Source organism: Neovison vison, chromosome 6 (assembly GCF_020171115.1).
Source record: "Neovison vison isolate M4711 chromosome 6, ASM_NN_V1, whole genome shotgun sequence".
NCBI lineage: Eukaryota > Metazoa > Chordata > Mammalia > Carnivora > Mustelidae > Neogale > Neogale vison.
In genome coordinates this window covers 205,000,223-205,208,573 of record NC_058096.1, presented here as the reverse complement: position 1 = coordinate 205,208,573, position 208,351 = coordinate 205,000,223, and the positions used below count along the sequence as shown (strand labels likewise).

Sequence of the window (208,351 nt, the reverse complement as noted above, 5' to 3'; positions counted from 1 at the left end):
GCTTCCCCCTCTCTCTCTGCCTGCCTCTCTGCCTACTTGTGATCTCTCTTTCTGTAAGATAAGTATCTTTTTAAAAAATCTATCTGTTTGAGGGGGGAGAGGCGCAAAGGGAGAGGGAGTCTTAGTTGGAGCCTGACATGGGGCTTGATCTCAGGACCCTAAGATCAGAACCTGAGCTGAAACCAAGAGTCAGAGGCCCAACCAACTGTGCCACCCAGGTGCCCCCCTTGCATGTAATTTAAGGGAAGCTTTCTCCTCCCTTTTAGGTAAGAACCTGTGAGAAAAAGTGTAATTCCTTCACTATCTATTTCCCTGGAGAGGAGAGGGGGTAGGAAAGCCAGGACTTCACAGGTCATTCAGTATTTTCTCTCCTTACTAGCTCAGGAATCCAGGTTCCATTGCTTGGAGGAAATATCATGTATAACGTTTAGCTTTCATAGATCCCATCACATTACACTATAAGAGTTTAAACCAGCAGGTGCCTGGCTCACTCAGTAGGTAGAGCATGGGTCTCTTATTTTTTTTTTTTGTAAGATTTTATTCATTTATTTGACAGAGAGAGAGGGAGGGAGAGAGAGCAAGCACAAGCAGGGGGAGTGGCAGAAGGAGAGGGAGAAGGCTTCCCACTGAGTAAGGAGCCCAATGCAGGCTGGATCCCAGGATCCTGGGATCATGACCTGAACTGCAGGCAGACACTTAACCATTTGAGCCACCCAACTGCCCTGAGCATAGGGCCCTTGATCCTGGGGTTGTGAGTTTGAGCCCCACATTGGGTGAAGAGATTACTTAAAAATAAACTCCTTTAAAAAAATTTTAAGGGGTGCCTGGATGGCTCAGGGGGTTAAAGCCTCTGCCTTCAGCTCTGGTCATGATCCTAGGGTCCTGGGATCGAGCCCCACATGGGGCTCTCTGCTCAGCGGGGAGCCTGCTTCCTCCTCTTTCTCTCTTCCTGCCTTCTGCCTACTTGTGATCTGTCAAATAAATAAATAAATAAAATCTTTAAAAAAAGAAAAAAAAATTTAAGCCAAGAAGATCTCATATTCTCTGATTGGTACAGAAATATCCTGGCTATATTCCATTAACCAGAAGTTGCACCCCATAGAATTGATCTCAATAGAAGACAAATTTAAAGTTTCCTAACATACTAACCAGTCTCCTCAACAGTCTTTATGGTGACCTCAGGGTTTCTTCTAGAGTCTCACTCTTGCTTTTCAGCATATCAGTTCCACCAGACAGCATCCTGTCATTTGGAAGTAGAGCTGGCCCTTGAATGAGAGGTGTTTTGTTATATGCAAATCCACTCATATGCAGACTTTTTTCAATAAGTATATTGGAAAATCTTGGGGGGATTTGTAACAATTTGTAATATATATATTTTTTAAGATTTTGTGTATTTAGGGGCACCTGGATGACTCAGTCCATTAGGCATCTGCCTTTGGCTCAGGTCATGATCACAGGGTTCCTGGATGGAGCCCTGAGTCAGCTCCCTGTTTAGCGGGGAGTCTGCTTCTCCCTCTCCCTCTGGCTCTCCCCCTGGCTCGTGCTCTCTTTCTCTTTCTTTCTGTCAAATAAATAAATGAAGTCTTTTAAAAAATATTTATTTATTTATTTATTAGAGAGAGAAAATGAGCGCACGTGGACGGAGGGGCAGAGGGAGAGGGAGAAGCAGACTTCTCCTGAGGGCAGAGCCAGAGGCTGGGCCCAATCCCAGGACCCTCAGATCATGACTTGAGCCAAAGGCGGACACTTAACTGTCTAAGCCACTCAGGCACCCTGGATTTGCAACAATTTGAAAAACTTGCTGATGAACCACATAACCGAGAAATATTAGAAAAAAAGGTAAGAAAAAGTTAGGTAAATAAATGCATTAAAAATATATATATAATCCATCCTATTTACTACCATAATATATACACGAATCTATTATAAAAAGTCCAAATTTATTAGACTCCCCACCCAAATATGTGTAGACTGTACATGGTGCCATTTGCAGTGGAAATATAAACAGATGTAAAGATGATACATTAAATCATAACTGCATAAAATTAACTATAGAACATACTGTACTGTAATAATAAAGTAGCCACCTCCTGTTGCTTTTGTGGTGAGTTCAAGTGTTGCTAGGATCCACTAATCATCTCCTTGTGAGCAGTTAGTGTCTCTAGTAAATTGTTTATCACAAGTAGAAGTGACCTCATGGTTCTCACTGTTAAGTAGTTAAGTTTTGGAGAAGTCAGAAATTTTACAGATTTTCAACTCTACACGGGGGAAGGCAGTTGGTGCCCCTAACCCCTAGATTGTTCAGGGACAGCTGTACTGCATCTACTTAGTCAAATAAGTGGCTACATGCCCATGGGCTTCTGGTTAAGACCTGAGCCTGACACTCTCATAGGGCAAACCACTGTGGCTACTTAGTAAAACATTTGAAGGCTGTTATGCCAATCCTGTTTTAATCCATTCATTAACTTATATTTGACTAGTGGGACAACCTGTCCTATATGTCACTTTTTGCCCATAGAAATTACCGAGAAATAGAGGCACCTGGATGGCTCAGTTGGTTGGGCGATCAGTGATTGTTGATTTCAGCTCAGGTCTTGATTTCAGGTTTTCGATTTAGAGCCCCATGTTGGGCTCCAGGCTGGGTGTGGAGCCTACTTAGCAAATAAAGAAATAAGAAATTACCAAAAAATAAATCTTAGACTCTTGGAATAATAATAAATGCCAGTCCCAGGATGACACTGCTGTCTTGTACTATGCTGCTTCAAATCTTGGTCATTGCCACAAACAATACAATCAATACCCTACACCTTCTGTCACCCTCCAGGTCAGGGGCTCCTCTAAATCTCTGCTTTCTGGGCACCTGGGTGGCTCAGTCCTGATCCTGGAGTCCTGGCATCGAGTCCCGCATCAGACTCCCTGCTTGGCAGGGAGTCTGCTTCTCCCTCTGACCCTCCGCCTTCTCATGCTCTCTCACACTCTCTCTCACTCTCAAATAAATAAAATATTAAAAATATTCTCTGCTTTCTGTTTTGTCTGGGCTGGTGCTTTTCATGGACCCAGCATATCATCTTCACAACAGTGGTACTGAAGACTAGCGGGAACTGGAACTATCATAAAAAAAGATCTCTTGGGGCGCCTGGATGGCTCAGTGGGTTAAGCCGCTGCCTTCGGCTCAGGTCATGATCCCAGCGTCCTGGGATCGAGTCCCGCATCGGGCTCTCTGCTGAGTGGAGAGCCTGCTTTCCTCTCTCTCTCTCTCTGCCTGCCTCTCTGCCTACTTGTGATCTCTCTCTGTCAAATAAATAAATAAAAATCTTTAAAAAAAAAATCTCTTGTTCTTTCCCAGATTTATTTTCTTTCATAGCTTTAGTGGGCATTTCAGAACCTGAGGTGCTGTGAGGAGGAGGTCATGGCTAAGGTGAAAATGCCTAATCACACCCTGAGGCTGTGATCTGCTCCCCATTCTGTTTCTACCTTCTGTGTGTGACTAGGGGGAAAGCCTCTCATGTCCCTTTCAGCCCCTTCAGCCATTTCCCCCTCCTACAAATACAAGATACCTGGTAGGAAATATTTTTTAAAGATGTTATTTATTTGACACACAGAGAGAAAGATCACAGGTAGGCAGAGAGGCAGGCTGACAGAGAGGGAGAAGCAGACTCCCCGCTGAGCAGAGGCCTGATGCGGGGCTCAATTCCAGGACCCTGAGATCACCCCAGGAAATATTTTGAGCTAATAATAAGAACATCAATCCTTCCCTGGAAAATCCGAAGTTTTCCTTCCTCCCTTTCTTACTTGGCAGCTCCTGGTAAGGCAGCTGGGTTTTCTGCTCTGCTGGGAAATCTCATTTATGGTGTTGTATCACCTGTGTCTCTCCTGGTTCCTGTCTCTCATTTTAACATCTCATCAAATCCTACTTTCCATGCTGGAGAGCCATAGCCCCAAAGGAGACCAAGGCAACAAGGAGCAACAGACAGGACATGGTCTTTCTCTTTGCTGAGTCCTCCCCTGTAAGGATTTAGGGGCTGAAAATGGATACATCTCCCCAACTAGACCTTGTAAATCCCATTCCAGGTGAAGGTGTTGCTCAGATCATCTCTTCTAAATAGCTCATTTTTCCTGCTCTTAGGCAGTACAAACAAACTTACAAGGACTATGGGTACTTGTAAGTTTAGAAAAAAAAGAAAGGAAATTCCTTATGCTTCTTCTGAAAACCTTCAATAATAACGTTAAGGAAAAGGGGAAAGTAGTCAGGGACATAAACCTTGGACTAGGACTGACCTGGGTTGGAATCCCCCACCTTATACTTTCCAGCTGTGGCAATAACTTAATTTTTCTGGTCTTTGGTTTCCTTAACTATAAAAGGGGTTTCATCATATGATTATTATAAAAATTAAATGAGATAAGGAAGTGCCAGCACAATGCCAGCCATATAGTTTGATAAAGAGCAGCAATTATTATTACCCAAGGAGACTGGGTATAAGGCAACAATAATTAGTTCCTTAATACCATTAATCTCTTCAGAAGAGGACAAAGTACTATCTGATAAGGGAGAGATCCACGAACAATGGTTCAGTTTGGGAAGCAAAGTCAAAGTACCCACAGTTCCGTGTAGCTAGCTGTTCCTTCTCTTCCTCGAAACTTCTTAGTGCTGGTGTGTCCCCTGGCTCAGGGTTGGAACTCTGCTCTCCTGTCTACACTCACTCCCTTATTTCCTTGGTCACCCTTTGGTTACCTCATCTAAGTCCATGGCTTCAGATACTGGCACCAGCAATATGCTTGTACCTCCCAGATTTGCATCTCTAACACTAACCTTTTACCCTGAATTCCAGACTGATGTATCCAACTACCAATTCCATGTGTCACTTGAATACTAGGCACCAAAAATTCAACCTACCGCAAACTGAGCTCCTGTTTTTCCTACCAAAACTGCTTTGCCCACATTCTTCCCTCTCTGCCCTCATCCCAACCTCCCATTTCTACTGTTACCACACAGGTACAAGTACCATCCTTCTGTGGTTGCATTATTGCAACAGACTCCTAATTGGCTGCATGGCTTCTGCCCTTCCTACCTTTAGCCTATTTCCACACAGCAGCCAGAGGGATGGTATAACATGGACCTGAAGTTATGGTATTATTCTATTTAGAGCCCTCCAATGACTTTCCATCTTCCTTTTTACAGAAACCAAACTCATTTCAGCAGAGATTGTACATCTTGTTTAGTTTTTTGTCCTCCTCCAAAAACTACCCCACACCCATATCCAGCAGGGCAGCAAATTCTATCAGCTTTGTTTGTTCCTGTATCCCCAGCACCTGATACAGTGCCTGGCACACACAGGCCCTTCATATAGTTCTCAAATGAAGGAATGACTTCCAGACAAGATGCCTGAAAAGTGGGAAGATAATTTTAAAGACTACTTAACCCAAATACCTCCTTTCTCTGCAGATAAGAATTGCTTTACTTTAGAATGCTTTATAGACTTTTCTTGCAGCAGATTCCTTTGATCCCATGATGTTGAATTTAGGCTACAAAATCAGGTTACCTTTCTGGTAGAAACACCAGGTGGCCGGAACCAGCAAGCATATTAACAGTGTAGATAACCCATCTGGAAGCTTGGACCTTGCCATTTGAAGATTAACGTAAGGAGATTCTGGAAGTGAGCTGCAAACTGAAAGTGTTTCTGCTGGACTGGGAGATTTGCAGATAGCCTTCCAGTTCCGAGACCTCATAGGTCACCCTTGGCCAGATTTATTGCTTGAGACCTAGCAAGGCCCTGTGGAAGGTGGGTGGATTTTCCCTCATAGGTAGGACCACTGAACCTTTAACATAGTTGGTATTTGCTTGATATTCTTGAGCAGGGGATGCCTAACTTGGAAACCCCCTCAGAGTAAAAAGGGGACGAGCCTCTCTGATTACTTCTTCCCTAATTCAAGAGCTTCTCTTGCACCTATCCTCGGGTCTTGGGCAAAAATGGCTAAGCTCCTGGACTGAAGGGGTCAAGAGTCAGGCGCTGGTGTGGTCCGACAACCATTTCTCCGGAAGGCTTAGGCCTGAGAAGTCTCCCTTCCTTTGCCTTCACAATGACGGGAAAGAAGGCTTTCTCGAACTAGGCCGACCAAGGCTTGGTATCCGCTCCTGGAGGAGAGTAAAACTCGGAGAGTCCAAGCCAACTGCAGACAGACGGCAAATCTTGTTCAATTCCAAACAGCACAGGAAGACCAACCAGGGTCTAAACCACACCCCCAGCAGGCCCAGCGAACCTGGGGAAGCACGCCCTCCCATTGGACGCCGCCGAGCAGCGTGCCCTCTCGCCTCGCCCCGTAGGTAGCCCCGCCCCAACACGCGCGAGGGACGGCGGGAGTGGAGTCGGCGCGACCTGCCGCTGTACTCTATCTCCCGGCGGGCCGAGCGCTGAAGGCGGCGGCGCGGCGCCTTTGTGGAGGCAGCGGCCCGGCGCGGAGGAAGTTCCGGTCTCCGCGACGCTGGGTCGGTGGCGGCGGCTGAGGATTAGGAGGAGCGGGCCGCGGAGGCCGCGCTGCCTCGGTAAGGGCCTGGGGCAGTAGAGAGGGCGTGCCGGAGCCTGCGGGGAAAGAGCCAGCTTGCCAGGCCGCTATAGAAGTCGCGGGTCCGCGAGGCCTGGAAGCTGCGGCTTCGGTGTCGCGGGACGGCCGCGGCCTCGCTCGGGAAGAAGAGAGCCAAGTGGCGGTGTGGTGAGGCAGGCGCCGCCCTCGGGAGGAACGCCCCGGAACGGTCGCGGACCCGGGGCGGGGCCCGGTGCGGTGGTAGAATTACCGGTCTAGCCTCGGGGCTGCCGGCTGCGGGGTAAGGGGTTGGCGCGTGGTTACGGTTTGGTGTTTCTGGTTTGCGGGGCCGCAGGTCGGCCCTTTCTTCCTTTTTTTCCTGCTTTTGCAGGAATGTGATCCAGTTCTGAGGCATCGCTCGAGAGGGAGGCCTTCTTGTGCCTAGCACGTAGCCTCGTCCTTAGACCTGGCTAGACACCAGTGAGCTCGGCGGGACCACAGGGTGCGAGAGCTCGGAGCCCGGCACGCGGGGCTGTAGAACCTGGAGGCGGGGGAGTGGTCTGGTGGGTTCTGCGCCCGTTGGGAGAATGTGAGAGGAGGGATGTTTTTTCGTATATACTCTTCAGATTCCTTTTGTCGTTGTAAATCTGTGTTTTTCTCCTAACTTTAGTTTTGATGTACTGCTGGATTCAACCCTAGGAGCGCATTTTTTAAAATAAAAAGGTGCATGTAAGGTACCAAAACTTTTTAAGAGTAACGGTTTTGTTTTGTTTTGTTTTTTGCATATTCCAGGTTTTGCATGTGAGGGTCAGAGTTGCTGGATATAAGTGAAGGAGTTCAGTAGACTCTGATGCGCTTGGTCACTTGGTTCATTTTCTGAACTCTGGATTGTACCCTAGGTTTGTTAGTCTTCAACTTTCTGTTGAGTAATGCCACCAGTGTGAATAGTTGATAATGTCAACATCAGCCAACTTGTGAGGACTGTAGGGAGAGGTATGAAGAACTGATGGATGACCGAAGGACTGGCAATGTATAAAGTAACTAATGGCGTGTTACTGTTTCGGTGAAACACAGACAAGTTGGACATGAACCTTGGCATCTAACTAGGTATTTAACCTATAGGGAAGGTACTAGGTCTTTTTTCTGGACATCTGTAGCACCCTTCTTTTTTTTTTTTTTTTTTTTTAAGATTTTATTTATTTATTTGACAGAGAGAGATCACAAGTAGGCAGAGAGGCTGGCAGAGAGAGAGGGGGGAAGCAGGCTCCCTGCTGAGCAGAGAGCCCAATGTAGGGCTCGATCCCAGGACCCTGAGATCACGACCTGAGCCGAAGGCAGAGGCTTCAACCCACTGAGCCACCCAGGCGCCCCTGTAGCACCCTTCTTGATAGAATTCTGTTACCAGAGTTGGGTTTATTTTTGTTGCCTTTAGGATCCTGGGTTGTTTCTAGCCTTTCTGAAGAGACTTGTGAAGGCCTGGGTGGGGGAGATGAGTGCATGTTACTAAATGAACTCTCTTATTGCAGATACTTGAGCAAGGTAATAGAATTGTGCCAGTGTTTAAATGTATAAACTGCTGTTAATGATCAGATTCAGGATTGTATTAAAATTAAAACTATGGGAAGGTTCTGAAATCTTAAAGATTATAAATCATTCCTTGATGGACTTTTTTTAGCCATATACCAAGTACTTAGAATTAATTTTTCTGCCACACTCCCACAATACCGTCTTCATTTCATTTACTTAGTTAATGGGGCATCTGTTGAATGCATTTTATAACCGTCCTTTCATGGTGTGGGACTCAGAATAGCAGAGTGGGTAACTGGGGGAGCTCTGGAATCTGATAGGTTTTGAATCCTTCACTCCTCCACTAATTCAGTGACATTGGATAAATTACCTTACTTAAGTTTTCTCATATGTGAAATAAGGTTGTTGTGAGGTATATGTAATGCCCTTAGAACAGTGCCAGGTGTGCAGAAGGTGTTCATAAATGTTAGCCACCACGGTTGTCTTTTTTTAAAGCAGCTTTGTTGAGATATAATTCATAATTCATATGCCATACAGTTAACCATTTAAAGTGTATAATTCAATGCTTTTTATATATTACATTGCTAATTTCTTTACAAGGTTGTGGTAAATGTATTTTGTTACATATGTTGTAACAAAATTCGCTATTTAAACCGTTTCTTTTTATTTTTTTTTTAAGTTTGTTTAATTAAGGAATCTTTACACCCAACATGGGCTGTAACTCATTACCAGGAGACCAAAAGCCACACTTCCAATTAAGCCAGCCAGACACCCCAAGCCACTTTTAAGTGTAAAATTCAGTGCATTAGTTACATACACAGTGTGGTGCAACCGTGACCACTGTTTCCAAAACTTTTTCATCACCCTGAACAGAAACTCTATCCATTAAGCAAATGACTCTCATTGTTCCTTCCATCTAGCCCCTGGTGACTTTAAATCCCTCTGAATTTGCCTATTTTAGGTATCCCATATAAGTGAAATCATACAATATTTGTCCCTTTATGTTTCACTTACCATAATGTTTTCACGGCTCAATAATGTCATAGCAGGCATCCAAACTTCATTCCTTTTTTTCTTTTTTTAAGTTTGTTTATTTATTTATCTTTACACCCATCATGAGGCTCAAACTTACAAACCCAAGATCAAGAGTTGATCACTCTTTAACTGAGCCAGCCAGACGCCCCAAACTTCATTCCTTTTTTAAAAATTACAAAAAGTATATTTTAAAAATTGAGATGTAATTGACATACTCATTCTCTTTTACGGCTGAATAAATATTCCATTGGTGTGAATAGGTCACATTTTGTTTTGTTTCTTCATTTGTTGGTAGACAACTGTGTTGTTTCCACCTTTTGGCTATTGTCAGTCATGCTGCTGTGAACATGGGCATGTGCCTATTCTGTATATTAACCTTTTATCAGATATGTGATTTGTAAATATTTTCTTCCAGTCTGTGGGGTGCTTTTTTACTCTATAGTGGTCTTTGATGCAGGAGAGTTTTCCATTTTGATGAAATCTAATTTGCCTGCTTTTCTTTTGTTGACTGTGCCTTTGGTGTCATCGCCAAGAGATCATTGTCAAATCTAATGCGTGAAGCTTTCCCCCTATTATTGTAAGTGTTTCATAGTTTAGCACTTACTTTTAGGTCTTTGATGCATTTTGAGATAAATTTGGTGTGTGGTGTTAGGTAAAGGTCCCACTTCACTCTTCTGCACTTGGATATCCAGTTTTCCTATGAGCATTTGTTGAAAAGTATGTCTTTTCCCCTTGATAATCTTGATACCCTTGTTGAAAATATCCTGACCATATATGTAAGAATTTAGTTCTGGTTTCTCTTTTCCACTGATCTGTATGTTTGTCCTTATACCAATACCACATGGTTTTGATAACTGTAGCTTTGTAGTAAGTTGAAATCGGGAAGTGTGTCTCCTCCAACTATGTTCTTTTTCAAGATTGTTTTGGCTATTCAGAGTCTTTTGAAATTCCATATGAATTTCAGGATGGGTTTTTTCTAAGCATTGGCTTTAGACTCAGACCGTCTTGAGTTTGCATGTTGGATTTTTCTCATATTAGTTATATTGTTTTGGGTCAAATTACAACCTGTTTGAGCCTCGGTTGCGTGGTCTATAAAGTGGGAATAGTAACTGAGTTTACCCTACAAAGGACTTGCAATGAATAAATGAGGGTGCCTAACTGCGGTAGAGTCAGCATTCGGCTATGCTTGTCTTTATTACTCTCATTTTGGAGAGTAGGATTAGACTTACTAAGGAAGATCCTTTCCAGCTTAATACTATTATGATTTTAAAAATCTGAGCATGGGGCACTTGCGTGGCTCAGTGGGTTAAAGCCTCTGTCTTCAGCTCAGGTCATGATCCCAGAGTCCTGGGATCGAGCCCCGCATTGGGCTCTCTGCTCAGCGCAGAGCCGGCTCCCCGCCCCCCCCCCCCCCCCCCCGCCTCTGCCTAGTTGTGATCTCTGTCAAATAAATAAATAAAATCTTAAAAAAAAATCTGAGCATAGTAGTAGTAGTAATAGTATTTGTTACATTGTTTTAAAATTCTTTAAAACTTCTGGGGTTCCTGGGTGGCTCAATGGGTTAAAACCTCTGCCTTCAGTTCGGGTCATATCCCAGGGTCCTGGGATCGAGCCCCACATTGGGCTCTCTGCTCAGCAGGGAGCCTGCTTCCTCCTCTCCCTCTCTGCCTGCCTCTCAGCCTACTTGTGATCTCTCTCTTTTTCTCTCTCTGTCAAATTAATAAATAAAATCTTAAAAAAATAAAATTCTTTAAAACTTTTTTTGGAGATGTAGTTTACATATCATAAAATTCCTTCATTGTAAGTGTTCATTTTGATGTAATCATTATCACTGTTCAGATTTAGATTTCCAGCACCTCAAAACATTCCTTACTTCCTGTTTGTTGTTTATCCCCACTTCTCCAACTGCAAGTCCTAGTATCTACTGATTTGCTTCTTATCTCTGTAGTTTTATGTTTTCTAGAAATTTCATATAATTGGAATTATACAATTCTTTCGTTTGTGTCTGGCTTCTTTCACTTGCAATGCTTTTTTGAGGTTCATCCATGTTGTGGCTTTTTTTTTATGGTGTATTTCTTTTGGTTCAGCCATTCACTTATGGATGGACATTTGGATTATTTCCATTTTGGGGCTATTATGAACAATGGGGCTATGAATATGATTGCTTCTTATGCATGATCTCATTTACTCCTGATAGTAATCGTATGAGGTAGGTACCATTATTCCTATAACATAGGAGAGCTTTGAGACCTATAGAAGTTAAATAATTTCTCAGAGGTGCAAACTGGAGTTCTGAGGCACCTGGGTGGCCCAGTCATTACGTGTCTGCCTTCGGCTCAGGTAATGATCCCAGTCCTGGGATCAAGCCCTCCTCATTGGGCGCCCTGCGCTGTGGGTCTGCTTCTCCCTCATCCTCTCCCTCTGCCTGCTGCTCCCTCTGCTGTGCTCGCTCTTGCTTTCCCTCTCGAGTTCTCTCTCTCTCTGTCAAATAAATAAATAAAATCTTTCTTAAAAATAGAAAACTGGAGTTCTGGTTCAAACCAGGCATTCTGACTCTAAAACACATGCACTATGGGGTGCCCGGGTGGCTCAGTTGGTTAAGATCTGCTTTTGGCTCAGGTCATGATCCCCAGGGTCCTGGGATCCAGCCCTGCATCAGGTTCCCTGCTCAGTGGGGAGTCTGCTTCTCCCTCTCTCTGCCACTCCCCCTGCTTGTATGCTCTCTCTCTGTCAAATAAATAAAATCTTAAAAAATAAAACAAAGCAAAAAAAACATGTGCACTAGACCAGTGGTCTTGAAATCCTTTTATTCTTGGACCACATAAAATTAAAAAAAAATTCCCACTAAAATTTTGAAAAACTTACTACCATCTTACATATTTTTTTTAAGGTTTTATTTATTTTTGACAGAGATCACAAGTAGGCAGAGAAGCAGGCAGAGAGAGGGAGAAGCAGGTTCCCTGCTGAGCAGAGAGCCCGATGCAGGGCTTGATCCCCGGACCTTGAGATCATGACCTGACCCGAAGGCAGAGACTTAACCCTCTGATCCACCCAGGCGCCCCACCTTACACATTTTTAAGTCAGTGTTAGTGCTTTAACATTTCTATCGTAAATGGCCACAAAGGATGTATTTTTTGGCACAATATATATTGTATGTTTGCTTTATATATATATATACGCTTTAGAGCAGCAGACTTAATTTATAAAATGTCATATAATCTAATTGGAAGATCAGATTTTTAATGTCAGTCATTTAGCCAAATCAGACTACCTCAATGGGAATGCATTCCAAATCTCAGTGATTTTTGAAATAAACTCTTAAAGTAGTAATAGGTAACATTTATTGAGCATTTTACTTATTGGCCACTGTTTTAATAGATTTGCATTTTCATTCCGTTTCTGATAACTGTATGAAGTAGACATTAGCTTTATACTGATTTTACATATAAGTAAACTGAAGCATTTAGTTAAATACTTGCTTAAGGTCCTGTGGTGTGGCAGAAACAAGATTTACCTTCAGGCAATCCAGCTCTGAACCTAAGCAGAATATGTCCAGAGACGGCACTTTTAGGCCTTTTCTCCTACACTGTACTGGCTTACAAAACTCACTCTTGAATTAGGAGCCTGACTAATTTGCTGCTATTAGGAATCAGGATATAAAAATATTTAAACCTGGGGAATTTCTATTTCTTTATTACAAATATTTATTTATTTATTAGAGAGGGTGTGTGTGCACAAGCAGAGGGAGCGGGAGAGGGAGAAGCAGGCTACCCATTGAGCAGGGAGCCTGATGTGGGGCTCAGTCCCAGGACCCCGAGATCATGACCTGAGCCAAAGGCAGACACTTAACCGACTGAGCCACGCAGGTGCCCTGGGAAATTTCTGTTATAAGAAAAAGCAGCTCTAATGAAGTATTTAAATGTCTTCCTGCAGTATTAAGTCTAATTTGTACATGACTTTGAGATTCCTGTGAGATAGCCAAGTGGTGATTTCTGGCAGGCAATTTGGACTTTACAGGGGAAATCTAAGAGGAAGATGTGGAAATTATCATTGTAGAGATGGCAGTTACTGTGATTAAATTGGGAATAGATGCAATTCCTCATGTCTAGTCAGCTTTGGCTGCCATAACAAAGTAACATGGACTGGGTGACTTGAACAGTAAAAATTTATTCCTCATAGTTCTGGAGGCAGGGAAGTTCAAGGTCAGGGTTCCTTCTGATTTGGTCCAGGTGAAAATCCTTTTGATTTGCAGACAGCTGCCTTCTTACTGTGTCTTTATTTGGCTGAGAGACAAATCTTTTTTTTTTTTTTTTGTCTTTTCTTACAAGAGCACTAATCCCATTCATAAGTGCTCCACTCTCATGACCCAGTTACCTCTCAAGGCCCCCACCTCCCAGTATCATCACATTGAGTATTAGAATGTGGGGGGTGAGGGGGGCGCCTGGGTGGCTCAGTGGGTTAAAGCATCTGCCTTTGGCTCAGGTCATGATCCCAGGGTCCTGGGATCGAGCCCCACATCAGGCTCTCTGCTCAGCAGGGAGCCTGCTTCCCTTCCTCTCTCTGCCTGCCTGCTGCCTGTTTGTGATCTGTCAAATAAATAAACAAAATCTTTAAAAAAAAAAAAATGTGGGGGGGTAGGTACAAACAGTCACTTCATAGCACCTAGGAATCAAGAATTCCTAGGTGGAAAAAAAAAAAAAGAATTCCTAGGTGGATCAAGGATAGTGCTAAGGTGAAATAAGTCAATCCAGGAAAGACAATTATCATATGATGTGTCTGAATGAGGAATTTGAGAGGCAGGTTATGGGGGGTAGGGAGGGAAAAAATGGAACAAGATGGGACTGGGGAGGGAGACAAACCATAAGAGACTTGTCATCTCAGGAAACAAACTGAGGATTGCTGGGGCCTGGGAGGAGGAGGGATAGAGTAGTGGCTGGGTTATGAATATTGGGGAGGGTATGTGCTATGGTGAGTGCTGTGAACTGTGTTTAAGACTGATGATTCACAGACCTGTACCCCTGAAGCAAATAATACATTATATGTTAATTACAAAAAAAAAAAAAAAAGAAAAGTGTTAAGAAACAGTGTAGAGCCTTGGGGGTTAGCAATATTTGGTGGACATTTATTTAAATAATATTTAAAGGTAGGGTGCCTGGGTGGCTCAGTAGTTAGAGGTCTGCCTTCAACTCGTGTTGTGATGCCGGGGTCCTGGGATTGAGCCCTACATCCAGCTCCCTGCTTGGCTGGAGGTCTGCTTCTCGCTCCCCCCATCCCCCTACTTGTGTTACCTCTCTCACTGTGTCTCTCTCTTAAAAAAAAAATACATATATATATTTAAAGGTTTTGTATTTGTGTGTGTGTGTGTATTTTTGCATGAGAAAGACTTGAGTGTTTGTAAGCAAAAAAGCAGCAGTCTACAGAATGGGAATATAGGCAAAAAAAGAAGTTGAGTGATAGAGAAGTATAAGTGCAGGTTCTTCAAACTACAGTCTTCAACCTGTGGGTACACAAAATCATTCCAGGGAGAATGCAGGCGTATGTATATGTATATTTTTAAAGTTTTTTTTTTTAAGATTTTATTTATTTATTTGACAGATAGAGATTACAAGTAGGCGGGGAGGCAGGCTCCCTGCTGGACAGAGAGCCCGATGTGGGGCTCGATCCCAGGACTCTGGGATCATGACCCGAACTGAAGGCAGAGGTTTTAACCCACTGAGCCACCCAGGTGCCCCCTTTTTAAAGATTTATTCGTTTTATAGAGAGAAAGAGAAGGCATGAGCAGGGGGAGGGGTAGAGGGAGATGGAGGGAGAGAGGCAGACTGCACTGAGTGTGGAGCCTGACATGGGGCTCAGTCTCACAACCCGGAGATCATGACCTGAGCCAAAATCAAGAGTGCAGTGCTCAACTGACTGAGCCACCCAGGCATCCTTGCATATGGATTTAAAGGAATAGGGTGCCTGGGTGGCTCAGTGGGTTAAGCCGCTGCCTTCGGCTCAGGTCATGATCTCAGGGTCCTGGGATCAAGTCGCGCATCGGGCTCTCTGCTCAGCAGGGAGCCTGCTTCCTCCTCTCTCTCTCTGCCTGCCTCTCTGCCTACTTGTAATCTCTCTCTGTCAAATAAATAAAATCTTTAAAAAAAAAGATATTAAAGGAATAAGTGTGCAAAACTTCACCTTCCATAAATATTCTTCTAAGAATGAATTTTGCTTCTACATATAAGAACTAGGGGCACCTGGGTGGCCACTTAGATGGTTAAAGTGCCTGCCTTCGGCTTGGGTCGTGATCTCCTGGTCCTGGGATCAAGCCCCATGTTGGGCTTCTGGTTCAGCCGGGCATCTACTTCTCTCTCTTCCTCTTCCCCCTGCTTGTGTGCTCTCTCTCAAATTAATAAATAAAATCTAAAAAAAAAAAACCAACCTAAAACCATAAATACATTGGATTTGGAAATGATCTCCTGGGTGTGACACCAAAGACGTAGTCAACAAAAGGAAAAATAGACAAATAAGACTTCATCAAAATGAAAAACTTTCCTTCACCAAAGAACACTGTGAACAGAGTAAAAACATACCCCACAGAATTGGAGAAGATATTTGTAAATCACATGTCTGATAATTAATATCCAGAATATATAGTAAGGTTCTAAACTCAACAACAAAAATACAACCTGATTCAAAAATGGGCAAAGGACTTCTATAGTTACTTCTCTAAAGAAGGTTATATATATGACCAATAAGTCCTGCAAAGAGGTTCATCATCATGAATGATTAGGGAAATGCAAATCAAAATGACAGAGAAATGCCACTTCACACCCATTAGGGTGATGATTATCAGAACAACAACAAAACACCTCCAAAACAAAATAACAAGATGGTGTGGATGAAATTGAAACTTGTATTATTTTCCTAGGACTGCTATAATAGCATACCACGGATGAAGTGACTTAAATAACAGAAATTTATTTTCTCTTGCTCTGGAGGCTAAATTCTTTTTTTTTTTTTTAAAGATTTTATTTATTTATTTGACAGAGAGAGATCACAAGTAGGCAGAGAGGCAGGCAGAGAGAGAGAGAGGAGGAAGCAGGCTCCCTGCAGAGCAAAGAGCCCGATGTGGGACTCGATCCCAGGACCCTGAGATCATGACCTGAGCCGAAGGCAGCGGCTTAACCCACTGAGCCACCCAGGCACCCTGGAGGCTAAATTCTAAGATCAAGTCATCAGCAGGGTTGGGTGTTGGTAAGGCCTTTCTCCTTGGCTTGCAGAAGAAGACTGCCTTCTTGCTGTGTCCGCACACAAACTTTCCTCTGTGCATGCATTCCCAGTGTCTCTTCCTCTGACACCAGACTTACTGGATTAGTGTCCCACTCTTAAGACCTCTTTTAGGGGCGCCTGGTGGCTCAGTGGGTTAAAGCCTCTGCCTTCGGCTCAGGTCATGATCCCAGGGTCCTGGAATCGAGCCCCGAGTCGGGCTCTCTTCTTGGCGGGAAGCCTGCTTCCCTTCCTCTCTTTTTGCCTGCCTCTTTGCCTACCTGTGATCTCTGTCTGTCAAATGAATAAATAAAATCTTAAAAAAAAAAAAAATCTGCATTGGCGGTATAGTGGTGAGCATAGCTGCCTTCCCCCCCCCCAAAAAAAAAAAAAAAGACCTCTTTTAACTTTATGTCCTTAAAAGCCCTCTCTTCATGGACAAACCCATTGGGGTTAGGAGTTTAGCATATGAATGGGATGAGGGGGCACAATTCAGTCCATGACAGAACCTTTGTGCCCTATTGCTAGGAATGTAGAATGGAGAAACTGGTAGAAAACAGTATGGTGATTCCTCATAAATTAAAAATAGAATTACCATGTGAGCCAGCAATTCCACTTTTTTTTTTTAAGATTTTTAAATTTATTTATTTAATCGAACACGAGCAAGGGGAGTGGCAGGCAGAGAGAGGGGGAGAAACTGGTTCCTTACTGAGCAGGGAGCCTGATTCGGGGCTCGATCCTAGGACCCTGGGATCATGACCGGAGCTGAAGGGCAGATGCTTAACTGACTAAGTCCCTCAGGCACCCCTAAAGCTGCAATTCCACATTTGGGTATATGTCCAAAAGAATTGAAAGCTGGGTTTGAAAGAGATACTTGTACATCCAGGTTCGTTATTCGAAGTGGCCAAAAGATGGAAGTAACCCAGGTGTCCATTGTCCATCAGTGAATGAAGGGATAAACAAAATGTGGTGTATACATACAATGCGATATTATTCAGCCTTAAAAAGTAATGAAATTCTGGGACTTCTGGGTAGCTCAGTCATTAAGCAATCAACTCTTGATTTCAGCTCAGCTCATGTATAATCTTAGGGTTGTGAGGTTGAGCCTTGCATTGGGTTCCACACTGGGCATGGAGCCTGCTTGAGATTCTCTCCCTCTGCCCTTCCCATCCCCCTCTCTCCCTCTTTAGGGGAAAAAGAAGTGTGTGTGTGTGTGTTTAAAAAAAGTAATGAAACTCTAATAGATGCTGCAATGTGGCTGAACCTCGAAGATATTACGCTAAGTGAAATAAGCCAATCACAAAAGGTCAAATATTAAATGGTTCCACTAGTATTTTGAAGTACATAGAGTAGTCAGAATTGTAGAGACAGAAAACAGAATGGTGGTTGCTGAGGACCGTTGAGAGGGAAACAAGGAACTACTGTTTAATGAGTACAAATTTTCAGTTTTGCAAGAAGAAAGAAGTTCTGTGGATGGATGGGGATGATGGTTATGTAACATGAACATATTTAATGCCACTGAACTATACACTTAAATATGGTTAAAATGATAAATTTTATATATAATTTCTAAAAGTAATTTTTAAAAAAGTATGTATTTATTTGAGAGAGAGAAAGAGAGTGATGGGAGGAGCAGAGGAAGAGGAACAAGCAGACTCCACATTGAGTGCAGAGCCCAGCATGGGGCTTGATCCCAGAACCCTGAGATCATGACCTGAGCCGAAATCAAGAGCTGAATGCTCAACTGACTGAGCTCACCCAGATTTCCCAAAAATAATTTTTAAAAAAGAATGGATCTTGGGGTGCCTGGATGGCTCAGTCCTCAAAGTTGTCTGCCTTTGGCTCAGGTCATGATCCCAGGGTCCCTCTCTGCTCAGCAGGGAGCCTGCTTCCCCCATCTTTCTGCCTGCCTCTCGGCCTACTTGTGATCTCTGTCTGCCAAATAAATAAATAAAATTAAAAAAAGAAAAAGGAATCAGGATATGGTTCTGGAGAGGGAGCCTGGGAAACAGATGCCACATCTAGGGATGTCCAAATCTAAGGACTCTTTAGAGGCCTGTAATTAGAACCAATACACCTAAAATCTTTTAACGGAAATTTTGCAAGGGACAAGGATGCTGCCAGCAGTTGCTGATACCCACAGTGCATATTAAAGTTGCTACTGTCTAAAACCTCAGAGGTAGGGGCGCCTGGGTGGCTCAGTGGGTTAGGCCGCTGCCTTTGGCTCAGGTCATGATCTCAGGGTCCTGGGATCGAGTCCCGCATCGGGCTCTCTGCTCAGCGGGGAGCCTGCTTCCCTTCCTCTCTCTCTCTGCCTACCTCTCCATCTACTTGTGATTTCTCTCTGTCAAATAAATAAATAAAATCTTTAAAAAAAAAAAAAAAACCTCAGAGGTGGATCTTACTTGGTAAGTGCTCAATTCAACCTTTGCCTGTTGATGCTCCCTCGATGTTCTTAACCGAGTGTCCTGTGGGGGCTCAAAGCATATACTTTGAAAAATGAGAGTGTTTGGAGCAGGATCAAGCTGCTGTATACTGCAGATAGAATAGGACCCCTGGTTCTGCTCTGCTGGCTTTTGGAACTAAAATCATGATTAAAAAGGATGGCCCTGGTTATTCAAATTATGCGGTTAGAGGTAAAATTCTTGGACCTTTGCAAGATGGACCAGAGTGGAAATGTTTGCCAAGAATATTTATTTATTTAAATTTTTAATAAACATATAATATATTTTTATCCCCAGGGGTACAGGTCTGTGAATCGCCAGGTTTACACACTTCACAGCACTCACCATAGCACATACCCTCCCCAATGTCCATAACCCCATCCCCTTCTCCCAATCCCCCTCCCCCCAGCAACCCTCAGTTTGTTTTGTGAAATGAAGAGTCACTTATGGTTTGTCTCCCTCCCACTCCCATCTTGTTTCATTTATTCTTCTCCTACCCCCTTAACCCCCCCATGTTGTCTCTCCACTTCCTCATATCAGGGAGATCATATGATAGTTGTCTTTCTCCAATTGACTTATTTCACTAAGCATGATACCCTCTTGTTCCATCCACTTCGTTGCAGATGATCATTATCCATTTATCTGTTGATGGACATCTAGGTTCTTTCCATAGTTTGGCTATTGTAGACATTGCTGCTATAAACATTCGGGTGCACGTGCCCCTTCAGATCACTTATTTATTCTTTTTTAAAAAAGGTTTATTTGAGATAGAGACTGAGCCCACAGGTAAGCAGGAGTGGGGGCAGAGGGAGAGGGAGAGAGAGACATTCTCAAGCAGACCCTCTGCTGAGCACAGAGCCCAACGTAGGGCTCCATCTCATGACTCTGAGGTTAACGACCTGAGCTGAAATTGAGTCAAATGCTCAACCAACTGAGCCTCTCAGGCACCTCCAAAAAATGCTTTATTAATGAAGAATGAAAGATGGAAGAGGCACGAAAACAATCAGCTACCGTCATTGTTCCAACCATAAAGCGTACTGACTGACCTGCAGTGGGGGTTCTTTTTTGCCAAACTCACTGGTCAGCTTCCAGGAAACCATTGTTTAGATTCTAGAGTAGTGTGGCTGCAGAGTTCAACAGAAGTGTGTCACTAGGAGTGTAGCCTATAGTTTAGTATAATGCTTACCGTCTTCTAAAGCAGCTGACCCCTGTTCAACAGCTATGTATATGGAACCATTTTTTACTTCAATGTTCAAAATTTTCATTTGACTATTTGCTACTCATCCAGATCTGTACCTGCAGTAGTTTCTTCTGCTAGTCTTTCGAACTCACCAAAGGGTCCTTTTCTTTTACTGATTGGTGTAGCATGTGTTGGAGGTGGAATCTGGGCAGTTTAGGTGGAAGGCCCCTCTACCATTGATCTGCCACACTCTCCTAATTACTGTAACTTTGTAGTAAGTTTTAAAATAAAGAAGTGTGAGTCCCCTAGCTTAGTTATATTTACAGGGTTGGGGTTTTTTGTGTGTTTTTGTTTGTTTGTTTGTTTGTTTTTTGCAGATACTGCATTTTTTTACAGATTGAAGAGGGTTTGTGGCTACCCTGGGTTGAGCAAGTCTGTCAGTGCCATTTTCCAAGAGCATTTGCTTGCTTTGTATCTCTGTATCACATTCTCAGAATATTTCAGACTTTTTATTGTTAGCGTATTTTTTATGTGATCTGTGTTCAGTGATTACAGTTTGCTAAAAGCACAGATGATAGTTAGTGATTTTTAACAATAAAGTTTTTTTTTTTTTTTTTTAAATTTATTTGACAGACAGAGATCACAAGTAGGCAGAGAGGCAGGCAGAGAGAGAGAGCGAGAAGCAGGCTCTCCGTTGAGCAGAGAAGCCCGACACGGGGCTCGATCCCAGGACCCTGGGATCATGACCTGAGCCGAAGGCAGAGGCTTTAACCCACTGAGCCACCCAGGTGCCCCAACAATAAAGTATTTTTTAATTAAGGTACGTGCATTGTATGTTTAGATAAATGTTACTGCAACTTAATAAACTACCATATAGTGTAAACATGTATATGCACTGGGAAACCAAAAAATTCATTTCACTCACTTTTTTGTGGTAGTCTGGAACCAAACTTGCAGTGTCTCCAAGGCATGCCTGTATTCTTCTCTGTTTTGCGCCGATGGGATGATACTATAAATAGTATTTCATACAGATAGTTTATTCTTTTTTTTTTTTTTTCAGATAGTTTATTCTTGATCAGTTCACATAGCTCCCTCGTTTTTTTGCAAATTGCATGGCCTTTCGGTAGTGTAGTATACTATGTTGATGTATATTTAGATTTTATAATCTTGCTATTACAAACAGTGCTGCACTGTGCGTGTTTGTAAACGTGTCACCTAACACTGTAAGTTTCTAGAGAATGAATTCCTAGAAGAGGAACTGGAAAGTCGGGTAATGCACTTCAAATTTTGTGAATATTAGTTTTCCTTATGTTATGACTTTTAACCTTATCCCTGTTGGTTGGAGAAGATACTTACATAGTATCTCTCTTTTTATATCTATTGAGACATGTTTGTGGTTTAATCAGTGGTCCATTCTGGAGACTAGCCCAGGTGCACTTGAGATGTGATTCTGCTACTGTTGTGTAGAGTGTTCCTATGTGTCTGTTAGGTCTAGTTGGTTTATTGTGTTCTCTATTTCCATTTATTCTGTTTGGTTGACTTATCTGTTATGGAAAGTGGAGTTTCAAGTCTCCAACTATTAGAGAACGGTTTATTTTTCTCTTCACATGTTTTCAGTTTTTGTTCCATGTATTTTGAGAGTGTTCTATGCTTAATATTTATGATTATTTTATCTTCTTGCTATATTATTTTGAACCTTTTATTTATTCATTTTTAAAAGATTTGTTTATTTATTTATTTGAGAGAGAAAGAGAGAGAACATGAGAGAGATCAGCAGGAGAAGCAGACTCCCTGCGAAGCAGGGAGCCCAGTGTGGGGCTTGATTCTGGGATTCTAGGATCATGACCTGAGCCGAAGGCAGTCGCTTAACCAACTGAAGGCATCCTTGAACCTTTTAATATATTATGTCTTCCTTTGTCTTTCATAAACTTTAGATTCAGAGTCTGGTTTTTTTTTTTTTTTTAAGATTTTATTTATTTGACAGAGAGAGGTCACAAGTAGGCAGAGAGGCAGGCAGAGAGAGAGGAGGAAGCAGGCTCCCCGCCGAGCAGAGAGCCCGATGCGGGACTCGATCCCAGGACCCTGAGATCATGACCTGAGCCGAAGGCAGCGGCTCAATCCACTGAGCCACCCAGGCGCCCTCAGAGTCTGTTTTGTCTGATATTAATCTAGCTCCCCAGCTTTCATTTGGTTACTATTTGCATGGAATATGTTTTCCATCTTTTCACTTTCAACCTATTTGTGTCTTTGGATCTCAAGTGAGTCTCTTGAAGCATAGACAGCTTATACAGTTATACATATACAGCATATGCAGTTGATTCTTGAGCAACGTGGTGGGTTGGGGTGCTGGCTCCATGTACTATTGAAAATCTGTGTATAAGTTTTGACTCCCCCAAACTTAACTACTAATAGTTTACTGTTGACCAGAAGCCTTATAGGTAAGATAAACAGTCAACACATATTTTTATGTTGTGTGTAGTACATACTGTATTCTTAAAATAAACTGGAGAAAAGAAAATGTTACTAAAATCACAAAGAAAATTGATTTACAGTACTATAATTTTTATATTTTTATTTTTTAAGATTTTATTTATTTGACAGAGAGAGATCACAAGTAGGCAGAGAGAGAGTGGGAAGCAGGCTCTCCACTGAGCAGAGCCCAACTTGGGGCTTGATCTCAGGACCCTGAGATCATGACCTGAGCCGAAGGTAGAGGCTTCACCCACTGACCCACCCAGGTGCCCCTGTAATGTTTTTTAATCAATACCATACAATTACATTGTCAGTTAACAAAATGAATTGTTAGTACCTATATCAGTACTGTCTTTTTTTTATTTTTAAGATTTTATTTGTCAGAGAGAGAGAGAACACAAGCAGGGGGAGCAGCAGAGGGAGAGGGAGAAGCAGGCACCCCACTGAGCAAGGAGCCTGATACAGGACTCAATCCCAGGACCCTGGGATCACGGCCTGAGCTGAAGGCAGACACTTAACCATCTGAGCCACCCAGGGGCCCCTTGATACTATTTTACATGATAAAAACAGTATAGATGTTTATACATGTTACTGACATTAGACATCAAAAATGAGATTGGAGCACCTGTGTGGCTCAGTCGGTTGGGTGTCTGACTTGATTTCAACTCAGGTCCTGATCTTAGAGTCGTGAGATTGAGCACCCCCCAATCCTCTGTGCTCAGCAGGCAGTGTACTTCTTTCTTCTTCTCCCTCTGCCCTTCCCCTTGCTCGTGCACATACGCATATGTACTCTCTAAAATAAATAAGTAGGTACACATGGGTGGCTCAGTTGGTTTAGCATCTGCCTTTGGCTCAAGTCATGATCCCAGGGTTCTGGGATCGAGTCCCACATCAGACTCCCTGCTTAGTGAGGAACCTGCTTCTTCCTCTGCCTGCTGTTCCCCCTGCTTGTTCTCTTGCTCTCTGACAAATAAATAAAATCTTAAAATAAGCAGATAGATAGATAAATAAATAATTAAATGTTTTTTTTTTAATGAGAAGATTCAATGAAAAAGAAATTTGTGGGTGCCTGGGTGGCTCCGTTGGTTAAGCGACTGCCTTCAGCCAGGTCATGATCCTGGAGTCCTGGGATCCAGTCCCGCATTGGGCTCCCTGCTCAGCAGGGAGTCTCCTTTTCCCTCCGAGCCTCTTCTCCCTCATGCTTCCTCTCTCACTCTCTCTCAGTGGGTTGAGCCGCTGCCTTCAGCTCGGGTCGTGATCTCAGGGTCCTGGGATCGAGTCCCGCGTCGGGCTCTCTGCTCAGCGGGGAGCCTGCTTCCCTCTCTCTCTCTGCCTGCCTCTCCATCTACTTGTGATTTCTCTCTGTCAAATAAATAAATAAAATCTTTAAAAAAAAAAAAAAAGAAAAAGAAAAAAGTTCGTATTTGTTTACAGGTATAATGATTCATGCATTGATACCAAAAAAGCAGCAGTATAATTGTTTCATGGTAGCCTAGCCTATACATTAATGAATGAATCATAAAAAAATTTTTATATTATATAGTATTACAATCATATTCATAATACAGTATTGGAAACATTGTTAGATTTTATTTATTTATTTTTATTAACATACATTATTTGCTTCAGGGGTACAGGTCTGTGAGTCATCAGTCTTACACAATTCACAGCACTCACCATAGCTCATATCCTCCCCAATGTCCATAGGAAACATCCTTAGATGTTTTTTTTTTAAAGATTTTATTTATTTGACCGAGAGAGAAACAGGGAGGAGAGAGGGAACACAAGCAGGGGGCGTTGGAGAAGCAGGCTTCCTGCTGAGCAGGAAGCCCAATGCGGGGCTCTATCCCAGGACCCTGGGATCATGACCTGAGCTGAAGACAGATGCTTAACCACTGAGCCACCCAGGCACCCCACATTGTTAGATTTAAAAAACACTTAACTGTGATGATAGGCTGATATGCAGTTTCTCCAATTACACGAGAAAGAGGCGTAGTGTATGGTAATGTAATTCTTTGAAAGCAGTGTTATAGGGACGCCTGGGTGGCGCAGTTGGTTGGACGACTGCCTTCTGCTCGGGGCGTGATCCTAGAGTCCCGGGATCGAGTCCCACATCAGGCTCCCAGCTCCATGGGGAGTCTGCTTCGCTCTCTGACCTTCTCCTCGCTCATGCTCTCTCTCACTGTCTCTCTCTCTCAAATAAATAAATAAAATCTTAAAAAAAAAAAAAAAAGAAAGCAGTGTTATAAAACAGTAAGAAAACTAACACAATATGAATTTTCTATTAAAATCACTAATCTAGGGCGCCTGGGTGGCTCAGTGGGTTAAGCCGCTGCCTTCGGCTCAGGTCACGATCTCAGGGTCCTGGGATTGAGTCCCGCATCGGGCTCTCTGCTCAGCGGGGAGCCTGCTTCCTCCTCTCTCTCTCTGCCTGCCTCTCTGCCTACTTGTGATCTCTCTCTGTCAAATAAATAAATAAAATCTTTTAAAAAAAATCACTAATCTAAAATAAATAAATAAAAAATTTAAAAAAGAATCACAGAATAATCTGTCCACTTCCATTCAAGTCTCGCACATGATGTTCTACATGATGAGTACTTGGGTGATGACGACACAAAACATCTCATGTGTTTCAAGAAGTTTATTTATTAAAGATTTTATTTATTTATTTGACAGAGATCACAGGTAGACAGAGAGGCAGGCAGAGAGAGAGGAAGGGAAGCAGGCTTCTCGCTGAGCAGAAAGCCCGATGTGGGGCTCAATCCTAGGACCCTGGGATTATGACCCAAGCCAAAGGCAGAGGCTTTAACCCACTGAGCCACCTAGGCACCCCAACAACAGAGAAGTTTATTAACTATTCACTGTGGGAGTTGGTCTTGCCCTCTCAAGTGGCAAAGGTAGAAGAGGTAGAGGAGGTAGAAATAGAAGCAGGAAAGGCCTGCATGCTCTATAACTTTATGGAAATGCATCCTAATTTCTGACTTTTTTGGTTTCCAGTATCTCTAAAATTGTTTCTGTGGTGATTCCACAATCCTTCCACTGTTTGCTTTAGTTTCAGTGCTTGTACCTTAGAAAGTCTGGATCATCAAAGAAGTCAAAAGCAGTCTTCAGGGACGCCTGGGTGGCTCGGTTGGTTGGACGATTGCCTTCAGCTCAGGTCATGATCCCGGAGTCCCGGGATCGAGTCCCGCATCAGGCTCCCAGCTCCATGGGGAGTCTGCTTCTCCCTCTGACCTTCACCTTGCTCGTGCTCTTTCTCACTGTCTCTCTCTCAAATAAATAAATAAAATCTTTAAAAAAAAAAAAAAGCAGTCTTCAATAATCAGAATCCAGTCAGATGTCTGATATCAATTTGTTTTCTGGGATTGCTTCTTCTACATCTTTTTTTTTTTTAAGATTTTATTTATTTATTTGAAAGGGGGAGAGAGAGAGAGCACGCATGGACAGGGAGAGAGTCCGAGGAAGAAGGACAGGCAGACTTACTGGTGAGCAGGGAGCCCAAGGGAGGGCTCAGTCTCAGGACCCTGAGATCATGACCTGAGCTGAAAGCAGACTCTTAACTAAATGAGCCACCCTGGTGCCCCTTGTTTCTTCTACATCTTCTTCATCTTTCTTGGGCATGGTTTGAAAGTACTCCTCTCCGTCAAGTCAGCCTCTTCTAATTTTTCTTGGGGGTGTGTGTTAGCTCTTGAATTTCTCCAAGATCCCTATTTTGAAATCCTTCACCACCACCTTTTTGTATCCATTCTTTCATGATTTCCTTGGTTTCCTCTGTTGTAAATCTGTGAAGTCATCACACTTTCTGGACACCGTTTTCTCCAGCAGGAACTTACTGTTTCAGGCATAATGGCTTTCATAGCTTTTCCTACAACAGTGGCATCTTCAGTGGTGTAATCCTTCCAGACTTTTGGGGTGCATTGGTGGGTAAGTTGGTTGAGTGTCTGATTCTTGGTTTTAGCTCAGCTCATGATTTTGTGGTTGTGAGATCGAGCCCATGTTGGGCTCTGCACTCAGCGCAGTGACTGCTTCAGATGCTCTCTCTCCCTCTCCTTTCCCCTCTGCTCCTCTCCTCACTCACACATACTCTGTCTCTAAACTAACTAAATAAAATCTTTAAAAAGAAATCCTTCCAGGGGTGCCTGGGTACCTCAGTTGTTAGGTGTCTGCCTTTGGCTCAGGTCATGATCCCAGGGTCCTGGGATTGGGCCCCACACTGGGATCCCTGCTCAGCAGGAAGCTTGCTTCTCCCTCTCCTGCTTCCTCTGCTTGTATTCCCTCTCTTCCTCTCTTTCTCTGTCAAATAAATAAAATCTTTAAAAAAAATTTTTTTTTCCATACTTTCATGATGTTCTATCAGAGTTCTCTTTCATAGCATTGACAGTCTTTTCCATAGAGTACCATGTATTAGAAACTTTCAAAGTCCTTATGATCTCCTGATCTAGAAGCTGAATCAGAGATATGTTTGGGGGCAAGTAGACCACTATGACACCTTCAGTGTTGAACTCCTGGGGTTCTGTGGGGTCAAGGCCTTTGTCCAGTATGGAAAGAACTTTAAAAAGACAGTTCTTACCAGAAGAGTACTTCTTAAATCAGGAAGAGTCACAGCATCAGTGGAACCAGTCCAGAAAGAGGGTCTTGTTCAGGCCTTCTTGTACAGCCAAAAGACTTGCAGCTGTTTATCTTTTCCCTTCAAGGCTCGGGGGTTAGCAGCTTAGGATCGTGAACCTAAGAACGATAGAGTTAGCCTATATCTTCTTGCCTTATATCGTGGTGGTCTGTTCTCTTTCTTATTATTTTTTAAAGATTTTATTTATTTATTTATTTGACAGACGGAAATCACAAGTAGGCAGAGAGGCAGGCAGAGAGGGAGGAGGAAGCAGGCTCCCTGCTGAGCAGAGAGAATGATGCGGGGCTTGATCCCAGGACCCTGGGATCACGACCTGAGCTGAAGGCAGAGGCTTTAACCCACTGAGCCATCCAGGTGCCCCTCTCTTCCTTATTAATAGATGTCCTTTGTGGCCTTTTTTTTTGCCCCCAGAGTAGGGCATATTTGACTGTATTAGAAACCAGATAGCCTTTTTCCTCAGTGATTTTTATCAGTGGCCCTGAGAACTCAGCTGCTGCTTCTTGGTGGGCAGAAGCTGCCTCTCCTGTTATCTTGACATTTTTTTAAAGTCAGACCTCTTTCTAAAATTATCAAACCATCCTTTGCTGACATTAAAATCTCTAGATTTAGCTCCTTCACCTTTATCTGCATTAAGTTGTCATAATATGACTTTGCTTTTTCTCAAATCATTTTAGAGCCTGAAGTATGCCTTTCTTTGTTGTTTTTTTTTTTAAGATTTTATTTATTTGATAAAGAGATCACAAGTAGGCAGAGAGAAGGGGAAGCAGGCTCCCTGCTGAGCAGAGAGCCTGATGCGGGGCTTGATCCCAGGACCCCGAGACCATGACCTGAGCCAAAGGTGAAGGCTTAACCCACTGAACCACCCAGGTGCCCCTAAGTGTGCCTTTTTTTTTTTTTTTTTAAGATTTTATTTTTTTATTTGACAGAGATCACAAGTAGGCAGAGAGGCAGGCAGAGAGAGAGAGAGAGAGAGGAGGAAGCCAGCACCCTGCTGAGCAGAGAGCCGATGCGGGGCTCGATCCCAGGACCCTGAGATCGTGCCCTGAGCCGCAGGCAGAAGTTTAAGCCACTGAGCCACCCAGGCGCCCCTAATTATGCCTTTCTTACAGCAGTCTTGCACCCACATAAAAGCTGCAATAAGCTACATTTTCAATATGAGATAAAAAGATATCTTATAAAAATTACAAGGTTTTCGTGCCTGCTGGTATAGCTGCAGTGATGGCTTCATGAATTTTCTTTTTCTTTTTTTCTTCCCATGGTCTTTACACTGGATTCATTGATCTTGAAACAGCAGACAACTGCAATCGCAAACCTCTGTGGTACATAACAACCAATTCGACTGTTTCTTGTAGTTTCATGACTACTCTGCTTCTTGGGAAGACTTTCAGCATCAATGATGGCACTTTGTATGGGTCCCATGGTGTTATTCAAGGTTTATGGTGTTGCATTAAACATGAAAAATAACAGGAGAACCAGGAGAAATCACTTTTTACTGTGATAATGCAATTTGCCAGAAAGACTAACTGCTTCTGCAGGGATGATTAGTGTCATATTTTTTTTCTAAGAGGATACTTGCAGTACTTGAGCACACCGCAGTAGCAGCAGGAGGTGACTGCGGAATTATTACAGTAGTACAGTATGTACTACAGTTAATATCATGCAATTATGATTTCACACTATATCTTTACATTTGTTTACATTTTTCTCAACTGCAAATGGTACCACTTATGGTCTGTGAGTTTGTAAGTGTTTTGTTTTTGTTTTTTTCAAAGATTTTATTTATTTATTTGAGAGAGAGACTGTGAGAGAGAGCATGAGCAAGGAGAAGGTGAGGGAGAAGCAGACTCCCTGTGGAGCTGGGAGCCCGATGCGGGACTCGATCCCGGGATTCTGGGATCATGACCTGAGCTGAAGGCAGTCGATTAACCAACTGAGCCACCCAGGTACCCTGTAAGTTTTGATAAATTTTAACTTTTTTAATAAAAGACCTATTTACTTTAGAGAGAGGGAGAGTCCTCATCCAAGTGGAAGGAGGGGCAGAGGGAGACAAGCAGACTCCATGCTGAGCAGGGAGCCCAGCATAGGGTTCCATCCCAGGACCTGAGATCATGACCTGAGCCAAAATCAAGAGCCAGACGCTTGACCAACTGAGCCACCCAGGCACCCCAAATTTTAACTTTTTATAATAGTTCTGTGTGTATTTTATGGTAGTAAATGATAAAATACACCTTTTTCTTAGTTTTATTCAGTATTTTTATATTACGTGGTTCATCTGCTTTGTCATAAATCTCCAGTAATTTTCCACTATATTTTTAAAAAAAATCTGTGAATTGAAAAGAAAAATCTGTGAAAAAACTCATCATGATTTAAACTTGTGTTGTTCAAAGATCCTCTGCAGTTAGATCATGTTTTTTCATTTATTCTGCCCATTTCTTCTTGTGATTAGAAAAGTTTAAACTTTACATTAAAAGTAATTACTGATAAGGAGGGACTTCTGCCATTTTGCTTTTTGTTTTCAATATGCCCTATAGCTTTTTTTGTCCTTTGTTTCTCCCATTGTTGGCTTCTTTATGTTCAGTTGTTTTTTTGTTTGTTTGTTTTTGCAGTGAAGTGTTTTGATTCTCTTCGCATTTTCTTGCATGTGTGTTCTTTGTGGTTACCATGGGAATTACATTTAACATTCAACAGTTGTAACAACTTAATTTGAATTTATATCAACTGAAGTTCAGTAGCATACAAAAACTCCACTTCTGTAAAGCGTCTTCTCTTTCTGTTATCAGTGTCATAGATAACATCTTTATAAATTGTGTCCTCAGTAACCTAGATTGTTCTTTATACATCTGTTTTTTATTATTTATTGTTTGTGCACACAGGGTTTTTCTTTTTCTTTTTTTTTTTTTTCTTTAGGATTTTATTTATTGGGGTGCCTGGGTGGCTCAGTTGTTGGGCATCTGCCTTGGGCTCAGATCCTGATCCCAGTGTCCTGGAATCAAACCCCATATCGGCTCCCTGCTCAGCGGGGAGCCTACTTCTCCCTCTCCAGCTCCCCTGGAGCTTGTGTTCCCTCTCGCTATCCCTCTCTGTCATAAATAAATTAAAAAAAGAAAAACAGATTTTCTTTCTTTATTTGAGAGAAAGAATGAGATAGAGAGAGAGATAGCATGGTGGGGGAGGGTCAGAGGGAAAAGTAGATTCCCTGCTGAGCAGGGAGCCCCATGTGGGGTCCCGGTACTCCAGGATCATGACCCGGGCCCAAGAAGTCACTTAACCAACTGAGCCACTGAGGCACCCACACAACTGTGTTTTTATTAAAGCATGGAGACAGGACCTGTAGGCAGAAAGAGCTGCCTTTGCATCTATCTGTCTTTTAAATCATGTGCAAAATAAAAAGTGGAGTTATAAACCAAAGTTACAATTAATACTAGCTTTTATAAGTGCCCCTGTGTTTATCTTTACCAGAGACCTTTATTTCTTCATATGGCTTTGGCTACTGTTTAGCCTCTTTGTCATTTCACTGGGAGAACTTAAGCATTTCTTGCAGGGTTCAATAACAAACTCCCTCAGATTTTGTTTACCTGGAAATGTCTTAATTTCTTCCTCATTTTTTGGGGAGGACACTTTTGTTGGATACAGAATTCTTGATTGGCAGTTTAGTTACCCCCCCCCTTAGTATTTTCAGAAATTATCCACTACCTTCTGGCCTCCAGGGTTTCTAATGATGACTGATAATCTTACTGAGGATCTCTTTTGAAAATTCTTTGTCTTTAATCATAATGTGTTGGATGTGAGTTTATCTTACTTGTACTTTATTTATTTTTTAAAAAGATTTATTTATTTTAGAGAAAGCTTGAGCATGTGCATTGTGTACAAGTTGGGGGAGGGGCAGAGGAAGGGAATCCTCAAGTGGACTCCCTACTGAGCATGGAGTGGGCTGAGGGGCTCCCTCCCACCACCTATGAAATCATGACTCTTGCTGAAAGCAAGAGTGGAGTGGTCAACCAGTTGAGCTACCCAGGCGGGTATTTCATTGTATTTCATTTAGCTTCCTAGATTTGTAACTTCATATCTTTTATAAAATTGGGGGAAATTTTCTTTTCTTTGGCCAGTATTTCTTCAAATAATCTTTCTGCCCATTCTTTTCCTTCTGGGACTCCCTTCTCATTTTGCTTGGGGAATCATTTATTACATAATCATTGTCAGTTTGACAGTATCTCCAAACCCCATAGGTTTTGTTCATCTTTGTTCATTCTTTTTTCTTCTCTTCAGACTTCATAATTTCAGTCCTCTTCCTCTGAGTTTGCTGATTCTTCTGCCTACTCTAATCTGTTGAACTACTCTGGTGAACTTTTCATTTCAGTTATTGTACTTTTCAGCTCCAGGTTTTTTATTCCACTGTATAAATTTCTGTCTCTGTAAATAGTCTCATTTTGCTTATGCATTGTTTTCCTGATTTCCATTAGTTCTTTTTTTTTTTTTTTAAGATTTTATTTATTTATTTGACAGAGAGAAATCACAAGTAGATGGAGAGGCAGGCAGAGAGAGAGAGAGGGAAGCAGGCTCCCTGCTGAGCAGAGAGCCCGATGCGGGACTCAATCCCAGGACCCTGAGATCATGACCTGAGCCGAAGGCAGCGGCTTAACCCACTGAGCCACCCAGGCGCCCCTCCATTAGTTCTTTAAGCATAATTTCTACCATTGTTAGAAAGTCCTTGCCTAGTAAATCTGATATCTGGTTTATTAGAGATAGTTTCTGTAAGTTTATTTTGTTTCTTTGTGGTTTTTTTCTTAATGAAAATTGGGCATTTGACTATCATGGTAACTCTGGAAATCAGATGTACCTTTGGTTGGGGTTTGCTGATATGGTGGTGGGGGATTGTTGAAGGCTGTAGTAGTCTGTTTTGAGGCTTTTTCTAAACTGTTTTGCAAAGACTATTCTTTGTTATCACTGCATGATCACTGATGTCTGTTCCATTAACTCATGTTCATCTGATGTTTTCCATGAATACCAGAAGCTCAAACAAATGAAAATGAACAAAAAACACTAACAAAAACAAAGAGAAAAGGAGCAAAATGAATAACCACCTCTGTTTGTTTTTGCATATTGGTTCTGTGCTGGGGCATTCCTTCAACATTTGGCTAGGCTTGCTCTGGGTCTTGGGATCAACCTGAGGTGAAAGCTTAAGGTCTTCTCAGGTCTTGTCTCATCATGTGTCTTGCCTGAGTATGCATGTAGTTTTCTAAAATTTCCCCTGTGTTTGTTACTTTGGAATGTCCTAATTTCCCAAAGTGTTTTCACCCCAACTTCCCCATATCTGAGTCTGCTTTGTAGCTTTTACTAGCAATGCTTCTTACCCTATCCCCACCCACCACTCAGGTTCTGAGTTAGATGAAACAGAGACAAGCACCAATCCTCACATCAGTCCTTCAGATATCTCCCAGACAGATTAGAAGAGATGTGCACAGTAATCTGCAAATGAGGTTTCCCTCTGATTTGAAGGAGGGAGCTGGGAACTAGGCTGTCATTTCTTCAAGATAAAACCTCTGCCTGTGCAAGGGTGGGTGGGACAGGGGTGAATGAAACCACCACAAAACTTGACTGTTATTTTAAAGATAGCTTATTCTTTTCTTTTTTTTTTTTAAACATTTTGGATAATTTTTTCTTTTTTTTAAAGATTTTATTTATTTATTTGGCAGACAGAGATCACAAGTAGGCAGAGAGGCAGGCAGAGAGAGAGGAGGAAGCAGGCTCCCTGCTGAGCAGAGAGTCCCACGCGGGGCTCGATCCCAGGACCCCGAGATCATGACCTGAGCCGAAGGCAGAGGCCCCAACCCACTGAGCCACCCAGGCGCCCCAAAGATAGCTTATTCTTTTTTTTTTTTTTTTAAGATTTTATTTATTTATTTGACAGACAGAGATTGCAAGTAGGCAGAGAGGAGGGGAGGGGGAGGAGAGCAGGCTCCCTGCTGAGCAGAGAGCCTGATGTGGGACTCGATCCCAGGACCCTGAGATCATGACCTGAGCTGAAAGCAGAGGCTTAACCACTGAGCCACCCAGGCGCCCAAGATAGCTTATTCTTGATTGCACATTCTCTTCGTTGTTATGCACCTTTGGCTGTTTTCTAAGCCCCAGCAGAGCTGGCTCAAACATTTACTGCTGTTTTTTGATGTTTCTGTGGAAGAATGAGACTTTGGAACTTCCTCATCTGCCATTTTGCTGAAATGTGGTTTGTCTTTTCACTCTCTTGGTAGTGTACTTTGTTTGCACAAAAGTTTTTGATTTTGGTGAAGTCTACTTAATTTTTTCCTTGTGCTTTCGGTGTCATATTTAAGAAGCTGGGCGCCTGGGTGGCTCAGTGGGTTAAGCCGCTGCCTTCGGCTCGGGTCATGATCTCAGGGTCCTGGGATCGAGTCCCACATCGGGCTCTCTGCTCAGCAGGGAACCTGCTTCCTCCTCTCTCTCTCTGTCTGCCTCTCTGCCTGCTTGTAATCTCTCTCTGTAAAATAAATAAATAAATAAATAAATCTTTAAAAAAAAAAAAAAAGCTGTTGCCAAATCCACAGTGGTGAAAGTTTGCATCTTTTTTAGTAACTGCAGCAAAGGTTGTGGAGATGACTTCTCAGGTTGACTTTGGTTACATGCCCATTTTTAGTTTTAATTTTATTTATCTTTTAGCAGGAGAAAATTAAATATAGTGTCATACATATGGGGAATCTATGCATGAGGCATCCATGCAACTATGACATTTCCAAGGCAGTCCGGCAGCATGAGGTTTATATGACATACCAAATAAGGAGAGGGTTAGGGACCTGAGAGTACAAAGGAGAGGAAGACCCTTAGCATAAAGGTGAGAAGAGATGTTTGAGAAACAGACTTTGCAGATAAGAGTTTTGATAAAGGGGAATCTCTGTTCTCTGTTAATAGTTCTCTTCCTGATACAATCAGACAGTTAAGAAGCAGATAAAGAGCTTTTTTGCTAGGTTTTGATTTGTTTTAATTCTAAATAATGTTTATCTCATAGTATGGTACATCTTGGTACATGCCCATTTTTAGAGCAATTACTGTGATGAGAGCGGTAGACTATTCTGATTGACTAAGCAAGATTGTATAGGATCAGCCATCGACTGAATGGTGTTAATATTAAAGATGCTGTTTCCAAAAAGGAAGGGGAATGGAGGATAGAAAAATTAGTAAATATTTAGAAAACATAAACCATTCTTATGACATTGAGAAACTTAGGATGCCCCAGAGTGCACATTTTTTTTAAGACTTCATTTATTTGAGAGAGAGAGTGATCATGAGTGGGAGAGAGGAGCAGAAGCAGAGGGAGAAGCAGACTCCCTGCGGAGTGGGGAGCTGGACCAGTCCCAGGACTCTGGGATCATGACCTGAGCTGAAGGCAGACACTTAACTGACTGAGCCACCCAGACACCCCAAGAGAAATACATTTTTAATTTAAAATGTTTTAAATTTAATTTTAATGTTTAAATTTAATTTTTAATTAAAAATGTATTTCTCTGGGTGCCTGGGTGGCTCAGTGGGTCAAGCCTCTGCCTTCAGCTCAGGTCATGGTCTCAGGGTCCTGGGATAGAGCCCTGCATCGGGCTGTCAGCTCGGTGGAGAGCCTGCTTCCCCATCTCTCTCTTCCTGCCTCTCTGCCTACTTGTGATCTCTCTCTCAAATAAATAACTAAAATCTTTAAAAAAATTTTTTTATTTCTCTTGGGGTACCTGGGTGACCCAGTTGGTTGAGTGTCCAGCTCTTGATTTTGTCTCAGGTTGTGATCACAGTGTTGTCAGAACAAGTCCCACATAGGGCTCTACCATTGGGCATTGAGCCTGCTTGGGATTCTCCTCTTCTCCCACTGCCCCTCCCCACCTCTCTCGCTTGCTCATTCCCTCAAAAAAAAAAAAAGTATTTTTCTTGTTATTCTTGTTATAAATTAGTAAGTAAATGTTTGAAAGTGACTTCCGGGGTGCCTGGGTGGCATAACCGATTAAGTGACCTGACTCTTGGTTTTGGCTCAGATTGTGATCTCAGGGCCATGAGATCGAGCCCTGCGTCAGGCTCTGTGCTCAGTGTGGAGTCTGCTTGAGACTCCCTCTCCCTCTCCCCTTTACCCCACTAGGACATGCATGCTCCCTCCCTCTCTCTAAAATTTAAAAAAAAAAAAAAAATTAAAAGTGACTTCCAAGGGCGCCTGGGTGGCTCAGTGGGTTAAGCCGCTGCCTTCGGCTCAGGTCATGATCTCAGGGTCCTGGGATCGAGTCCCGCATCGGGCTCTCTGCTCAGCAGGGAGCCTGCTTCCCTCTCTCTCTCTCTGCCTGCCTCTCCATCTACTTGTGATTTCTCTCTGTCAAATAAATAAATAAATAAAATCTTTAAAAAAAAAAAAAAGTGACTTCCAAAAATATCCCTGTTGTTGTTCCTGATAAAGCAAGGTGGAAGAAATTAGTTTAGTTTTTTTCTTCATGTTCTAATATGTTTATATTTTGTGGTTTATTTTATACAGGTACTACTATAACCAGAGTTTGGTAGCAAAAGGATCTACTTACTGGGCTCTCTTAACATAGAAAGAGATGTGGGGGGATTCTCGATCTGCTAACAGAACAGGACCTTTTCGGTAAGTCTTGAAATTTGAATACTGAAATTGTAATATTTTAATGATAAAGATATATAATATTTTTTGGTCTATCATAAAGAGGGATATTATAGAAATAGCTCGGCTTTTTAAAAATAGAAACTATTTTAAAAATTTCTAGTCGTTTCCAAAGCGTTTGTGAGGTTGAATACTGAGCATGCCAAGTGTTTTGTGTGTCAGCACTTTTTTTTTTTTCTTTCAAGATTTCATTCATTTGTCGGAGAGAGACTGAGCACAAACGGGGGAGCAGCAGGCAGAGGGAGGAGCAGGCTCCCCACTAAGCAAGGAGCTCAATGTGGAAGTCAGTCCTAGGGCCCTGGGAACTTGAGCTTAGCCAAAAACAGACACCTAACTGACCGAGCCACCCAAGTGTCCCAATGTTTCAGCACTTTTTTTTTTTTTTTTTTAATTTTATTTATTTGACAGACGGAGATCACAAGTAGGCAGAGAGGCAGGCAGAGAGAAAGGGGGAAGCAGGCTCCGCACTGAGCAGAGAGCCCAATGTGGGGTTCCGTCCGAGGACCCTGAGATTATGACCTGAGTCAAAAAGGCAGAGGCTTAACCCACTGAGCCACCTAGATGCCCCAGCACTTCTTTTTTTTTTTTTAAGATTTTATTTATTGTTTGACAGACAGATCACAAGTAGGCAGAGAAGTAGGTGGAGAGAGAGAGGGGGAAGCAGGCTCCCTGCTGAGCAGAGATCCCAATGTGCGGTTCGATCTCAGGACCCTGGGATCATGACCTGAGCTGAAGGGAGAGGTTTTAACCCACTGAGCCACCCAGGCACTCCTGTTTCAGCACTTTTTAAACATTAAAAAATAATCCTCCAATTATTTTTTTAAAATCTCTTTTAACAAAGTAATACATACTTGGCGAATAAGGAAAGCTAGCAAAAACATACATGAACATTTATATATGTAAATAAAAGTTTTGTTAATTTCACTAATTTATGTCTAGAATCCAGAGCTGAGTTGGGCCCATGGCAAATTGTGTTTCAGTTATCAAAAATAGTTCTGAGAAAAAAAATTACAGGATGCAATTTTCTAAGGTATTTTCAATATTAAGTGTTACTGGGTACAAAGATGAGTTGACAAAGTAGTACCTTTCACTTATTAGTAGATTATATTTTAGATCTGTAGGGAGTTAATTTTTTTTTATAGCCAATATAATAAATGATGATGGCTGTATTTTTAAAACTTTTGTATTATGCTTACAATTAATAAAATGCCAAAGGAATGTGATTTTTATGATTTATGGTTTTATTATTTTACTTGGTGTATGGCAAAGAAATCTGATCTTTAAAATTATATATTACATATTTATATGTATGTTATAAATATATATGTATATATTTTTTAAATGCTCCAATTGAAACTTCTGTTACTAGTAAATTTTCTTTTGGATTGGCAAGTTTTTATCACACGAATTCAAGAGGTGTTCTCATTCTGAAGCTGGGGGTTCTAGTGAAAAATTAGATAGGGAACTGAGTTTTAAAAATCCATAAAATATTTAGTAAAGCTAGTGTTTCATAAATACTAGATAGTGGTCTTTACTTTTGGCTCAGCAGTCTTTAAGTTAAAGCAATGGTGATGATGCTAGGTACATTTTTCTTTTCAAAATTTAAGGTCTGCATCAGTGGTCAGCAAATTATAGTCTTTAGCTCACTTTTGTTTTATTGTAATACACCCATGATCATTTGTTTAGATATTGTGTGTGTTTGCTTCTATGCCACAATGGCAGAGTTGAATAGTTGTGACAGACTGCAAATCCTAATACCGATACTATCTGGCTTTTTTGTGGAAAGTTAACCGATGCCTAGTCTAGATCAGTGGGCTTATACATCAACATTTTTAAATATTTAGGTTGTAATCTATTCTTTTTTACTTATATTTATGGATAACTATTTTGTAAGTAAGCCTATTTTGTACAGAATTTGCCTAATTTAGATTATTTTTAAAATTTTTTTATTTATTTAGATTGTGTAGTTAAGCCTTCAGAAATGTTGGGTAACCTTTGCTCTATTTTGTAACTTGAAAAAACATTTTCAGAACATTTTTTGTTTGACCAGTTTGTTATTTAAAATTATATTCCTCCACCTTAATTTTAGGGTTTTTTTTTTCTTTTAAGATTTTATTTATTTACTTGAGAGAGAGAGAGAGAGAGAGAGAGCATGAGAGGGGAGAGGGTCAGAGGGAGAAGCAGACTTCCCGATGACCAGGGAGCCCGATGTGGGACTCAGTCTCGGGACTGCAGGATCATGACCTGAGCCAAAGGCTGTTGCTCAACCAACTGAGCCACCCAGGTGCCCATAATTTTAGTTTAAATATAAGTTATTACGTGCTGTTTTTAAGGTCTTTGACTAGAAGGGAGATGTAATTTATATAGCATAACTTTTTGGAAGACTAATTTGGATTTTCTTTTTAAAAGGGGCATCTTTTCTTACAGGGACACCTGGGTGGCTCAGTGGGTTGGGCCTCTGCCTTTAGCTCAGGTCATGTTCTCGGGATCGAGCCCCGCATCAGGCTCTCTGCTCAGCGCGAAGCCTGCTTCCCCTTCTCTCTCTGCCTGCCTCTCTGCCTACTTGTGATCTCTCTCTCTGTGTCAAAAAAAACAAAAACAAAAACTTTAAAAAAAAGGTATCTTACAGGAAAATGATTTTACATTTTATTTTATCAGCTTCTTAAATTTTATTTGATTGAAAATGATTTTCATAATCACTGCTATTTTATGTTAATAGAACTGTTTCTTGAATAGTCTGCATAAAATACATTTCTAAGAACGCTAGTACAGTAGGTTACTCTAGATCTATTTGATCCTCCCAACTTAAGAGGGTAGTATAATCTTCAGAGCAGTATTCAAAGACAGTGTTAGAAACACTCTGGTCAGAAAACATGTAGGTTTAGATGCCTCAGCACCCATGAGTGTTTGCTGAAGCTTAAGTCTTCTTATAAGCTAACTGTTGGGATTTGATGATTTTAAATATGAGAGACACTAGAGTTAGTGATAATGTCTTAATTTTAGTGCAAAATACGAAGACTGTTTCAACTTGCTCCTCTTGGGATGAACCACACAGACATTACTAATGTTAATGGGAGCTAATGGAAGTCATCATGTTCCGAAAAGCCATTAAATATGCATCATTCTAATGTTCAGGTTACTGTTGTTGAAGTCCTATTACTTTAAGAAAGGGTTTGGCCTTGTAACTCTTTCTCCTGAACTGAGTGACCCAGAATCAGTTGTCCTTTGAGTTTTTCTCTCGTGGTATAGTCTGTGCTCAGAGGGTCATATCCTGTATATTCTGGTAGGAGAGAACGGAGTTGGACGTGATTTTTTTTGTTTTACTGCTAAATAGCAGATAGCCTTTCAGATCATTTCCTGTTTTCTTTTTTTGTACCCTCCCCTCATCCTTAAGCTCAGGCTCATAGGTATCTAATTGCCTATTTAAATTCCTTTTTACCAAAGCCTAAGTGTGTAAATGGTCTGAAGGCTAGGCAAAGGGAAGAATTGGGTAGAATGAAAGAGTAGGCCAGTTCTCATTTATCTCTTGAGTTTTGTAAACTGAGCATGTGAATTTAATACTTTGCTTATTTTTAAATATATTTTACTACTATGAAAAACTAGTATGAGGCATTAGAATCTGAAATATAAGCTTTTTCCTTTGGGACCTGGAAATAATACTTGGAGGCCTAATGCTCTCTCTAGGTCCCTTTCAGCATTAAACTAGATGCTGTTGCTTGGCTAAGTTGACGTACATATGCTTTGTAGCAGATTCATGCTGCCTTTTGTGATACTCTTGGGTAGTTAAAATAATAGGACCCAGGTGAGAGCGCTTCTAGGTGGAGCCAGTGTAGAACTGGATTTTTAGATGCAGCCAGGGTTTATGCTCAGCTGGTGTACCCTTGTGTGCTCCTACTGGTGATTTACAGCCAGTGTTCCTTCATTTTGGGCGTACATCCATTCCGATCTGGGTGGTGTCTGTGCTGTAGCTGTAATCAAATATTTTGCAATATTATCGTTGTATGCAGAAATGAGAAAGACACCTCCTGAAATTTACTGTAATACATTTATAGTGCATTGATTTATTTGACGTATAGGAATCATCATGTTGATCTTGGAATTCTAAGTTCCCTGGCTGTAGGAAATGGAAATTTTTGTAGTGTGTCACCATTGCTAGCTTATCTGGTGTTGCGGATTTTCCCTGTTGCAGGACTGGGTGAAAGCTTTTTCTGCAGCAGTCATGTTGAAAACCTTGTGTTGACTTTCCTCGTGTTCTGAAATGGGAACATAAAAGTTTACTCCGCCACTTCGTCTTAAAATAGCAAAACATTGCTGTTTTCTGCAGATCTAGGACCTTGTTACAGAACTCTGCCAAAAAAAAAAAATGTTTACAGAAGAATGTGCTGTGATTAGAGAAGAATATGCTGGTGTGTAGATTTCAAACTCTCTGGACAATATGAATAACACTGTCTTTGTTTCTACAGTGGGAGCCAAGAAGAAAGGTTTGCTCCCGGGTGGAACAGGGATTATCCTCCTCCTCCCCTTAAGAGTCATGCTCAAGAGAGACACTCTGGCAACTTTCCTGGCAGAGATTCACTTCCCTTTGATTTCCAGGGGCATTCGGGGCCTCCCTTTGCAAATGTAGAGGAGCATTCTTTCAGCTATGGAGCTAGAGACGGACCGCATGGTGACTATCGAGGAGGGGAGGGACCTGGACATGATTTTAGGGGGGGAGATTTTTCATCTTCTGATTTCCAGAGCAGAGATTCATCACAGTTGGACTTCAGGGGTAGGGACATACATTCTGGGGATTTTCGGGATAGAGAAGGACCACCAATGGACTATAGGGGTGGAGATGGGACTTCTATGGATTATAGAGGTAGGGAGACATCTCACATGAACTACAGAGACAGGGATGCTCACACTGTTGATTTCAGAGGTAGGGATGCTCCTTCATCTGACTTCAGGGGCCGGGGCACTTACGACTTAGATTTTAGAGGCCGGGATGGATCCCACACCGATTTTAGGGGACGAGATTTATCAGATCTGGATTTCAGGGCCAGAGATCAGTCCCGTTCTGACTTTAGGAATAGAGATGTATCTGATTTGGACTTCAGGGACAAAGATGGTACACAGGTGGACTTCAGAGGCCGAGGTTCAGGTACTAGTGATCTAGACTTTAGGGACAGGGATACGCCACATTCAGATTTCAGAGGTAGACACCGGTCCAGGACTGATCAGGATTTTAGGAGCAGAGAGGTGGGACCTTGTATGGAGTTTAAAGATAGGGAGATGCCCTCTGTGGATCCAAATATTTTGGATTACATACAACCCTCTACACAAGATAGAGAACATTCTGGTATGAACGTGAACAAGAGAGAAGAATCCACACATGACCATACAACAGAAAGGCCTGCTTTTGGCATTCAGAAGGGAGAATTTGAACATTCAGAAACCAGAGAAGGAGAAAAACAAGATGCGGCCTTTGAACATGAGTCCACATCGGACTTTCAAGACAGCCGGAGTCCACTTCAAGACCAAGACAAGTCACAACTTTCTGGAGGGGAACAACAGAGTTCAGATACTGGTGTGTTTAAAGAAGAAGGTGGTCTGGACTTTCTTGGCCGGGAAGACACTGATTACAGAAGCATGGAGTACCGTGATGTGGATCACAGGCTGCCGGGAAGCCAGATATTTGGCTATGGTCAGAGCAAGTCTTTTCCAGAGGGCAAAACCTCCCGAGATGCCCAGCGGGACCTTCAGGTATATTAATGGAATAGATTGCTTTTCTGCTTCTTGTTGTATCATAAGGCATTTCTGAAGGATGAAGCGTAGGGTCCAGGATCCTTGGTCATGGGTCTCCCCTTCTATAATCATTAAAAAACAAAATGGGGGTACCTGACTGGTTCAGTTAGTAGAGATTATGACTCTAGAGCTCAGGATTGTAAGTGTGAGCTCCATGTTGGGTATAGAGATACTCCCCCCCCCAAAATATTTTATCTATTTGACAGAGAGAGAGAGAGATCACAAGTAGGCAGAGGGACTGACAGAGGAAGAGAGGGAAGCAGGCTTCCCGCTGAGCAGAGAGCCCAATGTGGGGCTCCATCCCAGGACCCTGAGATCATGACCTGAGCCGAAGGCAGAGGCTTAACCCACTGAGCCACCTAAGAGCCCCAAGATCAGGACACTTTTTAAAGAGTAAGAGAGGATGGTGCAGTTGAGGCTTCTGTGAATACAGAAAATACAGGTTTCTCTGAATTGTACTCTTGTATGGTCAGATGACACCTTTTGATTTTGTTCTGAAATTTATTTATAGTTGAGATCTTTGACAAATGGCACCTGATTAAAATTTTTTTTCCGGGGCGCCTGGGTGGCTCAGTCAGTTAAAGCCGCTGCCTTCGGCTCAGGTCATGATCTCAGGGTCCTGGAATCGAGTCTCTAATCAGGCTCTCTGCTCAGCGGGGAGCCTGCTTTCTCCTCTCTCTCTCTGCCTGCCTCTCTGCCTACTTGTGATCTCTCTCTGTCAAATAAAATCTTTAAAAATAATAATAATAATAAAAAATTTTTTTCCTATTTTCTCATTCAGGAAAGGAAAATTTTACATATATATATTTATATATGTATACATATTTTTTTATTATGTGAAAAATATTTTTTACAATGTTAGTGTTTTTTTTTTTCATGGTTATAAGTCCTATTCAGCACTGTTTCTCTTAATGTTCTGCTTTACTATTTCAAGACTCCTCAGTGAGCCTTGATTTTAGCACACTTATATACTATTGATTTGAAATCAAATTTTGGAACTCAGAAAAGTAGAGAATTAAAATTTTACATATCTTAATGTGATGCAAGTGATTTTGATATTTGATACTTAGAACTTGCATTTCAACTTTGCTTTCATTTGCAAAATAACATGCTTTTATTTCTGAAATAATTTTTTATTCTGGATTCAAGGATCAAGATTATAGGACTGGCCCAAATGAGGAAAAACCAAGCAAGCTTATTCGATTAAGTGGGGTGCCTGAAAATGCCACAAAAGAAGAGGTAAGGCTCTTTTTCCTTTTTCTTTTTCCCTTTTTTGTCAATTAAAAAATTATTTTTACTTTTTTGTTTTGAAAAATTAATAGATTCATAGGAAGGTGCAAAGAAACTTACAGGGAAATTTTGGGTGTCCTTCCTGCAGTGTTCGCATCTTACATTACTATAGTACAGTAGCTAAACCAGCAAGTTGGCTTGGGTACAATCCATAGAATTTACGTAGATTTCAGCAGTTACGCATTCACTCACTGAGGTGAGGTTCATGATTGCTATCCTCAGACCTGGTAATCATCCCTTAAGACATAATCCCAGAGGGAGCATTGGATTGCATACATAAAGATGCAGTTTATTTACAGTAGTAAAAACTAGGAGATGCATAACTCTTCAGTGTTGAAGGACTGACTGTAATGGCTGAACTTAGAGGAAAATATGGTCAGGCTTTTATAATAGGAAGAGCAGACTGTGTTTACTCTGTGCCAGGTGTCATGTGATGCTTACTAGCATTAGTTCTTTAATTTTGACTGCATCCTAGGAATAGGTACTCTTTATTCATTCCTTCCAAATACAAAGCACCAAGCACATGCTAGGCACTGAGTGATGCTGCAGTGAGTATTATAAAGTCACTGTGTCCATGGATAATAAAAAAGTAAACAAAAAACACAATTTCAGGCAGTGATAAATGATCTAAAGGAAACTAAAATAAAGGTGTTGAGCATAACTGGGCTAGGGGCTATTTTCATTTGGGTAGTTGGGGGAAGGTATCGCTAAGGAAATGACATTTGAGCCCAGGCCTGAATGCTTCGAGAGAACAGTCCTTCTGAAGATGGGAAAAATAACCTGACCGGGCTGAGGGAGTTAAGTGCCATGGCTCTGGACTGGCATGAGCCCAGGGCATAATCTTATGTTTAACAGATGAGAAACTGGGCACTGAAAAGTTACACAGCAAGAGAGCAAGAGAGGCTTGGAACGTAGGCAGTCTGATTTCAGAGCTCGGGTACTTGATGGTTATGTTCTTCTGCCTTTTTTGTGTACTTGGGAATTTTTGAGTAATTATGTTCTGCTCATAACAGTTTTGAATGCCTAGAATGTACATGGGTTAATTTTGCCTTAATAAAGTGATCATAGCCTTACATTACTTAGAATAAAATCAAGGAGGAAAAATTAAATATTCAGTGTTTGATTAATGATTTACATCATTCGTGTATACACCATATTCTTGCAGATTCTTAATGCCTTTCGGACTCCTGATGGTGTGCCTGTAAAGGACTTGGAGTTGAAGGAGTATAACACAGGTGAGTTTCTGCACATGCCAGTGGCCTTGGGTTAGGAAGAGTCTTTGTCACATTTCTGCATCATGTGCTACTCAAAGTTATTTTAAGAAACCACGGTTAAGATTTCCAGAAGCCTCCTATTGATGCCTTCAAAGAACAGCCAACTTTAGGCTTAGCTGTGGTTCTTTGTGGCTGTTTGTCCACACATGGGCGATGAGGATGCATGTGCCAGTTCTTCTGAGTGCCTATGAGATATAAAGTGAGTGTTGTAGCGTTTAAGATAGAAAGTTAGTGTTGTAGCATTTATCCCTGAATATATTTTATATAATCATTAAATTTACTATGTATGTTCTTCATTGTGGTGGAGTGTTTATGTTTGAGCCTGGCAAGATGTAATAAATTTACTATGTTTAAGAATTTACATTTCATTGCTTCAGCCTGAAATTTACAACTTTCCAGAGAACTTGTACAAATTAGCGGTTTCTTGGATTTTCAATCTTGCTCTGAGAATGAAGCCCTGCAACAGCTGTTTTGTTGAAACCCATGAATAGATCGAGAAGAACTTTCTCTTTGACCTCTGCTCTGTGGTCTGAACTACAGATTAAACTTTTCATAATATTGTCCTAGTGTTTTAGAGTATCATGTTTGGTCAGTTCCTTCAAATCTTAGTACAAAAAAACTGAAAGTGAAATGCTAGGCACTCAAGGCATTGAGTGATATTTTAGTCTGTATAATATGAAATGATTTAAAAGTGAAGGTAGTCTTCAAGTGATCTCTTGTGGGATTTTAAGTTGAAGAAAGTAGATCATTAATCTGTTCACAGAACTTAGAATTTTAGTAATCCAAATTAAAGAACACTTCAAGTAAGAGTATGCTGTATTTTGAGGATATAGTTTACCTCTCAACAGTTTACCATGGAATAAATTTCTTTGTATTAATTAGAGAGCTGCTTCTTCAGTTTGGTTCTGCAGAGGAAAACTATCCATAAAAATAAATTTTTGTGCTTGAAATAATTTGGTATTTTTGTGAAGTCCAGAAGTATTTTTTTCTGTAAATATTTTTCTAGAAAGCTAAGTATTTTTTTGTTTTAAAAGCCTCAATTCTCAAAAAAAAAAATTCCTCAATTTGTGGAAATGTAAGAGTAGTAATGTTGTTCTTACACATTCATGTCTTTTTTTTTTTTTTTTTTTGCACGTGTCTTATACACATTTTCTAGATGTACTATTATCTTTAGGAACTAAAAGAATTTATAGACCACAGTTACTTTTTAACTGACAGCAGTAACCTCAGCTTTGGTCTTATTTCATGAACTGTGTTTTTATTAAGTATTGGTATTTTAAGGAAAGTAGAGATGTCTTGAAGTTTAAATAGCAGCTTAAACTCTTCATTTCTTTAGTACTCATTGACTTTATATTGTCAGATGTATTAGCAGAGTAATACTTAATGTATAAGGTCCATAGAAGTAGTTCTTAAATTTGCATGGTATAGTAGCTATTAGAAATATAATTGGCAGACCAAAGACATTGATACTCATGTGAAATCATTCAAGACAGTGGTTTAAAAAAAAAATCACCTTTCAGGAAATACAGTCTTTTCTCCGCATTATATTATATGAAGTTGACAGTGTATTAAATATGTATACATGGTTCTTTTTTTAATGAGAGACTTGGATTACCAGTCCCATGTTATCCATCTCTTCGTGGCAAGTAGAATGAATGTTTGAAGATATCCGTCAGATCATGTTAACTGCCATGCCTAAAATCCTCTAATGGTCTTCCATCTCATTTGGAAGAAATTCACAATTCTTTGTTCTGACTTACAGAATCCTGCATGAGCTGGCCGTTGGCTATTTGAGCTCATCCCATACTGCTCTCCACTTTTCTTCTTATGCTATAGCCACACTGAACCTTTCTGTAGACTTGATGAGTACAGACTTCTTTCTCTGAAAGGGCCTTTGCACTGTCCTTCCCTCTGATCCTCACTCGTTTTTTGGGATTTAGTTCTTGGCTTCAGTTTCACCTCTCAAGGCTTTACCTCACCATGCAATCCAGAATCACTCCTTGGTGGTTTTTCATCATATCCTGGTTTATTGTCATAGGATCGATCATTCTGGTATTTTCTCAGTGGTTTTGTGTATCTTATTCCTCCCAGAGAGTTAGTTCATGACAGTGGGAGCCTTGTCTATCTTGTTCCTTCCTGTTACCCTCATGCTTGCCACTCTTCTGGCACTGATGGGTTCTCAGTATGTGTGGAATGAGTAAGTGTCTGTGATGTGTATTCATAGCAGCTGCGTTCTCTTCAAAGGTGAGGAACGTTAAAGGGGTCATTTAGGTTTCAGAGCAGTGCAGCCTTATATCTGCTGAAGAATATGCCTTGAAGCAATCAGATGTTTTAAGAATGTTTTTAACATTTGCTTGTTAAAAGACTTTTTGTGTATTTTAGTAGAAGAGGTAACTTTCATAAATGGCAGTCAGTTTCCTTAGGCTTGTAATAACCTGCAAAGACCATGCAGGATGGATGTTGCTCTTAAGAAGGGGACTGTAGGGCAGAGGTTTAGTTGGTGTAATGGGGAACCAGTCTATAATGGAGAGAAAAGATTAATGCCTGTTCACTGACTCTGGTAATCATTGATTTAATTTTTGTTTCATTTAGGGCTGTGTGAATACAGGGCCACAACTTTTATCCAAAATCTGTGGGGTCAAATAAGTTTGTGACTTTTTCTGAATACAGAAGGGCAATGTGGTACATAGATCAAATATGAATTATATCCCCCAGTGGGATGTATATCAGTCATAAGAATACTTCTGCACCAAAATATGTGAATATTCTCACTGAGAGGACTATAAAGACTGTAAAGAGATGCAGTATACCATAGGTCAGGATTTGTCTCCAAATGACTTCAGATGACTTGAAAATTTTCCAAAACACTTAATATTTAAGGGATTTTGGAGTTCCAGATAAGGAGTTGTAAAGCTACATCTGTGATATATATTTGAGTTTTTCTTTTGCCACTTGCAAATATATTATAACCCCATTAGTTGTAAATTACCTTGAGTGAAATGATTACATTCCTGGGAAAAGTATCGAGAGTGAAATTTGGTGGCTGGATTAAAAAACTTTGGTGTGCCTACAGTGGAATACTACTCAGCAATAAAAATGACAAAGCTACACATGTACGTAACAATGTGGAGGAATCTCAGGTATTGTGCTGAGTAAAAGAAACCAGACTGAAAAGGCTACACACTGCCATAAAAAGGAATGAAATACTGATACATGCTATAACTTGGATGAATCTTGAAAACATTGTGCTGAGTGAAAGAAGCCAGGCACAAAAGAGCACATGTAGTATGATCCCATTTATATAAAATATCCAGAATAGGCATATCCATGGAATAAGAAAGCAAATTGTGTAGCTTGGCTGTTGTCTGAGGCTGGAGAAGGGGGAGATGGGGAGTGACTGCTTAATGGGTATAGGGTTTCCTTTTTGGGGTGATAAAAATGTTCTGGAAGCAGGTAGTGGGGATGGTTGGATAACGTTGTGAATGTATTTAAATGCCACTGAATTGAACACTGCAAAACGGCTAAGTGGTGTATTTTATGTTATGTGTATTTGATCATAATTTTTAAAAGGACTACATACAACATGATTCCATTTCTGTGATGTTCTGGAAAAAGCAAAATTAAAAGGAGTAGAAAGTAGTGGTTGCCAGGGTGTTGGGGGAGGAGTCAGTTGTAAAGTGGAAGCATGAGGGAATTTTGGGCAGAATGGAACTCCTCCGTATGGATTGTGGTAGTGGTGTATGGATGTTAAATTCACTGAAACTGATACCTACTGTATTTATATAAGAGAACATCCTTGTTAGGAAGTACACACTGAAGTTTTTTAGGGGTGGGGGACCAAGTTGTATGCTTTTTTCTCTCATGTGGTTTAGGGAAAAATACTTGCTGTGTATGGACAGGGTAGGAAGAGAGTAATGAATGATACAGTAGATACAACAAAGTATGTCAGTAGCTATATACACAAACAGTGAATCATGGAACACTACATCCTAAACTAATGATGTACTGTATGGTAACATAACACAATAAAAAAATAAAAAAGAAAAGAAAAAAAATATATCAATAGCTGAATCTGGGTAACATCCATGTGTGTTCTTTGTGCTGTTATTCTTGCAACTTTTTTGTAACTTGGAAATGATTTTCAATAAAAAGTTGAAAAACTGACAGTACAATTGATGTATTTTATTGTTAAGTGATCAGCATAAATCTTTCAAGATAAAGACTACAATGAACAGCCTCTGTGAACTATAGTGCAGTGGTTCTCAACAGTGGGTTCTGGACCAGCAGTGTCAGCACTACCTCAGACCTTGGTAGAAATATAAATTCTCGGGATGCTTGGCTAGGTCAGTCGGTTAAGCCTCTCTGCCTTGGGCTCGGTGTGATTCCAGGGTCCTGGGATTGAGTCCCACATTGGGCTCCTTGCTCAGCGGGGAGCCTGCTCCTCCCTCTGCCTACTGCTCCCCCTACTTGTGTACTCTCTCTCTGACAAAAAAAGGAAATAGAAAGAAAGAAATACAAATTCTCCAGCCTTGATTTAGACCTACCAAATCATAAACTCTGCGGAAAAGGCCCAGCCATCATTGCTTTAACAAGTCATCTGTGTGATTTTGATGTGCCCTGAATTGGGAGAACCACTCACTGCATTGGATTGATTATATTCTTTTTTTTTTTAAAGATTTTATTTATTTATTTGGCAGAGAGATCACAAGTAGGCAGAGAGGCAGGCAGAGATAGAAAGAGGAGGAAGCAGGCTCCCTGCTGAGCAGAGAGCCCGATGCGGGGCTCGATCCCAGGACCCTGAGATCATGACCTGAGCCGAAGGCAGCGGCTTAACCCACTGAGCCACCTAGGCGCCCCGATTATATTCTTTATTCTAGAACTTTTTGGTACAGTTTAGAAGAGACTTAGCAAGCAGGTGGACCTTCTTTAAGTCAAAAAGGCTAATGCTTAGGTGCTTTAGGAGCCCATGGCAAACACTTGCCTTGCCTACCTGATACCAGTTCTGCTGTAGTAAGCTGTGGCAGGAGGTAGAGTAGGGTTGATACTATTTTATGCCCTTAGTTGTATTTTCTGTTTATGTAGCGTATTTCCTCCAGAGATCTTGGAATGGTGGTAGATTAGTACCACTTTTTTAAAAGATTTTATTTTTTGAGAGAGCAGGAACAGAGGGAGGGAGAGGCAGAGGGAGAAGCAGACTCTGCACTGAGCAGGGTGCCCAATGCGGGGCTTGATCCCAGGACTCTGGGATCACGACCTGAGCCGAAGGCAGATGCCAAACCAGCTGAGCCACCCAGGCGCCCCAAAGTGTTTCTGTAACTTATGAACATAGAATTGTTCTTGGTTTTTAGATGGATTTACATGCCATCCAGTATGCTATGATGCTTTTTCCAAAGGAATTTGTATTATTTAAGCAAATTGATACAGCTTCTGGATTAAGTTTCCTAATATGTCTCATACACAGAAAGTAATTTTCCATAGTTACTGAAGTGGTACAGAATTATTACAGTACTGTTTTATTACTTAGCAAACAAAAAAATTTTAATAGGAAAGTTAGAAGGCTAAATGAAGGTAGTGGTAGGAAGAAGGCATATCTTGCATTGAGTCTGTTAGCGTTCATTTAACAAAAGGGCACAGTTTCTGTGGCCCTGAGTAACAGGCTTATATCATAACCTTTCATTTTTCACAATTGAAATGGTTTGAGTTTTTACCATCATGTTGATAAAATAGAAGTTTTAAGAAAAGAAGAAAAACCCAGAGAGAATCTGTCACTTTAGGAGCAGAAATCCATTGTGAAATGGATTGACCCTGATGCTACAAGACATGCATAGTTGATGATACTCCAAATGGAGTAGCTAAAGACACAATAGTTAACGTCATTTAGAAAAAATAGAGCTGGAAAATGCAAATACACATTTTTTTTTTGCAGTACTTTGGCACTTACAGACTAGACAAGTAAAAATTTTTAGTTTTTAGGGGAAAACTGACAATAGGCTAATTGGAAAGCATCCCATTTTCTTGTCACATTTCTAAAACTGCAGAAGGTATTGTTTTCAGCCAGGAGTCTTACTAGATTTGGTACCACATTTGGGGAGGGTGTTTACAGAGGAGCCTTAAGCAAAGATGACAAAGCTTTTAAAATAAAAATGTCTTGGGGCATCTGGGTGGTCCTCATTTTCTATTCCGACTCATTCTTCAATTTAAACTCCTTTGTTGAAACCACTTAAGTTACAAAGGATGGCTATGGTAATCTGCAGCCCTGGTAGGGAAGTTTTAATATTATTGTTGACTTTTACTGGACTCCCTGCATTCTTCCTTTCCTTGGGGCTTTTGGGTATAGAGTTTTAGTCTATAAATTTTATTTTTTAGATTTTACTTATTTATTTGAGAGAGAGCACAGAGGGAGAAGGAAAAGCAGACTCCCTGCTGAGCAGAGAGCCTTAGGCAGGGCTCAATCCCAGGACCTAAAGATCCCTACTTGAGCTGAAGACGGATGCTTAACCAACTGAGCCACCCAGGCACCCCTGGAGTTTCATTCTAGAACTGATAATGAAACATCTTCACAACCCAAGGCATCATTTTATTTAGAAACAAGAACCACCACCTTTGTGGGTTTTGGTTGGTAGACTTTATAATCTTGGAGATCTCTACCTAAACTGTATGTGACATCTGATGATAGAAGAGATCGCATGGGAATATAGCATGACAGCGATGAGCAGATGCTTTAATTGGCAATTCATTTCCTCTTCCCCAGAGCTATTTAGCCAAGATGGAATGTGCGTCTCCGAGATGGGGAAGGTGTTTGAACTCTAGCCCTTTGTTAGCTTCTTGCTTTTCCCAGTTCCTCACTCTTCTCTAGGTAGAATTGCTTCTGGCTTCTGTACTTGTCTCTTTGGCCAAATGCTCAGGTGGCTTTGCCTGAGTCTTCTAGGTTGTATAAGTCTATATGGGGCTTCTAGTGCCTTTGGGTGTTTAGAAGGATTCATGAAAGTTTCTTCTGCTGGAGTAGCAAGAATTAAAGGGTCCCTAATCAGGGGGAGGGAATAATGCAGCAGCCAAATGTCTTCTAGCTTCAGTCCGCGGAGGGAAAGTCATTATGTTACTACCTTCAGTGGGCAGAAGATAGAGGCTCTACATACAAACTATTTATAGGATATGAAACTACATTGGCCTCTTCTTTTAACTTTATCCTTACACCAGAACATCTGATCTGTGCTCACCCTTTCTAGCTTAAATTCTGCACCCTCAAAATGTTAATTAAGACAATTTTTACCTGCTTCCATGTTTGTTACATTAGCATTTAGGACCTCTATCTAATTTATATGTAAGCTTTGGTGACACTACTTTATAAATATACCACTGAATTGTACAGTTTATTTTGTTTTATTTTATTTTTAAGGATTTTGTTTTGTTTTTTGTTTTTTTGGAGGGTGCTGGGGAGAGGCAGAGGGAAAGGGAGAAAGAGAATCTTAAGCAGGCTACACACCCAGCATAGAGCTTGACACAGGCTGTCTCGCAACCCTGAGATCATGACCTGAGCCAAAATCAAGAGTCAGACACTTAACTGACCAGGCACCCCTCAAGACTTTTTTTAAGATTTTATTTTTATTTATGAGAGAGTGGGGGAGGGGAGGGAGAGAGACACGTCAACTCTGACCCAAGCTTAAACCAAGAGTCGGACACCCAACTGGCTGAGGCACCCAGGCATCCCCTAAGATTTTAAGTAATTTCTACACCCAGCGTAGGGCTTGAACCCGTAGTCCTGAGACCAAGAGTTGCACACCACCTACTGAGCCAGCCAGGTGCCTTTGAATTGTTCACTTTAAAAGAGTTTATTTTGTGGTATAAATTACATCTCAGTTTTAGAAAATAAACCTTGAAAATTGGTTGACAAGTCATATAAAGATTGATTTCTTAAAAGCATTTTCATGAGTATTTAGAATATTTAACAGAGCTTTAACCAGGTATTAATGGCTTACTGACTGGTACTTAAACCTTATAGGTAGAGTTCATAATTGATTGTCCCTAGTCTCAGTTCAATTCATTATGTTGTGCCTAGAAAATGTTGTTATATTTTCATCTTTTAAAAAATAAAACAGCACCCTGTACCCCTTGAAAAGCTTATGATTCATTTGCCTACCAAGTACATGCCATTCTGATTAGTATAGGACTCTACCTTTGAAACTACTACAGAATGTTATTGTTTGTTTATTGATTTATTTATTCAGCCAATAGTTATAGTGCCTTGAGGTGCAGAGGATATGCTGGTGATCATGAGCATTGTAATCTTTGACCTTAGGGGCTTCGGTTTCTGTGGAAAATGGATATATGTTCCTGTGTTCATCTGAATAGGTCACAGTATCTTATAAATCAGTTTTTTTTTTAAGGGATCTGGGAGTTCTTACATGAGTTCTTTTTGGCTGAAAGTTTGACGTTTACCACTATGGATAACTTGATGAAAAATGGTTAGTTCTTTTTTTTTTTTTTTTTTAAGATTTTATTTATTTTATTTGCCAGTGAGAGAGAGTGAGAGTACAAGCAGGGGGAGTAGCAGGCTCCCCTTAGACTAAGGAGCCTGACGCGGGACCCAATCCCAGAACCCAGGATCATGACCCAAGCTGAAGGCAGACACCTAACTGATTGAGCCACCCAAGCATCCCAAAATATGTTCAGTTATTTCTAATGCTAAAGTCACTAGAGGATGACAAACATAGAAATTTTAGAGTCAACAGGCTTAGAAAAAGAATAACACCTGGGTGGGGGGCGCCTGGGTGGCTCAGGGGGTTGGGGGCTCTGCCTTCGGCTTGGGTCATGATCCCAGGGTTGTGGGATCGAGCCCTGCATCGGGTTCTCTGCTCAGCAGGGAGCCTGCTTCCTCCTCTCTCTCTGCCTGCTTGTGATCTCTGTCTGTCAAATAAATAAATAAAATCTTTAAAAAAAGAGTAACACCTGGGGCAGTTGAGTTATTCAGTCAGTTGAGCACGGCCTTCAGCTTAGGTCATAATCCCAAGGTCCTGAGATCAGTCCCATCTCGGCCTCCTTGCTCAGCAGGAAATCCACTTCTCCCTTTGCCTGCCACTCCCCTTGCTTGTGCGTGCTTTCTCTCTTTCTACCAGATAAATAAAGCTTTTCAAAAAAAATAACACCTAAGTGAATGGTTGGAAATAATTATTGGTCAGAGAGGTCAGCAAGTTATTGTTAATGATGTCCCCCAATTTTCAAAAAGTTAAAATGAAACCGGACTTTTCATGGTTGTTACAGGAAATGATAGACAAGAAGTAGAGAAAATTGCACACAGATGTATGGGGGTGCTTTTTACCAACCTGGAAGCTTTCCAAATTCCGTCATTGGGGAGGTTTTATGGGAGGTTCCATTATGCAGTCCTTCTTGATTAAATCGTTGTGGCTACTGGTGCTTAGCTTAAATTCCAACTCCTTTCCTGTCCCTGCACATTGGAGGGGTAAGGCTAAAAGTTCCAAGCTTCTGATCAAGATTTGGACATTCTGATCACCAGGCCCCATCCTGATGCTATCTAGGATCCCACCCAAGAGTCACCTCATTAGAACAATGGACACTCATGTCACTCTTATCATTCAGGAAATTCCAGGAGTTTTAAGAACGCCTGGGTGGCTCAGTTGGTTGGGCGGCTGCCTTCGGCTCGGGTCATGATCCCGGCGTCCTGGGATCGAGTCCCGCATCGGGCTCCTTGCTTGGCGGGGAGCCAGCTTCTCCCTCTGCCTTTGCCTGCCATTCTGTCTGTCTGTGCTTGCTCTCTCTCCCCCTCTCTCTAATAAATAAATAAAATCTAAAAAAAAAAAAAAAAGAACTCCATGTCAGGAAACTAGAACAGAGACCAAATGTCTTTCTATATTATCATAGTTGGGCATCCCAATTGTGGATCTGGCTGGTATCTGGTATGTTTAGGTGGGCATCAGTTTTCTGTTACAAGGTATAGGTGACGTAGGCTTATGGTCTGGTCATAGTGTGAGTCTCACAGAATGCCCGTAGTCTGACCCTTGTCTGGATAATATTTTACTTCTGGAATAGGTAAGTGGCTGGAGCAGTATGATCTGTTCTCATCTTGAGCAACTTCCATCTCAGAAGCCAATATCTTTGTGGAACCTTCCCAGAGTCCCTTAGAACAGTGGTGACTTGTCCATTTATTTGTACTAGGGTCCAGGCAATGGGAAAAATGTTTATGGGCCATATTTTTTTCCACTTGAAATGAAAATAGCTTTGTGATCTATGAGGGAAACATATATTCTTAGCATAAACTAGAAATCAGTGAGGCAGTTCATCAGTGCCAAAATTTTAATACTGGGGCATATTTGAGGAGCACCAACACAGGTACTGTCTGATCTTTAGTCCCTGATAATGCTTTGTAATAGAAACATGGGGGTCCTGAAATGCATTATCTCATGCACTCTGAAACCACCCTGCAAAGGAGTTACCATCGTTGCAACTTGGCAAATGGATAACCCAGGCCCAGAGAGAAATGGCTCAACTGAAAGCTCATGATGAGTTAGCTTCTGCATATGTACAGACTGGAGAAGTTACTTTTCTTGTGTGTTGCTCCAGTGAAGAAACTCATTACAATTGCTGTGGTGTTAACTAAGCACCATTGTGTTGGAGATAGAGAAATGAAAAGAGCGAGGGGCTCATTCGATTGGTCTTCTGCCTTCCGCTAAGATCATGATCTCTGGGTCCTGGGATTGAGCCCTGTGTCAGGCTTCCTGCTCAACAGTGAGTCTGCTTTTTTCTCTCTCCCTCTGCCCCTACCCACCACTAGTTCTCTTTTTCAAATAAATAAACAAAATCTTCAAAAAAGCCATCTCTCTGAGGTCAAGGACACACCCCTCCACTGTGCCCACATAGCGTTGTTAATGTCACTGGAATGAAAATAAGTAAGGGTAAGAATTTCCTAACAAATGATATCCTGGGCCCAGAGAACCATCATTAAGAAGTCACCCGAAGGTTAGTTTTGGACTTTGAAAACTACTTGAAAATATAACCGCCCCCCACTTTTTTTTTTTTTTTTTAAGATTTTATTTATTTATTTGACAGAGAGAGATCACAAGCAGACAGAGAGGCAGGCAGAGAGGGAGATAGAGGGAAGCAGGCTCCTCACTGAGCAGAGAGCCCGATGTGGGACTCGATCCCAAGACCCCGAGATCATGACCTGAGCCGAAGGCAGCAGCTTAACCCACTGAGCCACCCAGGCGCCCCCGCCCCCCCACTTTTTAATAACCAGTTGGCACAGATGGAGGGAGCATAATTAAATAGAGCCATATGCAATTTTGAGAAATTTAGCAAGTAATCATGACTGTGTATCTTCCTCATTTCATCTTTTATTATAAACCAGCAAGCCTTATGTGAGTAGTTGAGGGGGAGAGGATTGAAAGTGCTTATAAGATGTAAAAATGAGGGACGCCTGGGTGGCGCAGTTGGTTAAACGACTGACTCCGGCTCAGGGCGTGATCCTGGAGTCCCGGGATCAAGTCCCACATCAGGCTCCCAGCTCCATGGGGAGTCTGCTTCGCTCTCTGACCTTCTCCTCGCTCATTCTCTCTCTCACTGTCTCTCTAAATAAATAAAATAAAATCTTAAAAAAAAAAAAAAAGATGTAAAAATGATATATTTCATGGAGTCTAATAGTGTTCTTCCCAGATAGTAGGTTGACAAATCAGATATTTTCCAAATTTTCATAATGCATATTGAGGTTTTGTTTTTGTTTTTTGTTTTTTGTTTTTTTTTAAGATTTTATGAGAGAGAGCATGAGCAGGAATGGGGGGAGAGGGAGAAGCAGACTCCCTGCTGAGCTGGGAGCCCAATGTGGGGCTTAATCCCAGGACCCTGAGATCATGACCTGAGCGGAAGGTAGCTGCTTAACCAACTGAGCCACCTAGGCACCCCCACTTGTGGTTTTAACAGAGCAAAGTACTTGTTAGAAATCTTGTACATCGGAGGGGCGCCTGGGTGGCTTAGTGGGTTAAGCCTCTGCCTTCGGCTCAGGTTATGATCTCACGGTCCTGGGATCGAGCCCCTCATAGAGCCCCGTATCAGGCCCTCTGCTCAGCAGGGAGCTTGCTTCCCCCTCTCTCTCTGCCTGCCTCTCTGCCTTTTGTGGTCTCTGTCTGTCAAATGGATAAATAAAATCTTTTAAAAAAAAAAAATCTTTTACATCGAAGATTTTTTTTTTAAAAAATTGGACTTTGAAAAAAAAATAGCAATCTTGCACATCTGTTTTCTTTGTTTTATTATTTCCATTGGTGGGAATTCACATAACTGTATCGATTCTGTTTTGGTTTTTGCTTAAAATTTCTAACTTGATAATTTACTTGTAAAAGTCTGTAGCCCCAATGAAATATGAAAATAGGACCTATAAAAATATAGCCCTCTTGAATCTCTATTAAAGATTTTTTGTGGCACTCTATATATTCATAATGCTTTATTCCTACAGAAATAATAATCCTTGTTTAGAGAAAAAAAATCTGTTTTCTTTTCCCTCAAAGATACCCAATAAAATAAAGAAGCCTATTTCCCTCTCGTCCTTTTTTTTTTTTTAAATTCCAGTGTAGTTCCATTTCAGTTATACAATATAGTCATTCACAGTTCTGCAGATTAGTCAGTGCTCATTATGAGTCCCCTCTGCCTGTGTCCTTTAAAATCCTGATTCCTTTTTTTACATTTCATAGTTGGTATGTTTATTCTTGGCTTTATCAATGTAAATCAGTCCTCCTAGTGGAAAGTTCAGCTGGACTTGTTTATGATAGTTGGGTTTTTCTAGACTAGTTTGAACAGAGGACTGCTCATCTCATTTGCCTAAGTAAATATTGCTATGTAATTATTAAAAAAGCAGGGTTTGATATAGAGGTTACAGTTGACTTTAACAATTAAGAGCTATGTTTGTCATCTCTGAGTCAGCTTTTTTAGGAGCTGAGACTAAAAGATATTCAATATTCATTAAGGCTTTGTTTTCATACCTTGTTCCCCCTTAAGCACCTGTTAGCTTTTAACACAGTATTTTTTTGAGTGATAGGCATTCATGTGATTCATGAATATGAAGAAGAATTGAAATTTTAATGTTACCTTTATAGATTTCCTTCTTTCTCTGTTCTCATCCTTCTTAGCTGCCAACAAACAAACCTGTAAGGAGCATTCACATTTTTATGAAAAATCTATACATTTAGTTAGGTTAGAACGTAGAGTAAAATATCCTTTTTAATAGTCACATAAGTAAGCACAAAGATCCATCAGCCCACCAGGCTTCTTCCCAGAATGTGGGGGTAGAAGAAAAAGGTAATAAAAAAATTTCTTATTCCTTAGGTCAGAGTCTGTCTATGGGACTGTTAACACCGAGTTTACTATCTTAATTCCCAAATAGCTCCTAGCAATTCTGAATGCAAGTTTGGTTGGTTGTTTTCAGAATGTTTAGGTCTGTGGGTGGAATAGGTCTACTAGAACTTACTCTGTGAATTACAAAATTACATTGGAGGAATTAAAAAGAACCCCCCCAGTTATCCCACTATAATAGTAGAACCACTGTAATTATGTTCATGTACAGTTGTGTTGCATTACATCATTTTCAGATTTCTTTATATTCACCTGTGGTTGCTCAGCCCCTCTCTCCGACCCCATCTTCCCTCTCATGGAGTGAGCATGAGAAGAGAAGTGGGATGTGACTCAGTTGTGGCTTCAGTTAGTCTCTGTCTCCCAAGTTTCCCTAAGTGTGAGCATTCACCGTGCTAGCTATGATTCTGTTATTTAAAGTGATATGTTTTTCATACATTATGGTCCTTAAATGCAAGCCAACCACTTCATCTGGTGTCAACCAAAAGAAAAGTGATCTGTTGCGACGCTGGAGGAAAAACTGGCAGTGTTGGACTTAACCTATATTGAGAGATGGTATGTTGTTCTTCACGTTGGGGTGTTCGAGTATGATTTTGACAATGCATGGTTTTCATCTCATATGCAGACTTTTATCTCTAACCTCTGAGTTAGAAGTGACTTCATAGTATTTAGTTCTGGTTCTTTTTCCTATACACATTATATATAATTATCCTCATTTTTAAAGTTTTTAAAATATGCTTTATTAAACATCTCAAGTATCTTGCTGTATTGTAATTTTTATAGCTATAATTGCAACAAGACTTTTGGGTTTTTGTCTTTGCAGAAGACTTTCGGTAGCCAGTATAGCAGTCCATGAGTGTGAATGATTTCTAACTTGCATACTTGGGTCCATGCACAAGGTTCTGCCGTAGGTATTTTAGAATGGGGTAACTGGAGTGCTGCAGATTTCTGTATTTCTCAACCATAGACATGGTCTTACTTGTCTGTGCTTGGGCATGTGGGACCCTTTCTATGACTGGGCTTAGTAAAATTCAGAATTCAGATTACTCGTATCAGTCTAGGATTTTATTAAAAGGTGAGTGTCTAGGGATGCCGGGGTGGCTGAGTTGTTAAGCATCTGCCTTCGGCTCTGGTCATGATACCAGGGTTCTGGGATCGAGCCCTACGTTGGACTCCCTCCTCAGCAGGGAGCCTGCTTCTCCCTCTCCTACTACCCTGCTTGTGTTCCCTCTCTCGCTCTGTCTCTGTCAAAAATAAATAAGTAAAATCTTTAAAAAAAAAAAGAAGAAAGATGCGAGGCTATCAGTGTAGCAGTTAACAGCATCAGTTTGAATGTGGTCCCTGGCTCTGAGCCCATATTGCTACTTAACCACTGAGGTGATTTTGAGCAAATTACTTATTCTTTCTTTGTCTGCTTCCCCATGGGTAAAGTGAGGCTAATGGTATTTACCTCATAGGGTAGTCTTGTGGGGATTTAATTAGTGTATATAAAGAGTTCAGAATGCAGCCTTGCACCAACAAGTGCTATGTACGTATTACTTCGTACTGTTGTCTATTTGGGCAATTCCTGGAAATCCTTGTACAGCTGTGAGTCTTAGACACACAAAATGCCCAAGATCAAGGTAGGGCTTTTTTTTTTTTTTTTTTTTAAGTTTTGGGTACTATAATTAAGCCTTAAATTTTTGTTATTATTTAATAGCTAAAATTTCGGGCAGAAGATATTAAAAGTTGGGCTTATGGATTTAATGTTCAGTCTGAAGTACATTGTTAGGGTAATGTATTGCAGAGTTGATGTATAGAAATACTCATAATGTCTCTTGCAAACTATCTTTTCCTTCTCAGTGACTGTAATATCAGAGTCTTATTTATTCTTCAGTAAAGTGTGAATGTTGTCATAAATCTCACTCTTTCTCTTCGTCCACAGATTCTGTGAGCTCTTCTGGGCCACAATAGTTACTTGTCTAAGCACAGAAAGGAAACTCGGGGCTTTTCCAATGTGTTGTAGTTCTCTGTGTTTTTCATTTGGGCAGCCATAGAGAGGGTTGCATTCCACACACCTGGGCCTTGATATGCTCTGTAGAGGTCATCAACACACTTGAGAGTTTATCTGCTTGTTCCATAGCTACCCCTTTCTGATTGTGGACATGCAGTCAAGTGTTTGCAGTAGATATTTGCTGATACAAGGAACCTTATTTGCTTCTGCTATTCTAGTGTTTTCCAAGAACATTCAGAACGCTTTACAAAATGCAAAATGTTTTCTTTTCTTTTTTTAATTAATTTTTTTAAGCGGCTCCACACCCAGTATGGAGCCCAGCATGAGGCTGGAACTCATGACCCTGATGAAATCAAGACAAGACTAGAACTGAGATCAAGAGTCGGAGGCTTAACTGACTGAGCCACTCAGGGGTCCCCCAAATGCAGAATGTTTTCTGAAGGAGAAGTTCACTGAGTTTGATCAAGAAAATCCACTTGAAAGGAATTAACTAGCAAGACAATTTCTATTGTTAATAGGATATATAAAAATAACGTTTCTTTAAGGTAGTTTCATTTCTTCAAATAGTTACTAATCAGAAAAGGCTGATTTTGTCGTAAATTTAAGTAAAGTTTGCAGCAGTTAGTTTTGATCTGTGTTAGTCAAAGCTGTAAAATCAAATAGAAAATCTCTCTCTCAGCCTAAGGTGATGCTGGGATATCTATCGAGTAGATTTGTTTTCTTCTTCTTGGTCATTTTGCAAAATTCAAAGCAAGAATCAGACTATGCCATTGTAACATTGGAATATTTAATTTGAAGTATTTAATAAGTCTGAAGTCACGGTTTTATTATTATCATAAGAAAACATTTCAGACCATTCATTTCATGTGACAAGGAATCCAACCCATCTCACCAAATTTGGTCTGTTTTTTAAGTTATATTTTCTGTTGCTCCAGTTTTTATTTTGTTTTGGTCTCTGATACTTTGATTTAATAATACTTAGTTTCCTGTTGTTATATATACTCTGTGCTCAAAATTGGCCTGGGTCCTGTGTTGTTTCTCTTCCCCTGAGTTTTATTTCTCATCTGAACAAATTGCATCTTTTTCTTGCTGTTCGTTTACACAGCATCACTCCTAAAGATGAGCTTCTTTATCCTGCGAGGCAGTGGAGGAAGCATGGAAGTCATTTGTGGAGCATTGCATTGCCAAGTGTGTTTTTGTTGTCATGTGGTGCCAGTATCCGGGAAAATAAAGGATGGGTTCACATTAGAACTCAGCAGTCTGTAAATCCCATGAGCTCCCAATCTCATGGGTCATGAGAGTTGCAAATGATACTTGCTTAGGGGAAAGGTGAAGGGTGTTCCATAACTCTAATGGTTTTTACAATTCTTGAACATGTACTGATTGCTAACAACTGCTGTCTCTCCCCCAGCCTACTCTACTGCCAATCTTTGTGCACAAGCACAATTTGGACCCAGCTATTTGTACTTACTTATGCTTTTACACCTTCTTCCTTTCATAAAGATTTAAGCTGGTTTATGACTTGAGTTGAAACAAGGAAAAAAAGAGGAGACCTGAAATGGTCTGTCCCCTGCCAACCAGAAGCCTCCTGTGGTATCCAAACAGAATAGTTGCCTCAGTCTGTCAGCACTTCTGTCTTTGAAGGTGGTTTCTGCTTGAAAAGTGGTGACTATTAGCATAGCTTTGGGATAATTGCTTCTCCTTCTTCTCTCGGGTTACATTTTTTTTTTCCAGATACTTTCCTGTTCTTGTTGACTTTGTTTTTCCAGAAGATTCAGCCTGTGGTGAAATGTTCTGGGTCCCCACTTGAACTTTCTGTGGGATTACCTAACTCTTGGGTACCCTCACCAAGACCATCAGTGCTAAAGAGGGCAAATCTTCTTGGTTAATAGAAAATGCCATTTTGGAGTGACTCTCAAAGCCCAGAAACATCCAGATTTTCCTTCAGTACTTTTTTCTGTTTGGAGTAGTGGCTTTGCCTAGTATAGGGGAGGGAGGGCCTAGTTGGGAGGGCTTGTGTTAAGGGGTTCAGAAACAGGGGATTTAAGTGTGTCTTTTGTGTTTGCAAGGCACTAACACCACTCCCGTCTGTATTTAAATGCTGTCCCCAGGTTACGACTATGGCTATGTCTGCGTGGAGTTTTCACTCTTGGAAGATGCCATCGGATGCATGGAGGCCAACCAGGTTGCTTTATACTTCGGTCAAATGATGCTGGAAGGATATATTTTTTATGTATGGGGAGGGAGGGTTTCAAATGATTGAACTTTGGAAAGGTACCAGAAATCTGTATTTGGAGCATACTGCATTCCAAGCAGAAAGAAGTTGTGTTGCGAGACTATAGAAGAAGCTGGGAAGGTTTCTCTACAAGTAGAGTTATTGGACACAAGTGTATTTTAAAAACTAGAGCCCAGTTGCAGTTGGACTAGATGACAAAGACAGTATATGGGGGAAATGACAGGTTTGGAGTGTGACTGATACTGAGATCCTAATGTAAAGAATGATCCTTGACTGTCTGTCATCTCAAGGATCTGCCTGGCACAGGAATTCTAGGTCAGTACTTATATACAGATCTAGGGTGAAGACCACTGATGGCAACTCCTGTGGCACTCAGGTCCTGTCCGCATGTGCTGCTTTCTCAAGAGGGCCATCAGGGAGGAGAGAGGAGTGGCTTGTTCATGTGTATTGCATTCATCATGGCTCTTTATAAATTGGAGTTTTGTACTCAGTTTCTTGGCTGTATATAGTCAGAGCTGGTGAATCTGAATCTATACTTACCTTATGTTTGAAACATCTAGATGTATTCCGCTTGCCACTTAGAACTGTCATTTGGACTTTTTAAACTGAACCTTACCTGATAGTTTTGGAAGGAATTATGAAGTAGAAAGAATCCTTCTTGTCATGGTATTTCTTTGGGGAAAGTTATTTTCTTTGTGGTGTCTTAGTTCCTTCATCTGTCAAGTGGGAGATAGAAACTTAATGATACAGTTTGATTTTTATGTACCCACTGCTTGTATTTAACTGTGAATGCAGTGTGCCCTTAAGGGTAAGAGCCCTAAGGCTCTACCAGAAGAGAGTAATATTACATGTGAACTCTACCTCTCTAAGAGCCTGATGCCCTTTCATCAGCTTTGTTCCATTCAGCATGGTTCATTACTTAACCTTCTCCCTTCTTTGGCCATGTTCTCCCCTTATGGGTATGGAAATGACATGCTGTAAATCCTTTGGGAACAAGCACTAATTAGAGGATATTTGATATATCCATATCTATTGTTAGTAGTATAAATGCTGTTATATCCTCAGAGAATGACTAGATTAAGGCCATACCCCCTTGACAGAGTTCTTGTTGACTGATTTGTTCGCTGTCCATCATTAAGCCAGTCACTTAATAGATATTAATTATGTGTCAGAAACTGTGCCAGCTACCAATATTTTGAGAGAAGAGTGAAGGTCCCAAACTTTATGCTTATGGTTGATTCCATTCTGACTGTCCTAATAGAACACTCATGTAATTCATGAACATCTTGTAATCAGTAAATAATCATTAAGTCCTGTTCCACTGTGCTAAATCATACTATGAGTGGTGGAAACATAAATAGGAGAGCCATGGCACATGCCATGCCATTCTCTTTTGTACCGTTCTCCCAACTGTGTCTTTCTCTTAGAGGGGTGTTACTTTTTATCAGAGCTGTTTGATCTTTGATTGATCGTAGAAAATAACAATATTGTGTTTTAACTGCCTCGCCCTCTGTCCCAACAAAAAAATCCTGTCTGAAATTTCTAGCCCCTTAAGAGAAGTGTTAAATAGAACGAGGACAGCCTTCTTTAAAAAGGTTTATCCTAGGTAGGGTTTCTTTTGGAGCCATATCTGGAAAAATGTTCATTTCACAGGCAGTATTGAGGGGGTATGGCCTTTCAACATCTCTGCTCCCACCCTCCCCACACATTCTGTGAACATTCGTAGGGCTCCCAGATCCCTGTTGACTGACTCCTGCTTGGTGAATGAGACACCAGAACAAAGCACGAGCTGGGCCAAAATTCTTTCAGGGTGAAATAGGATGTTTTGACAGGTAGCTATCCTTATGCATAGGTACCATAAGGTACTCTGTGTCAAGTACAAATAAGAGACAGCCTCTGTCTTCCAGAAGCTTAGGCCAAGAAAGGTGACAGACATTTTGTGGTATTCATAGATCCTATGGAGTGTTCTCTCAAATTCCAAATTTTTGTGTGATCTCATTTTTAATATTCACTGGAATAATTCCTTAAGAAGGTAGCACCATATCCTTAATCAGTCAACTTCCTTTTGTAGCTTTTTATTCTTCCCCTAGTCATGGGACACAGGGCATACTGCTAGCACTGCCACACAACAGAACTCTCTCCCTGAACTGTATAGATTTTCTTGATCCACTCAGCATCCTTCTCATAATCTTTGCCACAACTCAGGATGTGTGCAAGATTTTTGAGAATGAGATCTCTAGGGGAATTTTTGTACCTAGGTAGTACAGCATAGCAAAGAGGAGTGTAGCTTCTGCAGCCAGATTTACTTCCTAGCTGGGTTGTCTCTGGCAGGTTTCTTTACCTCCCTCAGCCTCAGTTCCCTCTGTACCAGTACCTCATCAGGCTTTGGTGCGGACAGCATGAGATCATACATTCGTGAGTGCCTGCTCCGTGTCAGGCACCTTTCTGGAATGCTGGAGATGGTTCAGTAAACAAGACATTATAGAACTTCTGTCTTAGTGATAAGAGACAGGGCATAGACAAATTTGTACAAAGTGGACAAATTTAAAACAATATGATATATGACAGTGCTGAGTTCTGTAAAGATAATGCATGATGGGGACAATTTTATATGGGGTGGTCAGGGAAGCTTCTTGAGGAGTGACATGAAATTTGGTGAATAATGTGTACAGAACACTTAGCATAGGATCTGGTACCTAGTAAGCACTGCCTCCTGCATGTCAGTAATTTCCAACATAATTCTAGGAAAATAAATTTATTTTTATATCTGGATGTTCCTTAAGGGAATGGATGTGGTTCAGTCTCCCAGTAACAGTATAAAAATCTTATGAGAGATGTAAGAATGTGAGAGAAGTCCTTCTCAGAGTGGATAAAGCAGGTGTTTATGGAAGATGCATGTCTTTGTCTATTCATTCATTTTCCTACCCTCCAGGTTTTTACTTATAGACCAAATTGGTACAGATTCTGAGTCACCATCTGCTGGACGCCTCTCAGTAGAATCTGTTCTGAGGAGTTTCTATTGAATGCTTTAATTTGAAATTTTTTTATTTTTTATTTTTTAACAATTCTTCGCTTATCCTGACTCTTGATGTGAAACGTCTTTTTACTTATCATTGACAGTTCTAAGTTTAGGGGAAGGGAATAAAGGAGGCTTCTGCCAGTTTACTTTGTCAAATATTGCGGGATATATGTGCCGTAGAGGGGTTGTCCTGGTTGATGACCAAGGCCTCTCTAACCCTTTTCCAGTGCCTTCATGGAGGCGTCAGACAGTAGGACACTTGACAGCAGTACTGAGCATTGTGGCTGAGAGGACTTCTTAGGGCAAAACCTAGCCAGCAGCTGTCTGGGCAATTCATTTCCAGCAGAGGTCTGTCAGTATACTTTCACTGTCTCTGCCTAGAAGTAGAAAGCCAGCAAACACCGTGAGGAAGGGTTTTTATTCTACCTCTATGGGAAAGGTATTTCTAGCAGCATCATATACCCTGGGCTTTCTTCGTTGTCCAAGTCCTGCAGTTTGAGGGTGAATATTATCTCTTTTTGCTGTATGTGCCATTGCACTGGGACTTAGGGGAGTAAGAAGCATTATATTAGAGGATTGATCCCTTTCAGTGGTTGCCCAGTTGTGAGTACTAGCTCTTTCAAGCTCTTGTCAGTTCTACAGAAATTAGCATTTCATTTTCTTCTGTTTGCAGGTGTGATGTTTGTGGTCTCCTCCCATTCAACCAAATGTTTACTAAAATGCCCTTATAGGGCGCCTGGGTGGCTCAGTGGATTAAGCCGCTGCCTTCGGCTCAGGTCATGATCTCAGGGTCCTGGAATCGAGTCCCGCATCGGGCTCTCTGCTCAGCAGGGAGCCTGCTTCCTCCTCTCTCTCTTGCCTGCCTCTCTGCCTACTTGTAATCTCTCTCTGTCAAATAAATAAATAAATAAATAAATAATCTTTTAAAAAAATAAAAAATAATAAAATAAAATAAAATAAAATGCCCTTATAATGGATAGCTCTGGAAGAAGAATTCATTTCTCTGGAAGTTTTACTCAAGGGTCTTAGCATTGGTGACCTTCTTTAGCCAAATGACGGGGCTGTGTGACAGAATCAGCCTGACTTCATAAAGTGGAAAGAAAAGATGCCATTATCACCTAACATGAAAATTCTTTCAGACACTGGCCTTTGCTGGTGCAGAGGGGAATGAAATTTTATGAAATGGTGTTTTTTGTGTCAACAAAATTAAGGGAATTTGGGTTTTTGAAGCTGTCAGGGTGTCCATGGTGGTTCTGAAGATAATGTGAAAGAACCCAAATCTGAAATGAAACCCAAATCTGTCTTTTGACTAAAATGAGAGCAACAGGAAAAGCTTGTGTTTTGGGGGATGGGTAGACTATTTGTGAGGCCATGGTAGAAAAAAATAGGTGAAGACCTAGTTTGTTGGAATGTTAGGATGATAGCATTACTGTATGAAACACTTCAGTATTTCAGTTGTATGCAGTCCAAGTAACAACAAAAACAGTAATCTTTATAAATTCCTGAGAGATTGTGTTGCCTAGATGCACACCCCAAAACTACTTTACTGAAGAGAATGTGGCACCCCAGCCAGGGCCCAGCTGTATGACTTGTATCTTGAATTATGCCATTCTTCCTGGAAACTTCAGTTTCAGTACCTTTTCTGATTGCCCTCCGTAGAAGTTATTGGTGGGAAATAGAAAGGCAAATGCATTCTTGAGTGTAAATCAGTAATTACTGAAGATTCTTGTGAGTGGGATTTAAAAGAATTACCTGTCTAGTAATTGAGTCTTGACTGATGTAAGGCAGTAGACCTTAGTAATTAAATACTTGAAGGCAGACTGCCTGGGGTTGCATTCCTGTCCTGTCACCTTTCTCTGTGTGATTTCGACAAGTGGCTTAACGTTTCTGTGTTCCAGTGTCCTCTCGTGCATCTAGGGATTAAATGAGTTAATGCATGGAGGGTGATTAGGACTGGGCCTGGCACACAGTGAGCACTGAGTCTGTATTTGTTACTATCACAACTTTGCATCTGACTGGAACAAGAAAGTCTTAAGTTACAGCAGCTTCAGTTTTGGCTTCATGGGGTAACTAGCTAAAAAGGGATTTGGTGGCAGTATGCAGGAGGATTATTTTTGTATCAACAGTATTTCCCATTTAGTCTGTCGACTGGGACTGATTCTCAGGGGGCTGCTTCCAGGTCTCTTTGGGAGCTTCTGCTGCATTAGCTGTTGAATCTTAAATTCTCCCAAGGAAAAGAGCCAGACACAACACTTGGGGGACGTGGAGTATGGTTGACCACACTAAAAATCTAGGCTGTGGCTTTTTTTTTTAATATTTTTTTTATTTACTCAAGAGATAGAAAGTGAATGAGAAAGCACAAATGGGGAAAGGGGCAGGGGAGAATCAGGCTCCCCGCTGAGCAGGGACCCTCATTCGGGGCTCCAATCCCAGGAACCTAGAATCATGACCTGAGCCAAAGGCAGAAGCTTAACTGACTGAGCCACCCAGGCACCCTAGCCTGTGGACTTAAAACCCTAAGCTCTGAGGACCAGCCTCTGGCTTTACTGTATCTCAGACTTTTATAATAAGTGTAAGAAGTGCTCTAAACTGGTTTCAGTTTAATTTTCTTGAATCATTTGGCAGGTTTTTTTGTTTGTTTTAAGAGTGAGTGTAGGCATATGTGAATGGGGATGGTGGGTAGGGGGGGAGAGAATTTTAAGCAAGATCCATACCCAGCATAGAGCCCAATGCAGGGTCCCGTATCATAACCCCGAGATCATGGCCTGAGCCAAAATCAAGAGTTGGGCACTTAACTGAACCACCCAGGCACCCCTCATTTGTCAGTTTTAAGGGACAACTACTTGTGTGTCTCCTATGGTGAGGTTTATGATTTTTGTCATGCATATATATCTTGGTTATTTCTGCAGATTGAAGTAATTTAGGTTTTTTGATTTTTTTTTTTTTAAGATTTTATTTATTTGTCAGAGAGATAGAGAGACAGCACAAGTAGGCAGAGTGACAGGCAGAGGGAGAGGAAGAAGCAGGCTCTCCGCTGAGAGGGAGCCCAATATGGGGGGTCAGTCCCAGGACCGTGGGATCATGACCTGAGCTAAAGGCAGCCACTTAACTGACTGAGCCACCCAGGTGCCCCTGGTTCTTAATTTGTTCTAAATTGGAAATATGCCTATGTATTTCAGTCTTTGATGTTGTATCCCCTCTTTCACCTGGTATTTTTAGTTACTTATAAAAATGGGGTTATGTGAAATGCTAATTTTCAGTCTTTGGGCCTTTTGGAACTTGATTACAGACAGTTACTGGAAAAAAAAAAGAAGAATATGTATAATTCTAATTAACTGTCAAAGGGTTATACAAAGACATGTTTCAGTTTGTGATCTTTATTACAACTTTGGTTTATGATTTTGCACACCTCCAGACAGTGTGTAGGTTGTTAGGAGCACTGAGAGGTTTAGAATTCCAGCTTTGTCACTTTCTAGTTCATTTTTAACTTTTCAATTTCAGAATCTCATCTGTAAAATGGAAGGATAATCATAGTTCCCACTTCAGAGCATTGTGACATTAGAGCAATGTATGTGGAGCACTTGGTATAGTGGCCAGCCTGTGGCAGGTGCTTACTACCAGAAGAGGTACCAAAGAGAGTGATTCTATAACATTGGACTCTGCTTGGTTGTCTTTTTTTACCTTGACTGCTTTTCAGCTCTTTGGACTCCGGGATGCCTGAGAAGTGGTCATGCTGCTTTGGGTGGCAGCTAGATCTTTGCAGCCTGTTCTGATAGTGCTGTTGCCCATTGTCTCTGTCATGAGATGGGGCTGCCTGGACTCAAAGGGGGAAAGGCTGGGCTGCATCTGTCCCAACAGTGTCTGTGGGATGAGTGCACAGGCATGCAGGCATGTGAGGGAAGAGGATCATGGCCATCCTGGGGGTGGGGATCCTTGTTTCTGAGCCTAGCATTGCTGGTAGTTCTCCTGTGACAAAATTCTCTTAGGCTAACTGGGGCATTCAATGTTACTAGACATCTTATCCATCTGAGCTGAACTTGGAGGTTTTTTGTTTTTTGTTTTTTGTTTTAAGATTTTATTTATTTATTTATTAGAGAGCGGAGTGAGAGGGAGAGAGAGAGAGTGTGTGTGATGTGCACAAGCACGAGTTGGCGGAGAAGGGCAGAGGCAGAGGGAGAAGCAGACTCCCCCCCCTGAGCAGGGTGCCCAACTTGGGGCTCAGTCCCAGGACCCTGGGATTGCAACCCAAGCCAGAGGCAAATGCTTAACTGACTGAGCCACACACGCACCCCCTGAGCTTGGAGGTTATAACGTGTCTTTGTGTTTCATTCTCCCCATACCAAATGTTCAGCTGCTGCTGTTTCACCTTTTAACTCATTTATGAATAAGATAGATAGATATTATATATAATACGTACATATTTCTTGTTAAGAGTGCTGATGGTATGATTTTGAAAATCATGGATAAGTTTATCTAAATTAATAATTGCTCTTAATCTTACAACATGAGATTAGCAATGCTAATGTTATGTACTAATAACGTATATTTTACCAAAATCCTTGACTAAGTGTAATTTGTGTTTAATCTGTATAAATACTTTATCCAAAGGGAAATAAACAGGAGAGAAAGAAATTTATCACAGAAAGCAGATTATTGGGGGCACCTGGATGGCTCAGTCAGTTGAGTGTCTGATTTTGGCTTAGGTCATAGTCTCAGGGTAATGAGATTGAGCCCTGCATCAGCCTCCATGCCCAGTGTGGAGTCTGCTTGTCCCTCTTCTGTTGCTCCCCCCGCTCGCACTCTCTCTCCCTTTCTCTCTAAAATAAATAAATAAAATCTTAAAGAAAGAAGGAAAGTAGATACTGGTTACCAGCCACTTAGGGAGAAGTGCTTTCAAGAGGGAATAGTGAGTGACTGCTAATGGGTAATAGGGTCTTTTTTTTTTTTTTTTTTTTGAGATTTTATTTGTTTATTTGACAAAGAGAGATCACAAGTAGGCAGAGAGGCGGGGGCCTGGGGGAGCATATTCCCCACTGAGCAGAGAACCTGATGCGGGGCTCATTCCCAGGACCCTGAGATCATGACCTGAGCCAAAGGCAGAGGCTTAACCCACGAAGATGCCCAAGAGGGTCTCTTTTGAAGGTGATAAAATGTTTTAGAATTAGATGGTAGTGTTCTTGACCAACCTTGTGAATATACTAAAACCCACTGCATTGTAAAAAAGCACAGTAAGACAGTGAATTTTATGGTATGTGAACTGTATCTCAGTTAAAAAAAAAAAGTTTTTAAACTTTTAGCATGGAAATTAGTTCAGGGTCCCAGTCCAGTGGGAATGAGTCCAGGTCTAAAATAAAACACAGGGTCATTTACCCAAAACAAAAACAAAAAAACTTGTCAGTTTGTCTGGAAGCTAGAAATTTAAAACTTCAGTCTTAAAATGTAAGAAGAATTTTTTTGCTAATGGTATCTGCTTACCATCTAAGAACACTTAAGCTAAAAATCTGGAAGATGGTTGGAATTGAATAACAGACCACATTTGAAGTGGCCACGTGGCTTGTGCACAGTAGTTGCTCAGTAAAGTTGAGTGGGCTTTCTGCTTTAGTATCCATACAGTTAGAAAATTAATAAGAACTATTTGAAGTAGATTTTAAATAAAAACACCACTTAGGAAATCCTTGGGCTACTTTTTAGAGGTGATATTCCTGTAATTGGATGGTTAGTAGGTACCAGTGTAGATCTTTCCTGTTTTCCTGGAACTGTTAACCAAAGCTCAAAGCAGGGGTGGGCTGGTGGGGTGGGGGAGACAGGGAAAGGGAGATGACCATTTCACTGCTGGGATAGGTTCCTCCTCTGTATATCTTTCTTAGAGGCGTCTTTCCAGCAGCATTGACATTGTGACTGTCATCTTTAACCTGTAGTACAAGGTCTTTTTTTTTTTTTTTTAAGATTTTATTTGTTTATTTGACACAGAGAGAGAGATCACAAGTAGGCAGAGAGGCCGTCAGAGAGAGGGGGAAGCAGGCTCCCTGCCGAGCAGAGAGCCCGATGTGGGGCCCGATCTCAGAACCCTGGGATCACTACCTGAGCCGAAGGCAGAGGCCTCAACCCACTGAGCCACCCAGGCGCCCCCCACTTTTTTTTAAAGAAAAAAAATTACTGTGATAATTTACAGATCATGGAATGCACCCATTTTAAGTATACAGTTCAGCAGTTCTTAGTTAATTTACCGAGTTGTGCAGCCATCATCATCATCTAGTTTTAGAACATCTTCATTACTCCAATAAGATCGTTGATTGAGCCTTTTTTTTTACCCCCCCGAAAGAGAGAGCATGGGTGTGTACACCGCACATAAGCAAACAGGGAGGGGACAGAGGGGAAGAGAGAATCCCAAGCAGGTTCCATGCCTAGCGTGGAGCTGGACATGGGGCTCGATCCCACAGCCCTAAGATCACAACCCAAGCTGAAGTCAGGAGTCAGACACTTAATTAACTGAACCACTCAGGGCTCCCCTGAGGTTCATTAAAAAAATAATAATTTCAGACTTACTGAAAAGTTACAAAAACAATGCAAAGAATACCTATACACTTTGTACCCAGACTCATCAAATGTTAACACTTTACCAAATTTGAATGCAGAGATTTTTTTTTTTTTTTTTTTTTAGATTTTATTTATTTATTTGACAGAGAGAAATCACAAGTAGATGGAGAGGCAGGCAGAGAGAGAGAGGGAAACAGGCTCCCTGCTGAGCAGAGAGCCCGATGCGGGACTCGATCCCAGGACCCTGAGATCATGACCTGAGCCGAAGGCAGCGGCTTAACCCACTGAGCCACCCAGGCACCCAGAATGCAGAGATTTTTGAATAGCAGTGTCCCCTTCTCCTGGAAAGAGGCATCATTTGACTTGTCCTTCAACCAGACTCTCCTTTGGTGGTTAGAGGGCCTTGTTGGTAGGGGAAGGTATGTGAATGTCTCAGGGGTTGAGTGGATGCTTTGGAAGATGTTTGAGGCTTAAGCTATCTTGTCAGTGCTCCCAAGAGGGTCCCCTCCTGGGTAAGGGCTGAGTTTGGGATTGAGGTTGAGGGATGGGAAGTAGGGATAGATTCAAACTTCGCTCTCCTGGGCACTGTGGAGATTTGTGGGTTTTCAATAAACTAGCAAAAGTGTTCCCCCATGAGAGAACTGGCATTTGGATGCCTGATACTCAAAGAGACTACGTGCTAGTCAGCATTAAACCAAGAAGCAACAGCAGTGGGGGAAAAGGGGACACTGGCCTGATAATGTTTCTGTAAGACAGTAGTTCTTAAAAGTGGGGTGACAGAAGGGGAAGCAGTTAGACACCCTCTTCTCCCTTTCCTAACCACTGGACATTTGCAATGTCTGGAAACATTTTTGTTGTTGCTACTGGCATCTAATGGGTAGAGAGGCCTGGGATGCTGCTAAACATCCTACAATGCACGGGACAGCCCCCAAATGAAGAATTACCTGCTGCCAAATGTCAGTAGTGCTGATGTTGAGAAACCCTGGTATAAAGGGATAGGTATTGTGGTTAGCCAGAGAGAATGATCCATCTTGCCATGGGTTGTCTCTTAATGAATCATCTTTCTCCTTGCCTTCCTTCTGGTCCTAACAGTGGAGAGTGGTGGGTGGGATTAGAAGTGTAGCAATAGTGTCTATAACAACAGACACTGTTCCTGGCCCGCACTCCAGAGTAGCAGTCCCAGGCCTAGCTTGTGCCCTTGGGAGAGGAGTTTTATAATGAGACCTGCTTGGGGCACCTGGGTGGCTCATTTAAACATCTTCCTTCGGCTCAGGTCATGATCCCAGGATGCTGGGATGGAGCACTTCCTTGGGCTCCTTGCTAAGTGGGTAGCCTATTTCTCCCTCTCCGTCTCCCTCTGCCTGCCTCTTTGCCTGTTTGTGCTCCTCTCTCTCAATCTCTCTCTCTTTCTCCCCCTTCCTCCCTGTCACATAAATATACAAAATCTTAAAAAGTGGCGGTGGGATGCCTGGGTGGCTCAGTCCGTTAAATATCTGCTTTGGGCTCAGGTAAAGATCCTACGGTCGTGGGGTCGAGTCCTGGATCATGCTCCTTGCTCAGTGGGGAGCCAGCTTCTCCCTCTGCCTGCCATTCCCCCTGTTTGTGCTCTCTCTCTCTCTGACAAATAAATAGTTTTGTATATATACAAAGTAGGATAATCTTGTATGTATGATTTTAGAACCTTTTTATTTCAAGTATTGTGGACCTATTTCTTTATCATTAAATACATTTTTATCATAACATTTTTGATGGCTCTGTAATGCTTCATAGTATAAATCACCATGATTTAACTAGTTCTTCACTTAATGTTTTGAAGTCTGTTATTTTATTAAACAGTGCGCTGATAAATGCCCTTATAGCTAAATAGTCACACATCCTTAATTACTTCTTTAAGTGAGTTTCCTCCAGGTAGACTTGACAGATTAAGAGGTAAGTATATTTTGACTTGGTAAATGTAGTGAGATTGCCAACTAGAAGTTTCCCAATTTATTCTTTTTTACCAGCAGTGTTTGAGTGTACCTATTCTCCCTGCTTCCCAACCAGTGCCAAATATTAATAACAAAATACTTATACTGGGTAGCGGTTCATGGATATTTGTTATTGTGTTCTCTAATTTTCTGTGTGTTTAAAATATTTCATATTTTTGGGGCTCCTGGGTGGCTCAGTGTGTTAGGCTTCTGCCTTCAGCTCAGGTCATGGTCTCAGGGTCCTGGGATTGAGCCCCGCATCAGGCTCTCTGTTCAGCGGGGAGCCTGCTTCCCCTTCTTTCTCTGCCTGCCTCTGCCTACTTGTGGTTTCTCTCTGTCAAATAAATAAACAAAATCCTTAAAAATTTTTTTCATATTTTTTAAAAAAATGTTGCCAATGTAGCAAAGAAGGGATTTGATTTTCCTGTCTTAGGTTATTAGTGAGATAGAACATTTTCATATTTAATTACTAGTTATTTGTATCTTTTTTTTTTTTTAAGATTTTATTTATTTATTTGACAGAGAGATAGAGAGCACAAGTGAGCAGAGCAGCAGGCAGAGGGAGAGAGAGAAGCAGGCCCTCTGCCGAGCAGAGAGGCCTATGCGGGGCTGGATCCCAGGACCCTGGAAGCATGACCTGAGCTGAAGGCAGCCGCCCAACCAACTGAGCCATCCAGGCGCCCCTGTATTTCTTTTATAAGTTGTTGGTTCTTGATATATATTCAACTAAAAGAGAAAAGGTAGGACATCTTAGTTACCCCATCTAGTCTTAAGGTAAATACATATGGAACATCTATTAGACTTTTCTTTTTTTTTTTTAAGATTCTATTTATTTGTTTGTCAGAGCGAGCGAGCACAAGCAGGGTGAATGTCAGGCAGAGGAAGAAGCAGGCTCCCCACTGAGCAAGGAGTCTGATGGGGGACTTGATCCCAGGATTCTGGGATCATAACCCTGAGGCAAAGGCAGACACGCAAGTAACTGACTGAGCCACCAAGGTGTCCCTAGACTTTTCTGAAATTTTGAAAATTAGTATATTAACTAAATATGAGATGGGATTTCTTAAGGATTTATCCCTCAGAAAAGATTTTTTTTTTTTACAGTGTTTGCTATATATTTTCTCAGTTCTTTTGAGTCACAAAGTATCATTTGAGGGAGATATATTAATCACTGGCTTTAGCCCATGCTAGTTTTGGATGCTTATAGAGGTCAACTGCTAGACTCTGGGGTGGGTAGGTTGGTTCATTGGTTTTTGAAAGAAGTAAAGAAAAAAAAAATTTATTTTTTTTTTTTAAGATTTTGTCTTTAGGGCACTTGGATGGCTCAGTCAGTTAAGCATCTGCCTTCAGCTCAGGTCATGATCTCAGGGTCCTGGAATTGAGCCCCACATCTGGCTCTCTGCTGAGCAGGGAGTCTGTTTCTCCCTCTGCCCCTCCCCCTGCTCATGCTCCCTCTCCCTCACTCCTTCACACTCTTTCTCAAATTAATAAATAAATAAAATCTTTTTTTAAAAAAAGTTTTATTTTTAGGGTGCCTGTGTGCCTCAGTCAGTTAAGTATCTGACTCTTGGTTTCAGCTCAGGTCATGATCTTGGGGTCTTGACGTCGAGCCCTGCGTGGGCTCTGTCCTCAGCATGGGGTCTGCTTGGGATTCTCTCTGCCTGCCCTTCCCCCGGCTCTCTCTCTCTCATTGTGTCTCTCTATCTCTGTAAATTTAAATAAATAAATAAATAAATAAATAAATAAATAAATAAATAAATCTTTAAAAAAAATAAAGATATTAATATTTTAGTACTCTCTACACCCAATGTGGGGCTGGAACTCACAACCCCACGATCAAGAGTTACATACTCTACCAGCTGAGCCAGCCACGCGCCCCTAAAGAAGTAAAGAAATTTAACACAATTTCAGTAATGATTCTCAGGTTATAATCATATAAAATGTTAGATAACATTTTTAATAAAATAAGTATTCAAATTCACTTACAAGACCAATGAAATAATTGACTATTGTTACTGTAATTTTGTTCTAAAATGTACTTGTGGCTTAGGATAAACTTTACTATAAAGACATTATTCACAGATTTGAAGTGGTGTATCTTAAGTAAGTTTGATGGCAATTAAAATGATGTGCTTTAGAAATTGCTAGATGACCTAAAATGGCCCTGTCAGTGAGGGAACTTATAAAGACCTTGAATAAGAGAGAAAGGAAAAGGCAATGTCTTTTTTTTTTTTTTTCTTAAAGATTTTATGTATTTGACAGAGAGGGAATATGAGCAGAGGGAATGGGAGAGGGGGAGAAGCAGGGTCCCCACTGAGCAGGGAGCCCAATGCGGGTCTTGATTCCAGGACCCTGGGGTCATGACCTGAGCCGAAGACAGATGCTTAATGACTGAGCCAACCAGGTGCCCCGAAAGAGCAATATCTTAAAATCATTTCTTTTCCCCTTCCTCCCTCCCTCCCCCCACTTTCTTCCTCCCTTCCTTCCTTCCTTCCTGTATTTCATACATACAGAAAAGAGCATATAAACATTACTGTTCAGTGAATTATCACATACTGTATATACTTGTCTTAATCAGTTTGGGCTGCTGTAACAAAATACCGTGGACTTGGTGGTTTAAACAGTAGAAATTTGTTTCTCAAAGTTCTGGAGGCCAGAAAGTCTAAGATCAAGGTGCCATCCAATTCATTTCCCTATGAGGTCTTCTTCCTGGTTTGCAGATGGTTGTCTTCTTGGTGTATCCTCAAATGGTGGAGAGAAAGATACTCTGTTATCTCTTAGAGTAATAATTCTATTCATGAAGGCTCCACCTTCATTACCTAACTACCTCCCAGAGTGCCACTTCCAGATAGCATGAGGCTGGGAATTAGGACATCACCATATAAATTGGAAGGGCGTTGGGGGCCACAGGCATTCTGTCTGTAGCACCTATGTAACTACTGCCCAGATTAATAAGCAAAATGTTGCTTTATATGCAGAAGTCCTTCCTGGCCTCTCCTGGTTGTTTTCCTTTCTACCCTTCCCAGAGGTAGTCACTGTTAAGTTCTGATACTGAAGAGTCCTTTCACTTTTGAGCCTTATATATATGTAATCACATAGGATGTATTCTTCTCCCTGTCTTTTTGCTTAGTATTGTTTTTTAAATTCATTTGTGTATAACTGGAATATGTTCATTTTCATTGTTACACGGTCTTTCAGCATAAGAGTGTATCACAATGTATTCATCAGTTCCTCTGTTAAAGGACATGTAGGTTGGCTGGAGGGCATTATTTCAAAATTTTGTCTCTTGGTGAATAGGTATACTCATTTCTCTTAATACAAACCCATAAGTGGACTTGCTGGATTTTCTGTGTTATCTCCAGTCTGTCACCCATTAGTTTAAAGTGTCATTGATCACTTGCCTGCCTAAGGATCTCAGTCTGCGGAGAGCCCTTCTTTTATCATTCAGTAGCTGTTGATCCCCCACTATGTTTAATATGTCTGCCATTGTGTAGGTATTGGGGATATGGTTGTAATTAAGGTCATGTTATTTTATAACTTAAGTGTATAAGACTAATAAATTAAGTATAAATAGTTTATTCACATCCCTAAAAGTTGATTCATTCAGGTTCAGTCAGATTGCTTTTTGGCCATGTTTTTGTTGAGAGAATAGATGTTCCTTTCTAGTTAAAGTTCTCTAATTTTCCTTTTCTTTTTTTAAGAAGATTTATTTTGGGGTGCCTGGGTGGCTCAGTGGGTTAGAGCCTCGGCCTTTGGCTCAGGTCATGATCCCAGTGTCTTGGGATGGAGTCCCGCATCCAGCTCTCTGCTCAGCAGGGAGCCTGCTTCCTCCTCTCTCTCTGCCTGCCTCTCTGCCTACTTGTGGTCTTTGTCTGTCAAATAAATAAATAAAATCTTAAAAAAAAAAAGATTTATTTATTTATCTATTTATTTATTGGTGAGCACATGGCCTCTTACTTGAGTGGGGGGAGGGGCAGAGGAAGAGACTCTTCAACCAGACTGCCTGCTGAGCCTGGAGCGGGGCTTGGGACTCCGGGCTTGGGACTCCGGGCTGGATCTCTCCACCCATGAGATCATGACCTGAGCTGAAACCAAGAGCTGAACACTCAGCCATCTGAGCCACCCATGTGCCCCAGAATTCTCTAAATTTCAATTATATATGATCATTGGGAACCAGAGCTTTGGGCAAGAATGGGGGTGCGATAAGGAAGATGAACATGGCAGTGGTGGTTGTGGTTAGAGAAGAGGCTGGAGGCAGGCTGCTCCCTGAGAGACTGTGGGTGGAGGCAGGTTAAGTGAGCCAGTGAGTGGCAGAGAGGGAGGAATGAAATAACTGAATGTCTGTGTCCTGGCAATAGTTTTGCAGCCCTGAAACTTCTGTTTTATTTTGATTGAAGTGAAATCCATGTAACATAAAATTCACCCTTTTAAAGTATACTCCTTAGGCGTTTTTAGTATATTCACAAGGTTTTGCAACCATCACCACTGTGTAATTCCTGGACATTTCTGTTACTTCGAAAAGAAGTGCTGTGCTTATTAGCAGTCACTCTGCATTTCCCTCCGCTTTCCCCTTCCCATGCTCTAAAGGCCCACTAGTCTGCTTTCTGTCTCTATAGATTTGCCTGTTCAAGATACTTCATACAGATGGGGTCATACACTTTTTTGACTGGCTTCTGTCATTTAGCCTTATTTTTTTCAGAGTTCATCCGTGTTGCTGTATGATTTGGTAACTTCATCTCTTTTTATGGTTGAGTATTCCATCATATGAATGTAACACATTTTCTTTATCCATTAATTAGTTGATGGACATTTAGGTTATTTCTACTTTTTTTTCTCCTTTTTTTTTCTACTATTACGAATAATGCTGCTGTGAACACTCATGTACACATTTTTCTGTGGGCATATGTTTTCATTTCTTTTGGGTGCATATCTAGGAGTGGAAATGCTAAAGCTTTTGGGTTTTTCAGGAGCTTTCTCCAAATGGTTAGTTCCTTGGGTCCCATATTAAGAGTCGTGTGGTGGACTGCCTGGACTACTCATAGTCCCAGTGGCTGGATTTCACTTCTGTTTAGGATTCATATTGCCATTTTGAATTCTCCCTTGGGCTATGGTGTGTTTTGTTTGTTTGGGGATTTTTCGACTGGATATCTCCAGGTACTGGCTGCCCTGGATGTTGATCTATCTTTGTTACTTAGATTTGGGGCATATTCAGGATTTGCAGTGGACACTTGAATAGCTCATTTCTTCTTTCCATTCCTTATGGATTCTCCTGCAACTATTAAGTAGCGCATTTATTGTGTCTGCCTGTGTGTCTGGTAGTGCTCATGTTGTCTAGGTCTGAGGTATTTATTTTAAAAATATACGGTAAAAGTCTTTTGGGTTTTTTTTTTTTTTCTTGGACCCAATTCTTGAGTAATGTGAATCCACAGCAATGCAGGATATGTTGGGTTCCCCACATACTGGAGGAGTGCCAGCTCCTACATGTTTGTATTTATTCCTATCAAGTTTCCAAGCTCAGCAGACTTCTTGAAGTCAGAGAACATTGGATTGGGCACCTTGCCTAGGAAAATGCTCCCTGTGTCTCCTTCGAGTGCTTAGGTTGAGTGCTTGTCAGGCATCTGCTTAGATATTTTCAAGACAGTACTGGAGCCCTGAGAAATAATGGAATGAAGGAGTAAATCGCTAAGCCAGACAGAGTACCTGGGTAATGACTGGCAGAGATCTATGTACAATAAAGCAGATGCCACTGGATAGAATTGGACATCCCTAGATTGAAAGGTTTATGAGGTCAAGGACTGTTTCTTTCCTTCTTTTCACCTCCCCCCCACCCCATCACTGTCCACATGGTTTAGAGCTATACCTGGCAACACATGTGCTGAATAAATACTTGTTAACTGGGTTAATAAATGTTGAATAGTTTCTGACTCCGTAGTCCTTTATATACTCTTAGCAGTCTTTTTAGTCTCTGCATAATGTAGAAAGCTCTTGTCCTTCCAACCTAAGCCACCTCTTGACTTGCCAGATTTTGGTACTTCTATGAGGTTTCAACCCTATCATCTTTGATAGGAAATAGTAATATGCTGTTTCTGTTCTTACCAGAGGTAGCCACATCTTGTTTGTTATAGCTCCCGGATTCCTTCCTGATTCTTCTCTTCATACTCTGGGAAGTATTCAGATGAATAACTTGGAAAGTGCAAAGTAGGTTGTCAAGAGCCTTTTAGTATATGTGCTGCCGAAGTGAGCACGGTTGTCAAGAGCCTTGCATTTTATTTTGAATTTGAAGACATGGGAGAACCACCTGAATATAGCAAAATTAAAATGACACCTAGGGAAACTTCTTGTGGCAGTGTATAGTCTTGACTAGAAGGGAGAAGGGAGAAACTGCAGAGCAGAAGGCCCTAGGGTCTAGAGCAGTGGTTGAGATGTGACAAGATGATGGCTTGCACTAGGGGCAATTATATGATCACTTGGTTATTTTGAGAGCGTTAAGTAGAATAAAGGATCCCTTAAAAAAAAAAAAAAAGAATGATTTGGAGCTATTTAAAAAAAAAAAAAAGAATAAAGGATCCCTTTTAAGAACACTGGATAGTATGTCTTAGATCTGAGGGTGTTTAAAAGTATCCAAGGGTCAGGGCACCTGGGTGGCTCAGTGGGTTAAAGCCTCTGCCTCTGGCTCAGGTCATGATCCCGGGGTTCTGGGATCGAGCCCCACATCGGGCTTTCTGCTCAGTGGGGAGCCAGCTTCCTCCTCTCTCTCTCTGCCTGCCTCTCCGCCTACTTGTGATCTCTGTCTGTCAAATAAATAAAATCTTAAAAAAAAAAAAGTATTCAGGGGTTAATAAGTCTGTTAGATTTTCAAGGCATACATACAGATTAGATCAGGGAGAGTTTCTTGATGTTTGTGGGCTGTGCCTTTGTAGCACTTGGCAGCAACTCCAGCAGGGACATCATTAGAGACCTCTTGGCTTTGTCTTCTCTCAAATTCCTGGAATACCTGAGATTTCTACCCTGTGTAGAGATCATTCCCTCATTCTCTATAGGTACCTGCTGCAATGGCAGCCATGATATAGCCCAGCAAACGCTGCTTTCTCAGTGGAATAATTTGACTTGAGCTTGTCTTTTTTTTTTTTTTTCTTTTAAGATTTTATTTATTTACTTGACAGACAGAGATCACAAGTAGGCAGAGAGGCAGGCAGAGAGGAAGGGAAGCAGGCTTCCCACTGAGCAGAGAGCCCGATGCAGGGCTTGATCCCAGGACCCTGGGATCATAACCTGAGCCGAAGGTAGAGGCTTTAACCCACTGAGCCACCCAGGCGCCCCTTGAGCTTGTCTTAAATGTGAAAAGCCACCCCTTATTTTTATTAGGACTGAAGTTTGATAATTCCCTTATTCCCATGTGAGAATGAGTAGACGGAAAATGTTTAGGGTCCTAACCTTTTGTCCCAATGGACCTTTACTGACTCAAAGCTTCCATTCTTAGTGTTGTAGCTACTGTCACAATGTCATTGGGTCTTTTTTTTTTTAAATTAATCTCTGCACCCAGCATGGGGCTTGAACCTCCTGATCCTCAGATCAAGAGTTGCATGCTCTACCAGCTGCGCCAGCCAGGTGCCCTGGATCTGTAGCTTTTTGCCTAAGAAAAAAATAATGGTGGGTGGTTACTTCCCTGCAATGGCAGTTGAACAGTGTGTGTTCAGAAGTCTGGTGGCACTGTGTTCTATTCATCTGTTTAGGGTATTGTTTCTGCAGAAAGTATGTCAGCAGGGTTTTGTTTTGTTTTTTAATGTCTTAGCAAGGACATTGAAGCCAGAGAGGCTAATAGTGACAGCCTTTGAGAGAGCTGAGGTTCTTGGGTGGGAGGTAGCAAATGAAGAGCCTGTAGAAATAATCTCCAATGGTGAGGCCGGAAGAAGAGCTGCCGGTTCTTTGGGAGATATCTGGGGAACACTCTGCAGCCTTTGTGGTGGGCTCAGCAGTGTGATCTGTGCAGCGTCTTAGGACTTCTGGGCCTCGTATTTTCTCTTGGCTATTCCTCCCACGTCCCAGCTTGAGCTCTGTAGGCAAAAGAAATGAGAGAGAAAAGCTTTGATTATGTTACTCAGTAAATAAAGTAAAGAAGCTTTACATTTACCATGTTGATTTTAGAAACTCCCCTCTTCTTCCTTTACAGTGACTGGGTTTAGAGACCTAGACAATGAAGCATGTGTATATGTTGAATTTAGGGTCCACTTTTTCCAGAGGAATGAGTGTTGGGGAGCTGGGACAATAGTCATCACAGGGGGCGCCTGGGTGGCTCAGTCAGTTGAGCATCCAACTCTTTGTTTCAGTTCAGGTCATGATCTCGAGGTTGCAAGATCAAGCCCCGCTCTGTGCTCAGTGTAAAGTGTGCCTGTCCCTGTCTCTCAGTTCCTCCCCTCTGTTCTCTCTCTCTCAAATAAACAAATAATCTTTTTTAAAAAAAGTCATTTCAGAAAATGGAAGAGTATTAAATAGTGTTCTAGTATTCAACGGTGTGGGTAGAAAATGGCCCTAGGGGTCTCAGTCGGCGGAGAGCCCTTTTATCTGGGACTAAAACCTCTGCCCTGCATACTCCACAACTATTTTAGGGCTATCTGAGAAAATTGTTAGGAAGGAACAAGCTGTGTCTTGTTTCTATATCTGTTCGACTTTATGAGTACTTTGATTTCATTACGATGTGAAACCAACTGAGGGAAAAAAAAGTGAAATGGTGGTTATAGAAGCCTGAATTCTGAAGGGAATTCTGAGGATTATCACATCTTATGGCATGTTCAAATATGATCTTCTGCTTCCATTTGGAAATAAATTATTATTGGTCAGGGAAATCTTAATTAGGCTGAGGTCCTTGTCAACATTAGATGAAATACTGCTTTAAAACATACAAAATTGGGGTACCTGGGTGGCACAGTTGGTTAAGTGACCGACTATTGATTTCAGCTCAGGTCTGATCTCAGGGTCATGAGATTGAGCCCCATTTTGGGCTCTGCGCTCAGGACCAAGTCTGCTTCAGATTTTCTCTCCCTCGACCCCTCCTGCTCATGCTCTCTCTCTCTTTCAAATAAATAAATCCCTAAATCTTTAAAAAAAAAAATACAGAATTATAACAATGTTTCAAAAATGTTTGCATTTTAGTGGTTCACCTTTATTTGGTTATTCTAAGTACTATAGCTGGATCTTGTAATTTTTTTTAAACTCTTTATTTAGATTCAATTTAGTTAACATATACTGTATTATGAGTTTCAGGGGAATCTTGTAATTATTTCTTCATAGTAAGATGTTTGTGGTGAAGGAGTTTGGTGAGTGCCCCATCTACCTGGCCTCAGTCTCTGATAGAAACTCACCTTCTCACAGGGAGAGAAAAGACTTCCCGCAGTTTTGATTATTTACTTATTTGCTTACTCATTTGTTTGTTTATATTTTGCCTCTTTGTTTTTGACCCAAATGACTCCTACAGTGGGAGAGTTTTGTGGAGACCCTAGTAGACAAGTCTGGGAGCTAAGTTGATGAAATTATCTCAAAGACTGCAAGTTTTCTTTCATAATGACAAGAGGCGTTTGGTAGAAGAACTGAGATCTTATTTTAAAATACACCACAGACTAGCAGGGAGTGGTGCTGGAGGGGGTGGAATGTATTCTCAGCACCAGATACCTTTGAAACAATCAAGCTGCTGTATGTTGGGGCCTGGTCTAGCGTGTATTGTGTTCCTAGAGCAGGGTTCATCTGGCGACCCTGTCTCTAGCTAGCTCTGAGCCTGATGGGTTAGGCTGAGTGAAATACAGGCCAGCCATGCTGCTTCAGAGAGCACAAATAAGACTTTAGCAAAGTGCTCTTTGTGTCCTCTTAGGAAGTAACAGACAAACTGGTCAGGTAGTAAAAAGATTTTATTTATTTATTACAGAGAGAGAGACCACGAGCCAGGGAGACAGAGGGAGGAGGAGAAGCGCTGGCTCCCCCTGAGCAGGGAGCCTGACATGGGGCTTGATCCCAGGATCATGACCTGAGCTGAAGACAAATGCTTAACCAACAGACAGACACCCAGATGCCCCATGAAAAATATTGCTAAGGAGCATTTCAGAAAAAAATGATTGTGCTTTCATCTAGATAAGGAAAAGTATCAAGATGAAGTATTAGCTGAGAGTGCAATGTCTCCTTGCCCCTCAACTTTAAACTGGACCCTGAAGTGAGATTCTGTTTCTAGTGGAGTTCCCATTATGGTCTCATCTCCTTGCTGCTCAGAGAGTGACTTAGATCCTGTTCTGTGAAAAGTCAGTCTACGGCTCTTGGATAGCACAGTCAGTTAAGTGTCCGGCTCTGTTCAGGTTGTGATCTCAGGGTCGTGAGATTGAGCCCTGTATCAGCTCCGCACTCAACATGGACTCTGCTGAAGACCTCTCTCTCTCTCAAATAAATAAGAAAAATTTTTAAAGATGTTATTTATTTGTCAGAGAGAGAGAGATACAGTGAGAGCAGAAACACAAGCAGGAGGAATAGGAGAGGAAAAGGAGGCTTCCCACTGAGCAGGGAGCCCGTCATGGGGCTTGATCCCAGGACCCTGAGATCATGACCTGAGCCGAAGGCACACACCCAACAACTGAGCCACCCAGGCATCCTTCAAATAAATAAATCTTCAAAAAAGAAAAAAAGAAAGAGAGGGAAAGAAAAGCCAGTCTAACAGAGGGTATAGAGCTCACTGAACAGAGCTACTACAGAGTTGTCACAGAGCATTCTGTGTGCTTCCCTTAGGATTTCTTCCTCTATACTTCCCTCCTTCCTCCCTCTCCTCCTTTGCTCTTTCTGCTTCATTTTAGTTTTGGCCTTTGGATACACTGAGTTTTCCAAGATGTTTGACTATAACATATCCTTGCACCAGAAAGAATGAACCTGGCTGCTTTGCAAAAGATTTCTATAAAAACTACCCTTTCGGGGCGCCTGGGTGGCTCAGAGGGTTAAAGCCTCTGCCTTCGGCTCAGGTCATGATCCCGGGGTCCTGGGATCGAGCCCCGCATCGGGCTCTCTGCTCTGCAGGGAGCCTGCTTCCCCCATCTCCCTCTCTGCCTGCCTCTCTGCCTACTTGTGATCTTTCTCTGTCAAATAAATAAATAAATAAAATCTTTTAAAAACAAAAAACTACCCTTTCGGGGCTCCTGGGTGGCTCAGTGGGTTAAGCCGCTGCCTTCGGCTCAGGTCATGATCTCAGGGTCCTGGGATCGAGTCCCGCATCGGGCTCTCTGCTCAGCAGGGAGCCTGCTTCCCTCCGCCCCCCCCCCCCCGCCTCTCCGTCTACTTGTGATTTCTCTCTGTCAAATAAATAAATAAAATCTTAAAAAAAAAAAAAAAACTACCCTTTTACACTAAGAGGTTCGACATACATCTGTTTTAAACCTGTTATTTGGTTCCTCTTGCTTTACTCTTTCTGCAAGTCCATTTGATTGCTGGGTTGTTGAAACTGCTGGTAGCAGCTGCTTACTGACAGCTCTCTTTGTCTTAGGCACTTGCCTTAGAGTAATTGTAGTGCTTGGAAAACACAAAGACCACTTGAGCAGACCAGTTTGGGGGATTGGCAACGCTATCCCCGGAGCAGGGTCTTTATGTTAGTCTCTCTAAGAAAATCCCTATGGGGCCATTGCCTGCGAATTTCTTTAGACTTTATGCATCTTTTGATCAGAAGCCACCTCTTTGGTGTGGCAGCTATTATGAGTTGGCTGACTCCCTGGAGGCGTAGAAGGAAGAGCAAGCAGTATGGCAAAAAGAAAACCTGACTTTTGGTTTGGTATGTGTTGTTCAGGAGCTCTGTGATCTCGGGTATGCTGTTCCATGTATCCCAGCCATACTTTCCATGTGCAGGTTAGGTTTCATATATGCCGTGCTTGTGAGGATTGAGCCAAGTGACATTTGTGAAGAATGCCTTTGTAAACTGTAACTGCCTTGTGAATAAAGATTACTATCTCTAATAAACAGTACCAGTTCTCAGCCACCAGTAGCATGACTCTCCCATCCTGTGTTTGGAAGAAGCACAAATCTGTGAGGAGGGATTGCTGAATATTTCAGCTTGAGTTGTATTCACGAGGCTCACATACCTTTCCCTGCTTTTTGATCCTATCTGTCTCTCTCCATGCTTCAATGGGATGACCTGTTCTGTCTCACAGCAACCATGCTCTCGGTACAAAATGTGATTGTGACCGTGCTTGTGTTGGGAGATCATCAACAAACATGCCAAGCTGCTGGCCAGAAATGTTCTTCCCTTCCTATTTGCTCTTGTACCTCCCCAGTACCTTAAGAAAGGATTCTTGGGGTTTGGTTATGAGCCAGTTGGACCATATGGTAGAATCATGATTCTCTGAACCAATTCCTTTTCACAGTTACAAAATGAAGTAATCAAGTCTCCAGGAGCAGCAGCTGGAAAGGGAAATGGAAATGTGGATGTTGAGTTCAGCTGCCCTCAAACCCAGAGTGTGCTCCTCTGTAGTGTCCCTGAGGTGGAGGATAAGGACTTCACTGGCTTTACTCTCCAGGAATGCAGTTACCTCTAGCTTTCTGCAGCTTTACATGAAGACCCCTGGAGATATACTTAGGAATAACTATATGTAACTTTGTCAAGTGACGGCTTTGGGCCTGGGAGATAAATTTTAGCAGGTATTGATCTAATTTATGCCTATCTAACACTTTTTTTTTTTTAAGATTTCATTCATTTATTTGACAGAGATCACAAGTAGGCAGAAAGGCAAGCAGGGGTGGGGGAAGCAGGCTCCCCACCAGGCAGAGAGCCAATGCAGGGCTCGATCCCAGGACCCTGGGATCATGACCTGAGCAGAAGGCAGAGGCTTTAACCCATTGAGCCACCCAGGCGCCTCCACTTGGCTGTTCTTAACGGTGCTGTTGAAAGCATTTCATATTCTTTAGCAGTGGTTTCCTGGCAGCCTTGTGTCTAGCCCTGTGCGGATTGAAAAGAAAAGAAAGCCATCCTAGCAGTAGGGGACTCTGAGGGATTGGATATCATTGCCTTTGTGACTCCTGAGGGGAAGGCAATCTTCTCAACGTTGATATGTTAATGAGTGCTCCTGGCTGGAGTTTCCTACCCTGGACAGAAGTCATCCATGATTCCTGGAGCCGCATATTTGTTACCCTAGAAGTATAAAGACTCCTTGCCTTAGGAATTCCTGAGTATACTGATACCTCCAAGTGGTGAAATAAAAATTTGCGAATGATTGTGTTCACAGTAGTGCCTTGTGTCAGTGGCACTGTTCACTCTTCAAACGGCAGCCCACATATTTTGTGGCCAGGGTATACAGATGCGCGCTATGACAGCAGTACCTCCCTCCAGAGCCACTCTGTGCTGAGCACTCCAGTCTTCCAGGGATCGTTGGATCCATTCAGTCTTTTGTTCCTTCCACAAGTACTTATTAAGTTCCTTTTCTGTAGCAAGTATTGTACTTGCACCAGACAATAAAAGGTCAGAAAGATTTAGCCTGGACACTAAGATCTGGCCCAGCATTTGACAACTAAGTGCATAAAGACACAGGTTCTGACCTGCAGTGACCAATTCCTGTGAAAGCTTAGTGTTTTAGTAGATTGAAATAGTTGTGAAAAATTATCTGACAGGCAAGTGAGGCAAAATGAGTGGCTTTTGATCTGTCTAGTCTCACCTGCTGATTGATGCTAGTCCTTTTTTTTTTTTTTAGCACTTAGAAGTCAAAATACATTTATTGAGCCCTCACTATATTTCATGCTAAGCTCTTTACATGTATTAACTTAATCTTCATAACCACCTTATGAAACAGGTACTGTTATCCCTACTTTACAAATGAGGAAACTGAAGTACATACAAGTTAATAAGGTCCTTGTTGGAGGTCATGAGGTGGAGGCAAGATTCAAACTTAGGGAACCTGACCCAGAGTCCATGTTCTGCCTCTAGGTAGAAGGATACCATCCTTACCAACCTCCTGTATGGGAGAGCTTGGCAGAGTGATAGTCCCCTGACCTCCCTGCCTGCAGAGTTCTTCTCTTTCCTGGATGGGTTTCCAAGAGCAGATTGCTTGTCCTTAATACAGAGTGGGAGGTGATGAATGCCGAAGGAGGTCCCTTATCTACAGCCCACATGTGAATCTGGTTCTGCCTTTCGCCATCTGGGTGACCTTGGCTCCAAGCATGTTTCCTCATCTGTGAAGTGGAGATGATGATACTATTTTATGGGATCATCAAGGGATTAAATAAGATCACATACTTAACCATTTCTGGCTCTGAGTAAGCGCTTAATAAATGATAGCAGATTTTTATTATCATCATCTTCTAGCCTGAGAACAAGCCACGAAACAATTTCTCAGAGACCAGAATCTAGGACCTAGGTAGGTGGGCAGATTTCCTTTGGTTTTGACAAGACAATAATTTTATTCTATGTATTTTTCTTGACTCTTTTGGTGTGAAAAGCAGAGAGGTAAAGCATTATTTGACAGATGTATGGATTCAAGCAAGAAACTGAGGTCCAATTGCAAAGAAATGCGTTGTAGAACTCAGAGCCCTGTCTGAGGAGACACAGAGGACCCTAGAGGGCGGAGAATGAACACAGCGCAGGGGCTAGTTCCAGAGTCGCATCCTCGGTTAGTTCACTTACCAGTGTGGGTGAGGGTCTCTTGTCAGTAGGCAGAGATTTTTTTTTCCTCTGCTGTAACACGGATCTGCTGGCTAGTGTTTAATAACCTTACTTTTTCTTGATGTGAAATAGAATTTGTGGCTTTTCCAAAATGCCGAGGCAAAGGAGCTCTGTAACCGCAAGTTTATTGAGCCTTTTTCCCCCACCTGTTCCTGTGCCAGACTTCCCCAAAGTGCTTATTTGCCAATGGTTGCTCCTCAGATCTCATGGCTAGCTCACTCTGTAGGCTCCACGCCAGAGTGATGCTGCTGCTGCCGCCGCCAGCACCTCCACTGCCACCATTGGCCACTCAGGTTCCTGCCACAAGGATGGGACCTGCTGTGAAGCTTCACCTTCCTCCTTTCTGCCTGTCATCGGGGTTGTACCTCTTTTTCCTGGGGCTTTTGCCATGCAGCCAGCAAGAAAGTTTTCAGGCACCACAGTTAAGAGCCCTACCTACCTCTCCAAGGAGATTTGAGTTAGCCATGGGCTAGAAGATGATTGAGAGGGCTCCTGTGCCTCTGTGCTGCAGAAGGAAGAGTTTGCCTCTGATAGTGTGCTAGCTCCGAGTCAGGTGGGGGGCTTGCTGGGACTCGTGAGAGTGCACTGCATAACCTCTGGAGAAGTAGACTCGGCCTAACCTGCCCAAGGACAGCGCCCTGACCCACAAGAGCCAAGGCTGAAGACCGATCTCACCTTCTCCCACACCCTTTCCCTAAGCTTGAGCTTGCTCTGCCACACTGCCCCAAGTCTGTGGCTTCAAACAGCCATTTCCTTTTGTCAATAAATAGGTTCTCTCTTTGTAAAATGTTTCAGCTTGGGGACTGGAAAGGCTCTCTGTGCCTTCCTGTCTCTCTTTTTCTCTGAGGGTTGATGTTGATGGCTTGTCTTTGTCTTCACAGGGGACTCTAATGATCCATGACAAAGAGGTCACCCTTGAGTACATACCAGGCCCAGATTTTTGGTACTGCAAACGGGTAAGTGCCAAGAATTCTGTTCCTTAGAGGTAAGGATCCAGCCTCACAGCTCCTCTGTGTCTCCAGGAGTGCCCCCCTGGTCGTATGCATTGCAAGGGCAAAGCTCTTCTATCTTAGTTCACTTCAGATAAACCGAGGGTCAGGGCAAGGCCAGCCACCATTCATGCTTCCCAGCTGCTGCCTGCGGCCATAGAAGGTTCTGGACCTATTGGAGGCATTTTCTCAAGGGACACACATCAGGCTTTTTTTTTTTTTTTTTTTTAAGATTTATTTATTTATTTATTTATTTGACACAGAGAGAGAGAGAGATCACAAGTAGGCAGAGAGGCAGGCAGAGAGAGAGGAAGGGAAGCAGGCTCCCTGCTGAGCAGAGAGTCCGATGTGGGACTCGATCCCAGGACCCTGAGATCATGACCTGAGCCGAAGGCAGCGGCTTAACCCACTGAGCCACCTAGGCGCCCCACATCAGGCTTTTTAATTGATTCTGAATTGCATTGACTTACAGCCTCTCCCTGGTGATGCTTCCTGAGGGTGGTTATAGGGGATTAGTATTGGGAGAGGTTGAATCTGAGAGGTGCACACTTTTTGGATATTACAGGTTTCCAAGGATATAGAACTTCATGGCATTTTACCTCTCTTAAAGTCTAATAGTCAGGCGCCTGGGTGGCTCAGTGGTTGAGCGACAGCCTTCAGCTCAGGTCATGATCCCGGACTTCCAGGATCGAGTCCCACATCGGGCTCCCGGCCCCCTGGGGAGGCTGCTTCTCCCTCTGACCTTCTTCTCTCTCATGTTCTCTCTCACTCATTCTCTCTCAAATAAATAAATAAAATCTTTAAAAAAATTTAAAAAAAAGTCTAATAGTCTTCTAGAATGGCATATTTAAAGATTTTAGGCTATACTGTTCAGATTTTATTTATCTGAGAGAGAGAGAGCATGAGGTAGGGGGCGGGGGGTTGCCTAGGGAAAAGCAGACTCACCGCAGACCAGGGAGCACAATACAGGGGTCAGTACCAGGACCCTGGAATCATGACCCAAGCTAAAGGCAGATGCTTAACTGAGCCACCCAGGTGCCCCTAGGCTATACTCTTACTGAAAGTCCAGCTGGCTTGCAAATGAGCATGAAAATAAAATCTGTCATTTTTTATTGCTGCTACTTTCAGAAATAATTATGAAAAATTTATAAAATTTCTGAACCATGATTTATTAAAAGTTCATTATAGAACTTGATAAAACTCAGTAAAAACTTGAGCTTGACATTTCATTAGTCTCAGTGAAGTATCATTTATATAGCTGTGGTTGTCATTAGTCAAAGCACTCATATATCATGGTGTCATTTTAGGAAAACGTTTAACTTTTTAGGGCGCCTGGGTGACTCAGATGGTTAAGCATCGGCCCTTGGCTCAGGTCATGATCCCGAGGTCCCTGGGATCGAGCCCCACATCAGGCTCCCTGCTCGGTGGGGAGCCTGCTTCTCCCCCTCTCTCTCTCTGTGTCTCTCATGAATAAATAAATCCTTTAAAAAAAATTTTTTTTTAATTTTAAAAATTGTGTTAAAATACACATAACATTAAATTTATCATTTTAACAATTTTAAAACACATAATTCACTGGCATTAAGTACATTCACAGTGTGGTACAACTACCATCGTGTCTAGTTCTAGAACTTTTCATCACTTCAAAAGGAAACCCTGTATCTCTTGAATAGTCACTCCTTAGTCTCCTTTCCCTCATTTCCTAATAAACCACTAATCTTTCTATCTTCATGGATTTGCCTGTAAGTGGAGTCATAGAACATTTGACCTTTTGTGTCTGCCTTTTTTCAGTAAGCATGTAGTCAGGGTTTGTCCATGTTGTAGTGTATATCAGTATGTCACTCATTTTTATGGATGAACAAGAATATATATATGGCTATACCACATTTTGTTTATCCATTCGTCATTTTATGGACATTTGGGTTGTTTCCACCTCTTGTCTGTTATGAATAAGACTGCTGTGACCATTCATGTACAAGTTTTTGCCTGAACACACATTGTCAAATCATATGGTACTTTTATGTTTTAACTCTTTGAGGAATCACCAGGCTATTTTCCAGAGACAGCAGCTACACTGTTTTATATTCCCACCAGCAACGTATGAGAGTTCAAATTTATGCATGCTCTTGCCAACATTTGTAATTTCAACCCTTTAAAAAAAAATTTTTTTTTAAAGATTTTATTTATTTATTTGACAGGCAGAGATCACAAGTAGGCAGAGAGGCAGGCAGAGAGAGAGGAAGAAGCAGGCTCCCTGCTGAGCAGAGAGCCCAATGTGGGGCTCGATCCCAGGACCCTGGGATCATGACCTGAGCCGAAGGCAGCGGCTTTAACCCACTGAGCCACCCAGGCGCCCTCAAAATTTTTTTTTTTATTTTTAAGTAATCTTTACATCCATTGTGGGGCTCAAATTCACAGCCCCAACATCAGGGGTGACACAATTTACCAACCGAGCCAGCCAGGCACCCCAGCCCTTTTTTTGGTAATAGCTATCCTAAGTGGGTATAAAATAGTATCTCATGATTTTAATTTGCATTTCCATAGTAACTAATGATGTTGAGCATCTTTTTTTGTATTTATTGCCACTTTTGTATCTTCTTTGGAGAAATGTTTATTCACATACTTCGCCTGTTTTTAATTGGTCATTTGTCTTTTTGTCGTTAGGTTGTAAGAGTTCTTTATACTGGATTCTGGATATAAATCCCTAATCAGATATGTGATTTGCATTTATTTTTTCCCATTCTGTATATTGTCTTTTACCTTCTTACCATGTTTTTTGCACAAAAATTAATTTTGATAAAGTCCGATTCAGCTGTTGTTTTCTTTTGTTGCTTATACCTTTGGTGTCAGGAAACAATTGCCAAATCCGTGGTGATGAAGATTTACCCCTGTGTTTTCTTCTAAGAATTTTATAGTTTGGGCTTTTATATTTAAAGCTTTTATCTGTTTTGAGTTAATTTTTGTTCATGCTATGAGGTAAAGGGCAGCTTCATTCTTCAGCGTGTGTGTATCCTCTTGTCCCAGAATCATTTGCTGAATTAACTATTCTTTTCCCATTGAATGGTCTTGCACCCTTGTTGGAAAGCAGTTGACCAGAGATCTGTAGGTTTATTTCACTCAGTTTTATTCTGTCGTTGTATATTTTTATCCTTATATTAGTACCATGCTGTTTTGATTATTGTAGCTCTCTCATAAATTTTGAAATTGGTAAGTATGTCTTTCACCTTTGTTCTTTTTTAAAGTTCTTTTGGCTATTGAGTGTCTTTTACAATTCCATATAAATTTGAGGGTTAGCTTTTCCATTTCTACAAAAAGACCATTAGGATTTTTATAACATGTAATATTTTAATAGTGATTGCCTCTACAGTTTGAGATTATGGGTGATTTCCCCCCTCTTATACTTTCTGTATGAGCTATAAGGCACATGTATTGTTTCTTTTATAATCAGGGATGGAGGGAGCCAGGATTAAAGAGACAGTTTTGAACTCAGTTTTTTTTTTAAAGGTCAATTTACTTATTTTCAAGAGAGAGTGAGCAAGAGAGTGAGCATATGAGCAGGGAAAGGGGCAGAGAGAGAGGGGTACCTCAGGGATCATGATCTGAGCTGAAACCAAGAGTTGAATGCTCAACCAGCTGAGCCACCCCTTTGTCCCAAACTCTGCTTTCTGTTAACTGGCAGAGAGCAAATTTTGATATCTGATGTAAAAATTACATAGCTATTGCCAAAACTGTTGCTTGAAAGAACAGAATGGCTTAGTTACATTGTCCCCTAAGATGACAAGCCACTTACTTAGCTGTCTCGCACTTGTAATTTCTGCACTTTTTTGGAAGGAGTGCACCAGCCCTGCATATGTGACCTTTGACCTGATGTGGAAGCTGCCAAAAAATAATATCTATGGCAGTATTCTATGTAATGTCCTGGAAGTGGAAACAACAAAAAAATCCATCAACTGATGAATGGATAGACTAGCAACATGCAGCACAGCACTATAGTGGATGTTATTTGGCAGTTAAAAGGAATGAATGGGGCTCCTGAGTGGCACAGTCAGTTGAGCCTCCGACTCTTGTTTTGGCTCAGGTACATGATCTCTGTCTTGTGAGATCAAGCCCTGCATCAGGCTCCTTGCTAAGGGCAGAATTTGCTTAAGATTCTCTCTCCCTCTGGCCCTCCTGCTTGTGTGCACATGCACGTACCCTCTCTCTTTCCTCTCTCTCTCAAATAAATAAATCTTTAAAATAAATAAAAGGATTGAAGTGCTGCAACATGCAAAAACATGGATACACTTTGAAAATATTATGCCAGACACAAAGCACCTTATGTTGCACTATTCCATGGGACTGGTGGTGAGAGTGCAAAATGACTCCACGAGGTTAGTTGTTGAGTCAATGAAAGTATTCTAAGGGCCTGGGTGGCTCTGTGGGTTAAGCCTCTGCCTTCAGCTCAGGTCCTGATCCTTGCTCAGCAGGGAGCCTGCTTCCACCTCTCTCTCTGCCTGACTCTGCCTATTTGTGTGCTCTGTCAAATAAACTCTTTAAAAAAAAAAGAAAAAAGAAAAGAAATATTCTAAAGTTAGATTGTGGTGATGGTTGCACTCTGTGTATACTGGAAATCATGGGGGTGCTTGGGTGGCTTAGTTGGTTAAGTATCTGACTCTTGGTTTCAGGTCAGGTCATGATCTCGGGGGTCATGAGATAGAGCCCTGCATGGGGTCCACTTTCAGCATAGGAATCTGCTTGAGTTTCTCTGTTTCCCTCTACTCCTCCGCCCCTTCCCCCCTCAAATAAATAAATAAATCTTAAAAAAAAAAAAAAGAAAGAAAGAAAGTAGGTTAAGCCCCTGCCTTCGGCTCAGGTCATGATCTCAGGGTCCTGGGATCGAGGCCTGCATTGGACTCTCTGCTCAGCAGGGAGCCTGCTTCCCCCTCTCTCTTTCTGCCTCCTGCCTACTTGTGATCTCTCTCTCTCTCTCTCTGTGTCAAATAAATAAGTAAATAAATCTTTTAAAAAAAAACAAAAAAGAAACCGGTGAACATTATGGTACTTAAACCAAGGTTAGGATCCTGAATTCACCATTTACAACTCTTCTGTAGTAACAAGCAGTTTCCAAATCCCAGAGACTTAAGTCCATTTAAATGGACAGACATAGGGGCGCCTGGGTGGCTCAGTGGATTAAGCTTCTGCCGCCTTTGGCTCAGGTCATGATCTCAGGGTCCTGAGATCGAGCCCCGCATCAGCCTCTCTGCTCAGCAGGGAGCCTGCTTCCTCCTCTCTTTCTGCCTGCCTCTCTGCCTACTTGTGATCTCTGTCTGTCAAATAAAAAAAAAGAAAGAAAAAAAGAAATGGACAGACATATACTTCATGGGTCATTGCTTCTGTTTTGCTCTATGACATCTCATTCTGGGACCCACCTGGAAGGAGCAGTCCCAATGTGGCACTGTTATCACCCTGCCTAAGGGAGAGAGCTCATGCTCCCAGCCAATGGCTCTTAGAGCTTTTGCCAGGCCATGTTCACTCACACTCTGTTGGCCAAAGTGAGACACGGCCAGAGTTGCCCATGGAGAGAGAAGTGCATTCACCCTGCAGGGAGGCACCACAGTTGCTGGACAGTGGGCAGGGCTGTGCCTATGATTCTGCCACTCACCGAGAAGGGACCAAGGAGATAGCCGATTATAATGACCTTACTCGAGTACTCTCTCCAGGCCTCAGCTTCATCTTCTACAAAATGAGGAGATAATAGTTGTCTGAATCACTTCAGGTGATGGTTTGTGGAACAGGCCTGGTACCTGGTGTGTGCTCTTTACTCATTAGCTTCTGAACTGTGGTGGTTATTGTTCTCCTCCATCTCGCATGCCCTCCTACTCCCCCTACAAGGTCCTACTCAATAGCAGCCTTATCTTCACAGTTCCTGTTCCTTGGTTTCCTGCCAGCCAGCGTTCTGTCCTCATACTACTTGGAAGCTCACTGGCAAATGTTTAGCATCTTTGGAATTGGGTAGTGTGCTTTTACCTTTTTATTCATAGGTTCAGACAGGAAAAACTACATTCACATTGCAAAGTGCCTCTTCCCTTGTTTGGGTGAATGAATGTTCCTTTTCCGTTTAACATCCTCAGAAGAGCTGCCAGAGGCACTACTTACGTATCTTCCTCTTCTTTCCTTGCTCCTTATTTATTTGTTTGTTTGTTTAAAAATTTTAATTACTTAACAGAGAGAGAACACAAGCAGGGCAAGTGGCAGGGAGATGGAGAAGCAGGCTCCCTGCTGAACAAGGAGCCTGATATGGAATTCAGTCCCAGGACTGTGGAATCATGACCTGAGCCAAAGGCAGATGCTTAACAGATTGAGCCACCCAGGTGCCCCTCCTTGCCCCTTTTTAAATCAGTATTTGAGAAAGGGGTGTTGGCAGTTGAATTACCAGCTCCAGCTCAGCCTGAATGGGGCTGAAGTTCCGGACCAAATGTTGGATGCAACTGTGAGGGGCAGTGGCTTTGGGGCAGTAGTATTGTTTAAACCATTTAACAGTCCAGTTTTCTTAGTTAAATTTATTTCCTGTAGAAATCCGTGTCTCCAGCAAAGGCATTTGGGACTGCTCCAGTATCCACGTGCCCTGTTAGAAGGCAGCTGTCGAACAGCAGCTCACCTCATTCTGTCTGCTAGCTGTGAGGAGTGGGGGGACATCAGATTTGTTAGGCTTTAATGGTGATCTGGGATATGGCTTATTTCTTTCACGTTTGGCAGGTGATGTTGTGTTGGATAAACACAAGATTTTTTTTAATGTTTTTGGTCAAATTGAAGTCTTTCCCTTTCCCATGCAGTGTAAGGCCAGCATAGCTGGACACCGATCTTCATGTTCACTCTGCAAGTGCTCAAGAGAAGGTGAGTGATGGTAGAGGTGGTAGTGATAGTTTTGTGTATTGATCAAAACAAAGCTCATGCTCTCTTTGGCTTTTAAGAGTGGTCATCCCTAAATACAAGTTTATCTATAAAGCTCTTGGAAGTGCGATGCGATCTCTAACTTCGTGTTACCTGTTAGTGAATGATATTGGATCTCAGTTCCACCAGGGGAAGGAGATGGGTGGCCAGATCCTCCCATTGAGGGAACTAAATGGGCAGCTGACCAGAGGACCCTTATCCCCTACTGCTTTGTAGTTACTGAGAATCATCTGCTGTCAGGATCCTCTTTTTATTTACGCTCTATATAAACATTTCAGGATCTTCAACAGAAAAATATTTGTGAAGTAACAGTAAAAAATGAACAAGAGAAAATAATCAGGATTATATGTTGTTTGTATTTTTTATTTTATTTATTTATTTTTAAGATTTTATTTATTATGTCAGAGAGAGTACAAGCAGGAGGAACAGCAAGCAGAGGGTGAAGCGGGCTTACCACTGAGCAAGAAGCCTGAGGGTGAAGCGGGCTTACCACTGAGCAAGAAGCCTGATGTGGGACTTGATCCTAGCACCCTGGGATCATGAGCTGAGCTGAAGGCAGATGCTCAACCAACTGAGCCACCCAGGCATCCTGGGTATATGTTGTTTTTATAAAGGAATAAACCTACCAGCTTCTCAGTCACTTAACTTTAAGTCAGTTTCTCCAGAGAACCTTTAGATAGGCAACCTTAAAGAGTCTGTCAAAGGCATCTGTAACAACAGTCCTATAGCAATGACTTTTTTTTTTTGAAGATTACTAATTTACTTATTGACAGATAGAGCAAGTGCACAAGCAGGGGGAACAGCAGAGAGAGAGGGAGAAGCAGGCTCCCTGCTGAGCAGGGAGCCCAAGCCCAGGACTCTGGGATCATGGCCTGAGCCAAGGCAGATGCCCAACCAGCTGAGCCACCTAAGCCACCCAGGTGCCCCAGCAATGACTGTCATATGCCTGTTTTTGATAATATGCATTCAGGAGAGCTAGGGCATGACCATAAAATATAGTTCAGTGTGGGGTGCCTGGGTGGCTCAGTGGGTTAAAGCCTCTGCCTTCGGCTCAGGTCATGATCCGGGGTCCTGGGATCAAGCTCCGCATCAGACTTTCTGCTCAGCAGGGCCTGCTTCCCATCCTCTCTCTCTCTGCCTACCTCTCTGCCTACTTGTGTTCTCTGTCAATAAATAAAATCTTTAAAAAAAAAATACAGTTCAGTGTAGGGATCCAGGTAGCCTTCTAAAGGACCTGTTTGTTCCAAGTTTACTTAGTATGTCTACAAAGAGTTTCTTAGCTGGGGTTTTGGCCTGCAGTGGAAATTCTACTCTCTAGTGAGGACTGTGAAGCAGGTGTTCTGAAAATCTTTAAGGAAGGCTCTAGATGCTGTAGAAGCCAACCCAACTTGTGAGAAGGTGAGTAAATAACTGAGATTTTTAGCTTGTATTACTTCAGATTAAGCAGAATTGTGTGTTTTTCCCCTGAAGAAGGACTTCTTTCTCTGTATATTCCAACAAATGAATGGCTGGTTTATAAATACCCTTGGGTGCCCTGCCACTAAGAGGGCTGATACAGCTTTAACCTGGAAACATGTAAAGCAGGTGTTCACTAGTTGCCTATCACTGCTGTTAAGTTATCTCTACATTGGTCCTATAGAATGTATTTTTTTGAACGCCTGGCTTCCTGTGAACCCTTCAAGAATGAATTCATTGCAAAAATATGTTCCTAATTAATTGGACAAATTGTCCTGCTATAGAAGGAGATTTAAAATGAATCATTTATATTTTGAAGGGCATTTGCTTGTTATAATTCTTTGCAAATGAATGAGCTATACATAGGTAGGTCTGTTAGCTTCCCCAGAGAAGAGGGCACCCGTGATCTTACAGAATTTTGAGATGGCTGTTTTAGTACTATAACATTGGAAGAAGGAAGACTCCTAGTTGGGATATACGTTTCTACCAAACTTCTGGCAAGGGTCATATCTTTGGTAATTTTGTTCCCAAATCTGTTCTTATCATTGGTTTAAATAGTCAGGCCCAGCATCTCATGAAGGATTTCTTATATTTAAGTGTTTGAAAAGTGGTAGAAAACTCATAAGATGAAATTTAAATACTTGAGCGGCTTCTTTGAACTATTTCATGTGCTTTCTCATTGGCCTGGCTTAAAATCTATTAGAGGACATTTTTTGTAGGTATTTCTGGGACTATTAAAAGCATTCCATGAGTATTTGGTAGCAGGTAAGGAGGAATCACAGCAGTAATGTTTTTGGGATGAAACCTGCTGGAGACTCTCTTTCTGTTTCTGTTTCTATAGTGACAGAAGCCAAGCAAGAATTAATAACCTATCCTCAACCTCAGAAAACATCCATACCAGCACCATCAGAAAAACAACCCAACCAGTCCCCAAGGTCAGTTGATAAGGAACCTGAACCCAAGAAGAGAGAAGAAGGACAAGAACCACGCTTGGGACATCAAAAGAGAGAAGGAGAAAGGTATCTACCTCCTCGAAGAGAAGGGCTCACCTTCCGAAGAGACCGAGAGAAGGAACCATGGTCTGGGGAGACACGCCAGGATGGGGAGAGCAAAAGTAAGTGATTTGTCAGGGCACGAACCAGCCTGTGACCACGGCAGTTAGAGTATAGGTGTTCTGTTTTGTGGTTAGGTACCAGGTGTTTCCCACACCCTAGTAAAACTGTTCAGCCTGATTGTGGAGGTTGTTGCTTTCTGCAGGCATTGCTGTAACCAGTCAGAGGAACTTGCATCCTCCAAATAGCAAATTGTTACTCAAATGCAGCAAGACATCATTTTAGTATTTTAGTATTGACGAAGAAATGTTAGAAGTGTATGACCCAGCATTGTTTTATAGAATCAGCCTTGCTAGAGCAGAGTAGCATCTGCAGTAAAAAAGGACAATCAAGGGACACCTGGGTGGCTCAGTGGGTTAAAGCCTCTGCCTTCGGCTCAGGTCATGATCCCAGAGTCCTGGGATCGAGCCCCACATCGGGTTCTCTGCTCAGCAGGGAACCTGCTCCCTCCTCTCTCTCTGCCTGCCTCTCTGCCTACTTGTGATCTTTGTCAAATAAATAAATAAATCTTTAAAAAAAAAAAAAAAAGGTCAATCAGGCTCTGACGGCTTTGAAAATTAACTTTTCTCTCTTTCCTTGCTCCTCCCATTCGTATGTGGTTCGTTCAGCAATTATGCTAAAGCGCATCTATCGTTCCACTCCACCTGAGGTCATAGTAGAAGTGCTGGAACCCTACGTCCGCCTTACTACTGCCAATGTCCGTATCATCAAGAACAGAACCGGCCCCATGGGCCACACTTATGGGTTTATTGACCTCGACTCCCATGCGGTAAGTTTCCTCTGCCTTGGAATGGCCAAGGGACAGCTGGCTATAGAAACCTTAAGAAGGTTTGAAGGACTTCCTTGTCATTGGAATTCTCATGTGCTACCTGGTATCAAAAACCCTCTTGTTCTTTCCTTTAGGTGTAATGTTCATTCAAAGGAAGGGACTGCCTTTGAAAGTTAGAACTCTGAGCATTTTTCTAGATTTGGTTTTGTCTTTTGGTATTTACAATGTCCAATTAAAATAACATGAGAACTTAGTTACTTGTGAAGAATCTGTGTACTGAACCTTGCAAGCTTTAGTAAATTTTCTAGTTTCTTAAATTTGTTTTGCTCAGCCATAAATGATTTTATATTTGATGGTAACAGGACATTTTCTCTTTTTCCTTAAAATGTTGTTTAAGAGAATGCTGTGGCTTGGATTTTTAGTTGTGGGGCCCTTTTCTATGGAAATAACATGAAAGTAGTAATGAAAATCATTGATATTTTTCTTTTTATTTTTTTAAGATTTTTTTTTTTTTGAGAGAGAAAGGGCACGAGTTTGGGTGGGGGTGGCAGAGGCAGAGGGAGAAGCAGCCTCCCCACTGAGCAGGGAGCCCGACAGGGGACTTGATCCCAGGACCCTAGAACCCTGGGATCATGACCTGAACCAAAGGCAGATGGTTGGGGCACTGGATGGCTCAATGGGTTAAAGCCTCTGCCTTTGGCTCAGGCCATGATCCCAGGGTACTGGAATCAAGCCCCATATCTGGCTCTCTGCTCAGTGGGGAGCCTACTTCCTTCCCCCTGTCTCTCTGCCTGCCTCTCTGTCTACTTATGATCTATCAAATCAATAAATAAAATCTTTTTTTAAAAATTAAAAAAAAAAAAAGGGCAGGTGGGCAATTGACTGAGCCACCCAGGTGCCCCTCGTTGGTATTTTTTAGATTTCATGTTCAGAAGTCACAAGAGACTTCGTAAACCATATTTGATGCAGTGAGAGTTGCAGCCTAAAAGAAGAGGATTTGAATTTCTGATACCAGTACCAGAAACTGATGTCTACTGTGATCACTATTCTGATCAGCCCTTCATCTGGAGTTGCCTATTTTTGCCAGTTTGCTCTTACTATTATAATTATAGCCAGAACATAATGTTCAGTAAATTTTTCTTTTGAGAAGGAAAATCCATGTTCCGTTCTCTTTCAAAGGACATGGCCTTTTCTCTCTTTGTGCTGCAATGTGTCTTTGGTTTCCCAGGAAGCTCTTCGTGTAGTGAAGATCTTGCAGAACCTTGATCCACCATTTAGTATTGATGGGAAGATGGTAGCTGTAAACTTGGCCACCGGAAAACGAAGGTAAGGCGAAGGAATGGGGCTCCTTTGTGAGTTCCCTACTCAAGTTCTTGGGAGGCAACTCCTAAAAGGTAGAGATAGTAAGACATGGTACCTTCCAGTGTGGATTTCTTCAGATATGTGTGCATGTTTTCTTTTTCTGTAGCTTGGCTTATTCTGACTCTAGTTGTCTTTTGTTTTTGTTTTTGTTTTTGTTTGTTTGTTTCCTTAAATAGCAGTACTAGGTACTTTAGTGCCTTCCCTCTTCGCTGCCTGGTATCTTTGGATTCCAAATGATACAGTCTTGGATGTGGAGAAAAATCTCGATACATCCTTGCCCCTCGGAATCCTAAGAAAATGCTGTCCTGACTCCACACTCCCCTGACCCTGTTCATGCCTCTATGGTACCAGGAAATCTGATTCCCCTTCATTCTTGTACTTACCTTGACCCAGGAGTGGTCACTGGGAAGCGGCTGCATCAGAGAGGCAGGCTTGGAGGATGGAGCAGATTGTGCTCTGGCACCTCAGCTCGTTTGCTGTTCTGCTCCGGCAGCAGCTGTGTAGGAGGAATCTCTGTACTGCCGGGCCTGCTTGCTCTGGATCCCTTTCTTTCCCTGCAGAATGGGCAAAAGTTAGTTTCTTGGCAAATCCATAGGGTTAGCAATTCTCAAATGGCTTTTTGTAGCAGACTCAAGATGTGTTGTGTTATTTGTTGCAGAAATGATTCTGGGGACCATTCTGACCACATGCACTACTATCAGGTAGGCTTCAGCAGCTGGGGAGTACTCTGTCAAAATCCTCAAGTGACTGGAAGAGTCATCTTGAATTTTCTCCAGCAGGTGACTGGTAAGGGCTATCAGAAGTTCCATAATTTTAACTAGCCTTTCTGTGATAGGGTAAAAAGTATTTCCGAGACAGGAGAGGAGGAGGCAGAAATTCAGACTGGGCTTCAGATACAAATCGACAAGGACAGCAGTGTGAGTCACTTGTTTTATTTCTGTTGCTCTTTTGGGTTGACTGCTCATTAATTGAGATCTTTGTGGTCACAGAGTTAGCAAGAAATACCATTAACTGGGGATGCTTATTCAGAGAGCACCATCTGCACGTTCTGCACCTGTGTGGGTTGGCTGGCCCTGTGCTTGGGTTGTTCTCAGTCCCACAGCTGGGCTCCACTGGACGGGGACTAACATTGGCTCTGGTTTTATTCCCGCTAGCATCATCTGACTGCTACATATATGATTCTGCTACTGGCTACTATTATGACCCTTTGGCAGGAACTTACTATGACCCAAACACCCAGGTGAGTTTTTGGTTTGTTTACTTTATCAGTGATTCTTTTGAGAAAAGTACCTATAATTTGTTGGTTTGAAGAGTTTTATTCCCTGGATTTTTAGTTGCTTATTACGTGAAAAGTGGAAAAGTTTAAATCTCATGGAAGTTTAAGTACTTCTCCATTTCTGGCAGCTGCTGTTACACTGTCTGTATCTCATGTCTAGCATGGTGTTTTTTGAAGTCCACATCGTATATTGAGTTGTATTTACTGAGTTGTGTTCATTCAGGATTTACAGATGGTGACCTTTGTGTTAACTGTTGCCTATAGAGAAAATCAGTGCTTTGTGGCATTATAGGTAAGAATAGTGCTGCTCTTGGAAAAATGGACAGTGAGTGGTCTGGATAGGTCCTAGCCTCTGGAGTGGGTTTCAAGATTGTTTGATGCGGTCTCTTAGGCTAGTGAGGGAGAGAGCTGTCCTTTCTCCCAGAAGGGAACTTGTTCCTTAGACCTAGAATTAACTGGGGAAGTGAGATTCTGTAGGCTTAACAGTTTCTAACTAAATTGCAGCAAGAAGTCTATGTGCCCCAGGACCCTGGATCACCTGAAGAAGAAGAGATCAAGGAAAAGAAGTCCACCAGTCAAGGAAAGTCAAGTAGTAAGAAGGAAGCATCTAAAAGAGATGGCAAGGAGAAAAAAGACCGAGGAGTGACAAGGGTAAGAGGACTTGTGAATCTTCTTTACCAGACAGTTACAGATTCAAATAAAGGCATTATAGAGGAGATCTAGGGTTGAGGTGTGAAGTTACCAAAAAAGCAGACAATCCCCTTGCATCTTACAGCTGGTGGTAACTCTTTCACAAACGCAAAAACTGGATGGCAGAACAAAGTGACTCAGCTAAACCCGAACACCTGGGCTCCACGTAGTTTCACTTTCCTACACCCCCTCTTCAGTGCTTGACTCTGTATACACATTTCTGTAGTTGTAATTGTAGCAGAGGTTACCATTCTGTATTCTCTGCTCCGTTTATATTTGCTCTTAAGTAGTTTTTCCATAGTTCTATAATACTTAATTATTTATAATTATTTATAATATTTGGATTCAGCTTTTGCCACTTTCTCTTTTTTTTTTTTTTTTTTTTAAGATTTTATTTACTCGTCAGGAAAGAGAGTGCACAGAAGCAAGGGAAACTTCCCAACCGTATTCCCAATCATTTGTAAAATAAGGGTATTAATGCCTATCTGGGAGGGTTGTAGTAAAGTCTGAGGACAATAATGCATATAAATGTCTCATCTGGTGCCTGACATATAGTGATCACTCACTATATACTGAATGTTATGTTTTTAAAGGCTTTTTATTTTTAAATCATTATAGCAACATTTCAGATACTTCACAAATTAGGATTTTTTGGAAAATATGATTAAATTCAACAGGGTTCTTAGCCCAGCTTTTTTATGAGTATCATATAAGAATTATGGGTTTAATCAGTTTCAGGAAAATGCCACTGAGGGGACAGCCCCCCCAGAGGACGTCTTTAAGAAGCCCCTGCCTCCCACTGTGAAGAAGGAAGAAAGTCCTCCACCAGTAAGGCTAAACCAACACTCAGGGCTGGGGCTGGAGCTGGGGATAGGGTTGGTTCTGAATGGGAAGGGAAGTTCAAAGACTGATGTTTCACTTCAGTGTTGGTCCTTTTGTTCTCTCTACCAGACAAACAAGGACTTTCCTTGAGTATGAGCATGAGATAAATGTTCCTGTCTGCTAATAGACACCCTGCACCATTCCCATCAGACAAGGGAATGTCTGGCTCTTTTTAAGTTATAATCTTGGTCTTGTTAATCCTTCTAAAAGACCCATTTTCCTGGCCCCAATTTTTCCTGCCTTTTGGTGCTGTGTACGAAGCACAGGTGTGGAGTACATGTGTGGTCGTTTTTATGGTTTACCTGTCTGGCCAAAGTGAATGATGCTAAAATTAGTACCCATTTTTTAGATGCATTAAAGTGATGGTCCCCTCTAATCATGGGTGATTCTGATTAAATGTAAATATGTAGCAATAGTGATCATGCTTTATTTTTTATTTCGATTGATCACAAGCCCATGACCATGCATCATTATTTCACAATCCTATAAATTACTGATAAATACTCTTCCCGTGTCCCATTATTAGTTTAATTCATTGTAGCATCAGTCCTGGCCATGCCTTTGCCTTGCTCAGGAGCTCAGTGTCTACCTGAGAGCTTATTCTTCATTTGCTTTCGGTCCACCTCCTAAATCCCTTTTGCTGTAGGGGTTACTAAATTTTATCTTCATAAATTTTATCTTTCCTTTTCTCCTGGGTTACGGTAACCTGAGGGGTTGCTGCTATCTCTTCCTCTTTGTAACCTGTAACTTCTTAGCTCTCCCTGCCTCCATGTCAGTTCTCCTTTCCCTTCTTTCTCTTCACTGTTCTGTTGCTAGAGTCACTTCTGAGGGAATCTTTCTGGTTTTATCTGAGCAATCCAGAAGAAAAGTCAAGCTTGAATATGTTGCTTCCATGAGGGAAATGAGCAGTGTGGTCATTAATCATTTTAATTTAATTTAATTTAATTTAATCATTTTAATCATTTTAATCATTAATCATCATTTTAAGCCCAGTTCACTATTCAAACTAAAAGAGAAGAAATAAGATACCCATATTGGAATACCCAGAAAACAGGCCCCACAGTATAGGTTGAGGTTGGTGTTAATCTCTGGCCTTCTCCCTTCAGCCTAAGGTGGTAAACCCACTCATCGGCCTCCTGGGTGAATATGGAGGAGACAGTGACTATGAGGAGGAAGAAGAGGAGGAGCAGACGCCTCCTCCACAGCCCCGCACAGCCCAGCCCCAACAGAGGGAGGAGCTGACCAAGAAGGAGAACGAAGAAGATAAACTCACTGACTGGAATAAACTGGCTTGTCTGCTCTGCAGAAGGCAATTTCCCAACAAAGAAGTTCTGATCAAACACCAGCAGCTCTCAGACCTGCACAAGGTATGGAGTAGCGGCTCTGACCTTTCAAATGTTGGCCTCTTACATCGTGTTTTACAGTCCAATGAATTGTTCCTCCACCTTTTGTCAGGAGTTGCTTTGCATTAAGGCTGTGGGTACCTTCAGAAACCTTGGCAGGCAACATGGCTGGGGCTCGGGCCCCAGACTCCGGGGCTGTGCTGAAGACAGGAGGGGAGGGAGTCATCAAGTCGGAGGCTTGTTTGCTGAGTTTCTCATCATAGCTCTTCTATTAACCTAACAATTGGACTTCAGATAAGCCTCTTCTCTACTGTGGTAATTGGTGGCTTCCTCTGGTTCTGTCTAGTTCTGATACTGTGCAGTTTTCCCAAAGGTGGGTTACATTCTGCCATCTCTTCATGTGGTGAGTCACTGCTGTAAGCGGGGGCACAACGTCTGCTGTTAGAGAGTTAACCTGACACACACTGGCCCTCCCGAGCTGCGTCTTCCTGCTCAGATGTACTGGCCAAAGAGCCAAATTCTGGACAAATAAAACCCCTAGATACACTCTTGTTCTCAGTCTAGGGTGATTTATTTCACACTCCTTCTCTAGCAGATGTTGCTAGAGCGAGTGAGGAAATCAGATTTAGACTTTCCTTCAATATAAAGTCCAAAGTCTTATGTAGCTAAAAGCTGAGAAGCTCTGCTTTTGGTAATAGGCCCCCCTTTTCTCCCAGCTGCCTCTGTGGAGGCTCTGCAGAGTTTCTAGGGGTCTGAGAAGTTCCTCACAATCCCTGCAACAGATTACCTCCCAGGTCCCTTTGACCTCGAATTCTGAGTCATGAGACTGACACATTCAAATTTCAGCTCTTTGGGGACGCCTGGCTTCCCCAGTCTGTAGAGCATGTGACTCTTGATCTTGGGGTTGTGAGTTCAAGCCCCACATTGGGTGTAGAGCTTACTTTTAAAAAAATTAAATGAAAAAAAAGTTAAAGGATATATAAAATTAAATAATAATAGATTTCAGCTCTCTGATGAAAATGCTAATAAATGGCTGATGTCAGGAAAGAGGAGCCAGAAATCTGGTGAATCCACGAATTGAACTGACTCTGGGATAGTGGAAAGTGGACTGTAGTACTTTTTTCCTTTCCTTGCAGTGATGCAGTGCAAAGACTCCCCATCCATACTGTACTGGACCCCTTAAGTTTCTTACATATGTTGGAGAGTATTGTGTAGTAGAGCCATGTTCGAGAAGTTTGGGACCCTTAAAGAACACAGGACTCTCCAAGCAGTCTTTGTGTTCTTTTAGCACCTTGGGTTCTCCTTTTCATGTTTTTCTGGGTGCTTGAAAAAGAGGGTAGTGTCCGAGGATGGTGAGTGGTGGTGGTGGTGGTAGGAAGACCATGTGGGCTTTCATTTTTCTCCACTGATGTGCTCAGATTCCCCTCTCTCATAATTTTTACTTTAGATAAAAACCTATAAACCAGTTTTGTGTTTTCTGCATTTTTTTTAAAAGTTTTTATTTATTTGAGAGACAGAGTGCAGGGTGGGCTGTGGAGGTAGGAGGGGCAAAGGGAGAGAATCTCAAGCAGACTCCCTCCTAAGCACAGAGCCTGATTCGGGACTTAAGCTCATGATCCTGAGATGACCTGAGCTGAAATCAAGAGTCAGACAGTTAACCGACTGGGGCACCCAGGTGCCCCTGTTTTCTGCATTTGGAGAGAAGTAGAATGAAGGTCTCTCTTGCACCACACCATGTAACTAATCTGTGTGACAAGCCAGCATTACAACTTGGGTTCCTACTGGAGAGCCTAAAGCCAGTCCGGTTAGGAATTGTTGATTGCAGGGTACAGTGATCACTCAGGAGAGTTGGTCAGTGAAAGAAGCCACAGTCCTAAAGTAGCTATTGGGAAAGACCTAGAGGCATTTTCTAGGACCACTTTTTCTAGACCTGTACTCCTAGAACTTTCTGTCTTCTCAGCAAAACCTGGAAATCCATCGGAAGATAAAACAATCTGAGCAGGAGCTAGCCTATCTGGAAAGGAGAGAACAGGAGGTAAGTTTTGATGACCTATTAACTCCCTTGACTTCAACTCTTTACTCTCTGGTGTGGAATTTGTAGGCTGTACTGAAGACAGAGAGTGAAGAGGACCTAAAAGATGGTGTATACATTTATCAAAACCCATCAAACTACATTATAATGGGTGCACTTCATTGTTTATAAAATTATACTTTAATAAAATTTATATATATTTGTATATATTTTTTTTAAGATTTTATTTATTTATTTGACAGAGAGAGGGCACAAGTAGTTAGAGAGGCAGGCAGAGACAGAGAGGAGGAAGCAGGCTCCCTGCCAAGGAAAGAGCCTGATGCGGGGCTCAATCCCAGAACCCTGAGACATGACCTGAGCTGAAGGCAGAGGCTTAACCCACTGAGTCACCCAGGCGCCCCTGATATATATATTTTATTTTATTATTTTTTTTTAAAGATTTTATTTATTTATTTGACAGAGAGAGATCACAAACAGGCAGAAAGGCAGGCAGAGAGAGAGAGGAGGAAGCAGGCTCCCCGCGGAGCAGAGAGCCTGATATGGGACTCGATCCCAGGACCCTGAGATCATGACCTGAGCTGAAGGCAGCGGCTTAACCCACTGAGCCACCCAGGCGCCCTGATATATATATTTTAAAAGGGTGGTAGTTTAAGGTCTCCAAACAGGTCAAACAAATAGCATTTTTCTTTCCTGCCCAGCTTTTAAAATCAGTGAAGGTAGGGCTGCTAAAATACCTTTTTTTACTATCAGAGGCTAAGTTAGAAGAAGCAGTTTAGCGTAGAGCCAAATGGACTTGTTACCTGGATCACATAATTAGGCAGACTCCCCTGCAGATAGCCAGCCACAAGCTTCACTGCCCAGGCCAGATCTTATGTGATGGGTAGGAATCCTCCCTGGAGGCCTACTGGAGAGCACCTCCTTAGACAAATTAAACACAGCTGTAGGACAAGCACACCAGTTCATTCTTCTCAAATTTACCAGTCAGAGAAGCCACTGCTTTCTCAAGAAGAGTATGTGAAGGAGCAAGAGATTCCAGGAGTTAACAGTTGAACCCCCTTCTCTTTAGAAGGACTATAAGGAATAAAGCGACTTTTCCCCACTATTCAGCTCCCTTAAATGGAAATTTCAGGTCTTTTCTTCTGCTTACCAACAGGGAAGGTTTAAAGAAAGAGGAAGTGATCGCAGGGAAAAGGTCCAATCTTTTGACTCTCCAGAAAGGAAACGAATTAAATACTCCAGGGAAACTGACAGGTAAGCCAGGAACTTTTCATTCAGCCTAAGCCTCAAGGCCTAATGGTGAAACCATCTTCTTCTCCAGCTGCACCGCTTTTTTCTTTCTCAGGGATAACTGAAGTCAGCAGGAGCAGGTTCTTTCTGAACTCCTTGAATATGAGGTTCACTCCAACCTCTGACCACCCAGCTTCACTCAGGGAATATATGTGTTTGGCTGGCTGTTTAGCTGCTCTCCTTCTCTCCTCATCAGTAATGCTGTACCTCCTGTGGACCTGATAATGTCATTCTTTCGGGCTTTTTCTCTAGGGAACCTCCATCCTCACACATAGGTGCTGAATGAATGGTTGGCTGCTGATAGACCTATATGATCTCTAGATTCCTGTGCTTATTTCTAGTCAGTTCAGAGTGGGGAGACCAGCAGAGTTAGATAGAATTTGTTGATAACCCATCGTGTCTAGGCACTGCGCTAAGTGCAAGGAATACTCAGGTGGACAAGACCTATAAGAATAAGGAAGGTTCAGGTGATGCTGTGTCTCATAGAGCAGACAATTCCAGTGGAGAAGGGAAGGTCATTTCAGTTGGAGCAAACCACATACGTCGTGGATGAGAGAGAGAGAAATCATAGGATGCATTTGAAAAATTATAAGTAGCCTGATGGAGGCCAGCTCAGGAAGTTCATACTGTGTGAATATCATGCTAAGACTTTGTCTTAGGGCAGCAGGAGGTTATGAAATGATTTTAAGGAGGGTGCTAATCTGATGAGACTTGAACAGGTCTGTATGTTGGTAAGCAAAAGAGCAGCTAATAGCCAGGGTAAATTATGCCTTTGGGGATGGGGGAGATCATTGATGGAGAAAGGCCCCAAAGGAGGGTTGATGGGGTCTGGGGCTCTGGCATCCCAACTTATTTGCTCACTGCCCACAGTAAGATTATTTTTTAATCATGGCCCAATAATCATGTGTGTGTAAGTACCAAAAAGAGATCTTCATGAAAAATACTTATTTACTGAATATGATAAGCTCTGGTATTTTTATTCTAGCTTTTCCTATTTGCACTTTTTTTTTTTAAGGATGAGTGGGTTTTTTTTGTTTTTTGTTTTTTTTTTTAAGATTTTATTTATTTTATTATTTATTTGACTGGGGGAGAGAGAGATCACAAGTAGGCAGAGAGGCAGGCAGAAAGAGTGGGAAGCAGCCTCCCTGCTGAGCAGAGAGCCCGATGCGGGGCTCAATCCCAGGACCCCAAGATCGTGACCCAAGCCGAAGGCAGCGGCCCAACCCACTGAGCCACCCAGCCACCCAAGGATGAGTGATTTTTTTAAAGATTTGTTTATTTTGAGATAGAGTGAGAATGCACACATGTGAGCAGAGGGAGAGAGAGAATCTCAAGCAGACTCCCTGCTGATCGTGGAGCTTGACGTGGGGCTTTATCCCACAACCCTGAGATCATGACTTGAGCCAAACAAGAGCTGGACACTCAACCAACTGAGCCAGGTGCCCTGTTTGCATTCTTTTTTCTTTTTTTTTTTTAAGATTTTATTTCTTTATAGGTAAATAGGCAGGCAGAGAGAGAAAGGAAGGCAGGCTCCTTGCCGAGCAGAGAGCCCGATGAGGGGCTCCATCCCAGGACCCTGGGATCATGACCTGAGCCGAAGACAGAGGCTTAACCCACTGAGCCACCCAGGTGCATTCTTAAGAAGTGCTAAGGAAGGACCACTTAAACAATGTAACATCCTACTAGGTCATTCTCTGCAATTCGAAATATACTAGGCTAAGCCAAAGGTAAAGGAGTCATTAAGGGGGAAGGACACCTTAGCCCTGAGTGAGTTGAGCTGGGTGCAGAAAGATACCCTTCTGTATTCTTGGCACCCATCACACCACATTCTGCTGGTTCCCTTCCTTCTTAGTCTTCTCCCGTGCTTCTCTTAGTTTTCTGGGCAATTCCAGATATTCTCCAATTTTAGTATATGTGCTGCTGAAGCGAGCACAATTCCAGATATTCTCCAGGACTCTGCCCTCGGTGCTCTTTAATTCTTGTTGTTCTACCTCTTGACCTAGACCCAAGGCCACAGTCATCACTAACAAGCTAACAGGTCCCTATGACTCCATTCCAAGGCAGTTTGGTTTTCTGAGCGCAAAATTACTATTTCAGTTTACCTCCTGGGAATGTCCTTGTGGAGACCTCTTAGGCTCCTCACTCTAAGCAATGACTCAGTATTATATTCCATATCATATTCAGTTCCAGTCCTGCTAAACCTGCTGTGTGTTCCTCTTTCAGAGTAGTGACATCACTGCATCATGGCCTGCCTGTTCTGACCCAGTCTTCCTGCTTTTTTCCCTTTATCATTACTGGCCACGTCCCTAATTAAGCTTTTTCCCCCTTTCTAGCTCACCTCCAAATTGGACTCTTTATTCTCCGTCTCTGTTCTTCAACCTCTAGTGTACTCTCTACCCTGGCACCAAAACCATTTTGTGAACAGAAATCTCCTAAAACTTGCCTTTTTGTGAGGGCATACCTTGCTTAGGAGGAGGCCTGGAGTCCACGGGTTTTTTTGGCCCAAAGGATGAAGTCCAGAATCATGATTTAGTGTGAAGTTTCGAGGCTTTCCAGTCTAGCCCAAGAAGCCTTTGTCAGTTCCTACAATTTCTCTCCTAGACAAATTGTATTCTTTAACTTCTTATTTATGGCCTCCTTTCCTCTCATACTTTTTAGTCAGTTCGGATGTGCCCTCTTGTTGGAATTCGTCATTTTTGGTGATGCTCCTTCAGAGCTTGTGTCTTCTCTGATGTATTTCCATAGGAGATGTCTCCTGATCCCACATCCCTGGCTGAGTTATCCTTTTCATGTCCTTCCCCATGAATAGGGATGGGTCTTGGGCATCTCTGTATCCCTAGGACAAAAGCCTGTTGCATAGATAGCAGGCACTCAGAAGTATTCCCTAATACACTTCAGAGGAAGCAAATGTGAATCAGGACAACAGAGGTTTTTATTAGGGTCACTTTGAAAGTGATGGTATGTAAGTACATCTGCTCCTTTCGCAGTGATCGCAAACCTGTTGGTAAAGAAGGAATCGACAGTAGCAACAAAGGAGGCTGTGTCCAGCAGACCGCTGGCTGGAGGAAGGGGGCGGGCCTCGGGTATGGCCATCCCGGATTGGCTTCAGCAGAGGAGGTGAAATGGTTTCCGTCTTTTGGGGGTGGCCTGAACCTGGAATGTACTTAACGTTCTCTCTTTCAGTCAGTCTTGATTACTGGATGATAGATGGGCATTCTGGGCCCTTGTAATTTTGGTTGGCTGTGGGAGAAGGAGAAAAGTGAAAACGGGGCTCATCTTACTCTTACATGGAGTAAAAGGTGGGGTATTACAGGAATCATGCAATTTGAAACTGGCAAATCATTTGGTTACAAGAACCAGGGAACCTGCAGTAAAAGGAACAAAAGCATCTGAGAGGCATCATCATCTGAGGAACTGAAATAACTAAAATATGAGGAGGGCGAGGTTAGTCCTGTTGCTCATGAAGGGCTCTGCCTCACTTAGGTCAGGAAGAGAAGAGAGCAAAGGTTTTGAGAGGGAACGTTGCACATTTTGTGTTGGCTTGGTCCCCCTCTGAACATGCCAACTGCAGAAGACTGGCTTCTCATGTCTGGTATTAAATCCCGTATCCTGAAGTCATGGCATCACCACCCTCCTTATTCATCTTGGGTTTTGTTTATTAATTAAACACTCTAAAAAATTCCCCCAAATCCTGATCCTTACTGGTCCAGAAATACTTGTAATCAAAGGCCAGACCTGAGGCTTATTAATTGATAGAGCCCACTTCATTGTTTGTCTTTGTGTTACAGACTGAAGGCCGGATGAGGGGGCCCAGTGTGGGGGCTCCAGGAAGAACCAACAAGAGACAGTCCAACGAGACTTACCGAGATGCTGTGCGAAGAGTCATGTTTGCTCGGTATAAAGAACTAGATTAAAGAATGGAGACAAGTCCCCACAGAACACAACCTCCTTCTTGTTTTGTTTGTCCGTCTCTCCTTTTGTTTTGTTACTGTTCTTGCTGCTAGAACTTTTTTAAATAAACTTTTTTTCAATGTGATTTTTTTTGGTGGTTATATTTTTCTCCCACAGGTGGGTGAGGGTGGGGCTTATGGTAGGAGGGAGAGAGCACCTTGGTGCTGCCCATTTGAGGTGGCACTGAAATGGCAGCAAGTGCTACCATGAGCCCTGAGACACCACCTGCTGTCAGTGTGAGTGGATGTGTTGTGGTGACCTTTGAACTCTAGCTTGTGTGAGTACTGTCAGATTTTAAAAATTATTTTCCTGATCTAATTAATGAAAACTGTATCCCATTATTGCTTGCTTTTATTTCTTTGATAACTGCTGAAAGTGAACATATTTCCGTATGTTGGTTTACTACTGATTAGACCTTTGAAGTCATCTTCTGACTTCCCCATTGTTGGTGGGGGTGGGGGAAGCAGTGTGATAGCTCTTTTTCTAGGTGCCTGCTGGGTGCTTAATGTGTCACATATTATGATCACCACAATGAGTTGGCAGACACTACCCCAGGTTTTCCTTTCCTCCTTGGCTGAAATTCTCCAGAGAGGTGTCTTTGGACACCCTCTTGCAAATCTTTCTTAATTTTCTACCATATCACTCATACCATTTCACAGGATTTGCTTTAAAAGAGAGGATTGTTTTTAATTTTTTTTTTTTATTCTTTGAAGTTAAAAGGATAATATCCTATGAATCTATTAAAACGTTAAAAAGTAGGGTGCCTGGGTGGCTCAATCAGTTAAGCGGCCAGCTCTTGGTTTCAGCTCAGGTCATGATCCCAGGGTCCCGAGGTCAAGCCCTGCATCAGGCTCTGCGATTGATGGAGAGTCTGCTTGGGGATTCTCTCTTTCCCCGTCCCCAGCTTGCACTCACTCACTCCCTTGCTCTCAAATAAATAAATCTTTAAAACGTAAACAATAATTCCTCCAGATAACATATTATAGTACTAAGAGTTGCACTTTTCAGATGTCTCCGGAGGAATGTTTTTTAGGAAGAGAACTGTGGGTTTAGAAGAGTATGTTGATGGTATAAGGTGGGAGTTTGTAAACTTACCCAACAAGGTGGGACACCTGGGTGGCTCAGTGGGTTAAGTGTCTGCCTTCCCAGGGTCCTGGGATCAAGCCCCTTGTTGGGCTTTCTGCTTAGTGGGGAGCCTGCTTGTCCCTCTCCCACTCCCCCTGCTTGTGCTCTCTCTCTCTCTCTCTCTCTGTCAAATAAATAAACCTAAAATCTTTATTTTAAATTAAAAAATAAAAAACTGGGGCGCCTGGGTGGCTCAATGGTTTAAGCCTCTGCTTTCGGCTCAGGTCATGCTCTCAGGGTCCTGGGATCAAGCCCTGCATCGGGCTCTCTGCTTGGCGAGGAGCCTGCTCCCCCCTACCACCTGTCTCTCTGCCTACTTGTGATCTCTCTCTCTGTCAAATAAATAAATAAAATCTTTAAATAAATAAATAACTTGCCCATCAAGGGCCAGAGTCAGTATTTTTTTTTTTAAGATTTTATTTATTTATTTGACAGAGATCACAAGCAGGCAGAGAGGCAGGCAGAGAGAGAGAGGAGGAAGCAGGCTCCCTGCTGAGCAGAGAGCCCGATGCGGGACTCGATCCCAGGACCCTGAGATCATGACCTGAGCCGAAGGCAGCGGCTTAATCCACTGAGCCACCCAGGCGCCCCAGAGTCAGTATTTTATACTTCGCAGGTCAGATGATCTCTGTTGAAACTATTCAGCCCTGTTATTGTAGTGAGAGCACAGCCACATTGATAGACAGTAGCAGCGATACATAGACAAGTGATTGTGGCTGAATTCAAATAAGACTTTATTTACAAAAACAGGTTGCAGGCCAGAATTAGCCCATAGGTCTAAGGGCGTAATCTGGTTGCATAAAGCAGAACCAAGGACAGCTCTGTAAAAAATAGTATGGAGGTATTACCATGTGAGAGGTGAGAGCTATAAGGAGAGGTAGGTATAGTATATACCAAGAAGAAAACATTTCTAGAAACAAGAATGATATATGTGAAGTTAAATTGTTTGCCATGCTGTCTCCAAATATAATCCTTTTTTCTTTATTAAGTCTTTACCCCTCCCAAAGGGAAAACAAAATCAGGAACGCACTGGCTTAGGGATTAAGAGCCCCAGGTTCAGGACTCCTGGGTGGCTCAGTGGGGTAAGCCTCTGCCTTCAGCTCAGGTCATGATCTCATGCTCCTCTGCTCAGCAGGGAACCTGCTTCCTCCTTTCTCTCTGCCTGTCTCTCTGCCTATTTGTGATCTCTGTTGGTCAAATAAATAAATAAAATCTTTAAAAAAAAAAAAAAAAAGCCCCAGGCTCTGGGCCTTGCTACTACTAGTGCAGCATTACAAAGTCCAGTGACTCTTGGCTGCAGACAGATGCAGTGCAGTAGCCCTCTGGTCTGAAGGCCTGCAGGAACCTCTATGGTGCATCTTTTTTTTTTTTTTTTTTTAAGATTTTTTTTTTTTATTTATTTGACACACACACAGAGAAATCACAAGTAGGCACCTGCTGCATCTCATTTTTGCGTACATCAATGAGCACATCAAAATACTTCTTGAAAGCTGATCCAAGGGGCGCCTAGGTGGCTCAGTGGGTTAAAGCCTCTGCCTTCGGCTCCGGTCATGATCCCAGGGTCCTGGGATCGAGCCCCACATCAGGTTCTCTGCTCAGCGGGTAGCCTACTTTCTCCTCTCTCTCTCTCTGCCTGCCTCTCTGCCTACTTGTGAGCTGTCTATCAAATAAATAAATAAAATCTTTTAAAATTTAAAAAAAAAAAAAGCTGATCCAAGTTTGTCCTTAACTGGCCAAACCAGGTTTTCCTTCTAATTTTGTATTACTCGTTTGGGCCTAAACTGTGGAACACTTCAAATGCTCCACTACTGAAGACTCTTTTATAGACTAGTTAGTTAACTCCAGTTCATTGGCTCCCCAGCAGAAGCACCACTGAGTTCCCTAGTGGTCATTCTATGAATGTTTTGAGAACCCACTCTACTTGTCACTGGGGCTTCTAGCAAGATCAGTGTTGGTCTCTGTGCCCATAGGACTTAGTTACTGAGGAAGATGGACGTTGAACAATTGCTGATGTGATGAGAGACAGTACAGCAAGCTTTTGGCAGCATCTTCTCTGAAGAAAGTATTTAAGCTCAGACCTCAAACTAGTTTACCTAGTTTTGTTTTCCAGCTTTATTTTGCCACTTAAATGGAAATTTTGTGGTTGAAAATATGGACTTAAATGTTCCATATATTTTTAAGGAACTACTTTGGGTATTGATGAAAGTAGGAATGGATGTGAAAAATGTGTCACCCTACCATGTCCCTGGGCAGTTCCCTGAGGCTTTGATCAGAATGCCAGCTACATAAGGACAGAGATCTCGGGTAATTTTCTTTACTACTATATCCTTAGGTGCTAACACAGTAGGTACCGTATAAATGAGTGAATAATGCCTTGTTCATAGGTCTATATAAAATACTTGTTGAATTAAATTTTGATTGCATATATCTCTGCCAATTCATCAAAGCTCAGCTCTGACAAATTAGTTTCTTGGTATAGACGAGAGTTCTCTCATGTGAAAGTCTTATTCTGGAGTAGTATTTTCACAGTCTAAGATCAAAACATGTGAAGTACATTTTTCTTTTGCTAAATGGGAGATTAAGGCAAAAAAGATCATTTCGGGGGCATCTGGGTGGCTTAGTGGGTTAAGCCTCTGCCTTTGGCTCAGGTCATGATCTCAGGGTCCTGGGATCGAGCCCTGCATTGGGCTCTCTGCTTGGTAGGGAGACTGCTTCCCCCCCTCTCTCTGCCTACTTGTGATCTCCCTCTCTGTGTCAAATAAATAAATAAAATCTTTTTTTAAAAAAAGCCTTTCGTTAAGAGAACTTTTTTTTTAACCTCAGAACATTAGGAAAAGCAGTCCTTTTTTTTTTTAAGATTTTATTTATTTATTTGACAGATCACAAGTAGGCAAAGAGGCAGACAGAGAGAGAGGGGGAAGCAGGCTCTCCACTGAGTAGAGAGCCCGAAGCGGGGCTCGATCCCAGGACCCTGAGATCATGACCTGAGCCAAAGGCAGAGGCTTAACCCACTGAGCCACCCAGGCGCCCCTAGGAAAAACAGTCTTAAAGAACTTTGCCTAATATTGAACATACTTGGCTTTACTCAAAACAAAAAACAGGGGTGCCTGGCTGGCTCAGTGGGTGGAGCATGCAACTTTTGATCTCAGGTTTATGGGTCTGAGCCACATGTTGAATGTGGAGATTACTTCGGAATAAATATTTTTTAAGTACTTACTTTTAAAGATTTTATTTATTTGACAGAGAGATAGCACAAGTAAGCAGAGCATCAGGGAGATGAAGAAGCAGGCTCCCTGTTGAGTAGGGACCATGACCTGAGCCAAAGCCTCAGCCTAACTGACTAAGCCAGCCAGACACCCCTATTTATTTATTTGAGAGAGAATGAGTGAGTGAGAGCAAGTAGGGGGAGGGAGAGGGACAAGCAGACTCTGCCATGAATGTGGAGCCTGATGTGGGGTTTGATCCCACAACCCCAAAATCATGACCCGAGCCAAAATTGAGAGTTGGACACCTGACTGACTGAGCCATCCCGGCACCTCAAGAAAATACACTTGGGAGCCTTCTGTTGGTCGCATACTTCTAGTTTTTTCTGATGATGTAAGTTTTACATACATCTACTCCTCCCCAGAAGTTGGACACTGTATATAAATACATATACACATATGAAAATGTATAAATGTGTATTTGTGTGTGTGTGTAGGTAGTGCTATGATCTGAATGTGTCCTCTCCCCTCTAAGTTCATACATTGAAATCCTAACTCTCAAAGGTAATGGTATTAGTAGGACTTTGGGAAATGATTAAGCTCATGAAGATGGAATCCTCATAAATGGGATCAGTGCTCTTTTAAAAGAGATCCTACAGAGGTCCCTAGACTCTTCTACATGAGAGGATATAAGTCAGCAGCCCGGAAGAGGGCCTTCACTTGACCATGCTGGTACCTTGATCCTGGACTCCAGAACTGTGAGAAATAAATTTTTTGTTGTCTATAAGCTTTGTTGTTGTTGGTTATAAGCTACCCAGTCTGTGGTATTTCTTTATAGCAGCCTGAATGGAGATGGATGGATGGATGGATGGATGGATGGATGGAGAGAGAGGAGAGAGGAGGAGGGAGAGGAAGTTACCCATTTTTCCAAAGTCAGAAATGTCTACCTTTCTTTCTATTGTTAGATTTTTTAATTATCCAAAGAACTTCCAGTGTCCATCACTTAATGCCCTTAATGTAGAATGCCCATCGTTAGAACATGTTTAAAGAACATATTTCCTGGATGTTTTTCCAAGAAAAAGATTTCCCAGTGTATTTGAAGCTTCTGGTTTGGAATCTACTCCTTGACATCATTCCATTATTCTTGGTAGATCTCTCAGAAAGAGAGGAGTATAGTATGGTTTTCTATAACTGATAGCTTCCCTCTGCCTTATCATGGTCTAATTTTTCATGTCTGTATATGTGACCTGAAAAACCAGTTCCACTAAAAATATATCTACAAATAATGCCAAGGGGGCAAATTATGCTAACTGGAGGCACTGCATTACCACCATCTCACTAACCAGTCCCAATCCAGAATAGCTCTTTTAGTTCTTCAAGAAAGCTTGCCTTTTTCTGCCCCAAAGTTTAGCTTGCTTTCTTAGTGAATTCATTTGTGTACTCAACAAATATCTATTGTATACATACCATGTGCCAGGCATATAGTATTATATTTAGTTCATATAGTGAACTAAAGAGGCATAAATTCCTACCCTTTTCGAGTTTGCATTCTAGTAGTTGAGGGCATGGACTCTGAAATCAAGTTTATTAATTCAAATCCCAGTTCCACAACCATGAACTCTGTGTGAAGTACTGTCTTTCAAACAAGGGCAGTGATGATAGCTTTGACTAGATGAACAACAATTTAGGGAGCTAGATGTGGACAGATCCTAGATATATTTTGAAGATAGAGTCAATAGGATTTACTGACAGATTGGGTAGAAGGAAAAAAGTCCTCCATGACTCCAGGGTTTTTGTCCTGAGTAACTGGAAGTAGGGAGTCACCATTTCTGAGCTGAGGAAGACTGTGAAGGAGATAAGATTGAGTTTGGGCTGCAACTTTGAGATGCTATTAGATGTCCCAAGTACTGTTAAATTAACCATGGAAAATGACTCCTGAGCCTTTGCCTTAGACTAGAGAATATCAATCCAATGACACTCTGAAAACCATTCTTCAAGAATTCTCTTAATTTGGGCACCTGGGTGGCTCGGTGGATTAAGCGTCTGCCTTCAGCTCAGGTCATGATCCCAGAGTCCTGGGATCAAGTCCCACATCGGGCTCAGAGAGCCTGCTTCTCCCTCTCCCTCTGCCTGCCACTCTGCCTTCTTGTGCTCTCTCTCTCTCTCACTGTCAAATAAATAAAATCTTTAAAAGACACACACACACACACACACACACACACAAGCTTATTTTTAAAAAAAAAGAATTATCTTAATTTGGAGGCGACTGGCTGGCTCAGTAGAGCATGCCACTCTTGATCTTAGGAATCATCAGTTACAGCCCCATGTTTGGTATCGAGGTTACTTAAAAATACAATTTTAAAAAGTCTTAATTTCCATAAACTTCGTTTTGCTCACCTGCAAAGTGGGTTTAATAGCCACCTCATAGATTACGAAAATGAAAATAAATATTTGTAAAGCGTCTAGCCCAACAATCTGGAGTCAAGATAACAATAATCGGTCAACTAACGTGAGTTCTTTTAAAACCAGATTAAACGTGATATTCTACATTATATCAGTGAAAGCAAACTGTGCTCTCTAAAGCCTTTGTAGCAAAGACAAAGAATTGCCAATAAAGATAAGAGCTCTAATCAGGGTCTGCAAATGGCAGACTGGCAACTTCGCCCTTGGTTTTGAAAAAAAAGAAAAGAAATACGCAGGAAATTAACACAGGGCGTAGTGAGTGACAGGATGCCTTAGCGACCACACTTCCCAGCAGTCCCTGCGCAGCCAGACACCGTCGCGGATTGGATGCCTCCTCGGGAGGCGGGTGGTGTGGGGGAGGGGACAGGCGCGAGGTACTGTGGGTAGGAGACGGCCGTCGACCGAGGCGCCATTTTGTGAGGCGGCCGTATCCTGTTGGATATTCTGGGGCGCAAAACCGCTACTTCTGCCACTTTGGTCTCTCCTGGGGGTAAGTGCGGCAGCCTCTTGTAACGGCGCACGGCTCTTGCTTTTGAGGCAGGCCTTGTGCAGCCTCCCTGACAGCCGCGGGCGGTGGCCGATCAGCCTCTGCCGCATCTCTCGAGTAAGCTACCCAAGGCATTGGAAGGCCGCGCCCCTCCTCGCCGCCTGCGCTGTCAGCTTTCAGAGGGCGTCCTCCTGCCCCACCCGAGGTCCGCTTCTTTCGGGTTCTTTACTGTGCCTCTGCCGGGACGCGTCTCCGACTCCACAGCCCAACTGAACGTGGAGCCGTCGCCTGTCCCTCGGGTACTCCTCAGGGGCGACCGGCAGTTTCTAGCCGCCATCGCCCCGCAGCTGCTGCATCTGAATCCGAATCCGCCCTCTCCGGAAGGTTGTTCGGTGAAGGCTGATCTGCAGACCAGGGAGCCTCTTGGGGGCCGGGAGGGGTGTGTGCAGGCAGAAAGGGAAAGCCGGACGCCCGAGTCGGTCGCGCAGGCTGTGGCGCCGCCATCTCGGCCGCAGCACCCCACGGAGGTGGGTCCAGGCACTGACGGGGCGACGAGGGGCGGCATTAGAGATTTTGCCCAGGCCTTATTTCTCCCAGGTGGTTCTCTTCCATTTATTAATTCAGCAGATGTTCGTTGAGCACTTCCCCTGGAACAGGCAGGCGCCAGGGACGGCTGAAACTAGTTTCTCAGACCTCGCACGAATTGAACGCGGTCTAGCTGTGTGTTGTTTTATCACCGCCGAGGCGCTGCGGGGCCCAGCTGGCAGCCTCAAGGGTTAGTGGTGGTTATTGTTACTGAGGAATTAAGTCGTGTGGAGCTTTGCTCTTGTCTCATTGAAATAGCTTAGGGTCAGCCGTTGCGTTGTAAATAGAGTAGATTTCAATCAGCGGAGCATCCCGGCTTCTAAATAATATAAACTTTTCATCAGAAGATTTTGAATTGTATGTTGCTCCTTGTGTTAATAGAGACACTTTGATCAATGTTTTCACGGCCAACTACCCCACTGGAGTTGCTTTGATTAGAACACAGGGAGCTAATTGGATCTCTGCCCTTTTTTGCTTTGTAATCCTAAAGTAGGAGAAGGGAAGGAATCTTCTGCTTGCATCCTTTTATGAGTTTGTTATTGAATAGGGAATCTGATATTTTAAAGTAGCTTCATCTTCCCGCTATGCTTATTTTTAACAAATGATTCTTATGTTGACAGTTGGTCTCCCTCCCCCACCTATCTGCTCCCACCTTAGATAATCCCTGTCAATAGTTGATGAAATTACAACCTCAGTAGTATCCTAACTTATAGGAAGATTGACTTAAGTGATCTCTCAAATTTTCAGCAGCCACTCTCTCTTGTTTCCTAGAAAAAGACAAAATTTGAACATTTTGGGACAGTGTGCTACATCTTCAGTAGGACAATGGGTTCAGACAAACGGTAAGTTACTACTATACATGTCTTTGATCTCAACATTCCATTGAGAGTGAACTGGTTTTTAGAAATTGTTGATCAAACAAATACTTGAGTGTCTGTTTTGTGCCAGGCATTGCTGTTAATACCTTCATGAGCCTTGCTCTTACAAGCTTGCAGTTTAGTGAGAGAAGTGAAGTACTGTGTGAACTATACTATGTAATAGAAGTCAGGGGTGCTGTTAGAACACATAGGAAGCATGTGTTTTCCTGGAAACATATTGGAACCCTTCCTGGAGAAAATACTCTCTAAGGTAAGTAAGAATTAGGCAAAGGAGGGGGTGGGTCACTGATTCCCAGTGTGGAAAACAGCCTATGTAGAAGCCAGGAGATGTCATACAAGTCTGCCACTTTACCCAGTAGCTGGCTGGAGCAAGCAGTCAGTGAATGCTGCTGCTGCTTGTCACTTCTGTGGTAAGATTATCCAGATTTATAGAAGTTTTGGACCTTTCTGTTGGTTACATGGAAAGTCAGTGAAAAGTTACTAAAGAATTAGTGGAGAATTAAGATGAGAGCATTTGGCTGTCTTGTCATGTGGATCCTTCCACTCAGACTATTTGGTTTACATACACGACCTTTTCCAGCCACCTTCCTACTTAGTGTTGCATCTTGTCCTAGGGGTAGATCAAATTGAGGCCCAGAGAGACTCAGGAGATGCTCATGTCACACGATGTCATTATTTTAATGCTGTGTTAGCAGTCTGAGGTTCCAAGTAACTTATTAAATTAACATTTGCCCTTTTAGGGTTTCTCATCCTCATACTTCACATTAAGAAGTAGTTCTGAACTACTTGTTTCATTGGTGTCTTTTTGATGAATTTGTATGCTCTAAATGAGGCCCTTCTAAGCCTTTCCTTTGTCTTGTCTTTACACAGAAGTTTTATGAACCTGGTAAACAATTTATGGAAGAACTGTATCTGTAGTCAAATGGGTTTATGCTCTTGTTACTAGACTTTCCTGTGAGGCCCAGTGCTATCCAGTAACCAAAAGTAAACCAGATGTTACAGGAAATGCTATTCTCTGCTTGTGCTGGTTATGTCTAACAAAAGAATTTGGTTAACTGCTTGATGAAGAAAAAAAATTAATTTAACTCATCCAGGTTATTTGGTTCATTTCCCAGTAGTGTGATACCTTTGAGAGTAGATGAGACAGAACACACTCTCCTTTGAAATTGGGTGAAATGCTAAAAATTGCTCTCTTCCTATTTTTGATCACCAAGATCTGAATCAGGGATAAAAGGGGTGATATATGTAGACTACAGTCTTTGGAATACATGGGATGAACTTGGACAGCCTGACCTTTAAAAATATATATATATATTAAGCCCAAACATGTGATAGTCATATCATCAGATATAGCATGATTTCCTGAAAATTATCTCTGCCTTCAGGGATGTAGATGTTTTCCTAGTGTTTATAAACTGAAGTTTGGTGATAAGTTTTAAGGGATATGTCAAAATATTTGTATATCTTATACACTGAGTGGGGGGGGTGTTCTTCAACTGTGTTTTGTAAAGGTATGAAGTGTGATTTAACTTAGAGTAAATGAAAATTATTTCCCTGGCAGAGTGAGTAGAACAGAGCGTAGTGGAAGATACGGTTCCATCATAGACAGGGATGACCGGGATGAACGTGAATCCAGAAGCAGGCGGAGGGACTCAGATTACAAAAGATCTAGTGATGATCGGAGGGGCGACAGATATGACGACTACCGAGACTATGACAGCCCAGAGGTGAGTGGTCAGCAATTGGTGTGGTGTAGTTGAAGTTATGAATTGTATGCATAAGCCTCTAAGATTCTAGAAATGTAATAAGTATATCAAGTGTGGAACACTCCTCTTGAGTATTGTATTCAAATCCTCTGTTATTCTAAAATCTGTTGAGGTGACTCTAATCCTCAAAGACAAACTGAGCCGATGGTAATAGAAATATTGGCCAGGGTTTACATAGGGCTTATCATATACCAGGCACTCTTTTGAGCACCTGACTTATGTGAACTTAATTAATCCATTATGGTAGGTGTCTTCCCATTTTAAAGACGAGGCAATTGGAGTATAATAATATACCAACCCTGGGTCTGAGCTGCTGCTTCTAAAAGTTGTAGTTTTAGTCAGCATAGTCATTTCTCATTCCTTTTTATATGTGAATATAGCTTTGTTGTTTAGAACTAATTATGCTTCCCATGTAATTTTGCAGGGTTTTTTACTTTCTCCATGCATATAATCTTCATATTATAATATATATTGTGTGATCATGTACTGTACAGTGCGTTGTTAAACCATTCTTCCTGGACTAAATGGTTATGGCTCTTTTCCCCCACTCCCACCTCCACCTCCACCCCCTGGCCACCAGTTTGAAAACAGTACAGTGAACATCATCATGGAGTTCCCTTACCCTTTCCATTGTTCCTGGAGATAAATTCCTAGGAGTAGAGGGCCTCTACTCAAAGGGTCTAAACCCAGTGTTATTTTAATTGTCATTTTGTTTATTGTAAATCAGAGAGAACGTGAAAGAAGGAATAGTGACCGATCCGAAGACGGCTACCATTCAGATGGTGACTATGGCGAGCATGACTACAGACATGATATCAGTGATGAGAGGGAGAGTAAGACCATCATGCTGCGAGGCCTTCCCATCACCATCACGGAGAGCGATGTAAGGGGAAACAGCAGTTCTAATGAGCAGTCCAGTGGGCACAGCAGATTTGGGGCTTCTACCATCTTCTCACTGTTGTTTTATCTCAAGTTAACATCTCAGGCAGTGAAATACATTTCTGTTTTTAGGATGGAGATCTTTTCAGCTTGGTTCAGAGGTAAATTATCATTAGCATTTAGGCTTTGAAGTTCAACACAGAGTTGAGTTTTCAGAAATTCCTTAACTAGGGGCGCCTGGGTGGCTCAGTGGGTTAAAGCCTCTGCCTTTGGCTCAGGTCATGATCCCCGAGTCCTGGGATCGAGCCGCGCATCGGGTTTTCTGCTCAGCAGGGAGCCTTCTTCCTCCTCTCTGCCTGCATCTCTGCCTGCTTGTGATCTCCGTCTTTCTAGTAAATAAATAAAATCTTAAAAAAAAAAAAATTCCTTCACTACAGGGAGCAGATCTTTTTCCTTCAATAGCCCGTAGAAGGTAATCAGTACATTTTTATTTAACTGGTTACTTACTTTGTGAGGATGTATCAGTAAAAACATTTTCTTCATGATCTGGCTACCCTTTGATTTGACTAAATGTATACTATCCATCTGAAACCTGAGAAGCCTGTCAAAAAGGAGGCCATTCCCTGACTCCCCACACCTCAGACTGGCCAGCTAGTGGCTTGGTATACTGGGCCCTACCTCATTTCCAATGCCAGTCTCATCTCTGGCCCTCACCCATTTCTTCCAGCTACATCCATCACTTGCCTCCCTCCCCTGTAGCCACTTAGGACATGTTTGTCATTCTACCAGTGTGCCTTTTTCTGCTTGAAGGCTTCATCATGTGAGGCCTTCCTGATCTACTGTGTGAATTGGTATTGAAAGAGGTTCTGCAGAATGTCTCTGGGGAAAGGGGTGGGGGGCGCTTGACTGGCTCAGTTGGTAGAGCATGCCACTCTTGATCTTGGGGTTGTAAGTTCAAACCCCACCTTGGGAGTAGAGATTACTTTTTTAAAAAGGACTGTCTGGAAGCTTCTTTAAGGGAGGTTTTTACTAGTGGAGGGTAAAGACTGGTTCTAGGGATCTTAGTTGAGCTGATTTTTAAGGGATAGAAATGTTTGGAGAACTAGGGGAAAGGTGTGGTAGACTGGCCCTCCAGGCAGTGGGATCACACAAGCAAACTTGGGAATAGAAAGATACTGAATATAGACAGGGCCTGTCAGCCAGGTTCATTCAGTTGAATTTAAAGGCTTTTGGCAGGAGAGGGGTAGGTGGGAAAGTGCTGTTGAGTCCATGTGCTAGGGTCATTCAGAGCCCAGATAAGTATAAAAAGAGTTACTTAGGGCTTTGTCCAGTAGCAAAAGAATTGTACAGGTTAGAATGTTGGAGGGAAAGAGCGGTAGTGGGAGGACAGGGAAGACAGCTGACCTCAGGTAGGGACAGCAGTGGGCATGTGGAATAGGAGATGCAGGAATTCCTACAGGAGAAGTCAATTCAAGAAAGTTTGCTTGCTGGGCGCCTGGGTGGCTCAGTGGATTAAGCCGCTGCCTTCGGCTCAGGTCATGATCTCAGGGTCCTGGGATCGAGTCCCGCATCGGGCTCTCTGCTCAGCAGGGAGCCTGCTTCCCTCTCTCTCTCTCTGCCTGCCTCTCTGCCTACTTGTGATTTCTCTCTGTCAAATAAATAAATAAAATCTTTAAAAAAAAAAAAAAAAGAAAAAGAAAGTTTGCTTGTTAAACAGGTTGTTCCCTTATGTAGTCTGCTAGCCTAGGCCCTAGGAGTTTGCAGAGGAAGTGCATGGCATAGGGAAGCAGTGCCCTCGCGGACTTTTGGGGGCCTCCCTCCTGGGAGGGAGGATTTAATGCTTTTGTATTTTAGGCTTCTTCAGGAAAATAAAAGTACCAACCATAAGAAGGCTGGTTTTCAAAGCAGAATTTCTGAGTTTCCCAAATTGTGCAGTATTCTAAGCAAATTTACTTGTTGAGGTCCTTAAAACATTTTAAAATTTTATATAGTATTTAATCTCCTGAACTTCAGTTTATCCTATTCATTGTTTGAGTTTTTTTAGTTTAACCCTCCCACTGATAGGGGAACTCTTAGAGTGACTGTCTTTAGTTACTATGTTACTATATGTGCTACTGTTATACTACTTTTATAGTAACTGTCTTTAGTTACTCTGATGACTAACTTTTCAGTTACTATGTTACTAAGCATAGACCTGAGTCACATGATGGGGTCTGGCTCAGTGTAGAACTTCTCCTACTCTGTGGAGAAAATAGACATAGTTAATTGTTTTTATTGGTGATGGTTATGGTCTGTAAAGCCACTGCAAATAGAATACTGAATATTGAACCATCACTCCTAGGAAAAAAACAAAGTTGGTTCCTATGAGCCTCTGGTCACAACCATTTTCATCAGCAGATCAATACATAACCTTGTTTTAGGTGCATTTTGGCTTAGAGATGCCTTATTTAGTATATAGTGTTGATTCATTAACCTTGAACTCACATCCAGCAACATTATAACTCATTTCTGAATGAAGCTTATCCAACAATATGTATTTTCTCTCTGGGGGACATCACAGCCTCCTTGTGCTTAAGAACACTAGATAGAACTTCAACACTACACTTGGAGAGCCCTTTTTTTTTTTTTTTTTTTTAAAGATTTTATTTATTTATTTGACAGAGAGAGATTATAAGTAGGCAGAGAGGCAGGTAGAGAGAGAAGGAGGAGGAAGCAGGCTCCCTGCTGAGCAGAGAGCCTGATGCGGGACTCGATCCCAGGACCCCGAGATCATGACCTGAGCCGAAGGCAGCTGCTCAATCCACTGAGCCACCCAGGCGCCCTGGAAAGCCATTTTAAATAGAGAAATGACTGGGGTGCCTGACTGGCTCAAGATCAAGAGCAATCAGCTCTTGATCTATGGGCCATGAATCCAAGCCCCGTGTTGGACATAGAGCTTACTTTAAAAATAATAGTGAGGGGTGCCTGGGTGGCTCAGTGGGTTAAGGCCTCTGCCTTTGGCTCAGGTCGTGATCCCAGGGTCCTGGGATCGAGCCCCGCGTCGGACTCTGCTCAGCGGGGAGCCTGCTTCCTCCTCCCTCTCGCTCTGCCTACCTCTCTGCCTACTTGTGATCTCTATCTGTCAAATAAAATAAATAAAATCTTTTAAAAATAATAATAGTGAAATCACTAACAAAAAGTAATGAAAATGAAAAACTTGCCTGTAAATAGACTGAAAAGGACACTTGTTTACATTATGGAAACTGAAACAGGGCACCTGCGTGGCTCAGTGGGTTAAAGCCTCTGCCTGGGATCCACTCCTGCTTCTGGCTCTCTGCTCAGCAGGGAGCCTGCTTCCCTTCCTCTCTCTCTGCCTGCTTGTGATCTCTGTCAAATAAATAAATACGATCTCTCAAAACAAAAACAAAACTGAAACAAGGCAAAGCATTGCCTTGGTCTCAGACGTGTGCATCAAGCAACTCAAAGCTTTTCCTCTGCATATGTCCGCAAATGACTTGGAAGCACCACAAGTATTGATTGACTCCCCACCAAGTACAGAGACCAACACAGGGCTCACTCAGTCTCACGACCCTGAGGTCATGACCTGAACTGAAATCAGGAGTCAGATGCTTAAGACTAAGCCATCTGGCACCCCTGTGAGACTGTTTATCATAACATAAATAGTTGTTACCTGAAAGAAATTCCCAGGCAGCATATAAATAATGCCTTCGAGGCTGTAAAAATACATTCATTTCTTGGAGAAGTATTCTTTTATTATTATTATTATTATTATTATTATTATTATTATTCTGGTTTTAGAATGATTAAATTTTGGTGGTAGAAGTTAAAAACTTGGTTGATTAAGCATTTGTCGCAGTTCCTGGTCCTTGAAATTTCTTTGGTGCGGAATAGTTTATGGCTGAAGCTTTAACTATAAATGTGTAAAACTCTGCAGATTCGAGAAATGATGGAGTCCTTCGAAGGCCCCCAGCCTGCGGACGTGAGGTTGATGAAGAGGAAAACAGGTGAGAGCTTGCTTAGTTCCGGCTGTTCTGGCTCTCTTCCCCATTCCCACTTCAGCCCCTAAAGACCATCCTGATTCCCCCAGTCTTCAAGCACATGAATTCAGAATGAAAGGTTTGCCATGGCTAAGGAATGTGACTCTTTGAAAACGATATTAGAGAGCACCTGAGGACCTTTTTAAAAACTTTGGTTTTAGGGGCTTTTTTTTCCTTCGGTAAGTAGTGATTTATAAACTCCTTGTTTGACTGTTTGTAGTCCGTTGCATGGTTACGTTTTAAGCGTGGAATCAAATCGAGTGGCACTTAGTTCAGGCGGCTTGGTTCCTTGCCATGGCAAAGTATCAAGAAGATCCCCAAGTCAAGTCACATTTGTAAAGCTGCTTCCCAATTGGCTTTGTCACGCAGTGTTGAAGCAGTGGGAGAGAGATTCGCCTGTTATAAAGGAACTGACTAACACGAGTATCCCGTCTATATCTGAATGCTGTCTCTAGGTGTAAGCCGTGGTTTCGCCTTCGTGGAGTTTTATCACTTGCAAGATGCTACCAGCTGGATGGAAGCCAATCAGGTTGCTTCACTCACCAAGTCTAGATATTCATGAAAATGGAACAAGTCTGTACAATACAAAAAACAAAACAAAAAAAGGTTAAAGGAGTGGTTTGTTCCAAAGGAGTGATTTTTTTTTAAAAGAAAAGCTTTGTATATATTAAAATTGATACTGTTAGGATACATACAGCGGCAAAGACTGCACTGTAGAATTTGCTCTGCCTTTAAACATGGCTGCCTGGCAGGGCTTTGTTAATCACTGAATACCTGTTTGGTGAGTGCCAGAACATCTTGACATTCCCTCTTCCACTGCTGCTTATGTTCCTATTCATTATGTCATTGAGAGTAATCTTTAAATAGACAACTCTCGATTTGACAGTGAAGAGAACACAGTAGAAGTTTGCTACAGGCATTTTGAAGGTATTCCTTATTTCTGCTTGGAGACCACAAGCCTCCAGGAGGCATAACTGCTCCTTTGGGTCTTCAAGGACTATTTAAGGACCTCGTGGAATTTATGAACAATAAGTCTGATGAGATTAGCTTGGGAACTGGTGTCCTGCTGCTGTCTAATCTAGTTAAAGTGGCATTAACATTCTAATCTCCCTGAGAATGCCTTTTATATTCCGTTCAAAGCAGATCATTGATGGTTCTTTGATGTAGCATTAACTGAAGTGTTCTACAGTTTGTCAAGTTAACGTTCAGTACTTGGCACTTAAATAACATTTTTTAGCAGAACTCCACAGTATTGAATGCCTTAACCAAGTGCATTCTGGGAAGTTTGCTTAACTCCTTATGTTGCTTTTCTGCAGCATTTTATGATTTATCATGCATAAATAAGTTATATTCTTCGGTAATATATGGCCATTTATAACAAAGACTCACTAATGAGGGTATCATTTTGATTGAATGATTTGTTAGATTTTTTTTTTTAAGCCTCTCATTTTCTTAACCCAGAGGTGACAGCCTGATCTTACAGTAGAGCTTCATTCATTTCATACCATGGACACCATCCTAGTAAATTCAGAACCTACACACAGGCTTCACGTGAGTCTGCTTTCTTGACATGACAGCATCTTTTGATGCAGTGGCTGTATCAGAATAGCTTGCCTGGGAGTTTAAAACTCCAAGGGAATGAAAACCCACAAGACATTTAAAAATCCCCACAATTTTAATGTATACAAAGCTAAGTTCATGTGTAATATTTCATTACAGTTCAAATTCACTCCAGAAATAAAAGGCCAATAGGATTAGGGACTCAGTGATAGTTTGGAGTCTCCCTCAGCACACACCCCACCTACTGGGATGATCTGTTGACATATCTCCCAGCTTCATTTTTGTTTCTGTACAACACAGTGAGTGGATGGCCCTTCAGCTCTTTCCCTCTTGGCCAGACATGCAGTCTTGCCTTTAGATGTTGCAGAGACAACATTCACAGCATGTCTTAACTCTTCCAGGATTTGCAAGAACCAAATTGCTCAACAGTATGTATATTTAGAGGGGTTAGACTCCTTTTAAAAATCTGGATATCTAACCACCTCCTCAAATCTGTTCTGATAGTGTCAGAGCACCCCGCTCCCTCCCCTCTTTGCCGCCCCATAAAAAGCAAAAGAAAAGGTGCTCCTGTTAAATGAAGGCTCTTTGGGGGCAGGTGCTGGGCATACTCTTGGCTAGACTGATTGAGCTTGGAGTTTTGACCTTTCTAAGTTGCGTCCCTTTTAGTCACATGGTTGACTTGAAGGGAAAGGCGGTGAATGCATTTACGAACTCTTCCGACCCCCCTGAAGAAACTTCATTGGCTCCTGGTTACTCATCTTGAAGAGAGTACCATGTATTTCAGGGAAAAACACATCCGTCACCTAGGACATAACATGGTTTCAGTTGGCAGGAAGAAATCTCATTTAGCTTCTTTAGAGTCGATGGCATTCAGAATAGGCCCTCCAAAGAAAGAGTTGTAACCAGATTCCCTTTAAAGCTGAGCTCCCCTCCCCTCGTCCCTCAGAGGACACATCCTGACGCAGGAGTTGGGGAAAGGGAAAATAGAAAAGCTTTTACTTTGCATAAAGACGGGGAACTGGGGGAAAAGTGAAGCGAAGCCCGAGGACACCATGCTGAGGCTAATAAAGTAGGAGGCAATCTCAGAACTGGGAGAGTCGTGTCTTCTGCTTTTTGAAATAGACTGTCACTCTCAGGCAGCCTGGCAATGCTGAATGTTAGGACTTCTGTCTCTGCTGGAGACACGGCCTGGTGCATGTCAGCGGTTAGAGTTTGGCAGCTTTCTCAGCACTCCCTGACTCCGTTTACCTTTACTCCGCATCCCATTCTCTTACTGCCTATCTGAAGGATTGGATGGGCAGAGTATAGGTGGCGGTGGTTGGTCCTCCCCGTATGTTGTCCATTTAATTCCAGAGCACTGATTTTTCCGAAGTGTGCTCTGCCCTGGGAAAATGGACACATGTTCCTCACAATGGGAATAACTAATTACTTCTTTTTTTACAGAAAAAGTTGGTGATTCAAGGAAAGCACATTGCGATGCATTATAGCAATCCCAGACCTAAGTTTGAAGATTGGCTTTGTAACAAGGTAAGCATGTATTCTTACCAAATAGACAAAAATCCTTCGAGTTTTGTTGTTTTTTTCTTTGCCTGAACAAGGAAACTAGAAAGTATACAATAGCCAACTTTTATCATAGGGATATTTTTCTGCTTTGTGACTTTCTTTGGGTCCTCCTGTGTAGGTACTGGAAATACTAGAGTCCCTAGAACACTAGTAATTTTATTTATTCAGATCCAGGTTCTAAGCTCAGTATTTCAATTAGGATTTTAGGTTTGTTCCACTTTACTGTTTCTTGATTTCTGGAGGTCTCAACTTGTGGCATAGTCTCTTAATTACATTAACCAAGTTCTTCTGACCCTGCTCAGGTTATGAAAGATCTGTTGTAGTTAGTCGTGTTGGGAACCTGGCTGGCTGAGTCAGTAGAGCATGCAACTCCTGACCACAGGGTTATGAGTTCTAGTTCCATGTTGAGCATAGGGCTTACTTTAAAAAGTAACAGAGGGGCGCCTGGGTGGCTCAGTGGTTTAAAGCCTCTCCTTCGGCTCAGGTCATGATCCCAGGGTCCTGGGATCGAGCCCCACATCGGGCTCTCTGCTCAGCAGGGATCCTGCTTTCCCCCCTCTCTCTGCCTGCCTCTCTGCCTGCCTTTCTCTCCCTCTGTCAAATAAATAAATAAATCTTTTTTTTTTTTTTTTTTTTTTTATTTATTTGACAGAGAGATAGATCACAGATAGGCAGAGAAGCAGGCAGAGAGAGAGGAGGAAGCAGGCTCCTTACTGAGCAGAGAGCCTGATGCGGGACTCGATCCCAGGACCCTGAGATCATGACCTGAGCTGAAGGCAGAGGCTTTAACCCTCTGAGCCACCCAGGCGCCCCTAAATAAATCTTTTAAAAAAAAAAAAAAGTAACAAATTTGGGGCGCATGGGTGGCTCAGTCGGCTTGGGTCATGATCTCAGGGTTCTGGGATCGAGCCCTGCATCAGGCTCTCTGCTCAGCGGGGAGCCTTCGTCCCCCCTCTCTCCGCCTGCCTCTCTGCCTACTTGTGATCTCTTTCTGTCAAATAAGTAAAATCTTAAAAAAAAAAAAAAAGTAACAGAAATAAAAGAAATAACATTATGGTCCTGCACCAGTGCACTTTTTTTATTTTCTTGGTCAAGGTTGATCACTGAGGGCACTTTGGTGGCTCAGTCAGTTGGGTGCCTGCCTTTGGCTCAGGTCTTGATCCCAGAGTCCTGGAATCGAGCCCCGCATCGGGCTCCCTGCTTCTCCCTCCCACTCTGCTGGTCCCCCGTTTGTGCTCACTGTCTGTCAAATAAATAAATGATATTAAAAAATAAAATAAAACACCAAGAATATACATTTTTAAAAAAAGATTGATTTGAGAGACCACGCGTAAAAAAAAGATTGATTTGAGAGACCACGCGTGCAAGAAGTGAATGAGTGGGTGGGGCAGAATCTCAAGCAGACTCCGCACTAACTGGGGAGTCTGACACAGGGCTTGATCCCACAGCCCTGAGATCACAACCTGAGCAGAAACCGAGAGTCAGACGCTTAACCAGCTGAACCACCCACGTGCCCCACCAGTGCACCATTTTGAGCTTGGGTGTTGCCATTGACATTCTGAGAGTACTTGGATTCTTTGTCCTGTGTGTGGCTTGTGTCCGGGAGGGGACTAGACAATACTCCATTTATGTCGTGTTTGTGTATATAGAGTGGTCGATATAGTGAGTGCTTTTCTGATACAAGAACAAGAACTTTGCCACTGTAGGGTTTTGGTGTGAACTGAAGCTTTCCCCCAACTTGATAAAAATAGAATTGTACTTCAGAATCTGTCAAGATTTGTTTTTCTTGGGAGATTTCACAGTGAAACATTTAAAAAAATCTTTTTTTCAAAGATTTTATTTAGTTATTTGACAGAGACCACTAGTAGGCAGAGAGGCAGGCAGAGAGAGAGGAAAGGAAGCAGGCCCCCTGCTGAGCAGAGAGCCCGATGCGGGACTCGATCCCAGGACCCCGAGATCATGACCTGAGCTGAAGGCAGCGGCTTAACCCGCTGAGCCACCCAGGCGCCCCAACATTTTTAAATTTTAAATTTTTAGGTGAATGCCCCTTTGTCTTGGTTACATGGTATCACTCTCTGCTTTTTTATTTGCTTACTGGGACTTGTCCATGGCCCTATTGCTCTAACCCACTTAATTAATAGTAAGCCTAGCCTGCTATGAGAAATAATTACAGAGAAAACTTTTTTCTTCCAGTGCTGCCTCAACAATTTCAGGAAAAGACTAAAATGCTTCCGATGTGGAGCGGACAAGTTTGGTAAGCCCACACTCAGCTGTTTGGAATAAACACTAAAAACCTGACTAGTTGAAATGTCTGCGAACCTGAAGAAAAGTATAGATTGTAGGGCATTTCAGCAAGTAATTCATATATTTTCCTTACACTTTCTTACCTTACATTGGGTAGATGCTTCTGATGATTGTGGGTGCAGAGACTTCTGTTTTCCAAAATTAAGCCTGCTCACCTGGTTTGCATTCTGCGTCTGCTTTTCTTTAGTACTGAGGTAATGTCAGTCCTCCACTGGCCCAGTTTCTGCATTCCACATTTATCACGTCAAAACAAATCATGTTTTATTATAGCCACAGATGTTTTTTTAAAAAATGAGTGCTACATTTACTTGAAATTGAAACTTGGGGTTTGAATGTATTTCTCTACTAAAAATACACTGGTTTATTTTTTGTTCGTCTTAAGTTACTGAGTCTCCCTGTCTCCTTCCCTTCTAGACTCTGAACAGGAAGTGCCCCCTGGAACCACAGAATCTGTTCAGTCTGTGGATTACTACTGTGATAGTAAGTCCCACTATGCCCTTTTGGCCTTTGTGGTAGAAGCTGACCTCAGTTGGAAGTTTTTGTTCTTACTTACCCTTTTTTAATGAATAGTGATGGCTTCAGTTTGTCCCATAAAAGATTGGTTTTTAGAGTCTTCTTCATGTCGAAGTGCAAAATATACTAGAAATCTCCCAGAATAGATTTGTGTTTGTCCTTGAGCCTGCCTTGGAAAGCACGGGTGGTGGGAATGCACATACATGCCATTTGTCTCTTTCACCACCAGCAATCATCCTTCGAAACATAGCCCCGCACACTGTGGTGGATTCCATCATGACAGCACTGTCACCCTACGCGTCGTTAGCTGTCAATAACATTCGCCTCATAAAAGACAAACAAACCCAGCAGAACAGAGGCTTCGCGTTTGTGCAGCTGTCTTCTGCAATGGTGAGGTGCTCACTGAATCTTTCCTTTTAAAAGAAACTGGGCTTTCAGAGGCAAATGTGGTTCATCTAATTTTAATACTATGTGAAAGGCTCCTGGAGCCCAGAGTTCAAGGCTGCATATGATAAGTGGTAAAAATAATAGCATATACTTGTAGATAATTGGCAGAAGTGAAGTTTGAGCCACAGCTTAATTTTTTCTTCTTGCTTTGCTTGAGATTGGTTTAGCATTTACTTCTTTAATAATATGGGGTACCTTCCTGTGCTGGAAGAAAGGGCTATTTTTTTTTATTTCTTTAAGGTTTTATATGCATAAAAAATACTGTGTAGAGTTGTTCTGTTTTTTAATAGAAACCTGCACTACTTTGAATGGGGTAGGTGATAGGGAGAGATTTTTAATTACATGACACAACTGTCTTTGTTGACATTCTCTTCAGGATGCCTCTCAGCTGCTTCAGATACTGCAGAGTCTCCATCCGCCTTTGAAAATTGATGGCAAAACTATTGGGGTTGATTTTGCAAAAAGTGCCAGAAAGTGAGTGGCTTTATTGTCCTTATTTAAACTGCTGTACTTGCACACTTGCCCAGGGATGTTTTGCTGACTGAACCCTAAGCCCATGTTCTCGACCCTGAAGCACAATCCTCCCTGGTTGCTGAGGTCGGGAGGGAGACAGTTGTCTGTCTTTTCTTACAGCATATGCCCTCCTGTCCTGAAAAAACAGTTGCCAGAAAACTTCAGAGCAGGACAGAGGCACACATGACAGATGGGTTGAGAATATGTGCTGTGCAAACAGCTTCAGGATAGTGCAAACCCATCTGGAAATAATCCTTTCCAGAACAGCGTGCTAACAGCTTTGTATAGAGTGAGCTTCAGTCTAGAGATGTAAATTTCCTGTTCGTAGTATGATTACTCATCCCACAGACACCTTACTAGATGGCAGGATACAGACTACGGCAGTGATGTTACAGAGGCATTCACCCAGTGAGGCATTGCCTGTGGTTTGGGGACCACTTCCTGCTCTGAAATGAGGCCTTTCTGGCACTCGAGAGCTCCCAACAAAGGCTAGAGTGAATTGCTCATCCCTAGCGATGTGGGGGGACAGATTGGGAGCCACATGCTTGGGTTTTTGTGGTTTCAGAGACTTGGTGCTGCCAGATGGTAACCGGGTCAGCGCCTTCTCTGTGGCTAGTACGGCCATTGCTGCTGCTCAGTGGTCATCCACCCAGGTAAGGTGGAGGATTTTTTTTTCCAAGTAGTGTGGTGGTGCCCAAAGTCGCAGAAGGGAGCTTTCCTCTGGTGTCTTAGGAGCTCTCCAAGGGCAATTTTAGGGAGTGCTTCCTGGCTTCTTTCTTTGATGTCCACTAACCTCACCTGTGTGTCCTCTTTTGACATTTTGTAGTCTCAGAGTGGTGAAGGAGGCGCTGTTGATTACGGTTACCTGCAGCCAGGCCAGGACGGCTACGCCCAGTATGCTCAGGTAGGCAGACTGATCCAGCCTCCAGCGTCTGCTGTCCAGAGCATGTCTGAGAATAGCAGCTTTAACAGTGGACTTTTCTTCAGTACTCACAGGATTACCAACAGTTTTATCAGCAGCAAGCTGGAGGATTGGAATCTGATGCATCATCTGCATCAGGTAGTAAACTTCATCTCTGTTATAGCTTTTGTTTAAACGGCTGTGATTTAGGAGATAGGGCGCGTCCGAGGGTGCACTTTCAGGGTTGTCACCTCGTGCCGAAGGTTCTGGGCGAGATCAGGAATGGATAATAGCCTTTTAGAGACTGTGCTGTGATGAGTGTTTGTTCTCAGAATTCAACTTGTATCTCCTTTGGCTGCGGCATTTGGAATCATGGGTGCCCATGTAGGTTTGTGTGAGCAGAGGGTATGGTCCTATAGTCCAGTGCCCAGACATCAATCAGATGGCTCATTGTAAGAAGCGTTTGCTTTGGGGTTTTTTTTTTTAAGAATTATTAAAGCCTTATAGTTAAATCTTTTCTGAACCCCAGACCAGTTATGGATTCTTCTCTTCTTCTTTCCATCATGCAGAAAATTTAGCTTTGTGTGTAGTTTTCTAGTAGGATTATAAAAATGATAATGTTGTATGGTTCCAGGATGTTTAGTAGGAATTAGGTTACTAAGAACTGACTCTTACATGGGCGTCTGGGTGGCACAGTTAAGTGACTGGCTCTTGGTTTTGGCTCAGGTTATGATCTCAATCTCATGAGATCGAGCCTGCTTCGGGCTCCACGCATAGCTGGGCGTATGCTTGAAACTCCTTCTCCCTCCCCTCCGCCCCTCCCTACCAAGTTCTCCCTCTAAAAATCAGTAAATCTTTTTAAAAAAAAACAAAAAAAACTGACAAAGACAGAAGGCTAGGTTGGGCAGTACAGATAAAAATGTGTGGCTTGGAGTTCAGTGCCCTGGCCCTTGCTAACCCCTGTGTTTACCATCAGGCACAGCAGTGACCACCACCTCATCGGCCGTAGTGTCCCAGAGTCCCCAGCTGTACAATCAGACCTCCAATCCACCCAGCTCTCCGGTAATCCTGTCGTCCTAAATACAGAACTGGTGACTGTGGGGAAAACTTTGTTTTGCTGTCCAAGTATTATCCTTTCCTGCTGTGTGAGCCAGGATCGAATAGTACACAGACATTCCAACCGTACTTCTCTCTGTCTGGTAGTATTAGATAATAAAATAATTTGGGGTATGTATTTAAAGCATAAGATTCCGAACAGGGTGTATGCTTTCTGCATGCTTCGACTTGACCTTCAGGAAGAAAGTTGTCAGCATGTGTTTTGTTCAAGGATTGCCTTAGATCATTGCTGCAGTGTGTCTGTCCGGGGAGCCCTTCCACCTGGATGATTGCAGTGATTTAGTTCTCTTAAGAGGCTTTACAGTTGAAATTATATTGAAGCTGCTGTTCTTTCCAGACTGAGGAAGCACAGCCTAGCACTAGCACAAGTACACAGGCCCCAGCCGCTTCCCCCACTGGTGTAGTTCCTGGTACCAAATATGGTAAGCCAAACCTCATGGGGCTGTTGACAGTTGGAAGGTCCTAGTTGTTGTCTGTGTCTAGTAAGAGTTCCTCTCCCTTTGTGGGGGTCAAGAGGGACACTTGGGGATATGAGAGAAGACAACCATTAAGGCCTGCCGCATCTCAGTGGCTTAGAGATTGAAGGAAAGCGTGTTCCTCACCTGGAATGACCATGCACCGGGTTTTGTTTTTGCAGCAGTGCCTGACACATCCACCTACCAGTATGATGAGTCTTCAGGATATTATTACGATCCAACAACAGGGCTGTACTATGACCCCAACTCACAGGTAAGCGCTCGCTCTCCTCCCCCATTTCACTAGAAATACCTTTGTTTCGCTCGGTCCATTTATGAGGCATGACAGGAAGTGTCTCCTGCAAAGGAGCAAGTTACCCACATTAGTTTAAGTTCTTCAGAACCATCAAGATGTAATTTCTATTTTAGGATTTTAATGTTTAAGGTTAAAAATGCACAGTGATCATGTAGAAAAATACACAAAGCTGAGGTATACATTTGTTTGAATGTTTCCGTGTAAGCACATTCATGTGTATACCAGCCCTGAGGTGAGCACTTGCTGGTCAGTACCAGCCCTCTTCAGTAACCTCTAGTCTGACTTCTGGTACCATTATTTTGTCAAGTTAAAATTTATGGGTGGGCTGTTAGTGTTTGTCAAGACCTAGATAGGAGTGTGAAAACGTGATTTCTTGTGTATTTTTTTTTAATTGAGTTAAAATTCACTGTTTGCTTGCTTGTTTGTTTTGGGGGGGTTGCTTAAGTAGGCTCCACACCCAGTGTGGACCCCAACACAGGGCTTGAACTCATGACCCTGAGATCAAGACCTGAGTTGAGATCAAGAGTCAGATGCCTAACCAACTGAGCCACCCAAGCGCCCCCTTAAGTTTGTTTTTTTTTTTTTTTTTTTTTTTAAGATTTCTTTATTTCAGTAAGCGAGTACATGCACAAACACACACACGCACAGCAGGGAGGGACAGAGGGAGAGGAAGAGAGAAACCCAGGCCAACTCCCCACTGAGCATGGAGTCAAACACGGGGCTCAATCCCACGACCCTAAGATCAGACCTGAGACGAAACTAAGAGTTGGATGCCTAACTTACTGCACCACCCAGATACTCTTAGGTTTTATTTTTAAGTAATTTCTACACCCAGCTTGGGGCTTGAACTTAGAACCCTGAGATCAGGATCATGCTCTACCAACTGAGCCAGCCAGGCACCCCTGCTCTTTGTTTGTTTGTAATCCAAAACATTTCATCACCCCAGAAAGAAACCCTGTACCATTAGTAGTCACTCCTTAGTCCCTCTTTACCTCAGCAACCGCTCTTTCCTTTCTGTCTCTACAAATTTGCCTCTTCTGAGCATTTCATGTAAATAAGAATCAGATAACATGTGACCTCTTGTGTCCAGCCTTTTTTACTTAGCATCCTGATATATTCATGAGGGTAGAAATTAGCAGATCTCTGGGGTGATGTTTTATTTTGGGTAGTGGTATATTATTTTAAAGAGGGAAGGCAGCTTTAACACTCCATAAATAAACAACTACCTATGACCAGAAGCTATATATATAGAATAGTAAAATAAGTGCTTTTAACAGGAACTTGGCATTGAGAGCTTGTGGTTTCTGAGAGTGAGGTGTGAAGCAGAGAGGGACCACCTGAGCAAGCTAACCTTGCATGGTTCTGCCTCTCTTGTTTGTGAAGGCTGACCATTACCCAGGCAGTTCTTAGTGGCCATAGCCGTTGTGACTCCTATGTCTGACCCATGCCACTTTCCCCAAAAGAGACATAACAGACCATCTCCCATGGGTCCCTGCAGGTAGAGTGAATGACTAGGGAATAAGGAAGAGAGAGATAGGAGCTACCTATCCACCGTTGCAGTTGTGCCTACATGTATCAGATTCGATTCCTTCACTTACCACCTTTCAGGCTCCCGAGCTGGCTCTTGACAACCCTGTGTTTGGTTGTCTGCGTTCGAGTTGGGGGCGGTTGAACCCAGTGAAGAGCTATTAACTGGTTGTCATGGAAGGTGTGTGATTAAAAGCTCCTCTTGAACAAGGGGCACCTGGCTGGTCCAGTCAAAGGAGCATGGACTCTTGATCTCAGGGTTGTGAGTTCAAGTCCCATGCTGGATGTAGAGATTACTAAAAATAATAATTTAAAAAAAAGAAACTTTTTAAGAAATCCGAACCACCTGTTATGGCCACCTGTTTTGTATCAGTGGTCTGTCAATGGAAAGGAGTCAGACACATGGCTTTTCGGGTGCCCTTCAGGCCCAGGGATTAGATTAATGGAACTGCGCTCTTTAGAACCATATTCTGCTTTTGCCCAAGAAGTTCACACCTCTTCCCTGGCTGGTTCTTCATCCTTACCACACCAGTACATACGGCAGCTTCTCTGGGCAGGAAAGACTACTGCTCTGCAACATGTTTTGTGTTTGTATTTAGTATTTTTTTGACAAAACAATCTTGACATACCTTTTTTTTTTTTAATTTATTTATTTATTTGACAGAGATCACAAGTAGGCAGAGAGGGAGAAGCAGGCTCCTTGCTGAACAGAAAGCCCGATGCAGGGCTCGATCCCAGTACCCTGGGATCATGACCTGAGCCGAAGGCAGAGGCTTTAACCCACTGAGCCACCCAGGCACCCCTTGACATAACTTTTTAACAAAATAATCCTTTAATGGTACAAAACAGTCTGTATTAATTGTGCTTTGTTTCTAGTACTACTACAATTCCTTGACCCAGCAGTACCTTTACTGGGATGGAGAGAAGGAGACGTATGTGCCAGCTGCAGACTCCAGCTCCCATCAGCAGACAGGTCTACCTCCTGCAAAAGAGGGGAAGGAAAAGAAGGAGAAACCCAAGAGCAAAACAGCCCAGCAGGTGAAAGACCATGACCCCCTGACCTCAGTTCCCTCTGGGTGGCTGGGCTTTTTTTGTTTTAGTTTTGGTTTGGTTTGAGTTGTAGCATCTGTGTCGGTTTTATTTGGATGTTTTATCAGCACCACGCTCTAACCAACTGAGCTAACCGGCCGACTATTTGGATGTTTTAAAAACGGGGCCACGTGTCTTATTTACATTAAGTTCGCAGAGCATTTTGTTACTTGTTAATGTTACCATACGTTGTCAATGGCCTGTGTACATACTTAGAGGGAAGAACATCCTAGAAGATTCACACAGGCTTTTGCATAATACTCGTTCATGACTGTGGTCATATGAAGAAATTTGTGGGTGGGAAGTAAGGGCGCGAGGGTTGGTTGCAGAGCATGTGATTGAGGTGAGACTCTTACTGGCTGCTCACTGTGGCACCAGACGCCATTCTCTAAAGTCCTGTATCGTTTTCTCCTGGTGGTTCGGCATTAGATCGCCAAAGACATGGAACGCTGGGCTAAGAGTTTAAACAAGCAGAAAGAAAATTTTAAAAACAGCTTTCAACCTGTTAATTCCTTGAGGGAAGAAGAAAGGAGAGAGTCTGCTGCAGCAGATGCTGGCTTTGCTCTGTTTGAGAAAAAGGTAACAACAATAGCAGGAATGGCTGCACTTGGAGCTGGGAACTGAAGTAAAACTTGAGGCTTACGACCGATTCTCTATTTCCCAGGGAGCCTTGGCCGAAAGGCAGCAGCTCATCCCAGAACTGGTACGGAATGGAGACGAGGAGAATCCTCTCAAGGTAAGGGAGGACCGCCGGTGTGTTTGTGCTGTTTGTGCTCTGTGTCTCACTGGGAATCTCGGCTTCATCTGGGCTGTGATTCCTCCTCCAAACTGGATAAGCTCCTGTGTCAGTGGGTATTGAGAGCAGCTCTTGCACATACAATGTGTGTCCAGGGCTTTGTTTTCTGGGTGAGAGCTGGTGAGCTGGAGCATTGAATGAAACCTGAATTCCTAAGCTCAGTTGAGTTTTATTGCGTTTGTAAATAGAGCATCTTAACAATCTGGAAAGAGAAAATTAAGACAATAAAACGTGTTACTTGATAGGTAGTCGTCTGTGTGGGCCATTACCCTGATCTGTTCTATTTGGGGTTCTCATCCATAGTTGTTTGGAAGCAACCATCCAAGAACTTTTCCTGGGTCCCAGGAGGCTGGCAGGCCCCGCCCTTAAGGACCTGACTGTTGGGCCCAGTTGAATGAAATGCAATTCACTGTTGAAGCATGGCAAGGGGCAGTGGGAGTTCTTGCACATCTGGAATTACACTGTTAATCTATCTAGTTACATAGTCCTGGCTCCTCACTGTGTGTGTCCAATGACCCACCCTTTTCTCCCCAGAGGGGTCTGGTTGCTGCTTACAGTGGTGACAGTGACAATGAAGAGGAGCTGGTGGAGAGACTGGAGAGCGAGGAGGAGAAGCTAGCCGACTGGAAGAAGATGGCCTGCCTGCTCTGCCGGCGCCAGTTCCCCAACAGAGACGCCCTGGTCAGGCACCAGCAGCTCTCAGACCTTCACAAGGTGGCCGTGCTTCTCTGAGCCAGTCTGAGGCAGGGAGGGGAGGTGATATGGGTGCCCTGACTGTGGTGAAGGTTCAGCAAGGCCCTGCCTGGAGTGATTGCCTTTAAAAGGCTGTTCTTATTACGGTCTGTTCCAGATCAAAGAGTGGCAAGGAGCATGGCGGGTCCATATACACCAGGCTCTGGTTTTCCTGCCATGGTATACTGAATGGGCTTTGACTCTCAGAATAAATACAGATATTGATTGAAGTAGACATTGCAGATCAGTATGGTCTGAATTACGATGTCTGTCAAATCTCTTGTACAGCAAAACATGGATATCTACCGACGATCCCGGCTGAGTGAGCAGGAGCTGGAAGCCTTGGAGCTGAGGGAGAGAGAGGTGAATGAGCGTCACTGTGCCACTGGAAGGAGTGTCTTGTATCTCCCTTTAGCTTTTATTTGTAGCACATAGTTCTAGGTCCCAGGGGCAAGATAGGATTTGTCACATATTGTCACCTGGGCATTGTGGCTCATGTAACCCATACCTGGGGGCTCTGTAGGTTGTGAGCTTTGAATGAGCATCCTGAATGCCGGATGCTTGCTGGTGAGATACACTGGGTTTTAGTAAGGAGAACACAGTCTTGTTTGGCCTGCAGTGAGGGAGGCTTCCCATTAAGCCCAGGAGACATCAAGGCATAAGACTACTGGAGGGATATGGAAGGAAGCAGTGGGCAGGGCAGGGTTTGGGGTGAAGGCAGCAAAAGTGAGCCCAATAATGGAGAAACATTGGATCGTTCATGAGGCAGGTTGAGGGCCAACCGGGTTTAAAATACAAATAGAGGCCAATGGATTAGAAATGAGCCAGTGGGCAGAGTTACTTGAAATTTCTCACCCCACGATCATTCTGTGTTCACACTGTCAGTAGTTAGGGCTTCAGCTTTCCTGTTCTTTTCCACTGTTTATGGTGCAGCTCCCCAGGGACTGATGAGCACGTCTCTGGACGACACCTTAGTGCCGTCTGTCCCTGGAGATCAGCCTGTCCCAAGTGGGGAGAGGAACGGCAGCTCTGCCCTCCTCTAGGCTGCACTCATGGCCCAGCAGCCCTGTCCAAGGGCTTGACAAACAGTGGCTAATTAAGTAAAACTCCTTGGTGCGGGTGTAACTCTGCCCCAGGCCCCATACACAGTTGATCGGACTGAGTGCAGTGAGGGGAACAAGCATGTTTGGTATCTCAGACCATCTTAAGAGGCCAAACTCCAGATGAGGAAAGTCCTTGAGGGTGATGATCATGAAGTCCGAGTGCGTTAGCCTGCTACAGATTCCAGTCTGAATGTCTCTAGCATCATTTGTTCTCCCACACAGATGAAATACCGAGATCGAGCCGCAGAAAGGCGGGAGAAGTATGGCATTCCGGAACCTCCAGAGCCCAAGCGCAAAAAGCAGTTTGATGCTGGCACTGTGTACGTGTTGTGCACCTTTTCCACTTCATTACCTGGGGCTCTGGCTGTTGTAAGTAACTGTGTGTTTGCCACTGGCAGGAATTACGAGCAGCCCACCAAAGACGGCATTGACCACAGTAACATTGGCAACAAGATGCTGCAGGCCATGGGTTGGCGGGAAGGCTCCGGTTTGGGACGAAAGTGTCAAGGCATCACAGCCCCCATCGAGGTAAGCAGTGAGAGTGGGCTTTGGCGGTTTGCCAGCTTATTCTAGTGAGGAGACAGCTGGAAGCACCCACATAGCCCAGGGCCCAGGGGTGGGTTCATGTCCCCTCGGGCCGCGCCACCAGCCTGTGGGAGTCTTGCTCCCCACAGGTTGCCCTTAGGTCACCAACCCCCTTTATGATGTCAGTTGAGAGGAATGGGAGTCTTACCCTACTTGATTTTTCTGGTCTTTTGCTATCTTTGGGTAAAAGCCATCTTCTGAGAAGTGTATATGTTCTTTGTCAGAAATAGTCTCTTATTTTTTTTTTAAGATTTTATTTATTTATTTGACAGACAAAGATCACAAGTAGGCAGAGAGCAGGCAGAGAGAGAGGAAGGGAAGCAGGCTCCCTGCCGATCAGAAAGCCCGATGTGGGACTCGATCCCAGGACCCTGGGATCATGACCTGAGCCAAAGGCAGAGGCTTTAACCCACTCAGCCACCCAGGCGCCCCCAGAAGTTGTCTCTTAACACCAACTCAGATCCACGTAGCTTAGATTGGATTTTTTTAAAAGATGTACTATGCTTTAATTTCTAAGTGATCTTGGTCATGTAAAAAATAAACTATGATTCAGTAGGATTTTTATCCATAATAAGAAATCCTTTAGTTGGTCAGAGCTCAGATTGAGATACGGTCTCAGGGTCAGAAGTCCACCCACTGGGCTTCTGGACCAGAGCATCAGCAGTGATCAATCTCTCTCAGACCTGGCAGCACAGCTTAGGTCAGACTGTTACAGCCAGAACATGTTGGTCTCGTGCAAGTAAATTCTGACATCGGGCTGTCCTGCTATGATCCGTGCCCGTAATTACCAGGCCTTTCTAGGCTTCTGTGGAGTGCTCTGGGGCCCTCACTAGGCACAGAAGCTTGCTGAGGAGGCACTGGGAGACAAGGTTGGGGGATATGTCTCTCTCTCTGCCTGTCTTCCTTAGTGCATTTTATTTCTTCAGTCCTTAAACCTACCCTGGGTCTCCCAACTTCCTTCCTCCTGTCCCTGGTGGGTGGTTCTGGTTGGGAGTCACCCGGATGAGCAGGTGTTAGAGCAGTCCACACCCTCCCTACCAGCTGCTGACAGAAATTTTGTTCCCCTAGGCTCAAGTCCGGCTAAAAGGAGCTGGCCTGGGAGCCAAAGGCAGCGCATACGGACTGTCGGGTGCAGATTCCTACAAAGATGCTGTCCGGAAGGCCATGTTTGCTCGGTTCACTGAGATGGAGTGAGGCTCAGAGAGAGAGGGAGGGAGGGAAAGATGACAAGGAGCTCCTCGGAGCGCAAGGAGTGGTCCATCTCCTGAATTCACTCTTAACACCTGTCTCTTTAAGGGCATGCCTTGTGCTGTTAATAGTTTTTAGGGCGAACCACTCCATTCTACAAGGTTCTCCCACTTACAGGAGTTCTCCTTATATGGACTGTCTGGCGAATGGCCTTCCTTCCTGCCAGAGGGCTTGTGAGCTGGCCAAGGGGACAGTGGGTCTTTTATACTTCAGTGTACATAGTGTAATGTAGTGTGTTTTACGTGTGTAGCCCATGTCATGGTCTGTCAGCCCCTCACACTCCTAGGGGGTGTTGAGATGCCCTGGGTGGTATGTGACACCAAAGCCGCCTCTGTCATTTGTTGTGCTGTCTTTTCTTGGCAAAAGCCTTGTGTATATTTGTATATTACACATTTGTACAGAATTTTGGAAGATTTTCAGTCTAGTTGCCAAATCTGGCTCCTTTACAAAAGAAATACCTTCAAAAATGAGTGTCTGTGTTTCTTTATTCTCGGGTGACCAGGTGTGCAGAGCATGTCTGAGCTAGTCAAGCCCGATGGTGAGATAAGTGTGTTAAAAGTTATTTATAAATAGTATTTTATGCTATTTTCCTTACCCCAATCATGTTCAGATTCTTAACTTCAAGAGTGTGTTAAAATGTTTTAAAATTCCTCATGAAAACTCAGTCATAACTGAGTCAGCTTTTCCACTTACATTTTCTAAAGAGCAAAGAGAATGTGTGCACTTTGAGCCTCCAGTTTCCAGAGACTGTTCCAGCATGCAGCATCGGGCCGTTACAACGCTGCTGAAGCACAGGGCCTGAGAGGGTCCTGTCGCCCTCCGTGACACTCCACTCACTTCCTGTCTTCTCACCTCAGCTGCTGAGGAGCTGCTCCCGGGTGTTGCAGAGTTGGCCATTCTAAATGGGGTCATCCCGTCCTTGTCATCTTGGCGAGGGCAGGAAGTGTGTCTGAGGCTGCTCTGGGGCCTGGTGTGATGTGGGGCGTCCATGGTGCCAATCTGACTGAACTGAGTGCTTGGGCTCCATGTTTGGCATATAGTCAGGGAGGGGGCTTACTCTGAAAACTGGAATCCCACAGCTTTTTTTTTTAAAGATTTTATTTATTTATTTGACAGAGAGAGATCACAAGCAGATGGAGAGGCAGGCAGAGAGGGAGATAGAGGGAAGCAGGCTCCCTGCTGAGCAGAGAGCCCGATGTGGGACTTGATCCCAGGACCCCGAGATCATGACCTGAGCCGAAGGCAGCGGCTTAACCCACTGAGCCACCCAGGCGCCCAATCCCACAGCTTTTTTGGGTGGTTACATTTTCTTATCTTCAGGCAGGTCTGGCCCTTCTAAAAGGATGGAAAGTACTCAGGAGGCACTTGCAAAGTGAGTGCTTTTGGGCCCTCACCCCAGCCTCCCAGGACCTGGGCTTCTGTGGGGTAACTCCTCACAAGTAAGGATCCCCCTGATGACAGATTCCTGCCTTCCAGGGTCAGCCCTGGGGTGAGGAGACCACCCTGGCCTCCAGAGTTGTCATGCATCCCGGACATGCTGCTGTCTTCGCGCTTGCACAGCAGTCACAAGAAACCTAGTTAAGTGGATCTGACAGCCAGCCTGGAAGATTCTTCCAGGTAGAGACACATCCTGAGTCCTGGGAAGCTCTTAATTACATGTACCCAGCTCATCAAAGGCTGACTAGAAGCCTCTGGGGGCGGAGGAGGGAAGCCCAGCTGAACCCGGGCAGGGAGCCAGGCCCCCATCAGCCATCTTGAGCCCCAAATAGGCTGCCCCACACCAGAAAGGGCTCTTGCATCTGTCCTGTGCTGCTTGGTGTGGACACCCACCATTTTCAGCTGGTCAGGACTCCCCCAGACTGCTTGGGACCACAGCATCTTAGAGCCTGGCATGGGTTTACCTGTAAGCATGAAGTTTGTGTGTAGCCCCTCAGAGAAGCTGGAGGCTCCCATCTCCCACTTCTAGACTGCTGCATAGCCACTCCTGTCACCAGTATACCAAACCAGGTGAACGCTTTCACCTTGCAAGGCAGTGAAGGAGTTCAGATGCAAGCCTTCACCTTGCGTCTAAACCTCTGAGCGGGGGCGCCTGGGTGGCTCAGTGGTTTAAGCCTCTGCCTTCAGCTCAGGTCATGATCTCAGGGTCCTGGGATCGAGCCCCGCATTGGGCTCTCTGCTCAGTGGGGAGCCCGCTTCCCCCCTCACTCTCTGCCTGCCTCTCTGCCTACTTGTGATCTCTCTGTGTCTGTCAAATAAATAAATAAAAATATTTAAACCTCTGAGCCAATTCTTGAAGTTTGACAAGCTGTACCATTGGCTCTGGTCTCTCATGCAAGGCCAAATTTGGGGGTTCTGGGTACTGGGTGGCTGAAGCCCCAAGGGCCTGGCATCCCCCCACCAGCCCCTCATGGGCTGTTCCAACCCCAAGCCCAGCAGTGAGTGTCCTGTGTCCTTGCCCCACCACAGAGCTGCCAGTCCTCCTCCCCGTGCCTGGTGGGGTGCTGTGAGGGCAGTGCAATCGCCCTAATCAGGGAAACCCGAATGCCAAATTTGGAAGGGACTCTGGCTGAACTGGAGGGATCTCCAGGGATCCCAAGTCCAGCCTGCCCTTGGCTGGGACAACTGCTGCAATATTCAGGCTTTGAGGGCCATCCAGGAACAGCTGTCATGGCCAAGCATCAAACAAGTTTCAAAACCCAGACGAGCAGCCAGGCCTGAGCTAAGCTCCCCAGGCATGCGGTCTGGCTGGGGGGTCTCAAGGGCACCCGGAGCCCAGCCACTAGACAACCTGATTCCCGAGGGATGAGTGTCCTCAGGGACAGGTGGGGTGTGAGGGGGAGAGCGCCCCAGAGAAGGGCTTGTGCTGCTGGTGGCCACCAGGTGGCAGCACGGCATCGTCTATAGGGCCAGGCAGGTTTAGGGGGTGGGAAGTGGGGGGTTCTCTGGCAAATTCTGATGTGCTGGAGGGTCCCGGGGCCTCTTCCAGGTCTCTTGAGATTCAGGAGCACGTGACTGGAACTCCGGCCTTGCTCTGTGTGGAGCCAGGCAAGCAACAAATTGGCAGACCCTGCGGGTACCTGACAGGACTCTACCAAGCTCCCCGCAGCCCGGAATTTCCTCCGCTGGAAGGGGAACTGTTACCCCCTGTGGGGCATGAGCCGGGCTGGCCCCAGGCACAGTGAGTGCTTCAGTCTCTTAGCATTTTTTTCCAAAGCAGGTAAATAGTTTTGTGGTCGATAAAATGCATTTCTGCCTCTCCCACTCCCTTCACCCACCGGCCTGATTATTGACTCACAGAAATACTCTTGGCAGAGCCCACAGCGGATCCACAGCCAGTCTCTGCAGTCAGGGGAGTTGGGCCAGGCTCACCCAGGGCTCTCAGCTGGAGGCAGGGGATGCCCACGTACCCTCACCCCGCTTCCCAAAGATGGAAGGCAGAAGGGGAGCTTTCCACCTGGAGACACAAACCAGAGGCAGTGCCCCCCTATCGGGCTTAGTCCCTGCACTGCTCTCAACTGGTTTAAAGAGGAAACTGAGGCTCAAAGCAGAACAGTTGCTGGAGGTTACCAAGCTGGCAAGTGCTGAGCGTGGATTCTAACCTAGGGGCTCCTGTCTAGCTGGCCCCTGAGCAGAAGGAACTCAGTGGAGAAGGGAGACCTTAGCTGCAGGCACAAGGTCAGGCTCAGGTTTGGGCAGGACTAGCTCCAGTTTCAGCTGAGGAGCTAGGGGTGGAGCGAGCTGGGCCTTGGGACGCACCCCCGCCCCCCACCACCATAATGCCCTGGGGAGAGAGAGAAGACAGACAGGGAGAGGCAGAGAAAAAAGACAACTGCAGACAAAGCAAGGCCTAGAGGATGCTGGGAAGAGGAGCAGGAAAGGTCCGTGGTGCTGCAAGGGGCGGGAGGAGGATGCGGGGGCAAGATAACGGAGATAGGGGCGGCTGGGTCTGGGGGAGTCAGTTCCGCTCCACCCCCTGGCCTCAGCCACCCAGATAAGACAACTGAGAAGCAGTGGCAAAGTCTGCACGCTGATGGGGGAGGTGAAGCCACAGTAGGAGGGGGAGGGGGAGGGGCCAGGAGGCCTGGTCCAGACCCCCAGTCGCCCGCCTGCCAGACTGAAAGGGCCCCAAGAGGCTGATGCACCCAGGCCAGCTCCCAGCTCCAGCTCCAGGCTCCCAACCCTGAACAGGCACCACCAACCCCTGAGTCTGGCTGGACAGGAGCTATTTGAGAATGATTCATGGATGTAATTAAGTGTCCCCCCACTATCCTCTTGCTCGGGCCCTGGCGGGGGTGGTGCAGATGTGGGAGCCCGGCCTGCTGTGTGCGTGTTGGGTTCAGTGCCGAGTGCCCCAATATGCCCATCTGTGGGGCATGGAGGAAGGCAGGGCTGGACCCAAATCCTGCGGGCACCAGTTGGGGAGCTTCCTCCCCTTTTGCTTTCTGCCCAACTCCCCAGTCGAGGGTCGGCCCCCTGTACTCACAAGCACTCAGCAGGAGCACGCACACCCCGATCCTCAACCAGCAGCAGCAGGCAGACTTTCCCCAGCCCCCCATCCTCACTGTGAGGACACACAGATGCCTGCAGACCCCAAAAGCCCCTCACACGCGCGAAGCATATCAGCTCACACATACCTCTCCCTGACCACCTGGAGGCGGGCAGGCCAGTTCCAGTCAGGGAAGCTCACCTCCATACACATTTGCGGGCTGCTCTGGCCCAAGGGGGCGGAAGTCAGGCTCTCCTTATCACCTACCCAAGGAAGGAAGTCTGGCCTGGAGGTAGGTGGGAGCTGGGAAGGGGGAGGCCAGGCACAGCCTTGCTCAGGCATGTGCTCTCTGTGGCTCCCTCTTCCCTAGGTAAGAGGATCTGGGGGGCTTCCACCTGCCTAGGCTCTTGAACTCACTTGACAGAGTCCTCCACTCAGCCCTAGGTTGAGAGAGCTGAAGGAGAAGGGGAGGCTGTGGAAGGTGGCACAGTGCGCCTGAAATAGATCTGCTAGAGGCTTAGAACCTTCCCTTCTAGTACCTGCAGCCACACCTAGCTGGGAGGGGAGGAAGCAGCCTTCTCAAACTGATCCACTGAGGCTCAGAGATGGGGAGCAGCAAACCCTCATGGAAACAGCTCGTGGAAACCCAGGGCTCCTGCCCTTGCCCCTCATCATTCCCATGGGTTGGTGTCCTAACCCACCCAAGACTGGGCTCTGTCATCTCCCCTCAGACTGGGAGAGCCTAGAGCCTGGTTGGCTTGGGTACCCCCACCCCTGCCGCCCAGGCTTGGGGTCCCCAGAATCTGCAGGGCTCTGCCTCCTCCCTCAGACAGGGATCTCCTAAGGCTGGATGGACTCTGCCCACTCACCTTGGACTAGGCACCCCAGCACTAGCTCGGCGGGGCCTCTTCTCTAAAACTTGGAGCCCCAGCCCGAGCCCCTAAGGCTCTACCAGACTCAGATGTAAAACGTGAGCAGCTACCACACGCCGCTGTGGCCCCCCCCACCCAGATTTTTCTGGTTCTTATTAATGTAAATGAAATCTGCTCGGAGCAAGCGTCCTTAATGGAAAGCGTTCCTGGAATTTGTGCACACGTGGTGGGGGGGGGGGGCACCGTGAGATTAACTCTTGTGCAGCCAGACCAGGACTCACTGGGCTGCCATGACCCTGTGGCCTCAGACTGGGGTGGGCCTTCGGGAAACGGGGACAGTCACTTAGCTATTCCCAGGACTGTGTCCCCACAAGAGCAGGGTGGCAGAGCACCTTACATATTCTGCCCTCCCCCTGGGGACCAGCTGGACAGGTCCAGAGGTCTCTCAGAGCCTGAGGAAGGTGGCCTTGCCAGGAAATGGGGAGCCCCAGAGGGCCTTTATCAGGGAGGGACCCAGCCAAAAAGACTGGAGGGGCCAGGAGGCTGAGGAGGTGGGCAGCCGACAATTCCACTGTCCATCCTGCTCTCATCTGGCTCTCTGCTGAGTTGGGAAACTGGACCCAGGCAGCAGACACCTTCTCTTTGAACTGCCCTCCTTGCAGGGAGAAGACTTCCCCTCTGTGATGCCCCCCCATCCCTTCTTTGCCTCTTACTCCTGAGATAGATACGCCAAGACCATCGTCTTCCCTCCTGGGGGTGGGGGACACAAGGGAGCTGGAGAGCTCAGAATGGACCCCCAGAGACCATGGTTTGTGAGGTGGGGGTGGGGGGCAGGGGGGGCACAGAGAAGGCCTGGCCTGGAGCCCACAGCAAGCCCTGCCTGACTCCCGCCCCCAAATCTGGATGCTTGTTCTGGCCCAGCCCCTCAGCATGCCCCAGCGGAGCTATGCTTTCCTGCCTTTAGGGCCAGGACAGGGATGTCTGCTTCTTTGGCGGGGGTAGGGAAGAGTCTAAGATTTCAATTTCTCCCAGGTGTGGCTCAGTCTGGAGGATGCCTTGGGGAGGCGGGCTGAGGGGCCGGCACCTGGGGGAGGGGGTGGGGGGGAGGGGCTCAGGAGGGGTTTCAGGAAGAGGAATAAGTCACAGAGAGAAGGGGTGTCAGAGAGGGAAAGGGGGTTCCAAGGGGGAGCGGCTTGAAGGCTGGGGCTTTTTTGGGGAGGAGGGATTCAGAGGGGGACCGACTTTAATGGGGGACAATAGGCTGGCAGTCCTCCCTCCCACCCACACCTGTCAGGCGGGCTGGGGGAGGGAGACTGACCCACTTAGCTGCCTCCCCTCCCAGGCTTCCACTAATGAGCGCTCTGGGCTTTGGGAGGCAGCCTTCCCCCCCAAGGCTGTGCCTGAGGCTGTCCCTTCCCCCCAGCCCCTCATTATCTACTGGGGGTGCTCACTGGCTCGGCTGCCCCCCTTATCTGCAGCTGTGCCTGCCTGCCGGCGTGGCAGTGAGAAGACTCTGGGCCCCAGAATGTGCCCTCTCTGCCCCGGGCTCCCTACACCCCCAGGGCTGGGGAGACAAAGGCTCCCAGCTCCCTGCTGTGCAGCTAGGCGGGCTCAGGCTCCAGCTCCAAGCAGAGGGCTTTGATTCCACCTGTGGGTCCCACTAGCATGCCAATGAGGGAGGTGGGAGTCGGCTGGCTACTAGGCGCACAGGCAAGCTGGGACCTCCACCCCGGGGATGGCAAGTCTGCTCCACTTACCAGGGCCCCTGTGGTCAGAGTCCCACTTGGCCAGGAGAGGGGCTCATGACGGGGTGGGGGGGGGTGTTCCTGAATGTGTGAAGAGCACAGCTCTGGAGGGTGGCAGGGAGTAACCCCTTTTGGGGTCCCAGCTCTGCGAAGACTCAGTTCTAGGAGGTAGGCATGGGGTCAGAGGAGATGGTCAGGAGAGGTTTGTGTGGGGCACAGCTCCTTGGAGGTGGGCAGCTCAGGCAGCACAGCTCTAGAGGGAGAAGAATCTGTAGGAGCACAAATCTGGGAGGAGGATATTGGTGGGAGCACAGCTTCAAAGGATGCGATGTGGGAAGCACAGCTCTGGGAGGATTGTGGGGAGGATTGTGAGGGCAAGAGCACGCAGTCTGGGGGCTGATTGTGGGGAACACGGTTCCCAAGAACACTCTGTGAGAGGACAGTCCAGGGAAGAGCCTGCCATGTCTTCCCTAGCTTTGGCCTCTTCTGACTCCTCCTCCCCAACATTCCTGGGGTGCATGGGGAGGTCTGGTTGCTGGAGCATGCCCAAGTCCCCCCAGGGTCCCCCTGACTGTCCCGCTGTCCATCTGTCCTCCCCGTCCCCAAGGATTCCAAGGCCCAGGTGGCACACTCTCCTCATGGTACCCTCATTAGGAAAGCTTTGAGATCCTTCTGAAGCATCTGCCCCCACCCCACGCACCGCCCCCCCCCCGCCTCCCCCGTTTTCCCAGCCAGCTGCAGGCTCTGGCCCCTAGAGCCTGATAAATATTTATGACAAGATAAGCAGTATCTGCCAGGTCCCAGCCCAAACCTTTGTCCTAGGAACCACAGGGGGAGGCAGGGTCAAAACTTGAGTTTGTGGGGGCAGAGCTGGGCCTCCAGGCTCAGGGTAGAGGCAAGCCTGAACAGTAGGCCTCCTAGGCCAGTGAGGGGGCTGGGATGGGGCCTCGCCCAGGATTCAGAAATGAGTGAGGAAGCTTCCTCCAGGTGCCACACAAGCCAAGGCGATCCCCCCAATCCCGCCAGGCCTCCTACAGGGACATGGGTACACGCTGTCCTTGAGACCCATTGATTTCCTGCTCTAGTCTGGACAGGATGCTACCCTGTCCACAGCTGTACCCAGGGGCAGGGAGATGCCACATTAGGGGTCAATCCTTAGTTCAGGTAACCAAAGCAGCCCCGAAATTAAAAAGAACATCGGTAATGGTGAGGCCAATGAGACCCTGAGCATTCCTGACCCAGGGGGTGGGGCCCAGGTGATCCATGGGGTCATGCATGGATTCTAAGCCAGCCCTTAGAGTGCAATCCCACAAGGCGGCCTACTTGGCTCTGCCAAGCTGGGCGAAACTCTGATGATGAAGTGGGGGAGGGGGTGCGGGCTGTCTGAGGAGGCCTGGGGGAGGAGTCCCCACCTTTCTCAGTGTCTGGGTCCTGCTTAACGGGCCCCAGATCTTTGTCCTTCTGGCTTATTGGTGCTGGGAGCCTGGGTGTCACCTGGTGAGCTCCCTGAGGGAAAGGTCAGGCTCCTGTGGCTGGGAGCCAGACCCCTCCACTCCTGGCTTGGCCTCTTAAGCATGGCCCCAGGTGCTCCAGGCCTCAAATACCAGCCTGGGGCAGTGGTGGCTGCACCGGGGAGGGGGGAGGGATGGAGACTGATGCAGGCTCAGCCTGGGACAGTGTGAGGGTCCCTTCTCTGAAAAGAGCTCAGCCACCTTGAGGCAAGTGTCAGGAGGCTGGTGGTCCTGAGTCCCCGCAGGCTGGCTCCGCTGGGCCATCTGTCCTGTCCCTGTGCGTACCCAGGGGTGTGCGTGAGAGGCGTGGCCTGGGTGCACCCCCACCCCATCAGCCTTAACTCCAGCCACGCTTCAGACCTACCTTTGCCCTCAGTGATAAATGCTCCCTCTGAGCCAAGCCTGGCCAAGCTGGGGTACATGAGGCCTTCACCAGGAGGTTTTTCTGTGCTGAGCAGAATTGCTATTGCCATACAAGTGAAATTTGTTAACCTAGAGCAACTTGGACCAGTGGGGAGGCAGAATCCCACAGGGGCCACGCTGGGCTGGATCTCCCCTCCCAGAGCTCCGGGGAAGAGCTCTCTCACCACTGCTAACCAGCCTCCCGGAAGAGCCAGCCAAGGCCATTGAGGGAGGGCAGGAGGCCTCAGAGTGCCTGGGGTTCTTTCCTACTTCTCCAGAGTCAGGAGACCTCTAACCTGCCCAAGGGCTGCTTTTCTCCTCCATTCTCTACCCACCTCACATCTTCGGGGTGGGGGTGTTCCTAGCCTCCCTGATGCTCTCATGTCTCCTCAACACTTTTATGCCCAGGGCACACTCTCTGTGGAAGGGTCTGGGAATCTAGATTGGAAAAATCCTGTTTGAGGCTAGCAGACTGGAAAGGTAAACCACCCCCGCCGCAGCCTTTGCTGACCCGCTGCTCACAGGGCCACGCCTGCGCAAGGAGCCACATCTCCAAGGCCACAGGCAGCCCACATCTCTGAACCTTGGCTACACTAATGCATTAATGGAAAAGCCTGAGACTCCAGGAGCTCCCAGGTGTGCCTAACAACCATCTTCTGGAGTCACTGGGATCCCCAGAGACAGCCTTGGCGGTAGGCTGTCGGGCCTTGGGGCCAGTGAGCCTGAATGCCCAGGCCCTTGTGTGGAGCCTGTGAGTGTGAGAGGGTCAGCCCCGGGGCAGGGGGCGGGGGGGGGGGAGTGGTCAGTGGCTGTCCAAGTCAGCCCTGAGTCTCCACCAGGACCTGTTGAATGTGATCTGTGCGTCTGACTCCCAGGCTGTCCTGGGCTTCCGAGAGTGTCCCCAGTAGTGATGGAACAGGAGCCTTTCTGCCTGTCCCTGGATCTTCACACTCAACCAGGGTCCCAGCGACGTGGCTAGAGTCCCAGGGGCTGTGGCTCTTGGAGGACAGGATGGCCACCTTGAGGAGCCATCCTCCAGGGTCTGCGGGCATACTCCAGGAGTGCACAGTGACAACCACCCAGGCATGCGTAACTGTCCTCAGGTGTCACACAGGGTCCTTCAGGCCTGGGAGAGCAGATTCCTGGCTGTGCGCTTCTCTTTCTCAGACCAATGATTATAATGGTGACTCCCAGACTGCCACTCCCTGAGGTCAGGAGCCGACTTGGATGGTCTCCAAACCCCAGTCTGCCCAGTTTGGAGCCCAGTTAAAGGGACTCAGAGTTCCACTCAGGGCTCCTAGGGTGGAGACCTGTGAGATAGGGGTGGGCGGTGGGGGCTAGGGGATTTCTCCCAACGACCCGGTTCTCCTCTGCCCCCACACCCGGCCTTCTGGCCTTGGAATGTTGGGTCTGGGTGATCCCAGGCTGGATAGTGGCCCCCTCTGCTCTAGCTCAAACCCAGCCTCCTCCACCCACCCCCTCCGGCCACATCCCAAATCCCCAATCCCAGCAGCAGACCTCGGTGTTTGCCTGTTGCCATGGCAATGGGATGCACCTTTCTGTTACCATGGCAACCAGCCAGGGGTTTTTAAAATTCAGTTGAGGTAATTTCCACCCCTCAATCCTCATCCTCAGACACCTCATTCTTCTTTTTTCTTCTCTGGATCTTAGAAGGTCGGGTTGGGGGGTGGTGCCACAGCCAGGAGCCAGAGGTAGAGGGTCAGAGGGGCTGCTGAGAAGACTCAGGCCTCATTCCTCCCCGACTGCTCCACCCAGACTAGACCCTGGAGAATAGGGCAGCCTCTTCCCCATTTCTTCTCCAGGCCCAGGTCTGTGGTGAGAAGAAGAAGGCTGTGCGTGGCTGGGCAGGCCTGCGTGAGGGGGCAGCCCTGTCAGCAGAGACCCTCTCGGACCCCTGTCTCTGAGGATCTCAGGGCCCCAGGGCCTAGACCCCAGGACAATAGGGGACAGATGTTGTTTATGCTGTATCCTGGTGCTAAGGAGCTTAGCTTAGTGGAACCCTGGGCCAGATTTGGGCAGAGGGTGTTCTAGAAGGATGGCGGAAAGGCAATGCTGACACTGTCCAGTACCTGTCCCTCCCCCTCCCTACTAGGGAACTCTCTCCCTAGGCACCTGCCTCATTAGTCTAGTCATTGTATATTCATGAAGCCCCACATCCCCTCCCTGCCCCTGCTTGCCTCCTGGCTAGGAGGAGAGATGCTGAGAGTCCAGGATGGACAGGTGGGTACCCCCTGGGCAGAGTAGATTGGATCTAGGGGATAATGGCGCTCCAGCGCCAAGCACTACCTGATTTCGACCCATCCACAGGTAACTCTTTGACACTTTGACCTGTGTCTGTAGTAGACTTGTGCTATCATAGATGGACCCCCCAAGAGAAGAGTTTTCAAAGAGGAAGAAGTTGGGGAGAGCCCTATAGCAGGGGTACCCCTCACCTCCCCTGTTCTGTCCCTAGGCCTGTTCTCCTATGCCATCAATCAGCTTGGAGGGACCTTCCCCCCAGGATGGACGCAAAGTATCTGTGTGACCCCAGTGGCCACGGGCTTGGTTCTCAAAGCCAGGGACCACAGGGCCACGGTCGGTGGTGGTGCCAAGGCAGGAGAGAAGTCACTTCCAGCTTCCCTGTCCCTTGGGACAGCAACCCCTCCTGGGGGCACCAATGGGCAGCCTGACTTTGGTGGGGCTACAAAAAAAACCCAGATTGAGGCCCAGGCTGCATGAGGCCCTGCCCACTCCCGCTTCTCCTTCACCCAAGACAGGAAACTCCCAGAGACAAGATTTTGTTTGGGTAAGAATTGCCCATCCCAATCTCCTTTGTTATTTTTTTTTTTAAGGTTTATTTATTATTTATTTTAGAGAAAGAGAGCGCAGGAGGGAGAGGCCAAGGGAGAAGGAGAGTCTGAAGCAGACTCCCCATGAGCAGGGAGCCCAGAGCCTGCAGCCCAGTTTGAGGCTCGATCTCAGGACCCTGGGACCATGACTATAGCCAACCCAGAAACCCAAGCATTTCTTTTCTTTCTTTCTTTTAAAAGATTTTGTTGGGGCACCTCGGTGGCTCAGTGGGTTGAGCCTCTGCCTTCAGCTTGGGTCATGATCTCAGGGTCCTGGGATTGGGCCCTGAATTGGGCTCTCTGCTCAGCAGGCAGTCTGCTTCCTGACCCGTTCCCCTCCCACCCTGCACCGCCTGCCTCTCTGCCTACTTGTGATCTCTCTCTCTGTCAAATAAATAAATAAAATCTTAAAAAAATTTTTCTTTGCTTATTTGATAAAGAGAAAATGAGAGAGAGAGAGAGAGAGAGCATGAGAAGGTGGGGGGCCGGGCGCCTGGGTGGCTCAGTGGGTTAAGCCGCTGCCTTCGGCTCAGGTCATGATCTCAGGATCCTGGGATCGAGTCCCGCATCGGGCTCTCTGCTCAGCGGGGAGCCTGCTTCCCTCTCTCTCTCTCTGCCTGCCTCTCTGCCTACTGTGATCTCGCTCTGTCAAATAAATAAATAAATAAATAAAATCTTTTAAAAAATAAAAAATAAAAAAAGAAGGTGGGGGGGTCAGAGGGAGAAGCAGACTCCCTGCCGAGCAAGGAGCCAGATGCAGGGCTCTCAATCCCAGGACTTTAGATCATGACCTGAGCCAAAGACGGTCGTTTAACCAACTGAGCGACCCAGGTGCCCCCTCAATCTTCTTTATCAAACAGTAGTCCCAGGAATGCCTAACTAGCTCAGTCTGTAGAGCATATGACTCTTGATCTTGGGGCTGTGGATTTGAGCCCCATGTTGGGTGTAGAGATCACTTAGAAATAAAGTTTAAAAATCTTAAAGAAAAAAAAAAAAGCCAGGGGCACCTGGGTTGCTCAATGAGTTAAGCCTCTGCCTTCCGCTCACGTCATGGTCTCAGGGTCCTGGGTTCGAGCCCCAGATCGGGCTCTCTGCTCATCAGAGAGTCTGCTTCCCCCTCTCTCTGCCTGCTTCTCTGCCTACTTTTGATCTCTATCTATCAAATATATAAAATCTTTTAAAAACAATAAAAATAAAATATCTCTTTGAAGGGGTGCCTGGGTGGCTCAGTGGGTTAAGGCCTCTGCCTTCAGCTCTAGTCATGATCCCAGGGTCCTGGGATGGAGCCCCACATTGGGCTCTCTCTGCTCAGCAGGGAGCCTGCTTCCCTTCCTCTCTCTCTGCCTGTCTCTCTGCCTACTTGTGATGTCTGTCAAATAAATAAATAAAATCTTAAAAAAAAAAAAACAAAAAAAAAAACTCTTCGAAAAAAAAAAAGCTCCAGCCCTAGTCCACTCCACCTGAGGGAGGGTCTCCTGCTGCCCTTCCCACCGAGGACCCACAAGACCCTCATAGGATCCACAAGTGCCCAAACACCTGGGTCTGTGGCCCCCATGTGCAGGACAATGAAGTCTGTATTTGACACTTTCCATTAGTTATTATTCCCACCAGCCTTGGAGGCTCCGCTGGCCCAGACAAAGCCACGGGGCTCACTGTGGCAAGCATGGTTACCTCTTTTCTGTTCTCCTGCCAGCTGGGAGGAGGGCTGGGGGAGGAGTAAGCGGGGTTGGGGAGGAGACCATGGGAGAAGGTTGTGCCCAGCCACCGCCCCTGCTCCACCTGCCCCAAGTTTCTTTAAGCCTTGCTCCTCCCAGGCTCCCAGACCCCGAAGGCCGCAGGCTAGGCTGGTGAGGAAGAAGACCAGACCAAGCCCTAGGTGAGCATGGGGGTGTGGCAGGTGGGAACACCCTGGTCCCTGAACCTTTCTCCAGGCACCCTTGAGTCTCCCTGCAAATCTCCCATTCACCTCTTTTCAAGGGCCACAAACTTTCCTGGGGCTCTGGAACCCAGGGAAGGACAGACCTCTTCTCTCCCACGAGCACTCTGTGGCTCTGAACCAGACTCTGGCTCTGCCAGGGGTGTCCTGGGTCTCCACACTTGAGAGCCTGAGGCTGAAGCACTGGGAAGCAGGACCACTCACGGGAGCAGCAGGTGGCAGGTGGGTGGGCCTCACTGATGGCAGTTTGATGTTGGTTGGAGCACTGTCCAGCTGGGCAGACCCTCCAGGGAGGTCTGCTGGCCCTGGCAGACTCATACAGCACTGGAGGCCCACCTGGGCGGGGTCAGAGGGTGCAAGAGAAGGGGGCACCAGCAGGGCAAGACAAGGCTGATGCGAGCCTTCTGCTAGGGCAGGACAAGTGTCAGTTGGATGGGAACAGAGACCACCTCATCCTGGGACGCCCGATGGCCTAGATTCTGGGTGCCATGGAGACTCTTGACACCTTCTCTCCTCTGGGGTCAGAGCCAACACCCTGTCTCCCATACCCCATGAGCACACGTCCTGCAGGGAGCAGGCCTCACATTGTGCTGCTGGGATCCCTGGACCAGCCTGATCCCCGGACACTAAGAAATCCCAAATTCCTCTGCCTCATTGGAGAGGGGTCCCTGGGGTTCCAGGACCAGGAATCAGGGCCCAGAAGCTGGTGTCCCCAGAAGGCATTTAAGAGACAAGCTGGGGAAATGCCAGCAACTATCTACAGCCTGGGGGGTATGCTAGCCCAAACCCAGAACACATGCCCTCGTTATCCTACAGGCCACCTGCCAGCCAAGGGGGAGGCGTCCTGCTCTAGAGCTGGGAGACCCCAAAGATCCAGAGAGAGAGCCAGAGGCTTGTCTGGAATCCCACAGCTCCTGAGCCGCAGAGCCCTGGGAGCCAGATGATGGCGGAAGGGAAAATGGCTCCTAACCAAGGGCACAGCGTGAGGGGCAGGGACCCTGGGACGGGGACACTTCCTCAGATTGCCAGGACAGGGTCGGGGGGCCTGGTCAGTGGGACAGTGTGCTTGAACAGGCCTCGTGGTTGGGCAGGGGGGAGTCCAGTTTGCCTGCGGGGAGCGGAGGCTGTCTGTCTGTAGGAGGGATGGAAGGCTGGTTGCTAAGGAATGGAGGAAACAAATTGTCTTGTCAGCTGTTTGGTGACCCAGCCATGGAGCAGGGAGTAGATCAGAGATGGCAGCATGGGGGGCACTGGGTATCGTTGAGACTCGACCCCACAGCTAGAGAAGTGAACTGGAGATTGGAAGCTTAGGAAGCCCTCCCTTCTCACCCACCTGACCCCAGTGCCACCCATGAAGTCCCTGCAGGAAGCACCCTTGCCCCCTGACCCTGACAGCCCGCCCTCTCCCTAAGACTCTGACAGCCCATCCTTGGCTTCTCTGGGGTTCAAGGGCATGACATTTATTTCCTTTGTCCTAGGCCCTTCCTCTGGGCAGGCAGAAAACATTTCGGGCTAATGCCCACACTCCTCCCCACACACTCCCCAACCCCCACCCCAGGGGCTGAGAAAGAGAGGGCCATGCAGGCTGTTCATATTCCAGGCAATAAATTACTTTTGCCTTAAAGTCTTAGAAATCCACTGTACCTGCGGCCAGTCCATCAGCTGCCTGAGCTGTTACCCAGTGCGGCCAGGACCCAGGGACGATGTATGACTGAGACCGACGTGGTCTCCATCCTTCCAGAGCTCGAAGTCCCACTGGCAACGGGGACAAAGCAGATACAGAGCGGATACAGAGCGGGAAGCCAAGGTAGGGGACTAAGGTGTCTTCTTTAAGGAGAGGTGCCTGGGGCGCCTGGGTGGCTCAGTGAGTTAAAGCCGCTGCCTTCGGCTCAGGTCATGATCTCAGGGTCCTGGGATCGAGTCCCGCATCGGGCTCTCTGCTCAGCGGGGAACCTGCTTCCATCTCTCTCTCTCTGCCTGCCTCTCCATCTACTTGTGATTTCTCTCTGTCAAATAAATAAATAAAATCTTTAAAAAAAAAAAAAAAAAGGAGAGGTGCCTGAGCTGAGCTGGCCTGCCCAAGGGTCTCTGGTCTGCAGCTCCTGAGCGGGAGGCGGGAGGCGTGTCAGGGCTGGAGCTGCCTTGATGGGCCTTCCCTGAGAGAAGTCTCTGGGGAGGAGGAAAAGAGGGAGGTGGCAAGGGGAGGGTAGGGGGCACCGTGTGTCCACAACAGATAGCTTGGGGACACGGAGCTGGGACAAGGCAGTGACAGGGACTTAGGGCACTGCCTGTCAGTTACCTGACAGACAGGACCCCTCTGATCTCACTGGCAGGTGACTCCCCTGATCTGACTGGAGACTGAGGACCCAGCCAGGAAGAGGCCCAGGGACACTGGGGAGCAGACTGGGAGGTACTGGCCACCCTGGCTTGATCTGGACCCAGCTGCGTTCCTTCCCAGCAGGCCCAGCACGGGGCCTGCCAGGGTGAGCCTTGACGCCCTTGCCAGGCACATACCCTCTCCCTCCCATGGACATGGGATGGGCTGTACCACATCTGGACAGGTGAAGCCTATTTCCACCAGCAGCAAGAACAGAGCCAGCCTCCCTCCAGGGAAACCATCTGTCCAGCTCAGGTTGCCTGAAATGGGCACCAACATCTGAACAAACAGCCCTGGGAGCAGGGGCGGGGGTGGTAGGAGGGACACAGCCCACCAAGCTCGGCTCCGGTGCTCAGATGAGTTCCTACCACTGCCCACGGCCCAGGCTTGCCCCATACCCGCATGGACCTCCAGCCCCTCAGTCCCATGGCTGACACACTGCCTGCTCGTGTTCAGCCAGGCCGAGCTCTCTCAGGCCCTCCTCAGGTGACCTGAATTCTCTGCCTGGCACAGAGTGACCTCTACTTCCCTCCTGGAGGACTCGTCCCATAGCCCTCCACTCCAGGCAATGGTGCCGATAGAGCGGGCCGGCCTTTCCAGTGCGCACCACGGCCCCAGGCTAACACACAGAGGATGCTTGGTAAGCACTGTTGCCTGTAGTCCAGCCTCTAGCAGGTTGCTCCCAGGGATCATACCGGGTTTGGACACCCTGTTCTTCCTGCTCCTTCAGTGCATGTGGACTTGCCAGGCTCTGAAGGGGTGACCCAGACTCAGAGGGCTGGGCCCCGGGGCAGGAAGGGCCCCTCTGAGGTCCACACTCAGCACAGCTGTCCCTGTACCTGCCCACCTGGGAAATGGAGAGGCTGGTACGACCCCTCCCCCATTCCTCTTACATCTGGCTGGGGCCTGTAGGCAGCCCTGTGGCCTGGGGAGAAGGAGCAGCATCTGGGGGCCTCAGAGTGGGGCGGGCAGATGATAATCCCCCCAACTATAGGGTATGGAGCCTGCGGTGCTGGCTGCCTGGGGCTGGAGCGATATGGGGGGGGGGTAATGACCTTTAATGCATCTTTGCCCAGGAGGGACTGTCCTGCTGTCTCCTGGTGGGGTCTTCCACATAGTGCAGGGCTGGGGCTCTGGGTAACCTGGGCTGGGCAAGGGCCCAAGGACACGCAGGGATTCTCACCCACCTGACTGCGCCCTTGCCAGGAGACCTCGGGCCAGTGGGGAGTGTGATGTGTGCCACCCCCTTCCTCTGGGGATTCCAAAAAAGCAGCCCATGCAACCCCCAAAGTTCATTTCCCATTTCCTGTAGGTCGGCTCTCAATCTGACAGGCGTCCCCTCTCACCTCCCAATCACCGTTCCTCCCGCCCCTTCCCCTCCCCTCTCCCCACTTTCTACTCCCCACCCCTCCCCCCTACCTAATCAGAATACCCCCACCCCCACAGGGTGGCTTCCTTTCCCTGTGTCTCATTCCAGGCCCTCGGAGAGGGGGAGGCCGTCCCTCCTGCCCCCTGCCTCCCCACAGTCTCCGCCCTCTCCCCTCCGCCCCTGAGGAACCCCCACCCCATCCAGAAATACCCCACCCTTCTGGAACCCTCCTCCCCAACCTGGGATTCGGTGTCCCAGGCCCGCCCCCCGTCAGCAAACTTGGCTCCTTTTAGCTCCCCTCCCTTGCGGGCAGAGGCAGGGCGTTCAAGTCCATTTAATCTTGGCAGAATGCAATTTCCTGCTTCAGGGAGCTGGCGGGTTTAGGAGGCTTAATGAGGGGGGAGGGGGGCGACGGGGAAGAAGGAGGCTGAACTGGGCTCGGAGATGGAGACAGAGTCCCTGAGAGGGGTGGTCCAGGAAGTTCGGGGATGTGTGCGTCTGGAGGTTGCCTGGGTGGGGGGTGGGATCACACAGGGGTCAGCTCAACAGTTTTGGGCTCCCACTGGTAGGTCAGGGGCCACATGGCCTACCTCCCCACCCCCAGCTAGATGGGGTGGAAACGAGGGGAGGGGAGGGGCCTCAGAGTGGCCCGCTGTCAACAAAATGGGGAGGGTCTGAGGAGGTTATGTGTGTGCACGCGCCTGGGGCTCTGTTTGTGAGGCACGAGTATGTTGGCCAACAGGGCGGTGGGGGTTCAGGTCCAACTGTACAGGCGGGAGAGGGAGTCCGGGGGAAAATGTGCAGCTGGAGGGGATTCTAAGTGGGTTGGAGACTCTGGGTGGGTCCTGGGGAAAAAGTGCAGCTGGCAGGTCCCAGACCCCCAGGTGGAGGACAGGGCAACCAGGCTGGAATTTCAGTCCCCGGTAGGATGCTTATCTGGATACAGCCACCAAGGAAGAGAAGATAAGGGACAAAGGGACCTCTCAGCAGCCGGAAGCCCCACACCTGGTGGGGGCAGGGCGGCCAGGAGACTCCCATGACACCCAGAACGCAGACAAGCCCTGGGGAGACAAGTGGAGCATCTTCTGGGGGCCCCTGCCCTGCAATCCCGTTTGGTCCTCTCTCCCCAGCCCTCCCCGCCTCTCCCTGACCTGGTTCAGCAGGTCATCCTGGAGAAGGCCTCAGAGGAGGCCCAACCCCGGAGACAGGGAGTCCCCAGGAGGGGCTGGTGGAGAGGGGTGGTCAGGGACTGGTGCTGGGCCCTTCCTTAGCTCATGGGAAGCAGGCCAGTGGATGGTGGCGGGGGGGGGGGGGGGGCGTCTTCACAGGGAAAAGCAGGCAGCACCCCAAGGGCATGAAGAAGCTCAGCTAAGCCAAAGCCCAGGCGGGGTGGGGGTTTGGAGCAAGTAGGACGGAGTGATTTTGCGGGTGAGACTGCTGGAGGCACCTCCCAGCCACCGGGTGGTCTGAGCCCACTCTTTGCACCAGGGTTTCTCATTTCTGGGGGCCACGGAGGAAGGCCCATGGTGAAGACAGAGGGCTGAAGCTGGGTAAGGCCCTCTCCTCTGGGCCTCAGTTTTCACCATTTGTGAACAACAGTGCTGGGATAGTGTCTCTGAGGAGTAGCCCAGGGGGCCCTAGAAGCAGGTGGGCCCCGCCCCAGCCCAAGGGTCATCGCGGGGGGCGGGGCTTGGATGGCAGGCAGGTGTGTAGAGGAGGACACTAGGGGGCTGCGGGAGGGGAGAGGTGTGTGAGGGACACATCCTACTGCCTTGTGCCCTCCTAGATCTCCCAAGACCCTCCCAAGACCTCACGCTCAGGAAAGCAGCTGGTTCTCCAGAAGAAGTGAACGATCCCTCTGGTGAAGATGACATAGTCTGGCAGTAGACTGTGTTCAGAGGCAGCAAAGGCACTGCAGGCTGGAGGTCTCCAGGAGCCCCTTCCCCCAGCCTGTGCATTAGGATGGCCTTGTCCCTGTGTTTCGCCTCGTTCCTCTGCTTCTTCTTCTGACTAGTTTGCCAGTTCCCTGGGGCCAGATGTCCTCTCACTTGGCCTCTTCATCTGGCTGGGGCTTCCCCAAGGACTGCTCCAGGGCCCACATCACCCCTCCCTCTGCGTCTTTGCTGAACTCAGCCCCAGTCTCCTCTTGGCTCTTATAAGCGTTGGTCAAAATGGAGCTCATGGGTCACTGCTGCAGTCCCTGACCCCCAGCCCTGCCCCATGCCCATCTCTAGTAGATTCTGGCCTGTGAAGCCCCTTCCAGGCAGCTCCTCTATCAGACCTCTACAACATACCTTGACGGGTCACACCTCCAGGCTCTTGCCCACGTTGCTCCTTCATCCTCCAAGTTGTGAGATTTCTTTCCTTTTTTTTTTAATTTTTTAAAAATTTTATTTGTTTATTTGATAGAGAGAGAGATCACAAGTAGGCAGAGAGGCAGGCAGAGAGGGAGGGGGAAGCAGGCTTCCCCGCTGACCAAAGAGCCCGATGCGGGGCTCGATCCCAGGACCCTGAGATCATGACCTGAGCCAAAGACAGAGGCTTAATCCATTGAGTCACCCAGGCACACCAAGTTGTGAGATTTCTAATTGGTTCTTTTTTTTTTTTTTTTTTTTAAGATTTTATGTATTTATTTGAGAGAGAGAGAGAGTGCACTCACACTTGAGCGGGGGGAGGGGCAGAGGGAGAGAGAGAAGCAGGCTTCTTGCTGAGCCTGGAGCTGGACATGGGACTCGATCCCAGGACACCCCCTCCTCTGAGCTGAAGGCAGACACTTAACCCACTGAGCCACCCAGGCGCCCCTGAAGGCAGACACTTGACCGACTGAGCTGCCCAGGCACCCCTTTCATTGGTTCTTAGAAGGTCAGTGGCTGTGTCTTTTCTTCCCCACAGCCTTCCTGGGAGTCACCTTCCCAGCCCTCGAGAGACCTTCCACACGTCCACCAGGAGACCCCCGCTGACCTTGCCCAACTCCTACAGCTCCTGGTCCGTAAATGTTTGGAGGAACTGTGGGCTAAAGGCTGGGGTTGAGGCAAAGCTGGTGCAGGCCTGTTTGAGGAGGGAGGCGGGTGTGGGGCCTGGGAGTTCCAGGCGGCTGCTCAGCCGTTCCTGCACTCCCATGACAACCTGCAGGCAGGTCCTCTCCCAGGGAGGACGGTGAGGTCACCTTTGTGGTGAAGCCTCCAGTGAGGGGGAAGTGTGGGAACTCCCAGGCGGGTCCCAGATGCCTGACAAGCAGGGGTGGGGGCAGGACTCGGGGTTAAGGTGCCCTTAGCAGACCCTTCTGCTGGATGAAAAGGCAAACACCTCCCCACTCTCGCATGCAGAGCCATTTGGTTAGCCCTTATGCCCTCGGTGACGGCCCCTGCCTCTCTCTGTTACCCACTGTCACCCACTGGGGAGATACAGTGAGTCACAACAAAGATGACACAAGCAGAGTGTGTCCTATGTATTAGATGTTGTTGCCAGCAATCTGCTCTTGGTAGCTGGTTTCCCCCTCTCCCTCTCCCAGCACCTGGGTAGACAGGGTGGCAGGGGGAGGTGGCAGGGGAAGGGACTTGCTCTCCTGTCCCAGAGAAAGGGTGAGTAAGTGCACGTGGGCCATTGAGAGCCGCAGGCATACAGCAGGGCTTGGAGCTCAGGGGTTCTTGTCGGGGGGAGGGGGCAATGGCCATCTTCCCATGCATGCGGGTATGTGTACACATATTACACCCCAGGCTTTTTGGCCCTGATATTTGGGCAAGTCGAATGAGGCACAGTGAAATCAGAGCCTGGCAGTCCTGACCACATCCGCCGTGTTCCCACCTCCCCAGAAACTCTTGGGGCCGCACGCACTGCGAGGCCACAGCCCAGGCGGCACACTGGTCTCCACACTTCTGGGGAACCCAGGCTGCCCTCGATGCCAGGCCTTCCCTGCCTGGAGCCCATCTCCCCACCCTCCTGGGGCCTTTCCAAGGTGCAGGGTCTGGGTGGGGCCTGGGCCTTGCAGGAACTTGAATCTCCAACATGGTGCTGTTGAGGTCTCCTGAGGTAACCTCCACCCCTCAGCCCCAGGCCTAGAAGCCTCGCTTACCGGTCCTTGGAGGCAATTTTGTTGAAATTTCAGGCCAAATTGGAGTAGAGAATCAGCGGTAGGGGACAGGAATTTGGTGATTTCCTCACCTGGTGAGTGGAAGCTCAGTAGCCATCCGGCCCCTTTTCCCCCAGAACCAGCTCCACATCCTTAGCCCAAGGAAGATCCTACCAGACCCTCTGGAGAGTTCATGGCCCAGAATGCAGGTGAAATGTGTGGCGATATCAACCTCTGTGCCCTCGTACTTGGCACAGGCTTGGGCACACATGTCTGCAGAATGAATGAATGAATGACATTTGACCAAGACACGAGCAGAGAGAGGAAGGCTCTGCCCTAGAAGCTTAGAAGACAGACCAGCTGGACAAACAGGGGAAGCTTTTTTGGAAAGACATATTTGAACCAGGCCAGAAGGATTAGGACAACCGCTCCAGGGAGACAAAAAAGACATTGCCAGTGGAAGAGTGGGCTGGGCAAGGCCTTGAGAACAACACGGTACGAGGTGTGCTAAGGGGTCCTGCATGGACCTAAGGACCCACCTGGCCAGGCCATTGGGACCTTCCAGACACTAAGAGGAAGACCCCTCTGAGTCCTTTGGCAGACAAACCAGGCTCCGTTGGTTCTGCCTTTGACTTCCCATGAGACAGTTCCAGGGCCCTGTTCTCCCCATATGCCAAGGGGTATCTCTGCCCCAGGTCTGGCCTGGTCGAGGGTGAGGGGTCCCTGGCATGGTAAGATATGAAAGCATCCCTCTGGAATCCTGTGGGGAGAACATCGGGGTACAGGTGAGTCCTGTAGAGCCCTGAACAGGATATGCAGTCCCATCTGGCGGTTGGGGGGCAGGGTGCGGTGCCCTTGAGCAACAAGGGACTGAGGGAATGGACACTGGTGCCTCCCAGGAGTGCTGGGAGTCCCTAGGTATCCCCCACAATAAGCCCCACTGTGAGAAAGTACTGGGTGCAGGGGAGCAGATGAGGAGAGTTGTGCTCAGGAGAATTCAGCAATCAGAATTTCTTATTTATTAAAAAGAAAAAGAAAAAACTCTTATTTATTTAAGTAAACTGTACCCCCAATGTGGTACTTGAACTCATGACCCTGAGTTGTGTGCTCCACTGACTGAGCCAGCCAGGTACCCCAACAGTCAGAATTTCTTCCAACTCTGGCTGGGGGGGCTCTCATGCCTTGGACCCCCAACAGCTCAACCCTTATTTCCTCCTCCAGGCCCCCTTCCCCAACTGAAAGCCCCAGGAAAATGGGGGCCCAGCCTGGACCACCTTGTGTCCACAAGGCTACAGAGCCTAAGACCTGAGGAAGCTAACAGTCCAGGACTGGGTCCTTTCTCAGGGTGAGTAAAATTGCAGCAAGAAACACCAATGTTACCCAGAGAATGGGCCCCAGCAGGCCCTGCTTGACCCTGTCAAAGGGATGGGGCCCCCATAGCCTACCCTGGGCCCAACCAGACCCCTGGCTGGGAAATGGGGTCTTTCTGAGGCTCTGTGTTGACCCAGAGTGCTGGGTTGTTGCCCAAGATCTCATCTTTGGGCCATCCCAAGTGGGGAGACCCTCTCAGGCTAGGGTACAGATGTCCTTGGCCGGGAAGCATTGATTTGGGGGGTACTCAGAGAGGCAGCTGCAGAAAGGCTGGGGATACTTGAGATAGCCTAGTGTCAGGGAGGGAAGTGGAGATCAGTGGTCTGGGACATGGCTCCCAGGGGAATCCGATGCAGATTAGGTCTGGTAGCTATAGCCCAGCCCCTCCCACAAACCCAGCTCTGCCCTCAGAATGGGGGCCCTGAGATGGGGTGGGGGGGCTAGCAAAGAGGACTTGAAGTTTCCTCCTGGTTCCAACTACCCAACTCTCCAGGTACCTCCTCTCCTCTGGGCAGGAGTGGGGTGCACCGAGGAAAGAGTGGAGAAAAGGTATCCTGTGGTTAAGGATGGTGTGGGAAGACCACAGTGAAGGGCGGGTGGAAGAAGCTGGGATACCCGGGACTAGAGGACAGGAACGTGGGTACTTCAGGAGAGGACAAGGATAGGGGCATGCTGTGGGCCTCAGTTTCCCCTCAGCGATTGTGAGAGTGATAGAGGAGCCTGGCAATCCGTGGGGAGGGGGAGGGCAATTGCCCTCTGGGCCCCTAACCAAGGTCCTCAGGAGTCAGAACCTGTTGGGGCTAGGCTGACTAGGGGTGCGGCTTCAGAGACTTCCCTGTGAGCCCTGCAGCTATGACTGAGACAGAGGAGGCACACAGTAGGTGCTCCGGTGGGCTGTGGACACACGAACCATCCCTTTGGGTGATGAGGAGAAGGTCCCTGGGATGCCTGGGTGGCTTAGTCATTAAGTGTTTGCTTTCAGATCAAGTCATGATCCCAGGGTTCTGGGATCAAGCCCCGCATCAGGCTCCCTGTTCAGCGCCAAGCCTGCTTCTCCCTCTCCCACTCCCCCTGCTTGTGTTCCCTCTCTCACTGTGTCTCTGTCAAATAAATAAATAAAATCTTAAAAAAAAAAAAAAAAAAGAATAAGGTCCCTGAAGTGAGTCTGGAGGTGGTGGCGACCGGCAGGCCAGAGGGAGGAGTGTAGAGTTCTGCTCTCTCCCTACACATGCCGGGCCCTCTCCCTTCCTCCATATATGGGGTCTCTTTATCCCTTCATCTTGGCTGCTGCTGTTCCTTCCAGCAGCAAACATGAGCTTTGCAGAGACTTGTCCTCGGATTAAAGCTTCAACCATGGTCTCAGGAGGGTGGGGGGCAGGGAGGCTGGCCAGCCAGGCCCCAGGTGGAGAGGGTATGGGGCAGGGAACGAGGCCCCTCTTCCCACCCCCAAATCCCAGGTCATACCCTATGGATGAGCTCCAAGGGAAACATGAGGGGAGCCTGGCTAAGTTTGAGGATAGATCGCAGAACCCCCAGTGATCCAGCCAGGTCCCATCCTTCCCCTTCTGGAGGCCCATAGCTTGTTTTTTGGTCCCCCAGGAACCAAAGGAATCCTTTAAAAATTTAAATCAGACTGTGCCATGCCTCATAACCTTCAGGCTGGTCCTACTCTTTTCTCAATCTGAAACTGCACCTCAACATTCAAGGGGGTTCTAGTCTGGAATCCACAGACGAGGTTGCCCAGGCCCCTGTTCCTCAAAGTCTCAGTATTCCCTTCCATTCAATGGGTACACAATGCTGTTCTGGCCACGGTGAGTCAGGGGCTTGGGTACACAATGCTGTTCTGGCCATGGTGAGTCAGGGGCCTGATCCTCCCTAGGTCTCCATAGGTAGCACAGATGGAGCTCCCAGTTCCTTTAGCTTTGATTTTTTTTTCTTTTTTTACTAACTAAGTGACTTTCTTAGGGAGATCCAGGATTACAACGGACTTAAAGGTTGGCATGGGGCCCCTGATCTTGCCAAAGGTGGGCACAACACTGACAAAGCATTGTTGTCCGCACCTGCCGCTTGGCTCGGCCTGTCTTCTTTTTCTCCCATTTGGCCACCTTGGGAGTCTGCCCTCTTGCTTTCCCAGCACGCGCCAGGGGAGCGTGGCCTTTATCTCCAAGCATGTGGCCGGTTACTTCCGGCGGGGGTCAGAGCCTCCACTCCATCCTGACCCAGGGGAGCCTCAGCCTTGAGGGGCAAGCCTCAGGGGAAACCACCTGATCTCCTGGAGCGATCAGCACCACCTGATCTCCAGCGAGGCTCCATGGGCCTTGATCTGGGACACAGGTTTCCTGTGGTCACCTGGAGGGTGCATAGCTCCCGGGTGTGGACAAAGAGCTGCAGGTCGGTGAGTGATAGAGCTACCATGAAGATGGAGTGGAAAAGGAGTGGGGCCCCCAGTTTTCTAGGTGCAGGTCCAGAGGCCTGGTACGGCCCAGGTGTCCACTCTGTCCAGTTATGTTTGGAAATCAAACCCTCCGGGACAGGAAGGCACCCTATCCCAGGATAGGGCGCACGGGTTCAGCTTTGCCGCCCTGCCAAGCCCACCTGGGAGCCACGAAGCTCGTCCCTGTGGATGGCGCACTTACCAAGCCAGTGGTCTGGGGAAGACCCAGCTCCCCACCACCTACATTGGCTCTGCTGCCCAGCCCTCCTCCGGTGCACTGAGGCTGTGCTCTGTGAAGGCAGATTATCTACAAGGAGTACTTCTTCTTGGCTGGTCCTAACGCCTCTGTGCCACAGACACCTTGCAGTGCAGAACAGGCAAGCGCTGCTGGTCAAGGTCCTCCATTTCCTGGCTCACGGAGGATGGAGCTCTAGACGGGGTGTTCTGGCCTGAGATCTCTGGTCTGAAGGTAGAGACAGTGACCTCATATTACAGCACTTCCTCAGGAAAAACCTCAAGCCAGGCTTAGGGAAGTGGGCCAGGATGGCGGGGTGCCCAACGTCTGCCCACCAGTCCCTCCCCCTTTGGGGGGGCTGCCTTCATCTGGGCCCCACTTCCCTGCAGGGAGTGAGGGACTAGGGGAGGCCACACGGCGACTGTCACGGAAGGGACATTCCCCAGTCATTTGGAACTAAGTAAGTCCAGATCCCAGCTTGCAGGCCTGGCTGCAGGACCCTCCTTGGGCCCCCTCCCCCAGGACTGTGGCCACACAGACACATGGACAGGGTGTGTGCAGCAGATGTGAGCCTGAGAGGCGGCCAGAAACCCCATGGATCAGAGCCTGTCAACATCAGCTTTGTTGGGGGCCGCCCAGGTCTCCCCCAGCCCCAAGGCACAGCTCTGCCTAAGGGACCGTAACTTCTCCCCGGGGTGGGGGTGGGGGTTCACAGCTGCAGTTTCACTGAATTTTAAGTCAAGACAGAGTCTACCCTGAGTCCTTGCTGCTGCAGCCTGGGCCACGCTCTCCACAGCTCTTACATAGAGGAGGAAACAGCAAAGGGGCGCCATCTCTGTCCCATCCTCCGCACAGGGGAGTGTGAGCAGAGGGCCCAGGAGGAGGGTAGAAAGCAGATCCCAGTTTCTGATCAGAGGGCGCTGGCTTCGGGCCCCTTCTGTTCCAGGGTGGTCAGACATTATCTGAGCAGAGACCTAAAGGAGGTCATGAAAGCATCTATTGGAAGGGCACCCAGGCTAAGGGAAGAGTCACTGCCAGGCCCGGAGTCTGGAGAGGTGAGTGTGGAGGAGAGAGGAGGCTGTGATCCAGAGCAGGGATAGGAGAGTCAGAGGTGGGGAAGGGGGCTGTGGGTCTGCCACTGCAAGGACATGGCCTTGACTCTTGACAGAGTAGGAGCCTTTGAGAGCTTTGGGCAAGAAAGGGACCTGACCTGGCTTCCATTTTAGCAGGGTCTCCATGGATCCTGGTTGACTAGATTGTAGGAAACTAGCACAGACACGGGGAACCCAATAAGGAGGCTTGGGGGCTTGTCAGGAACACCCGCCATGGGGACGGTGGCTGCAGAGGCCACGGCTGTAGAGCTGGTGAGCAAAGAGAAGGTGGGAAAGGGTCATTTGATATTTTGTACATGTTAAGGTGAAGTTGCAAGTATTTGCTGATGGTTTGAATGTGGGTGTGAGAGAAAGTGCAAGCTGGTTTTTTGGCTTCTTGGCCTGAGCAGCTGGAAAGATGGAGCTGCCCCAACTGAGTTGGGCAAAGCCAAGGAGTGGTTGGAAACTGCACCCAGGTGGGCTCCAGATCCAAGGTCTTTTCTATGCAGACCCTGTCTCTTAAGGCAGGCTCCATACCCTCATCCCCACCCAGCGGCTGGGGCAGCCCAAATATTACTGCGCCAAGGTTCAGCACCCGGAGTAAAGGCCTCTGCTGTGAGGGCATAGGAAACACAGAATTCCTATCCCAATTCTTCGTGAGGAGGCCTCTCTGGAGCCAGATAAGGACTGAGCTCTCGGCCCAAGACTTGGGCTCTCTAGCAGGAGCTGGGCAGGCCCAAGTGGGTGAGGGATGGCTGTCTGGCTTCTGTCTAAACAGGATATGCTCAGGCTGGCCGATGGTCATGGGTCAGTTGGCAGCCAGCCGAGCCTGGGCCCACCCAACCCCCACCTCCCTACCACACAAACACACACACACACACACACACACACACACACACACATACTGGATGAGGGGTGTGGGGTAACATGTGTGGATCTCAGAGGCTGTGTTCCCCCCGTCTCTTGTTCACCCTGAACTCAGGGAGACCTGGGTCCCAGGCAGCATCTTGTGGGGGCTGACTGGGAGGGCAGGACCTGCAGCAGCCCAAGGAAACTCCTGACTCAGCCATTAGCATTGGCTTCCTGGGAGGTAGTGTCTTCCCAGAGACCTGAAGGATCTAGAAAGAAATGGGAAAGGAATTCCAGGTACAGGGGAGCAGCATGTGCAAAGACCAGGAGAGGAGACCGTGCGGAGCTCCTGCCTGAGAGGAAAGGGGGAGGAGGTGGCCTCCAGAAGGGAGGCTTGGCCCTTGTGCAGAAGGGGATGGTGTTTGAGGGTAAAGGGGGAAGCCAAGGGCTTGGAGCTAGAGGAAACTCGGCTGACTCTGGGGCCAAAGTCTGGGAAGAACATTCCTGGTCGAGGGGACAGCAGCAGAAAAGGCCTGGAAGAGGCTTTGGGAAACAGCAAGGGAGGTGGCTTCTTCCAGCTTTTGATGGGCTCTGAGCCAGCTCCTGGGGCTGGCAGGGCAGGAGGAGGCTGAGCTGAACCCCATTCTGAGCCTGGACTGTGGGGACTTCTCATTGCCCCACTCCCGGTGCTGCCGGAGCAACGCCCTACACCCCCTCCCTGGGCCCCCTTTGTAATGTTCCCCCCATTCTCTGGGATCCAGTTCCGGGAGGCGGGTGAGGGCTGCGCCTGGGGCAGGGGAGATGAGAAAACCAGAAAGTGGGGAAACCTGAGCCAGCAACGCTGGGGCGGGCGGGCCAGGGCTTGCTGAGCCTGCTAGGCCCGGGAAACAGGTTCCCCCTGGAGACTTGGGCCAGAGGAAGGGGGGGTTGGTTTAGTTACCACCTTCATCCTGGGGGCATGGCGGGTCTCTGAGGCCCAGGCCTCAAAGTCTCGCCTTCTAGATGCTGAGGATGGAAGGGCAGAGCCCCTCTTGAGGTCACTCAGCTTAGCAGTCTTCTCTCGCCCCACTCCAAGGAGGCTGGACAGAGGCGGATAGGATAGACAGACAGAGGATGGACAGACTGCAGGAGCCCAGGGCTGTACCTCAGTCCCCCACAGTGCAGCCTGGAAAAACCAGAAGGAAAAGAAACAGGTGTGTGTGCGCGGGCAGAGACAAAGGCTGGGCCAGACTGAAAGGCTGGGAGTGTTTTGGAGAAGAACTCCAAGGTGATCCTGGGGGGCCTGGCCCGCATTCAGCACCATCACCTGGGGGTGAGGCCCGGGACAAAGGGGGCTAATTCCTTCCCGGTTGTAACCCTTGTTGTTGGGCTTTGTATCATCTCAGAAACTCTGGGAAGCTGAGTCATGAGCCCAAGACTCTACCTTCAGGATGTCACCTGAGGGCTTATCTTATAGGTACTCAGAGCCCATCTTGAAAGGGAGAGGGAACTACTCCGGGAAGGGGAACCTAGAAGCTGGGTCAGAGGAGAAACCAGATCTGGCCTAACCTTCTTTGTGTCCACCCTCACCGTGCATATCCAGACTGGAACCAGGATGGGCCATGGGAGAGCTAGCAAAGAAGGAGGCCCAGGATCTAAGTGTCCTGCAGTAGAGGGAGGGAGGCCCAGTAGGGCCAGCCTGGCCTGGCTATCTCACTTCAGGTGACCCCACAGGGCATCCCATGGCTCTCAGGTGGAGCTAAGAGCTGAGTGGCTTTTGGAGAGGAAGACATAAGGACTCTGTGTGGCAGGGAAAGGGGCTGGGGGAGGTGGCCCATCCAGAGAATTCAGGTGGTGGGACTAGGAGTTGGCTCCTGTCCTATTGGTTCTTGGCTTGTGTTCCCTGTTGGATCTAGTGCCATGGGGATTTGCTCTCTTATTCATTCAATAAGGATTTATTGAACTCTGTAAGTGCTGCACCAGGCTCCAGCACTCACGGCCAGCCCTGAGTGCCTGTCTGGGTTGTAGGCCCTTGGCTCCACGTGGGCCCCCTGGCCTGGCCCTTCCCTCCTGGAGCCTTCCCACAACTCATGAAAAGGCCACCTTTTCTTAACACCACAGTCCAGTGCCTGCAAGCCTCACCCCACTTCCCTTAGTCGCCCTTTCCTCATCTGCACAGTGGGGACAGCAGGACCTGCTTCTCTGAGGAACCATTAAGTGCCTGGGAACCCATAACCACAAACTCTGGTGGCAGACAGGGCCTCCCAGCCTGGCCTCCAGGGCTGGCTTCGTCACGCCCTTAGACCCCTACACTGAAGGCAGATTGTGGAAGGGTCAACTATATTTCTCCCAAGAATGCATATTTTACATGCATAATAACATGAATAGTGACACAAAATGGCCAGCCTAGCATGGACGCTGGACCGGGGGCGGGGGTGCCCTAGGAGGTCTCTGTTGCAATAACTCTGCTTTTATTTCTATTACTCAGTCTGCTCATGTTGTTTAGGAGCGAACTGGCATTCCGTTGTGTGAAGTGGGCTTGCTGAAGGTCTCTCCCCTCTCCCTGCCTCCCCTTCTTCAGAAGGCCTCCATGCACTAACACCAGGTCAGGTCTCTGCGTCTGAGGGGAGCTCCATGGACGCATCCATCGTATCTCTTTTCTTCCTGAGCCAGCACCCTGGAGTCTTTGTTAAGTCCTAATAGTTCTGCTTCAGTGACCATGATGGTGATCACGCTGGGGGTGGTGAGGGGTGGCCAGGCTATAAGACCAGGGAGACTGGGGGTGAAGGGGAGGTGGGAGAGGGATGGTGCTGGAAACCACGGTGATGGCGGCGTAGGCTGCATTGGTGATGGCTGCGCAGCGGTACTGGCCTCAGCGTTGACCCTGATACCTAGAAGAGGAGGGATGAGGAGGGACGATTATCACGGTGTTTTAAATGAGACCTAATAGAGCAGAGGGGTGCAGGCATGGTCCCCAGAGCCACTATAAGTCCAGGCTGGTTTCCTTGCTTCAGGTGGTCTCTGCTTGGAGTCTGTGGGCCAGCACTCAAAATCCGGGGCAGGAGACCCTCATCTGGGTTCTTAACCTTCCACAGTCAACCTGTCAGTAGGTCAGATGGAGGGATGGCTTCTCCAGGGGACTTGTTTACCAGGGAGAGAAGGGGAGGGGGAAGAAGGAGGAGAGGGAGAGAAAGAAGAGAAGGAAAAATAGGGGGAGGGGAAAGAGGGTGAAGTGGAGGGGAAGGCAGAGAAAGAGGAAAGAAGGGAAAGGAGGGAGGAGAAGGGAGAGGACAGGAGAGGGGAGAAAGGGAGAAAAAAAGATAGGGGAGAGGAGGAAGGGAGGGAATAGACAAGGGAGGAGAGAGAGGTGGAAGGAGAGGACAAAGAAGGCCCATGCCCCTTGGGACCTCAGCAAAGGGCCTGGGGCAGGGCTGAGACGGTGATCCTGGTCGGTGAGGCCATGGCCTTGGGGTGCCAGGTCCCTTCTGGGATCAGGGGAGGCGTTTGGCTCAGTTGCTGGGCTCTGGAGTCATCATGAGGCCATTTGAAAGCAAATGTCCCTTTTAGGAGAGGAGGCCCAGCCTATCTGGCTTCTCTGGGGATATGGAACTATAAGGAGTGGATCCGTGGGGCTGCCGGTTTAAAATAGGACTGGAGGCTGGGGAATCACGGGTAGCCCTGGAGTGATTGGACAGAGCAGTCAGGCTGGGCTGCTGCGACCTGGCCTGGGCTGGAGGCAGCGAGCAGGTCCAGCGGTGCCAGCCGTCCCAGAGGCTGCACCGCCACCTGCTGAGCGGCTGGGGCAGTCCTGGGTCCTACGCTGCGGGACTCACGCGCGGGGCCCGGCGCGGCCCGCAGCAAGTGGGAAGGAGTGACACGGCAGGGGGTGCGCAGGTGAGCGCAGGCTCGTTGCTCCCCGGCGCGCCCGCCCTTCCCGCCAGGGAGTTGAGTGCCGGGGTAAACACCAGGCGCGGTGTGCGCGGTGTATCCACGGAGAGACAAAGCCAGGGCGGGGCGGGGGCGCCGCCCGCGAAGCCGGGGCGGGGGCGCGGGGTGCAGATTAGTCTCCCCCGGCTCGTGTCGCCCCACCGCCCCGAGAGCCCAGAGCCCAGCCCGCGGACAGGTGGAGCGGGGGCGGGGCGGCGGCCGGGCGGGTCCCGCCCCGGGGGTGGGGCCGGGCGGGGCGGCCGGGGCGGGGCCGCGCTATGCAAATGTCGCCCACGGGCGGCCAATTGCCGGCGCTCCCCGCGCGGCTCCGAGCGCCCCGTCCCGCCGGCGGCCGCGAGACCAGAGCGAGCGAGCAAGCGAACGGCCGCGGTCCGGCGAGCCCCGAGCGCAGCGCAGGGCCAGGGCGCGCGGTGAGGAGCGGCGCAGCCCAGCGCTGCCGCCCGGCCTCAGTCCAGCGCGGCCGCCTGGCCCCAGTCCAACAAGCAGGCGAGCACCACCCGGCCGAGCCAAGCGCAGCGCCCCGAAGCCGAGCGCGCGCCGTCGCCCGCGCCCCGCGCCGGGGAATGCGCCCTCGGCGCGCCGGCCAGGGGGCGCCCGCAGCCCACCCGGGGGGAGGCGGCCCCGAGCGCCCCTGAGCCTTCCCATGGCCCGGGCTAGGGCCCGGGGCCTCGGCTGCTGACGCGCCCAAAGCCCGCGGACCCCGTTAAACCCGGGCCGCGGCGTCGACCCCGGCTCAGGCACAGCGGCGAGAGGGCGCGGGCAGGGCCATGGCCCCGGGGGGCCGCTAGCGCCGGCCGGCCCAACCGGGAGCCGCTCTGCCGCCGCCGCCCCCGCCGCCCGGGAGCCCAGGCCCCGCCGCCGCGGAGGAGGTGAGTGCGGCGGGAACCGGGAGGGAGCGGGCAAGCGGCCGGGCCACCCCGCGATCCCTCTGGGACCCGCGGCACTGCAACTCTGCAGAAGTGTCCGGGGCGCGGGGCTCGGAGAGGCTGGGGGCTTCCCGGGGACGCAGGGGCTGTAGGACTTGAGTGGGCGCTGTACCTGTCCAGCCTGCCCGGAACCTTATCGGTGCGACGTGGGGATGTGTGGATGAGATGTCCTGCGGGGTCACCAGTGTGCAGAGCAACTTTTTCTCGTCAGATTCTGAGTGGGTGGGTGCTTGCACGCACCCCCACCCCCACGTTCCTGGAGCGGGCATCCGGACGCCCCTTCTCCTGGCTCAGCTCTCTCCCACTAATGCCTCGGGCAGAGCTCTTCCCCTTAGGTGCGCCTGCCCTGCCTCAGTGTCCCAGAATCGACTGCTCTAAGGGAAGCGCTATACCCGCAGCCCCCACGTGGAGGGTCCCCCAGATCAGCAAGGCAGGAGGGCCTTCAGCCCTTAGGCTTTTCTCCCAACTCTGTGCTAGCCCCTTGACCCCCAGCTGCCAGCTGGGTTTGCTTTTCTAACAGGGAGTCTTGCTCAGCTTAGGGGCCTGGCTGTATGTGGTGTGTAGGTGAGCTGTGAGAGCCTGCAGTTAAGTCCCCCATTTGGGCAGGCTGGGGCCCCAGTGGTAAAATGGGCACCTGGTGGGCTCACCTAGAACAGGTGGGACCAGAGAGTGTCAGGGTGGTCCGGGAATGAGGCAGGCCTGGCAGGATGGGTCAGCTGGAGCTAAGGCTGAGGCCCTGGCTGCTTCAGTAACTTATAATTGTTGTGATAACTGTGTGGAGAACATCATTCCATGAACCCCCGGGGAGGGGGGCCACCTGAAGGCACTGGTGTGTCCACCCTGGAGCTGGGCCAGGTTGGGGGTTCCTGTCCTCCTGAATTCACCCAGATTGCCTCCCAGAAGCCTCTGTCTAGTTGCAGAGATAGTGGCCCAGGGGTTGGGAGGTTTATCCCTGTCCAGGGGATTGGATGGAGCTGGGGTCTTTTTGAGGCTGTGTGGGAAGTGTGCCTGGACTTATGGGGTAAGGTGTGCTGCCAGGCTAGGGCACTGGGCAAGCTCACCCCTGCTGCTGACCCCCAGATTTGAAGGAGCCAGGCCCGGAAGTGCGGGAGTGTGAGGAGAGAAGGCCAACAGCCTAGCCTCAGTGGCCCCCATGCTCTGGTAGACATACCTTGATGGGGAGGATGAAGCTGAGCCCAGGTGACCTTGACTGGGAAACCCTAGATCATGAAAGGGGGGTTTCAATCCCAGCTATGGGGGGGTGGCTCTGCTTCCCAGTCCATGGGGTGCTGGGGGAGGGGGAAAGCCAAGGAACCAGAAAGGATCTCTGGCCTGTGGGGGTGGGGGTGGGTACCGTAGGGCTGGGGTGCTGTTAATAATTTCATCTCCATGTTCCCCCGCAGCCCCTGCTCCTGCCTCCCTTCCATCCAGGCAGTTCTTAGCTCAGAGGAGCTAACCTCCCTTCTCTGAGGCAGGCTGTTCACCCCCCCAGCCCCCACCCCACAAGCCTGGGAGGTTTGGATCAGGCCGGACAATTCGACCGCCTAGCCCCCTGCCCTACCCCCAGGTGCCTCTAGACCCCCTTGTCTGGCCGCCCCTTCTCTGCACCCCTTGCCAGCCCCAGCTCCTCGGTTCTTTGTTCGAACGTCTCTCCTCCGTCCCTCCCTCTCTCCTCCCTCTCTCCTCCTCCCTCCCGCCTGCCTCCCTCCCTTGCTCCCTCCCGCCAGGCTTCTTTCCTTCTTTCTCTGCTCTCCTCCTGGTGGGCTCCCAGGTGGCGGTGGCTGTTCCTTCTCTGTCCACCCACCTGGCTTTCCTTCCTGGGGGCTTCTCTGGGGCTGGGGCTAAGTGGAATGCATCTAGGAGCTGGCAGAGTGGAAGCGACTCTGAAAATGTCCTCCCCTTCCTTCTCTCTGTCCCTCTATTTCTCTTCTCCCCTCTCTCTCTCCTCTTTTCCATTCCCCCATGCTTTCCAAAGAGGGGTCCTGGACTTGGCCCCAGCAGACTTAAACATCCCCCGTTCAGTCCTTTAAAGGGCCAGAGCATCTTGGGAGGTCCCTTTAGGGGCCCAATGGGGCAAAGCCCTCCACCTTCCTGGCTACCTTGGAGAACTCTAAAGCTGTCCTTGGTGACCCTGACCTTGTTACCATGAAAATGGATGCAGGGGAAATGAGGTCAAGGGGGGTTTGAGTCATCCTGAGCCCCCTGATACATAGGATCAAAGGTCTCTGAGGGACCCAGACTGCAGCTTGCCTCCCCCCAAGCCAGGGCAGTGTTCCCCAGCTTCCTTGAGCCCCACCCCACTAGCAGGTCAAGTTCTTGAGCAAACACATGCTTGTGAGGACGTGTGTGGGCATGCAAGTGTGGACGTGTGTATATCCACAACTGTGCGTGAGGCCTCAAGGGTACACTCGAGGGTGATGGTGGCCTCGCAGCCCTCTCTCCTACCTGCCCCTCTCACCAGAGCCTGCGATTCACCCAGCACCAGCTTGGTGCCCCAGCAGCCTGGGGGAGAGGCTGGCTCTGGTTCTCTCCTCCTTCCCTCCCGCTAGCCTCCGCAGGAGGGAGCATCTGTGATGGGGGTTCTTTAAGGAATAGTGAGAGGGTGTTCCTACAGAGGGCACCACCTGGGGAATGGGCCAGGAGACCTGAAGCCTCACTTCCTGTCTGAAGAGCCACCAGTGTGGTTTGCCCTGGCTGGAGAGGCTAGGGCTGGGGGGAGGGGACCTGGGTCCAGGGAGGGCCTCAGTGTCTGCTGAGTGGGGCCTGACAGATGTGGAGCCTGGGCCTTGCCTCAGCCTCTGTCAGCCAGTGCTGAGGATTAGCAGCCCCTCCTGCCTCTCACCCCCACTCCAGGGTCCTAGAAATGGGCCTAGGGTCCTACCCTAGGAAATGGAAGTAGACAAGGCAGATCTGGAGGAGGGGGCTCACGTTGTCATTCTCTGTGCCCCCACCCCCAATGTATCCTGGTGGGGGGGTTGGGAATTGGCGCTGTTTTTTGCCGGGAGGGAGCAATATGTTCCGACAACTGGTGCTGGGCTGCGTTTACCCAACAGCCAGCCTGCCTGGGGAGACAATATTTGAAAAACATCGTATCGAAACTTGGACCTGCTGGGGGTTCTGCTGGGGACACTGAGGCTGCCCCAGGCCTGCTGGCTCTCCTCGCTCCCCTCTCTTTGCCCTCCAGAGGCAGAGCTAGAACTTTACCTGGCAGGAAGTCCTTCTGTACATCTGACCTGGATCCCTCCTGCTGTGATTTCAGTAAAAGTAGACCCTGCTATTCTTTGCCTCTCCTTTTCTGGCTGCCGTCTCTTCCATTTTAGGCTGTCTATGTGTGTCTCACTTATCCTCCACTGTCTCCCATGCCCCCTGCCCCAATAATCAGGTCCCGATTTCCTTATATTGGGTGGAGAGGTTTGGTGGGAGCAGGCAGGACGGCAACCATCTCTTCCCCCATTTCTGGAGGTGGGTGAGGGAAGGAGCAGCCCATTTGGTTGGGGGTGGGCACAACAGAGAGAGCCTGCTGGGGATGGGAAGAAGCTGTAAGCTGGCCTGTTTGAGCAAGACCCTGCAAATGGAATTCGGGGTGCTGGAGGGCAGGGTAGTGTTTGAATATCCAGTGGCCCCTATTAGCTCTGGTGACCCCAGGCTGCACCTAGTTGTGCGGTCTTTGGGCCTATTGGCCACACCTTCCCAGGTTAAGGCAGGGACCAGAAAGTGTATAAGGTTTGCACACTGGGGCATTCATGGCCCCAGACCGAGGGTGTGGGAAAGGAGAGTTGGTAGGGCCAGACTCCCCCATCTGCCTTTCATATTCAGATATTGATTCCTCCTTCCCAGGTGTCCAGACAGCCCAGCCAGCTTCTTGGGCCCTAGGCCCCTCCCACAATGCCTGTCGCTTGTCTCCTCCTCTGGGCTTCCCTACTGACTGGGGCCTGGCCAGCCACCCCCACCCAGGACCACCTCCCGGCCACGCCTCGCGTCCGGCTCTCATTCAAAGGTAAGAGACTGCCTCGCTGGTCCCCAGCATCATCTTCTGTCCACAGGATTCAGCCCGCTGCAGAGGCCACCGGAAGAGGCAGGGCAGAAAGAGATACTTCATGCAGCTACGTGGGTTGCCCTGGGTATGTGGGTGGGGAGGAGAGGGATGGCGGTAACTTGCCAGGAAAGGCTAGAGAATGGGCCATGTGGATGTTTCCGCAAAGTTTCCCAAGTCTGGGCCCCTTGTTGAGGCAGACTCTGGGGTGTCAGGCTGGGTAGCCTTGGGTCCGCAAAGTGCCTCCCTCAGTGTGAGAGATAACTGGGGAGAGATGCCTCTTCTTCCCGACTCGTGTTTGGGGAAGCCCATCCTCGCCACTGCTCTGTTTCTGGTCCTGCCCTGGGTGGTTCCTGAGGTGGAGGGTCAGGCGGTCAGGCAGAAACTGAAGCCGCAGGAAGCTGGAGCAGCAGACCTTGCTCTGCTAAGGGGTGGGAGGGGTCCCAGGAAGCCAGGAGGGTGCTGGGGCTTCGAGGGGAGCGCGGGCCAGTTGGCGAGTTCAGGGACAGCACATGCTATGTGACGGTTCTGAGCTCCCCAACGAGCACTTTGCTTTGGGAGTCCCCTGAAGGCTCTAATGAGCAGTTGGGTTCTGGAAAGTGAGAGATAGGTCCCCCGGCTCAATCGCCTTTGTACCTCACCCACTGGTGGGTGAATACACATGGCACACACTCAGGTGTCCAGACGGCTCAGTCACTAGCTCTTCCTCAAAGGTGTGTATGATCGGAAGATTCTCCCCCTGCCCCGCCTGCGGAAAGGGGATGCTGGGACCTGGGGGGCCTGGGGTCACTGCAGAGTTCTCCTCTGGCCCAAGGTCACTTTGTCCAGCCGCCTGCCCTGGGCGGGGCCGACTCAGCCCTGGCTGGCCAGATTTCCGGGCACACATATTGGGGTGAAAGGCTGGGCTGACTTTTCCTTCCTCAGGTTTGGCTGAGGTCCAGCCTCCACCTCACCATGTTCCCATGTCCCCTTGTCCCCATGTCCCCAGCAGAGCTCCTCCCCTGTCCTCATCCCACCCTGTGAGTTGATGGGGGGAGTGGGGAGTGAACTTCAGGCGATGTGCCTGGAAGGAGTCCAGTGTGGGGCCTGAGGAGTGGGCGGAAGTGTGATGGGTTTGGTTGTAAGAGCGTCCCCTCACCCCCCGGGCCTGAGAAGGGGAGAAGTTTATTCTGCTGATCACTCCACCCTTCCCCAGTGGAATTCCTCCTAGCAGATGAATAAATCTTGAAGGGGCCTGGCCCTGCTCCCACTCCCTTCCCAGCCCAGGGTGCCAGCATGGGGAGCAGAGCGTCCCCTCCCTCAACAGGGGAAGGGAATGGGGCCTTGTCTCCGCACCCCTGGGACCCTAGAATCCAGACGTCCACTCTGGGTGCTATTTTTGCCATTACCCTGGAGACCCATGAGGGGAAGCAGGCAGGATAACACACAGGGCAGTCCTTAGTCCTCGGTATGTGCCTCTTAAACCTTCTCATACCTTCAGAGACAAAGTGCTAAGGACTTCATTCCTGTTTTCCGGAGAGAGAAACCGAGGCTCAGGCAAGGGCAGAGCCAAGGTCAGGCAGGAGGCAGAGGCGAGGCCAGAAATAGAACCCCGGTGTCCTGGCCTTGCTGACGCCCACATCAGTTGGGTCGATCCCTTCTCATTTAGCTCTGAGGCTGACACCCGCAGTGACTAAAAGCCCAGCTTGTTGGCAGCTATCCTGTGGTGCTGACGGCCATGGCAGCTCAGGGTGGGACCATGGGATGCCTGGGGCCACCCCACCCTGGGCCTCTATGCCCTTGGACACACACGCTTCTCTGCTCCGAATGACCTCTCCAGTTCCCTGCTGATCCTGCGGCCTAGTTGTGTGCTTGGATGTCACTTAATTTAGCAGATGCTTGAGTCCCTACTCTGCGCCAGGCCCCATGCCGAATACCAGGGAGTCTGCAGTGACCAAGATGGGGTTCTCACTGTCAGACTGGCTGAAAAGCTAATGGACACCTGGTGGGTTGATACCACCTGGGGGCTCAGCACTGACGCTGCACCAGGCCCAGTCATCCCACCATGCTGGGTGGTCTCAGACTCGTCCTGTACACAAGAGTAAGGCTCAGAGAGGAGAAGGTCTTCACCAAGCATTTGTGGAGTGAGAGTGGATACCAACACGCATAGAAACCAGATTTCACCGCCAGACCAAGGACTGGGAAAGGGCTGGGGGCTTCTTCTCCCAGGTACACGTGGGGGCACAGAAAGGGTTGTTCTTAGAAGCTCTGGTAATCCTCTTGCTCTTTGCCTCAGTTTCTCCATCTGTGCCTTGCCTGAATATAGCAGCTGGATGCCAAGCCCCCGGGACTCAGCCGAGGCCCCTCTTCTCCCCTCCCCTCCCCTGAGCCTGCTGCCATCAGGAGGTGCTAGTTCCGGCCTGGCTGGGCCAGACCTTGCAAGCTGGAGGTGCTGGTACGGGGGGCCACACTGTCCAGCGTACCTAAAGGAAGAAAGGCAGGGAACTGGTCCAGGCTTGGACTTGCTGCCTGTGTACCTGCCTGGGCACCCCAGCCAGGCCTAGAGCCAAAAAGGTGCAAGGGAGCAGGGCCCCAGAGTTTTGCTATAGCCCAGGTCAGAGCAAGGGGGAGGCAGGGTGGAGGGGGCTCCTGTGGCCCATCCTCTCAGCTTCCAGAAGCAGCACAGCCAAAGTCAGGCAGAAGTGCAGGGTCACGTGGAGAGGATTTCCAGGAAAGGTGAGGTGTTCCCTGAGAGCTCATGCTTGGGACCAGAGAGCCTAGGCAGTAGGACCCTCTCCACCCATCCTGGCCTGGAATTCCCTTAACCCCAGAGTTCCTGGCCAAACCTGGGAGAAAAAGCTCCCCCCCACCCACCACCATCCTGAGATGACCCAAGCCAAGGGGCACCACCTCCCTCGGCAGCAGGGAGGTATGAGTGCTCTGCCAGGTCTTTTGTTCAGCTTGGGGAATGTTTATTTTATCCCAGGAAGCCACCTCCACAATAAGTCGCTGCCTGTGGCCTGGGCCAGCTGCAGCCAGGACATGGGGCCAAGCTGCATTTGGTGGGGGAGAGGGGTCCTGTGATGATGCAAGCTGGCTGGGCAAGCTGGGAAAACTGAGGCAGGAGTAGGACAATGGAGTGGGAGAGCCAGGAAGGATGAAAGAAATAACGGTAAGGGGGCGCTTGGGTGGCTCAGTCGGTTAAGTGTCTGCCTTTGGCTCAGGTCACAATCTCAGGGTCCTTGGATCAAGTCCCATGTCAGTCTTCCTGCTCTGTGGGGAGACTACTTCCCCCTCTGCTTGTGCTCTCCCTCTCTCTAGCAGATAAATAAATAAAATTTTAAAAAATTAATAAATAATGGTAGGTACCCATGATGCTAACCACGTGGTGTTCTCTCGAAGGCCTTTCCAAACCCTCTCCAAGGGTTTCTCCCTGGGTTTCCTGTGAGGCTTTCCATCACTTAGGAGCAGGATGAAGCTGGAGCCTGGCTCTTCCTGATGTCTGAGCCCATCCAGGGACTGAGCGAGCGAAGGGTGGGTTGAAGGAATCAGGCACAGGTCTCTCCCATGAGCTCGGGACAGGGTTCCAGGATCCTACAGTGCTGGCCTTAGCCTTCCCACCCTCATTTCCTAAGGAGAGGGCTGAGGTCACCCTGGGTGGGCTTCTCATGCCCTCAGCTTTTGGAAGCGACAGCATTGGAGTTTGACTGTTCTTTTTTTTTTTTTTTTTTTTAAAGATTTTATTTATTTGTCAGAAAGAGAGAGGGAGAGAGAGCGAGTACAGGCAGACAGAATGGCAGGCAGAGGCAGAGGGAGAAGCAGGCTCCCTGCTGCGCAAGGAGCCAGATGTGGGACTCGATCCCAGGACGCTGGGATCATGACCTGAGCCTAAGGCAGCTGCTTAACCAACTGAGCCACCCAGGCGTCCCGGAGTTTGACTGTTCTAAATGCATCCCTCCCTCACCCCAGTCCTCCACTGCTCAGGGTCCCCTAGGAAGGTCTCTCCTTTTGGAGAAGGAAAGCCAGGGTCCAAGAGAGGAAAGGCTTCTGTGTCCAGGGTGCCCTGGGATTTGGATCTTCTCTAAATCCAGGCTTGACTGGCGTGCTCTCTGGGGAGGGACACTCGGCAGGTGGAGGCGAATGGGTGGGTAAGTGCCAGTCACTGCCTGCCCACCTAGCTCAGCCCAGCCTCCAAGCCTCGGGAGATTAAAGGCCCAGGATAGTGCCACCGCTTATATCATCCACATGTGGCATCAGAGAGCCAGAGTGGTCAGACCTTCTTGTTAGGAAGTGATGACATTGGAGGTTAGAAGAGGTCATGGCCCATTTACTTCACCCACGGGGGATCAAGAGTGGGTGAATATGGGTTGAAGTGAAGGTGCCTTTAGCCTTGATGGTGCATTGCCCCACCCCCAGGCCGACTTGTATGTGGGGGTGGGGTGAGGACCTGCCCTTGCCCCGCCCGCCCCCCTGAGCTTGCTGGCCAGCTAATCGAGGCTTGGGGGGGGTTGGTGGTGGCTAGGAGATTCAGAATAAGGAGGAAGGAAGGAAGGAGAGGGAGGGTGGGGGGAATCCCAGAAGCTTGGAGACCAGAGGTGGCACCGGGGAGCTAGGTAGAGGTGACCTGTTTCTGACAGCTACACTGGGATTTGGAACTAGCAAACCAGGGAGGGCGGAAGGGGGGGGTGGGCAGTATTCCAGATGAGCCAGGAGGAAGAAGGTAGGAAGACCCAAAGCATGAACTTGAGCTCAGAGTCCTGCATTTGGGATCTCTGTTTTCCAGGAAATGGGAACTGCCTTACTCCTGAGAAGGGACTGGGAAGTGGCCACTTCGGGAGCTGGGAGGTCCTGGAGGTTGGCTATCCCATCAGCTGGCTAGCAGTTGGCATTCAGAGAGAACGGAACAGGTCCTATTCTTGCCAAGAACCCGTCTGAGGCCCAGCCCGAGTCAGCCAGCGCGGGGCTGGGGGCCTCCGGCTGTGGTCCTTCCAGGTCCAGCCGAGCCTCCGATGGGCCTGCCGCTAGCTGGGCCTCAGCAGCCCAGGCCCTGTCTCTGGTTCCCTGGCAGGACGCCCGCCCCTCCCTCCCTGGCTCCAGCTTCCCTTGGCACTGAGCGAGGAGCTGGTGCATGCTCAAGGAGTAAATCATGTTCCTTGGCAGCCCCCGCTGCTTCGTAATCGTAAAGAATTTAAAGAGAAACCGCCAAGATAAAAATCTCGTCCCAGCCCATAAAGGTATCTTTCACCCTGTGGCTTGGGAGGCAGCGGCCTCAGAGTGGGCTCCTGGCTGTCTGCACCTGCCTGTCTGCACCTCCAACCCTGTGACCCCTCCAGAGGGGGCGGACGCCCAGAGGGTGTCTTCAGAGCTGTGGGTACTCTGCCCCTCCTCCCCAGGAGACCTCTTGCTCCTGCCCCAGGACTTAAATTTGGGAGATTGTGAAGGTGATGATGGTGGTGTTTGAAAGGGCTGTCCGTGAAGGCCGACCAACCTCCATTCTGCCCCTGGGAGCTGTGTGACCTTGGGCAGGTGGCTTAGCCCCTCTAGGACCTGGTCTCCACAAACAGCAGTGGCCCAGTGGGGGCGACGTTCTGAGGGCTCAAGCCACTTTGCCAACATCCCGGCCACTGAAGATCTTGAGCAGTGTCCCTGGGACTCTCTGTGTCCCTTCTGTGTTGTCTGTCAAATGGGCATAAGGACGGAGCTGAACTCACCGTGCTGCAGGAGGGTTCACTCTGTGAGTGCAGTTCCAGCCCCAGGGAAGGAAGTCTCAGGAACTGGGAGCCATTCTGGTGGGGGCAGAGGGGCGGTGGTGGCAGAGGGGCGAGGGCGGTTCCTGGGGGAAGCCCAAGGAGTCCGCACTGCCTCACCCCTCCCTCTAGATTTCTAACCATTGGTGAAGGTGACCGTGTTTGGAAAGGACTGCAGGAGGTACCCTGAACCCTGTGCCAGGCAGAGATAGGATGCCCTTGCTGTGGGCATCCTGTCTGGCTCCCTGGAATAGGCTGCCTTTCAGACAGGAGAAGAGAGACCGTGGGAGGGAAGAGCAGGAGCAGGGAGGCATGTGTGGCATACCACCTGCGGGGAGGGCAGAATCCTGTGGGGAGTGTTTGCACTTGCTCCTTGTGGTTTTCAAGCTCTTTGTTCCTCTTGACAGAGGCACCATGTACACACTGTGAGGGAAATCCAGTGAGAGAGAGGCACTGGAGAGGGGATGCCTTGGAGGGAGCTCCCTCCGCCTAGATGAGCTGCCCACTCTGATGGGGCCCCGTTAGCAGCCTCGGCGACCCCTCCTGAAGTGCCATCCCGGCCCGGGCAGCCTGTGCTGGGGACCCAGACGTGAGTTGGTCACTTGGGCATCTGTATCACGGGGCTGGGAGCAAGGTTTCCCAGTCTGGCCTGGTGCTGTCCTGGGAATCTGAGCCCTGTCTCAAGGGAGCCCTTGGAGTTTTAGAGAAGCAGAGAAGATTCCTGCTGCATTTTTCTTAGAAATAGCAAGAGGGCCTTTGCCAGAGGCCTGGATGCCAGAAGGCTCCGGTCTGAATCCAAAGCTCAGCTCACGTGGGTGCCAAAGCTTGGCAGGCCTGCAGCTACCCCCCACCCCCAATGTACCCCAGGCTGCTGAGTGGTCTCAGGCCAGTGTCTCCAGAGCGTGGAGGCCTTCTAGGCTCCAGACCCTGACCACTGGTCCTGACCCAGCAAAGAATGGGCCTGGGTGGTAGCTGCTGTCCTAGGATTCAGGAGGCCTGTCTGCGGGGGAGGCCTCAGCTAGGCTGGCTCATGGCCTTCTCACTGGGGCTGCTGGCAAGTATGGCCCTCTGCTCCATCTCCGGGCAGGGACAGCCCCAAAGCAACAGCCCCTCCAAGGATCAGGAAGTCTTTGGGGCATGAGGCCTCAGCTCCAGACCCCCCCTGCCCCCAGTCATCTTCCTTCCTTCCTTTCCCTCATCCCCCCTTGCCTCTACCCCCTCCCATCCTCACCCTGACCCCTCCTTGGCTTCCTACCCGGACATGCTCTTTCCTCTGAGGTCCCTGCGCCCAGCCAAGAGCCATGTTTCTTTCCACGTCGGGCTCAGGGCTGATGCTCTCATTTCCCTCCCTGGGCAGAGTCCGCTGCCTGTGTGGCTGCTGCTCAGCCAGCCTGACGGGCCCTGGAGGTTAGACTCTACTGTTGGCAGGGGAGCAGCTAGAACTCGGGGGGCGGGGGTTATGGGCTCCTGCGGCACCCCAGGCAGCCTCTGCCCAGGACTGCTGCCTGCTCCAGCACACCCTCCTGTCCCAGCACCAGGCCTGTGTGTGGAGAACTCGCTGCCTTCCTAGATAGGTGACTGGCTGAGTCCTGCTTGGCCTCCAGACTCTGTCTGACCAGATCAGCCAAGGCCAACCCTGAATACACATCTGTCTGTTCGATGCCTCAGTTTCCCTGTCTGAATGTTGGGGAGGGGACTAAGACTGTCTGGGACATCCTGGGAATCTCTGTGTGAGCGATGTGAAGGCATACAGGGACCCCAGGAATCCAAGGAGGGCAGCAGAGATGGGGGCCGGTTGCCGGGCTGGGGGAGGGTCTCGACACCCACCAGCCTGTCAGTTCTGTCCTGGCCTGTCCGTCTGGTTGATTTATCGGAGTAAATGAGCCATGGAGAGTTTGTTGTCTTTTGCAGTCACGGGGAGGAGGAGGTGGGGGGGGAAGGAGTGAGGGGTTTCCGGGCTAGGTCTGGAATGTGGGAGGCGGGGTGGGTCCCCGAGGCCTGTGGAACTGGAAGCAGGATCCACTCTCCCCACCTGAGAAATGGATCAGTGTGACCCTGCCCTTAGGGCCAACTGTCTTTCCACCCCCTTCACCCTTCTTGGGGTACATTCCTTGTCTGGAATGTACCCCAAACTTCTTGCCTGGCCCAGGCCACTGCCTCCCATCCCATTCCCAAGGGCTGCCCTGCCCCTACAGGCCAGCTATCCCCCTGCACTGTGTCCGAACTGAACAAGAGCTCTGAGCTTTGCCTAGCTGGTGAAGGCCCAAAGGTGTCCTCATAGACAGCAGTGCGGGCCAAGAAGGATCCACACCAGACCTCCCGGCCTCCTGAGTCACTGGGTCAGACCCAGAATGATCAGGCGCCATGGAGCCCTGGCGGCCGAACAGGGATCCCTGGAGGGACCTAGGCTGGAGAGCCCCCTACCTGCTGGGCCACAGTGGTCGAAAGCCATTGGACGTCCTTGTACAAGAGAGGCGTAGAACCGTGGGTTTCTGGCTGGCAGGTGTGCCATGGTGTGGCCCTGCTGCCCCTTCCCTCCTGGTTTCTTCTGGGTCAGGATGAGCTGTGCCCCCAGCCTGTCCTTTCCTGGGCGGAGCAGGCGGGCACTGGGGCGGAACGGGCGTGGGAACAGCTTGGTTGAGCCTGCCGGCCCCTAGGCCCCAGGTCTCAGCCCCCAGCCCCCAGGCCGCAGTCAGCAAAATGGGAGGGCTTTACAGTGGAGCTTTAGCCCAGCTGGGTGGCTCCAGCTCAGCTCTGGCTTGGTGTTTACCGAACAGCTGGGATGTTTACAGTAGCCCTTAAGAAGGGGCCCCTAGTTCCAGAGGATTTCCCAACTCTAGGGTCCCACTGGGGCTCTTCAGACTTCACCACCTTCCCACACCGCTTGGGACAGCACGTCAGGGAGGTAGGGACCACAGTCATCCCTACCCTCCTCAGCCCGGGCTGGGCTAGTGTCATAACACCTGGCCCTCCACGCACGCCGCCCCCCCCCCCCCCGCCCTCCCACCACCCTCCACCGCTTGTGTCCCTCTCCCCCAGGAGCCAACATTCCCAGGAAGTGGTGCTCTAGATGGTGAAATACGGTAACTGGGTCCCCAGTTCAGACTTTTAAATTAAATTCAATCAGAGCAGTTATTGAATATAAACACGCGGAGTCATTTACATGTTAATTATGTTGAATGGACTACGAGGCCATAATTAGTTGCTAATTGGGTGAGAGCGGCTGTAATTGGTTTTGTTGGCACCGACCTGGCTCACCTGCCTGGGGGGAAGGGGGGTGCATGTGGATGGCTCCTGGGGATTTTCTGGGTCTCCAATCTGGAAAGCCTGGCCCAGGGATGGGATTGGAGGGGACAGATATTGAGGGGTTTGGGGCCGAGGAACTGGAGCCTACCCCCCAGGGAGGAGGCAGCTTAAGCCTCAGGCAAAACTCTGGATCTGGTTTCTAGGGATTCCCATCTAGAGCATTTCTGGGATAGAAAAGGGACTGGGAGAGCAAGCCCCTGATCATCAGTGACAGCCTCCCCTGCCCGGCTCCATGTGGGACCTGACCCTGAACAAATGGTAAATGCCCAAGGGAGTCCATGGGAGCACAAGTCAGATGTCTCCCTGGTATACACCCTTCAGATGCTGGGGCCGTGGATTGGCCTGGCCAGTGCTGGGGTCCTGGCACTGGGGTGTGAATGAGGTGGGTGCGCTGAGCAGAGTGGGGGCAAAGGTGCCTGCAGAGGCTTCAGGGGCCGCCCTGCCCCCAGCTCGGCCTGGCTGGGGCTCCCAGGGTTGTAGGGCTGTGGCCAGGGGCTGAGGCCTTCCGGCTGGCCGCTCATTAAAAGAGGATTAGGCCAGGAGCCAGGGGGCCAGCCCAGCCCCCAGGCCTTCCTCTGGGGCCCCTCACAGCTTTGGGGGCATAATAAGGGTCTGCCCCCACCACACTGAGTCCATGGGGACATCCAGTAAGGACTGTCTAGGCCCTGCCACTCCCACTGCCACTACTGCCCCCTCCTTGTTCACCTCCTTTTCCTTCCTCAGAAGGGCAGGAGGACAGAACTCTGATGGAGACCCTGGCCAGCACCCCGACCTCTCACTTCCAACCTCATTGCTCTTCAGCTCAGAGATTAGGGCTGCACTAGCCTACGAGAGGTCAGAGGTCAGGGCTGGGCTGTAGGAACCTGCCTGTCACCCCCCAGTACCCAAGCACAGCATGGGGAGGTGACACTGTCAGTCAGGACCTGCTGCTTTGTGTGGCTGTAACCAAGGGGGCGGGGTGCACACCTCTGCTTCAAGACCCCCTTTTGACAGCAGCCCCTGCCTCACTGGCCACAGAGCCGGTGTCCTAGAGACGGGCAGCAGGGGTCAGGGCCGCCCACTTGGGGTCTGCGGGTGAGGGCCGTGGACACACCCCCTCAGTGAGGTCCACACCCACTACCTCCTTTAAAGTAAGGCACCCGCTGCTTCCCCCAGGGGAGGAAACAGAGATTCCCCCCCCCCCCCCCCCCCCCCCGCCTCCCAAGACTAAACCCCTGGGCACTGAGAATGTTCCTGCCTCTGGACCTTTGCCAGGCCATTCTGGGCCAGGACCCTGAGTGTCTAATGGCCATGGGGAAGTTCTAGAGGCTGGGAACGGCTGCGGAAATGAGGTGTCTGATGCCAGAAAAGGCTCTTCCTTCCCGATGACGGGAAAAGCCTTCCCGGATGTCGCCCCACCCAACGTGTGCCCGGCCTGGGTGAGGGTAGGGGGTGGGGAGCCTTTCCCAGGAGGCATTACTATGCACACCATCCTCTCTCCCCAAGGTCAAAGCTTATCCAGACTTGAGTTTCAATATCCACAAAACTTTTTTTTTTTTTTAAAGATTTTATTTATTTATTTATTTGACAGACAGAGATCACAAGTAGGCAGAGAGACAGGCAGAGAGAGAGAGGAGGAAGCAGGCTCCCTCCTGAGCAGGGAGCCCGATGCGGGGCTCGATCCCGGGACCCTGGGATCATGACCTGAGCCAAAGGCAGAGGCTTTAACCCACTGAGCCACCCAGGCGCCCCTCCACAAAACTTTTGATTATGCCTCAGTGCCCCCCCCTCCTTGGTACTGCCATGGAGATGGGAGTGGGGTGACACTCCTGCTGTCAGAGCTGGGCCTGGGACACATGGAACGGAGTAGAGAACAGCCCTGAGGACGTGGCCACGTCAGGCCCATGTCACCTCCCTCCACCCCTCCACAGATGCCCCCTAGGCCCAAGTCTATGCTCCTCAGTGGGGCTGGGGGCCAGGAGCATCTAGTGTTGTTGACGGTGCAGGTATCCGAGCAGGAAACCCAGGGCTACTCGGCCACTTCCTGCCCTGACCCAGGCTTCTTGGAGGAATGAAGGCCTCTGGCTCCTTTGCCCTATGGCAGGGTGGGGAGGGGGTGATGACAGGATACTAGTTTCACTCCTTGCCCCGTGACTGGAGGTGAGCACCCCTCTCCCCTGGGCTTCAGTCTTCCCTGTCTGGAGTTGGGGTATAGAGCTGTCATGGAGCCCCTTGTTTTAATTCTTTCCTACAGTCTGGCAGGAGTGAGAGGAGCCATGGGTTACTAAGTCCAGAGCCCTACACTCAGTTCACTCTGGGACCCTGGAAGAGCCATCCTTCTCCACCTCAGTTTCCCTTTCTGTAAGCTGGGTTTGGATGGATAATTCAGGATTTAGATCTGCTCCTGTGAGTTGAGGGTGGGGTGGAGATAAGCTGGAGTTAGGGGAGGGCTGGGCTGAGTCAACAGGAAGCCCTTTCCTGCCCCATTACCCCCTCTGCTCTGTACCCCAGTACTAGGAAGTGATATAACGGGAATAGGACTGAGGGCGGACGTCCTCCAAGAGATGGTGACACCTGGGAGCCAGCTTGCAGGGGGCAGAACTGGGAATCTCATCCATTCTCCTCTCCCCACCAAGACAGAGACAGCCCATGAAGGAGGGTGAGGAGAGGTCCCAAGGCATACTCGGCTGAGTTCAGAGCAGGACCCTCACCTGCACAGATCACATTGAACTTCAGTGCTCGGAGGGCTCAGAGATGGTCTACCTAGGAAAATGAGGACAGAGTGCCCTGACTGAAGTCATGAAGCCCTCGTCAGAGCCAAAGACTCCTGACCCTTGGTCCTACGCCTTTCCGACCCCACATGGCCTCATGGGGACTCCCCCTCAAAGTTTCCACAGTGACCAAAGCATCATGTCCTGTGACAACAGAGCCATTGACGCCATATCCCATGTCCACTGGCAGGGGTCCCGGGGGTCCTGAGTCATGTGTCCTGTCAGTGGAGGGGGAGTCACCTTTAGGCCCTCGGCCTCCCAGTAGGCAGCCCCCCTCACCAGGACTGGCTTTGTCTGGGCTCCCTTTCGTTCAGCCCCAAAGGCCATGGACCTGGGTGGGAATCTTAGCCCCATGCTCTTAGGCCCTGTTCCTTCCTTTCTCTGTGCCTTGATGTCCTCATCTGTAAATTGGATGTTGTGAGCTCAGTGTTTTGCACATATAGGTGCTTGATGAGTAAGTGGGAGGCTCCCTCCATGACCACTTCTACCCAAGGGGTAGGGAGCAGGGAGTGCATGTTTAGGAGGTAGGATGTCCGATCAAGGCTAGTCTCCTGCTCCCATGTCCCTCTGCTGAGTGTCTCTCCCCTGCCTTTCCCACAAATGGGGAATGGAGCCTGGAGTGCTGGGGCTCTGAGCTCTGGCGGGACTTGGGCTTGGGGCTTGGGCACTGGTTCCCGCAGAGGGGGAGGGTCCAGATTACAGAGGCCCAAGACTGGGCAGGGATGGAGGGTAGGGATTCTGACTGCTTGTGTCCCTGAGGCTAGATGTTTGGAGATTTCCCCTACCCCAGGTGCCTATGTCTGAAGGTACCCACTTGAGCCTCTGCCTCCCTCCCCTCCATTGTCCGCCAAATGCCTCCTAACCCAGTAGGACCGATAAGGGGACAACCCAAGGCCATGACCCCAGCTGGGGTATAAATAACCCCTGGCGGGCTGTCCGAGCCTGGGGGGGCTCCGCTGGCAGCCCCACTTCCTCTCTGGCTGCTTCCTGGCCCTGGGGGGTGGGGGGAGTGTTTACTTTCCTGTTGTCACTATGGCTGGGTGGCCAGGCGGGGGACTCCAAGTGGCCCAACAACAGGTGCAGGACAGGTGCCCAGGCTGCCCTGCCCAGGACTTCAGAGGCACCGCCGGACAGGCGGGCAAAGCCGTAGCCAGGCAGGGATCGGCCCTTTGATCCCTTGGCGTCCCTGCGTCCCAGCGGTTGGCCAAGGTCATCACCTGTATTCTCTCATTGCCACATGGGGCTGGGCAGGGCAAGGCCTTTGCTTGCCTCCCAGCCCCTCAGATGTAGGCTCTGGGTCTACTGTGGGAGTCTCCTGGCTCCCAGCACCACCCCCCTCCCAATCTTAGCACAATCCTGGAGCTCCCATCTGAAGCTGCTCTCAGGCATAGCCCCTCCAGCTCTGCTCCAGGCTCCTGAGCACACAACCAGGGTCAGGGTCAGCCAGGCCCCTCAGATACAGCTGCCTGAGTCAAGGTCGACCTTGACTTGAATGATGGGATGGGGCCACCTGCTGGTCCTACCTTCTGGCAGCATCTAGGGCACATGATCCCAGCTGTTCTCCCTCCCCAGACCTACCTTCTGACTTCCCCATCTGGGAAATGGGTTCCCAACTACTGGGCAGGGAGATGGGAACTGTATGGTGGCCTTCACGGGTGCCTCATCTGACGCCACTCGGGTATGCACATGTGCAGACATGGGCCATGTGCATACATGCGGGTGCTCCTCCATGTGCCGCCATCCCCAGCCCTGTCCCCTCCCCCTGTGCTGGTGAATTTTCATCACCTTCATTACAATCTTCCCTCTTCTGCTGAGCTGAAGACAGCTGGGGGTGGGGTGAGGAGGGGCTTGCCAAGTAGACCCCCTGGCTCTCCCCACTTCCAGAGCAAACTTCCTAAGTTTTCTGGAGTCCTGTGTTTGTCATTAGCCTGTCACTGGCCAAGTTCCTTCCTGTCCTTCATCTCCAGGAAGGAGGACTTTCCCCCAGCAATCTGGGGGCGGAAGGGCCAGGGCTGCCAGACTCATGCGGAAGAGAAACTAAGGACTCCACTGGACCCTGCCCCCCCCAGCCTTGGGACACTACAGTAGCACTAGGGGGGAGCTTTCCTGGGAAAGACTGTTCCTGACTGGTTCAAAGTGGCCTGAGAATTCCACCTTTAGCATCCCAGTGGGATCTGGGGAGAAGCCCAAGTTTTGTGGTACAGTGTTGCTCCAAAGAGGGCTGTCCAGTGTCCTGGCTGACCAGCTTCAGATGAGGCACGGACCATGCTATGTGTCAGTTTCGCCCTGACTGGTGGGCAGCTGGGGTGAGGATAAAGCATCCCGGCCCTGTGCCAGCGTCTGCAGGCTGTCCTGGAGGCACCTGCCCCCCGCCCTTCTGCTTATTAACCCTTTTAGGCCCCTGTGGGAAGCAGGCCCCACCCTGAGCGTGGGAACATTAGCCCCCACTAGAGCAAAGACTCTTTGATGCCATCACGCGCCCTGGCCCGCACCCACTGCCCTTTCATTGGGACCCAGAGACTGGCTGGGGCTGCTGATGAATCAGGGCTTTAGCTTTGGGTGTGGTCCCTTCCCTGGCCTGCCCACCTGCCCCACTTTCTCCTCCCAGCATCTCAGGGACTAAAGAGGGAGCTAAGTAGGCCCCCGGGGCCGGGTCGGTCTTGGGGCTGGAGGGGGTGGAAGCTGGGGGTTTAAGATGATGGTGTGGTGGAGGTCCTCCCTCTGTCAAAGATGGCATGTCTCGATGGTCTCCAAGGAGCCTAACTGCTGCCCTGCCCTCCGCCCACAGAGCTTAAGGCCACAGGCACTGCCCACTTCTTCAACTTCCTGCTCAACACAACAGACTACCGCATCCTGCTCAAAGACGAGGACCACGACCGCATGTACGTGGGCAGCAAGGACTACGTGCTGTCCCTGGACCTGCATGACATCAACCGTGAGCCCCTCATTGTAAGGGCCAGCCAGGTGTGGGGTTGGAGGGGTGCGGGGTGCGGGGCCCGGGGGCTGGAAGCCCTGTCCAGCAAGCCGCCCCCTCTGACCCCCGTTTCTGGCAGATCCACTGGGCAGCCTCCCCACAGCGCATTGAGGAGTGTGTGCTCTCAGGCAAGGATGGCAATGTGAGTGCTTGGGCGGAGGGGGGCGGTCTTGCAGGGGGGATGGAGGGGAGGTGACCTCAGGGCAGCAGCGGGGCGGGCAGGCATCTGGGCACCTCTTTGGCTTTCCCTCTGCCCCAGGGTGAGTGCGGGAACTTCGTCAGGCTCATCCAGCCCTGGAACCGAACGCACCTGTACGTGTGTGGGACCGGTGCCTACAACCCCATGTGCACCTATGTCAACCGTGGCCGCCGAGCCCAGGTGAGCTGCACCCGGCCCAGCCCCGTGCCACCCCATCAGTACCACATGCCAGGGCTCTGATGGGAGGCTGAGCTTGAGCCCCAGGCCTACCATTGCCCAGCCCAGGGACCCTGGGTGAGTGACTCCTTTCACTCCCTCACCTGGAGATGGGGCTAACAGCTGCCTTTCTCACAGGTCGATGTGAGGAGGCCTCAGTGAGCAGCCGCTCCCAGACCTCTTAGCACTGAGCCTGTGGACCGTGCCCCTGCCGCCAACCTAGAGGGCCTGGCGGGGGCCTCAGCATCAGGAGGCTGGACACCGGGGTCCCCTTCTGCCACAGGGGCTTGGAGGAGAGCTGCCCTTTCCCCAGCTCCATCCTGCCCTGCCCGCTTCCGCCCTCTCTCATTTCCATGTGGGCATGTGTGTGAGCTGGTGTGACCTTGTAGGACGTGTGTGAGAGTGAGTGGACTTAGGGACATGTGTGTGTGGGCGCGTGCCAGTCTGTGTGTATGTGTGCACGTGCAGGGGCGTACGTGTGCTCTGGGGGCCCGGGCGCTCATGTGTGCTCCTGGCGTGTGCACTGTGAGAGGCTGGCAGCCCGAGCCCGCTCCCCCAGCCCCGGCCACCCCCGGCTCTAACCCCTGTTCCTCGTCTTCTCAGGCTACGCCCTGGACCCAGACGCAGGTGGTCAGAGGCCGAGGCAGCAGAGCCACGGATGGTGCCCTCCGCCCGACGCCCACAGCCCCACGCCAGGTGGGACTCAGCCCTCCAGGCCCCTGCCAGGCAGCACTGCCTCTGAGCTGAACTGCCCCTGGGCCTGACCTGCCAGCCAGGAGCCCCCACCCCATGCGAGCCTTCCGAGGGTCTTCCTCGACTCTGGGCCCCCCAACCCGCTCCTTCCCCACACTGCGCCCTCAGGTGCCGAAGGGTGTCAGCCCGTGAGTCCCTGTAGGCAGGAGATCATGAAGCCACCAGGTGCAAAGAGAGCCTTGGGCCTCAGAACACGTGTGTACACAGGCATGAGCCTACAGCAACAAACACATGTGGGTACATGTTGTACTCTCCCACACACACCTTAGTCAGCATCCGGGGTCTGAACATGGCATGTGTCTGTGGCCTGACATATTACTCTCTCCTGTCCATGCCCCAGGCCTGCACAGGTCACAGGCAGACACAGGTGTCCTACATACCCACGGGCTGGAAACTCTGCTCCCCTGGGGCCGAAGAGGCGGAGCTCTCTGCCCTCTAGTCAGGAACTGGGACTGGGCTGGAGGAGGGCCAGAGGGGGACTTGGGGAACTGGGGCTGGGCAGGGGCGGGCAGGGGAGCCAGGGCTGCCGGTGAGTGAGAGCAAGTGTGTCTGTGAGCATGTGTGTCTGTGGCAGGGAGTGCGGAAATGTGGGATGGCTCAGACTGCATGTGTGTGCAGGGTGTGAGTGGCGGGTTCCGTGTGCTAATGGTGGTGTGTGCTGAGCTGTGTGTGCAGTCCCGTGTGCACAGAAAGTCACGTGTGCCGAGCGTAACTGGAAGTGGGCCTGTGTACACCTTCCCATCACCATCCTTGCCCCTTGCCGCCACCTCCTCCCTGCCTCTGCACCCCTCTCTTTCCCCTCCCTTCTCCCCATGAGCTCATTCTGGTCCCAACACCTTATCAGCCTTTCTGCTGGCATCCTCAGGGCTGGGCTGGGAGGCACGGAGGGCTTTGTGAATGCCTTGTAGTCTGGGCTGGACCTCTTAACTCCTGACTCACTGGGGAGACATGGGGAACTGGGGGCTCTGCTGAGGGGCAGGGGAAAGGCCATGGCCCTTTCGTCTGTCTTGAGGACCCCAGGTAGGAATAAGTCTGGGACACAGTACCCTCAGGGCCCTTTGGCCTGATGGGACCTGGCAACAAAGGTCAGGGCCACAGGCCCTTGGGAGTACCTCCTGCCCTGGTCAGGTTGGCAGCCCCATCTTGACCCAGGACAGGCGGCCACAGCATAAAGAGTTGTGCCTCTCTGGCCCCAGGGGCCCTGACCAGAGTCTCCCTGACCCAGTTGGCATGGGGGGGCTTTAGCCCCTGATTCTCAGGTCTTATCTGATACCTGGGACCAGGAATCATCTCCCTTGGAATGTGCATCATGACCCTTCCCCAGGAAGACCTGGCTGGACAGTTAAAACCCAAGGATATCTGGGGAGTGAAGGGATATGGCTTCAGGGTGTCTCCAGGGGGCTTGCGCTTACCCTGGGGACATGATGACCCTTAACCTTCCTGGCTGCGGGACCAGCTTGGACAATGCTGAGCTCCCCTCTGCCCTGCAGGATTACATCTTCTACCTGGAGCCGGAGAGACTCGAGTCAGGGAAGGGCAAGTGTCCGTACGACCCCAAGCTGGACACAGCCTCAGCCCTCATCAGTGAGTGCCACTACCCCATCCTGGTTCCATAGCCGTAGTGGGTGGCCTCTGCCTCTGGAATAGGGAGCGTGACACCAACACTTTCCTCATGGCAGAGACTGTGACCATGCCACCCCTGAACCCTCCCAGAGGGCCATACCCAGCAGGGGGCGGGGTAAGGACCAGAGCCTGGTGTGAGCTGCAGGGAAGAGACTGGTGGTGTGAAAGTCTCTCTAGCCCCTCCGATGGGGGTACTAAGGGGGCCAGATCCTACCCTGAAACGGGCCGTGCAAAGGTCCTCCCCAGGCTGTCTGAGAGAGAAGATGAGCTTGGTCTGTACTGGGAACCGCAGAAGGCAGGGTGTTTCCATACATGTTAGTGTGTCTGGGAGGCCAGGAGAGTCCCACAGGGGAACACAGATGGAGTCCTGACTCCCTCACCAACTAGGGGGTCAGGGTTTGTTTCTGGTCTGGCCAGGTGTCTAGGAGAGTTAGGGAAAAGTTTTCTGAGGAGGGGTCCTATCTGGTGCCTCAGGAGCAGCTGCTGCCCCTACCCCCAAGTTGGGCGACCTGACCCCGGGCCCTGTTCTCTGCCTGTTTGCTGGCTGCTGGACCCAGTGTGCCCCTCAGAGCAACTCCTGGGCACTGTGTCACCTCCAAGCCTGGGAAAGACCTCGGGGCAGGGGTTAGACGTTATCTTCCCCCTCTTGCCTACCCTGATGGTGGCTCCCCAACTAGGGTCTGAGGGGGAAAGCAGGGCCTGTCCTGGGCACGTCTAGAAGGAAGACACAGAGTGGTATGTTAGAGCCTGCATGGTTGCTAAATTTTCTTTCTTTCTTTTTTTTTTTTTCCAAGATTTTATTTATTTATTTTTTATTTTTTATTTTTTTTTTTAAAGATTTTATTTATTTATTTGTCAGAGAGAGAGGAGCAAGAGTGAGCACAGGCAGACAGAGAGGTAGGCAGAGGGAGAGGGAGAAGCAGGCTCCCTGCCAGGCAAGGAGCCCGATGCGGGACTCGATCCCAGGACGCTGGGATCATGACCTGAGCTGAAGGCAGCTGCTTAACCAACTGCGCCACCCAGGCGTCCCAAGATTTTATTTATTTATTTGACAGAGAGAGACACAGCGAGAGAGGGAGCACGAGCAGGGGGAGTGGGAGAGGGAGAAGCAGGCTTCCTGCTGAGCAAGGAGCCCCATGCAGGGCCTGATCCCAGGACTCTGGAATCGTGACCTGAGCCAAAGGCAGACGCTTAACTACTGAGCCACCCAGGCGCCCCATTATTTCACTACATTTTATTATTATCTTTGTTCTTGAGGTTATTGACATATGTTGTATTTGTGGGGTAGAAAGACTATATGGCGGTGTGGGCGCCTCTCCCCAGCTCCACGTGGGGTGCCTCTGGCTTAGTAGCGTGAAGGCAGCCACCGTGGGAGCATTTATACCACAGAAATCGGCTCCCGCAACGAATCAGAGCCGATCACTGCTAACCCCAGTCCCCAGAAGCCGTTTTCCAGCCGTGACCAGCACCCCACTGGTGCGACGGTCATGCCCTGGAGAGTCTGAGGGAGGAGACAGGACCCAGCCCCCGAGGTCACGGCGGTGCCCTCATTGCCCCACCTGCCCACCCACAGACGAAGAACTCTATGCCGGTGTGTACATTGACTTCATGGGCACCGACGCTGCCATCTTCCGCACGCTGGGGAAGCAGACGGCCATGCGCACGGACCAGTACAACTCTCGGTGGCTGAATGGTGAGGGCGGCCCATGAGACCCCAGGATGCCGTATGTCTGCGACCCCGCAGGATCCTCAGGGGGCCCTCGTTGGGGGTCTGGCCCCGCTACAGGCTGCGGCAGGGGAGGTGGCACGTCGGAGCCAGAGTGGGGGGCGTGCCTGTACCTGGCCAGGGGTTCTGTGCGGGGAGAGAGGCCTTGTTGGAGTGCCTGCCTAGCTGACCCCTGCCCGCCTGCAGACCCCTCCTTCATCCACGCGGAGCTCATCCCCGACAGCGCGGAACGCAACGACGACAAGCTCTACTTTTTCTTCCGCGAGCGGTCGGCCGAGGCGCCGCAGAGCCCAGCGGTGTACGCCCGCATTGGGCGCATCTGCCTGGTACGCGCCAGCAGGCCCCCTACCGCTGCCCCCCCTCCCCCGCGCTGCCCCTCTCCACACCCGCTGCAGGCTCTAACAGCCCTGCTCGAGCAGGGTCTCAGTGCGAGAGCCCATCTGACCCTGCCCCCTGCCCGCAGAACGACGACGGTGGCCACTGCTGCCTGGTGAACAAGTGGAGCACGTTCCTGAAGGCTCGGCTGGTGTGCTCCGTGCCCGGGGAGGATGGGATCGAGACTCACTTTGATGAGCTCCGTGAGTACCCAGCAGGCTGGCCGGATCCTCTGGCTGCTCTGGGAGGGGTGGGGGCTGGATGGCTGGGGTCAGGGCCCCTCTGGTGGGCCACCTGGGCAGGAGCAGGCAGGGTCCTGGGGCTCTTCGGGAATGCACCCTCCCAATGTCTTCTTCCTCTCCCCCCAGAGGACGTGTTTGTGCAGCAGACCCAGGATGTGAGGAACCCCGTCATTTATGCTGTCTTTACCTCCTCGGGGTGAGGCGGGGGCTGGCGGTGGCAGCGGGGCTTGGCTGCTCTGGGGGGGCTATGGCTTTCGGAGGTCCCCAGCCTGGTGGTGGCCTAGGGGCTGGGGGCAGGCTGGGGAGGGGCACTGGGCGGAGGGTCTGCCCTGCCCATGGCAGCAGCTGGCCCTGCCCACAGCTCCGTGTTCCGAGGCTCTGCCGTGTGCGTCTACTCCATGGCTGACATCCGCATGGTCTTCAATGGGCCCTTTGCCCACAAGGAGGGCCCCAACTACCAGTGGATGCCCTTCTCTGGGAAGATGCCTTACCCGCGGCCCGGCACGGTGAGGGCCCCGTCATTCCACCTTTCCCTTTCCTTTCTGTTTATGAGTCCTGCTCTGAGGTAGCCCCTTTGCAGATGTGGGCCCCACCATCGCAGAGATCACAGCCAGACAGGGGAGGCAGGCCATATACACACAAAAACCTACCATATATCCACTTTTTTTTTTTTTTTTAAGATTTTATTTCTTTATTTGACAGACAGAGATCACAGGTAGGCGAGAGGCAGGCAGAGAGAGAGGGGGAAGCAGGCTCCCTGCTGAGCAGAGAGCCCAATGCGGGGCTCGATTTTAGGACCCTGGGATCATGACCTGAGCCGAAGGCAGAGGCTTTAACCCACTGAGCCACCCAGGCGCCTCCCCCCCTTCTTTTTAAGATTTCATTTATTTATTTGACAGAGAGAGACACAATGAGAGAGGAAACACAATCAGGGGGAGTGGGAGAGGGAGAAGCAGGCTCCCTGCTCTGAGCCCGATGTGGGGCTCGATCCCAGGACCTTGGGATCATAACCTGAGCCGAAGTCAGATGCTTAACAACTGAGCCACTGAGGTGCACCCCCCCATATATCCATTTAAATAAAGCCGACATTAAAAAACAAAACACAGGGCACCTGGGTGGCTCAGTGGGTTAAAGCCTCTGCCTTCGGCTCAGGTCATGATCCCAGGGTCCTGGGATCGAGCCCCCGCAATGGGCTCTCTGCTCGGTGGGGAGCCTGCTTCTTCCTCTCTGCCTGCCTCTCTGCCTACTTGTGATCTCTGTCTGTCAAATAAATAAATAAAATATTTAAAAAAGAAGTAATTTAAACAAACAAAAAAACAAAACAAAACACAGGCACCAGGCCAGCTCAGTTGGTTGAGCACACAAGTCTTGATCTCGGAGTCATGAGTTTGAGCCCCACGTTGGGCACAGAGGGAACTTTAAAAAATAAATAAATAAAACAAAATGAAACGAATCATCATTTGCCCAGCACCAGTCTGTGAAGAACCCAGCCAGGATCCCGGAAGAAAGATAGTGGCTGGATGTGGCTGCTTGGGAGGCACACCTGCAGGGGGGACAAACCTGCAGGGCAAGCTGGCATTGGGGGAGCTGATTAGTGGTGGCCAGGGAGATGAGGGCTGGGCAGGGGTGGACAGGCAGAAGGGAAAAGCACCAGGTCAGGGCAGAGCATCCTCGGAGTGTTAATGGAACTTGGGGCTATGGTCTCTCCAGCAGGTGCCGGTGGGTGTGGGCGGCAGACTGGAGGAAGGAGACAGTAGGATGGGGCATGAGGACCTGGGAAGGGAGCGTTCAGCTCTGCCTAATGCCACCACAAGGTCATGGCACACAAGGCCAGGAAGGTGGCTGCAGAATTTGGTCATGTGGGACCTTGGGACCTCAGCTGGAGCAGGGCCTTCAGAGAGGTTGGGTGAGGGGGGTGGAAAGCCCGGATGGGGGTCCTGAGGAGTGGAGCAGGTGGATGTGTTGGGGACGAACAAAGGAGAGGCCTCTTCTGGAACTGAGGGGGTCAGCAAGCCCCCGCTGGGCCTGACGCTCGTCACGTGCCTGCAGTGCCCCGGAGGAACCTTCACGCCATCCATGAAGTCCACCAAGGACTACCCTGATGAAGTGATTAACTTCATGCGCAGCCACCCGCTTATGTACCAGGCCGTGTACCCTCTGCAGAGGCGGCCCCTGGTCGTCCGCACAGGCGCACCCTACAGGCTCACCACCGTCGCTGTGGACCAGGTGGATGCAGCCGACGGGCGCTATGAGGTGCTTTTCCTGGGCACAGGTACCCACTGCTGCTCCCAGACCCTCCCACGCTGGGCCCGTTGGGCGGAGGGTGCTGATCCGTGGGTTGGGAGACCTACCCTGCTGGGGGTTGCTCCAGGCTCGCCAAGGTCAACTCTGCTACCGCCATCCTTTGGAGCCAGGATAGCTGAGACAAGGGGTGGAGACAGCAGGGAAACTGGGTACCCGGGGACCCGTGCAGGGTTAGGAAAAAGGGAACAGGTGGCCAACACCTGCAGGACACGTGGGTCCAAATACCGCCATACATGCTCTCATGCACACGTGTGCACGTGTGCCCACCACACCTCCAGCCCCTCCACACAGGAGGACCTCCAGCATCCTTTTCTCAGCAGTGCCCAAAATGAGCGTCTGGGGTGAGAGGGGCAGACCCCAGCTGTGACCACTCACCCTTATCCCGGGCCCCTTCATCCGGGGGAGTTTCTTCAACCTTGGTGCAGAGTTTCTGCTCCACTGCCCTTGGGGGGTTGGAACCTGGTGGGGGAAGGGGCTGAGGCTAGTACCCCTTCCCCAGCGTCCTCAGCCCCACTGAGGCCCTGCCCGGCCCGTTCCAGACCGCGGGACAGTGCAGAAGGTCATTGTGCTGCCCAAGGATGACCAGGAGATGGAGGAGCTCATGCTGGAGGAGGTAGAGGTCTTTAAGGTGGGTATGGGTATGACACCCAGTCCTGTTCTTCTCACCCTGACCCTCCTTAGTACCAGCTCCTTACCTCAGACCTCCCTCCAGATGGGGGCAGAGAAGGGGTCCCCCGTCCCCAAGGTAATCCCTGTCTTCTTCCAGGAGCCAGCACCTGTTAAGACCATGACCATCTCTTCCAAGAGAGTAAGTTTTGCTAAGGTGGGCTGGGGGTAGGGATGGAGACCATTCTTCCTTGGGGTCATGCCCTTGGCATAAGGATTGGGAAACTGAGGCATTGAACGGGAAGGCAAGGAACCCAGCTGGCTCCTGATGGGGGCTGGCTGTGGGGAGGGAACTGACACGCCCCTTCCCCTGCCCTCAGCAACAACTATATGTGGCATCCGCCGTGGGTGTCACCCACCTGAGCCTGCACCGTTGCCAGGCGTATGGGGCTGCCTGCGCTGACTGCTGCCTTGCCCGGGACCCCTACTGTGCCTGGGATGGCCAGTCCTGCTCCCGCTACACAGCATCTTCCAAGAGGTGTGGACCCCTCGGGCCCTTGAAATTTGAGCCACCAGACCCAGGGTCCTGTCATGGGGATTTGGTGACCGATGTGATAGTACCCTGGGAATAATGGATGAGACTCTTTCTCTCCTAGAGTCTTGGGGGTATAGGGACCTGGGGCAGGGGGCACAGCTTTCTTGAAAATACTTGATCAGGATCTATCCTCATCTAGGCGGAGCCGCCGGCAGGATGTCCGGCACGGGAACCCCATCAGGCAGTGCCGCGGGTTTAACTCCAACGGTGAGTGTGCTGTGCCAGCATGGGGTCCTGTGCAGCCCATGGAGCTGCTCCCAGCCCACCCCTGCCCCCACCGCCGGAAGGACTCTCACATGACCCAGGGGGTAAGGGGGCTTGGGATTTGGCAATGGGCTGTCCTTAGCCACCCACTCAAGGAAGGAGTGGATGACCAATGGTCTAGCCCTGCGTTCTTCCAGCATGGGTGCCCCTGTGTGTGCCCTTCAGCCCCTGCCCCGTGCCAGCCTGCAGGCTGCCCAAGGCAATGCTGCTTTCACGCTGTGCCCTCTTGCCCTACAGCCAACAAGAATACGGTGGAGTCCGTGCAGTATGGTGTGGCAGGGAGCGCGGCCTTCCTCGAGTGCCAGCCTCGCTCGCCCCAGGCCACTGTTAAGTGGCTATTTCAGCGAGACCCCAGTGACCGGCGCCGTGAGGTGATTTCCTCCACCCCCTAGTCCTCGCTGTGGGTGCGGGAGTCCCCGCACAGTAGGAAGGCCACGTGGGTGGAAAGTGCTCTAGGAGCCCATCTGGGGTAACCCCATTCTAAGAAAGCCCTTTCAAGTTCCCCTTCCTGTGTGGAAGTCATTTCGGTGAATCGAGTTATATGGAAATGCTAAGATTTCTGTATTTTATGGAAACCACTTATGAGCTTGCCTCTTTACATGAAAATCCCATTCGTGCGCTCCGCTGGAGGTGTATACCCCATGGCATGGAAATGTCAATGCGCTCGAGCTCTAGGATGTGGGAATTCCGTGGAGGAGCCCTCGTTTTATGGAAATGCGTTCCGGGCACCCCTCCCTATGTGAAGATTCTATAAGGATACTTCAGTTGGGTAATCCCATTAAAAAGAAATGCTATGCTCGAGCATTCTCTCATTGTACAGAATCTCCTCCCCATCCTTCCTCCTGAAATGAAAAAGCGTACGGATGCCCTTGTCAGATGTATGTGGAACCTTACTATGGGCTTTTCTTGCTACGTGGAAATTCCACACGAGGGCCCCTTCCACGGAATGGCCACAGAGGTGGTCTGCTCCGGGGGCCGGCTGGGCGGCAGGGAGGTCACACAGCTCTGAGCCCCGGCTCCCTGCTCCTGCAGATTCGTGCCGAGGACCGCTTCCTGCGCACAGAGCAAGGCTTGCTGCTCCGCGCCCTGCAGCCCGGGGACCGTGGCCTCTACTCCTGCACGGCCACCGAGAACAACTTCAAGCATGTCGTCACACGGGTGCAGCTGCACGTCCTGGGCCGGGACGCCGTCCACGCTGCCCTCTTCCCACCGCCAGCGGCGAGCGCCCCACCGCCCCCCGGCGCCGGTCTCCCCACACCCCCTTACCAGGAGCTGGCCCAGCTGCTGGCCCAGCCCGAAGTGGGCCTCATCCACCAGTACTGCCAGGGCTACTGGCGCCACGTGCCCCCAAGCCCCAGGGAGGCCCCAGGCGCACCCAGGCCTCCTGAACCCCAGGACCAGAAGAAGCCCCGGAACCGCCGCCATCACCCACCGGACACATGAGGCCAGCTGCCTGAGCCTTGCGATGGGCCGGCCTCGGCCTCGTCCCTTTTAATATAAAAGATATATATATATATAAATATATATATATAAAATATCTATATTCTATACACACCCTGCCCCTGCAAAGACAGTATTTATTGGTGGGTTGTACATAGCCTGCCTCAGCGGCAGCACGGTCCAAAACTGAGACCCATGCTGGTCAGAGACGGCAGAGAACAGAGCCCACCCAGCCAGGCCCAGCCCGTCGGCAGGGCCAGGCCAGGACCACACAGTCCCCAGCCTCAGCTGGGAGTCTACCTGCTTGGCTGCCACCGCCGGGATCTACAGGACGCGGGGAGGGAGCACGCCGCCCCCGGACAGGGCACGGACTGCTCACCTTTGCCAGCATGTGCTCTCAAGCTGTGCCGCCAGTGCAGACAGATGCGGAGGCGAGGACTGCTTCGGAGACTGGGAGTGGGGGGTGGGGGCTCAGAGGCACTCCGAGGCGGGAAGAAGGGACGTCACAGGAGCCCCTGCCTGGGAGGGGACACTCAGTCAAGCCCAGCCCCCTCCCGGGTATTTATTCTCTATTTATTGGGGACAGAAGCAAAGGAGCCCTGCCTGGGTGGGGCACACTTCCAGCCCTCCCTGCCTGGCCACTCTACCTCCTCTTCGCTTTTTCTGGGCCACTGTGACTTGGGGGCTGGGAGAATAGCAGAGGGGCAGGTGCAGGCAGGGCTGAGGGGAGGGGGCAATGGTGGAGGCCTGGGGCCTTCAGGGGCTCCCCCAGGGCTCCCTTCTGCCCACCACTTCAGAGGATGGGTGTAAATAGCTCTGGGGGGCTTTGGGAGTAGGTGGGTAGGGGCTCCCCGGTGGCCCTCGGCTGCCCAGGCCACAGCTGCCCTTGGGTTCCATCTTGCTAATAAACACTGGCTCTGGGACTGGACTTTGGCTTTTCTCCTTGGCAGGGGAGGGAGGATGGGGGTTCAGCCTACATCCAGATTCTGTCCTTCCTGCCCCCCTTCACGTGGCCTGACCACTGTTCCCACGCCTCTCTTGCAAGCTCGGCTTTCGTTCGCTCACTTGTAGGTTTGATCGTTGGTTTCTCACCTGGGTTTGTGGTGGGCTTTGTGGCAGGCACTAAGGACTCAGTATCGGCAAGACAGAGCTACAGCCCTCGCAATCTGGCTGCTCCCCACCCTGAAAATTGACAAAATTCCCATCCTTCTTGCTTCCTTCCAGCCAGCTCTCAGCAGAGGGACTGGCATGAGCGAGTGTCCAACAGGTGGGGAAGGTCAGGGCAGGTGGGGTGCTGCTGGACAGGAGAAAGTACGGCTGGGAGCCCTGGTCCAAACTTAATGAGTCAAGTCCTGGCAGGGGGAGCTAAGAGCTGGGGAGGCCTGTGGGTCCAGCAGGGCTTATGACCATATCTGGTGGGCAAGGGGAGCCAGAGGGGGGCTGACAGTGGATGGCCTCACTTTAAATAAACCCAATAGGCAGAAACCAGATTTGCCTTGGTATAACAGACCTGGGCTCCTGCACTGCCCCAACTCCCTAGGGGCTGCAGAGCCACCCCACACCCACCCCAAGGGGCCCATTTACTACATGGGGGGTGAAGGATGGGTGGAACCCGGAAGCTGAAGGTGGGACATATACTCTGTTGTTCCTGGACAGACCCGACCTGCTGACCCAATAGGGCAGATGGGAAGCCACCGGCTTCTGGTAGGAGCCAGTATCCATTTCCCACAGGCTTAAGGACCATCTCCACTGCTCGGGATCTGAGGCCTTGGCACCCCCTCGTGGTCTCTTGGGTCTGCAACAGAGCTTAGGACTACAAGGCAGCCAGGTTTCCAGGAAGAGTCCGACCAGAAGGCTCAGGGTCTCTGGAGGGAGCCTTGAGAGCCCAGGGTTTGGGTCTTTCTATTGGAGGTTGGGAACTCTAGAGCCTGGAAGCTTTAGGCTTAATTGAACAACTTCCACCCAGCAGTACTCCTCGTCCCGTCTGAACCTATATGCAGACCCTAGACCCCCTCAGCTGAGGCAGGCCTGCCCTACAAATGCCCTTAGGCAGCTCTCAGAGTACCCAAGGGAACAGATCAGGAGAAGGACAGGAAATGCATCCCTCCTCACTGCCCCTGGGAACACCTGCTCTGAGACTCATTTTCCCTACCTGACGACAGGCCTGCAAAATGTTCTCTGGAAGAGCATAGCCAGCTCTGCACGTCAGAGACTTTGTTGCATGCAGACACACCTGTACGCATAGGCACAGGCACGCACAAGTGTGCCCACATACAGGCATACACATGCATAAGTGCACAAGCACATATGCAGAGGCGAAGATCACAGGCTCACGCACACTAACGCACGCGCTACTTGTATGTGTGCATTTTCCATCCATACACAAATACCCGCGTGGACATGTTATTCCACATCAGCATGTGTGTGCATGAGGAAAAAGGAACACATGCACACGTGTGTCTGGTGTGCACAGGCACACATGTGCCCCCCGCACAGACACAACTGCACATGTGTACATACAAGTGCAGACATGGACAAACGTGTTGTGTCATTGCTTTGGTTGATGCCAGCAAAGGACAGACACCCATGCACACACAGCAGACATGCATGCTCCCTCCCTCAAGTCTGTTGGAGTTGTGGAGGTATGTCGAGGCCCTGCACAGGTCAGGTCCAGCCTTTGGTATGAG

The 208,351-nt window shown here is 47.4% G+C and overlaps 3 protein-coding genes across 9 annotated transcripts; all 3 read left to right on the top strand.

Moving 5' to 3' along the window:
* The first annotated feature begins 6,370 nt into the window (after nt 1–6,370).
* Nucleotides 6,371–111,960, top strand: RBM6 (RNA binding motif protein 6). 5 transcript variants are annotated; one of them, XM_044253533.1, is made up of 21 exons: nt 6,371–6,541; nt 35,559–35,669; nt 40,169–41,447; nt 42,639–42,728; nt 43,945–44,014; nt 61,505–61,578; nt 88,696–88,770; nt 95,616–95,676; nt 98,030–98,302; nt 98,909–99,069; nt 100,298–100,395; nt 101,090–101,132; nt 101,267–101,348; nt 101,586–101,671; nt 102,212–102,358; nt 103,130–103,225; nt 104,386–104,646; nt 106,583–106,657; nt 107,808–107,905; nt 110,929–111,058; nt 111,730–111,960. In XM_044253533.1, the coding sequence occupies exons 2-21, from the start codon at nt 35,626–35,628 to the stop codon at nt 111,853–111,855; spliced, it is 3,369 nt and encodes a 1,122-aa protein (XP_044109468.1). In that variant the 5' UTR covers nt 6,371–6,541; nt 35,559–35,625; the 3' UTR covers nt 111,856–111,960. The 5 variants fall into 5 exon arrangements, with proteins under 5 accessions (XP_044109468.1, XP_044109469.1, XP_044109472.1 ...); XM_044253534.1 differs by lacking the exons at nt 6,371–6,541; nt 35,559–35,669 and having other exon boundaries at nt 40,164–41,447; XM_044253537.1 differs by lacking the exons at nt 6,371–6,541; nt 35,559–35,669; nt 40,169–41,447; nt 42,639–42,728; nt 61,505–61,578 and having other exon boundaries at nt 43,943–44,014.
* A 7,096-nt stretch (nt 111,961–119,056) lies between these two features.
* RBM5 (RNA binding motif protein 5) lies at nt 119,057–144,553 on the top strand. Of its 2 annotated transcripts, XM_044253531.1 has the most exons (25): nt 119,057–119,173; nt 120,527–120,597; nt 122,195–122,360; nt 123,127–123,282; nt 127,213–127,282; nt 127,771–127,844; nt 130,319–130,402; nt 132,632–132,692; nt 133,157–133,222; nt 133,485–133,645; nt 134,079–134,176; nt 134,781–134,868; nt 135,042–135,119; nt 135,203–135,275; nt 136,093–136,178; nt 136,570–136,654; nt 136,870–136,961; nt 139,407–139,568; nt 140,049–140,198; nt 140,284–140,355; nt 140,950–141,129; nt 141,436–141,510; nt 142,473–142,570; nt 142,649–142,778; nt 143,904–144,553. In XM_044253531.1, exons 2-25 carry the CDS (start codon nt 120,581–120,583, stop codon nt 144,027–144,029), a joined length of 2,448 nt encoding a protein of 815 aa, XP_044109466.1. In that variant the 5' UTR covers nt 119,057–119,173; nt 120,527–120,580; the 3' UTR covers nt 144,030–144,553. The 2 variants fall into 2 exon arrangements, with proteins under 2 accessions (XP_044109466.1, XP_044109467.1); XM_044253532.1 differs by lacking the exons at nt 119,057–119,173; nt 120,527–120,597; nt 122,195–122,360; nt 123,127–123,282; nt 127,771–127,844.
* A 31,882-nt stretch (nt 144,554–176,435) lies between these two features.
* Nucleotides 176,436–206,592, top strand: SEMA3F (semaphorin 3F). Of its 2 annotated transcripts, XM_044253529.1 has the most exons (19): nt 176,436–176,475; nt 180,370–180,529; nt 195,136–195,296; nt 195,401–195,463; nt 195,581–195,700; nt 196,340–196,432; nt 197,980–198,073; nt 199,686–199,805; nt 200,025–200,164; nt 200,302–200,416; nt 200,582–200,651; nt 200,817–200,961; nt 202,505–202,727; nt 203,299–203,387; nt 203,526–203,567; nt 203,746–203,903; nt 204,100–204,167; nt 204,462–204,595; nt 205,257–206,592. In XM_044253529.1, exons 2-19 carry the CDS (start codon nt 180,418–180,420, stop codon nt 205,665–205,667), a joined length of 2,358 nt encoding a protein of 785 aa, XP_044109464.1. In that variant the 5' UTR covers nt 176,436–176,475; nt 180,370–180,417; the 3' UTR covers nt 205,668–206,592. The 2 variants fall into 2 exon arrangements, with proteins under 2 accessions (XP_044109464.1, XP_044109465.1); XM_044253530.1 differs by lacking the exons at nt 176,436–176,475; nt 196,340–196,432.
* Nucleotides 206,593–208,351: the final 1,759 nt, after the last annotated feature.

Bases quoted from the DNA above. Each gene is read 5' to 3' on its own strand.
- RBM5 (XM_044253531.1), top strand. The intron at 135,276-136,092 runs GTAGTAAACTTC...GTTTACCATCAG, and splicing joins TGATGCATCATCTGCATCAG to GCACAGCAGTGACCACCACC. The intron at 140,199-140,283 runs GTAACAACAATA...TCTATTTCCCAG, and splicing joins TTGCTCTGTTTGAGAAAAAG to GGAGCCTTGGCCGAAAGGCA.
- SEMA3F (XM_044253529.1), top strand. From the start codon at position 180,418: ATGCCTGTCGCTTGTCTCCTCCTCTGGGCTTCCCTACTGACTGGGGCC. The intron at 195,297-195,400 runs GTAAGGGCCAGC...CGTTTCTGGCAG, and splicing joins TCAACCGTGAGCCCCTCATT to ATCCACTGGGCAGCCTCCCC. The intron at 200,652-200,816 runs GTGAGGCGGGGG...CCCTGCCCACAG, and splicing joins GCTGTCTTTACCTCCTCGGG to CTCCGTGTTCCGAGGCTCTG.
- RBM6 (XM_044253533.1), top strand. From the start codon at position 35,626: ATGTGGGGGGATTCTCGATCTGCTAACAGAACAGGACCTTTTCG. The intron at 98,303-98,908 runs GTAAGTGATTTG...TGGTTCGTTCAG, and splicing joins CCAGGATGGGGAGAGCAAAA to CAATTATGCTAAAGCGCATC. The intron at 111,059-111,729 runs GTGAAATGGTTT...TTTGTGTTACAG, and splicing joins GATTGGCTTCAGCAGAGGAG to ACTGAAGGCCGGATGAGGGG.